The sequence below is a fragment of the Sarcophilus harrisii genome, chromosome 5 (genome assembly GCF_902635505.1).
Source record: "Sarcophilus harrisii chromosome 5, mSarHar1.11, whole genome shotgun sequence".
Lineage (NCBI taxonomy): Eukaryota > Metazoa > Chordata > Mammalia > Dasyuromorphia > Dasyuridae > Sarcophilus > Sarcophilus harrisii.
This window is the reverse complement of record NC_045430.1, coordinates 73,873,380-74,120,763: the sequence shown is the minus strand read 5'-3', so window position 1 is coordinate 74,120,763 and position 247,384 is coordinate 73,873,380. Positions and strand designations below refer to the sequence as shown.

Genomic DNA, 247,384 nt, shown 5'->3' with positions numbered 1-247,384 from the left:
GAGGTAGACTGAGAGGAAAGACAGGCCTTGGGATATTCCGAAACGATCTCTCCCCATCCCTGATGATGCGGGAGTGGGTGGAGCTGGATTGAAGAGGTCCTCCCTCTCCCTCATGCAAAGTGGACAAACCTCAGGATCCCATTTCAAGTAGTTCTGCACTCCTAGAGAGAGGGTGGTATGAACCATGTCAAGGAAGATCCAAAGATAGTTTTCTCCCTTAGTGTATTTACCTCATAAATAGTTGTAAGTCGTCTCTCCTATTGGAATGTGAGCTTCTTGAAGGTAAGGACTGTTGGTATTTTATTAAATATTTGCCTTTCTTTATATGCCCAATTCTTAGCCCAGTACATGGTAAGCACTTAATACTTCTTAACTGAATTTGTTTCTCTGATCTAGGGATTCCAAAATTTGGCAAAAATATCTGTCTTTTCCACAATGGATCTTTTTGAGATGGCTATCGGATTTTTCTATTGCTATTTTCCCCTCATGTTTCATCACTCCAGGACAATTTTCTTGGATTATTTCCTTCATTGTATCAAGGTTCTCTTTTTAGTCACAATTTTCTGGCAGTCCAATTACTCTTTTATTTTCTCTTCTTGAACTGTTCTCCACATCTCTTGTTTTTCTCATGTTTCACATTCTGTTCTACTTTCTCATTCTTTATAATCTGTTTTGTTATTTCTTGGTCTCCTCATACCTTCACTGGCTTCCCCTTGCTCAATTCTAATTTTCAATTAATTATTTTCATCTTTGAGACACTGTGCTGCCTTTTGTAGTTGGTTAATGTTAGACTAAAAACCAAGAGACTTTTTCTAGTTCTAATTCAGTCTGTAGTTGTACTTTACCATAATAAACAGGAATTTAACTCTTCATTGTTCACTACGCTTTTTTATTACTTTTCATCATGTTTTCTCCACTCTTCATTACTTTACACATCTTCTGTTTCCATATTATTCCTATTTGTCTTTCCATGTTGGGGTTGGGGGATGGGAATAAGAATTCCAAGAACACCTGTTATGTGCTAGGCACTCTGTGTACTTTTTACAAATATCTCATTTGATCCTCACAACAAACTTGTTAAGTAAATGCTGTTATGGTTGTCCTTTTTTACAGTTGAGAAAACCCAGGCAAATAGTGGTTAAATATGTCATAGTGCAATGACCTATTTTGTTTATAACACAATAGATATTTCCCATCAAACATCCAGTTAACCCCCTTTAGAAAAGATGTTTCTTGAAAATAATTAAATTACTGTACAGAAATCCTCACTTGTAAAATGAAAGGAATACACACTGGACTGAGCACTTCCCAAAAAACTTATCTAATAATAATAATACTCTCATAAGAATCCTGAGGATTGAGGATTAGGACATTGAGAATGCTTCAGCATTTATGTTGAAGTCCCAGGCTATAAAGACAAAAGTTGGTGTAGATTAAGCCATGAGCAAGGGATTAAAATGGAGAAAGGAGAAAGGATATTCTGAGGTTTAATGGCAAATGCTTCTCTGACTTCGTGATAAATCTGAGTGGTGTGAACTTTAGTGAAGGAAAGGTAGCTGCTAATATCTCCATTTGCAGTTAAACTGAAGCAGGCAGTGATTGAAGGCCTAAGGCCACATAACTAGTGAGTGGCTGAAGCTATACACACACACACACACACACAGACATACGTGTGTGTGTGTGTGTGTGTGTGTGTGTGTATGAATCCCAATCTTCTGGATTCCAGAGTCAGTGCTTTATTCTCCATGCCACTTTCTATGTCAAATAACTTCTGGGCTCTTTTCCAGCTCTAAACCTGAGCCAATGTGTCCTTTGGCAGGAGGGCCCTATAGGATTGGCCACCATTTGTATTATAGCTTTGAGCATTTTTTACTGTTTACTTCATTTATGTTTGCCTCATTGAAGTTGTTGTGTAAGATTTTTTGACTCTTCATTCTTTCTGAATCATTGGTCTTACCCCCATGGTTCTCTAAATTCTCCATTTTTTGGTCATTTCTTTTGGTGCAATAATATTCCATTAATAGACTATATTTTGTTCAACCGTATCCCAAACTTGGTCATCATTTATTCTATTTTGAATATATTTTTAAATTATTTGTTGATTCCAGAACCTGAGCACAGAAGGGATTTAATAAGTTCTTATTGAATGGTTCTGGATATTGCATATTAGAAACTTGAGTAATACAAAGCAACATACCTAAGGGAAAATCGCTGAGTTTAGAGATGAAAAGAATTTGTGATTTCAAGGATTCAATAGTTTTTGAGAAATTTACCTGCTTATTTATCCTCCATCTTCTGCATTTAATGTTCAAATTTACGTTCTGTGCTCATAAGAAAAAAAGTCAGAATAAATTCCCTTATACTTAAACTTTAAAAGTAGAACAAAACCAAAAAACATTTAGTAGAGAAAAAACTCCTTTGTTGGGACTGCACCATAGGAGGTTTTTGGTAAGTATATCAGATGAGTAATTGTAAAAAGATGGCTGCTAGAGGGCGCCATAGTGCACACAGCATTGGGTCTGCAGTCAGGAAGATGTATATTCCGAGTTCAAATCCAGTCTCAGACACTTTGTAGCTGGTTATCCTCAGTTTCCCCATCTGTAACATGAGCTGGAGGAGGCAATGGCAAACCTCTCTGGTATCCTTGCTAAGAAAACCTCAAATAGGGTCACAAAGAATTAGACACTACAACTATTAAAAAACAAAAGGGAAAATAAGGTCAGTCCATTTTCACCTGACCAGCACCCCAACTATATCATTCTACATCTCAGATGAACTTCGAGGGAAAAAAAAAGCTGTCTATACCTGTTACCTCAACTTTCTTGCCTCATTCACTATTTAACTTCAAAATCTGCCTTCTGAGTTCATCACTCAAACCAGTAGCTTCTCCATCTCCTTCCTGACCTCTGCAGTGATTGACACTATTGATTACTCCTTTTGCATAGTCTTGTTTTTAATGACACTGCTTCCTTGACCTTCCTCCTGTATGTATGTATGTAGCCTACTTGAAGAAGCTGATGCTTCCCCAGAGTTGTTTTTATTTTACCATCATCCCTCTCTGTGTGGAACCTAGATCTCTGTTCTCTCTCCCTTTTTCTTTCTACATTTGAGAAAGAGCTACATTTTTCTCAGTGAGATCAGCCCTCATGAGTCCTTTTCTATCGCTGCAGATGCATAGGTCTAGTCTCCTGTTGCAATTCCAAATCGCCAAGTGCCTACTAACATTTCCAACTGTATGTCCTTTAGACATATCAAACTCAAAATATCTAAAACAGAACTCAATCTCCTCCCCCTGGGCCCTTTTTTGCCAGTAACTTCTGTATGTCAAGGGAACCTCCATCCTTCCAGTTCTCAAGTCACAACCTTGGAGTTTTCCTTGATTCATTAACTTTCATTGTTCTCTTTCCCCTTTCTCCCTATCAGCCAGTTCCTAAATCTTTAAATTTCTAACTCCATATATTAATAGTTAGCATTTAGATGCTGTTCACATGAGCCACACACCATGCTAAGTACTTTACAAATATTTCATTTGATCTTCACAACCATCATGGAAAGTCAGTTATTATTCCCATTTTACAGATGAGGAAATTGAAACAAACAGATTAAATGACTTGAGGTCACACAGTAAGTTAAGTGAGACAGAATTTGAACTCCCTAACTTGAGTTCCAGTGCCCTATCCACTATACCATGTAGCTGCCTATAACTTCTCTTGCCCTCCAATAAGCACCTACTGTGTACCAAGCATTATGCTAAGCCCTGATATGCAAAAAGAGGCAAGACAATGCCTGCTCAAAAATTGCTTACAATCTAATGGGATTCTAAAGTGTCTCTTGGACTCTTCCCTGAACTAATTCATCTCTGCCCTTCTGTTTTCCTTTCTGTTCTGTCCTTCTACATGATAGTCCCAAAGCCTATATAGATCTGACCATGTTATATTCTCACTCTAAAAACTTCAATAGCTCCCATTTGACCCTAGGACCAAACACAAACCCTTCTATCTTGGTATTTCAAGTCCTTTGCTATCTAGTTCCATCCCCCATCTCCTTCTGGCATCTAAGGCTCCCCTTCATTCATTTCATGTTTCAGCCAAACTGCCTTAACCACCTCACCACCGATTCCTGGAATGCTCTCTCCTTGTACTTCCTCTTAAAATCTGTAGCTTCTTTCAAATTCATCTCAAGTACCCTGACCTGAAGAAGGCCTTTCCTGATCTCTGCAGACTTATCGTGCCCTCCCCTTAAAATTTGGTCTTCATGTATAGATTTTGAGTTTACTTATAAGTGTATGTATTATTTCCTCTGTTAGAACGTAGGATCCTTGAGGGCAGAGGCTAATTTTTTCTGGATTCACAGCACTTGTAGCACAGTGCTTACTACATAAGTACATAGATACTTAATAAATGTTTGTTGATTGTCAAGGCAAGTTTGAAAGTGGGTAAAAGTGACAGGCTACCCCGTCTCATTTATAGAACAGTAAGTACTAAAAACCTTAGCAGCCCCAAGAGCAGCTCTTGTGGTCTGATCCCAAATCCCGTATGAAAGAGGTTTTCTGACTTTTTCTCTGCCTCTCTCCAAAGACTGGCCTTGGGGAAGTCAAGTTTCCTGCTCCCCCAAAACAAACCTAGAAACTCTTGGCCTGAGCATGAACAAAATTCTTCCCTTAATTTTGGTTAGAGTAAAAAACATTTCCTGGTAAACAAAGGGGGAAAAAAAAATCAAACATACTGGTGTATAGAATTCAAGGATGTCACATTAACATGATGCAGAGAATTTTCAGTTAACTGACCCTGTCTGTGAAATTCTATTCTAGATCTTGACCTATTTCAAGAATCAGACTGGTGGTATCCTAGCAACATCGTCAGTCAAAGAGAAGGCTGATTCTTTCCTTAGGTGAAACTCATCTTCCCTTATCAGTCTCAATGGTATCTCAGCCTGCACAAGGTCCTTAATGACTGTCTTACATGCAGAAGCTTCTTTAGCTGCTTGTGGTTTCTTATCCAGCACTCAGGACTTCCTCTATGTTTCTTCCTTCAAAATTAAGAGCTTGGTAAGTTCTGGCTTTCATTGAGGCCTGTGGCAGTTTACCAGGGTGTTTGGGTTTTAGCCTCCTCCTAGAGTTGGATGACTGATGGATACTCCTTTGAGTTCAGTGAGCCATTCACACATCTCTCGGTTAAGTGGAGACTGCCAGTTTCCTTTGGTTCATAGGGAGCTGCTTCGGTTTGTCTCCCCTCCCTAAATGGTAATCAAAGGTTCTATTTTACCATACCAATTTACATACCACATACTTTAAACACTTGGTAATAAAATAGTCAGCCAATTTCCACCCACAATAAGATGATTCAATTCAACAATAAACATTTATTATTGTGCTAGGAATAAAGATAAAAAGGTAAAATATTTAACAGATTCCTTGACATCAAAGCATTTACAATCTAGTAGATGAGAAAGTCTAGATGAGAAGAAAATGAGTATCCAAATAACTATTATAGGAATTAGTTTATAAACACATAAGAGAGAGCCAAATAAGCATAAGGGGGCCATCTATTCAAAGACATGAGGATGGAACATCATTTATGAGAAATCCAGCAGGCCATTTGATTAGACGATAGAGTGTATAAGAGTAATACATAATAGAATAGTAACATAATAATGTATAAAAGAGAATATATGTCAAAAAATGGTTGGAATTAGATTGTGAAAAACTTTAAAATGCCAAACAGTAGGTTTGGTATTTTGTCCTGGAGGTAAGAAGGAATCACTGCAGCTGTTCAAATAAGGAAGTGATATGATAGGGCCTATAATTCAGTCATAATTTCTTGTCAGCTGTATTGAGAATCATGAGAGGAGAAACTGGAGATTGGGAGGCCAATTACAGGGCAGTTGCAATAATGCAGACAAGAGATGACTGAACTTTTTATTTTATTCATTCATTCACTCATTTATTTATGAAGCAATTGGGGTTAAGTGATTTGCCCAGGGTCATGCAGCTAATGTCTAAGGCTGAATTTGAACTTTGATCTTCCTGATTCAAGGGTCACTGCCCTATCCATTGCAGAGTCTAATTGCCCTGGACTTATTTTGAACTAAGGTAGTAGCCACATGAGTGAACAGAAGGAAATGAATGGGAGATATATTGTGGAGGTGAGAGATGGGGGAAGGAAGGAAGCAGTGTGGATCAGTGGAAGGGACACTGTATCTGGAGTTCAAAGATATGTGTGTGTGTGAGAGAGAGAAAGACAGACAGAAAGAAAGAAAAGGATAGTGAAAGGGAGAAGGGGAGGGGAAACAAGGGAAGGGAAGGGAAGTTAAGAGTAGAGAAAGGAAAGAGAGAGTATGCACTTCCTGTCCATTGTGGAGGTGGGGTATCATGGCTATGATATCAAATTTGGTTTATTTGATGGTTAGTATTGTGAACTCTTGTTCCTTTTTTATTCTTTGGAAGGGAAGGGATTGAGCGGAAAATTTTGGAAAATGTAGGTGATACAAAACCAAAAGATAATTAACAACAACAACAAAAATCAAAATGAAAATATGGTATTCAGGAAGAGAGGTGGGTTTTAGTGAACAAATAAATTTAGTTTTGGATATATGGGACAATATTTGGACAAATATCTCCCCTTCTAGCCAGTAACATTTTAATATTCAACTGGAGATGTACAATTGTCCCCGAAGTCTGAAATACATTCTCTTCTCACCCCATCTCTTAAAATTCCCCTCCTTCAAAGCTCAGCCCAATACTACCACCTCCAGGAAATCTATCTTGAGCTCTTTAGTTGCTCTTTTACAAACCAGACATGTTTCTCTATGTTTTGTCCAAGTGTGCCCTGGGATTTCAACCCAGGGCTTGACTGAAAATCCTGGACTATTTCTAATACGACCCCACATTGTCCGGTATATGACAAGGCGGATTAAGGGGAGAGGGAGCAAGTTTGCAGCCTTGGACAATAGGATGAGGCAACATAGTACACCATAAACAACACTGAATTTGGAATCACAATTTAAAAGCCATGTCTTTCACATTCTACTTTTGCGATCTTGGACAATAAGTAAGCTTTCTAGCTGGAGAAGGGACCTCAGATGCCATATAATGAAAAGTCAAGAGATCAAGTTGGATGATAAGCTTCAGCGCTCCAGGGTCCAAGCTCTTTCCACGGTACCATACATAGTCAACTCTGTCCTTTTACAAATGAGGAAACTGAGTCATAGAGAGGCACAGAAAGTCACCCAGGGACTCATGGCTGTTATTATCTGAGGCAGAATTTGAACCCAGACCTCCTTGCCTTTAAGTTCTGTATCTAGCTGGGTTTTATAGTTGAGGAAACTGAAGCAGATTAAGTGACTCTCCTCCCGAAGCTAGTTGGGTCCTGAGTTCGACTTGGGACTGATTCCAGGCTCAACTGCTCTGTTTGTAGCTGTGAAGGGGGAGAAGGAGGAGGAAGAAGAGTGATTCCCAGAAGATGTGCTAGCTTTGGAATCAGAGGTTCCAAACCCACCTGAAGGAGGAAGGAGAGAGGGAGCAGAAAAAAGAAAGAAGGAGGAGAAAAAGGGGGGGAGGGAGACTGAGGAAAAGGAGAGTTGGAGGGGCAGGCGGTCCAGCGGCAGGACCGAGGGGCCCCCGAAGCCTGGTGGGAATGCCACTTGTGAAAAGGCGGCGGGGGCGGAGGTGCGGGACGCGGGCCCGCAGCCCGGCCCGGCCGCTTGGTCCTCCCTCTCCCTCTCTCGCCGTCTATGCTCATATTTGGAGTTGGCTGCTCTTGCCCAGGAATTTCCCGTCATGCCTCCCGACGCCCTGTCGCCCGCAGCCGGGGAGGGACAGACAGCGGGGAGCCCGGCCAAGGCCACGGCGGCTGCCTGCCTCTGCCCCGCCAGCCTGTCGGTCCGCCAGCCTGTCGGTCCGCCCGTCCGTGCGCCCGCCGCCGCCGCGCGCCCTGCGCCTCGGCCTCCAGCTCTGCCTCTGCCTGGCCGCGGCGGCTGCCCGACAGCCGGGTAAGTGCATCCCACCTCCCCAGCCCACCCGGCAAAGTCGGGGCTCGGGAGGGCGCGGCTCGAGAGCAGGGATGGAGAGGCAGCGGCGGAGCCCCTCCGCGCCCCGAGCCGGCAGCCCCAGCCGGGATCCCTCCTAGCTGCAATGACGCAGGGTCTGCGAGCCGGGCCGGGGATGGACGTGGAGAGGGGGGGAGCCTGCCCGGGACTGGGAGAGGAAGCTCCGCCACCGGCAGCCCTGGGGGGCAGGGAGAGCTCACCTCCTGGGGAGGCCATTTAACACTGAACCGAGCTGCCAGGAGTAACGGGCCGGCTGAGCCAGGTGGGAAGGGCTGCCCATCCCATTCCGGGAGATGCGCCAGGACCCGGGGGGAGCGCAGAGGGAAGCCCCCTTGGGCTGCGTATGTCCCTTCTGCCTTAGGTAATGCACCTTGTGCTGGTGGGTCCTCCTGGGCAGCTGTGAACAGGCCACAGTGTAACATAACTCCGAAGTTGCTTGTCCTCCTCCTGATGTGTCTAGTTGGGTTTTTGTTTTTGTCCCCCCCTCCCCCCTCCCCCCAAAAAACGAGGAAAAAGTCACCTGAATATATTTCAGAGAGACTACTCTTACTGTCTGAATTCAGACCAATTGAATCAAAGGTGCTATTCATGCCTTTGGCTTGGAAACTACAGGCTACTGTATTTACTGATTCTCAAATCCCAAATACTGGTTTTCAACCTTTTCTCCAAAATGCTGAAGTAAAAGACTGAGTTGGGAGTCAGAGGAGCTGGATTTGAATCTCACCTCTTAAACTTACTACAGTGTCATGTGTCTAGTCATTTATTCTCTTCTGGAGTCTCCGTTTCCTTATTTAGAGCAGGTTCCATTAGATAGTGTCTGAGATCCTTTGCAGTTCTTGATCTCTGTTGACATAGTCACAGAACTAATTACTCCTTATAAGAGAAGTTCATCCCTTTTTTGTGCATGTGATGGCCTCCTTTGGCAGGCTGGGGAAGCTTATGGTCCCCTTCTCAGAATTATGTTTTAAAACATAAAATAAAACATCCAATTATAATGAAATACACTTTTTTAAAAAAATAAGATCATGTACTCCAGAGGTTAAGAGCCCTTGATTTAATGGGACAAATCCTGTTTATCAGGTGCAAACAAAATATGAAAGTATTCCATGTACTTTCCATGTACTTTGGTATTTGTTACAAGCAAACTATTAGTCATCAGAGTAATCTGGCAATTAAATACAACGAACTGAGGAAAGGAAACTTTTGTTCATAGCAAAGTTCAGTTAATGTCATTTTATTTTTCCTTTTATTGTTGTTAACTAGATTATCAAGATAAAGGGCTACCTCCACATTCATTCACTTGTTTTCCCTTTTAAGGTCTTTTTGAGGGCTAGGATAAAATATTAAAAAGTAGCTTTTTAAAAAATAGAATGCTTTTTTTTGACAAACTAGAAAATTCATTTTTATGCAGATTTATCTGGAAACAGGTACAGTTCTTATGTCAGAAAGAAAAATTGTTAAATTTTTTAAATGTTGGCCTAAAGACCACTTCAAGTTTTGTTTGTTTTTTGGGGGGGGAGGGGAAGGGGGAGAGAAGGAATTACTTTCCAAAAGGATACTATTCTTTTATATGATCCCTTTTTAGTTTTAAGCACAAACAACAAGGCCCAAGAACTTTCCGCCTTTTACAGAAAGAGTTCTCAGACCCTGATTCAAGTAGTATATGTCCAGGGAAATTGTGTACTTCAGTGACATGTTAATCAATTTAATACAATTTAATCCAGCAGTATTAGAAAGTATCCTGTTGGCCATAATTTTGAATACAATAGTAGACTTACTGCTTGAATTCCTTTAACATTCTTATAATTTTGATTCCAGTTGAGTTTAATTTTTGGCGACTTTTATTAGCATCCTTACAGGCATATCTTTTTTTTTTTTTAATTTTTTTTTTTCAGCTGAGCTCGCAGCCTGCCCTTTAAAGTCTTGTCACTGTGCCTAGACCATTTGCCTGCCAAGGTTACAAGTGCTTGGCGTTATTTGAGGCTTGAATCAACATACACACTCTATTTTATAATTTAAAAAAGAAAAAAAGGTCAGTTGATTGTGCTAACATTCTAAAATACTAAGCCATACTTGAGTTTGAAATAATGTATCCACATCTTAGTATTCTGCTAAAACTTAATAACTAGCAAAAAGAAACAAAGTCGAAGTTTGTTGCATTTTGTTCCTAATCCCTTGATGCTTACAGGAAATCTATTAAATACACCATTTATTAATGTAAAAGAAAATTGAAAGTCAATTAAAGAGAAACTAAATAAATAGTACTTACAACCCTACCCTTACTTGGTTCTGACCTTTAAAACTTGAGCTATAGGGAACTGATTGGTTATCAGTGTCTACGGAATTGCTTGTTTCTCCCTGTCCTGCTTCCCCTTCCAGCTTCTGTTCAATTTCCTGGATCTAGATTCTTATTGGAAGAACATGATGGACTCCTAACTAGTACAGTCCCAGTCAAACATGATGAGTTTGATTTTAGCTCTAGGGGACTTAGAATTAGCCTTAACTATTAAGGGCTATTTGAGGACACAAGTGCCTCAGTGAAGCCAGGCAAGCAGACAGATCTCTAGGTCACTGTTACTTCCTTCCCTTCAGTTAATAGTAAGTCCTGGACTGTAAAGTTTCTGGAAGGGAAATATAGAATAAAAAGACTGGAAAGAGAGGAGAGGGGCCAGATTGGGAAACAGATAAGATTTTATATTTAATCATGTAATAACAGGTTGCCACTAAAAATTTATTAAATTGAAGAGGATGTGACATAGTGAGACCCATGAAAATCTCCTTTATAGCTATGTGAAGAACTAAGTGATATGGTCCAGACAAAAGGTGATGAAGATCTGAACTAGAATTGCAGTTGTATGAGGGGAAAGGCAGGGGTCATATATGAGGGATGTCTGGAAGATAGAAGTAAAAAAATATATTGTGGAGTCATTGGCTATTTGGGGTCAGTGACATCGCACATGAGTAAGACATTAAAGATAATTTCAAGATTCAATAGATTGAAATCCAGAGTAAGTGGGGACCTTGACAGTAATAGGAAAGTTTTGGGGAAAAGATAATGAGTTCCGTTTCCAACAAGCTGATTTAAAATACCTATGGGATTCATCCCATTGGCTATTGTTGATATGGAGATGGAACTCAGGGGGAATCAAAGGTTGGATATAAATACATCTTAGAATTATTTGCATAAAGATGATATTTGAATCCCTGAGAACTAGAGAGATCATCAAAACAGACAGTTTAGAGAGGAAAGAGTGACTCTTGGGGGTTACCCATTGTTAGTTTGTGTAACATGAATAAAGAGTGAGTAAAAGAGACCAACCCAGCAAGATCAGCTTCCAAAACAGGTATAACCATAGTGGGCAGCATCAAAAATGTCCTCAAGGACTCCTTTCACTGTTCAGTTAATAAGTAGTTCATTTTTAACAACCCTGATCACCAAGCTTTAAAGGAATTAAATTCAGTATATAAATAGTTTTTAAAATATAGCACTTTGACTTGAGGGTTAGGGAGAGAAGGGCTGCCTCTTATTCAAGGTTTTAGGTTTTTAATATCCAGTTATTTTCCTTTTAGATTGTGTAATTTCAACAAGTGCTTTAGGAAGACTCAATTAATTTGACATCCTAGATAAACTCATACAGATAATGTTACTAACAGATTGTAGAAACTCTTTAGACTTTCTCTCCCACCCTCAGGCCAAGTTGGGGGCAAAAAAATACCCCCCTCCAAGTTTGAGTGAATGGGAGGGGAAGTTTCCTTAAATAAGAGCTCCCTATGTCAATGAAATCACAGGCCAATGCCTTTTTTTCCTTGTCACATCCTTTTTTTAGGTAGTACTAAGATTATTTTACCCATTTTACTGGAGTGGAAATTGAAGGGAACAAAAGGTTAAGTGACTTGAATAAAGTGATGCACTGTATTTCCCTTGCATTATTATTTCCTCCTCTCTTTGGTACTATGTTAGTTTTAATCCCTTATCATTGGACTATATTGTAAGAAGCCTGGTTTTCCTCTTTCCATCATTATTGCTTTACAACATTCTGAATGTACCTCTCCAACTGCATTACTCCTCTGCTTATACTTTTTTAGTGTTTCTATTTATTGTCTGATAAAAAAAGATATAAACTCTTATTCTAGTATTCAAAGTCCTCCACAATCAGACCATGCCTTATCTTTCTAAACTTTATCTCCCACTCTTCTTCTTTCCTTTATTTCTGGTTTCTAGGCAAACTGCACTCCATTCATCTGTCCCCCATTGTTGTCTCATGCATTTTCTACAATCATAGTATTCTACATGCCTGGAATGAATAGTCTTTCCCATCCAGACCATCTCTGCCTTTTGAAACCTTTGCCATCAGTATCTAATTCAGATTTCTGTGATTCCCATCCCCCCCTGCTCTCTAAATACCATGTACTATGAAATGTTCATGTAGACTATTTGCACCAGATTTGGTCAAGCCTTCTGAGCTTATATTGGTCTGATCAGCCACAGTAGGACATACTACACTGTGCCCTAACTCCCACATGTCATTTTTGTCCTCTTTGAAAGGGAAGGTCAACCAGCCGACCATCCAATCAATCAATCAACCAACCAACCATGCAAGTGATTTCTTCTTCAGATTTTTCATAACATTTTAACCATATCTCACTTTTGAACATATTTCATTCCCTGTTATAGCACAATTATATGGGTAAAGTTTTTCTTCCCTCAATGGATGATAAAGTTAGGTAAGCTAGAGTGGATGGGGCTGGACTATTAGCCCTTTCTCCTAGATCTTAGGATGTGTTAGAATGAGCCTATTCTTCAGTCTCAGGGCTGAAGTTGTATCCTACTCCCATTCCCTTGGAGAATTGGTCCACAGGAATGATCCTCAGATTAGGCATCTGGTTTCCTTTTCAGGACTTCCACAGTCAAAGGGCATTCTGGGAAAGGATGGAAGGGGGTGGTGTCCTAATTTCTCATTCTCATCCTAATCTCTCACTGCCTTGTAACTTTTCTGACAAATACTGGAGGAAGTACATATCTGACTTCAAAGTAATTTGCATTTTTCTGTAATTCCTAATATGGTTTGCCACGAAGTTTAAATAATGCTTTCTTTTAAAATTCAGTCAAACTGTATTTCAGATCTCTACTAGTGAATCTTAAGACTGTAGTTGGTGGATAATATAATATTCCATGAATTTGGAATTTTAGTTTATAACAAGTTATTAAAAATAAATCAAAACCAATTTTGGCATATATAAACGTACATTCAAATGCCATACCAATCATAGAAGCATTAGAATCCCAATGTAACTATATCTTGAGCTGTGGGCTTTTAATGGAAAACCTCAATAGTCCTATTTGCATCTCTATTTTGTCTTGCCGTCAATTAAGCTCACCAGTTAGGATGTTCCTAGAAAGTTTTGTCCTGTTTTAGTATGAGTCTATTTTGTGGTTACACAATATGTTTGCCCATTTCACACATATCCATTTTATTAGATGCTTATTGAACTCTTGTTCAGTCTTCAGTTCTTTTTGGCAACCCATTTACTCACCCATGTGCTTTTAATGTCTCACATTTAGCTTGTCGTTGCTTTCTGTTTCTGAAAATGACAGTAGGGAAAAAGGAATATTACCATCTCCCTTCTAGAAGTAATTTGTCAGGATGAGAGAGAGAAAGAGGCGGGGAAAATAAGGGAGGGAGAAGGAGAAAAAAAGGGGGAGAGAGAGAGAGAGAGAGAGGAAAAAGAGAAAGACAGAGACAGAGACAGAGAGGCAGAGAGACAGAGACAGAGAGAGAGACAGAGAGACAGGGAGACAGGGAGAGAGACAGAGAGACAGAGAGAGACAGAGACACAAAGACAGAGACACAGAGACAGAGACAGAGAGACAGAGAGAGAGACAGAGACAGAGAGACAGACAGAAAGACAGAGAGACAGAGAGAGACACAGAGAGATAGAGGCAGAGAGAGACAGAGACAGAGAGAGACAGAGACAGAGAAAAATATTTGTCTCCAATTCCACAGCTTTTCATTCTTGTCTCTTCAACCCTTTCTAATCTGGTCTCAGACTTTAGAGGCAGTTAGGTAGGCACAATAAATAGAATACAGGAATACATGTGCTCAGATATACTATGTGTATGTAACACTGAACCTTTTCTACCTCAGTTTTCTTAACTGTAAAATGGGAACAATAATAGCATTAATCTTACAGGATTGTTGTGAGAATCAAATGAGATATTTGTAAAGCAATCAGTACAGTGCCTGGCACATGATAGTTGCTTAATAAATGCTTATTCTCTTTCCTTCTGACCTCATCATTCAATTGAAACTACTTTCTCCAATTACCAATGACTTCTTAATTACCATACATGATGGCTTTTTCTCGTTCTAATCCTTTTTTGACCTATTTGCTGTTTTTGATACTATTGGTGAGGTAATTGGGGTTAGGTGATTTGCCCAGGGTCACACAGCTAGGAAGTATTAAGTGTTTGAGGCTGGATTTAACTCGGGTTCTCCTCACATCAGGGTTGGTGCCCTAACCATTGCCCTGTATTTGATACTATTGCTCAACATCTCTGAGTTTCTTGAAACATCTCTTTCCAGGTTCTCTTCCGAACCTCCTTAGTCACTTTTGCTGAATTATTATTATTGTTCCCTAATAATGAGTGAATTTAACAAGATTTTTTTTTAGACTTTCCTTCCCTTCCCGTCCCTTGTCATCCCTTCCCTTATTATCTCTTGCTTTCCCTTCTCTTGTCTTGCTTTTCCTTCCTTCTCTCTTCATAATCTTTATCAGCTCCCATGGCTTTTTAAGTATCAAAATTTTCTACTCAGATGACTCTAATCCATAAAATTAACTCCCTTGACTTTCAGTCCCTCATTGCCAGTTGCTTATTAGACATTTCAAATTAGATATCCTAAAGACATCTAAAATTGCCTATTTCTGTCCAAGGTACCACTCTCCTCAGTCTCCCAGGTCTGTATCTTCAGCATTATTTTAGACTCTTCCTCTCCTTTACCCTACATTTCCAACTAGTTGCTAAATCTTCCACCTTCACAATGTCTCTTGGGTCCAACCCTTTCTCTCCATTCACACAGCTGTGGACTTAGTGTTACAGGTCCTTACTATCCCTTAACTAGATTATTGCAGCTTCCTCCTAATTAGTCTCCTGGACTCAAGGCTCTCCCCATTCTAGTCCATCCTTCACACTGCTGCCAAAGTAATTTTCTCTAAGTGCAGATCAGACCATGTGAATATTCATCACTTCTAGTAGTTTCCTCAAGTCTCTAGGATCAAATGTAAACTGTTTATCTTTTAAGTCCTACACAACCTGGCTTCCACCCATCTTTCCAGCTTCCTTGAACATTGATCTCCTACCCATACTCTTCAATTCAGCTAAATTGGCCCTCTGGCTCAGGTCCTCACATAAAATACTTTTATCTGTCTCTGCACCATCCATCTCCTCGTCTAGAATGCTTTCCTTTCTTTTATTTTCTCTCTCATAGAGTTCCTCTTCTTTAACTTTCAGTTCAGGTACCATCTTCTGCATGAAAACTTTTCTGATCCCTCCCAACTATTAGTGCCCATATGTTTGCAGCTATTATTTACTTAGTAGCTGCTGCTACTTATATGTGTATTTGTTATTTCCCCCATAAGAGTGTAATTATCTTGCAAGAATAGAGTGTTTTGTTCTTATATTGTTGCTGCACATGGTACATGCTTAATAATCCTTATTGATTGATTGATTCTTCTTCATATTCATATATTTTTGTTTGGTTGATTTTTGCTGGGGCAGTTGGGGTTAAGTGACTTGCCTGGGGTTAAGTGACTTGCCCGGGATTAAGTTACTTGCCCAGGGTCACACAGCTAAGAAGTGTTGTATCCGAAGCTAAATTTGAACTCAGGTCCTTCTGACTTCAGAGCTTGTGCTCTATTTGCTGTGTCATCTAGCTGCCCTATATTTATATATTTTAAAAATTTATTTCTTCTTCACTTTCTTTCAAATACCCTCCAACTAACTGTATACTGTTATACCTGCTTTTTACATTCTGAAATATGCCAAACATTTTACTTTAAGGCAAAACAAAAAAACACACTGACGGGTCTTTATTTGGCAAAATTATCTTCTTTTGCTCCTGAATTTTCCTTCTCTTTTGCTTTTTAGAAAACATTAATTTCACCTTTCTTCCTCATTCTTTTTATCTTCACATCTGTTAAAAACCTTCCCCACCCTCTTCAAGTTCACTTTTTCCCTTTTAGAAGATGCTTTTCCTCCCTATTTTAATAATAATAATAATGGTAACCAGTAGCATTTATATAGCACTTAAAGATTTACAAAGTACCTTACAAATATTAGAAATGTTTGTTGACATCTTGAGCACTTTGTAATCAAAACACGTTGAAGAAGACAAATAATAGTAATATGTAGCATTTATATAGAATTCTTAAGATTTATAAAACTGTATGTATGTATGTATATATGTGTATATCTATACATATATGAGTACCTATTCACTCATTTTATCCTCATAATAATTCTGGGAGGTAGATGCTATTATTATTCTTATTTTGCAGATGAAGAAAGTGATAAAGAGTGTCAACTCTACTTCAAATCCTTCTTTCTTCCAACCCTTCAAGTTCTTTCTTTGTCCCCTCAGTATCAGAGGAGGGTGCATCCATTTTTCATTTTTCTTTTTCTTTTGCCAGAGATTGTTCTTCCACCTTTCTCCTCGATCTCTTGCCCTGTGCTGGCACCTTGCTCCCATAATTATCCAATGACTTGCTTGTATCTTCAGTATTTTCAGTACTAGCTTCTTCTCAGATCTCTCCTATCCTTAAGAAACTTTTTTTCTCTCAGCTATTGTCCTCCATCCCTCAAGCTGTTGTCCTAATTTTCTTTTCCCATTGGTTGCCACATTTTTAGAGAGAGCAGTCTAAACTTATTGCCACCCATTCTCTGCTCAACCATTTGCTGATCTCACCTACAGTTAGGGCTTTATTACCTTTGTTGTAATAATCACCAAATCGATATTTCTACCACCTCTCTTCATTTTTCTGTTTTCACATTTCCAACTGCCTATTTGACATTTTAATGTGGATCTTCTACAGGTACCTAAAACTCATTCTCTTTTTCTCCACCCTCCTCCCCGCTCCCAAAAGATAAACGTTTCCTTTCTCCTAACATTTTTTTTTTTATTGCAATAGACATTACAGTTGGGTCATCCCACTTGATTACCTTGGCTTGAAATCTTGGCATCTTTGTTGACTTTCCCCTCCTTCGTACATTCAGTCATTTGCCAAATATTGTAAATTCAACTTTATGTATTCTTTCATTTCTACTCACACTCATCCTATCCCAGTTCAGGGTTACATTACTCATTCCTTTTCACTTGGACTATTGCAGTAACTTTTTAATTCATCTCCCACTGCTATATTCTTCTATTCTAATACCTGTCTTATATCACTTATAGTCATTTTTACAATATATAGATCTCAGAGTTCCCCCATCTCAAAAGTCCTTCAGTTATCTAGTGAGTGAAATAAAAACGCCATAATATGTCACAATCTGGTTTTGTTTGTCCGACCTTATTTCACACTCCTCTCCTTCACAATGTCTCCTTTTCACATCTTCTTAACTGTAGCCAGACTAGAATTTGCTTCTACCCTCCCCATGTGTGTATTGGGTAACCTTTCCTTACTCCCAATTCTACTTGTTAAAATTCACAGTTCCTAGGACACATTAAGTGCTTGATAAATGCTTACTGACTGACTAATGATTCCTCTTCTTTCAATGACTAGTTCTAGTGTGCTAACCTTTAAGATACCTTTTTTTTAATAAAGCTTTTTATTTTTCAAAACATATGCATGGATAATTCTGCAACATTAATCCTTGCAAAACCTTCCCCTCCAATTCCCTACCCCTCCTTCCCTCACTTCCTCCACTAGATGGCAAGTAGTTCAATATATATTAAACATGATAGAATATATGTTAAATCCAATATATGCATACATATTTATTCAATTATTTTTCTGCCCAAGAAAAATCAAATCAGCCAGGAAAAAACAGAAAAAAAAAATAAAATGCAAGCAAACAACAACAAAAAGAGTGAAAATGCTAAGTTGTGAATCACACTTAGTTCCCACAGTTCTCTCTCTGGGTGCAGATGGCGCTCTTCATCACAAGATCATTGGAACTGGTCTTCATCAAGATAGCTTTTTTAATCTCCTTCATTGAAATGGTCTCTTCAAAGAATCTTTAAAAATATTTTTCTCTGGATCTTTTCTTTGCATTAGAATATCATATTCTAATTAATATTATGGTTATTTATACAGATGTCTTATTTCATTTGCCACATTTTCAATTTTTATATAATATTTAATTTCCCCCAATTATGTGTAAAGAAAGTTTTTAGCATATGTTGTTACAAGATTTTGAGTTCCAGTTTTTTTCTCTCTCCCTCTCTCCCCTCCCTTCTTATCTGCTAGATTTTAAATTCTTCAAGGTTAGGAACTATATTGTATTTTATCTTTAAACAGCTAGCATAGTGTACTGTTACACCTTGCAGACATTTAATACTGGTTTGTTTAAATGATTCTCTTAATTTTTTTCCATTTCATTATATTTCCATGTCTAATTTTAAAATATACATAACTAACATTAATCTTTGAGAAATAGGCCTTGACAGAGAGTCAGGAGAATTGAATTTCCATCCATTTTTTTCATTTAACTAATTTTTTGACCTTGGACAAGGCACAGCCTTTCTGAGGCGTCATTACCTTATCTTTAAAATAAGAAGACTGGTCCCTGAAGCCCCTACCATCACTAATGTTATAAATTTTTTGAAATATAGGGTGAAAATGATAAAGAAAAATGAAACTGGAATTTTTGGCTGATAGAGTTATCTTTTTCCTTAAAAGCTATAATTTTCTCTTGATTGTAATACTGGAAATGTGGTGAATTCAGTGGAATCCCAGGAAATTCAGATAGTTTATCTATATCCAAGAGAGCCACATGACAGTTTATGGAGATAACTCATAAACAGGGGAATTCTTTGGGGAGCAGTAGGAATCTTGCCTTATTTTGGATCTGACATTCTGTCCCAGGATTCATTTTAGTTGTGGAAAGTGAACCCACAACTGCTAATTCATGGTATATATAAGTTACATATAATACATTAGGAAATGACTGTAGAAATTGAGCTCTTTATTTAGCATTATGAAAAATGTTTTATATATACATTATGTTATATATTAGAACCAAATAGTAATTAGAATTATATAGTAGTAATTATATAGTAATTAGAATGATTGAAAAGTAGCATGACATAGTCTATAGAGGAGTGAATGGCCTTGGAGTAAGGAAGACCACCATTCAATTCTTATTTCTAATACATTAATAATTATATGAGAAATGAACAAATCTTTTTAAACTTATCTGTAGTACTCTTAAGTAACCTTTTCAGCCTATATATTACAGATGAATTATCATTCTGTATCTGTGGGAGTTTCTATACTAATGAATTCACAGAGTTGGACCAAAAGATTAGAACTACAGGTATTACAAAAAGGAATAGTTTAGGGGGCAGGAATTATTGAAACTACAGTTAGAACTTATCAGAGCAACATTGTTTTTCTGCTAAATTCTAATAGATCTCTAGCAACCTCAGTTGCTTTTTTTACATTGAATCCATTAATTCTAGAATGCTTAACTCTTATTTGTCTTGAATTATTTGAGGAGTTTACCTTTTTTTTGGATAGACTGCTACATTACTTTTTGTTTTTATATCTTTATGTCTCTAATATCAAAACAACTCCAATGCTTGATTTATTTTTTCTCTTAAACATCTCTTCCAAATAACCCAACTATCATCTAATTTCTAGGTTAATCATTTTAAACTAGTTTGGGTGGTGGTGGTAGCATTTTGAAATTCATCAGAAGCATTTATGAAGCACTTACTATATTATATGTCAAGGACTGTGCATACAAAGCATACAAAGAAAGACAAAAAACAATTCCTGCAGTTATGAAGCACGGGGGAATCTGATGCAGGAGAATATCATAGAAGCAACTATGTACAAATAAGATATCTTATCTATTTTTCTATCTACCTATAATCTTTCTTCCTTCTTCCTTTCTTTTTCTTTCTTTCTTTCTTTCTTTCTTTCTTTCTTTCTTTCTTTCTTTCTTTCTTTCTTTCTTTCTTTCTTTCTTTCTTTCTTTTTTCTATAATAAAAAGTGAATCTGGAAATATTTTGGTACATATGGAATCTTTTTGTCTCTGACTTCCTTGTAGAGTATATATCTATAGTATCCTGATCTCTAGATATAAATATTTTCATCACTCTTTAAGTGATTCAAATTGCTTTCCAAAATGGTTGGACAGTTCATTGTTCCTTCAACAGCATCCTGTTGGCCTTTCTCAGTCCTAATCTTTCTTACAGCTTTTGGTATGGTGACAGTCTTAGATATTCTCTCCATTCTAGATTTTTCCTGTCTCTATTGTCAGTTTTTCTCCTACCAAACTGTTCCTTCTCAGTGTCTCCTTTGCTTTATTTTCATTCATGTCTTACAACCAATTGTGGGTATTTCCCCAAACTCTGCCCAGAGCCATCCTTTTTTTTTCTCCTCATTTGGCGATTTCAACAGCTCCCATGAATTTCATTATTATTTTTGTGTCTATAATTCCTAATTCTGCTCTTCTCAAATGTAGTAGGCTTGTGATCAGACAATACCTCTCTTCACTTTTCTCTGTGACATATTCTAAGGTATGGCAATCTTTTCCCCAGAAAATAAGCAAATATAGTTCCACCCTTTTTCAAAATGGTCAGATTTTCCAAGGATTAAAATCAGTCAAAACATGAATGAGTTTTAAGAGCAGAGGGTTCCCTTAGTGAAGGATGAGAGGATACAACAGTTCTTTGGGTTCACAAAGAGTTGTAATTGTTATAGAAATATATCTAAAATAGTCATCATAGTCACTGAGGGATCAGTCTCATGTATGAGATGGCAACTAAGCTAAATTTAAAGAAAACAAGGGATTCTAAGAGGCTGAGGGAAAGAGGAAGGCATAAGAGACAGCTCATAGTTGTCTCTCATTTCTTCTCATGAAGTTCTGTCTGTTCTGTCCATCTGTTCCATCCATCTTTAGTAAGAATCGGATCCAAAATAGAATTTATCCTTGTTGATTCCTCTACCCCTTGAAGGATGGCATAACTAGTGAATAAAGAACTCAATTCTGGGTCAAGAAGACTAGTCCCACCTTTAACACCAACTAATTTTGTAATCCTAGGTAAATCACTTAATCCCTCTATGCCCCAGGCAACTCTCTAAAAATTGCAGAATATTTTAAGAACTACATTGACAGAAGTACTCACTGGTACATCAGTTCACCAATATGATCTCAGACACAGACCACAGGAAATTATTAGCTAGTCTGTTTTTGATAGGAGAGTGCAAGTAGATGTCTGGATAATTTCTTCCTCATCCCTGCCTCCTGCCTAACCTGGCTTCTCTCAAGTCTCAGCTAAAGTCCTAATGTCTGTAAGAAGTCCTTCATGCATTCCCCTCCAATGATTGTTTCTGACTTATCCTGTGTATATCTTATTTATAAATAATTGTTCCCATTTTGGCTTCACCATTAGATTGTGAGCGCCTTTAGGGCAGGAACTGTTTCTGGTTTTTCTTTTTATCTCCAATTCTTAGCTCATTAAGAAGGTACATTAAAATGTGTTTTGATTTTTTTCTTGTTTTGTTCTTTTTTCTTTTAAAACAGTCTCTTCTGAGGCATTTTCTGAACTAAAAAAAAAAATTGAATAGGAAAAACAAAAACTCTCTCTTTCTCTCTCTTTTTCTCTCTCTCTCAATGTTCCTCATAAATGAATTTTGTATTGTGCTGCACTGATCCTTTAAACTGTAACCAAATTGTTGGCAATTGTAGTTGGAGGAAGAAAACAATTCTACAGTAGGGGAAAAATATGGTTTTAAGTAGAAAGAATCTATTATGAAAATTCAAAGCCATTGGAGTTTGATGTAAAATTGTAATAAGTTAATATTATATGTTAATATTATAATTTCTTGCTGATGTTTAAATTGAATGAGTTTGCTTATACCTATCTTAAGTTTTTCATAAATGCATGCAAACTTTCTATGCAACTTAAGATTTTTGAAAGGGCTCAATATTTGCAATTTGTTTTCTGCCAGATTTACTAGTTTTTGTGCTCCAATATATGATGGAGCTTTCAAAAAAGATGCTTGTTGATTTGACTTCCCTCATCATTTCTTTATTATTTCATTTTCCACCTTGCTTGCTATGAGCTGTCTCTCATGCCTTCTTCTTTCCCTCAGCCTCTTAGAATCCCTTGTTTTTTTTAAAATTTAGCATAGTTGCCACCTCGTACATGAGGTATCTCCTGATCCTTCAGTGACTATGATGATTATTTTAGATATATTTCTATAACAATTACAACTCTTTGTGAACCTAAAGAACTAAAGTGTTGTATCCTCTTATCCCTCACTAAGGGGATCCTCTGCCCTTAAAACTTATTCATGTTTTGACTGATTTTAGTCCTTGGAAAATCTGACCATTTTGAAGATGGTGAAACTATTTTGCCTATTATGTCTGCCCCCTGAAACCTGGAGGAAGATTATTTAAAGCTTAGATTGTCTCATGTCTAAAGTATTCCTTAAAAGAGGAGTGGAAACATATTCAGGATTCAACATGAATTAGTTATAGAATAACTATTATTTCCAACACACAAAAAGTTATTAACACAAAAGCTTCTAATAAGCATAGCTCGACAAGAAAATCTTATAAGTACTTATAAAAAATCTTACAAGAAAAATTTATAAGTACTGTTATACTTTCTTGGGAAGTTAAACATAAAATATTTGACAAGATTGTTGAAGAGATGCTTAACATACCAACTTGACTCTACACTCCAAAAAATCTCTCTGGATCCCAGTTTTCTGGCAAGTCAGACTAGACTTGGATTTATCCTCTTGCTAGTGGTTGTTTTCTCTGATGCAAAAACTCCTATCTTCCTTCCCTTCTTCCCTCATCCCCTTCCCATTCACCTCTGCCTAAAGGACCCAGGATCTCCAACTTCTTAAACTCACATACTTCACTCCATATGGAATATTAGAATATACATATCCACCTCAGAATTGTTCTTTGTTTATCCATGAAAAGGCAAAGAAACACAAGATTAAATGACAGCAGCTAGGTGTCAAGGTTTAAACTTAGCTAGTTGAGTCCTCCTGCTCCATGAAAGAGTGTCATGCTACTGGGGAGGTATGGGAGAAGGGCATAAACTTTCTTCTTCAACCCTTACACAGATAAACTCAAATAGTTCTGCTGTGATTTTAGCTAGGAAAAGAAGACAAAAGCTGAAAAAGTTATAAACTTTTAAAGAACCCCTGGTTCAACAGCTTTTCACATGTTCAGATATTAAGGGGATTACTTTGTGATCCCCAAAGTATTCAAGTCTTTCTTCATTGGCTAGAAACAATGAGGGCAGTTCTACAGAAAATGATAATGCAAATATTTTAGTAATTATGGACACTTTCTCTTTGTTTTTGATCTTCTTGGATTATATACTTAGCAGTGGAATATTATTGGTCAAAGGGTACAATTTACATATTTTTTCAATAAAAACTTCAAATCCAAGTTAACTAAACCAGGAAACATGAAAAATTTGCTTCAACTTACAGATAATGCAACAGCAACTATTTATTATTAGTTGTCATGAATAAACTATTATGATCAAATAACTAACATTTTGACCTTAGTTTTTTCACTGATAAAAATAAATTTAATTGAATTAAAATAATTGGATTAGATAGTTGAATTAAATAATAATCTCCTCACCATATGATTTTTAAAGTCTTTTCCATGTATGATTCTTCTTCTATTCTTCCTTCTCCTCCTCCTTCTCTTCCCCTTCCTTCCCCTCCTCCTCCTGCAAGGCGATCAGGATTAAATGATTTGTCTAGGAACATTTTAAAGGCAAAGAACGTAGTGGTTGAAAACAATGACTTGTGACTTAGTCTCTTAGTAGTTTCTTTCTCCCTGTGAAGTGTATAGAGAGGATAAATAGATCACAATTACAGTTTATAATTTATATAGAATTTACCTTACAACAGCAGTGGGAGGAATGTAATAACAATAAGATCATCATTTCTATTTTAAGATGGAGAAAAATACTATTGAATAAGAGGAAGTAACCTAAAACTTGGTTTCTAGATCTAGGTCTATCATATTGGGTGATCTTGGGCAGGTTCCTTTCTCTCTTGAGAACTACTGATCTGTAGTATCAAAGAACTGAATATCTTTTAGAGCCTCGCTTCTTAAATTGTGGGTCACAATTCTGTATGGAATCTTGTAAGTAGATGTGGGGGTCATGAAATTATGATTTATTATCAGTAAACATTTGATATGTATACCTATTTTATATACCTCTTCATCTGGGATCACATAAAATTTTCTGGGGCAAAAAAGGGATAGTTAAAAAAAGTTTTAAAAAGGCCTTGATTTAAGAGTATCTTCTAGTTTTCAAATTCTCTTAACTAAAATCTTTGAAAATGTGTCTATATTCATTACTTCATCTTCCCTCTTTTCACTCACTGCTTTCTACACAGTTATTAATGATGTCCTAATTGTCAGATTTACTGATCTTTTTATCTTTCTTGACCTTACTCTTTTGTTGATCATCTGTTCCTCTTGGATGGTCAGTACTTTGGATTTTTATGAACAGCTCTCTCTTGGCTCTCTTATAGAGCTGAGGTTTTCTGTATCTCCTTTGCTGGTTCATCTTCCATATCTCACACTCTAAATGGAAGTGTTCCTGAGGTTCTTTCCTTGGTCCATTCCTTTTCTTCCTTTACATCCCTTTTGGGATGCTTTAACTATCATCTTTATACAGAAGACTCCCAGATTGCAATTTCTCTCTCTCTCTCTCTCTCTCTCTCTCTCTCTCTCTCTCTCTCTCTCTCTCTCCTCTCTCTCCTCTCCCTCCCTCTCTCTGATCTCTCTGATCCTGCTTTCTCAACATTCCATGTTGTGCACAAATGAAATCAAAGTTGAATTGTTTCATCTTGAACTTCTAGATATAGATTATCTGCCAATGTCATCATTAGGTAGCATAGAGTCATGACAAAGATGAGTTGCTGCAATTTGACACATATGAATATGAAGTATATAAATTGATGTTAAGTAAAGTCTTTATGTGGAAATTAAAAATGCTCTAATATCTAATAACTTTTAAATGTTATTTATTTTGGAAAGTAAGATATAATGAGATGATTAAAAAAAGCCAAACCTGTGTACCTTTAAAAATGGAAATGCATTTAAAAACAGATATAATCAACTGAGATTTTTAGCACTTAGATTTAATTGCATTACATTTTTGTTGTTTATAATTGTGTAAAAAAGTGAAAAAAGCAATTTTTATAGTGGACAAATAATCAGTTTGAACAGAAAATTTAATATGACATGTAAAAAAGAAAACAAGCAAAGAAAATATAGACACTTTAAGTAGTGGAAATACAGAAACTCAAAGTAAGAAACTTAAATCCAGAAAATACAGTCCCTTGTACTTATCATTGGCATTGATTTGTATGAATGCTTAAGCTGCAAATGGCATAAAACCTAATTAATTAAAATGACTTCTTGAAAGTATACATGCAGAATATGCTATCAAGGACAGAGATTTTCCTGAAGAAAATTGAATGCTTTTAATAAGCAAAAACAAATTTTTAACAAAAAACCTGTCTGTGACTTCAAAAAGATTTCTTGTGTAAAGATAGAATTCAATGACTTACTCAACCTCACTCTGATAAGAGTGAGTCATAACATAAATGTCCAATCAATCAATTCAATTATAGGTTTTAAACTAAATGGAAAAGTCCTTTGAATTGAAATAGTTGTACAAGAACACAAGAATTATGTTCAGATATGCAGAATACTTGCACATACTCCAAAGATTATCTACATTATCAAGGGAATGAAAAGGGATTAATTCCAGAAACTAGAGCAAGAGTGACTTTTCAACATCCCCCTCACTCCCCAAAGATATTGCTTGGAGAAGTGAAGAAGAAACTGTGGGTCTCCATCCTGCCCTTATCTTTGGCTGGAGGAGAACTTCAAAGTGTCTAGAGAATTTTTTGATTTTTCATTATTCCATTGTTCTTCCCTTCCCAATGTCCCATTGTCCATAGCAGTATTTGGTGGTGATGTCTGCATCAAGATCCAGTAACAGACGGGATTTATAGCTCTGCAAGATACTCATTTTAAAAGATGTTTGAAACAAATTTGAAAAATTAAGGGTTTCCTGTTTTGCATTTCAAGTGGATGAAGCAACAGAGGCTTCTCTGTTAAAGATATCCATTTGATTAAAGATATACGATGCCCTGATAACTCTTGGCTACATATGCCTAAAGTATTATTCAATGTTTCATAACTCTCTAATATACCGTGAAGATTCACTTGAGATTGAGTGTCTTTATAGTAAGCAAATATGAAGATTTCAAAATGAGAGATTTCTTCACTGAAATGTTTTCCAGATTCGTTCATTAATAGCAAGAATCTTGGAGTTTTCTTCAATCATTCATCAAATATTAAATATTTACTATGTGCTAGGTGCAAGGTGCTGGGGAAGGTATAAATGTTAATAAAACCTGGTTCCTAGTTCCAAGAAATTTATAATCTCGAATTACTATGACCCTGGAAAGAGAGGTAAATCTTTCTTTGCAGATAACAGCATGGAAGGAACCTGTCATAATTTCTTATAATCCTGAACTCTCTGTCTGACTTCCAGACAGGATATAACTACAGACCTAAGTCTTTGCCTTTAATTGTCTCCTTTACTCACCCTTGGGCCCAGAGCCATCCATACTTTACAGGAGCTCTAAGTGATGCTAAAGGATGAATTATCCCAGACAGAAAGACTTTTCTTTCTTTCTTTCTTTCTTTCTTTCTTTCTTTCTTTCTTTCTTTCTTTCTTTCTTTCTTTCTTTCTTTCTTTCTTTCTTTCTTTCTCTCTTTCTTTCTCTCTCTCTCTCTCTCTCTCTCTCTCTCTCTCTCTCTGCACATAGTAGGCACTTAATATTTGTTGGATCAAGTTGAATACCGAATTAATCCTAAGTGTTTGACCTTTTCGTTCTGGCCCCATAAGCCATGGGCCTAATCTACCCTTTCAGTCTTATCTTCTCTTCCTACTTTGAAGTATTTGCTTTGCCTCCTAATTAGAAGCTCTCCCAGACATCCTGGACATTAGCTGCCAAAATAATCTTGTTAAAGCACCATCTGACTGTGCCTTTTTGCTGGGGAGTGATCAGTGACTCTGCTGTGACCCCTAGCTGCCACATACACATTCTACACTTTCTCAGTTCAGCCTGAGTTATCTCTGGGTTTAGCTTATGTGGTAGAGTGCTGGGCCTGGAGGCAGAAGGATCCATCTTACTGAGTTCAAATCTGACCAAAGAGCACTTACTAGTGATGTGACCCTGGGAAAGTCACTTAGCCCTGTTTTCCTCAGTTTCCCTATCTGTAAAATGAACTGGAGAAGGAAATAGCAGACCATTCCAATATATTTGCCAAGGAAACCCCCAAGGGGATCACAAAGTGTTGGAAGTGACCGAGAACAATTGAACAGCAACAGATCTACCTACCAGCTTTGAGTTCTTAAATTGGGACTGTGTGCCAGGACCAAACTCCTCCAGTATCCCTGATGTTTGGTAACTGGCTGTTGTTATCCTGAATGCCATGCTGACCTCTGTCTCCTTGAAATTTTGACTTCTGGATATTCAAGGCCCTCTGTGGCATCTTGGGGCATAGTTTTAGGGCCCATTTCAAACCATTCATAATTTAGCTCTAGCCCACCCTTCCAAGCTTATGCATATACTCTACATTTCAGAGGAAATGATATCCTTGCTGTTTCCCCAAATAGAAATCACATCTCCCATCACCATGCCTTTGCCCAGTGCTTGCAATACACTTCCTTCTTGTCTCTAACTCAGATTTCTTGGTTTTCTCCTATGTATCCCCCAGAATGTCTTTCCCATCCTATTAGTTGTTATGGTTCTCTTTCTTTCTTCAAAATAAAGTGGATTAAAATTTAGTAACTTTTAGTAACTTATTTAATAACATAATTTTTTTAGACCCTTCCTTCATACCAGAGAAGTCTGGCTTATTATGGTATTAAAAATTAAATATATTGATATTATACCACACAGTATTATGCCTTTCTAAGTTGCTAAACTTTTTCTATGTCATCTGCTGGCCTTCATATGTATCTGTGGTGGTGTCTATTAGCAAAACTCCCTCCAAAATGTGAGTTACTGTGAAGATAAAATAAAGTAATATTTGTAAAGTGTTTTGGAAACTTTAAAGTGCTATATAAATGGTAGCCATCTCTGTTATTATCATGATCATCATTATTATATAAGATTATGACGGTCATTATTTGTTTGAGAATTATTATTTTTTATCAATATTATATAAGAATTTTTGTAAGAATAAAATAAGGTAATACTTATAAAGCAATTTGCAAACCTTAAAGTACTATACAAATGCTAGCTATTACTCCTATGATAACATATCAATTAACAGGATTATGAAGTAATCATTCTTTGAGAATTATTATTATTAAATGAGTGGAATTTTTGAGGATAAAATGAGAATTTTTCCACTATTTAGAACCTTTATTTGGTCACTTTTTATTATTAAAGCTTTTTATTTTCAAAACATGTTGCATAGATAATTTTCAACATTCACACCTTGTGTTCTAGATTTTTTTCTCTCTTTTTCCCCCACCCTCTCCTCTAAATGGCAAATAATTCAATCTGTGTTAAGCATGCGCAATTTTTCTACATATATTTCCACAATTATCATGCTGCAGCAAGAAAAATCAGAGCAAAAAGGATAAATTGAGGGGAAAAAAAACCAAATGCAAGCAAATAACAACAAAAAGAGTGAAAATATAATGTTGTGATCCACACTCAATCCCCGCAGCCCTCTCTCTGGGTGTAGATAGCTTTGTCTATTACAAGTCCATTAGAACGGGCCTGAATCAATGGGATAATATTTGTAAAGAAATTTACAAACCTTTGAAGTAATATACAAATGCCAGCTGTTGTTATTATTCCTATAATACCATACTGACTTACGGGATCATGAAGTAGTCATTCTTTGAGAATTATTATTATTAGACGAATGGCTTTTTTGAAGATAAAATGAGATGATATTTGTAAAGTACTTGCAAAATTCAGTGCTACATAAATGCTAGCTATTATTATTAGACCCTATCGTCTAACAGAATCATGAAATGATCATTGTTTATTTGTATATTATTATTTATTTATTATTATTTGACTAGGATTGCCTATGAGGGTAAAACAAAATATCTAGGAAGCTCTCCGCAAATCTTAAAATGCTGTATAAATGCTAGCTACGGTGATTATTAAACTGAAGAGGATCTGAAATGGTCGCTCAGTTTATTTGAAATTGGCGACATCGTCCCAAATCGTGTTTGTTCATTCCTCGTTGCAACTACTTAAAAATACGCGATATTGACTAGGAGGTCTATTTCTGCGGTTGCAAAAGACCAGACCCGGTTGCCTGCACAAACCACTGCATTTGAACGTAATTTAAAAAAAAAAAAAAAAAAATGGGCAAAATAATTTTGCCACTAGATGGCGCCCTGGCTATTCGGGTAACAGCGGGACCAGGCTTGCTATCAAGTAACAGTTGGTCACCGCAGGCTGGAAGCTCCTCGGTGGAAGGGACGAGGCTTTTTTAATTGCAGCCTGAGTTTCTGTTCCCGGTCTGACCTGCGGAGCGGAGTGACATCACTGCTTTTCGCGGCATTGGAGCTCGCTTGGCTGGCCGAGCTTTGACACAAGCCAGATGGCTGCTGTGATTGGAAGGCGGTCAGGCTGCCTGGGAATGCATTTGATGAAATAGAATAGGAAGAGGGTTTTTATGATCAGCTGCAGAAGTACAATAAGGCTGCAGCTTTGCTGGATAAAATTACATTTTCACCGCACACTTTATCCCTCACAGAGAAGGTCACTTGCTCCACCTTCACTTATCTCCCCCCCGCCTCCAAATACATCTTTTTTTTTTTTTTTTTTAAAAGATGTATTTGGGGGGGTATAGTTAGCTATCGACTTTTGATCTTTTATTGGCCAGTAGTCTGCTCCAGAGGAATGTGCTTTTACGGGTCCTGCAGTCACTCGTGAAAATGACATGTTTATTTCTGTTTAATGGTTCTTCCAGGCAGGGCACTGTGAAGCTTACCTTCCCCTCTTTGCTCCCTTTTGTCTCCCATTAGTAATGCAAAAACGTGGCGCTTTTGACGTGGGTTTCATTTGGAAAAGTCAGAGTTCAGGCACGGTAATACAAGCAGATTTCTGTCGGATAGACTCCAGAGTGATTTGGCAAAATATATTACTGTATATTATGTGTTTGTTCTTAAAGGAGGTCAAAAGAGACAAGAGGCAGACTTTTTTTTTTCTCTTTTGGTTCAGGAAATGAACAGGACTCGCTAATTTTAAGGAGATCGAGGAATTTCTAGAGGCTTGGTATCCCAAACCATTTCTAAGGTTGATTTTTCTCTTCAAACTTGGGAGGATCTGACTGGTGAATGCAACGTTTTACTTGGATATTTTATAATAGTGATAGTTATCAAGATTTTTGAAATATTTTCATTTTTTAAAAAAAGTATGGCAAGAAGAAACTGTCCTCTAAAAATTATTGATGTTCACACCTCGAGGTATACTTGCATGATTCGTTTTCAGACCAAAAAGAAAAACCCCGGCTATCTAGTCTCTCATCATTATATTAGCCCAGGAATATTGTTTGATAACATTTTAGAACATAGACTTAAAGCTGGCAGGGACTCTCATTTTATAGGGGAGGAAAATGATGGTCTGGGGTCACATAGGTAGAGCTGAATATAGAACCAAGAGCCCCTGACTCCAAATACAGAATCCTTTCCACTCCCCCACTGTAACACTGTGGCAAAAAGCAAAAGCAAAAAGCTATATATAGATATCTTTATATATATGTATATATACATTTACTTTAAAATTTTTTCCTAATGTAAAAGTTTGATCACTTAGGTTCTCATCATTTGCTTCATTCCAAACCCAATGAATTTCTGTCTTTGCCATAAGAATGTCAGAAAAGACTTGATTAAATGCTTTGTTAAAATATAAGACCATTTCATCTATTAGGTAACCTTCTTTCTTTCTTCTGTATATATCTTTCTCTGTATATATAACTTATGTGTGTCTGGTTATTTACTAGATACATTATTCATCTTGAATCCCTCATTAGAATTTAAAGTCCTTAAAGGCAGTTTCTGATTTTAAACTTTCTATCTATATCCCTAGAACTTAGACGAGTGCCTGACTTTGAAAGGCATTGTACAATTTATTTGATCAGTCAATCAATGAGTAGTTATTAATGTTTTTATTTAACTTTAAAAAATTAATATTTATTTAGCATGTTTCAGACATTAAGCTAAGCCTCTGTAAAATACAAAGAAAAGCAAAAACAGTCTTTGTTCTTAAGGAGCTTACATTCTAATAGGAAAAACAGTAGTATCATGTTGAACTCTCCATGGTCCCCATTGGGATTTTCTTGGCAAAGCCACTGTAGAAGTTTGCCATTTCCTTCTCCAGCTCATTTTACAAATGGGGAAACTGAGGCAAACAGGGTTAAGTGACTTGCCCAGGGTCACATAGTAAGTGTCTGCAATCCCATTTGAATTCAGGTCTTCCTGACTCTAGGCCTGACAGTCTATCCATTGTGCCGTCTAACCCGAACTATGGAAGGAACTCACTAATTCAAACTATAAAACTACCCCAAGACTTTTGGGACACTCTGTATACTGAGCAGATGAGAGTTAATATCAGGAGGGAAAGGACTAGCAGTGGTAGTTGAGATGTGGAGTAGGGAATGGGAAAGGAACCCAGGAAAGGCCCCTTGCAGAAGGTGAGATTTGAGCTGTTTTGAAGGGAGCCAGGAAAACCTGGAGGCAGAACAAAGGAGTGCAATCCACCCTTAGGGCAACAGTCATTTCAAATCAGCCAGGTCAGTGTCACTGGTCTTCCAGCCAATGTCATGCTGTGTCCCTTTATGCACGCTGTTCCAGGCAAGCTCCATTACCTGTTCACCAGGATCTCAGTCTGCTTTCCCTACTTTCATGCATTTACAAGGTCTGTTCCACATGTTTGGAAAGCAATTCCCTTTACCTTCCTCTACTCAATTAAAACTCTTTTCTTCTTTCATGGCCCCAAGTGTAAGTTACCACTTTCTTCATGAAGCCTGGGATCCTCCTAGCTAGAAGTGATTTCTCCTTTCTCAAATATCCTCAGATATCTTTTTCTTAATCATATTCATCTACCTAGCATTTTAAAAATTGATGCTGTGCTGCTTCCCCTAATTAGATTGCAAATTTCCTGTAGTCAGGGTCTTTGGCCATTTTAATTTGTCGTCTTAATTTCTAGGGCATTTATTAAGTACAATGTACACATAATAACTGTTTGAGCTGAATTTGCTATTCTACCTTTCCCAGTTCTCTTTAAGAATATTTTAAAGGACTATGCAACTTTAATTTATACAGTACTTATTTTTTTCATTCATAAAGTAAAGAAAGAGAAGATTGGATTACATTTTTTATTTCAAAGTAAAATTATGTATGTATACACATAAATGCACACATTTATTTATTTGTTTATTTTGTTTTAATTGTCATACCTAGTCTCCCTCTTTTGTTAAGTGATGACTTGAGTCTAGACCAGTAGTCTTCAAACTTTTGGTCACGAAACCCCCTTTCTACTTTTCACTCTTAAAAGTTATTTTTAAAAGAATTCTTAAAAATTATTTAAAAGGACCTCCCACAGAGCGTTTGTTTCTGTGAGTTATATCGATATTTGCCATGTTAGAAATGTAAACGTCTTAACATTGTTATGAAGATAATTTTGACCTTGTGGATCTCTTGAAAGGATTGAGGGGATCCATGAACCACATTATGAATACTGCTTATCTAGAGTCCATGTTTTAGAATATGTCCCTCTCGCCAAAGGAATCCCCTTGTCCTTTTTTTTTTTTTCTTTTTAAGCTCTGCCCAGGTAAAATAAAAGAACTTTTATAAGTATCTTTTCCCCCTATAGAGTTTATTTCTGTGCTACATTTGTTTTGAAATTATTCTTTATTTCTTCCTTCCCCCATATTCCCTGACTCAAGCCCATACAAACAATAGTCACTAACTATGGTGGTATGACCATTCTATTTTTAGCATATCAGATGCATTTCTAAAGAAAGCACTTAGAATGCAACATAGAGACCGTCTATCAGTGAAAACCGAAAGGCATGTTCAGCCAATCTAAAAGCCTGTCACTTGAATTCATTAGAACTCTGTATTTAGTTCCCGATAAAGCCCCCATGCTCATCAGTTGCATTAGTAGAATGTCTAACATATGTGATGCTTCAATTTATTTTCATCTTTTTTTTTTTTCCTACTCAGCTCTTGCCCCTGTTCTTTGCCTCTCGTTTTGTTGGTGAAGATAGCACAGTGATGTCTGCATTCAACCTGCTGCATCTGGTGACAAAGAGCCAGCCAGTGGCCCAGCGAGCCTGTGGGCTTCCCTCAGGTTGAATGTGTGCTGTTTGTTGTGTCCTGTGTTTTGAGGGTCCTGATAGGAGTGGGTGCTTCTGCTGCAGAAAATACTTTACTCTTTTGCTCAATTTAAATTTTCCTATGGTCAGGTGCTTCTTTTGAAGGCAGAAATGGATTTAAATCTCTTCTGTGCTTCCAGCAACATTCTCATCTTTTCAGCTTTCATAAAGCCTCAGAAACATTGCCCAGAATATATCGTTAATATTTCATTTGTTCTTTAATATGTAGAAAATTAGTACTATTAAATTTCCAATAGTCTTGATTAAAACAAATAAATCCAAATTAAAAAAAAAACTTCCCAGAATCATTCCTGCTTTTCAAATGATAGAGAAAATGTTTTCCATTTCTATAGGAAATCTATCCAGTCATTTTTGTTACATTTTTATAACTAACAAATTAATTAAAAAATATGAACTCTATTATAACAAAGTCTATTGTTTATATCAGTTAAAAGGGAAAAAATGCTCTTTAATAACAACTAACTCTAGGACCCACATCAAGGTTGCCATACTTTATTTATCTTTTGAGAATTATGATGCTAAGATCATGGGCTCATAGGTTTTTGAGTTGTAAAAGACCATAGAGATCAGGGAGTCTAGCTCTCTAATTATCAGATAAAAAAAAACTTGAGGCCCAGAGTGGTAAGATGTTAGGCTCTCTGACATAAATCTAGTTATCTTTCAATATCATCAAGCTAGGAAAATCTAAAAATTTTATTATGGGCATATCTATTGCAGCAAATCAATAGACTACCATTTTAATTTCATGTTGGAAGTCATTTTGATTGATTGCATTATTTGCATGGCAAATGTTATCATCATTAGCATTTATATATTTTTAACTTACCTGCCAATATGTTCTATTTGCTTTAAAGAAAATCTCAAAATATATACAATTTCTCCTGTGTGTTAGCAGCCTCTGCTTTCTATTACTCTCTGCCCAGAAGTAATATTTAACCTGTAGCAATCTTGGTATACATTCTCTTGTAAAACTGACCCTTTTAGATATGACCATATATCATATCTGTCCCTCTTCCCCATTTCTACCCCTACGTCCTACTGTCACAGTAATTCCAGGGATATATAGAATGCAGATACTCTGAAAATACATATTATTATTATTATTATTTTGCTAAGGCAGTTGGGGTTAAGTGACTTGCCCAGGATCACACAGCTCATAAGTGTTAAGTGTCTAAGGCTAGATTTGAACTCAGGTCCTCCTGACTTCAGAGCTGGCGCTCCAGCCACTGGGCCAACTAGCTGCCCCACTAAGTACCTACTCTGTCAAATATATTAATCAGCACTGTTGACTGGAAAGTGAAAAAATTTCATGTTTAACTGACTAAACAGGGAAAAAAACAGCACATAAAATTTTTAAATTGACATGAAAACAATTCAGGAATTGGTACCTTTTCAACTTTTATTTTTATACTTTAGTTTATTTTTATTATGATTAAGTTGGACACATTTGAGTCATTGCAGTGTTTTTGGCCAAAGCTGTTATTATTTTGTACTTTTTGGCTTCTATATTAGGCATGAGATTGCTGTTTCAAAGCATAATTGGCTGCCTAAGGAATCACTGTTCCCATCGCTGGAAGTCTTTGAAAAGATTCTAACAAATCCTTATTGGGGATGTTGTAATGGGAATTGCTGTTTGGCCATGGCTTGGACTAGATGACTATATAACTCATAGACTTGAGGAAAAATGTGAGAACTATCTAGAAATGCTGTTTTTTTTTTTCAGTGTCACAACTAAGACTTTAGGTTTTTTTTTTTTTTAATGGATGTCTTGCCTTTCATTTTGTATATTTAATACTCAGGAGAAGAAACAAGAACTGAATAATTTATATTGCAGAGACAATCATTGCAATTATGTAGCTTTTAACTTTCATTCATTCATACTATAAACTCCTAAATATTGAACAATTTAGTTCATCTCAATTCAACAAATATTTCTTAAGCAGCTACTTTGACTATGTTTGAGTTATTGTTAGTGATTATTGATTATATTATCTGTGTTATAATAATAGTAATGATTAGGATTAACAAAATTGTGCTTTATACATTCCAAAATGTTTGATTTGGCTATACACCTTATTCTGTGTATATGTATATGTGTGTGAATATATATATATATATAATATATGTACCATATATCTAAATATTTACATATCTACATGTGTATATATACATATACACATCCACCCATATATCTAAATACACACACACACACACACACACACACGCACACGCGCACCCCCACGCGCGGACTCCTAATGAGGTATATAGTCAAACCAGACATTATGGAATGTATAAAGCACAATTTTACTAATATAGAGCTGTGTGTACACATGTACATACATAAGCGTACACATGCATGTAACACACAATGCATACAAATATACACACACATATATACACATACATTTATAAAATGAGCTAGAAAAGAAAGTGGCAAAGCCCTCTAGTATCTTTGCCAAGACAACCTTAGATGGGGTCATAAAGAGTCAGATGTGTGAGTACATATGTATATGCATGTGTGTGTACATATATACACACATGCATATACATACATACACACATATATATGCATACATATACATATGTACACACATGCATATATAACACACACATATATATACATATATATATATATATAGAGAGAGAGAGAGAGAGAGAGAGAGAGAGAGAGAGAGAGGGAGAGAGAGAGAGAGTTGTTGTGTGTCTGCATCCCCCAGTGTACATAGGGCTGAATGCTATAGTTGCTGGTCTTGAAGTCAGGAAGGGCTGGTTTTTAGGTTCTCCCTCAGATTACTTTTGTGACTAAAGCACTTGCTCAGCCTTTCAGTTGCCCAGGCAACTCTTCATGACTATCAATTGCAGAGGAGCTTCCTCCCTGAAATTTCCCTACATTGATAGGTCAAAATCAATAAACTGAAACCCCCAAACCATTTTTTATACGGATATGTTGATTATTGGGGACACTAAAATAATATAATGAATATTGTTATATTAGGCATGGGCATACAAAAATCAAAGTAAGATCGTTTCTGTTCTTAAAGAGCTTATATCCTTCTGACATGACCCTCATTTTTTACTCTAATTGTTGTTTAGTTGTTTAGTTGGATCCGACTCTTTATGACTCTTTTTGGGATTTTCTTGATAATGATACTGGATTGATTTGCCGTTTTCTTCTGTAGCTCATTCTACAGATGAGGAAACTGAGGCAAACAGGATTAAGTGACTTGTCCAGGGTCACACAGCTAGTAAGTGCCTGAAACTAGATTTGAATTCATGAACGTGAGTCTTCCTGATTTTAGGTCCCATACTCTATCTACTGCACCATCTAGCTGTCCTTTTTACCCTAGAAGGGCACCTAATTTTTACTCTAATTGTGATGAATGTCTTTCAGTTATCTACATTTTTATTTTATTCAGAGCTTTTCATACAGCAAGCCTTTATTAAGTACTTAACATGTGCCAAATATCATGCTAAGTGATATATAAGCATAAAGACCATAAAGACAAGTTTCTGCCCAAAAGAGCTTCAATTCCAATGGCAGAAGACATGTATAGAAAGAAGCTGAAAAAAGGGGTGCTCAGCCAAGAGGGAATGAAACATATCTGGTTTGAGCCCATCCCCCAAATGAATTCCTTTGGAGAGTTCACCAATAGGAAAAGGGAGCAGGTATGATGAGACAGGGATGTTATAAGGTGAGAAGACAGTTCAGTCATGGTGCCTGAGCTAGGAAGGCATAGCCAAACTCTTCTTAGATTTTTTTTAATGTGATAAAATAAACCTACCAGGACAGTATTTCATGTTGAATTCCTAACCAAATAATCTCTCCATCAATTACCATAAATTTTTAAAATTTTTATTATTCCATAATTCACACATAATATTTTGGTAAAACATTGTGCTAGTTTTCCTAAAGTTTTAATGTTAGTGTTAGTCAACTTGTCATCATAATGAAATGTAGAAGAAATAAAAAAAAGATGGAGAATTCGGAAAAGAGAGCCATTGAATATTCACATCATCATTCACATTGGGAGGGACCTTCAGGGTCATAGCAGATGAAAAACAAAGGCTCAGGGATTTGTCTACAGTTGCAAAAGTAACACAGCCAAGATTTGAATTCATGCTCTTAGAAGCCAAGTCTAGTTTCTTTTTTTCTACTCTTCTCCACTTCTCAATTCTGTGCAAAATGAAGGAATCCCTTTTATTTGCTGCCAGGCGTATCTACCTCTCACCGAAATTCATTGCATCAAAAATCCCTGTACAACAAAAAGTCAAAATCAGTGTCCCATGTCACACAAAGGATGATCAGATCTTTACATTGGCAGTTCATTTATTGTCATAAAATGATTTTGGGCTTTCACCCATCATTATATGCAATTATGGACATTAATAACAACTTGAGAAACACACACATCATAAACATCTCCTTGTAGCTACATAAATATATCTTCAGCCATATATTCACTACAGCCCTCTTCTTAGCCAACATAATCTTTTTTTTTTTTAACCAACAAAGAGGGGGGAACTCTTTTTGTGAGACCATCTCTGGGTTAGACTAATACATGTAAAAATACCAGGTGACTCCACTTAAGGAGTTGTAGTGGCCAGAGAAGAATTATTGCTTCCTTCACTTTGTGGACTTGGTGAGTCCTCACCACGTATAGACAAAAAATCAACACCAGATGGCTCTCAAGGAGATACTGCTAATGTTTCTGTGGTCATTGACTCACTCTGCTAAGGAGGGCTTTTTATTTTTTGCTGTAGATCAACATGGTAATGACACACGTCAAACTGTAGGTTTGATGCTGTATGACACAGACCCTCAGTTAGAATGGCAGGACTCCATGAAGTTCCAACTTCGTAATTCCTGGATTAATTCTTTCCCCCCAAACAAGTGAGTTGTAGATGCAAACAATCATCGTAGTTGCAGACAATTGGTATCCCATAAAAGCTCTTGTTTGCTTGGCACATTCTTAGATAATTCTACTCAGAGATGATTGAAGCAGATTTTAGCTCATTAATTGAGGATGAACCAGATTTGGAAATTTATAGGGTAGATTTTAGGAAAGGGTAATTTTAAGGTTCATCCTTCTTTACAAATAAAGAAATAGATGCCCAGAGATATCAGATGCCTTGCTCAGCATTACTTATCTATTTGTATCCCCAGAACATAGGATGGTGCTAGTTCCTTTTTTTCTTTTTGAGGTTATGTGACTTGCCTAGGGTCACACAGCTAAGTGTCTGAGGTCACATTTGAACTCAAGTCCTCCTGACTTCAGGACTGGTGTTCTCTCCACTGTGCCACCTAGCTGCCCCAGTGCTAGTTCTTAATATTTTACTCCTTTGTTTAAGAGTTGGAGTTGGGATTAGAATCTCAGAGTCTTCCAACTCCAATTGTAGTCCCCTTTCAACTTCTCCCTACTGCCTTCTATTGCCCCTTAGTGATTCTCCATCACTTGTTGAACATGACACAGTGTGTTAGGCAGCTACAAACTTGGTGAGTTTTGCTAACCAGTTAGTAGTAATCTACACTATCCTAAAATGGCAGGGATTCGTCAATAAACCATTACATAGCTTTTCAATTTAATGATGTTTGCTATTTAGCCATTAATAAGGAGAAAGGGAGTAAAGGAAAACCGACTAATTTTATAAAAAGTATTCACCAAAATTGGGACAAAAAATATAGATGAGGAATAATCTGGTTGGTGTCATCAGTGATTTTCCTCCAGCTTTCTTAGGATGTCATCTCATTTTAGGTTCATAAAAGTTTGAGCCAAAAAGGACCTTAGAGATATCATCTATTATTAACCCCATCATTTTATACCTTGGGAAACTGTAACCCAAAGAGAAAAACTGGCTGCTGGATATCCTGCAACTATCAAAGAAGAGAACCAGCATTCACAAACTATGTTTTCGGAATTCAAACCCAATATTCATTCCCTGCATGGTGCTACTTCCCTACAGTCTTGTTAAGCCTCTTTAATTTTATTGTATTAAAGAAATCTTTGGAGGGAATCCCCCCCAAATATTGCAATTTTAAAACATATAAAAGATTTTGACCTTAAAAAAAAAGTTCTATACACATTTTTAAAAGCACAAACATTAAGAGAACAGCAATTTTACATTGGAAAAACACTTGGTTTGAAAATAGAAGACATGATTTTGCAAATATTATTGTTTGGAAATATTATTTTACGAATAGACATAAACACAATCTATTTTTAACATAATCAACCATTTGATTTAGCCCATTGAGAAGTATCTATAATTTCCAGTAGATGGCACTAGTTTTATGTTCTTTTCTTTATTAACTGCATAATATTGTGATCCCAATTACAGAATACAGTACCACATAGATACATTGTTGTGGGGAGTTAACCAAAAGTATATGAAAAAATATCCCATTCAGCATCATGAGCATTTAGAAACTACAAATTTTCTGCTTTCATTAAAGTCCAACAATATTGGTAACTAGCAAAACTAGTTTCCATTTCTTACAGTGATTGCAGAACATCTATAATCTTGAATATACTATGAAAATTACTTTTCTCTGTGTCTGAAATTGGATTCTCATAAAGTAAATTATATACCAAATAAGAGGGGTGGGAGAGTATAGAATATTCAGAGACAACATCAGAGATATGAAGAACTGGATTCAAATCTCCTGTCTCACATTGAACTGGTTGTATGGGACTCAAGGCAAGGCACTTATAAACCGATCAGTACCGCCAGGGATCTTCTAAGACTAGAAGTTGCTGAAAATGGGAGGGGATTACTGGGGAATTATCGAATCCTATAAAACTTAAAGTCTTGGCAAAACCAAAACAAAACCAAACAGAATCAAAATAGATGATTTAGCTACACTTTATATAATTTTCTATGCAGATTTATGTTCTGTGGCAGACTACCCATGATTTAAAGAAAGCTTTACATTTTGTTTTGTTGTGTTTTTAGTTACTAAGGGCTCTTGAAAAGTTATTAATCTAACACTTTAAATGTTGACAGTGCTGCTTACATCACAAATATTTTGCATGATAGAGAAATGTTTTAGAAAACCAAATACTTGCAAAATGATGAGGTCTTATAGAATTCAATTAACTTCTTGTTGAATAAAGTATTCTAGTAGAATAATAATAAAGTTTAAGTTAATGTCGGGAAATGGCTGTTCAGTGTATAATTATTAGGCTGATTTTAAAATATTATTTGTGGACAGTACTTTTTAGAGGCTAAATTGGTACTCTACAATACATCTGTATGAGTAGGGTGTTGGGCATATGGTATACATTTTATAGTAAATAGCATAAATTCTTTATAATGCATAATACACATTAATAGTTCTAAATTATATAGTAACATCTGTAACAGTACAAATGAAATATGCATGAATGGAAAACAAATTATAGTTTTTGTGAAAGAAAATTCAGTATTCAAACAGTAAAGATTATGAAAAGTAATGCTCAAGATATGAGTTTGAAATATCTCAGAAAATTGTACAATGTTAGATAATTCTGATGACAAGATTTTATTTTTGTTGTATCATGTATCTGAAGCATATATCAATTACTTATGAATTTGTCTATGATTGGACAAAGTATGCATTACATTTTCCAGAACAAAATGCCAGAAACATCTTGCTAATAATATATGTAACCTAATAGATGTTTCTTGGCAAGATTCATTAATGAAAAGTGAAAAAAAGGGGGGCATTCAGCAATGTCATTACAGTTACATACCTATTGGATTTTCCGTTATAAATCAGACTTTTTCCAGTCTTCATAATTCTTTCATACAGACGAACTCAAGACTTAAATATTTCATGACAGCCTCTCCCCAATGTACTTCTAATTAGTAAAAATTAAACACCAAATTTTTATTATGTTCCTAAGGTCTGTTGTTATTTGAGCATTTCAGTCATGTCTGACTTTTTGTGACCCCATTTGGGTTTTTCTTGGCAAAGATAGTGGAGTGGTTTTCCATTTCCTTCTCCAGCTCATTTTATAGATGAGGAAACTGAGGCAAACAGGAGTAAGCACCTTATCCAGATTCACACAACTACTAAGTATATTCAATTGGATTTGAACTCAGGTTTCATCCTGATTCCAGGTCCAGTACACCCCAGTGCTTCACTGGGCCACCTTTACATCTTTGTAGCATTTGAAGTTTACAAATGTACTTTACATATATTTTCTCATTTAATCTCCAGAAAAATCTTGTGAGGTCTGTATTATTAGTACTATTTTTATCCCCATTTGACAGGTAAGATAACTGAGTCATAAAGCAGCTGCCAGTTACCCATGAGAATACAGCCAAGAGGGACTTTCAGGATTCAAATCAAGTCTTCTATTTCAAACCAAGTGTCTTTCCAATGTAAAATCACTGTTCTCCTAATTTTTGTGTTTTTAAAAATGTAAATAGAACTTTTCTTTAGGATCAAAATCTTCTTATGTTTTAAGTAGAATATTAGTAATTTCATAAGTTACATTTATAGTTTTTATCGTATGAATAACTTTTTTACGACAAAGGTCGACTCTGAAATTACAAATATAGAATAAAAGTGTCATTTAAAAAAATTGCTTCACAAGAAGCTTAAATTATGAAGATTTAAACTCACAGAGAGACCTGCTCAGTTATCCTCTTTTCAGACATTATTCGAAACACTGAGTACTGTCTTACTTAGATTGTGAAAGGACAAAAACACATGCTTCATAATCCTATTATTACTAGTGGTGACCTTTAGAATAAACAAAAGTAATAGTGATATCTTCTTAAAAGGTATGAAAGGCATTCTTAGGATCCTGATAAATTTTATGCAAGAGAAATACTATGTTTCTTACAGTCAAAGAGAATTTAAACTTTCCCTAATAGTGTAATGGAGATTTGTCAGTTATCTGAATAGTATGATTCATATAGAAAGCTAAGTATAGTAGAGTGGATTTATCTTATTAGAATTATATTGTATGTCATGTTTGTCAGCTCAAAAACATTCCATGATAGATCTACAGTTTATTAGAAATAAAAGGAATTCCTTAGAAAGAAATCTTCGAGTCACACAATCACAGAATTACAGAGCTGAAAGATGCCTTAGGGGATTTGTAGGCCAACTCATAACTGAAAAGGAATCTGTAGCAGCATTCTAGATATGTAGTTACTCAAGTCTCTGCTTGAGGGGCAGCTAGGTGGCTCAGTGAAGTCAGGTACACCCGAGTTCAAGTCTGAGACCCTTACTAGCTATGTGAAATCATTTAACCCTATTTGCCTCAGTTTCCTCATCTATAAAATGAGCTGGAGAAGGAAATGGAAAACCCCTCCAATATCTTTCCCAAGGAAGCCCCAAATGGGATCCCAAAGAGTTGTATATGTTTTTTAAAAAAGGCAATGACGAGGATAAAAATTGCTGCTTGAAATCCTTCTGTGAAGGCAACTCACTATCTCTCAAGGCAGCCCCAAAGTTCCTCCTTTTACAAATGGGAATTAGATCCACAAAAAAAGTGATCTGTCTAATGTCCCCCAGCTAGCAAAGCTGAGACTTAGTCCAGGTCATTTACTCAGTCAACAAACTCATATAAGATACTTAATATAAGCCAGGTATTGTGTCAAGGGATGGGGATATAAAGAAGGCAAAAAGGGAAAAGGCAAAAAACATGGTCTCTGCTCTCTAGAAGGTCACATTCTAAGGAAGGAGACAATGTGCAAAAAATGGGCAGGGACGACAGATGTACAGAATAGATAGAAAATAATTTCAGAGGCAAGAAACGGTGTATTAGGAAACAAAGGAGGGAATATTGAAGAAAGACAAGAAGCAGAGATGAAGAGAGAGGGCATTGACTTTTTGAGAAGCAGCCAAGGAAAAACCATGGAATCAAGAGAGTGTTGTCTCTGAAGAGGGTCCATGTCAGGAGGCTATTGCTGATGGATCCTAGAGGTCACAGGGGAATCAAATAGAAATAGATTGAAAGACGGGAAGGGGCAAGGTTGTGAAAGGCTTTGAAAACCAAACAGAGATTTCATGTTTTATCCTGAAGGTAACAGAAGAAGTTACTGAATTTATTGAGGAGGGTATTTTAGGAAAATCATTTTGGTGGCTGAGTGGAGGGTGGATTGGAGAGGGAGAACTTTGCGCTGCAAGTCGACAAACCAAAAGGTTATTATGGTATTGCAGGCGAGAGATGATGAAGGCGCACATCAGGGTGTGAGCTGAGCCTGAGGAGAGAAGGGATGTTGGGAAAGCAGAAGAGACAATTCTTGGCAACAGATTAAATCCTGAGGCGGGGTAGGGAGGTGGGTTTAAGAGAGGAGTTGAAGAGGATCCCCCAATTAACAAAATTCTGGTGTCATGTTTCCATGAAATGAATTTACCCATTTAGTTTAATTCATCAACTAGTCATTCTGCTAGTATTTATTCAGTACTCTACTATGTTTCAGACACTGTGTAAGATGTTGCATACAAAGACAAAAATGAAATAATCCTAGCCCTCGAGTTTACATGCTATTGGAGGAAACACCATCTATACATATAAGTATAGATAAAATATACACACATATACACACACATATATATACATATAAAATACACATATACACCTATGTATGTGTACACACATGCACATACATATACACATACATACATACACATGTTTGCATAATGAAGGGACACAGGACACCCAAGTAGATAATGTGTATATACATGGTGTAGAGATACATGTGTGCATGCATCTGCATATATGTATCATATAGTCTTTTTGTTTTTCAGTCATGTCCAATTTTTTTGTGCCATCCTGTGTTAGTCTGAGGACTGGATGACTTTGTACAACTCTGCATCTCATAAATTCATTTCACATTCAAGTTGTGATGTAATTGGTCCTCTGAAAATGAAGGATGGACAACAGCATGTATTATACAAATGAAGTACAAGTTCACTTGGTTGAGAAGGCTATTTAGCTGAGAGGATCAGTTAAGATTTGATGTAGGAGATAATGTTTGAGCTTGGAATTCTAAGACATGGATATAAGGAGATATGCTTTCCTGGTGTGAGGGATAGCCTGGACAGGTGTGGAGTCAGGAGATGGGGTATTAGAGACACTGAAACAAACTAAAGGGAAATACGCCTGACAAGGTAGGTTGGAGCCAGGTTGTAAAGGGCATTGTGTCCCCTAAAGGTGTTTGTATTTGATTTGAACCCATTGATTGAGTAGAAAAAAATATCAGGGTCAGACTTAATGTTAGCAGTATTACTTTGGCAGTTGAGTTGTGAATGGATTAGAGGAGAAAAATACTTGAGGCAAGGAGATTAATAGGAAATTATTATAGAGGCCAGACTAGAGGGGATCAGAGCTTTCATTGGGGTGGTGATCACATGAGTGCAGAGAAGGGCACTTCTGTGAAAGATGTATAGCAGAAACAATAAGACTTGCCCACTGATTGAATACATTTAATACTAAATACTTGATTTTTTTTTGAAAAAATCATTCTATTAGTATATTTTTTGTTAATTAAATGAGCATTCCTTTGGGTGCTAGGAAGATATAGTTAATGGTGGTTTCATTTGGTTTATTAGATCATCAATGTTAAACCCAATCCCTCTGTTAGTTTCAGTATACTACTTAAACCTTCAACAAGCTTTTTAGAGCAGTGGATTTCAAAATGTGGTACACAGAATCCTGGGGGGTCTCTGAAACCCTTTCAGAGGGTCTACAAATTAAAAATTAATTTTTATATCAATATGGTAGATATCTATAAATATAACCCATGTAAACAAAAAAACTATTTGGACAGATCCTCAATAATTTTTATTAGTATAAAGATACCGAGAACAAAAGTTTGAGAACCACTGGTGAAGAATATGTTTTTGACCATAAAGTAGATTGGACAAAGGAATATGACTAAATCGATGAAAATTCTTCATCAATACTAGAAAAAGATCAGCTTATGTTCTAATTATTATGAATAAAATAAATACATAAAACTTCATTTCCATACAAGATGCAACATATTTTAATATCTCTGTTTTCAGGGAATTTGTATTTTTCTAAAAAAAAAATGTACTTGCATCTTCACTCTAGTTTATGGTGAAATAGGAGGGTGAGTAGACTTCTTAGACAAAAAATGTCTCCTGAATAAGTCTTTCATAGCATAAAAGTAGTTGAGATTTGGGATAGAGATAAAGAGGTGAATGAAGGTAGAGAAATAAAAGACTGAAGGAAAAAGAGACAATATCAGTGGATAAAAATCTACAACTAACTGTCTGACCTTGGAATAATCACTTACTGCTATTTCCTAAGACTTGCTTTCCACATTTAAAGGAAATGAAATATTGAAAGAGATAGTCTGTAAAGTCCCTTTTTGTTCTAGAATTGTTAATCAATGAAATATCAATAAGATGATTTTGGATTTTAGAAATCAAAAGAGCTGGTAAAGGAATGAAAATGGAGGATTTTCATAGTAAGAATAAGGATTACTTTAGCTGCAGCTTTTTAGTTGAGTTTTTCCATTGAATACTCAAAGAATAACAAAGCACTGGGCAAAATGAAAGGTTTTTAAAAAGAAAACAAACAAAAAACCTGGGTAACTCAAAGAATCATGTTTTATCCCTCCTCAGCTAACTGAGAAAAAAAGATGTTTAAAATCTCTGTACCCCAAATATCATGATTGCATTGACCTAATTTTAGTTGATGTTGTTGAAATGTGAGATGTGCAAATTTAGAGACATCTTCACCACAAATATTCACATGTATTATTTGTGCCTGATCTGTGGTAAATCCTTCCAAGCTAGTATTGGTCTGATCATTTCCATTTGGACATACTGTACCTTGACCCCAACATAGTGATGCCATTTTAGTTGTCTTCAAGAACTAAGGACAATAACCAACCAACCAAGTTTGTATTGTCTGTCTACTCTTTCTCTGCTTTTAGTATTTGTCATTTTAAATTTAAAGCCTGGTTTTTATGATGATATAATTTTGGAAGTATGTGAATTTGAATCTGCAGAAAATACAAATCTCTTTTTCATCTCCAATACACTATATTTGTTTTAAAATTTAAATAAAGCTCTGCATGCTAGGTTGCAGGATGGCTCTTTTACTTCCTTTTTGTGGGTGGTTACATGTCAACCCCCGCTTTGCTGTCCATGACTCCCTAGGGCCAGGAGGTATGGGAGAGAGAGCTATTGTTTGCAAGTCTTTTTGATTGTATGTGAAATGTAGAATGGAAATGAGCTTGTCTGTTTTTAATTTTTTCCCCTTCTGTACGTTCTATGATGTTCTACTGAAGACCCATACTTTAAAAAAAAATTAAAAACAGGCAGCTCTAACTTGGTCAGAAGTTTCACAAGCAATCAGATAGATAAAATGACTTTCTCTTTCATTGTTACCTCTTGTGGTCCCTTACCAAAAAAACAAAAACAAAAAGAAACTACTTTTTTACAAGTTAGAAAAGTACTATCTGAATCAAAACTTCTTTGAACGTTGTTTGAAATTCCAGATTTTAGAGACTTTACAACTCACATTAACACTAAAATCATTATAATCTTAAGTGTTTGCAATCAGGTTCCAAACAATATGGTAGTTTTCATATTATTAACAATGGAGATAATAAGAGACAGCAATTACATACATACTTTACGGATATTTTCTCATTTTATCTTCCCAACACCTCTGGGGGCATAAGTAATATTTATTATTCCCATTTTACAGATGAGGAAACTGAGGCAGGCAGAGTAAGTTGGGGCCAGATTTGAAATTGGATCTTTTGGACTAGCCACTGTGACATTTTGCTGGGTATAATTAAAGTGGCAACTGCCTTCATAATTAGTTTGTCAAGATGAATTTGCTTGTTTCCAAATAAAATATAAATAACATAATGAATATTTTTAAGATTTAACTTTCCTTCTCTTTTGAGTCCCCAGTTAGGTAAATGAAGACTGATCAATGAGTCTCACACCCTAGTGAACTTTACCAGTCTCTTAGGAAAGCCATGAAGAAATGGTACATAAATGTAACTTCTTCCCTATACAGATAATTACATTGGAATGAAGATCAGTAAAGGTGACACAAGTGAGTGGGAGGGTCGGGACTGATTTCCAGTTCAAAGATTCTTTCATACAGTCTCACAAATGAAATCTTTACCGTTAAGATTCTTAGCCTGAAATGTTAAACCATGTGGTATTTGTACATAGTAATCAGTTAAAAATATTTATTAAATGAATGACTGAATCCTAAACATATTCAAATTTATTGTGGGGAATAATTATATACTTGGCTTAAATAAAAGTGAGCAGTCAGATATTTCACCTCATTTTTTTCAGTCCTCCCCTCCTCTTCAAATCTAAATTTTATTATTTAGATGATTTTTCAGTCTCAACTCAAGGTAACATTTCCACTCACTTCCCCCAGGACAGAACATTTGGTTACATTGGTATGGCAAACATGGCATAGAAGGGCACTTTTGGATATGAGTATTTCTTATTTTGAGGGGCTTTTCCCAGTCCCTCATCCCTCAAAGAAGAAGGTATCACTTCAAGTCATCTGGGTCTTCTTATAACTCCCAATTGTTGCTGGTTTTAATTAATCGAGACAGACATGACATTATACTAAACCCCCACACCTTCCCTTTTGCTTTTGTTGTTTAGAGAACTGTTTAAAATATTATTCAAGAATTCAAATGAAATGGACCTTGCCTGAAATTAGTTTATGATTTATTTTCCTATTAGATCGTAAATTCCTTAAGAGCAGGACAACTTTTTGCCTTTCTTTTTTCTCCCTAGAACTTGGCATAGAGCCTGGTAAATAGTAGGTGCTTAATAAATACTTGTTAACTGTTTAAAGGAAAAAAAATACAAAAGAAACAACTTGAGAGTGGTTATTAAGCAACATGTAAATACATGTAAAATAATACAGCACAAGTGAAAGTGAATAAAGAATCTATAGTAAAAGAATGATTCAAGTAGAGGTGACTTTAATCAGATTAGACTTCCTGATTTTATGAAGGAATTAAAAGAAATATAGGAATTTTTCAGCTTTCTAGAGAACTATTTTCCAATTTATCAGAACAAACCTTTAAGTATTAAAACCAGGAGACCATTTTTGTCATGCAACTGTTAACTGTGGAAACATTTGGTCTTTTTAAATTCAAGGCATTTAAAATGGTTTTGTTCCCTTGATGTTAACTGTAACTTTTGTGTAAATCTCATAGAACATGCCAACTCAACCTTATCTATAGAATTGTCTTCTGTAAAATCTTTAAAAGCAACAATAAAACCAGAAATGTAATCATTTTTTTAGAAATCAAGATATAATTTTCTCAAGTATGGAAAAGGAAAAAAAAATCACTACATTGTATATAGATAATTAACACTTTTATTTTTGACTCCTGAGATTCTGGAACATATCTCCTTTGTGTTTTGTAAAAGAGGACCAAAAAGAAGTTAGACTGTGCTTAAAAGAAATTATATTATTGGAAAATAATGGGAACCACAACCTTAGCATATTTTTTTGTATTGCTTTGAGGTCCCTACCATTAAGCAATACATCATTACTCCAACTGTAATAAATAAAGCAAGGACTAATGAAAATGTTTCAGTTGGGTAAAAGCATTGATAGACCAAAGATTTATAAACCCACATTTAAGGGTACTGTAAAATTGTCATCAAAAAACTTTCATTGACTTATCCACCTGCATGGGTTTCTATGTTGATCTTTGTGGCCCACCAATGTAGGATTGAAACCTTGAGCCGGACAAAGCATTTGACTTGTATTTCCTTTTCTTTATTTAGACTAAGAAAGTTCAGGTGTGACAAATTGCAGCTTGAAACAGATATTTATTCATTTTAAAGTGTTGGTATGATCAATTAATAAACCTCTGAATATTGGGAATTACAAAGGAAGTCATGTCTTATAATTTTTAAACATAGCATTAAATTTTTTTTATTTACAATGCCATGAGTAAACTTAAAGATCATAGCAAAATAAAAAAAGTGGTCGGTTGTGCAAATATATTTATTACTTTGAGAAAATGCTTGATTATTGGAATTATGGATTTCATATTGAGAGAAATGATTACTAATAACCAATGTAGAGATGATCCATGCTTTTTCCCTGTTCTTATTCAAAGCCCATTTAAAGAATATTACTGATTTTTGCTAAAATTTACCCCACCTAGATCATCTTATCTAGGGTTTCTACTCAAGCAAGTATGGATGGAGATAGATCCTTTGTCTATAGACTGCCCAAGGCTACTGGGTGTAGAGATAGTTTCTTTGTCCAAAAGTGACATAGTGTCATTCTCTCAGCTCTTCATTGGAGTTAGCCAACTTCTCATTGTAATATTCATTTCTTTAATTGTTAACCAATCAGAATTGATTGACACCTTCACCCACTCTTTCTAGGGCATATAAACTGTGAGCCCACCATGAGGGAATCTTTGGTATTTAAGAGTGTCATTGACCTCTTTATTAACAAAATACTAGCATTATTAATAAAATGATTATCCAGAAACTCTCAAACTTTTAAGATGTCACAATACTGAAATAGAAGAAATAAGACTGAAAAGCACACTAATTTACTTATGATATGAAACTGGTGGCTTTACCCCAAAAAGTCATTTATTAGTGATTTTTCATTCGTTTCAGTGGTATTTATTGTGTTAAATTAAATATTTATGGTGTGATAGGAAAGCACTGGATTTGGAGTGAGAAGATTTGGGCAAAGATTATGACTGCTACCTGCATAAGATTGGGCAGATTTCCATATTTCTCTGGACTTCTCTTTCTTCAAGTCCCTTCTGGCTCAGAATGTATATAGCACTACGCTAGACATTAAGAAATTGAGTTGATATGATTTCTTTGGCAGGTAAAAGTTCCAGAGACAGAAATTCTGAATTATCCAATTTAATGTGAATTTCCTCGTTCTCATAGATCATTCGCACGTTTGAACTGTTGCTTTTTTTCCCCCCTTAAGCATTAAAAAAAATCATGTTATGTTCAAAGTTCTCAGTAAGAACTATTGGAGCCTTAAATTTCATGGAAGCCAGAATATTGAAGTAAAAATATCTTGACATTTGAGGTCACGTGACCATCTCAGGAATGTTTTTCCTGTATATGTCTGCCTCTGAGTGCAAACTGAGATTTGGACATGCTTGTACAAGTATTGAACTTCTCTCTGAGTCGTGCACCCCTCCTCCCCCCAAATCCCCATTCCCATTCTTGGAATTTTTGGTAGTCTTTCTTGAATTACTGGAATGTTTAAAAAAAAGCATCCCAGGTCACAGTATATATTTTGCATACTTTCATTCTAAAAATGGACTGGATTTGACTTTTATTTTCTTCTCTTTATTTAGATAGTACTAAGATAGTTCAGGTATGATAAAATGCAGCTTGGAACAGATACTAGAGTAATAGAATAGTATGATCAATTAATTAACTTGTAAAAAAAACTAGGAATTACAATAAAATCAAATATTATACTTCTTAGGCATAACATTAAAATATTTTATTTACAATGCCATCAGTAAACTTAAAATATCACAGCAAAATAATGAATCTGCTGTGCATATATATTATCTTGAATAAAGCCTTAATTTTTAGAATTATGTATTTCACATTAAAATAGAAGAAATAATACTGAGAAGCACACTCAAAGTTAGGTGATAGCTCTGATTTAGTTATGGATATAAAGTTAAGAAGCTTTCTGAAATTTTCTAGTCTACATGAAAATTTTGATCTCATTGGTTGACTCAAACGCTAAAAGAACTAATTCAAAGAAAATAAGTCAGTTGATTGACAAGCTAATTTACTGTGGAAAAACTGATCACTCAATGGGATACCCTGTGACCACAATGATTGTACTTCCCTTTTTGATCTTACTATTTTCATAACACTATTCAGTATTGAAAATTACCATGTAATTTACATTCAATGAGCAAGTTATTTGTAGTATCTTTGTTCTCTAAATATTCTCAGTCTTGTTTTAAAAGGATGTATAATTTTTAAAGATTTATTTTGAGACGTTCTGGGCAATATTTATCTTTAAATAGACTTTTGCTACATTAAAATACGACTTGGTCTATATTTTAATGTAGCCTGTCCAAAACTGTGCTCTTGATAATTTTTGTTTAAATACAAAGATATACATTTTGCCTGTGGAAATTGTGGATATTGACTTTTAACCAGGCACACTGGGGTTTTGGGATAATGCCAAACTCAGGTCTATGACATAGGGTCAGCATAAAGGAAAAACTTCCTTATAAGAACATCCTTTTAGTCATTTTTTAAAAAGTCCTCAAGGAAAGTCTCAGTCAGATGTGCTCTATACCAAATTCACTGCAGAGTAAATTACAAATATATGTGCATAGACACTGGTGAGTTGCAAAGTACACTATTAAATAATAAGAGAAATTTTTTTTTATATTTCTAGACTGATTTTAAGGTCATGAATCAAATGCTTTTTCATTCATTAATTCAATGCAAATGTTAAGCTTCCCTGAATAATTAGAGTTAGAACCAGAGTGTAGATATTAAGAAAAAACAGGAGAGAAAGGGAATACACTTAATTAATGAATTGCTATGGGATTTTAAAAAACGAGATACTTTCTTTAGAATTAATGAAGGCCCTTCATGTTTTTGACAAATAATAAGAAGGAAGTCTAGCAAAATAAAAAAATGAACCAGCAGTAAAGCGATCAAGTCAATGTTTATGATGAATTTTTGTTAGTGATGGTAGAAGTTTAGCTTAGTGAAGCTAAATACTCCCCAGGAAGTTATTAATAATAAGATTTGCTTTTGAGAATTGGTTAACATACAGTCATCTTATTGAGTTGTCTGGTGTAACAACATGAAAATCATTTCGAAACGTTCACACACTTCCTTTCACTGCTAACTATATCTTAAAAGATCTGTTACTTTAGGAAACAGTTTTATCAGAGAATAAAAAGCTACAAAAAGTTGACGACTTTAAAGAAGCAATAGAACAAACCTCACGGTTTAGGAAACAATATTTATATTTAAGGTTGAAAAGCCAGGATGTAGGAAAATTTCACTAATTTGGAAGGTGACCTTTAAGTGCACCAAAACCAAATAATTTGTAGGCTATGACACAGGGCGCATTCCTACAAAATTTGTGTGAATACTGCTTTAATGGTTCTTGAAAGACAAACAAAGAAACCTGGAATGAAATCTTTATCCCCTCCCCCAAAAGATTGAGACTAACAAAGGAGTACAGCAGCACTTTCAGAGCTTGCCATTAAAATGAGGGCTCTGTGGCACAGTTAATGAGATGGTTCATAGTGGAAAACAATCTGTTTTTAAGAATGTTTAGATCAAAAGTAATTTCTAATCTATGAAATAAAGTCGCTTCAATACCCTTCATTCGCTAGTAAAGCTTTTTATGTTTGCATTATTTACTTCAATCAGATGTTTTCAATTTTACCTTTTTTTCTCTTAGAAATACTTGACATGGTTAGTCAATAGTGACCAACAGTATTATTCTTTTTCTTAAAAAAAAAACAAAGAAAAAAGAAAGAAAGAAAGAAACATCTTTGCCTAAATGATTTGCAAGCATCTGTGCTTTAAGCTACTTTTTATGAACACTCCTTAGTAATGACTCAAGGTAAAAAAGCAGAAAAGCATCCAATGTTAGGAAATTGCAATCCAATACCATGTAATTTAAACCTGCAGTTGCTTCTCTTGTTCTAAATGACATACAGATGGGTAGCTTGGTTCCCTCAACTTTGGGAACACAATTGATCTTTTTATATGAATGAACATATATTAACAACAAAAATCTTTTGGACAGAATTGTTTAATTGAATTGTACAAATTTTAATTACCTGAGCCATTAGAAAGGAGTAAGTTTAAATAAGATATTTTGTCATGTTAAATTTGGAGAGTGAATTTCTTGACAAAACGAACTTTACTTTAAAAAGTTATGACTGTTAAACCTACAGGAATGAGTAGAAAACTTCCTTTAACAGTGTTCAACAGGTTACAGAAAGCATTAAGATGCACTAAATTCAGCTTGATAAATTGATTAATTTTGAGGTGGAGGTGGAAGGGATAGAATGTAGCCCTCAATCTGTTAGATAATTTAAACAGTTTACTTATTGATGTCCTGATAAAGACTGAAATATTTTGAGATCTAGTGATGTGAAGTATTCAATCAAAATGGCACTGAAGATGGTTGTTAAATTAGTGTATGGTTACCTATATTGTGACCAATGGTAAAGCATTCTTATGGAAGGACCAGGCTTCTTTTGGGAGGTCAGTGGAGGTTCAAGTTTGAGAACCTGCAGGGTACATTCCAAACTGTGTAGAGCTAGTTTTTGCTTGGTATTTTTCTCCATTCACATATATTTTTTTCAAACAGTTGAATTAGTCACTGTATTTTTATTGCCTTGGCTGTGGATGCTGGTGTTCTATTTATGCCATCAATCAGAGGGGCTGGTTAGCTAATTTTTCACGGGTTTATTTCATTGGGCCCACATGCTGTGAAATGAGAGGCTTAACAAAGTAAGAAACTAAGCATTCTGTTTTTTCCCCCCCTAACTCTTAGTCCTTTATATTATAAATGAAATTGATTATGATTAATGATTAGGACAGTTAAGCTAACTTTTAGTAATAAAAAACAAAAAAAATATTTTTTTTACATTTTGGACCATCTGCAAATCTCTCTCCATTGTGATGGATGGCAAAGAAAAGCATTTTCATTGTAGCGAATAAGCTTTTTATTGTATTGGAGTTATATTTCTTTTCAATTCGTGTACAGGTAAAATAAAATAAGGCATTTAAAGAAATGATATAAAGAAGTGTCATCTGAACATTTATCACAGACTAAAAAAGTTGAAATAAAAGCTGCCATTGTGATTATGTCTGAATAAAGTTATATCAGCATTTAAATGCACTTTAAGCAGATCCCTTTCTCTAGATCAGGACTTCCTTTGTGCTATGGTGAAACCTATCAAACTCTTCTCAGGATGATGTTTTAAAATGTGTAACAGACACACAAAAATAGGATTGCAAAGAAAACCAATTATATTTAAATTCATTTATTGAAATATTAAAAAAAAACCCACCAAGTTCATTGATCCTAGGTTAAGCACCTTTCCTCTAGATGTAGTTGCAAAAGAAAATGGTAGATTTCTGAAGAAAGAGACCCCATTATCCTTCTTGTTTCTTCTTTCTTTTCCCACTAAGATTTTCTTCTCTCGAAGTGTAGAAAACTTAATTTTCAAAAAAAAAAAAACAAAAACAAACAAGCAGTATTAAACACCACCTACCATGCACCAGGCACTAGATTAATTGTTTTACAGATATCTCATTTTATTCTCGCAACAACCCTGAGAGATAGATGCTAATCGCATGACAGCAAATGGCTTTTTGTATAGGCTCTTGACAATTTCTACCTTGCTCTGTCCACTCAAGGAGACGTCTCTCTTACGCATTTGTTTTCAAAGTCTGTTAAAACTATTGAAGTGATCCGATGGAGTGATTGTGAACAATAACTTGGTAGTAAGAGGAAAATATATCTGTAGGCATAAAAAAGTATTATGGGGTAGTTAAATCACTCATAGTAGAAATTTAATAATTTTCGGTTTTCAGCCATACTGCAGGGTTGTAAAATTGCTGTTTGCCAGGTGGGAGGTTTAATTTGCTAGGCAGCCATTGTACAAAGGAAAGAACACTGTCTGTGGAATTGGGAGGCTGTGGGTTCAAATTCTATCCGTGTTCTCCTCTGTGGGACAAAGATATCTAAGGCAAGTCCTAGTTTCCCAATGCCTGATTTATGATCATATGCCCATTATTCTGTATATACAGCAAGTTAAAAACATTTTAAATGTTGTTGTGTGTATTTTTTTTTAAATATGGACTGGGAGTGGACTTCAAGAGGATGGCTGCTGCCATAAAATGAATAGTTATCTCAATATATATATATATATATATATATAAATATGGCATCCCATCCAGTAGGCTTTAGCTGAAGCACTTTGTCGCTGCTCCAATGGAATCACCTGGCTCTTGAACAGCATTATTTTAAAACTCGGACTTGCTGAAATAATCAAGTGCAGTCCAGCTGAACCATTCTCCTGAGTTAGGGACCAGTCTGGTCATTGACAAGTGAATGCAGAAGCTTTGCTGTGGCCGCCGGCCAAAGCAATTATTCAGGATTTAACCTAAAAAGGCTCCTTCTCTCATATCCTCTTTTTTCTAGGGTCATGTAGGGATAGAAAGAACTGTAAGGTGGTCTTTTCCCAGCAGGAACTGAGAAAGCGACTGACACCCCTCCAGTACCATGTAACTCAGGAGAAAGGAACTGAGAGGTGAGCTGACTGAACCTTTTCCCCCAATCTCTAACTCCTCATTTCCTTATCTTCCTCACTGATTGTTTTCAAGTACTCTACACATTTGTTAATTTCTACATGTTAATATCACTGAAAAGACAGAAATTATACTGGAAAAGTCTATGGTATGTTTTTATTTTTTTCCTCCTTGACTAATGAATACTACATCTTTCCCCCTAAAATGACAGCACTTTTGTCAAGGACTTGCCTTTCATTTACTATGAAATGATGCAAGTTAGAGTGATTTAGGTAGATTTTTTTTTGGGGGGGGGGGAAGCAGTGGAGATTGTGAGGGAGAAGGGAGGAAAGCATCACATTAAGCAAAAGCATGAAAACAACAGCCCTGCAGCAGGATGATGAAAATTTGAAGGTGGCCATTGTAAGTATAGACATTTTGGCTGCAAAAAGAAAGTAGCATAATTTAGTTCCTTTCCACCCCACTCCAATTTCTTTTTGAAGCACATGTGGAGAAAGTATTTATTGGCTCATTTGTGGTTGGAATGTCAAAAATTTTCAATAACTGCCCTCACGTGGCTTTAGTCCTTGGAAGTTCGCCCTACATCCTGAAAAAAAGTGTGTGTTCACTTTCAAGACTGTTTTTAGTGAATAAAGTCTCTCTCAGCTGATTCCAGCTCAAAGGTAAACTTGCCAAGGTCTAACCATTTTGTTGTCTAATTTATACCATGGAGCTTGGCACAAGGCCCTAACTTACCTCTGATCCAGATTTATTAATGATGTAACTGCTTGTTTCCATTCAAGACCTGAAAGGGCTCTTTACCACACATGGGGTACTCGTTAATAGGCAACAACTCTCTTCCTGTCACAGTATATACCTTTTACTGAATTGACCAAATGTTGAATCTCTGGCAAAGTCCTTTCTGCCACCCAAATTAGCTGGCAGTGGACCTTGGTCTCAGCTTAGGAGTTCTGCTCGGATCATGGCTGTTGTGTACATGACTAGCAAATGATTTAATGCCCACAAACAACCAGAGATTAGGTCATTCTTAAAAATTCTGTTTATAAAAAAATTGGACCTCATAAAGAGGGTGAAAGTATAATAAAAACAAGCTGTAGCACACATAGACTTTTTGTTGGGCTAGCACAGCTGATTTGTATTAACTGAGTGACCTCCTAGCCTTTAAGATTGTTAACTTAGAAAAATATTCCCTTAAAGCTGCAATATTCCTCCTCAAACCAAAAAATAAGGCTTCTCCAACTTGGAGGCTTGGCCTTCACTTCAGTTTCTGACAGTTACTCCTGGAAAGAACATTTCAGAGACTCCAAAAACTTACCCTTGTTTGAGTAAGACAATGCTCAATCTAAAATATAGCCATTAAAGAACATGACCATTTATAAAAGGGAAACACTCTTTCTGTGAATTATTTAACTAGAGAATTTGACTCCAAATCTATGCCCTTTTGCTGTTTTTCTGTGCCTATTCCCTTCTACAGAAAAAACTAAAATAACTTTGTAGAATTCCACTTTTTATGTTTCTAATTCTTCATTTTGGGATGAGTTGATCCTCATGAATTTTGAAAGAGTTTTATTAGGAAAAGTAGCTCCAGCTTCCTAATTTTATGAGAAAGATGTTACCTTATTTGTCCTTAAAATTCCTTTTTGTTGTTTGCTTCTTAGTGCCTTTGAAGGAAAATACACAAGTCACAAAGATCGTGGAATGTACAAATGTGTTGTTTGTGGGACTCCTTTATTCAAGTAAGTTAAAAAGTACAAATTTTGAACAATGGGATCTGCATGTGACTGGGCTAAAACCAATGGCCTGAAATCATATCAGAGCGTGCAGTAAATCTGCATTGTCTCAAGAGCAAACATTTTCTTTTTTTCTTTCTTTTTTTTTTTTTTTTTAGAAAATAGAAATAATTTGGAATTTTGTGAGTTGTGATAAAATTACTAAATTGTCAAATCAGCTGATTTCCAAAAGGCCATCACAGTATTTAATTATGAATTTCTGGTGAGAATACAGATTGGTACGTGCACAGAAATGTAGAGCCAGCTTGTCCTGGCTCCTCAACAGAGTTGATTTATTAAATTTTCATTGTGAATGTTTATACCTTGGAAACTGGCAAGTACTGCAAATCAGGGCTTGATTTATTTTTTCTTCATTGTCTAGACTTTAGAAAGTGATGGAGGAAATGCAGATTAATTTTGCAGATTAATGCTGATTAAATTTAAAAGTATATAATGTATACCTTTTTTTTTTTTTTTTTTTTTTGAGAACTGGATGTTAAATACCTACCAGCACATCCCTAAGTATGTGTACCAAATATATGTTGTTTCGTTTTTTTTCAGACCACTATAGTACAGTTAGGTTGATTTGTATATTTTTTAACAACCAAACCCAAAGAATGTTGATTTAAGAATTAGGGCAACCTAGAGGAGTGACTTAGGTATCTCTTTTCATTTCTGTCCTGTTAAAGCTTTGTATCAACATATTAGATAAAGACATGTATAGATAGCATGCCCATCAAATTTGCAGATGATACGGAACTGGGAGAGTTATATTGGATTGTATAAACTTAGATCTGAGAGGATTTCAACACTTTGAAAATACAAATCCAATACAGCAAAACAATTTCTTGTCCTTAGCTTCAAAAAGCACAGAAGGGCAGAACAAGGGAGATGTGGTTCTGCTTTCTAAAAGAAATTTAATTAACTCCAAACTCAGTATGAGGCAATGAAGTGATCTGATTAGCAAAGTAGTGAATGTTATTTTAAGTATCACTAATAGAAGCTGCATATCCAGAGTCAGAGAGATGATAGTCCCAACTGATTTTGGGGCTGACCATGCCATCACTCAATTGTTGTATTTAGTTTTGATATTCATATTTTAAGAGGCCCATTGACAAGCTCCAACAACATTTAATAAGAAAGAGAATGAAAGGGATAGTGAGAGACTCAAAATCATTATCATGTGATGTCTTTATAAAGGAACTGAGGATGTTTAGTTTAGAAAAGAAGGAATTGTGGAGAGATTTGAAAATTGCTTTCATATATTTAGGGAATTATTTGTGTGAAGTAGGATTAGATTTGTTTTTTTGTTTGTTTGTTTTATTTTGTTTTTTTGTTTGTTTGTGGAACTCCAAAAAACAAGTTGCACAAAAGACAAAATTTACAAAAGGGAAATTGAGCTCTATGTTGAAGAACTTTATAACAATTAGGATGTACAGAAGAATGGTCTACCTAGAGTACTATATCTACTGCTAGAAGGGACCTCAAAGGCCATCTGATTCAATCCATTTACTTTATAGAGGATGAAATTGGAAAGTATGGAAATTAAGGTTTTACAGATAGTAAACGTAACAGGTGGGATTTGAGTTCAGGTCCTGCCCTCCACTGGCTGCTATGTTACCTCCCTAAATGAGATAGTGAGTTCCTTACCTAATGAAGTATGACTTACCCATCACTGAAAGTTTTTATGAAGAAGCTCTCTGACTCTTATTAAGGAATTTGTAAAGAAGATGATTTGTCAGAAGGGTTCTTCTGACCCTTAGATTCTTGAGATCTTAAAAGGACAGAGTAGACTTTACAGAGCCCAGGAGGTAGGCATAAAGGAGTTTGATTCAAAATCACCTGGAGAATATTCTTGACCTCTTTACAGATTGTGATATTCATCAAGAATTTATTTGTCCAAATTGAAGAAATATACCTCAAATCCCACAATCAATTCTGGATGTATTTTCCTTTTGCTAGACAAGCTTTAAGAAAAATAAAGAAAAAAATTATTCATTCAAATTATTTTTTCCTTCAAAATACTTGTATTTTCCACATTTTCAAAAAAAAAATCCAAATTAATTCCCTGAAAGAATTATAAAAGTACTTCGATACTCAATGGTTCTGTGATCTTAGCAATATGGCTTTTCCCTCTCGTGATGCTGATTTCATCCGTTTATTTTATTTTTCATCTTGTGTGTCTCTTTCCTATCTTAATGACCAAATCTGATGATCTTTTCCCAATCCTTATTTTTCTTGATTTGTCTGTTGCATTTGACACTGTTAACAACCCTCTCTTCCTTAATATTCTCTTTTTGCTGGTTCTAGTTCATAATCCATATCGTGGCCTACAACTGTAATAAGAGTTTCACAAGGTTCTGATCTTAACCTTCTTGTTTTCTACCTCAAAAATGTTTTTTTGGGTAACATCACAAGCTCTCATATATCTATATTCTCTATTTAGATGACTCCTAGATCTACATATCCAGGCCCAGTTTATCCCCTAAGCTTCAGTACTATGTCACTAACTGCCCGTTAGAGATTTAAAATTGAATGACCTGGAAATATCTTAACACTCAACATGTCTAAAACTGAATTTATTTTCTTTCCTCCTAAAAATCTCATTTTTTCTAAGCTTTGCTATTTCTACCAAAGGTACCACCATACTTTCAGTCTCCCACAATGTGACCTTTGCATTATCCTGCACTTCTTGTCGTCCTTCCATCCAATTAGTGGTCAGTTCTTGTCATTTACACCTCCACAGCATCTCTCATATCTGACCCTTCTCTCTACTCATGCAGCTACCACTGTAGTCCAGGCTTTCATCACTCCTCACCAAGGTTATTAAAGCAGCCTTCTAATTAGTCTTCCTGCCTCATTTCTCCTCACTCCAATCCATCCTATACCTTGTTGCCAAGAAACTCCCCTTATGTATATATCTGACCATGTGACTCCTCTACTCAACTAACTCAAGTAGTTTTCTATCGTTTCTACAATCAAATAGAAACTTTTCTGTTTTGTTTTTAAAGCCCCGTGCAACTGGCTTCAGACCAGCATGCCAGACTTATTAGACATTGCTCTCTTTCCTGCATTTTATAATCCAGGCAAGATTTTCTCAGGCAAACACTTCTCTCTTATTCATAAGTTCTTCCTCTTTCATCTTTGTGCCTTTTCATTGGCTATCCTCCACGACTATAATATACTGTATACTTGCCTCCAAATCACAGTGTCTCTTTTTCTTTTAAGATGCAGTTTATGCACCATCTTTTTTAGAAAGCCTCTTTCTGATTCCTCCAACTGGTAGTGTTCCCATGTCATTTGATTGCTTTGTATATAGTTGTATTTATTTACTTTTTATTTATGATTTATGCCTATATCTATATATTTAAATATCTGTTATTTTCTTCCTTATAATGTAAACTCTTTGTGAGTAGGGATTGTTTTTTTGTTTTTTTTTTTGTATTTGTATCCTAGGTTCCTAGCATAGTTCCTGATGCATAGTATCTTAATAAATATTAGTTGATTAATTTTCTAATTAAATCTCTCATAAATCCCCCAGAGGAGTCCATCTAATCTCCCAAGGTCTCTCTTCTGTATCTCTTGAGATTACAGGGCTAAGAACTATATAACACATGATGGACCAGAAGTGTCAAACATGTAGTTTTGGGGCCACAATGTGATTTTCTAAGTCAATATGTGACTCACTGGGATCCTTACATATGGTTAGTTTCTCCCTTTCCTCCCCTGCCTCAATCCAGTTTGATATCACTGTTCTGCACAATAAGTGTTCTTCATCCATTTGGTTTTTCATATGTGGATAGTTAAGCTCAAACTCTCTTGAATTATCATGATTCTCATTTAGAAGATTCTGAATATTTCTGGAGCTTGGTGAAATTATTTCAAAAAGTAACATCTGGAGGATTGAATTAAATAAAGGTAATCTCTCTTGCCTTTGAACTCTGTGCTGGATATCCTCTATGACAATGGCAAGCACCTTTATAAACATATGTTTCAGTATTCGCTGATTAATGACTCACCAGATACTATAATCAGAAGATCTTCTCTAATGAATAAGAAAATAATATCTTTTCCTTATAAAATATATTCCTATTATAATATTCCTATATGTATTTTTCTTTTAAAACACTGGTTTTTCCCACATTTTTCCCTACATTTTTAAAAAAATGAATCCAAATTAATACCTGAAAGAAAATTATGAAAGTACAAAAAAATCTTCTAACCATGAAATTTATTATACATAAATGTTGGTTGAGAATCTGTTCTGAATTCTTGTATATTTATTCTTCATGTTAAAAAATCAATCCTTCAAATTGTCACCCATTTCCTCTCAGAAAACACACATCTTTACATTTCAACACCCTTGGTTTGTGTCATAATAGTTGATGTAACACTTAGGATAGTTGCTGAGCCATGTTTAACTTGTTAATATCCCAAATGGTAAAAATTGGCAACATCCCCATTGCTTTTTAGGTTATGATTCTCCATCTCTTCCTCTATCATGTGACTTAGCTGACTGTGGAGCTAAGGAAGACTTACTGTTTTAAATAAGAAACAGAGCCACTATAAGTGAAGGATTTATCCCATGTGAGATTTTGAGTCAGAAATCCTCAAAGTGAGACCCTTATCCAAACACAGGTAATGATGGGAGTCAGATTTCACATGTATTGTGACATAGACTCCCTTTCTTTTAGCATTATCCTAGCAATTTTTTCCCCCCGATTTTCTTTAAGATTTTAAGGAGCAGGATTTTAAATTTTTGTTCTGGTTTTCCCAGTTTGCTTCTCTTCACTTTTTTTTTTCTGGCTAGGGGGAAATGAGAAATGAGTAAAGAAAGAAATCCTCTGCTTTATCTTGCATTGTAAAGAGCAGCTAGTTCATTGGCTTGGTGGATTAGCAGAATCACCATCAGTGGCCCTCTCAAGGGAGGTAGTTTCATGCTTTGAACACTAGGTATTCCTAAAAACAACTGAGGCGTGTGTGTGTGTGTGTGTGTGTGTGTGTGTGTTTGTGTGCGTGTGTGTGTGTGTGTGTGTGCAGAGAAAAAAGAATGAATGAGGGAAGAAAGTGAAGAAAGAGTTGGCTGAATAGAAAAACTTTCAGAGATGGAGAAGAGGGCAGAAAAACAAGGAAATAAGGAATTTTGGATGGACCAAAACATTATAAGTATTAAAAATACTTTGTAAAGGGTGTGGGCTTGTTTTCTCATTCATGTTTCTAGTATAGGGAGAACAAAACAATTTCTTTCATTCACTTTCCTAACATAAATATAACGTAATACAAAAAAGCCCATTCAGTTGCTCTCAAGAAACTCTCAAGCTTAGTACTCTAAAATACATTTCCCTCTGTGAACAATATGCCATCTTTTTTTTTTTTTGCTGTTTTTCAGGCACAAGAACCTTATTCAGAGATTTCTTATAAACCAAATGTGTAATTTATTTCATGGTTCACATTTTTTTAATGTGCAGGAATCTTACTGAGCTAGTTTAGAAATAATGAGAATATATATGTGCATGTATTTGTATGTATGTATAAGTATATATATACATATATATATAATTCTTTTAGTATTCTAATTATGCTTGCCTATTAGAATAAGCATATTCTTTTTATTTCCTTTAAATATTAAAATTTTAAAAATTAATGCTGACGAAAGGAGCTAGATTGAAGATACTTCAAATAGAATTCAATTCAATTGAACTAGATTTAATTGGTTATAGTTTCGTAGATAGTATCTATAGCATGCCTGTGCTTGACACTGTTGATATTGTAAGGAACTTAAATGTTAAATGTCTGTGTCCTCAGAGAGCTTTTTATCTCATTGGACAAATAAGATAATTAAAAAAGAAAAAATCAGTGCACATTTATGTGAAAATGTTCTTGCACTCTCATCTCTAGTTCTGTTTAGAAAGCTATCAATTAAAACATTGTCTGAAATAGAGTTTGGTAAGAGATGAAATAGTTGGGACAGACTTTACAGAAAGGAATGAACTGAGTTTTGAATAATGGGAATAGTAGGGACAGATAAAATAGGGAAAAGATAAAGGATGGGGAGAAGTACATAAAGATATAATATGTAGAAATATATAGCAATGAAAAGGACACTGGATTCAGACTCAGAAGACCAACTTCAAATCCTAGCTCTTTAAACACATTTATTACCTGTGTCACTTTAGGAGAGAATCTTAACCTTTCTTGGTTCTAGTTTCCTCATGTGTAAAATGAAGATATTAGAATGGAGGATGTCAATGGTCTCTTCCACCCCTAAATCTTACAATACTAAGCATTGTGGGGATAAAGACAACTTCCTGTTATGTGGGAACTAACATGTACCTGTGAATGTATAGAGAATATCACATCAACAAGCATTTATTAAGCACTTATCATGTATTAGATACTTTGCAGATATAAGTAGAAAGACAATCCCTACTTTCTAGGAATTTATATTCTAAAAGGGAAAGAAACACTTAAGGGAAAATAGGAAAAAAAGAGAGAGATGTCCAAGATACCTGAAATAAGAGCATTGTGGAAAAGTCTTGTGAATCAGTAGTGCAACCTAGGAAGAAAAGAAGGTATGGTTAACTTGAATTTTCTTAAAGGGGATGGTTCTGGGAAGAATCAACCAATTAGAGGAGGGAGGCACTTCTTTTTTGGAAAAATAATTTATTTAATACATATTGCTTTATGAATTATGTTGGGAGAGGAAAACCAAAACAAAAGGAAAAAACCATGGGAGAGAAAAAAAGCAGAAAAAAGGAAGTGAGCATAGCATGTGTTGCTTTACATTCAAATTTCATAGTTCTTTTTCTGGATATAAATGGCATTTTCTATCCAAAGTCTATTGGGATTGCTTTGGATCACTGAACCCACTGAGAAGAACCAAGTCTTTCACAGTTGATCATTATACATTCTTGCCGTTATTGTGCACAATGTATTCCTGATTCTGCTTGTTTTGCTCAGCATCAAGTCATGTAAATCTTTCCAGGCCTTTCTAAAATCAGCCTGTTCATCATTTTTATAGAACAATAACATTCCAGTACCTTCATATACCACAGCTTATTCAGCCATTCTCCAACTGATGGGCACCTACTCATTTTCCAATTCTTTACTACCACAAAAAGCTGCTACAAGCATTTTTGCACATTTGAGTCCTTTTCCCTCTTTTGAATTCCTTGGGATACAGAGCCAGTAATTGCCATTGCTGAATCAAAGGGTATGCACGGTTTGATAACCCTTTGGGCATTGTTCCAGATTGCTCTCCAGAATGACTGATCAGTCTACAACCTCACCAACAATGTATTAATGTCCCAGTTTTCCTAAATCCCCTCTAACATGTATCATTATCTTTGGCACCCCAGAATTGTTTTAATTTACATTTCACTAATCAATGGTAATTTAGAGCATATTTTCATATGACTACAAATGGCTTTAATTTTGCCATCTGGAAATTGTTCATATCCTTTGAGCATTTATCAATTGGGGAATGACTTGTATTCTTATCAATTCGAGACCTTTATCAGAAACCATGGCAGTAAAGATTTTTTCCCTTTTAAACTTGTTTCTGTTGTTTTTTTTAGATGTAAAACCTTTTTAATTTAATGTAATCAAAGTTGTATGATCTCTAGTTCTTTGGTTATAAATTCCTCTCTTCTCCAAAGATCTCATAGATAAATTATCCCCTGCTCTCCTAATTTGTTTATGGTATTATCCTTTATGCCCAAATTATGTACCCATTTTGACCTTATTTGGTATAGAATGTGAGGTATAGGTGAATGACAAGTTTCTGACATGTTATTTTCCAGTTTTCCCAACAATTTTTGTCAAATAGGAAGCTCTTATTCCAGATGTGGGTTTATCAAATACTAGATTACTATAGGCCTTGATTATTGTGCCATGTGTATCTAACTTATTCTACTGATCCACGCCTCTATTTCTTATCCAATAGCAAGTGATTTTGATGACTGCTGCTTTATAATATAGTTTTATGTTTGGTACTGTTAAGCCACCATTCTTTGTATTTTTTTTCATTAATTCCCTTAATATTCTTGACCTTTTGTCCTTCCAGATGAATTTTGTTATTATTTTTTATAGTTCAATAAAATAATTTTTGGCAGTTTGAGTGGTATGGCACTGAACAAGTGGACTAATTTATATAGAATTGTCATTTTTATAATATTGCCTTGGCCTATCCATGAGCAACTGATATTTTTTCAATTACATAGATCTGACTTCATTTGTATGAGTAGTGTTTTATAATTGTATTCATATAGTCCTCGGGTTTGTCTTGGCAGGTGGACATCCAAATACTTTTTTTTTTGTCTATAATTATTTTTAAAATGGAATTTCTCTTTCTATCTCTTGTTGCCAGGTATTGTCAGTAATGTATAGGAATGCTGATGATTTGTGTGGGTTTATTTTATATCCTGCAACTTTGCTAAAATTGTTAATTGTTTCGAGTAGGTTTTTGGATGATTTTTCTAGGATTCTCTAAGTATATCATCATATCATCTACAAAGAGGGATAGTTTTATCCTCATTGCTTATTCTAATCCCTTTAATTTCTTTTTCTTTTTTTATTGCTAAAGCCAACATTCCTAATATAATGTTGAATAATAGTGGTGATAATGAGCATCCTTGTTTCACTCTTGATCTTATTGAGAATGTGTCCAGCTTCTCTCCATCACAAATAATGCTTGCTGCTGGTTTTAAATAGATACTGATTAATATTTTAAGGAACATTCCTTTTATTCTTATGTTTTCTAGCCTTTTTTAAATAACAATGGGTGCTATATTTTGTCAAAAGCTTTTTCCGTATCTATTGAGAGTATCATATGATTTTTGTTGGTTTTATTACTGAAATGGTCAATTATGGTAATAGTTTTCCTTAAATATATTTTCCCTCAGTTACATTCAAAACATTTCTTTTACATTTGCTTTTAAGATTTTTGAGCTCTAGGTTCTCTCCTTTATCCCCACCCATAATTAAGAAACCTCATGTGAAGTTATTCAAAACATTTCCATAAAAGTCAAGTTGTGAAAGAAAACATAGATCTCTCACCCTAATAAAAATAAAAACCCTAAAGAAAAATTAAGTTAAAAATAAAGGGAGAGATAGAGTAATAAAGAATGCTTTGATCTATATTTAGACTTGATCAATTCCTTCTCTGGAATGGATAGGATTTTTCAACATAAGTCCTTCAGAGTAGGTGTGGATGATTGTACTACTGGGAATAACAAAGTCACATACATCTGGTCATCCCAGAACATTGCTATTACTTTATGTACAGTATATTTCACTTTGTTCATAGAAGATTTTCCAGGTTGATTTTTTTTCTTTTTTTGAGAGCATTCCGTGCATCATTTTCCAGAGAGCAATTATATTTCATCAGAGAAAGTTGCTTCAAAAAATTTTTTTTTACAATTACTATTACTAATTGTATATCCCCCCAATTTATTTTCTCTCTCCTTTCACCTTGTTCCTTCTCAAGTGTTTTGCTCCCTCAATATGCCCTTTCTTTTAACACCTTCCCCAGCTTCCCACATCCCATTCCCTTCCTATTTTCCTGCAGCATAAGAAAGATTTCTATATCTCTATTGAGTATGTATGTTATTGCTTAAATATTAAGCTAATTCTGATGAGAGGAAGGTTCACTCACACCCCCTTCTCCTCTCCCTCTTCCCCTTGATTGTAAAAGCTTTTTCTTATTTCTTTTTTTAATGTCAGATAATTTTTACCACTCCACTTTTCCCTTTCTCATTCTCCCAGTACATTCCTCTCAATCCTTAATTTCATCATTTTAAAAAAAGATATTATCCCTTCATATTCAACTCACACCAGTGTCCTCTGTCTACATATATTCCTTCTAATTGACATAATATGAGAAAATTCTAATGAGTTACAAGTATCATTCTCCCATGTAGGAATGTAAACAGATAAACCTTATTAAGTCCCTTATGATATCATTACCTCCTTATGCTTCTCCAGAGTTTTGTATTTAGAAATCATACCTTCCATTCAGCTTTGATCTTTTCATCACAAATGCTTGAAAATCCACTGTTTCATTAAATGACCACCTTTTCCTCTGAAGGATTATACTCAGTTTTGCTGGGTAAATGATTCTTGGTTGCAGTCCTAACTGCATTGCTCTCTGGAATATTATATTCCAAACCCTCTGGTCCTTTCATGTAGAAGCTGCTAAATCTTATGTTATCCTGACTGTGGCTCCACTATATATGAATTGTTTCTTTTAGGATGTTTGTAATATTTTCTACTTGACCTGGGAGTTCTGGAATTTGACTATAATATTCTTGGAGTTTTTTTTTTTTTATTTTGGGATCTCTTTCAGGAGGTGATGGATGGGTTCTTTCCATTTCTATTTTACCCTCTGGTTCTAGAATATCAGGTTCCTTGATAATTTCTTGAAAGATGATGTCCAGACTCTTTTTTTTTTTTGATTATGACTTTCAGGTAGGCCAATAATTTTAAAATTATCTCTCCTGGATCTATTTTCCAAATCAGTTGTTTTTTCCAATGAGATATTTCATATTTTTCTATTTTTTTTCTTTTTACTTTATTGTATCTTGGTTTCTAATAAAGTCAGCTTCCATTTGTTCAATTCTATTTTTTAATGAATTATTTTCCTCAGCAAGCTTTTGTACCTTCTTTTCCAACTGGCCAATTTAGTTTTTTTAGCATTCTTCTCCTAGTTAGTTTTTTGTATTTCTTTTTGCACTTCTCTCAATTTTTTCTCTGTTTCTCTTACTTGATTTTTTAAATTCCTTTTGAATTTTTCCATGGCTTGAGCCCAATTCTTATTTTTCTTGGAGATTTTGGATGTTGGAGCTTTGACTTTGTGATTATCTTTTGTGTGTTTTGATCTTCCTTGTCACCATAATAACTTTCAATGGTCAGAAACCTTTTTTGTTTTCTGCTCATTTTCCTAGCCCATTTCTCCGCTTTTAAATTCTTTGTTAAAGTGAGTGTCTGTTTCCAAGGTGGAAGGTGAATTATCCCAAGCTTCAGGGGTTTGTACAGCCTTTTTCAGAGATCCTTCTAGGAATCTGACCACAAACACTTTTTCTGCCCTGAAACTGTTAGGTGTGTCCCTGCCCCACAGTAGCTAGAAAATCTAAGATTAGAGCTGAGGCTGAGTAGGGCTATGCTGGAGAAATTGCCAATCTATCATTTATTATAGCCTGCTTTTTAAACAGTATATAACAAATTCAACATAATACTTTCAAAGCTGGCCTATTTGTATTTCCTTCTGAACTTCCTTCAGTTTCAAAAACTTGTTTTTCTTGACAATGTTTTTGTTACTATATAAATTTGTTACTATGTAAATTATTCTCTTGGTTCTTTTTTTATTTCATCAGCTCATACAATTCACTCCATTTTTTTCTAAAATCATATCTTTCATCACTTCTTACAGTACAATCATATTCCTAATGCATTTTAAAAATGCTTCCATAGGCCTATTTTTTCCCTTCCTTTCTTTCTTTTCTTCTTTTTGTTTTGGTTAGGAAATTGGAGTTAAGTGACTTGCCTAAACTAAAGTCATAAAACTAATAAGTATCTGAAGTCACATTTGAAGTCAACTCCTCCTGACTCCATGGCCAGTGCTTTATCCACTGTGCTACCTACTTGTCCCCATAAACCTCTTTCTTTTATTTTTCTCTTATTTTGGGGAAACATTATGCTAACGCTGTTCTCTTTTCTTCCTCTTCCCTCTAGATAGAAAACAACAACACATCCTTGTAACAAATAAACATAATCAAACAAAATAAATCAAGACATTTGCCATGACCACAACTGTATCTTTCATTCTATACTTTGAGTTCATCCTGCTTCTGTCAGGAGGCAAATAGCATTCTATCATCAATCTTCTGAAGTCATGGTTAGTCATAATATTGATCAGAGTTCTTACATTTTTTAGTTTATTTTTAATACACATTGTTTTATGAATTATTTTGAGAGAGAAAAATCAGAGCAAAAGGAGAAAACCATGGGAGAGAGAGAAAAAAAACAGAAAAAAGGACTGAACATAGCATCTGTTGATTCACATTCAGTCTCCTCAGTTCTTTCTCTGGATGTAGATGGCATTTTTTGCCCAAAGTCTATTGGGATTGTTTTGGATCACTAAACTACTGAGAAGAACCGGGCCTTTCATAATTGATCATCACACATTCTTGCTTTTATTGTGTACAATGTATTCCTGTTTCTGCTTGTTTCTCCTAGCATCATTTCATGTCAATTGAGTTCTTAAATTTTTAGTTGTTTTTCTTGACAATGTTGTTGTTAACTGTCTAAATTATTCTATTGGTTCTTTTCACTTTATGTCACATCAGTTTATACAAGTCACTCTGAAACCATCCCTTTCATCATTTCTTAACAGCACAATTATATTCCTTGTAGCTAATTTATTTAGCCAATTCTCCTTCGATGTCTATCCCTTTTAATTTCAGTTCTATAATAAAAAACATTACTATAAATAGTCATACATTTATGTATATACAAACATATTTTTATCTATCTATATCATAGGTATTTTCCCTTATCCTCTTTTGTGGTTAGTCCTATTAACTCTAAATCAAAAGGTATGAGGTTTTTAATAACTTTTTTGAGTGTAGTTCTAAATGGCTTTCCAGTTTAGTTGGAATAATTTCAGAGCTCCATCACAATGCACCAGTGGACCTGTTTTTTGACAACATCTTTAATGATATTTATTTTCTATTTTGAGGGATCATTTTTGTTTATCTTATGGGAATGAAATGGAACTTCAGAGTTGTTTTAATTTGCTTTTATTTAATTGTTAGTTTTTTGAAGCATTTTTTTTTGTATAGCTGTTTAAATCCTTTTACCATTTCTCTTGTAGAGGATGTCTGTTATTCTTATATTTTTGAATCAGTTTCTTATATAGCTCAACTATTTTTTTTTGCAATATATCTTATGCAATTATTTTTATTGCAGTTTTTATTGCAATGATTTGCAATTATTTTATGCAATTTTTTGCATATTTTTATGCAAAATCTTTTCAACTTTAATCAAAATTATTCATTTTATCTTCTGGGGGTCCTGCTGTTTCATCTGGTCATGAACTCTTCCCTAGTCTTGGTTTTAAAAAATATTTTCCTTATTATTCAAATTTGTTATATCTATTTTGAGTTTATAATAACATATGATATGAGATGCTGGTCTAAGCCTAATTACTCCTAGGATTCTTTTCAATTTTTCCTGTAATTTTTGTTAAATAATGCGTCCTTATCACACTACTTGGAATCTTTTGGTTAATTGAATTCACTGTCAATGTTAATTTGTTTTAGTATGCTATGTATTTAACCTCTTATACAGATGATTTTATTCTATTTTTTTGTTGGCACCAAATAGTTTTTGTTTATTTGCTGCTTAGTAGAGTATGTTTAGACTTTGTATGGTTAGGCCCCTTTCCTAATCCCTCCTTCCTTCTCACCCATATGTCCTTTGAGAGTTTACATCTTGTTCATCAGAATGAATTTTGTTGTAATTTTTTTCTGGCTCCCTAGAATTATGTTTTGGTAGTTTAATATAGTACTTAAAATAAATTAATTTATGTGCTATTGTCATTATTAAATTGGCATAGCCCAACCATGAGCAATTAATAAATCTCCACTTATTTAGGACTATATTGTTTCTTCAAAGTATGTTTTGAGGTTCTATTTGTATGATTCCTTTCTCTCTTGGTAGGTAGATTCCTAAACATTGAACATTTTACTGTTTTTGTAATTATTTTGAATTGATTTTCTTTTACTTCCTGCTAGGTTTTGGTGATGTTGTAAAATGGTTGATGGTTTTCATAGGTTCATTTTATATCATGTTGAACATGAATTAACAACAACATTTTTCTGAAGTTATTGTTTTTATTAATTTTTAAGTGATTTAGAGTTTCCTATACATGCCTTTAATTCATTTCATCACCAACCCCTGTCCCTCTGATTAGAGTGTACATCTATGGACTCTAACCCTCTATTAAAGGAGGGATCTTAGTTCAGAACATTTCATTTTTCAACTGGTTGTTCAACTTTTGCAACTTTTCTTACTTTTCTACTTGCTTCAAGTCTGGTAGTTTCCCCTTCCTAACTCTCTATCTTGTTTACTTCATTTACTTTTGAGCCTCCTTTTACCTCTTGTGTATTGTCGTCCCTCATTAGTTATAATTGATAAAAAGTCCTTGAGGATAGAGTCCATTTTTCTTTTTTCTCAAGTGTAGTGTGCAATGCCTAGGATATTTCATACCTTTTGGGGGTAGTCATTCATTTAATAGAAATTGTCAGTTTTGTTTGTATATAATTCAACAAAAATATTTTCTCATAATTTCCTCTAATTTCTTCTTTAATCCTTATAGTTCCTTTTCATTTTTGTCCCTGGCAATTGGATTATATAAAAAAATCAAACAAGCTTAATAGTTTCACTTAAACATTTTCTAGTTTTGTTTTAAATTTTACTAACCTCTCATTTTCAGAACTTTTAGTTGTTTAATTGGGGATTTTAGTTTTTTTGGTTTTCTAGGTTGTTTTTCTAGTAATGCCTATAGTTGCTCTGTTCTTTTTCTTTTTCTCTTGATGAAAGAGTTTAGAGATATAAATTTTCCTCTCTAGACTGCTTTGATTGCATTTCAGAACTTCTGGTATATTGTTTCATGCAATATTCTTGAATGAATTTTTCATTATTATTGTGACTAGTTCTTTTGACTCAGATTTTGTGGGATTGTTATTTATTACTCAATTAATTTTTAATCTTTTCTTCAAAGATTCTTTATTGAATATCATTATTATTTATGTTGTGGTCAGTTAAAGGTGTATTTAATATTTTTGCTTTTCTTCATTTGTTTGTAAAGTCTTTATATCCTTGTACATCATAAATTTTTGTAATATTTCATGCTTGTGATAAATATGTATATTCCTTTCTGTTCCTATTTGCTAATCATCAGAGATCTAACATATAAATTTTCTAAAATTACTTTCAGGTCTTTAACTTATTTCTTGCTTGTCTTTTGGTTATATTTGTCTAGGTCTGAGAGAGATATTTGAAAATATATCGCTCTTATAGTTTTATTGTCTTTCTTTCGGTAAATTGATTAAACTTTCAAGCATTTAGATGCTATGCCATTCAGTGCATGTATATTAAATATCAATAATATTTTTTGTCTATTGACCTTTAGATATAATTTAGTTTTTATTTCAATGTATTTTAATCAAGTATGTTTTTGTCCTTGCCTTGTCTCAAGAGCAAGAATATTTTTGTTTTTCTTAGTATACTCAACACATGGTAGATTTTGTCCTGCCCTTATTTTAACTTTTGTATATCTTTATTTTTTAAGTGTGTTTCTTAAAAACAACATATTGTTGGAGTTTTCTTTCTAATCTACTATAGTCACTGATTTATGGGCAAGTTCTTCCTGTTCGTATATAGAAATTGTTAGTTGTGCATATTTTCCTTCCAACTATCTTTTTATACTTCTCTCTTTTTGTCCCTGATCTATTCTTTACAAAGAAGAGGAAATTTATTTGATGCAATCTGCTTTGACTCCATTACTTTGTACTTTCTTCCCCTTGTCTAGTCTCTAACCACAAGCTCTTATCCTTTATTTCTTTCCTTGTATTCTTTCCTTTACATTTCACTCTCTGAAACTGGTTTGTTTTGTTATTACTGATCACTCCTTGAATATATTCTCCTTACCTTCTCCTGTACCTGATTCCCAATGAGTTTGATGTATTTCTACACTAAATTCTTTGTGTGTGTATGTATATGTATGTGATAGTATATGATTGTGTGTTTTCAAATTTATCTGATTTAGATGTGAGGTTCATTTGTAGCTTGTTCCACCTGCTTTTCTCAATGTTTGTATAGTCTTCTTTAAAATCTAATATTGTAAGATAGTAAAGTCCATTCCCTTTCTTTTTCTTTCTTCTCTAGTATTTTTCCTTTTCCTCACTCCCCTTTCCTTTTCCTTTTTCTTATGATCAGCATTGGATCATAGATTTAAAAGTGTAAGGCTCCTTAAACCAAATCTGTCATTTTTAACAGATGAAGAAGTGAAGCACGGAGATTTTAAATGATTAGTTCAGCATCACACAAAACATCATAAAACTCTTCCCAGCCTCTCTCTCTCTCTTATATCTTCCCTCTGTGATCCTTGAAGATATTAGGATTCTGAGAGATCATTTGTTTCTTTTCTTCATAATAAAATAAAAACATTTGATCACTGTGTAATCCTATCTAATTGTTTAAATGTGTTTACTTTTTAAAGTTTCTCTTTATTCCTTTTACTTGAATTTCAGAATATCTTAGTTCTGATCATTTCATCACAAATACTTGAAAGTTCTCTATTCTATTATATATTCATCTTTCCCTCTGTACTATTATACCCAACTTTACAAGAAAAATCATACTCTTTTCATTCATAATTCCTTGAAAAATGGCATCTAGGCTTTTTTTTCCTAGTCTAAATTTTCAGGTAACCTTTGATTCTTAGATTATCTATCCTTTATTCATTTTCCAGGTGAGTTGTTTTTTAATAGATGATATCTTAATTTTTATTTCTTTTTTTTTAGTTTATCACTTATGTTTCAGTATTTCTTGATGACTTAGGGGGTCATTGATCTCTATCTTGTCCAATATGATTTTCAGGGGATCTATTATTTTATTAAATTGTGGATTGTCCATATTAAACTGTTCTCCTTCCAAATCTTTCCTCTAGAACAACCCTTCCGTTCCTTTCCCCTTTCCTTCCACTTCCTTCCGTTTCCTTTTCCCTTCCCTTCCCATTCCTTTCCCTTTCTTTCCTTCTCTAATTTAATTTATATTATAATTTAAAAATTCTTGCTTCATTTCTCCCAGGAATTCCAGTAGAGTTTGTGGCATAGCAATACTTTTCTTTGATTCTTTGCTAATTAGTGCTGTTGGGATTTTTGTCTTGAGCATGTCTGCTCCATGATGTTTCTTTGTCATTAGTATTTTTTCCTGTTTCTTTTTTTCTGTCTTTTTTTTTTGAGAGAATTGGGATTAAGTGACTTGCCCAGGATCACACAACTAGTGTTAAATATCTGAGGCTGGATTTGAACTCAGGTCCTCCTTACTCCAGGGTTAGTGCTCTATCCATTGAACCATTTAGTTGCCCCTGAAACATCTTTCTTAGGGGAAGAAAGGTTTGTTGGCATCTTTACCAATTTATAATCACATTGAATAATAATAATGATAATAGCAGCAAATAATAATAATAGATTTAATAAGTAGCATTCATGTAGAGCTTTAAGGTTTGCAAAATACTTCACAGTTCATTTGATTCTCATAAACCTGGGAAGTAGATGCTATTATAATCCTTATTTTTACAAATGAGGAAACTGATGCAACAGATTAATTGACTATAAGCAAATTTCAGATTTGATTAATTTTGTTTTCCCATTAGGATTTTACAGTGATTGAAAGAAGAGATGTTAGTGAAAGCAAATGTGAGAGAGATGGAAAGGGGACATACAGGAGTGGTGAGAGGATATAGGGGCAGAGACTCTGACTCTAACAAGAATCTTGGAATAGAAAATAAAAGTGTCCCCACCTGGAAAATCTCTGTCATATAAATATTTGTTAGAATGTGCAGAATAACCTTAAGAGTAAATTTTTTTTTAGATTTCACACTGGCACTAAATTAACAAATAGTTTTAACCTCCTTAAATAGTTGAAGTTTTTTTTTTTATTTCTAGAAGCTTATAATAACAAATTACAACAGAGCTTTATAATCCCTGGATCATAAAAATACGTGATGCAGCTAGATGTTGATGATCATGTTCAACATTTCTACTATATCAGAAAAATATTCCTTGTCTTCTCAAAAGAAATATATTTTTTAACTTTTATGTTCCTCTCTAGCATTAGATCTTTGAATTTACTGATGATTTTAACTGCTTAATTTCTCTTATCCTGGTCATGATTTCTTTAATTTTAACCCTATTTGCGGGGCATGTGGGGACAGAAATTGTGCAGAAAGACTCAGTAAGCTGTTTTTTGCTTGCCACATCTGCCCTTTATAGCTAATTAGTCACTGTGGGGGTATCTGAAAATTTCAGGCATATCCTTTTACAAATACACAAAGTTCTGGGCAAGCACTTAACTTGGGTATCAGACTTTGGTAGGATTTTATGGATTAGTGCTGAGGATGGGAAAATCATTTACGGAAATAGTCACAACAGTTACAAATTCAAGATCTTGGCAAATTTATTCAGGAGTGAGGTATTTCCCTTAGAGAGGAGTATGTGCTGGGTTTTTTTTAATCTCTTTGGGATATATTATATTGTTCATTTCTGTCTATGCTATGTCTGGTACCACTGGGGAATTTACACATAGAAAGAATGATGATCTTACAGCTTGAAAAAAGCAATAGTTTCTTGATAACATCTGCTTAGTGTACATATTCAAGGGCTAGTAGGAGAACTGATGATTTTAAATATATATATGTATATACACATATATATACATATATATATTTAAATCTAATGAACCTTTGATACTAAGTGATATTTAAATACAAGGTAGGAATTTTTTTCTTTTTCTTTTCCATTGGAAGTAGGGCACAAATCAAGGAAATAGATTTTTTTTTGTGTGTGTGTGTGATATAAAAATTAAATTGAAAAAAGTTTTCCTTTTTCTGTAGTGATGCTTTCATGTATGAATCGTTCTGATTTTGCCTTCTTTCTACATCATTTCAAACTGTGTAAGATTCTCTGAAATGATTTCTTTCATTTTTTTATGGCACAATAATATTGTATTATATTTATATATCATTATTTATTTAAACTATTCCTAATTGTCTAAGAGATAATTTATAGCTCTTTTCTCTTTCCTCTTGTTCTTCCCAGTTTGGATTCAAGAAATTTGTTTTGCTTGTAGCTCTTTTTTCCCTAATAGCATTCTCCTAGTTAATATCCCCCACCTTTCCCTTGATTCTTTCTTTCATGAGTTTGATGTATTTCTACACCAAATTTTGTGTGTGTGTGTGTGTGTGTGTGTGTGTGTGTGTGTGTGTGTGAGAGAGAGAGAGAGAGAGAGAGAGAGAGAGAGAGAAAGAGAGAGAGAGAGAGAGACTCTCTCTTGTCCATTTCAGATATGGAGGTATACCTAATGTTCATTCCTGCCATTCTTTCTTCCAAATTTATGTACTCTCCTCAAACACCTAATTTTGAGAAATAGCAAGTTACACTCCTTTTTATCTACTTCTACACTTACATATTTCTCCTCTTATTTTCCTTTCTCTTTCTCTTTCTTCAAATATTTAGAAAAGAACCAATCTCTCCCCAGACATTTATTTTTATTATTTCATTCCCCCAATATCCTTGGAACACATGAAAATCCTGAAGGGACACTTGTTTCTTGGACGCTATTAGAATGTTAGCACTACATCATCATACAGTCCATTCATTTGTTCATATAAGTTTATCTTTCAAGATTTATGTTGTCTTTTATGTTTATATATCAAAATTCCTATTCAATTCTGATCTTTTTATAAGAAATATTTGAAGACCCTCCATTATATTAGAGGTCTGTTTTTCCCCCGTTGGATTATATTCAGCTATACAGGGCAAATTGGTTAGATGCCTATCTTTCTTGTGGAATATTCTCTTTAGGATTGTCTCTAGTTTTTAGAAGTCACTGTCAGGTCTTTTATGATCCTGACTGTAGCTTGTTGGCATTGTTTCTTTCTGTATGCTTGCAATGTATTTTCTTTGACATTGGGAGTTCTGGATTTGACTCTAGCATTTTGGGGATTTTTCCTCTTGATGTTTTTTAAAAGAGATGACATAATTTTGTTCTATTTTGTTCTCTGATTTTAATATTTCTAATAGTTTTTCTAAAAAGTTTTTATTCTAAAAACTAAAATTTAATCTAATTCTAAAAAGTTTTTATTTGTGATTTCTTGAAATAAAATGTATTGAAAAAAAATCATATTTTCCTTAGAATACAATGATTCTTAAATGAGCTCTCCATATACTATTTTTAGGTTAGTATTTTTTTGTCAATCTCAAACTTTACATCTATCCTTTTTAGCTTTTTGTTAGCCTTTTTTGATTTATCAGTAATATAATAATTCTGTTAAAAATTAAAGGGCCTACTATGTGAATCACAAAGTACACATCTTAATGTAGATGTCATCAAGTTAATGAATTTACCCTTCAGCCTTGTGTTTTTTCAAATTCCTGAACAAAATATGATAACTTTGATATGTAATTTTTTGTTTGGGCTTTCACCCTGATTAACAAGGCAAAACTCAGGAAAAAGAGAATGAAAAGAAATTGATAAAAATATGTCAAGATAATATGTTGCCTGGCTAATTACTAGAGACTGGTAAGGGATTCAAGATGGATGCAACTTTTATTGAGAACTTTTGAAATGAAAGACAATTTGGATATATTTATGTCAGCAAAAGGGGATGAATTGTTGTGTCTCAGTTTTTCCCCAGTTACTGAAGTTGCCAGCTACATAGCAGGCAATTCAAAAGCTGCAGATTGGGTGACATTTCCCCCAACAGAACTTCCCTCAACACTGATTGACAAATAGAACTGGGAACAATGGGGTCACTCAGTCAGAAAAACTTACAATAATCTTGTATTTTGTTAAAGTCTTATCAGCATCGTCCCTCTATTTTCTGTAGTTAAGCATCTAGTCCAGGTGTTTCTATACTCCCTTTCAAGGATTTTGTGAACTTTGATGGAAAAAAAATCATTTTAGTACCAATATAGTTGATTTTCTTTGTAAATTTATGCATTTTGTTTTATGGATTTAAAACCATTCTGAGATCTTTACCAGGCTGTGAACAGACTCTTTCACAAAAAAAGATTAAGAACCCTGATCTAGGTTGTTTCAGTTCTATTTCTTTAAGATAGTAAACATCTTCAGCAAATTGAGGCTTTTTTCTTTAACCCAACCTTTTTTTTTTTCTTTTGACCAATTTTATGTTTATTAGGCAGGTTTTAATATAAATATGTACAGCTTATTTTGCAAAAATTTTATCAGTATGTAATATTGAGCAAATTGTGACAAGATTTTTAAGTTTCAAAAAAAATACCAAGGTATCTACCCCTTTTTGTTAATGGACTTTCTGCCTAAAGCCAACTAGGCTATAATGGGAATACAATCTTAATGTTCCATTCCATTTATGGGGAGCTCCAGCATCAGGCTATTCCCCTTCTCCCCAATATACACTCAACATTTTTTTTCTTCTGGAGTTTTTGAAATTTTCAGATTGATATCAGTTTTAAAACCTTGACATATTTTTGAACCAATAATTGACTGTTTTGAATAGCTAGCAGACTAGAGTTCACACTTACTTAGTTTTTGCCTCAGGTAGTTTCTGTTATTTGATGCAACTAAACAAAAGAGGTGTGAATCCAGATTGAGACAAGGTGTGAAAACAGACACCCTCAGGATACTTACAGGTCTCAGAAAAGTAGAAACCTCTAAGCAAAAGTATTTCTGACTTCTGTGTAAATGAAACTTTTAGAGGAATTGACCTTCTTTATAGCCATAAGAAAACATACACATTCTATATTTATATAAGTTTTGGAATACAGACCACCAACTAAATGATTGATAGTACCATTTTGGGAAAAACTGAAATCCTCTATTAAAAAAACTAATGGAGCTAATTTTTTTTGAAATTTTATAAAAATTAAAATAAAAATTTTACTTTTATAAATTTTATTGAAAAATTTCATAAATTGTGACAACGCAGTTGATTGTTACAAAGGGGTTATAATTACAAAGGAATATAATATATTGAGAAACCTAGACCAGTTTGAACTTCTCATGTTATTTTTATTTTTTATTTCTGGATTTTGAAATTCAAAAAGATCATGTTACATTTTTAGCCTTCTTTCAGGGATGACTATTTCCTTGTACTTGAAGTTTATCTTTCAACAGAGCACATTTTAGTAGTTACACAGGTAACTTTGAAAGGCACATGGAATACGTGATATTGCTGTATTTGTTGACTTTTAAAAAATCTAATTTGGTAAATTTTTAAAAAAGTCATTCTGAAAGTCTTTCTCTAACAGTATGTCTACTTGTACGTATTACCTACATTACTACCTACTACATTACCACTCTTCAAATATTGACAACACACCTGAGGCCCTTAGCCCTTACCCTCAGAATTTCTTCTCCCTAAAAGACAGAAAGGATGGAGATGATGGGTCAGAATGAGGTTCTACTCAAAACTGCAAACCTAGCTAAGGAATGTAGAGCAATAAAACTTCCTTATTTGTTCTCTGTAAAAGATGCCATCCTGTTTGATTGATAATATCTTGTTAAAAGACATCCTGTCAAAAAAAAAAAAAAAAAAAAAAAAAAAAGAATCCAGGGAAAGGACCTGAGTTCAAATGTGGACTCAGACACTTAACACTTCCTAGCTGTGTGACCCTGGGCAAATCACTTAACCCCAAATGCCTCAGCAAAAAAAAAGGCATCCTGTCTCCTTATCTGGATGAAAAGACATTCTGCTCCTTTCTTATCTCTCTTTTATAATTTACACTCTTATAGGCTGCTAGCTAAACTCTAAATTTGCAGTAAATAAAGCTGTCCCCAAGCTATTTCTAATGACCAAGCTCTGTTACAGTTTAGTCTGTCAGCTAAGGCTTAACTAAACTTTTTTCTGACTATCAGCAAAAATCTCTTAAAACTCTTTCAAACTATGAGCCATGACTCTCATACAGGTCACTTACTCAATCAGGTAAGGCATAGTATAGGGAGATGTGCTATCCAAAAGTATTTCCCACTGTCATAGAGGATGTTCAACATGAATTCAAATGGAAGAAGGATTCCCTTTTGGTGGGTGAGGTCCTCCAGATGCCCTTGTGTTGATTGCATTAAACCCCAGAACATTATAGAGCTCCCCATGAACTCCACAGTCTTGGAATTTAGCCTAACATTCCACAAAGAAGAAACCAAGTGGGTGGAAAGTGCAGTGGGACGGATGTAGGGGGTAGGGTTGGTCCATTGACATGTTTCTCTCAGAATACATATTCTAAAATTCTGTCTAAAATTGTCTAAAATATTCTAAAGTATTATCTATTGTACAAACAGACAATAAGCTGGAAAATTTCTCCATTGATATGTATCTCTTAGAATACATATTCTAAAATTCTGTCTAAAATGGTTTAAAATATTTTAAAGTATTATCTATTGTACAGATAGACAATAAGCTGGAAAATTTCAAGTTAATAACCCCACATGGAATTTTCCCTGAAACAAGAGCCCATTTCTTTAAACAGTAACATTCTTTATAGAGATCTTGTATACCTATGAATGCCAGAGTTTGGAGATTTTAGGTAGAAATAGCAAGCAGTAAGCATATATTATATATGTGCCTTTTGTGTGCCAGGCATTGGAGAGACATATATAAAAAATGAAATAATCCCTAATCCTAGGAGTTTATATTTAGTGGGAGATGGCGGCAAATTCATAAATAAATATATGCAAAATACTTATAAAGAGAATAAATGGAAATAAGTACAAAATGATTAAAATACAAATTAGATTGGGAGGAATGGTACTAGCAGTTGATGGTATTCTCTCTATTATAAGTATTATTTTATATTGTTTTTATAATAGCTAACATTTAGCATTCACATACTAAATATGTAATATCTGAGAAAATTTTGAGAGGAAAAGCAGTTTTGTTTGTTATCTTCCTAATTTGGAAGTAGGTATGTAGCTATTTGATATGTGTTAATACTTTAAAGAAAGTCTGGGAAAGGCATTATTGATTTTTTTGCTTCTCTGATATTCATTCAGCAGAATAGAGTGACTCTAGCCATGGCCATAGTTAAAATGACCTTTCCAAATTTTGCCTTTGTTCAAAGCAAACATTTTGGGAAATGCTTGATATAGAATTCTGATAAAACGTATTCATTCATATTAGTAATTTTAAATCATGATTGTAGAAATAGTAATGATCACGGCCTCTCCCGCTATCCCCCCTTTTCCCTCTTTGATGACTTATTGAACCTGGATAGAGAAAGCCATGATTTTTAAAAGTTCACTGATAGTCTAGCACTGGTTTATTTTTTGGGGGAAAAATATTTTTCTTGTTAGTTTACTGTGTTTCCCCCGGAAAATCTTCTCTGCTAATGTAATATCCTTGAGTAGAACTCCTGCTGGTCAGGACTTGCATCTTGTGGTGGCAGCTGTGAACATATGTACTCCTGATTGTTAATGTGTGATATAAATCGGACTGGAGCATGCCGGCTAATTGGTTTGTGTGCTCGATATAGACAATGCTGTTTTATAGTAGCCTGTGCAGATAGGCCTAGTCACAAGGTTAATTCTGCTTGACAGCACATCAGCTGCATCTTGAGAGTAATTACCCAGCCGAAGTTTTCCCACAGCTGAATTGAGAGCTTCAAAGGCTTCTAAATTTACAGCCAGTATTAACCTATATCTGAAACGTAATGTTCCCACCAGGGACCCTCCCTCTTATTAAATGTATGGGTTCCTGGGTTCATTTGCTGTGTATTAAGTACTTGGGAAAAAAAAAGGCTTCATGTTGATAAAATGGGAATCTATAAAAATAGAGATGATTGTTCATTTTTTTTTGGTATTCCTTTTCAATTTATTTATTATATTATTGGAAACCTACAAAACTGAAGGGATCTGATGCTTTCTGCATCATCCCTTTACTCTTCTCCCCATACAAAACAAGCTAAAAGTTTATATCTTTTCCATATTGTGCTATAAGTACGAATATGTGCCTCTATAAGGGGCCTAGGATAAGTAGTACATTTCAGATAGTTAAAGTAAATATATGTTTGCTTCTCAGTATGCTGTGTTCAACTTGGTTCTCAAAAGTACGGTAATCTATAACCATGACATCTTGTTCTCATAAAATAACATTTTTATAATGTAAGAAATTTCTTTTTCTTTACAGCTCAGAAACCAAATATGACTCTGGTTCAGGTATGTTTACATTTACAATGTTATTCTGAGTATATTTTATTTATGTTATTCTCTAAAGTGTAATTTCATCAGATCAAGTATAGTTTTGATTTTAAACAGACTGGACAGGAGATTTTTAAACTGCAGTATTATTGACTGTTTAGACTTATTTGGGGATGTTCACTTAAGATCACTGACAGACTTGTAATAGATGCTATATGTACTGAATATCTGTAGAACTTCCATTTTAAAAGCTGGGTGGGGGTTGGGAGTGATCACTGTTTAAAATCGTGTATTATTCTTTCTGGTGTATTTACAAAAACATTCTGAAGAACTTGTTTTTGTGAAACCTACATGTCAGGAAGCAAGTGATTTGTCTCTCAGTACACTGGCTCAAGACTGTCTTGAGGTGATTCATCCAATGGAAAAAGGTCTATGATTTGTCTAGATTTTTTAAAAAAATGTTTTTTTAGAAAACACATATAAGATATTTTGCAAACTTCAATGCTAAGTAAATATTAGATATTTTTCTTAAATATTATTATTATGTTATAATATATTGTATGATATTGATAAATATTTATTATTATCATTATTTTGCGGGAGGTTAAAAGATAAAGATCTTCATAAGCATTTATTCTCTATTCAAGACAAAATATACATTCAGGTCAACAGTAGAACTAGAGAGCCATTAAATATTTTTCTCCAAATGGGGGATATTAGCCATTTATATATTTAATTTTGAATCTACTTGTGTCTTAGTGGCTAAGATACTTTATTAAAAGACTTTTGGAATTGTTTAAGAGGAATTGCTTCTATCTCTCTCTCAAATGGTTTATATAAAAGTTTGTTCTTTTTAATCCAAGAATAAAATAATTTTTAGAAAAAAATACTGCAAAAGCATATCCCTTATTTTTTTGCATTATGCTTATTTTAAAATTTGAAAATGTCCTATTCATTTAGCATTATGCAGGATTCTGAAATGTTCTATTTGGGCATAATGGTGGTTTTGGAGTGGAATGTCGTGCTTTCTTTCTTCCTAGGCATTAAGATGCAAGCCCTTTTTTTTTTCATTGTATAACTTTATGAATCTCATTTAAGTTCATGTGACTCTATAAATCTGAAATGTGTAGGTTGTAGCTTATTGCTTCACTAATAGGTAAAAATCTATTATTATAGAAAACTTTTCAGCCTGTGGGGCTAATAATTGCAAGATGTCAATTATTTGAGATAAAAATATCTGATTTATTTGGGAGGCTTACATTGATTTATTGACAAATGTCAGTTAAAGGCAAAGTAGTATTGTCCTAACTGAACTACCTTTCCACCAATAAACAAAAAATGACTCAAAGTAGTGTATTAAATGCCTGCTTTGCAAAGCAGTTTCTACAATTAACCAAACTCCCCAAAAGAGAATTCAGAGTAAATATGGTATAAAAAAGTATTTTAACTAAAAAGAAAATTTATTATTATTAGATTTATCCCCAAATCTATTAGGAGTCTTTTAGTTTATTCTGGTCAGCTATTAAGTACTATTAAAAACTCACTTTGTAGAAAATATTTTGTAAGACTCTGATGTAGATAACATTTTCCAAATAGAAAATCAGAAATATTCATGGCTGTAGAAACTTTGTTCTTATGGTACAGGGTCTGGAATATAACTTTAAAAAGAAAGAAAGAAAGAAATCCACCAATTTATTGTAAAATAAAACATAGAAACATTGTACTAAACTGAAATATTAGACTGCTATTGTCAAAGTAAGATAATTTATGTTAAATTTTAACATCCAAATTAAAAGCTTGCTATTAAATTCTTGTATTGAAGGTAAGTATTTATCATGTGAATAGTTCTAACATCTGTACAGGCCCACATTCTTCACTCTTATGACCAAAGGTTTTGTCCAGAAGTACTTTTTTCGTATGCTAATTTCATGTCTATCATTGACAACATCTGTAGGCCTTGAAAATCACAAAGGTCTGTACTTTGACAATTCTTATGGGAATTAATGATTAAAAGTATATTTATTCTTTTAATATCAATCTAAATAATTTGAGGAAAGAATTCAAATGGTTTCAAATTAAGAAAGGGCTAATTTCTTTAATATACCTTCTTAGCAGGGAGGGCACTATGAAAAAGAAAACTAGAAATTCCTTTTTCTTTTCTTTCTTTTTTTTTTTTTTTGACATTCTATATCACGCAAATGATACTTTTCCATGTATGTTATGTGGTTAGGAATAAGGTAGCATATTGGAACAATTAAATGTAGGACTTTGACAGGTTCAAATCCTCTATTGTTCATCAAACACTGAAGGCAAATTAGCTCTGTTTAATGTAGTAAGCAGCTGTAGGATTATTTCTGACCAAAAAAAAAAAGATTTTTAAATGAAGGAAAATGTCAGTCTTTTTTTTTTTTAAATTAGAAAAATAAGCATTCCAGTTGATGACTAGTCATCAAGGAAATGATTCCAAAGTCAAAATTTACATATATATGTATACACACACACACATGTATATATGTATAGGTACTGTTCTAGCAAAGAATCGAGTTTATGTAGACCTTATGGCTTAAAACTTAGCCATTGGATTCTGGAATAGGATTCAGGAGAAAGAAAGGTAGGCTTGCATTGTCAGCATTTGAGAAGACTCCAAAAAATTGAACACAGACTGAGATAGAGATAGTTTCAACAAGCAACTTCTTCACAGGGAGATGTTCTTAAGTTAGGCCCTGTAAATTGAAAATAAAAATTTATAGGTAACTATTTCAGATGTATTTGGTTTCCATTGTAATGCTATGCATTTTATTTTATGAATTTAAAAATATTATTCTGAGCAAGGTGATCATAGGCTTAATGAGACTGTGAGAAGATTCCATAATCCACAATCAGATTAAGAATTCCTGATCTAAACTGAACTAGGTGATTTTTGTTATTGTAAAGATTTAATTTTATATAATTAACTAATTTAGAGAATTAGCTTGTTTTTTCTTTTCTTGAGGTTTTCATCTCTCAGAAATTTGGAGGAAATAGCTATGCAATTTTTATGTCCATTCATAGATTTGCAAAGTTATGAAAACCCACGATTGAAAATGAGGGGAATTGAATTTAGACCTATTCCAAGAACTCTAGTATTGTTCCCTCTAATTTCATGTGTCTTAATTTTTAGCTTCAGTCTGTCTGGGTGCTTTATATGTCAGGTCCACTGCTATTTAGCACTATTTACAATTCTCTTCTGTTAGATTGTAAGTCAATAACTGAAGTTTCTTTCTACAAGAAAGAATAGATTTCACTTTGAATAGCATTTTTTAACACTGCTTGTCTGGAAACAGCACAGGGTTGATAATTCTCCTAATACAGTAAAAGAAACCTTCTTTGAAGTTCAGAAATAGCAAGAAGCTATGCATGACTCCCCATCCCCCAAGAAGGGAAGTTGGTTGAAGCTGGAGGAAACAGAGCATTGAGTTTAATATGGTAATTAAACATAAAAGTCATATATCAACTCTCAGGAGAAATGTGCTTTGGAAAGACACAGAATTGTAGAGGCACATTGTATGCTAGTCTGTATAAACAAAACCTATAAGGGCAGTATGTGGATGCAAACCAATTAAATAGCAGATTTACAGAAGTAACTATCAGTTAAATGAGAAGGATCATGAACTGAAACGGATTCTTTTAAAAATACTTACTGAGTACCTTTGGAAGCTGCATTTCCTCTCTCACACTGTCACTGTTTTCTACTAGTCACTAAAAAGAAGAAAGTAATTGACCTAAGTTTTATTTCAATAGATACCCATTAGTGCATGTGCTATTGATGAGTAAAATGCCAAAGGACAAGCAGCTGGAAGAAAAAGCACCTCTCAGTGGTCCTTCTAAAATGTTAGCTATTGTCAAGTTTCTCAAGCATGTGTCCTACCTATACATATAATATTATGTAATCATATGTAATATATGTATTATGTATTTCATACAACATGTAATAATCACAATTTTAAAAAGGAAGAATTTTATAACAGTTTTAATAAAATGGTGGGACTAGTGGAGGGAAATTTTTTTCCCAAGGCTTGAAGCAGCTCTGCTGGCCATTCATATAACATATTGCTATTCTTGGCTTTGGACTTGGAATCAGGAAGGAAGGAGTGTGTTCAAATCTTGCCTTGCAAATCATTTAATCTCTCTCAGCCTCAGTCTTGTCTTCTTTAAATGAGGAAAATGGCACCCCTACCTCACAGGGACAATTGTTGTAAAGATCAAGTGAGATAAAGTATTAGAAATGCTTTGCAACCTTTAGAGCACTAATACAAAATGCTAGTTATTACTGTTTCTAGAAATATGTGCTTATAAAGGCAAATTAGAAAAGGAAAAATGCTTTGTGTCCTGCATATTAGAACGAACATCTTTTTTTAAAATCTATGTGGAATAGGGATTTAAGAAATAAAAGGAACAAGGAAGAATTTGGGACATTACTTACATGCTGCAGAATCCCAGAATTAGAGTAGATTGAGAACAAATGTTTGCTGATCCAGGGAAGTTTGTTTGATTGCCTTCTTTTTGTTATTAAATGTTTCCCCAAATTTCCCTCACCAAATTTACATATGAAAAATTAAACTCCAGTGCTTCAAGGTGGTGTGGAAGTTGGATTCTCTGAGGTTGTTCCAGTGGGTTACAAATTGAGCTAGAAGGGCTGCGCGCAGGTCCAATTAAGATACATCCATCTATGCGTTCCAACTGAAGGAGAGCCTAGGTAAGAGGTAGCTATCAATCTGCATCATCAGGGGAAGTACCAGTATTGATGGAATCACAATAAAATATTAAAAATAAATTTCTCTATAGCACATAGCACTGGAGGAAAAATTAACAGCTTTTCTGCCATAGTTGGTTGGAGCCAATGTTCTCAGAACTGAATAGATGAACTATATAGGACCACGTCTTCCATACATGCTATTAGTAATAGCATCCCTTTAGCTGGTGGGGTACTTAACTACAAGTCTTCTAGAATGAAGTGCTATAAGTTGAGGACTGCCTGTGCATCTGAAGGCCTGTCAGGGCTGACAACTTTTCCTTGAGACCAAGAAATAGCCATCAGTAAGGACATTGATGTCCAAATTAAGTAGTGCAGCTTCTCAAAAGTATTAAATTTATTAGGTGATTGAATTTATTTATTTATTTTTGTTACTACATAACACCTTAAATTTATTTATTTATTTTTAAGCCTGAGTGGAGTTGATTGAGCAAATGAATATAATGGGGGAAATCTTGAGAAAGTAAATGTAATGTGGAAACCTAGTACCTAATGATGCTGGGCTACTTGGTTTGACTACAGTTAGGAAGTGGACTCATAGAACATTCCAGCTTAAAAGTCTTTAAGATTTCAGGAAAGCAAATTGGGAGTGGAATTAACAGAGCTAATGAGCTTGAAAGCACAAGAGTGTGGATGAAAGTTAAGAAATCCTAAAAGACACCATAAGAAAAGGGACAACAGGCTATAATGACTCCCAAGGACAAGTAAGGGGAAAAAACAACACAAAAGAACTGGAGAAACAAAAAGCAGGCAGTATGGCTTCAAAGATCTGAAATTAAAAAGAAATTAGCAACAGAAATGGTAAAGAATAAGGGAACTAAAGAAGAACATGTAGTCAGTTAAAGCTTGAGGCAAAAAGATAAGTGATGAAAATAGAATGAATTAATGCTGAGCACTAGGATGGAAGGAAATGAGGAGTTTTACAAGTGTCAAATAGAATGCAAGTTTCCCAAGCTCATTCATAAATGAGAAAGATAAATGCACATTTCTGAATTTCCCAAGTTAATATTCTTATTCAAACTTTTATAAGGAAATCATTTGCAAATCTTATAATTATGAGACATTGTTCAAACTTTTTTGTAAATTTACTAGAAAGATAGAGCTCAATCAGAAGTTTCTTTAAAATGTTTTAATTTAAATTTCCTTTTTATTATGAGCATGGGAAATTTAAATAAATAAAGAACAGATGAAGGATTTTATGTGGTATTGTGAACATCGCGGTTTGTTTTTAAGGATATAATAATCGTTTTTATTTTTAAGTATTTCATGAATGCTTTCTTTTTTCTCCTTCCTTTGTTTGTTTGTTCATTTGTCCTTCCCTTTCCTATCTCCCTTTCTCCATTTCCCTCCCTCCTTCCTTTCTTTCTTCCTTTCCTTCCTTCTTTCCTTCCTTCCTTCCTTCCTTCCTTCCTTCCTTCCTTCCTTCCTTCCTTCCTTCCCTTCCTTCCCTTCCTTCCCTTCCTTTCTTCCTTCTTTCCCTTCCTCCCTCTTTCCTTCCCTCTTTCCCTCCGTTCCTGTCTCCCTCCCTCCCTTCCTCCCTTCCTTCCTTCCATTTTCTCCTTGAAACAAGTAAGTGTAGCCAAACAAAACAAAGCCATATGTTAGTCATGTCTGTATCCTGTTACTTCTCTGCCAAGAAATGGGAATCATACTTTATCCTCAGTCTTTGGAAGTCATGTTTGCTCATTATATTAAGAAAAGTTGCTTTTCTTTATATGATTGTAGTCACTACATCAGTTAGTAGAAATTTTCCTAGGTTTCAGGGAATCTGTCTTTTTATATATATATATCTTATGGGATGATAATATAAATTGCATTCCTATACAGTAATTGTTTGACCATTCTCTAATTTATAGGCATCCACTTTGTTTCCAGTTCTTTGATGTGACAAAGAGTGCTGCTATAAATATTCTTTATTAATCAAATTAATGAAATCTTTATTAATAAAATTTACCACAAGAATTTTTGTCATCTATTTTCCATTTAATTAAGTGTATTGCTTTTTTTGCGAATATTTTTCAATTTTTTCATTATCAAAATTGTCTATAATTCACTCTTTGTTCCTTTATGTCTGTTTTTTTCCTTCTGCCATAGATGCCAGAGATATTTCCTTCCCTATTTCCCTAATTTGTTTATGTTGGGAACTTTTATGTCTAGATGTTATATACATTTAGAACTTATTTGGGTTGTTGATGTTACATGTTTATTTAAACTTAATTTTTTTCAGAAAACCCTCCAGATTTTGTAGCAGTTTTTTTTAAATAGAAAGTCTAGATCTTAAGTTAGAGTCCTTGTAATTTCATTAAACACTTTGTCACTGAATTTAGTTGCTTATGAATATTTTGTATGTAATCTATTTCATTAATGAAGTCTTCTTCACAACCAGTAGCAAACAATTTTGATAATCACTGCTTTATAGTGTAGTTTGAAATCTAGTACTGCTAGGCATTCTTCCTTCCTATTGTTTTAAAAGCTACTGTTATCCTTGGGAATCTTGACTTTTTGTTTTTCTAGAAGAATTCTGTTATGATTTTTGTTTTTATAATTGTTTTTCTATGTGTTTTGTATGATTTCACTTGCATAATTGAAATCATATTACTTGGCTTTTTAATAGCTGGTGAAGGAACTGGGGGAAGGTGAAAATTAGAAATTTAAAATTTTTTAAAATGAATTTTAAAAAAGAGAGACCTATTATTTTCTCTCCCCATATAATTATCTCCTATAAAGCAACTTTTTTGTAAGTTGAGTGGCATGAAATTGAATTGGCAAACTAATTTAGCTAGTATTCTTATTTTTATTATATACATAGCTCAGTCATGAAAAATTAATCTCCAGTAAAGTCTGTTTTTATCTTTCTATGTAATGTATTCATAGTAATGTATTCATTGTAATGTATTCCTATAATTCCTATCTGCCTTGGTAGCTGGATTCCCAGAAATTGCATGTGTTCTTTGATTATTTTGAATTAAATTTCTTTTTTATATTTTTCCTTGCTTGATTATGTTGGTAATGATCAGAAAGGTTGATGATTTTTGTGAGTTTATTCTATATACTGCTACATTACTAAAATTATTTCATTGAAGTTTTTTAGTTGAATATTTAACATTGTCTGGTTAAACTATAAATTATCTCTAAAAAGAAATTACTTTATTTCTTCTTTGCCTATGCCAGTACCTTAATTTTTTTTCTTGTCTTATTGCTAATCTAGAATAATGTCAAATAATAATGGTAACACTGTGTATTTTTGCTTTACCCTTGATATTAGTGGAAAGAATTCTAGCATTTCTTCACTACAGCTAATACTAGCTCTTGATTTTAAATCATTTATATTATATACTATGTAAAGCTTTAAGGACCCTTATGATAATTCCTACTTCCATGCCAATTCAGTCTCCTAGAACTTGAGGATATCTTCCACTCAGGGCTCAGGATTATCCCTATATATCAGAAATGTTTCTCTAATGCCATTGTCTTAAACTCCTGTTAGTGTGAATCATCTCCTGTCTATATTATTAATTGGGAATCATTTTTGTTGTTCAGACTGAGATAGCTTTTAGTGAGGTGTACACATTTCTCCTTCATTCTCTGACATACTCTCCCATCAGTATATACTGAGTCCAGGGGAAGGAAGGTATAAGTTTAGAGATAAAAACTTCTCTGTGTGGTCATCAAAGACTTTCATAGGCCTATTCTTTCCCTTCCTTTCTAGGTTTCTTGCAGCTTCCATATTCATCCCTCATGTGCTCTGTAATCCTTTGACACGGGCTTTCTTCTTGTTTTTCAAACAAAACCTCCATCTCCCAAATCCAGACATTTTTACTGAGTATCCATGATTCTTGGAATGCTTTCCCTTCTAATCTTTGTCTCCTGCGCTCTCTAGAGTTTCTTCAAGTTCCAGCTAAAATCCCACATTCTATAGAATAGAATCTTCTGCAATCCCAATTCTCAATTCAGCATCTTCCTTTTGGTGATTATTCCCTTGTTATATTATACCTTGTTTATATATGTTTTTTTTTGCATATGGTCTCTCCTATTAGATTGTGAACTTTTGAAAATAAAGACTGTCTTTTATAACTTTCTCATAATATATATATCTGTTGTTTACTTACTTTCCCTATTACTTGGCTTTTAACTCTTTGCTAAAGTAAGACTGTTTTCAGGGTAGAGAATATAATGTTCCAAACCTTAGGAGTTTTGTACAGCTGTCTTCAGAGATCCTTCTAGGGACTTATACTGTGAACCAGCATTGCTCCCCAGATCTGAGTATGGATAAAGCAGCAGAGTCCTGCCGCGGTGCCAGCCAAGAAGCCTCTGCAATCTCCCTCTGACAACCTGTCTGTATCCCCCACCCCTCCACCTGTGTGCTGAGATCTCTAGAAGCCACTGTAGTAGCTGCTGTGGCCAGTTCTCCTACTGTAATCTGCTTTCACTGCTGTTGATTCAGAGACTCCCAAAGCCCGATCCTGGGACTACCTTCACATCCTAGGATGTCAAACCTTTCCTGCTGAGTTTTCTTGACCTCTGTGGGCTGAGAGGTCTGGAGATCACACTGGCCCAGGTTCAGAAGTCCCACAACCTGTCCTGGTTTTGTGGGACTGGGCTGTCCTAAAGTCGCCTGTATGGGGATGTGCTCCAGACCCATCCCAATGTAACAAACTCCTTCCAATCTTCCAAGCTGCCTTCAGCTGGAAAATTATTCCACTCTGTCTTTTTGGGGTTCTGATGCTCTAAAATTTGTTTAAAGTCATCATTTAAGGATATTTGGAGAGGTCTGGGGGAGAACTTGGCTGAGTCTCTACCTTCACCATCTTGACTCCACCTCTGATTTTTCTAGGTCTTAAAAGGAAACCCTCCAACTATTTTGATTTTAGTATATATTTTTCTGTGTAGTTCAATAAACTTTGAGTACTTAGATGAATGTCATACAGTACATCCATTTTAAGTATTGTTATTGTTTCATTATCTGTGACTTCTTTAAACATAGTATAATTTTATACTTAACTCTTTGAACTATGACTGTTTTATTGTAATATTATTTAATATCATGCATTCCATCCTTGATTTTTTTCATTTTATATGAAACACAAGAAAATATATTTAAATCCATCATTTGGTTATTGCTTTTTTGAGCCATGTTCAACTTTTCATGATCCCATTTAGGCTTTTCTAGCCTAAAGAGTGGTTGCCATTTCTTTAACTCATTTTATAGATGAGAAAAACTGAGGCAAACAGGATTAAATGCTTAGGCTCACAGCTACTAAATGTCTGAGGATAGATTTGAACTCAGGAAGATGAGTCTTCCTGACTCTAGGACCCATGCTCTATCCTCTGATTCAATTTGCTGCACAAATCCATCATTTTAATTTTGTATAAATCTTTCTGTCCCAAGTATTTTCTTGTAAACATCATATTGATGAGTTTTGCTTTTCAGTCCTTTTCTATTCTGTACTTTTTTATGTGAGCATTTATCCTATTTATATTTACGATTATGAGGGTTCATTTTTCCCCCTTAAATGAATCCTCTTATAATTTTTCCTTCCATTTTACTTATTTATATCCTTGTTTCTAAGAAAAAAGGTGAGAAATGAAAGGGAATGGAACCAATTGTAATTATCTATTTTTAGATGGAATTCTATTTCTTTTCATTGAGTCTGGACTTAGATTACTGGTTCTTAAACTGTCTATCAAAGTTAATTTCCTTTTTACAATGGACCCACATAGTTACAATTTTTGTGTGTGACTATTTACTCCCAATTCTACATGCCCTCTGGAACCATGCTTGCCCTCCTCCCTCACCCCTTGCCTTTGTTTCTCTCTGTAACCATTTTCCTGTTAAACTGAGTGTATTTCTATACTTTTTTGTATTTGCAAATGTGTTCTATTATCTTTTGGCTGGTCAGAAAATATGAGGTTCATGAAAGGGTAGGAAGAGAGAAGGCTTTTCCAAAATTTCATCCTCCAACGCTATACCTTAACTTTTGCTTTTGCCATATGACTAGGCCATCCTATTTTGTAAACCTATATCCTCTTGAATGATAGCTCTTTTCTTTTGTACCATGACCTGGTAAGACCATACCAGAAGAGATTTTGATTGAGAAAAAGCACATCCAAGGAAAGTGAGTAAATTGGAAAGCATGCTATTTAAAGTGTGGTTGACAGAAATGAGCATGTTTAATTTGGAGAAGAGACATAATATTGTGGGACATGATTGATTTGTGCCTAAAAGTGTTGGAAAGATCACTGTGTAGAGGAAGGAGACTTCTTGTGCTTGGACATAACTAAAAGGGCAGCATTACGATAAACGGATGGAGGTGACAGAGGAAGGGATTTTGACTGTAGACTTACAAAGAATTTTCTAATGATTACCACTTTCTAAAACAGGAATTGATTTTTTAAGTAGGTTGCATAAAGTTTTCTTTCACTGGAGATCTTTAAGCATGGGCCAGATATTTTCAGGGATGTCATTTGTGGTGGATTACTACTGAGATTTAAGTTAAACCAGATGATCTTCAAGGGCCTTTCCAAGTCTTGATTCAATCTTCTTACCCTGAAGATAATTCTCTTTCAAATTCAAGAGAGCCTCTGAATACCACACATAGTCAATATCAAATATAATCCTGGAGAGTGTTGGGGGGAGCCATTGTTTGACACTTCTGGTGTAGTGGATAAAGTTCTGAACAGCAGTTTGTGATTCTAAGAAAGTCACAATCTGTCTTTTAGTTCCCTCATTTGTAAAATGAGGATAATAATAGTACCTATCTCTAAGGATTGTTGAGATAACCAAATAGATGTCTGCTATATTTGTAAAGCACTTCATAAATCACAAAGTACTTATATACATATTAACTATTAATAATAGTATAGTTATTGTAACAAATATGAATATCAAAATACAGGAAATCTCACATATTGGTCATTTCTATGTATGCTTCATTTTGCCTTCTAGTTCATCATCTCTGTTTCATCATTGATTTTTGAGAATTGAATTGAATCAATTGGAATTCTTAAATCTTATACAGTTATTTTTCTCCACGTTATAAATTACTGTCACTGCTTTACATGGCAGTTCATAAAAACCTCAAGTTTCTCTGAATCTATTTCTTTGATTTCTTGTAGGTCAATAATATTATACGTAAATAGCATAATTTAAGACATTTACTAATTTATTATTATCACCTTAATATTTAGTTCTTTGCTAAAACCAAAACTTATATTTTTGCATGTATAAGTAGGTCCTAACTTTCCCTCTTTTCCTCTTTCCTTCCCTCCTTTCTTCCCTCTTTCCCTTCCTCCCTTCTTCTCTCTTTCCCTTCCTCCCTCCTTCTCTCCTCCCTTCCTTTCTTTCCTCCCTTTCCTTCTCTTTCTCATTAAAAAAATCTATCTATCTATCTATCTATATCTGGTAGAACTATCACTGGGTTAAGGATATGCACATTTTTGGGGGGCTGAGGGGCAAGGTGATAAGGGTTAAGTGACTTGCCCAGAGTCACACAGCTAGTAAACATCAATGTCTGAGCCCATATTTGAACTCAGGTTTTCCTGATTCCAGGGCCAGTGCTCTATCCACTGGGCCACTTAACTGCCCCAGGGCATGCATATTTTAATCATATTTTTGGGATATAGTTTCATTTTGATTTTCAGAATGGTTTAATAAATTCCACTTCACCAAAAGTGTCTTAGTGTGGATGCCTATCCAACAAGTACTATTTGGGGGGGGGTGTCATTTTTTCATAGTCATAGGTATTGAAGTGAAACTTCAGAGTTTTAATTTGAATCTCATTACTACTGATTTGTAACATTTTTTTCAGGTGATCATTTAGTTTTATTTATAGCTTATATCTAGTTTTTTTTTTTTCCTTTTGGTAGCTATCTGCTTATATAACCTTTGACTATTTGTATCCTGAGGAGCAGTTCTTATGTATTTTATTCTATTAATTATATATCCTGAATTTTAGACTTTTATCAGAGAAGTTTACTGCAAAATTTCTTTCCTTCCCTGATTATTTAGCTGTTTTCTTCTAGTATTACCTGAATTGGTTTTGTTTGTACAAAAAGGTTTCTATTTTATGTAATCAAAAATGTTCACTTTATTTCCTGTAATTTTATCCCTTCTTTAATCAGAATTTCTTTCCCTATTAATAGTCATGCCAGGTATCTTCTTTTGAAGCTTATTGCAGTACAGATTGTTAAATCGTGATCTCAATTTAATTTCTGTGAGCTTTCCTTTTACCCAAAAGTTTATATTAAATAATCAGTCTTTTACATCAGTAGCTGGTCTCCACATCTTTGCTGAACATTGTTATTATATTTGTTTATTTCTGAATCTTATGTATCTAATTTGTTCTACTAATCAATTAAAAAATTTAAAAATAAAAAAAATAGTTTTGCTTGTAGTATAGTTTGAGATCTGATACTGCCCGGTTTACTTCTTCTATACTTTTTTTCATTATCTTTCTAGAGGTTTTTAACTTTTTTATTCTTCCAGATAATTTTGTTTCCTCCCCGTACTCTCATGTAACCTTTTAGGTATTTTTATCTATTTTTATTATATTAGCATAATCTAATTAGGAGCAATTAATAAGGATATGGAGTGGACCTGATTTCATTGATATAAAGAATGACCAAATGAGGAAACTTCCTCTACTAAAGCTGGTTGATAAAATCCCTAGTGCAATGAGTGGTTAACTGAGTTGCCCAGGATCATGAAGCTGGGACACATCAGGGCCAGGAATTCAACTAAAATTTTCCTTGTTTTGAGGTCAGATCTCTATATACAAAATCTGAACAATTGATATTTCACCAGATATTTGTCCATTTTAATTGATTTTACAAATAACTTATGTATCAGAATTTGTTGTTCTTTGAAATTTTGATAGACTATCCAAGTGAATTCTTTTGGATATGGGTATTTTGGGGGATTTCATTTTTAATTTTTCTTCTGATAGTCTGGATATTTTGTATTTTGTCAGAAATTTTCCATTTCATTTAAATTATCTTTTTTGACAAGAAATAACTTGATAAAATAACTTTTTTTCATTTCTGCTTCATTTGGTGTTGTCTTTAATTATTTGATGTTGACAACTTGATTTTTTTCGCTTTCATATCAAATTAACTAATGGTTAAGTTTATGATTTTTCTCCTAAAACCAGCTCTCAGTTTTATCAGTTCAAGCATATTTTCATATTATGCCTGCAATTTTATTAGAACTCTCTTGACTTTTACAATTTTTAAAAATTTTTATTTACTGTCTAGTATTCTTTTAAATTGTACACCAAATTCATCGATTTGTTTTCTCTTTTTTGTTGATGAATGCATGTAGAAATATATATTTTCTTTACAGACTACTTTTCCTGCATCCCCAAAATGTTGATAAGCTTTTTTCAATGTTGTCATTTTATTTGAAGAAATTACATATTATTATCATTTGTTCTTTGACCCACTAATTCATTATGATTAAATTGTTTGGTATCCATTTGAGGTATTTTAAAATTCCCCTTATTGATTATCATTTTGAGAGATTTGTTAAATGTTTCTGCTCTTCTATATTTGTTTAAGGGATTATTAAGCATGTGGTCAATTTTGTAAATATTCTCTAAACAACTGAGACACATATGTATTCTTTTTTATTCCCATTTAGTAATTATTAGGGTTATAGAATCTCCGGCTTTTCTAAAATTCTATTCAGGCCCCAGCTTTTTTTCCCTTGTTGTTTGTTTTAATTTATCTGTGTCAAAAATAGCACAAAAATGTTCTTTATTATATATGCTATCTATTCACCCATGCACTTCAATTAGCTTTTTACATTTATTTCATTTATTGCATATACATTAAATGTTGACTTTATTTCAACATCTATGTTAAAAATAATATAATTTCCCTTATTTCTTTCAATAATGCCTATTTTTACTATTGCTTTGAGATCTGCTGCCCATGCCTTTTTAAAGTTAGCCTGAAGACTAATAACAATTAATGTTTCATCTCATCACTTTAACTTTTTGTTAAAATATGAATTTTTCTGTTACAAGAGTTTTTGTTGTTAATAACATATTGATAGATTCTACTTTCTCATCCATTCTGCTCCCTCTTCTCAGTTTTATGGGTGAGTTTATACCATTCACATTAAATTAATTGTTAATTTTGAATTTTCTTCTATCATATCCTCTCTTGATTTTCTTCTTTCTCCCCTCCCATTTACAAAGAAGAAAGTAGTGAATGAGATTGCATGTGATTAATGTGGGTAATCTACAATTAATTGAGTACTTCAATTCTTCCTTAAAACCCCAGATACTAAAAACTTTCTTTTCATTTTTTCCTGTTGAGTGTAATATATTTCTTTACTAAGCACTTGCATGTACATGTACATGCATGTGTATATGTGTGTATGTATATGCATTTATGTTTATGTGTACGTATATTCAAATTCATTTTTTTCTGATTTGAGTATGATTCATGAGATACTTTCTCCCCACTTCCATGTTTTATAATTTTTTTCGCCTATCCATATTTTCTCATTTATTCATATCTTACCCATCTATAGAAATTGTAAGTTCATTCTTCATCTCCCTTTCCCTCTTTCCTTTTCTTCTTTCTTTCCTAGCTTACTTCTTCTCTTCTTTCTCTATAAATGTTAGCTGTAATATTCTTCCTACTAACAGTATTTTTTCCCCCTTAATATGACATTCTTGGGCTTTTTCAATTTTTAAAAAGATTGGATTAAATGAAACTATCTTCATTTTAACAAATCTTTCTAATGGTTCTATTTTTAAATTGTAAAATGACTTCATGACCAGGTTCTTTGGCTATGTTTTTTATGGAATATGATAATTCTTAAATTGTCTCTCCTTAACTTGCTTTCCAGGCCAATTGTTTTTGATAGTAGATACTTTATACTTTTATTTTTTTTTCTATTGTTTGGATTTATTTTGATACTTTTTATTTTCTCTAACAGAGCTAGAAATTGCTGTTTGGAATTCTAATTTTTGATAAGTCTTTTACTTGAGTCTCATCTTGTACTTTCTGCTCTAACTTATTCATACTTCTTTAAACTTTTTCCTCCAGATCTCATTTCTTTTTTTTTTTTAAACTATTTTTTAAGATACTTGTGGGTTTTATGGTGAATTAATTTTTTTTTGTAATTGTTTCACAGTTGCTTTCTTTTGGTAGATTTATTTTTGGGGCATCTTTTATTCCATAACATTTCTTCACTGTGTTTATTGTTTACTTCTGTTACATCACTAGTCTTAATTTCTGGTTCAATTACATACCAGGATAACATCATTCACCTTTTGCACTCTTAGATGTTGTCTTCAGGCCCTATTTAGGCCTAATTTCCAGTATTACTGTTACTAGTTGACTTCTGTCTTCCCTCCTGTGTATGTACTCAGGATATGAATGGCTTCTAACTCCAGTATAGTATGCTGTCCCCAGCAAGAATGTATTGTGGACTTCAGACCTCCCATAGAATGACCTAAATGGCATGAAGAGCCCCGAGAGCTTCATATTCTTTGGAGTGTCAGTAGTCACTGTACTGGAAAGCTTTATACCACATTTCCTTGTCAGGTTCCTCTCAGTGCCTGAAGACTTCTGGAAGTCTCTTTATGTAATCTTAGGTTGAATGGAGGACCTTATAATTTGTCTTTGGATTTTTTGGTTTTATTGTATTCGTTGCTCCTTTTAGATCTTTGATGAAACATGTGCAACAGCTGGGATTCTCTGTCACCTTTCCTATAACCAATCTTTACTAGAAATCATAGATGTTTTTCTTTCTTCAGGTATAAAAATAATTCTCACTTTGTTCAATCTTCTCCTATGTCCAAGGATCGGATGCATTATATATTTTTTCTGTATGGTCCTATAATTCAAATTATCATAGCTTTGACTTTTCCAGTTTAATATTATTAATGTAAACAGATCTGTTAGAACTTTTATCTAGAAGACAAACATACACTGTTTTATATAATTGTGGAAGCATCCCTTTTTTGCTTTGATTTAGATTTCCTTGTTATAAATGGGTCCTCTGCTTGCCACTAAAATAAATTGGCAAGTAAATGTAGATTTTAGAACATATAAACTAACTATATAAAGCATGAAAGAAAGTTTTATGGTGCTCAGGATGCTCAGTACATTTAATTTGAAAACCATTGTATAAATCACTGAATAGCTCTATTGAGGTTTTTAGAATTATAACACATATAATTAAATTCAGATAGGATTAGTCTAAAATATTTTATTAGATGACTATGGTTATATAAACAAAAGTAATACTAAAATCAGCCAGACTTAGATTAATTGCGGTGACCAATCTTGGTCCTGGACAACAGATGATGAAACAGGAATGTGAAGTTACCTTTGCAGTCAGACATGTTCATTCTGTCAGCTGGCTTTTCTTAACAGATTTTAATTGTTACAAGAAAGGACTCAGTTGGGGAGGAGGATGCAACATCAGAATTATTGGTATGAAAACCAAAAGATAGCAAGACAACTTAAATACAAAATACTTATTAGATAGTAATTTTTTTCATACATGTTGATTTCAAACATTAGTTTGATTAAATGATTAAATTAAAATTGCCAAAGAAATTTTTTTTGTTTGATTTGCAATAAAGAGATGAGATTAAGTCTTTTATGGGATTTTTTTAGAGCCATAATGATTTTTTCATATAATTGTTCATTTGATTTTTATGTTCAACAAGAAAATTATTTACAGACCAAAAATCTGTACATGCCATCAAGGAAAAAGGAAATATTTTATAGACAGATTGGAAAGGGATTATTTGAAGACAAATCCTGTGTTTTTTCATTCTATGTGATTCTAACAAAAAGAGATCACCATAGAAGTGCTAGAAGATCTGTTTCATTTTTTATCTGTTATCTGGGTTATCTACAAGTTTTCTTCGAGTTTATATATTTGTGGGGAGGGGGCAATTTGGAGGAGTGATAAGATCCTCTAGCTTCTTGATAGGTGTTTTGTCATAACAAAATGCTGTGTCCATTATTTAATAAGTATTATTTATTTACTTATTCTTTGGCAAGATTAAAAAAAAAAACTGTACATACAAGATTTCTGAATACCTCTATGTTCCTGAGAAGTGCCATATTATGCCACAGTCACATATCTACCATCATTTAAAAACAAGATTTTCAAAAGGAAGTAAGGTTAATCACTCTTTAGAATCATAATACTACCCAATTCTTGATAAAGGGCTGCCCCATAGAAAAAAGTTGGAGCAAGAGAGAAATGGACATTGACTCTTGTAACCTCAGAAATCCCAGAAATGTCACCTTGACTCAACATCTCAGCCCCAGGAAAACCTATAAAAACCCTAGATACATATGGAATTTCCCAGCAAGTAGAGAGAGATTAAAATTAAATTGAAGCCTTCCCTCCCTCCCCCAATATCTTGCACATGATAAGTGCTTAATGAATATTTATTGAATTGAATTAAATGCTTAAAAGAGGAGGCTAAATATTAATATTTTTACTACTTTGGGCTTAATGTTTACTTAATCAGGATAATATACAACTTTATTACTGAGTAGCTATTTTGTAGACATTAAAATGTTTAAAGTAAAAACTAGTTCAAGTCTATTTGTAGGCATTGCTAACTTTAAACTATTTTGTGAAAAATTCATAATAAAATGAATTTATAGAATTGAAATTAACTTTTTAAAAAAGCCAATATATAGAAAGATTTTTATTGTATTTTAAAGAGTTAATTTTGATTCTTTATAGTTACCAGAATAATTCAGAGATTAATTTTCTTCTTATTTGTCCCTTTTACTTCACTTTTAATGATTTTTCTCATTTGTTTTGCAAACTATGTTTCTAAAAAATTCCCAGTTGATCTTCATTTTGATTTATTTGCCAAATCTGAGAGGTCATAAATCTGATCAATGATATGAAAACTAATATTATTTGCCATTTGTATTTGTACTATAAGCAAAATAAATCTAAAAAAAATCATTTCACAGGATGAACAGTAATAAGCAAGTGCTGATTAAAAAAAGTTGTAATTTGTTTCATACAACTAAGACAGACAGTCTGATAAAAGTGACAAGATTAATGACTAAGAAAGATGAAAATATTTTCACTTTTTCACTTTTAATGACTATTATCTTGTGTTTATCTTGAAAATTTATGACTAGTAAAAGATTACAGGAAAAATCCATCTTATATAATCTGCTTCAAGTGGTCTTATCAACTTCAGTCTCTTTGAGTCAAAAGTACATAAGGAAAACTGAAAACCTATCTTAATTAACCATACTACAGTAATGTTAATTTTTAGATAAGATAGCATTAAAATGTTGCATAAAATAGTCAATAAGTATTTTCAATTCAGACATATACTTACTATCCATTAAAAATACATTTGAAATGATCTTTAGTTTATCAATTTTAGCTTTTATGTTTACTTTTATGGCTAAGTAAACTTTCATCATTTGGAAAACACCATTATGGAAAGGTTGATTTTAAAAAGGCCTTTTGGATATATAAAAAGTAATGTGTAAGCTATTTATTTTGTTAGTTTGATTTCTTGATTTTAGTTGTTTCTATGTTTTCTGTATTAATATATTCAAATGAATCTGTGAATATGATTTTTTTGAAAATATTTTGTATGACTTCATATGTGCCTTTTTAATGGGGAGGAGTAGAGATGGGAAAGGAGGAAGGGAGAGAATCTGGAACTTAAAGTTTAAAAAATGTTAAAATTGTTTTACACATAACTGGGGAAAAATAAAATACTAAATTAATGACAATGAATCTGTGAGCTCATCAATTTGGAAGTTTCCTCCAAAATTGTAATCTATAATTTATTCATACTTGTCTAGGCTGAACTACTCTAATACTGCTTATTCTCAAAAGTAACCCAATGTGCTTCCATGATTTCTGATAAAATTGCAAAGGAGCCAGTGGAGCAGTTGATTAGTTTGTCCCTTGACCTGGCCAATACTTTCTATTCCTATCTTAACATTCTTTCACAACTTCTTTGATTATTGTTCTCCATTGGTTACATGCTGCAGCCCACTAACACATACTATCTACTTTTTTACCTGTGTTACAATCATTATTTTTGTAGAGACTGGTGTTCCATGTCTCTCTCTAGTGCAGCAGTATCAATAAAATGTTGATATTAAAAGAGAGGCATTTCTTTTCAGGAGATGTTTGGGGTCATTAAAAAGTTTTGCAATTTTCCAGACAATGGACTACATTGCTGTCCTTTTCCAGTTCATCTTTAGACCCAACTCACTATTTATTTCTACTGCCTATCTTAGATAGTTACGCTGATAAATTGTATAGATTATCCCTCTACATGCTGTAAGCTTCTTGGTGTGGATGATCCAGCCAAACTCTGATGACTATAAAGCTTTTCTAAGAGGTGCTGCAGTGGTCTGAAGCGTTGTGTAATCCTTTACAATATCAAATGTACATTGTAACATCTGGATGACCTCACTATCCATAGAGAATCCAGCTTCAATTTTAATTCTGTCCTGAATCTCCTCCATCATAGTAAAAAGCTTCTTTGGGGGTGCATGTAATCCCCCTATTTATGTCTCAACTGATATTTATCATCAAAGGATCATTAAGCATGTTTATTTCTGTTGGCATAACTTTTTATAAATCTTGAATGATTCTAATAATATGGAAGAGGAGACATTTTATTTTAAAGATGCCTATGATATTGATTTTTGTTTTCTCAAATCAATTTTAAAAATTAACTGTTGGTACGACATCTTATACTAGTTATATCTTTCAGTTAATGGTAAAATGTTACAGATATAGTCCATTGTGGAGTATCAATTATGGAAACCTGTTTTTTCTTTCTAGTACTCTCATTGAGCATGACCTCAGTTTATGTATATATGACTCAATAAAGATTTTTTTTTAAAGAGGGGACAATAAGTATATAGATTTGTTTTATTGATATTCTTTCATTAATTTTTTTTCCTTTTTTGTATTAATAAGTTCCAGGTTTTTTTTTTTTGTTTTTGTTTTTTTTTTAGGATTTTGGTATCTCCTCCTTCTTTAGATATTAAATATTCATTGGTCCCAACTCCATCACAATTATCTTACCTCCAGCATGGATTTTCTCCCCTCTCTGTAACTGAATTTGCTTTTTATTCATCTTATTTATGTCTGGTGACTTTGTGACTTCTCTAAATGCATTTCACAAACTATTAGATTAGCATCAAAATATGATAGTCACAATGTAGTCAATGAATAGCGCAGTTCATTATGATGATTTTTACAAAACTTTTCCATTTTTCTTCTGTTTGTTGTCCTCCTTCCATTTTCTTCCTTAAGTGCCCTTTGTTTTAGTTGGGCATATCACCAAACTTTCTTTCAACTTGTTTTATCCTTCATTACTTCTTTCTTCTTTATGAAATAATACTGATAATAATCATTATCATTCTTATAAGAAAGGTTTTACAAGGCTTATATTTTATCTTGTTGATTAAATGGGTTGCTATTATATATACATTTGTAAATATAAATGAGATAATACTTGTAAAGCATTTAGCACAGTGTATGACACATAGTAAGCTTATTCCTTCTCTCATTCTCTAAATTAAATATATATGTGCTGTGAGGTGCTTTCTGGGTTCTTTTGATCTTATTGTGACATCAAATTGATTTTGGTAAAACTTTTGGATAAAATTATTTTAGTCAGTGTGATATATTTATTTCTCATTTTTTTTTATTATCAGCTACTTGTTTAAATAATTTAGCATTATGTTGTTTCAATTGTACATTTTTTTTCATTTTTCCTCTTAATTCTGCTATTCTGTCAAATCTTTGGTCTAAATATATATATATATATATATATATGTGTGTGTGTGTGTGTGTGTGACACACACACACACAGGATTTTATTATTCAACTAAGAGAGGACTAAATGCTAAGAGGATGTAGTGAGGAAAGGGGTGTTAACACTTGACAAGGGGAAAGACAAGTTCCCTAGTGGAACTGTGGGAATATGGGAAAATGCCAGTGCTCAGTGGCAGACTAACCCTAAAAGGGATTTAGTGATGAGCTATAGTAGGAGTGGATACTTTATAGGGGAAATATACCCTTGGGGATTTGACATCACAACTTTGGCTTTCTGATTGGATACAGTAAGGTGGGGATTCTGAAGACTTCAGAGGAAGGGAAGGACTGAAAGATCCACTGAAAGGCCTACTTAATTTTAAAAACTTTTTTAAAATTAATTTTTTCTAGTTATACATGTATATTAACTTTTTAAAAACACATTTCTTTATGAATCATGTTGTGAGAGAAAAATCAGAACAAAAGGGAAAATAGCTACAAGGAGAGGGAAAAAACACAGGAAAAAAAGAAGTGAACATAGCTTGTGCTGATTTAAATTCAATCTCCTTACTTCTTTTTTCTGGATGCAAATGGTATTTTCTGTCCAAAGTCTATTGGGATTGCCTTGGATCACTGAACCACTGAGAAGAACGGCGTCTTTATAGTTGATCATTGTACATTCTTGTTATTGTGTACAATGTATTCCTGGTTCTGCTCATTTCACTCAGCATCAGTTTGTGTAAATCTTTCCAGGTCCAAAAGACCTTCTTAAAAACAGAAGGTGCAATTAAGGCTGAGATGATCCCATTTCTGCCCTTCCCTGCTTGCCTCAGTGCTCCTGGCTTTCTCTGCTAATGTCTACCAGGATCTCATCACCACGTTAAGATGATGATAATATTTATCGACAACTTTAGGATTTGCAAAGTGCTTTGCATATATTTTCTTAAGTAATCTTCACAACAACTCTGGGGGAGGTGCTATTATTCTCTCCATTTTATAGACAAGAGAACAGGCTGAGAGAGGCTGACATCACATAGGTAATATATATTTAGGCAGAATTTAAACTCAGTGCTTAATGACTTCCTATTTGCCACTCTGTCCTACACCACCTAGCTGCCAACCATACCATAGGTTCTCTGTGCCTGGTGCCATCTCTATGACATCTTAAGTTCAGGGAAGTCTTGCAATCCACTCTGTATTAACAGGAAGGAGCCTCAAAATTCCTCCTCATTTTCTAGAGATTATTATTTATTCAACATTTATTGACTGTATACTATGTGTGAAGCTCTGAGCCAGGGTATTGAAGTAGATTGTGGTCATCATTCGCTAGTGATCCAGCAAGACAGCAAGAGAGCTAATGAGAATATATTCATTTTAAAAATTATCAGGCCGGTTATCAGGCGTAGCCAATCCTAGATTATCCTGTTTGAATAGTGTGATTATGAGAGTGGAACTCTTTCTGAGCTTCCATTATCTATCCCCCAACCTCTGTGCATCTTTAAACAACCTTTGAGATATTGATTAGCACATCTTTAGACAGGTTTGGGGCCTGGTCTGCCAATTATTCCATTTAGCTTCTCTTTGATCCCCCCTCTAAGTTCCCTGACACTTCCTCTCCTCCTTGATCTCTTTCCTCTGAGTTCCTGCCTTTATTTCCCTGGTTTTCCTGAAAACCCCCCAACGCTATATTTCCCCTATAAAAGATCTGCTTGACTAAGCCCACTATGAGGTACCTTTTCTCTCCCTCATAACACCTTCCCGTCAATGGAGCCTTTCTCCTTACTCTAGCTAACTCTGGTTAATCTGCTCTACAGATCTAACCTGATTGCCAATGGCATATTCCTTTAATGGATCCTTCCAAATTCCTTTCCTTTGTAACTATTTGCTCTCCCAACTCTATTTCACATTTGTCATTCCTCCTGTTTATTTTACCTCTTATTTTCTTTGTAAATTCCCCCAAATCTACCTTTTGATAAAGAACAGCCATAGTGAATTTGTCATATGTTTATTGCAAACTAGGTATTGCTACCCCAACCTCAGCAATTCTGCCTTAGAAAGGGATGCTCCTGGAAATTGAGATAGTATTTTGTGCAAAATGGGATGACTTCTTCTGATCTCATTTGACCTTTGTTTTCAATGGAGAGAGAATGCAGGCCCAAATGCTTTGGAACAAGGCCTTAGATGGAATGTTCTGATCCTATCCCTGACCTGAAGGTATTATGTGACATCTTTGACAAAGAATATATCCTTTGAGGAAGAATGGGACCTTTGACTCACACATGTAACCTTAGAATAAAGTCTGGAGGCCTCAAAAGATTTTTTTTTCCCCTTTTGTAGAGTATTTGGTATAGAAATCTTGGGAACTCATGTGTTTTCAGCTGAGATAAATTTTTATTAATAACCAATATCTTGGGGAGATTCAGAACTATCTCCTTTTCCCTTATTCCTGATTTTAAGTTCACTCTTTTGAAGGACATTACTGATAATGATATTGAATGAACTCTCCTCAACTAAGTCCAACTTCATCCAGATTTACAAGAAATAATCTAAAGTGGGAAAGCTCATTGCTGTACTCAAAAGACAGATTCTGTTATCTAAATAGCCCAAGGTTGGGGGGAGTATAGAGATAGTTTATACTTCTATTCTTTTGAAGATGTAGACATTTTGTATTTAAAAAAGAAATAAAAAACTTAGGTCAATCAGTAAAAGATGAATAATGATAAAATAAACAATACAAATCATTTAATAAATAGAGCAAAATTTACATTTTTAGGCAACTCTTCATGTCAGGACAGAGTTTATCAAACTTGTATGGTAGAAATCATGGAACTTGTAGTCCGAGGACCTGGGTACAAATATAGTTGATACCTAAGTGACTCCAGGTAAGTCAAAAGTTCTCTAGGTCTCAGTTTCTGGGTTGGAATATATGAAGTCCCTTTTAACTTTGACACTACCTGTGATCAAGAGTGTGTGAAGTCAGTCTGAACCAACTCTACAGAGTTGATAAATTTTTAGTGTGAGCATTTGTACCTCAAAAAATGCAAATCAGGGCTTGATTTATTATTTTGTTGATTGTCTTTGTCATTTAAGAAAGTGATGGAGAAAATGCTAATGATGTATAATAAATACTTATATTTACCAGCATACCACAGTCTGTGGTACTACTATTGTATGAAGGCTTTGGACAAAGGTGGTAGTGATTACGATAAAAATTCCTTCCTTTTTATGTTATGTCTTATTTAGATTATGCCATATTTATCTAACAAACATGTATTCATTCCTGTTATGTGCAAAGCACTCTGTTAAATTCAGGGACACAAAAACGAATGTATGATAAAGTTCCTGTTTTAAAGAAAAAAATTCTATTCTTTGGATGATTTCTAACCCATAAATAAGTATAATACAAAATAGAACATGGTGAGAAGTTTATGAAAAATAGCTTGGTAAGAGTATATAATCATTCCAATGTGCTGTTAGAATATTTCTCTAATATCTTATTCAATATGTTTGCATTGATGTTCATTAAAAATAGCAATCTATAGTTTTCTTTTTCTGCTTTATCTCTGGTTTAGGTTTTTTTCTCCCCACCAAAAACACCTTGATGGGGTCCTAATTTCCTTGTTTTTCTGAATATATGTAACATTGACATTAATTCAGCATGTTATTTTCAAGGCTTTCTAACTTATCTGTATAGAGAATTACTAGTATTCTAAGGAGAGAAGATATCTCTAAAGGATCAAGGAAAGGTTCATAGAGGAAGTAGAATTTGAACTGGCTCTGAATTGATAGATAAGATTTAAAAAACATAATTGCTTTTGTTATTATGAATTTGATAAAACACCAATAAATACAAACGTTTCAATGGAAAATAAAAATAATTTCTTTCATATCTTGGAAATCAGATCTTTACAAATTTTCTTCTAAGATTTTTTCCTAGTAACTTAGTTACTTTCTAATTCTAACTTGTTAAATTTTTTTGTGTAGAAATTCTTTACTTTTCTATAGCCAACATTATCAATTTCATTTCCTTTTATCCTCTCAATCTCTTGTTTGGGTAAAAGCTCTTTCTCTAACCATAATTATGAAAGTTGTCTCCTTACTCTGCTTTTCTAATTTGTTCATAATGTTATACTGAATAATTTTCCTATTTTTCACTAGTGTCAAATAGTTTTGGTTACCTTTTTGTACTGTAATGTGAGATCTCATGCAATTAGGCTTCTTTGCACAATTTTTTATTATTTCCTTGGAGATTTTACATCTTTTCCCACCTCCAGATGAATTTTATTATAACAATGATATGATAATATGAGGTTTCATTGTTCTAGCAGAGAAGAGTCAAACACATGGCCATTGGGCCCCATATATTCCATAATTCTCTTGACACATGGCCCAAGCCAGATTAAAATGTAACTGGTAAATATTTAACAAAATAAATAAAAATACAATAAAACATAGATAATATTACTATGCAGTTTTCTAAGTTAATATGTAGCCCACAGCAATTCCTTTATGTGGCTTAGTGGACTCCATTTTTATTTGAGTTTGGCCCCATTGGCCTAACGTTTTTACATTATAGATAGTAATAGTTCTAGGTTTTAGACAGACACTATTTACACATAAGGGATGATACTTTTATTCCTATGCTTTTTAATGTTTTTTAAAAATATAAATAACTGTCAAAACTTACTCTGTTCAGCACTATTGATACCATCATGTGACTTTTTATTTTGTTGTACATATAGTTTATTATGTATACAAATACTTTCCTTAACACTGAACCATTCTTACATTCATGTTATAAATCCAGCTTGGTAAGAGGATATTATTCTAATGTGTTGTTAAAACTTTTCTCTAATATCTTATTCAATATTTTTGCACTGAGATTCATTAGGGATAACAATCTATAGTTTTCTTTTTCTGCTTTATCTCCTCTGGTTTAGGTTTATTTTTTTCACAGAAATAGCTTAATGAGATTCGTATTTTCTTATTTTTGTGAATATATGTAACACTAACATTAATTTGACATGTTACTTTCAAGAATTTCTGACTTATCTCTGTTTCCTTTGATTTTCTTTTCCCTCCTGCACTCTTTAAAGATGATTTAATAGCCCTCTTTTCTGTTTTCTAAATACTTCGGCCTGTTGATTCTTAGATTATTCTGCTCGGTTCTTTTCTAAATCATTTGTTTTTGATTATGGTTGCCTTATATTTTCTTCTTTATTTAATCTTTTAACTTTGTTTTTAACATTTCTTTTCGTCTAATGGAGTTATTGAGATCTATTTGCTTCATCTTGTATTTTAGAGAAAGCACTGTGGGAAAGAATTTTTATCTTTTTTAGGCTACTTACTCTCCTTTCAATGTTTTCCTTCCCAATTCTCATTTCATTTCTAATTGATTTTTAAAAAATCTTTTATTTTTTTAGCCATTTTTGGTTTTATTATGACCAAGCCAGTTTTTACTCTCTGGCTTTAGTTGTAGTTCTTGTAAGGATTTTCTCTTTTTTACTTTTTGGGCTTTCTTAATAACAATCCTTCATTTTTTGGGTGTTTTTTTCCTTTTATTGTCATTGCCTATTTTTAAATCTTAATTCTTGGTTTGGTATTTTGCTCTCAGGGCAAACCACTCTGGACTTTTAAAATAGGTTAGATATGTATAGTTTTGTCCTTTCCTCCCTTGGATCTGCATGATGTTGCTGTTGTTGCTAATCTAGAAGTGATAAATGATACAAGTTTCCTTGAATTTTTTTTAGTCAAATGGTAAATAGTCCTGTTAGACTGAAGCATAGACTGTATGAAGAATAATAGGGGAGATCATACTGGAAAAGTAGCCTGGTACAAGATTGTAGAGACTTTTGAAATTTGGACTCCAACTAAGAGGTAGTCACTGAAAAAAAAATGACAAATAGTTTAATAGTATTATGACCTAACCTGTGCAGTAGGAAGATGCATCAATCAAATGGATTGAAGTTAGAAGAATGGCAAATCTGAGGGTACAAAATCACTTGCTACAGATACAGGGACCAGTGATACAAGATCAACTAGAAGCAGCTAGGAAAATGTATAATTCATTTTTTTGGTTTGTTTTTTGTTTTATGACATCAGCGTCCTCTCCCCAAACTTCAGAGTACTTTTTCCTTACTCTGGATTGATATCATAACTCTCTTCCTCCGACTTGAAGTGTTATTTGGCAGATTACTGATATGAAAGGTTTTTAAGTCACTTTGAAGACCTTCCTTTCTGTTTCCCTGGGATGGTTAATGGTAAAAAATGATTTTTGGAGTAGAAACCTGTGTCTCATCCAGGAATTACTAGGAATATGGGCAAAATGTGTTTTGTAATGATACGGGGTTGTCCTTCTTGATAGCTCTTCTTGTTCTGCAAGAGGAAAAAGATGGATGATATCATTAACTCTGGAGTAGACCCTTTAGAGATGTTTGTTACCTGTAGTACTAAGGTGAATTGTTACTGTGATTTACTTATGATTTTGCCTACAAAAAGCTCTGCTATGAGAACTAATATGTAAATGGGGATGCTTTTGAAATAGAGCAGAAAAAATAGTTTTTATAGAATTCAAAGCAAAAGAAACTAGGACAATAGAATTCAAAGCAAAAGAAACTAGGACGAAACAAGAGAAAGCCTGCTTATATTAGACAAGTAGTTTAAGCCACAGATAAGATAATGATTTTGGTGGTTTGGCTTTTTCTTTTATATCTGATCCCAGTAGCTAAATTGTCTGTGATTCCCCACTAAGCAAGTCCTTCCAAGTTTTGTCTCCTGGGGCAAGACCTTAATGCCCTTTTCCAGTTTTGGCTCAGTTCCCTAACATGATTCTTCCGTTCAAGCTTATCTCCTTATTGACTCCCACACATACCATTTTCATTCTCATTTTCATTGTTTTACTCATGAAATGAGATAATCTTTGCAAAAGCATTCCATAAACTGCAAAACTTTGAACATATGTAAGATGGCCTTTTTGTTAGCTCATTCTTTTCTCAAATTTTTGTATTCTAACTTGAGAAAAATGATCATTAATAACAAGTGCTTTGGAGAAATCAAGACTTTCCCCCATTTTCTAAAGTCCTGATTTCAAAAGTTTAGTCTCTTGAAGGACATTAATGATAATGAAATTGGACTAACTTTCTTTACATCTTGTTCCTACCCCACCCATGTAGGGAAAGTCATTGAGCTCTACAGGTTTGCTGGGGAATAAGATCTTTGAATAGATTGATTGTTCAAACTTGGGGGAAACTTAAAATTAAATGACATAATCAAAGTTCATTTGGAAAGGTTCAGCTTCTCCTTGTAATATTTTTTCTTTCCTTAACTGTTAACCAATCAGTTGATTGTCACCTTTGGGAACTCCCATTCTTTCAATGGACATGTAACTATCAGCTTTATTTATTTATTTAGATTTTTTTCTTTTGGACTAGGTGAAAAAGAAGATTCTTTGTCTCAATTGCTACCTAGCCTTTATCCTGAAGGAATGTAGCCTCAGACTGAAACTTGCTGAAGACCTCACCTTAAAAGGGCAAGGTCTCCCACTGAATCCAAGGCCATCTCCAATCATCTTGATCTATATCTGGCCATGGATCAAGATAGTTCTAGAGGAGAAAGTGAGCTAGGTAGCCTCTCCCAGCTCTCCCTCACTTAAATTTGATTCATTTGCATATCATGGCATCACCTCCCTGATATCATCCTCCTCTTCCAGAATGAAGAACAACAATAACAGATCATGAGCCCGAGAGATGGCCGGATGATCATCCTTTTATTAAAATGTTGGCATTATTAATAAAATGATTAATTTACCCAGAATTATGTTTTTCAAACCTTTTAAATGCTGTAACCTCATCAACCAATTCCAAAGTAATTAGCCATCTTTAATGGTCAAATCTCACGTTCTTCTTTCAGTCCTCACCCATTTTGGCCCCTCTGCGGCTTTTGATACTGTTGACTACTGTATCCTGGATACTTTCTCCTCTCTGGCATTTTAAGACATTCTTACCTCTTTCTAGCTCTTGTCTCATTTTTTCCAAGTCTCTTTTGTTGGCTTATCCTCCATTTTATGTCCCCTAACTGTGGGTATTCTCTAAGGCTAATCTGGGCCCTTTTCTCTCTCTTATCCTTTCATTCTTACTGCCTTCATAAGCTTCAGAATTTTAATTATCACCTCTATGCAAACTATTATCAGGTTGAGAAATCTAGATCTGGTATCTTCCCTGAACATCAGTCCTATATAGCGAACTTTTGGGGCATTTCAAACTGGACTGTGTCCCAGAGACATCTAAGACTAAAGTATCTAGAAAAAAGAACTTGTATCTTTTTTTTTCTAAGCCACTTCTAAATTTTTCTTTTTCCTTTTTTCCTCAAAGTTATTTATTTGAAGAAAGTGAGCAAAAAGAAAAAGATAAAAGCAATACAAACAAAATGAGACAAAAGAGAATATTAGCGTGTGCCCAGCAGCACATCATATATGACAACAAATATCAATTTAAGAAAATATATAAATATATATATGTATATATATATACATATACATAGTTTATATTATTGATGGGGTTCTTTTTTCTTTGCTGGTTCATAGATGGGGAGAGTTTGCTTTCAGAAAATTAAGAGTAGTTTGAAAGAAGAGGTAACAGAGGAAGCATTGTATAAAAAGTCAAGATAAAGTTCTGTCCTATGTAAATTGATATCAAGGAGAGAAGGAAGATCATGGATCGTAATGGAGAATATATAGACCCAAACTGAGAGAAAAGAGGTAATTGTTTGGTCCATAAAGCTATTTTGATCAGATTTGCTTCATATATAGATATATGTATATATATAATACATATATATACACATATTTAGATATGTGTATATATGTACATATGTATGTATATGTGTATATATATGTATGTATATCCCCTGTCCTGCTTTGGTTTCTAAGATAGTCCAGCCAAAGCCACGCTGTAAATTCTTTAGATTGTAAACTGCAGCTTGTTTGGTCATGTCCACCTTTTCATGACCCATTTGAGGTTTTTGTGGCAAAGATACTGGAGAGGTCATTTTTTTTTCTAACTCATTTTACATTTGAAGAAACTGAGGCAAACATGGTTAAGTGACTTGCCCCAGATCCCGCAGCTAATAAGTGTCTAAGGCTGGATTTGAAACTGGGAAGAGGAGTTTTCTTCTTCCTCTTTGAGGTCTGGCAGTCTATCTACTATGCCATCTAGATATTCTCTTAATTGCATTAGCAATACTCATTAAAAACATACAGCTAGTGAACTTATTATATAAATTGTATTTCTTCTTTCAAGACAATCCAATAGATCTTTCTAAGCTTAATTTATATTGCCTCAAAAATAATAAAATTGCATTTATTTTTAAAAAATTTAATTCCTCTCTTTTCACTACTGGTATCCCTTTCCTTAAATTAATAAGATCTTTTCATGTTTGTTCTTTATTATGATTATCATTTTTAAAAGTATGCTTTATATTGATCCCTCAAAGTACCCAGACTAGTGCTTCTCCATCCACATGATAGGTACCAAATAAAATATTGGTAATCTTGCTGTTTATTTTAACAGTTGCTTAATATAAATGGTCTTGCATTAGTGTTGTTTGACAAGCTAAACTGGTTGAAAGTTACTGGAACACTCAGCTATGAGAATCTTTCATTAGCCTCATGAGGCAGGGTATACATTCAAAATCATGTCTAGCTTCTCACTGACCTTTTTGCCTAGGTAAAACCTACAGGGGTCTCATTCCCCCATGTCTCAACCCAGACAACATCTGTCAGAAATGTTGCCAGCGACCCACCTTTTATGAGGAAGCATAACTAACACACAGTCCGGTTTTGTTTCAGTAACTTGGGAACCACTTCACAAAAGCTTTGGGCACAATTTATGCAGGTTTTCAGCTGAGTTTACTTTTCACATAAATAAAAGTCTGCAAAGTAGAGGACTGTCTTCTAAGACAGTGAACAATTTTACACTCCATTAAGTCTATTTTTCCAACTTGTACACAAGTGGCGATTGTATAAGTCGAAGACAGAGTGGGTGAACAAACCCTTGTTTCTAGACAGAATGTCCCAGGGAGATTTTATTCACTTTTTTTTTGTAAGTGACATTTTCCAAGGAAAGCTTGGAGATCGAACTGAAGCTTTCCAGAGGGAGAAATTCTCATTCTTGTTTTGACTTTTTATGCAAGTTTTAATGCTTCTGTTTATTCTTCAGCTGAGTAAAAGAGATCCTTCCCATGATCACCAAAGCAATCTCTGGTACATATGCTACCTATTATATTTAGATATTTAAAATCACCTTCTTAGAGCACCATACATACAAATGAAGGCAAATGTTTGTACTTTTATAGCTCTGAAAATGCTTTGTAATGACCACCATGGCTTTTTGATTATTGGTTTAGCAAATGTTTGAATTCTCATAAAATCCCTTCCTTTGGAAAGCAGCTTTTATTTCTCAACCATTTAAAAAATTCATGTACATTTTGTGAGAAGCTCCCTCCTCCCCTCACCCTCTCAAAAAAAGTGCTGATTTCCACTGAAAAGGGGCAGGGGAGTATGTAGTCATTGTTTCTGGGAAATTTTATATTATGTCTATGTAGTGGACTAATTGTAAAAAAAAAAAAAAATAGAGGATGTGGTTTGAAATTTTCTGATTCCTACATATACAGCCCCATTTTTAAGCAATTCTAAAATCTCTTTGTTTCATTTTGACTTTTCATTTTTTATTTAATAGAAATATCATAGGCCTACTCCACAAACATTTTCTTGTATGGTAGGAACTCTTTTTATTTGTCTAATCTCTTAGACAATTCTTCTGCTGTTTATTAAAATAAAAAAATCATCATGATAAATATTGTTGGGAAACACCAGTGTAAGTTACTGAGAAATGCACAAAAGTTTTTATCTATGGGGACCATCAAAACAACCAGGTGTCTAAAATGAAAGACCTCTGGTTAGTTCCTTCATTCTCTTCCTTTTCTTTTCTGTCCTTTAGGAAGACTCCTTCAGCAGCTGCCATTTTACACTGTGGTAAGAGTAGAATTTTAAAACCACATGCAGGAATCACTATCATCTTCAGAGAGTTCTAAATGATCATCTTTACTGAGTGAGACTAGCCAGGGTTAAGTTTAGTAATTCATTTCCTGTGCCTATCCACTTCAAAACGCAAAGCAAATGATAGAAATATCAGTTACAAATTGCATTGAATATTACCCAGGTTATCCAATTTACCCCTTGGATTTTAATCTTGATTCTGTCAATTCACTGTGACTTCAACCAATCTACTTTTTCTTGAGTTTTCTTCTGTGTAAAATGAGGAGTTTGGATTATACTGATAGAAGATTCCTTCTGTGATACTATATGAACACATTCTAGGATTTTTCTAGAACTCAGAGGTCCTTAATCTGAGGTTTATAAACTTAAAAAAAATTGATCAATATATTGTAATATAATTGATTTCTATACATGAGTATATTTTATATACTCATTTATACATTTAAAAACATTACTGAGGAGTTAGATTGTCTAAAAGTTCCATGAGTACAAAAAAAGATTAAGAGTTCATGGTCTAGCAGAATGATTTCAGAAAGGCCTGGAGAGACTTGCACGAACTGATGCTAAGTGAAATGAGCAGAACCCGGAGATCATTATATACTTCAATAACAATAGTATATGATGATCAATTCTGACGGACGTGGTTCTCTTCAACAATGAGATGAACCAAATCAGTTCCAATTGTTCAGTAATGAAGAGAACCAGCTACACTCAGTGAAAGAACTCTGGGAAATGAGTGTGAACCACTATATAGCATTTCCAACTCTTTCTGTTATTGTTAGCTTTCATTTTTTGTTTTCCTTCTCAGGTTTTTTTTTAACCTTATTTCTAGGCCCTATCTTTCTTGAGCAGCAAGATAACTGAATAAATATGTACATACATACTGTATTTAACATATACTTTAACATATTTAACATGTATTGGACTGCCTGCCATCTAGGGGAGGGGGTGGGGGAAAGGAAGAGAAAAGTTAGAACATAATGTTTTGCAAGGTCAGTGTTGAAAAACTACCCATGCATATGTTTTGTAAATAAAAAGCTATAATTAAAAAAAAAAAACTCTTGGTCTAACTCTAGAATTTCTGAAGAGCACATTCCCCATATCCTATTAATTTATTGAGTAACTTCTTTCTTCTTCTTCCTCCTCCTCCTCCTCTAATTCATCATCACTCTGTTAGGAGGTGGGTCACATGCTTTATCATCAGATGTCAGGAGTCATGGCAGATTATGATCAGAGTGCTTCTGTCTTTCAAAGTTGCTTTAAAAAGAATAATGTTGTAATTGTTTCTTCTGGCTACTTACTTCCAAGTGCATCGATTCATATAAGTCTTCCCAGTTTTCTCTGTATCTATCCCCTTTATCTTTTTTCATGGTACAGTAATATTTTTGTATTCCATATTTGTTCATAATTCTGAAATTGATGGGCACTCCCATAGTTTCTAGTTCTTTGCTATAACCACATTTTTTAAACCTATTTGGACTTTCACCCTTTGTCTTTTATTTCTTTGGAGTATATATCTATTAATTGTGCAATTGTGCAAAAATTATATGTAGTTTAGGCACTTTCCAATGAGTTTCAAATTGTTTTATAGAATGTTTATATCAACTCATAGCTTCACTAACATTGTGCCTATCTCTTGTCAGAAATTCTAGTAATTATAATTTTCCTTTTTTATTATTCAGACTTTCAGAGTTGTTTTAATCCGCCTTTCTTTGAGTATTAGTGATTTGGAACATTTTTTAATATAATTGGTAGCTTGGATTTCTTCCCTTGGGAACAGATTCATATATGAGAAAAGGCTCATGTAATTTGACCATTTGGTTATTGGTGAATGGCTCTTGTGCTTATATATTTGAAATAATTCCCTATATATCTTTAATTACAGACATTTAACAGAGAAATTTGCTGCAAAGAGTTTTCCCTCATTAACTGTTTACTTTCTTGTTTTAATAGCATTGATTTTGTTTCTACAGAAACATATTTTAAGTATTAAAATTTTCCATTTTATCTCCTGTAACTCTTTATTTTCTTGTTTGGTCAAGAACTCTTTATCAGTAGTTGTGAAAGATTTCTCTTTCCTGGTTCCTCTATTTAATTTGTGATATGTTCTTTTATATCTAGGTCATTTATCCATTTTATTGTGATATATGGTGTGAGATGTTGATCTAAATCAGTTTCTGCCATTGCTTTCAATTTTCCTAGCAGTTTTTGTTTCATAATAAGACTATATCCCAGAGATACTGCCTGTGGGGTTTATTGAACATTATACTGCTATTTACTTGCTTTTCTGTGCTCTGTACTTGATCTCTTCTCATGTCTAATGTTTCTATTTTTTAACCTGTAAAAAATAATTTTAACTATCATTACTTTTTTTTAATACAGTTTGAAATCTAGTATTGCTAGGGATGTTTCTTTTCTTAATTGTTTCAGTTTTTCTAGTGAGACTTTTGACCTTTTGTTTCCTCAGAAGAATATGTTAATATTTTATATCTCACAAAGCCTGTATCTTGTTTGGTGGTCTGATTGATATAACACTAAATAAGTAAATTAATTTAGATTGTTTCTTTATTATGTTGGTATATCCCAACCATGAATAAATAATCTTTCCCTTTAATTGGAATCATCTTTCCACTTAATTGGGGCCATCTTTTCACTTAATTAGGGCCATCATGAGTGTTTTGCAGTTGTATGCATATAATTCTTATGCTTGTCTCATGAGTAATCTCATCAATATTAGACACATTCTATAGTGTTTTATCTCTTCCTAATTTTTTTTGGGGGGGAGGGAGAAATAAGCATAAAAACTGTTTATATGAGTTCATTTCTAACCTATTTTCCTGGATTTATTATTTTTAATGCTTTTTTGTTTGAATATCTTAAGATTCTGTAAACAGACCATCATTTTATCTATATTTCTTCTTTGCTGATACTTCTACCCTATTTTGTTTTCTTATCTTATTACAATAGGTAGCTTTCCTTCTTTCTTTTCCTATTTGTTGTCAAATTTATTTCATATTAAAATTCTTTAAATATTTGACAATTAATTTGTAAATCCATCTGATAGAGGGTTTTTTCCTTCTCATTTTAAGAATTCACTTATTCCTAGTTCAATTTCTTTGTTCTGAGATTGAGTTATTTAACCCTCTATTTCCTGTACTATTATTCAGGGCATTATATATTTGTAAATATTTATCTCTTCCATTTGCATTTTCAATTTATTATCAAATAATTAGACAAGATAGTTTGTTTTAATTTCTTCTTTATTTGTTGTAAGTTTTCCTTTTTATTTTTGGTAATTGTCAAGTTGATTTTCCTCTCTCTAAAACAAAACTGGTTATTTTATTAGTTTTTAAAATTAGTTTTTGGTTATATTTATTAATTCAGTAAGTTTTTTCTTTAAAAACTTTAAACACTAATTTGATTTACAGAATTTTTATTTTTATGATTAGTCATATTATTTTAAAACCTATCTCCTACACACACTCTCTCTCTCTTTCTGTCTTTCTCTCTCTCTCTCTCTCAAATTTTATTTTCTCTCAGAATTTTTATTTTGATAGTGATTTATTTTGTCTCTTTAAAAAAATTGTTATATGCCGAATTAATTACTCTTTCTCTTTTCTTGATGAAAATTTTTATAGTTTTAAAAATCTGAAGTACTGTTTTAGCTACATTAAAAAAGTTTTGTTATGTCCTGCCATTGTTGCACTTTCTTTTGATATAGAGATTATTAGGATTTGTTTTTTGACCAACCAGTTCTTTAGGATTAAATTGTTTATTCTCCATTTCAGTTTGAATGATTTCTTCAAAGATCCTTTACTCAGAATAATTTTTATTGCATTGTGTTAAGTAAAAGATGTATTTAATATATTTCTTTTATGTATTTATTTAATGAGGTTTTTAATCCCTTATCATATGTCCAATTTTTATAAAAATTCCATGCACTATATGTGCATGAATATGTAAATTCTTTGTTACTCCTTTTCAGCAACCTCCAGAGAGCTATTGTAACTAACTTTTCTAAAATTCTACTAAAGTCCTTAACTTCTTTACTTTTATACTTTCCTCTCCTTAGATTTATCTGGGTCTGAACAAAGAATGTTGAATCCTCTAACTGTTATGGTTTGACTACTTAATTCTTATTACAATCCAATTAATTTTCACTTTAAGTACTTAAGTTCTATGCCTCTTAGTACATATATTGAATATTGATATAATTTCATTATTTAAAGTGATACTTGTAAGCATAATGTAGTTTCCATATCCATTTTAACAATGCCTTTTATCATTCTTTGAAATTATAGTTGTGATCTCCACTTCTTTTTTGTCTAATAATTTTTTTCCATTCTCTCATTTTGTTTGTATGAATCTTTATGGTTCAAGTGTTTCTTTTAAACACCATATAATTGAATTCTGCTTTCTAATTCATTTTGCTCTTCTTTTTTATGTAATGGATGAGTAACTTCCATTCAAAATTATGCTTATCAATGACTTTTCCCTGTATCATATCTATAACTTCTTATCCTCTCTCTTCTTCCATAGTTGCCCCCCCCTTTTTTTTAAACCAAGAAGGTAATGAAAGGCATTATCCACATTAGTCATCTGTAATTAAAGCAATTTGCTTCTACTTCATTGCTCTTCTGTCTTCCCTTCACTTTGACCCTGACTGTTGTTTCTTAATCTTTAGTTTTTTCCTTTTCATCCTTCCTTCATGATCCAACCTATGAGGTTGAAGTTTATTTTGATTTTGACTGTTCTGTTCTTCACTCTACCCTCTCTAATAAGTCCCTCTCTTTCCTTGTCCCTGTTGTATTTATTGGATTCCAACTCCAAACTATATCTACACGTAGGTTGAGTATATCTATATGATATGTTGAACCTTCCTTCATACAAAAATGAAGTTCATGTAATACTGCTTTCCTATCACTTTCTCCATGTTTGTGTAACCTCCTGGTGATGGGAAATAGTAAATTTACGGCCCCTTCCTTTCCTTTTTTTTCCCCCTAGTGCTTTTAGTTATCCATCTCTATTCTTTCCTGTCTTAAAGACAAATCTTGGGACCATAAAAACAGAACAAAACCACTTTCAGGCTTTGTTTTTCTTTCTTAATTTCCCCTGTGATCTTTGAATATATTGAGGTTCTATTTACTTCTCACTCTATTAAAAGGTAAGCACTTCATCATCAAGTGACACAGTCCTCTTTAAATTGCTTAAATATATTTACCTTTCTAAGTTTCTCTTGATTTCTGTGATTCCATTTATAAATTTCTACTTAGATTTAATTTTTCATGAGGATTCTCTTCTTCTCCAAGTAGGCTCATGCTCAGTTTTTTAGGGTAAATTATTCTTAGTTGTAAGCCTTTGCCTTTTGTCTTTTGGAATAGCATTTGCCATTATTTTCTCTTTTTTAGGAGAGCTGAATTTCTTTTTTTTTTTTTTGGTGATTCTGATTGTGGTTTCTTGATACTAGAGTTGTTGTTTTTTTTCTGACTGATTGCAGTGTTTTCTCTTTGACATAGAAGCTTTAGATTTTAATTCTGACAATCCCTCCAGAGTGTTCATTACTTTTAATCTTTTGATTCATTTTTTCCAGGTTTTCTTCTTTTCCTTGTAGCTAAGCAATTTTTTTTTCTTCTGATCCTTTGGGATTTGTCTTTTTAATATCTCCAAATCCATAATATTTCTTAATAGGGGGTTGCTTGTTTGTTTTTAGATATTTACTCACATCTCCAACCTCAGTTCTTGATCTGGAACCTTGTGCAAGAGCCAGGAGACAGCTAGGTTGCTCTGTGGATAAAGTACTGGGCTTGAAATCAAGAAGATCCAAATTCGGATTTGGTCTCAGATACTTACTATGTAATGCCGACAATCCACTTAATCTCTATTTGGTTTAATCTACTGGAGAAGGAAATGACAAGCCATTCTAATATCTTTGACAAGAAAACAGTGTGATCTACCGGATCACAAAGAATCAGACATGACTGAACAATTAAACAACAACCAGGGACAAGTTCTGATCTTGGATAGAGATGGGGCTAGCGCTGGGAGCTGAGTTCTATTTGATCTTGACCTGAATTACCTACACTGCCTTCTGCTTTCTTTTTTGTGTTTGTGCTCTTGGTACTAGCACTTCTAGAGTCTTCCAGATCATCTGGGTTCAGAATTCTGTAGTTTTCAAGGATTTCTAGAGCATTTCACACCAAAATGATGCCCATGGCGACATGCAGCCCTAAGCACTGCCAATTTCCAGTCTCATGCCTACAGTCAGAGCATTCAGTGATGTCAGTTTCTGATTACCTTGGAGTGTCTTTGCCTGAACACTGCTGCTTTTCTGTCCCCACATACAAATGATTGAAGGTTTCAAGTGCCCCTGCAGCATCTCTGGTCCAGACTGACAGGTCTCAGACGTCTTAACTTGGACTTGCTGTTCTGAGAGATCCTGTGTCCATAGATTTCTGGTTGGGTTGTTTTTTTTGAGGGGGGGGGGAGGGAGGGTTGGTACATGTCTGGACTGAATGATGGAATTTATTAGAGACTTTCTTTGGATTTATTGGTTATTATTCAGTTGGGTGCTCTTTTTCTTTAGACATTTGCTAGAGTATATTTGTGAGAAATGGCTTCCCTTGCGATCTTAATCTGTTTTGTCTTTATTTCCCAAATCCTAAATGAATGAGGGAAAACAATAATGGATATTTTTGTTCTTGCTTCTGGCATTTTCTGCTTTGAAAGGTTGTTGCCCTAAATACCCCCTATAACTGCCACTATTGGTAAACTATCAGCTTATTTCTCAAAGACAGTCTAGAATAGCATGATTTTCAATTGTTGAACTCCTTTCTGAATCTGAATCAGGACCCTAAGAATAAAAAGCTTCACTGTCCAGTTCAAAAACTTCATCACTGAAAAAAAACTTTTGGTTAATTATGATAATTCCTGGTACCTGAGTATAAAAAAAATCTACAAATGAATGGGGAATGATGCCAGTGATCATTTTGATTCTACATCACATTTATTGGGCTTCCCAACTCTATCAGAAAAAAACCCACAAAACATTTTTTGCCTATGAGCTCTATGAAGAGTGTAGCTGCTGATTTGAAGAATCTAAAAGGCTTGGTGTTAACAGTGAAGTGGTCTACACATTCTTCTTCCAGCTGCTGCTGTTCACAACACTTTTGACAGTTAAAATATATCACACATTCTCTTGTCCATTTAATGTAAACATTTACTGTTTTAAGTGGACTCCAGAATCAAACCTAAATAGGAGGATGCGGATTCATAGTTTAGCGACGAAGGCCAGCAGTAGAAGAAGTGAGATCAAACAGAAAGCTTTCATGGTTGGGGGCATTTTTTAAACAGCCAATTACAACAAGATAATTTCTTATTCTGTAGGTATTATTTTGAATTGAAAAATGCATTAGAAAATGGAAAATTAGGTAAGCTTCTTTGTTAGGATGTAGTAGGAACTTTCTAACAGTAGGGACTCTTATTTTCTGTATTTATATTCCTGGTACCTAGCACACAGCACCTGGCAAATAGTACTTTGGGTCTTGTTTTTATTCTCATTAAAGCATCATCTGAACAAATTCAAGAAAGTCAAATGTAGTTTTTCTTAAAAGTTGACACAATTACTGTCTCATTTTCCCTTTACAATTACATCTTAACTGTGCTAATTACTTAATTGCAAAATTAAGTAAAAAAAATAAGTAAAAAAAATGCCATTAAGTAAAATGGCAAAATTTTAAAAATTGACCCAAGTTTCTGGGTTTATTTGTAGTATTTTTGAACGTGAGTGAAGCTTTTCTCAAAATCCCAATGATTTAAAAAACATAAAAGGAAATTGGCATATTAAATATGACTACACAGAAAAGACTGGGTCATTTAAAGCTAGTTTGCACTCTGAAAGGAAAAGGTAACAAATGAAAATAGGGTTCACATTTGTCCCATTTCCTATTTTGTTTAAGTTTTTGCTACCCTACACATAAATTTATCAAACTCCTTTCCCAGTGACAATACTTCATTAGATTAGTTTAGTGAGTATTCATGGAGATTTTCATCTTCTGAGTCATAAAATTCTTTTATTCCCTGAAGGATTTCCTGTGTCTGACTGGAATTTCAAGTCTTTGTAGTTTTAGCTGGACTCCTTGAAGCAGTTACTTTCTAAATGGCTGTGTTCTTGAGGGCTGCATGTAATACCTGGGGAGCTGGGTCAGAGATTGACTCCTGTTTTTTAAGAAAATTGATCCCTTTCACTGCCTTAGTCATAGTAATTTTATTCAGAAATTTTCCTTAAACTTTTTAACCTCTTCCTTTCACAATGATGATTTTTTATGTCCCTATGCAGTTCCTAGTATTAATCTTTCCTTGCATTCTTGGGTATATTTTTGTCTATTTCTGTGAATTCACCTCAGTGAATTACTATTATTGTGTGTTGCTTGCAGGCCTGTCCCATCAGGTTTTCATCACTCACTTGGTGTAAAGGAAAAGGAGATAGAGTTACGAATATATTGGACCATTTAGCAATTGATGAGAAATGCCTTTGGATATCCTTTTTCCTTCTTCTCTTAGTTCTTTTTGAAGGGGGTGAAAGTCAGGTTAAAGTAGAATACCAGAACCCTTGTGTGTTCTTGTTTGAAAGCTTCAGCAAATTGAAGATGATAATTTTTGACATGTGAGTTCGAAGGGTTTTTTCTCTTTTGTGATTATGGTGAATGTGAGCTCTGCTTATTTGAAGAGCTTCTTTAATGTATGTGTATGTTTGAGAGACAGTGCATTCTATTAATAAATGACAACTGAGTATATGTAAAAAGGAATTAAATTTAACGATGGATATCCCTTGGCTCATCTGGTATTGGACAACAAAAAAAGTATGAGTCTAATGGTTATGATCATATAAGGAACTAAATTACTCATGACATTATTATTACAAATTCAGAAAAAAGTTTTCTTTGGTTGTACTAGTTCTCAGTTGAAATGTTTTATTCTGTCTTGAGATAATATTTGTAAAGTGCTTAGCATAATGCCTGACACATAGTAGGCATTTAATAAATACTTATTCCCTTCATTTCCCTACCCTCTGTCTTCATCATGTCACAATATATGGATCATATAATATTCACTTTCTATTTTTCATTTTATACACTTAAATAATTTTCAGTTGATAAAAGAAGTAATAATGTTTAAAAAGTACAGATGGAGGAGATCTTTAGCAAAAATACTAGATTGGCATTTTACTTGGTAGATTTCTAGGTTATTTATTTTGAGGGAAGAGAAAAAATGATGAATTAATTACTTACTATACAAATGTATACAGGCAATATAAATCCTTGGAATGTAGCGCATATTATCATTGCATAATCTATATCCATATGCTGTTTACAACAAACTGAAATGTTAGATCCATGAGAAAGAAACCAGATTCCAGTGTAGGACAGTTTTTGTAGTAAAGAAAGATGAATGTATTTAATAATTTTTAGGAAAAGATTATTAAGTGCTTGATGGTAATGTAACAAAATAAGAGTGCTAAAACAGAGTGTGTGCTAGCACAATATGAAATTTAACACAATTATTTTTCCCTTCTGTAAGCACCTCTTTTCAATCTTCTCATTTTGATCCCAAATAAATGAATTTACTTTCCCTCTTAACAAGGTGAAGAAATCTCACACTGTAACCCTTGATCCCAGTAATGTGGTACCTTATGGGTTTTCAATCTCCAGTTGTTTCACATCACTAGCACATGGTGACAATCCTGTGAGCTAGTGACTCCATTGTTTGCACTGGCCTGCTTAATCAGCTTGAGGACAAAGGCACAGGTTTGAGTCACCATTCAGTCAGTGCCTTCATCTTGAAAACTGTTCCTTGACAAAGCTTTGTCAGGGGGCTTGATACAAGTGGGACAGTGGTTCAACAGAAATTTGTTATCATTTTTGATAAGACAAAACGTCCTCGACTTTGTTGGTTCAGTTACATCATATTCTTATTTGAAGGAAAGTATATTCTATTCTATCAAAGAAGGATGAAGTAGATTTCTTTTACTGCTGACAACTGGCAAATCTTCATTAGAATTAGTGAACTGGAAAGACCCTTCTGAGAAGTAGAATCAAAGACTCTCCAGATTGGATCTGATTTCAAATTTACTCTAAACTGAAACAGGAATTCTCTCTCCAACATCTAGTTTCTTCTTGAAAGTCTCTAATGGGAGGATGCCATTATTGTAGGGAAATGGAAAATGATGAAAGGAATTCGAAATCCCCTTCTTCCTTTGCAGATACGCTAGAAGGGTTAACTTTACCCTTTCAGATTTCTTCTTCCTACTGATCTCAATGTGTAAAGATGAATCTATAAGTATTAAAGAGCTGCTGGGGGGATGTCCTTCCCCTCCACTTGGGGCTGTAAGCCATGAGCTCATGGCCTCTTTGGAAAGTTGTTCTCCTGTTTGAACCTTTTGCCCTGGAAACAGGGTGAAATCCTGAAATCTTACAGCTTGTGTCCTCCCCATTTCCTGGGTTCCCAAGGATGCAACAGAAACTTTGGCAGATCAGTGGACTGGAAAAATGGTGCCCACACAAAGAGAACCCACCAAAATGAAAAGCTCCTTGATCTTGATTGAGCTCTACTAGTGGATGTGGAATAAAAAATATTTAATGAGCAACTTTGACAAACATTTGCCAATATCTCAAGAAAGCTTGTATTTTAGTCTCTCTTAAACATTCTATAATTCTATTCTTTTTTCTTTTCCTGTGGGTAGGAATAAAATTATCTGCTCCACACTGTGGTTCATGTTTCTGATTTAGGTAACTTTGTTATTGTTTAAAACTTCTTCTCCCTTCCTAAGAGGATCCTTTAGATAAGTGTCAAAAAATAATTTTCCTTCAATAGTTTCATAGTGATAAGTGTTATCATGAAAGCCTGGGAACCCAGTTCCCCTTCTGAGGAGACTAGTGATCCCAGGACAAACTAGGTAAAGAACAGGGATTGTTGAAGGTATCCAGGCTCCTGTGGTTTTACCTAGTGGTGCCTGAGTAGCCATTGAGCTAGACCTTTATGGAAAATTGCAATTATTGGGGAATTTTCCTGTTTTTTGGACTAAAATAAGACTTTTCAACAACTGCTGCCTCTCAGGGCTAATTTTTCCTTGTGGATCCAAGTAGAATAAAACTTATTTCTCATATGATGGCTCTCAACTAGGGGAAGAAACATAGAGTAAATAGAAAAGAAGCTCAACTTTGAATCCCACCTTGGAAGCAATTAGGTGGCTCAATGGATAGAATCCTGGAGCAGGAACCAAGGAGACCTGAGTTCAAATTCTACCTTATACACCTATTGGCTGTGTTATCCTGAGCAAGTCGCTTAACCTCCATTTGCCTTTGGTTTCCTCCATTGTTAAATGGAGATATTTATCTATCTCCCTAGGGATCTTGTGAATTTTAAACGAAATAATATTTGAAAAGCATTTATCACAGTGACTGGCACATAGTAGATACTTAATAAGTACTTATTTCTCCTACCTAACACCCCCCCCCCCAAAAGGCAAAACTAAACAGAAAGACAAAACTTATTGGATGTATAATCCTGTGTGAATAGCTTCACTCCTTTGAGTGGTAAAGTAGATAGAGCACACGGTTTGGAGTCAGGAAGACTCATGTTCTTGAGTTCAAATCTGGCATCAGACACTTACTAGTCGTATGACTTAGAGCCCCTTAGCCCTGTTTGCTTTAGTCTGCTTACCTGGAAAATAAGCTGCAGAAGGAAATTGCAAACCACTCTTGTATCTCTACTAAGAAAACCCCAAATGGGGTCACGAAGAGTCAGACACGGCTGAAGAACAAATTCCATATGTGCAAAATGAAGGAGTGGAATTCAGTGACCTCTGGATTCCTTCCATTTCTAAATCTGTGAACTAATTGAATATCATCATTCTTCTTAACTTCCTTTTACTTTTTTTCTTTTTCTGCAGAGGGACCATGATCGATCCTTCATATCGTATTCTCAGAGTGGCCCCTTCTCTTAGCCCCAGTACCCAGATGGTTACCTGGTTTTAGCAATTCTATTCCCACAATATCCCATACATTTTGTACTCTTCTTTCTACCAGTGTGGGTTGCCCTAGTCTAGGCCTTAAGCAATTCTTGCATGGGTGATTGTATTAACTTCCTGTCTCCGGGACTCTGGATTTTTTTCTTCCCAATCCATCATTCACATAAAGCACAAACCTGACCCCTGGGAAAGAAGCTTCACCTTTTCTGATTCCCCCCAGTTGTTAGTATTCTCCTCCCTCAATTACCTTGTATTTACTTGTCTTTTCACATGTCACCTTCTCCCAGGAGAATATAAATTCTTCAAGGGCTGGATAATAAATAGCACAACAAAATGCTATTTCATTTTTGCCTTTTGTCTCCTACCCTATTCCACTGCCTATGCCAAAATTGACACTCATAAATGCTTGCTGAATTAACATGTATTAGAGTTTTTTCTCTATCCTTCAGTTCATCTTTATATAAATGAATGAATTGGTCTGAGGGGCAGTAGTATATGCAGGGAAAACAAATACAAAAGTGGAGTGTTTGCCCTCAGGGAGGTTACAATCACAAAGAGGAGGAAACTCATATAGAGACATGGTAGCTAGAATTGAGAATTTTGGTCTGGGGAGTCATAGAAGTAATGAATGGAGCCAGAGGGTTACGCTTTTCCCAGAAATATCAGTGTTATTTTTTGGAGTGTTGGACTCAGAATGAGCGACAGAAAGAAGGAGTTGTGAGAAGTCGGTTAGGATATAGCAAGGCAAATGTGAAGATATCTAGGACGAATGGCTGGATGGTATAGGTGGGTATAGGCTAGATGTAGGTGGGTTTAATGAATTTGTACCCACTCACCAATTAGGACATTGTGGATTAGCTGCTATTATTATTGTGTGATAACTAGCATTTATATAGAACTTTTAAGATTTGCAAAGCACTTTACACGTATCAAGTGGGAAGTAGGTGCTATTCCTATTTTACAGATGAGGAAAGTGAGGTTGAGAGAAATTAAGCCAATGATTTTCTCAGCGCCATACATCTCATAAGTGCACTTAGGTCTTCCAGGTCCAAAGCTCTATCTGCTGTACTATCTCGCTCCCCCTCTGTCTGAGTTCTATATGTTCAGACCAGATGAAGAAAAAGGGAAGCAGGGAAGATGAGAAGGGACCCATGGAGGATGATTGGATGGCACGATATTGGGCCTCTCCCTCACTTTGTTTAGATGGTTCCATATTGTTAATATTCTTTGTATTTCATTTGAAAAGTTATGTGTTCAAAGAATTTATCACATAATATTCATGAAGAACTTATCCCCATTTTATAAATGAGGAAACTGAGGCAGACAGAGTGACTTGTCCAGGGTCACACAACTATTCTATATCTGAGGCTGGATTTGAATTCAGACCTTCTTGACTCTAGATCTAGTGCTTTATCCACTGCATCACCTAGATGCTAGTCTATCTATCTATGTCCATATGCAAACCACCAATAAAACTGTTTTCTTAGTTATTCTATTGCAGACTTCTTTCTCAGTTGATAGTAAGCTATAAACGACTGTTCTCTATGCTAGTATTTTCAAATAAAGTCACCTAGCCCATATAACTCTATCTCATTCACAGGAATAGCATGAGATATTTTATTAAATGCTTGTTTAAAAGCCAAGTATCTGACATATGTGTCCTGACAATGCCCTGATCTGCCAGTTTGGGGTCTTGCTTTTTTGTTGTGGTCAAGATGGCTGATTTCTTTGGTGTAGCAGATTCCTAGCAAGGAAGTTGCTTTTTTTTTTTTTTTAAATCAGCAAATGTATTGCAACTTAGAGTATTAGAAAATTGGGGAAGGCAATGGGAACACAAGCGACTTGTCCTAAATCAAACAACACATGTTAAGTCTAAAAATTAGACTTAGGTCTTCCTAATCCTGAGTCAGGCTCTCTCTTTTTCATGCCATGTTCCTCTCCACCATGCTATATAACTTTGTCAGAAAAGGATACAAGAGTGATTTTTCATGATATATTTTTAAGATTATTTATTTTTAACATTAATTTTCCAAAAATTTTTCAGTACCAAATTTTCTCCCACATGTGAAATCATGCAAAATATATTTCCATGTCAGCCAAGCAAGAAAAATAAAGTGGGAAAAAAGTTACGCTTCAATTTATACTTGAGTTTATCATTTTTTTCTTTAGAGATGGATAGTATTTTTCATATTGAGTACTATAGAATTTCTCATGACCTATTCTTAATGAAGCTATTTGGGCTCTTAGTAATTTTCCCTTTTTGGTACCCACTGACTATACCTTTATTAATACATCTTAAATTAAATTCTTTTCCAGGAATTTAAGTAAAGTTTACCTATCAATCTTGAGACTTTGCCAACTCCCTTTAGAAGGACTGTGTCCTAGATCTTAAAGTATGTTGTGTGTATGTGTGTGTGTGTATACATGTGTTGGAGTATGTGTTTGAGTGTGTATATATATGTGCATGCATTGCATATATGTGTGCGTGTGTATGTACATGAGTGTATATTTGCATGTGAATGGGTGTGCATATGTGTGTGTGTATGTGTATGCCTGAGGAAGTGATAATGTGACTCTAGGCAAGCCATTTAACCTCTGTCTATTGGAGAATAAAATGAGATAATATTTGTAGAGCTATTTGCAAATCTTAAATCCCCATCAAAAGCTGGTTGTCATCATTGCCTCAGTTTCCTCAACTATAAAATGGAGATTAAAATAGCACCTATTTCCCAGAGTTATTGTGAGGATCAAATAAGTTAACATTTGTAAAAGCTCTTAGACCAGTGCTTAGCATATAATAAGCACTCTATAAATGCTTATTCCCTTCTCTTCCCCTTGATTGCAGTACCCTTAAGGTTTTAGGAACACAATAAGGAATGGACAGAGAGGGCTAACCTTGAACTATGTCTAAAAGCAGTCTTTTCTCATCAAGTAAGTCTTCTTGGAGTAGAGCCCTCGAGTTTCCTGGGGTGCTGCCATTGCATCTCAGACATGGATTTTGGGAGGTTGAAACTCAACCTTGTAACCGGGAGTTTGATGAAGCTACTGTTTTCAAGAGTCTATTCCAATGTTTAACAAAGCCAACAACATGGCCTGCAATATTTCAGATTCCACAAGAAAGAGTCAAGCTTGTGGATGACTCAATAAACAGGGGCCATGAATTTATACAAGGTACATTCCTGGGAGGTGGATGCTATTATCATCCTCACTTAAAAAAACTGAGGAAACTGAGGCAAACCAGATTAAGCGACTTGCCCAAGGTCATACAGTTAGTAATTATCAGAGCTTAGATTTGAATTTAGATCCTCCTGACTATAGTCCTATTCATTGCACCGCCTAGTTGCCCCTCACAGCTCTTACTTTTCAAACTCCTGAATCATCATCATGTTTTGAATCTTCTTAAAATTGTGTCCACTTCTCTCTTAGGTGCTGTATCTAAATTTGGTACTAATACTCTTAACAACAGTAATTTTTCCTGTGTGTAATTTTATTTTTTAAATAATAAAAAGATTATTTTATTTTATTTGACTTTTTAAAAAAATTCTTATTTTCCTCTCCTTCCCCACTGAAAATAAAAGAAAATCAAAATCTCTGCAATGAAAAATAAACCTGACTTTGGCACCTAGAACCAATCCTTTCTTTGTTAGAAGGTAGATAGTATGGTATGTCACAGGTCGTCTGCAATTTTGGTTGGTCATTTTATTGGTCAGAATTCCTCAGTCTTTGAAAGTTATTTGTCTTTACAATCTTACCATGGATTAGAAGATGATTAATTATACTTGATATTTCTGTTTATGCACCCCAATAACAGACTTGCATTTTCAACTGCTTCACTATGCTGGAAATTCATATCGAGGTTATCTGTTTCCTGCATAGTAATTTGAGAGCATTCAATTAAAAAAACCCCAACAAACTTGTGAAAGTGCCTAGAAGATAATTTATGGATTTGTAGCCACTTCTCTTATTAAAAGCAGTTATTTCTAAGAAGGGGATTTTGTAAATATGACAGTCATGCCACAGCAGTTGGTTGGGGTTTTTTAAACATCACTTTTACTTCCCAATAATCCTCTACTTACAAAGAACCCTCCCTTGCAAAAAGAAAAAAAGAGCATAATTAAGCAAAACAAACTCATGTTTTAGCCATGTCTAGCAACATATACCTCTTTCTAACCTAGTAGTTTGCTACCTTCCTGATGAGTGGAGAGAGTACTGTTTCAGTCCTCTGGGATCGATATTGTTTATTGCATCCATCTAGGTTCTTAAGTTTTTCAATCCTGTTTTTCTTTATTGTAGTGTGGAAATTGTTATTTTGATTCTTAGCTGACATGCTCCATTATTGTAGCTGACAAAACAATAAAATAAGTGTTTTAATTTTATTTTTTAATTCCGATCTTAACAGACACCAAAAAGAAGCATTCTTATATACAAAGTAGGACACAGAAAGAGCATTGTATAGGAAACTCTGAAACTTTTTTTTTCAACATGTTTGCTTTAAAAAAAGTATATAAAATGCATTTGACATATTGCTTTCAAAACTATCCTCCTTGTCTGTGCTTCCTTATGTTCTCTTCTGTGCACTTTTTAAAATGTTTCAATGATTCTTTTTACTTTTTTGGGAAGTGGGGTAGAGTGGGGGAGATTACCATTGCTACCCATTCTGACTCTTTACCCTATTAAATCTCTGCCTGTTTCTGTCTCATTCTCTGTCTGTCTGTCTCTCTGTGTATCTCTCTGTGTCTCTGTTTGTTACTCTCTCTATGTGTTTGTCTCTGTGTCTCTCTGTGTCTGTCACTTTCTCTGTGTTTCTGTCTCTGTCTCTTTCTCTGTTTTTTTGCTCCCTCTCTGTCTCTCTATCTCTCTCTGTGTCTCTCTGTCTCTGTCTCTGTGTATCTCTCTATGTTTCTGTCACTTTCTATTTCTATGTTTTTGTCTCTGTCTCTCTGCCTCTATCTCTCTTTGTCTCTGTATATCTCTCTGTCTCTGTCACTCTTTTTCTCTGTGTTTCTTCTCTCTGTGTCTCTGTCTCTATCTCTCTGTCTGTCTCTCTCTTTAGCAACATGACTGGTCATTGCTTTGATGATCAGAGCTCTACCCCCTTCAAAGCTACTTTTCTTTTTGACTATCCTTAGAGTTTTCTCAGGGCAACCTCTTCTCTTACTGATTCTAAAGCCTTTCGGGCCACCAGTTTGTCTGTAGATAATTGCTTCTGGCTGATTGTTTATATAGTTTTGAGGTTTAGGAAGCCACTTATTCTTGCTTGACTTTCTTGATCATTGTTTGATCTAGTGCTATTTTTAGGTTTCTTCTAGAGTAAGGGTGTGAAAGTTGGGCTGATTGCTTCAATTTAGGAAGCCATCTTGGCTAGAAATTTAAAATATGTTTTAAAATGATTTGTTTAGATTGTGTAACCAGGAGTAGTTGGACAATATTTCCCCTTGCAAACTGTGAGCATCTCTGTGATTGATGATGTATCTTCAATAGCTTGGACACTAATTCTTTCGGTAGCCTGGTCAATTAGATAAGGATGAAAGAGGTATTTAGGGAAAGAAGATTCATTTTTGTTAGCTGAAAAAAAATTTAATTTAAAATAACAGAGTAAAATCTTTGTTCTGTCTCTGAGATTACTTCTCTATGGAAAATATGGATATGGCATTTAAGGATAATTTAATTGACTACAACATGGCATTGAAGATAGGGCTGATTGATTGTCTTGGGAATTTGTTAAATCCAAGATACAGTCTTCATCTTAGACCTATTGAGATATGCAAGAATGAGAGAATCAGAGCAGAGCTGAACTGAGTGCACAGAGATGGTTCAAATTCAGGCCATTGCAGGATGAGATTTTGGCGGTAGCGAAAAACCTCACAGCTGTACAGCACCCAGAGAACCCTCAAACCCCAGAGATGATAACCTTGGAGAAGTAGTAGCAGAGTTTCTGGGCCTGAGAGATTGTGAGTGTTCAGATAGCAGAGAGACAAATAAAGAGGGCATTAATTAAGCACTTACTTTTTTCAGGCACTATGCTAAGTCCTAGAGGTTTAAATTAAGGCCAGTAAGACAGTTCCTGGACTTTATATTCTAATTTGGTAGTGGGGAAGTCATGTCTGTGCATTATGCTTCAGCAGGAAGAGCATGAAACAGTAGGGGAGGTGTGGAGACCTGATAAAATAAGGCAGAATTGATTCATCAGACCAAGAAATAGTTCAGATCACAAATGAGAGGAGGTGCCATGACATGGGATTGCTTCAGAAGCAAAGACATAAAGTCCCCGAGCCAGCTTTTTGGAGAGAAGAGGAGTGGCCCCAGAGCTAGAGGAGCAGCAAGGAGCTGAAATCTAGTGTGGAGCTGCAGAGCTGGACCTTGCCCTCCATGCCCACCGTGAGGTCTGTATGTTCTCCAGCTCCAGTGGGAAGGAAGGCTGTCTCTAAGAACTCGAAGAGCAAAAGTATGGCCATTGATGCTTATCAATCAATAAACCTTTGTAGATCCTGTGCTATGTGCTGGGAATACAAAACCAAAAATGAAACAAGGGGATTTCATTATATATGGTGGGCATGTCCAAAATAACTGTTATTTTGTATTTGTTATAATATTCATGATAAGCCCATTAAGCTGAGGGGCATAGTGGGTAGAGTGATAAACTTGGAGTCAGAAGAGAAGTTCAACTCCTGCATCCAGTTATGTGATCCTGGACCCCTCGCTGTTCTATCTGTAAAATGGAGATAATAGCACTTATCTCATAGAGTTATTTTGAGCATTAAAAGAGATAACACATGTGAAGTGCTTGCGTATCAAACATCCCCTAAGTACTACCACAGCAAACTTGAAAGTGTTGTATAAATGCTAGTTATCAGTGCCTTTATTATTATTTTACCCAGATATGCATATATATAATCCCTAAAAATTTTATCATCAGGTGGGAAGTTGATCTCTAACAACCCCATCTCCAAGATTCCCTTTTGAATGAGCCCTAATACTGGGGGGAGAAGGAGGAGCAGAGCTTTGTAATGGATAATAGAGAGCAGAAAAGCATTTTCTTTCCAAGAGTCTCACCACAGAGTGGCGCTGTGAGCCTGTAGGACTTTGTGGGTCTCTGGGTGGCGGAGAGCACAGAGGGACTCCTTGGAGAGGGAAAGAAAGTTGTCCTGACTGTTTATGGCTTCTGCGGGTCTTATATATGCTTTGTGTTTTCTGTGGGGTAAAATAAAGGTTGTCTTCTCTCCAATATATAGGTAGCTTGGGGGCTTTCCCAGAAGCCAAGGGCCTTTTTTTTGCCCATTTCTGTAGAGACCCAGACACATGCTATAGTCTGACGTCCCCAGGAGAAATGGGGCTGGGGGTGTGATTGAAAGAAGGTTTTATGGGAAGCCCCCACGATGGAGCTTGTTCTGTGTAAGCCCAGATCTGGGCCAAGAGTTAACACTAACAACATGTGGCATCCAAGTCAGCGCCATGGCGAACGCCGAGCCTGGGTGAGAAGCACTCAGCTCCCATGCAAGAGTTGGAAGAATTTAAGCATATTATATCTAGACCTTCTTCCACGCACGCAGCTCCGGAGAAATACTGTGGGATTCCCTAGCCAACAATATCACCTGGCTTCATATCCAGGCCAAGAGAATGCATTGCTGCGATTGCCTGGCTTTGGAAACTGAGGGACTGTGTTGGGTCCTGGTTAAATTTTTCTGGACTTTAGTTTCCTCTTTTGCAAAATAAAAGTATTGGAGATGACCTGTAGAGTCCTTTTCATTGTGAAAGGATCATGTAATCAGACGTAATGTGCCTTTTGAGCGCTTATTAATGTTGGCAACTTCTTATTTGGGACCTCAGTTTACTCATCTGTAAAATGAAAAAGTTGAAGCCTTGGTTCCGAAAATTTCTTAGAGCTCCAAGTAAGAGCATGTCATCTTACTATTTTCATCATTATACTGTTAAGCCCTGGGAATAATTTGGGTCCTTGAGCCAGAGGGAGGATAGGAAGCTATTACAGACCCTCGGAAATAGTGACAGCTATTTAATAAAGGTCAGCCACATGTGCACTTGATGTGGAAAAGACTAATGTGGAAAATCATGTTGTTTTTAGTCTTTCTGCTTAAACCTTTGAATATGATGGACAACAATGTGAGAATTCTAAGTTAATGTTACTCACTTTTTATAGCTTCTTAATTTTTCACGGATCTTGTTTCTTCAAGAGTCTTGTGTTGATGAGAGAGAGAGAGAGAGGAAATGTTTGTTATTTGAAAAAAATTCAAACCCATTATTAGTAATAACAAATAGCAGGCCAGTAGTTATAAGCAGCACTTACAAAGGATCTAGGAAAACAGTTCATGTATATATGTGTGCATATATGAATATGTATATATGTATAAATATATAAGTATGTACATATATTTAGGTACATGTATGTATAGATTTATACATTTATAGATCTAAAGATCTAAACACACACACACACACACACACAAACACCTGACAAAACAGGAGATGATTTAAGAGGGAAGGCACTAGTATTGAGAGGGGTTGACAAAGACTTCTTGCAGAAGGTAGTATTTTATTTGAAATTTTAAGAAAATTGAGGAAGCCAGAAGGTGGAGATGAGGATTCCAGGTTTGTGCAGTAAAAATACATGAAGTGGGGGAGATGGAGAGTCATGGGTGAGAAACAACATGGCATTGGAATACAGAGGACAAGGAGGGGAGTTAGGTCTTAAAAAGATTAGAATAGTAAGAAAGGGGTGAGGTTATAAAGTGTTTTAAAAACCAAAAAGAAAATGTTATGTATGATCTTGGAATCTTCTTGCAAATTCTTGGGGGATGCAATATTGTTTAGGACCTATATTGGAATATGTGCAAACTTTAATAAAACAGGAAAGAGAAGGGGACAGAGAGGGATTCTACCTATGATTTTACTGGCATAGGGAGTTCCCAGGTGAGGAAACACTCACTTTCTCTCTCTGTCTCTCTGACTCTGTCTCTGTCTGTCTCTGTCTCTCTCTCTGTCTCTCTGTCTCTGTCTCTCTCTCTCTCTCTCTTTCTCCTTCTCTCTTTCCCTTTTTTCTCCCCCACCTTCCGAGGGCACTGAGAAGTTAATTGACTTGCCAGGCCAAATATCTAATATGTGTCAAGAAATGGGATTTAAAATCATGTCTCTGGCTAGAAGTCTAACTACTATATAGAACAATCCCCACCCCAATAAACATATATTAAAATATTGTTTTCCAGTCAAAAGTATTTGTTTTCAAGAATTTCATATCCCTTAGTTTACCTCTCAGACCCGTGGAAGAGGAAGGAATAATTTATGACCAAACATGAACTAGAGATCATTATTGATTACAAAATAGAAAATTTGGATTATATCAAATTGAAAAGTTTTTGTACAAACAAAACTAATGCAGACAGGATTAGAAGGGAAGCAATAAACTGGGAAAACATTTTTATAGTTAAAGGTTCTGATAAAGGCCTCATTTCCAAAATATATAGAGAATTGACTCTAATTTATAAGAAATCGAGTCATTCTCCAGTTGATAAATGGTCAAAGGATATGAACAGACAATTCTCAGACGAAGAAATTGAAACTATGTCTAGCCATATGAAAAGATGCTCCAAGTCATTATTAATCAGAGAAATGCAAATTAAGACAATGCTGAGATACTACTACACACCTGTCAGAATGGCTAGAATGACAGGGAAAGATAATGCGGAATGTTGGAGGGGATGTGGGAAAACAGGGACACTAATACACTGTTGGTGGAATTGTGAATACATCCAGCCATTCTGGAGAGCAACTTGGAACTATGCTCAAAAAGTTATCAAACTGTGCATACCCTTTGATCCAGCAATGTTTCTACTGGGCTTATACCCCAAAGAGATTATAAAGAAGGGAAAGGGGCCTGTATGTGCCAAAATGTTTGTGGCAGCCCTCTTTGTAGTGGCTAGAAACTGGAAACTGAATGGATGCCCATCCATTGGAGAATGGCTGAATAAATTGTGGTATATGAATATTATGGAATATTATTGTTCTTTAAGAAATGACCAGCAGAATGAATTACCGAGAGGATTGGCGAGACTTACATGAACTGATGCTAAGTGAAATGAACAGAAACAGGAGATCATTATATATTTCAACAATGATACTGTATGAAGATGTATTCTGATGGAAGTGGATTTCTTTGACAAAAAAGAAGATCTAACTCAGTTTCAATTGATCAAGGATGGACAGAAGCAGCTACACTCAAAGAAAGAACACTGGGAAATGACTGTAAACTGTTTGCATTTTTGTTTTTCTTCCCGGATTATTTTTACCTTCTGAATCCAATTCTTCCTGTGCAACAAGAGAACTGTTTGGTTCTGTACACATATATTGTATCTAGGATATACTGAGACATATTTAACATGTATAGGGCTGCTTGCCATCTGGGGGAGGGGGTAGAGGGAGGGAGGGGAAAAGTTGGAACAGAAATGAGTGCAAGGGATAATGTAAAAAATTACCCAGGCATGGGTTCTGTCAATAAAAAGTTATAATTATGAAAAAAAAATAAAATTAAAAAAAAGAATTTCATATCCTTGGTTACAATTTGGGTTTAGATATTTGATTGTTTTATTCTCAAAATAGTTTTAAACACACACACACACACACACACACACATATATATATATATATATATAATATAAGTCATAGAGCCTTTTATAATTTTGACACAAAGAGAAAACTTTGTCTATGGAAGGTGTTCAAGGCTGCATTTTGCTCTACCAAGTCAAATTTTTTTATTTTCACTAAATCAGCACACAATATATACAGCAAGGTTCTCTAGGTTTTATTCTATATTCTCTGTTTTATTTAGTATTTTGACTATAATATTTTTTATTATGAAATCATCTATAAAGACTTCCCTGTTCCCATCTGTTATTTTCATAAAGGATATTCTTGAGCTCTGCTAGCTCTTTCTCATAAAGTTTTGCAGATATGAGGAGGACTATTTTGTGGTCGATCACTACTTTTTTTCTTCCTGATATTTTGGTTTTGGTAAAAGCATAATTCAGATCTTTTACAATATTTTGAAATTTATTTCTGTGTAAGATATGCTAAAGATTGCTTTAGTGCTTAGCACAGTACTTGGTACATAATAGATGCTTTAAAAGTGCTTGTTGACTTGTTCAATTAATCCAAAAATTACAATGCCATTCACAATATCTCTTCTGTAAGTTCCTTTCTCTCTCCTCACATAGATAGCATCCTACTTTATACCTTCATAATATCCTGCCTACACTGACCTCCTGAGTGCTTGGTTTACCTGTAGTTTCTTGTCTTCAATCCATCCTCCACAAAATTTCCAAATTCATATTTCTAAAGTGCATTTATCATCATGTCACTATTGTTCTTAGGAACTTTCACTCCTTTTGCCCCTAGTTAAAGCATAAATATCTCTGTATTTAAGACCCTTCACAATATGATTTTAACATAACCAGTTTTCTGACCAATTTTACATTACTTTCATGCACTTTCTGTTCAAGTTAAACTGTGCTACTCACTGGTACCCATACACAATATTTCTTCTCTTGTTCTGCTCCTTTGCATAGTCTGTCCTTTATGCTAGAAATTCTTCTTCCTCAGCTCTACATTTCTGAATCCCCAGCCTTCTTGATGATGTAGAGCTATTCCTTAATAAACAGTTTCTTGATCCCTCTAAGTTGAGTGCTTTCCTCTCAATTTCTTTGCATTTATTATGTCCATATTTACTTTTATATGACCATGTGATTTCCCCTCAGTAGAATTTAAATTTGAAGTCAGGAGTTGTTTTTTTTTTAAAATCATTGTAAGCAATTAATACAATATCTTGCACGTAATTGGTACTTAATAAGTACTTTCCAAATGGAATCATTTCACCTTCAAGATATCCTAAACTTTGAATTTCATATACTAATTTTTTTTGTTATAATCTACCAAAGCATTTTTAATTGAGAAATTTTTTATAACTTTCAAAAATATTTTGTAATGCAGAATGTTTAAAAATATAAGCAAGTAGGCATTGCCCCAAAAGCCAAAATGATAAGAATTTGTGCATGGTGATGATGAAAATTTTCCAAAATGAATTTTTCAAAGAGAGGTAGTCATCTAAATATGGCTATGGATTATTCCTAGTGCATTTCATTTGATGTGACTTGATTTGTGACTTTTTAATGTAACATTGAAAAATTTTAATATAATAGAGAGTGAACAATGTTTGATAAATTACTTCAACCTTGCCATGTGTCTGCTGCAAATGCAAAACATCTTTTGTCATGTAAACAATTCCAAGCAATGTTTTTCCTCCAAAAGATTTGTTTTTAATAGCTTTTCCCAGCAATCTGTTCTCTTTCTAACTGTCCATCTGAGACAGATTTCCAAAGCATGTATTTAAAGTTGTGGTTTGGGAGGTAAAGTTTTAGCACATCTTAAAGAGTTGATATAGACCAATCCTTCAGATGCATATATATATACATACATATGTATATGTACATGTGTATATGTCTCTATATAAATATAGATATAGATACACAAATGCACACATACACTCTAGGAGATTTTGAAAAGTAAGATTTTATTTCAGATTGTCATGAATGAAAGCCCATTTCTTCATAGGATCAGTAATTTTCTTTAGGTTAAGGGATTTCATTTTGAGAAAATTGCTTCAGATCAGTAGAAAAATTTGGAGAATAAATAAGCTTCCATTCTCATCAGGGATATATTTGGGAGACATTCTGAAATTCTCTAATGAAAAGGATTTTGATGATGATTGGATAAAGGGCCCCAAATAAGGCTCTGTCATAAATAGATATGATTCAGTACTACAGCTGAATTGCTCATTGTTTCGATTCAGTTTTGTATTTCATGAGACAGAGAAGAGTCTTTCTTTGAGTCTTCTTATTCTATTTTCCTCCTGGTATTCTCAGGGTCAGTTAAACACAGTAAATAATCTTCTCTCAGTAACCAACTCAAATCACCTTTTTCCTGTCTAATGTAGCTAATAAATTCTATACAAACAGTAAACCTCTTGTGGAGTATCTTAACCAATTCTTCACTGAACTGGAGAAGTTTTGGAAGTAAAATAAAACAATCAGCTCAAGTTGAATGCTTTTGGATTGAGGTTACCAGGTCAACACTAAATTTAAAACCCGTTTGAGAGACATTTTTTAATGGCACTTAAAAATGATGGCTAAAGGTTATGGTTTTCCACTGATGTTACTCCGATCCTTTGATGCTGAAGGTTTACAATTGACTTATGAGGAAGATATATTTTAAAAACACTAACTATGATTTAAGCTAAGAAAAGACACTGTTCAGGCCGGAGAAAATAAAGGCCCACTTCCCCCGTCTTTTGGTTGAAATGAGTTGAGTTCAGTAGTTTTATTGAACCTGAACCAAAAGGGGAATAATTAATAGCTCCATCCACAAAGGGAAACAAGGAAGTGGACTCCTTTAGATTTGGAGTTTCAGAAATGTTTGAAATCTTTAGATGGTCCTAGAGGAAATCCATCCCTAATTACTAATCTTGTATGTTTGGAGTCATTTAAAAATTCTGTACAGTACTCAAAGGAATTAATAAAGCCAGGAATATAGTTATATTGTTACATTGTTAGTTACAATATAGTTATATTATTAATCTCCAAAGAGTATCAGTACCAGATGTTCACATTGCTCAAGAGACACCTCTGTTGTTCTTGATAATCTTTAGTCATATCGTCCTTAATAGGGCCAACTTTCTGAAATGATTATGGGTGATAAGGATTTGTGGACTATACATTTAAAATTCTTAATGAACATTTTAAAGAATGCATCACCATTTGATAAGCAGACAAAATAAATGAAGTGTATTTCTAATTTGATGTTTGGAAAAGATGGTTAATTCATCAAACAAACATGATGGGGGAAAATTTTGTTTCTCCTTGATTACTCCATTTCCACCAGTGCTTCAGTAGTAGCCAGGTTCAAGTTAAATAACTGATTGTTAAGTAAGTCAGATTCTAAGATTAGTTGGTTAAATACTTTTTGATATTGTTATTATTGGGAATTATTGGAGTGAAAGAAAGCATTTAATCAATAAAACCATATTGACATGTTTAGTGGATGCACTCTTTCCATTCTTTTCAGCTGATATATGAAGTAACAATCTACAGTTAGATATGATTGATCTTAAGCTTATTTTCTGTTAGGAGAAAGAACAATATAAAGAACTAAGATATTAGGGAAAGTATAATTACATGACAAATAGAGATCTGAGTAAAGAGCTGTGAGAAATTGTAGGAGAGGAGTCATTTTCACCTGGAAAGTTAAGGGAAAACTTTATGGACAAAATAGCATCTGCATTAGGCTGAAGGAAAGTGGAGACATTCCATATGTGGAGAATAGCATGAGAAAAAGTATGGAAATGAGAAAGGGCAGAATGAAGATCAGGACTGGGTTAAATTCAGTTTGGTTGGGACCTGGAATAGTAAAGAATAGCACAAATTAAGGCTAGACAAGTAGACTGGAGTCATTTTATGATGAGCTCTGGATGCCTGGATCTGAAATTTTTTTTTCTATTTGATAGATAATATGGAACAACTGAAAAATTTTGAGTATTCTTAGTAATATATTAGCAAGTATAGAGAGACAGTGAGATGTTGAGAGTGTTAGAGAAGAGATGAACTGGAGATGATGAGACCAATCAGGAAGCTATTTTTAAAGTATGTAGAGGCAGAGATAAGGCTCTAATCTAGAAACGTTATTATGGAAGTAAAGTGTGGGGGAGAGATGTCAGAGATACGGACCTTCAAAATTTGCATGGAACCTCTGTATTTACACCATATTTATTTCACCCACTTCTATTTTAGTCTTCTCTCCCCCAATCCTTTATTCAGATGCCATTAATAATAATATGATTCTGTGATAGATACTTATGAAATATTTCAGATTTCTTAGTTTAATTTTTGTAATAGTTATTTCTAAGCTAGGTGTTTTCCTCCCCCAAATAATTTTGCAGTAGTAAAATAATTTGTCCCCTTTCTGTTAACTGATAAATATCCCCACACATTTTCTGATGATAAGAACAGATGAGATGCTAAATTAGATAATTACAGGCAATTTAACTGTATTCTTAAGTATGTCTAGTAAATAATTCAGTTCTTCTACCTCTATAGAACCTAAATAGATTTGTGGGCTTAAAATAACTGCTTTGGAAAATGGTGAAGAATTTGATGATAGTTGGCCAGCATCCTGGCATGGTTATGTAGAAATACATTGCTTCTATCCAGAAGCAAATGAAATTGAAGGTCATGTTCTTGATAATTCCATGGAATTCAAACATATGGCATTGTAAGTCTCCCCATCATCCCCCCTTTCACCTAACACCAAGTAAAGACACTTGATGAATTTGTGGGATTACTGTGTACTCCATAACAACACCACTAGTCATTAGTCAGAGATTTCAGTGGAAAACTCATTATCAGCTTGTAGCAGAAGCCATCCTCTTTCCTTTCCTGAAAACTGAAGTGGTCTTCATCTTCATGTCTTCCTAACTGATGTATCTTTTTTGTTGTCAATGATTTTTCAGAAACCACTGACTAGTCCAGCAGTCACATCCAGCTCCCCACCCCTCCCCCAATATCCTGGAATGCAGTTTGTCTGGATCTGATTATTTGAACTCACCGAGGGCATCTAGATTCTCTCTTACTATTTCCTCACTTATCTTGAGTTTCACCTCCCTATTAATCAATTTGCTTCTGTCTTCTACTGTGAAAATCCTTGTCTTCCTTATAGAAAAGAGAAATAATACAAGTTGCTTTCCTCCACCTTTGTCATCTCCTATTGCTACCAAGATTCCCATTATTTTCACTTAATTGTTGGTCTTTATTTGGCATCATCAGAATGAGGACTGTTCTCATTATTCCTTTGGAAGAATAACTAATTATTGCTCTTTTGTCAAGCTCTTCTGCTTGAATTTATTGATGTAATCTGACCTGAGCATATTTTGTTAATTTACAATAACTGTGCCATTATTCCTTTTTGAAGGAGGAGGCTATGGAACTAGGATTTCATCAGTGTATGGAACTCTTGTCAAATCAGATCAACAGCTTTTCTGCAATTTCTCTTAAACACTTGTCTGAGAACACAGAAAGATTAACTTGCTCAGGATCACAAATTCAGCACAGAGGTAGGACTAGAACCCTGGTCCTCCTAAGTTTGAGGAAATTCTTTGTCATAAATGCCTTCTTTTGGATAAAGCATATTTTTTTACGGTTATATTTTAGTCATACGTCCCATTGCACCAAATCTTAGTGATAATACCTTTAAGGTCAAATTTGCATCCTTTTTAAAAGACCTGTCATTTACTTCATTTATTGCCCATACCATCCCCGTTTGTGTATAAATGTACAAAGCAGGGGCTATTTATACCTCCTCCTTTTCCTAGATTTTTGACCTTCACTGCAGCAAAGCAGTCCTCTTATTTCTCCCAAATTGATTCCCTTTCTTATTTCTCACAAAACCTACTTCAAATCTTTTCTTTTTTCTTTAATCCTTTCATTCCTCCCATTATCTCATTTCTATCTCTGTCTCTCCTCTATTTCTGTTTATCTCTTTCTTTCAACCCCTTAAACAATTTTAAGGGGCTAAAATTGTTGTCATCTTTTGTCTCTTTTTCTCTTAGTTTCTGGCAAAGAGGTGATCATTTGTCAAAACCAGCCTGTCTACATGTACATATGATTTCCATCTTCTCCAACAGATTTGGATCTCAATGATAATCTTCCCCCCAATTACTCAACCTTTTCCTATCTATTAGTATCTTCCTTATTATCTTCAGACATGCTCAAATATTCCCCATCTTAAAAAAAAAAAACACAACACTCCTTAGGTCCTACCATCCCTTGAAGCTATCATCATATATCTTCCCTCCCTTTGTCTCCTTGAAAAAGCTATCTAAACTTACTGCCTACATTTCCTCTTTTATTCATTCGCTCTTTAATCCTTTTCAGTTTGGTTTTCAGCCTCTTTATTCAATGGAAAATGTGCTCAATGAAATGGTCCAGAATTAACAGTGATCTCTTAATTGCCAAATCTGATGATCTTTTCTCAGACATCATTCTTTTCAATTTATCTGCTTCATTTGACACTTTGAATTATCCTCTCTTCCTGGGTATTCTGAACTTTTGATACACTATTTTCTCCTAGTTATCTTCCTATCTCCCTGACCATTCTTCATAGTCTTCTGCTGGCTCATCACAAATGGCCAGCCCCTTAAATGTTGGCGTTCTCAAGGTTATGTGCTAGCTAATCTCTTTTCTCCTTCAGCATTCTCTTTTTGATAATCAATTGTCAGATATATAAATATGCGTGTATGTATGTATGTCCAGTTTTTCTCTACAGCATCAGTCATATCATCACTGATCATCTTTTAAACTATATGTCCCAACAACATCTGGAACTCAACATGTACAAAAATTAAACCCACTGTCAAACCCTCTCATTTTCCAAACTTCCTTTTTTTTTTTTTTTTTTTTTTTTGTCAAACACACCATTCTTCCAGTCTCTGTGGCTAATAATATACTTGTAATCCTTAGACCCCCTTTCATTTTCTCCCTATTTCACAGATCTATTCAGTTGCAAAAGTTTTGCCATTTCTTCTCCCTTTCTCACATCAGACCTCTTCTCCATGCACACAGCTACTACTTTTGTTTAGGCCATCACATCTCTTGCCTAGATGATCACAATAATTTCCTTCCTAATTGGTCTCCCTGCCTTAAGTTTCTTACAACTACAGTCCCTTCTAAACACTGATAACTTAAATAATTTTCCTTAAAGAGAAATCACACAGTATGACTGCCTTACTCATTTAGTTTTCTGTTGCCTCAGAGATAAAAAGTAAACTCTGTTTAGTTTTTATTTTTTGCATTTTTTTAATGAAGCTTCTTATTTTCAAAATTTATGTATAGATAATTTTTCAACATTGACCCTTGCAAAACCTTATGTTTCAAATTTTCCCTTCCCTCCATGGCAAGTAGATGGCAAATAATCCAATATATGTTAAACATGGTAAAATATATATTAAATCCAATATGTGTTTACATATTTATAGAATTATCTTCCTGCACAAGAAAAATCCGATCAAAACAGGAAAAAAAATGAGAAAGAAAACAAAAAGAGTGAAAATACTGTGTGGTTCACAACCCACAATCCTCTCTCTGGGTATAAATGGCCCTCTTCATCACCAGTCCATTGGAACTGATCTGAATCCTCTCATTGTTGAAGAGAATTGTCCATCAGAATTTATCATCATAAAATCTTGTTGTTACTGTGTATAATGATCTCCTGGTTCTACTCCCTTCATTTAGCATCAGTTCATGTAGGTCTCTCCAAGAGTTTCTGAAATCATCCTGCTGATCATTTGTTATAGAACAATAAAATGCCATAACATTCACATACCATAACTTATTCAGCCATTCTCCAACTGATGGGCATCCACTCAGTTTCCAGTTTCTTGCCACTACATAAAGGGCTGCTTGTTTAGCTTTTAAAGCCCTATACAATCTGGCCTCAACCTGTATTTCTAGCCCTCTTATATTTTAATCCTCCCCTTTACATATGATATGTCCAAGCTTTTTTTTATTACTCACACTTGACCTTCTTTCCTTTCTTATACAGGATGCTGCTCAAGTATTATCTTCTATTTGAAGTCTTTTTCAGTCCAATCTCTCCTTTCCAAATCATCTTATTATGCTTGTGTATACATAACTACTTTGTATCTATTCACTTTATTATGTATATGTATGTATATATCTATTCACTTTAAATTATACATAGCATAAAGTGAATAGATATATTCATATACATATACACAATATCTGTGCATGTATAATACGCTATGTATGAAAGTATACACATACATAGCATAAAGTGAACATGTACATATTTATGTAAATATATACATATACATACATATATACACACACAAGTTATCTCTCCAATTAGAATAGAATCTTGTGAACTGGGATTGTTGCAGTCTTTCTACTTTTACCTATTCTTAGGTGTCTATCTTGAGTGAATAAATACTTGATTAGTTGATGTACTCCCATTCTCCAAAAAGAGCCCACTTTTCTATTTGCAGTGTATTATTTAAGGCATACATTCTGATTTATCTGGCCAATATGTGTAGAGCGAATGAAGAACATTTGACTTGCTGTTATTTTGTGGATGGCTAAAAACTGATCTTTTTTGCGTGACCTTCGTTCTTCTCAAGGAGGCTCTCTTATACTGCAGGACTCAGGGATATCTCTGTGATATCCTCCACAAACTGGAGCATCTGAGAAACCTTATATTTGATAAGGAAATCCTGTTTTATTTAGACTTTTTGCTATGGACATCTTCCATAATACTGAACGTTTTTAATACTTTGCTTGATATTCAATGAACAAAGTTGATTTGATGATGCTTCTGTCACAGAGATAAGTTGTTTGTTGTTTGTCAGTCATTTCAGTTGTGTCCAACTCTTTGTGACCCCTTTTGAGGGACTTTTGGGCAGAGATACTGAAGTAATTTAGAGATACATGAAGTAAAATTATTTCAGTATTTTCCACTGACTTCTCCAGCTCATTTTACATATGAGGAAACTGAGGCAGATAAGGTTACATACCTGAGGTCACACAGCTAATGAGTATCTGAGGTTGAATTTGGTGAATTTTCTTAGACTCCAGGTCCAGCTCTATCCACTGTGTCAGCTAGACCCTTAATATTTATATTTTGGTCTGAGTCAGATGTTTAAGCTAGATGTGTTGCTGGATTTGGAATCAGAGAGCTAGCATGGATTTCATTTCTGTTCATTGCTATCTCTTTCGTCTAACGTCATTTTTATCTCTCCAGGCCTGCTGGTTTAGTTGACCTATAAGCCCATTCCAGGTCAAATGCCAGGATATTTTTTATTTGCTCAATTGATTTTCAGTTGATTGTATGACTTTGAAGCTGTGGCATGGCCCGTGGGAGAAAATTGCTTGTGAAAGTCTGATGCTTATATTTCCAATAAGAATACTCTGTTTTTTCATTGAAAATTCTCATAAATGTTTGGTATAAATAAGAAAATTGCTGATATCTTTTTCATTCACATTGTTTATAAATAAAATTATTTTGATCTTTTTTTATCAGTTTAGAATTTTATCCTTTATAAAATATCTTGAAAATGCACACCTGAGTGCCTTTATAATTGTGTCACCTGTGGATTTCTTCTGCATGTGGATTCAGTCCAGTTGTTTATATCTTCCTTCATAAGTGTTGTTGTCACTTTTTAACATTGGGTCCTGAGGTGTGAAATCTTAATCTGATGGTATCACTGCTTAAAATGGAGATAGATCAATGTAGAAACACCAGAAGTTCTGTAGTTCTGTTCTAGTTTTTGTTTTCTCTTGTTTGTTTGCTTGCTTTTGAGGCAATTGGGGTTAAATGACTTTCCCAGTGTCACACAGCTAGTATGTCTCAAGTGTCTGAGGCTGGATTTGAATGTAGGTCCTCCTGACTTAAGGGCCAGTGTTCTTTCCACTGCATCATCTAGTAGCCCCTTTTGTCTTGTTTTCAAAGGAAATATTATTTGTATGATTTTGCTTTCTTTAGTCTATAGGCTATTTTCTCCTCACTTGTTATTAACTTTTTTTTGAGGTAGTACTACTTAAATTTTTTATCATTCTATTCCAAAATTATTTACAAGTAAGTTTATATGCTAGATTGTTGGTGTATCATGAAGCAGGAGTGCAAAGTCTTTTCAGGAATACAGAATGGCATGAATAAAAGTCATGGAGATAAAGAGAAGGGTACAGAGTCCATTAAGGAATAGATACAAAAATACTTTTACTGGAGGGGAGCATATAAGATTTGTATCATGTTACTATATTGTTAATATGATATAGAACATTTTATATACACTGTGGTACAACAAATAGAGTACTATTGGAATCAGGAGAACTCATTTTCATGAGTTCACATCTAATTTTAGACACAGACTAACTATGTGACTCTAAACAAGTCACTTTTCCCTATTTGCCTCAGTCCTTCATCTATAAAATGAGTCCAAATACTTTAGTATCTTTGCCAAGAAAACCCCAAATGGGGTCACAAAGAGTTGGACACAACTGAAATGACCAAATAACATTAAAGATTTTTGAACAGAGGATTAGTCTGGCTATTGTATAAAAATGAATTAGACTAAAGGGAATGAGGGGAAAGACTTGCTAGGGGGATATGGTAATAATCCAGGCTCATAGCATTGAGGTAATCTACTAGGGAAGTAGTGGATTAGAGAGGAATGAACAGATGGGAGAGATTTTGTGGAACTGGATTTGATAAGATCTGATAACTGATTGAATGTTAGTGGTGAGGATAAGAAAAGAATTGGAAAAAAACACAAATTTATGAGCAAAGTTGACAGCATGAATGGTAAGATCAAAGCCAAAAAAAAAAAAAAAGAAAGAAATCAAGAGAAATTGACTTAGAATGAATAATCATAGGCTTGAATTTGGCCATGTTGAGTTTGAAGTGTCAGTGAAACATCCAGACGGATTTGTTCTTAAGGTAACCCAAAATATAGGCCTGGAATGCAAGATTGGAGATCAACTACATAAAAATAGTAACTGAAACTTTTCAAGTGAATGAGATTTCCAGAAAACAATATAAAGAGAGAAGAATGGAACCACTGACAGGCTATTTAGTAATATTATCTGTAAGAGGTTAGAAAAAGAATGAAGAGACACAGAGCAAGAGTGGTTGAAGAAGGGGAGAAAGACGAGGAGAACCAAGATTGTGATGTCTTCAAATTCAAGGAAAGAGACAATATCTACTAAGTGTGAATGGTTAGCAATGTGTAATGGAGAGGTCAAGGAGGATGAGGACTAAGATAACTGGTTTAATTTAGTGATTAGGTCATTGATGGCTTGGGAGAAATTCGTTTCAGTAGAGTGCTGGGGCAAAAGAAGGATGGTGAGAAATTAAGGAGATACAATGAAAAGTAAAGTAGAGATCTTAAATACAATGTTTTCATAAAGTTTGGAGAGAGATGGGATAAGATATAGATAGATTATGAATGCAAAAAGAAAACTTTGTTAGGATCAGGTAACAAGACTGTAGCTGAAGAACAGTTATGTGTATTGGTGGAGGGAATTTCCTCATTAGGAGTTCATTATATGTCGATGAAATCATAAGTATAGATTTTTTAAAAACCAAGATCAAATTATTATTGAACAACTAGTCAGTAGATAATAGGTAACAAACTAACCTCTGTACTGACGCACAACCTACAATTTCACATATTGGTAATATTTCTGCTGTCCCGAATAATATAGTTTAAGCCTATTCCCTCTTACAACCTTCAAATATATAAAATCCTCTATCAAGTCCCAAACCTATTCTCTTAGGTTTTTTCTTTTTTTTTCCCCCTCAGGCTAAACACCCCAACCTTTTTTAACATTCCTGATAAGACATGACATCCAGACATAATCTGATCATTTTCTGTTGGAAAGATATAGTCACTTTTATGTAATGTCACATCTAATGCCTTTCAACTCTCTTTAAAAAAAAAAGAAGAAGAAAGTGTTTAGGAAATATATATATATATATATATATATATATATATATATGACACAGTAGAGAACTTCCTAACTATTACAGCAATGTAAAAGCAGGCCTGTAAAGTAAGATTCTCAATGCCGGAAATATTTAGCCAGATAATAGATAATCATCTTTTAAACATGTTATAAAAGGAATTCCAACATTGGGTGGGACGTCTAAGCTTCCTTCCAATTCTAAGATGTGTTCTTTTTGTTTTTATCTATCTATCAATTTGTAACTGTGTGAAATAATGCTGAAGTCATAAAGTCTATGTTTCAAGGAAGAAATAGAAAATATTTCAGATGTCTAAGAAAGGTAACTTGTATTATTCATTGTCTATGTATTGCTTCTTAATTAGAGGATGAACACTTTGAGTTCTGGGACTATTCTGCTTTTTCCATTTGTATCTTCATTGTTTAGCACAATCTTTAGTGCTCGATAAGCATTTTTTATTCATTCGTTTGCATTATTTGCAATTAAAGCAGAACATATGCAAATTATTTTCTCCTATGATGCTAGCCAAAACTGTAAAGATAAAGTTTATTCTAGTATTATTTCTTCTTAGTGCCCTGTTAGCACTTTTCTTAGTCCCTTTTGTCATCTTCTGGGTTCACTTCCCTGGGTCTTTAATGAAGACTTATTCTTGCAACACTTCCTTCCATTGACAAGATGACTCTTCTTACCTCTTACTCTGCTCCATGCACTCTGATGCAACTCTATTGCTCAGTTTGCTGTATTGCACATACCACAATTCAATTCTTTTTTGTTGTTGAGTTGTTTTTCAATCATGTCTGGCTCTTCATTATCCCTCATTTGTTTTGGGTTTTTTTTGGGGGGGACAGAGATTTTTTGGAATGGTTTGGTTTTTGGAGTGGAATGGTTTCCTGCTGAGGAAATGGGAACAGGGTTAAGTGATTTGCCCAGGGCCACACAGCTAAGTAAGTTTCTAAGGACGGGTTTTAACTCAGGAAGGTGATTCTTCCTGACTTTACGATCAGTGTTCTATCCACTGTGGTACCTACCACCTACCTGCTCCAAGTTGACTCTCATTTCTATGTCCTTGCATTGATTATGTTGCATGCTGGTATGCACTCAGTCCCTGCTTCTGCCTCTTAAAATATTAGCTTTCCTTCAATACTCAGTTTAAATGTCAACTTCTCCTTGAAGCTCTTGGTCTCTTCCTCTTGCCTCTCAATTAATAATGTTTTTTTTTTTTCCCTCAAACTACCTTGTATTCATTTTATGTATATTTATATATATATCCATTAGGTTCCCCTATTAGAGTGTAAACTTCTTGAGGACAAGGAGTGTTCACTTTAATTTTTTTCAGTTTTAGTAAGATGGCTTTCATATATACTTGCTATCATCTAAATTTAATTCTTAATCCAATCCTCTTGATTTTGGGCCCTAGCCACTGAGTCACCAAGGTGCCTTTTAAAAAATGTTAGCTATTAATGTTGATAGCATGTAGCTTTTTACCTATTATATTTCTGCATAGGAATAGTCTTGAATTATCAGATGTGGAAAGGAAACCCTAAGAGGCAGCTAGCCTCAGACACTCATTGTGACACTGGATAAATCACTCAGTTGGTTTCTGCCTTAGTTTCATCATCTATAAAAAGGAAATAATAATAGCACCTACCTCCCAGAGTTGTACTGGGATAAAATAAAATTTGTAAAGTTCTCTGGAAATCTTAAAACACTATGTGCATTATTAATGATGATGATGATATCTCAAATGAAACCTTTCATCATCTCCTTACTCATTGTCCAAACAGGAGCCAAAGCAAGAAGTAGCAAAGGACAGAGCCAGGATTTGCAGTTTATTAATACTGTTTTTTAATAGAACTGTGCAAGTATTCTAGAAGAGCATTGATTCTTTAGAAACTCCCAATTCTTTTCCTTTGTGGTGAGACAGCCATTCCAAATATATAGATAGATAGATAGATATTTATATATATAGACACACACACCATATATATGTAGATATATATGTATTGCACATATATCTACACATCTACATATATTGTGTGTGTGTCTAAAAGGAAGGTTAAAGTCCTCTAGTGATGCAAAAAAAGTTGTTATGACCATTCATGGTCTTGGTTACAAGTATTTAAAGTTAATGCAATAAAATGAAGTTTGTCTTTCATTTATTGTATTGTTAGAGTGCTTGCATGGGAGCTAAGGGCCCCTTTTCCTTTTACTATAAAAGACATGAATTATGCTCATATGTTGGCTTGATAAAATGTTTAGCCATAGCAAAATGAACCAAATTCTGATGTCCCTCCGGTGTAACTCTGGATGAGAACATGAGCCAAAGAAAGGAAGGAATGAAAGAATTCTGTTTATGCTCACACCTTTAGTTCTGGTGCACACAGATTATTACACAGATTTTGCTCAATGCAATTGCATGTAAAGCAGTTAGATAAAATGGGATCAAAACCATAATTTCCATTCATTCAATAAGTGTTCAGTAAACACCTACTGTTTGTCAGGCATTGTAGGGGGCTCTGAAAGGGAAGCATAGACAAAAGTAAATCTGCCTCTGATTCAAGGAGTTTGAAGTTTATTGGAGAAACAACTTGTATATGACTGAAGACAAACTATAAATAAAGTAACAACAAAGGAGTTTGAAGGGACCACAAAAAAAGAGGGATTCAGGAAAGTTCTAGATAGAAGTTGATATGTGGCAGAACTTTGAAGGAAACTAGGCCTTCAAATGGTTAATATTTGAGAGATGGTTAACAAAATAGTACATTCCAGGTTATGGGTAGAGGTATGATGATGGTAGGAAATGTTATTTACAAGAGCCAGCAAATAAGTTAGTCTACCTGAACTAGAGAATAATGCACAATAAATCTAGAAAGGCAGATGGAAGTCTGAATTCTCTGAATATTTACTTTATTTATATTTCATCTGCCCTATTATTTTAAAAAATTGAATATGTAAATTCATCAAAGAGAAAAATTCATTCATTTATGTTTGTAAGTAGTATCAGACTACTGGAGAATAATGGATGACTACTTGAAAATTATAATACTTTGAAATAAGAAAGAGAATAGGCCCAAATCTAGCCCCATCAAATAGAAACAAAAGGGTATTTTGGGGGAGGGGCAGGCCAACCCTATTTATGCAGGTTTTCACATGACTTTCCTTTTAAGAAGAATGTGGACTGCATCCAAAACAAATAATATTTTGTTAGATGGGAAGACCAAAAGCAAAAGCAAAAAAGGAGGATGGATCATCTTTCTTTAATGTCAAAACTGACATAAACACATCCCCCCCAACCCTTTTGCTCAAGATAATTTTCTCAACAAGACACAGATTGCTCCAGTCTCTGCATATCAGCCTTTGAAGCAATTTCCTTATTATTAGGAATGGGGGCAGGGTTTCCTTTGAGGATTTTTACAGCAGTGAAATGTTCCTCCTTTAAATACTTTCACATGATGGGGGGAATTCCTTGTTCAAAGTGCTGTCATCACTGGGGATTTTAAGCCATTTATTGTAGAGTGAAGCCCTTCCTTGGGCTGATTGTCAATAGTGACTCACCTTTGCCTCACACAGAATAGGCACTTAATAAATATTTCATAAATGAATGAAAGAAAATGAATTAATTTGAGCTATCCAGGGAGGTTTGTAATGATACTCCCCTTCTCAGAAGGACTGTTAGAAGGAAACAGTGCCCTCCACCCCCCTCCTGCTTCTTGTTTATCTTACTGAAAGGTTAAATATGCTTCTCTCTTTTTAAAATTACATTTTCACTTTTATTTTGAGTTTAACCAACATCAACAAACATAAGAATTTCAATACAAAAAAATAGAAAAAGAGAATTGGACATGAAACAACAAATGACTATGAGTGTCAATTCAATTTAACCCAGTAGTAACAAAACTGTCTTACTTATCTGTCCCTGGCTGAAGTTCTTTATATTCTCTTCTGTGAATTGGTCTAATATTTCACTGATGCTCTTACTTACCTGCTTACCCATCCTATCTATTTATCTGTCTATCTATCTATCCATCTATCCATCTATCTATCTAACCAAAATCATTCTATGAGCAAAGCAGAATTGCAGCAACTCAAAAGAAACATGAGATGCACAAATTTCCACTCCCAATTCCACATAGATTATTTCTGCCTGACCTGTGGTAGAGTTCATCTTGGTCTGCGCAGCCATAATTAGACATACTATACCTTGACCCCTAACAGAATGTTGTCATTTTGATCCTCTTCAAGAATAAAGTATAACGTGATGTGCCATCATTTGTTTAACCATTCCCTAATTGATGGGCACCCACTTTGTTTACTGTCCTCTGCTTCAACAAAAAAAGTGCTGTTATAAATATTTTTGCACATGCATGTACTTTCTGTATTTGATCTTGTTGGGATATATGTGTTAGTAGTAGTATTTCTGGGTGAGAGGAAATGATTCTTGGAATCCTGTAGTCAAGACACATTTTATTTTATTTTTCCTGAGTCTATCTACTTATTGTTAAGTTGCTCTTTTCTTTTGGGTTTACTTCTTAGACTTCTCTTAATCCAAATTATTTCTTTTTCATACTTGGTGTTTTCTTTGGTTTACTCATATCTCCAGCCCCAGTTCCTAGATTGGGACTTTGTGCCAGCTCCATGTTCTTTCCCATCTTGCAAACTCAAATGAGGTATTCAGTCTTTGCTACTACCCTGCCACACTTTAAGGTGGAGTGTTCGTTATTAGATCCTGCTTTCTACTTTCTATTGCTGATTTCTTTCTATCTCCATTTCTAACTGATCCAATGCTAGTGTTTTTTCTGTCTCCTTTTCCTTGTACAGTCATGAAACAGCAGTTGACCTTGCTGCCAGCTACAGTCCCAAGAGGCCTTTAAATGATATCATGGATCACTTTAATTTCTGGCCTTTGGTAGAATTCCCTGTTATAGGCTGCTTGGGCAATACATTTCTCCATTCTCTTAAGGAGAGTCTCCTACTGGCAGCTGGCTTTGTCTTCTCCTATGGGTCTTGCAGGACTTTTGGAGCCAAATTTGAAGATTCTTGGAGGGCCCCATTGTAAATACATATTATCTTGGGGAGTACCCTCTCAGTCTTCTGGGGCAATAATCTGTCAGAAATTAATCTTGGCACTTGCCAAATTTTGGCTAAGATCCTATTGGCTTCAGGTCTTTTTAAAATTAATATTCTCAAAGTCCTTAGCTCATACTGAAGATAGACCCTGCTTCAACTACCCAAAGATTTCTGGATATCTTCTTGGACAGTCCTGGATTGAACAAAAGAGTTGAGTTTTCTTGGTCATTGTTTCATTTGGCACCCTTTTTAATCTTAGCAGGGATATTTGTCAGGGAAGCCATCTTAATCAGAAGTCCACATGAATCTCTTTGAAAGATAAATAGTAGCCTGAAGGCTGCAGAGCTTTTAATATGGCTGCCAACCAATTTTTTTAGACCTTTCCATCCATAAGACTTAGACAGCACATTGAATGTTTACTTATAAATTTCCTCCCCGGCTCAAAATGTACATTATCCATTTTATATTGGTTTTGAAATGTTAATCCCCACAATGCTCCTTTTCTCAGAGTCCCTCCCAATGTTTAGATGGTGCCAAGGTAAACAAACAAATTGCACTTTTCAAGCATCAATGCCTAAGTAGCACACATTGAAACCATTTGAGGACTTTTATTCCATCCCACTTGACCTAATCCTTTATGACACTCTGGAGACATCTCAAACTCAACATGTGCAAACCAAACTAATTATCTTTCCTAAAACCAATTTCTCTTCCAAACTTCCCTATTAGAGAGAGAGAGAGATATCTCCTCTCCTGTAGGCTCCAAGTTTGTAATGTTGGCATTATCCTCACTTCCTTACCCTCTCCCTACCTCTCTTATTCCACACAGTTAGTCATTTGCAAAATATTGCTGTTTCTATCATCCTAAAATTTTTGCATTTGACTCCTTGTAATCCTATAGTAACTATCTTATTCCATATCTTCACTACTTCTTAGCTAGATTATTTAAAAGAACTCCAAAATTGGCCTCCCTTTCCAAGTTTCACCCTATTCAACCCATTTTTCATGCAGCTTTCACTTTCACAGTGATTTTCCTTAAGTTCGGTTCTTATTACGTCACAATTTCTTACTCAATAAATTCCAGTGGCTCCCTATTACCTCTAGGCTAAAATGTAAAGTCCTCTGTTTAATTTTTAAATCCTTTCACAACCTAGTCCCATTCTATCTTTTCAGTCTCAATATATATTACTCCTTGTGGGGCTGGTCTACTTTAAGGGTGGTCCAGTAGTGCAGGTTTGGGATCAGAACAAAATGACACACTAGCAGACTATCTTTTGAAAACTCTTCCTATTTGTTGACCATTTATTAAGGGAATGGCTGCTACTGTCACATATTTGTATCAATTCCTTAGCTTATATGTTTAAGATATGAGAATTTCCTTGAAAATTTTGGTACAAAAGTTTTTTTCTTTAATACTTTTATCCTATTTAATTATTAATGATTATTAGTTAATTAGTAAATTAATTAAATAACTATTAGTTATTGACTATTCTATTTAATTATTAATTATTCTATTATTCTATTTGATTCTACAATACTCCTATTTTCTTTGTTCTTTATGTTTGTGTAGAAATTTTTGAGTTTTATATAGCCAAAACTGTCTGTTTCATCTTTTATAATCTTTTCTATAATTTGTTTATTTAAGAATCTTTTCCCTAGTCACAGTTATTAAAGATACTTGATATTGTTTTCTTCTCATTTTTTTCAACCTCCTGATCTTTTAAAGTTCAGGTTGTAACTGATTTAGGTTCATTTTGAGCTCATGGTGCTATATTGTATAAGATGTTAGTCTAAATTTAATTTCTGCCAAACTGCTTTACAGTTTTCAAAGCAGTTCTTATTAAAAATAGAATCTACCTGACAACTTATGTTCTTGGCTTAATAAAACATTGGGCTAATGCTTTCAATTGCTTGTTTCTTTTTTATATAGTTTGTTCTATTTTTCTACTTTCCTCTTAACCAGTAGCAGATAGTTTTGATGGATAACCATATTATATAGCTTAAGAATCTAGGGATACTAGGTTCCCTTCATTCATATTTCTTATTTTTCCTTTGAGATTCTGAACCTTTCATTCATTGAAATCAATTTAATTACTTTGTTCCTAGTTCTATAAAACTTTTCTGTAATGGGCTGAAGCTTGAGTTGATGCACTGAGGTCCCAAGCACATGAGGCTAAATGGTAATTGGACCATACTCTATTAATATATATGCTTGGAGAAAGAATGGCCCCCACCCACTCTTTGTGCAAGTCCTGATATGTTGTATAGAAAATGACGATTTTGATGGGTGGAGGCAGAGGGGCGGAGAGAGGAGTGGAAAGGGAAGACTGGCTGGTTTCTTGACTCAGCTGCACACACTGCAATTGCGATCCCTCCTTCACCTCTGATCCCCCTTCACCTTTGAGCCTTCTTCACCTCTACTGAGAATAAAGATTGAAGATTTTCCCTTAACCTGAATTCCTGACTCCAACTGATTTTAAAATATGCGGTCATCACACTTTTCCACTGGGATAGCACTAAATCTATAAATTATTTTAGGTAGTAATGTTGCTTTATTATAGTAACTCATTTCAAACATCTACTGAGCTTTGAATATTTCTTTTAACTATTTCTGTCTCTGTTTCAGTATAAAAGTATTTATATAAATCTTGTATGTGTCTGGGTAGGTTTAAAGAAAGACCCTTCTATGCCTACATTTTTAGAAGTTTTCAAATGTTTCATAGTTCGTAAAAGGCAAAATTTTGTTAAAGATTACATACTTTTTAAAACAACTGTGTGGTTTTTATAATCTTTGTCACTTTTATGATTATAAGATTAATTAGGCTAATTATTTTCCTGATTTTGACTCATCTCTGGAATGTTACCATAAATGATGACAGTAAAATTTTTTCAGTATATATAATTTTAGTCTTTTCTACCTCTATAGATATGTGTGTAAATAATTTAGTAGAAGAAAACATAAGAAATATAAAATTACCCATTGGGGGAGACCACACAGAATGGAACTTGGTGACTCTTTACAAAATCTCTTATGCAGAACCTAGGGAAATCTCTTCCTTAAGAGGGAGATGTGTTCAAGATTAGAGTTGATCAATCTCTGATTTAATTCAGTTTCCTTCTTTTTCATTATTTCAACATGTTTGAAATTGTAGTTATCACTTGGGCACAGGTACGTTAGAACAAAATAATACGCTGATGTCAATAAATAACAGGAAATGGTGATGAACTTATAAGAAGGGATATTTTTCTCAATACTTCAAGATGTGATTGGATTGATAGTTTTGCATCTATCATTTTTGATAATTATCATTCAGCAAGTTACTAGGTGCACTTTGAAAAATTAAAATATCCACAAATTTATCACTTAGCAGCTAAACTATCATTTATTATCTTTCATCTATTGATCTATCATTTATCTTTCTTTGTTAACTGTATTATGTTTTTTTTTCTCTTTAGGTTAATTGTTTTGTGAGTGTGTGTGTGTGTGTGTGTGTGTGCGCTTGGCAATTAGGGTTAAGTGACTTACTCAGGATTATACAGCTAGTGTCTAAGATCAGATCTGAATTCATGAAGATGAACCTTCTTGACTGTGGGTCCAGTGTTCTATCTACTGTACTACCTAGCTGTCTATATTATGCTTTGTATGTCTTTAAAATTACATTTCTAACCAAAAATCATTTATCTCATTCTCTCTCTTGTACCTTTCTCCCCAGGTTGGCCCTCATTCCATGATGTGATAAGTTCAGATGCAATTACATTCACTGATGACTTTTCCCATGGGATGCATAGAGTTGAAACAAGCTGCTCTCAGGTCAGTCAACAGCACATGAACTTCTTGACTATAAAATACAACTTTTATATGTGCATCATGAAACATATCCAAGACTTGTGATTATGTCAAGTAGAATTACAAGACAAAGTGACCACTTACAAGGGTGACGGGGAGGAGTAGCAAGAAACAAGGGGGAAAGAGGAAAGGAAGATCAAACTCATTTTACCTTAGACCTCAAAGAGTAAACTGTCCTTAATTCATATGAGAATTCTCTCTGCTACATCCTTTCTTTGCTTAGTGGGAGAAGAACTATTCCCTCTTAGCCTTTTTCACTTTCTCCTATTTGGGCACAGTGCCTCTTTAGAAATGTTCTGTTTTCTGCTTGCCAATCTCTGAAGCTGTCAAAATAGGCTTAATCTAAGTGTGTTTGGTTCTCCTTCTCCTCTGCCTCTATTCTTAATCCATTCATAATATCATTTACCCCATGGCTTACATTTCTAGTGTAAAATATATCATTACCCCTCTTCAAGATGTATAATAATTGGGGTAACAAAACCAATATTGTGCCTCATAACATATTCATGTAGTGCTTTGTGATTAGAAAAAAAAACTTAATATTCTCATTTGATGTTCAAAGCAACTTTTTAAGATCTATAAAATTTGCAATTTCAAATTGCAAAAAAATCATATTGGAAATTATAATTCTGAAATGCATTATTTTTTCAAATGCTTATAATTTTAGTTTCCAAAGCCATGAACAAGAACAGTGATTAGACTACTTCTAAAGATCAGTTATTCTCTCCTTATTATGTTATGTACAATGACATTTGGCTAAATGTCATAAAGATCCATATTTCTGAATACCAGTTGTGAATTAGTAAATTTTTTCAAATAAGATCTTTATTTTCCAGCATCTGATTTAATATCTATTAAAACATAAATTTTACTCAGCAACAACAACATTATGTTTGAAATGCCAAATAGAACACTTACCAGTTTCAGAATATGTGCAGCCCATAATCTTCCTGCTTATGGAAGACAAATAGCAATTATTTTAAAAGAGCAAGCATTGCCTCCCTGAGATTAATAATCACAGAAATGTAAGCCATAGGTTTTAAAAATTCTGATTGAAAACTGTAATTGCTAAAAGTGTCAGTTATTTGTTCATGTTTATCCATTACCTTCAGGCTTACAAAGTGCTTTGCAAATGTTATCTCATTTGATCTTCACAATAATCCTGTGAAGTAAATATGATAAGTAACATCATCGCTGCTTTTATTATTAAGACATTAGGTGGCACAATGGATAGCATCAGAAAATCTTGAGTTCAAATTTAGCCTGTTTACTCTTCTGTAAAACTGAGATAATACTAGCACCCACTTCCCAGAGTTGGTGTGGGAATAAAATGAGATAATATTTGTAAAGCACTTTGCAAACTTTAAAGTGCTATATTTATGTTAACTATTGTTGTTATTGTTATCATTATTAGGCAGCTAGATGATTCAATAGACAGAACACTGGATCTGGAGTCAGGATAGATTTGAGTTCAGATTTACCCTTAAACACGTACTGGGTGATCCTTGGTCAATCAGCTTAACTAACCTCTGTTCATCTCAATTTCTTTATAAGATAGGGATATCCCAGAATAGCTGAGAGGATACAATGAGACTATATATATATATATATATATATATATATATATATATATATATATATACATATGTGTGTGTGTGTATAAATCACTTTGAAAACCCTAAAAGTGCCATATAAACACTATCACCACCACCACCACCACCATCATCATTGTCATCCTCTTTATTCCCTCAAGAGTATTCCCTCAAACTTAGCACAGTGCCTGATGAGTGGTAGGTGTTTAGTAAATATTTGTTGACTGATTAATATGTAAGTGAGATAAACCGGAAGCAAAATGAGAGAGCCAGAGGAAGCCCTAGCTAGAAGACCCAAGTTCTACTGATAGCTCTGACATATACTGACTGTTTGACTCCAGGCAAGTCAACTTCTGACTCTTAAGTTTCAGAAAAGGTGCTTCTCCTAATAGAGAGGATTCTTTCATTTGGGTGTTTCAAGTACTAATTAAATCACAGTTTCAGTCCTTTCTTCTATTCTTAAAAGAAGATAAAAAATAACTTTTTAAATAGTGGTTTAGAGACCTGAAAAAGTTAATGAAGCTTTTATTTTATTCCTTACCAATTAGCAATAGCTAAAACTCTGGGAGAAACTTGATTAGTATAATAATACACTTATAAATGTAATTTAAATTTTTAGGGTTAACAAAGCATTTGTAAAGAGAATGTTAAGTGATGTGTCCAGGGTCACACAGCTACTCAGACTCTGAGGCTAGATTTGAAAATTTTGAGTCTGGAAGAAAGTAGGATTCTGTAAGAACTGGTTTTGGAATAAATTCAGTGCTGACCCAGATTTATGAAACTATTTCACACATAAATTTATTAATGAATGAAGTAACTGTTTCTTTTTTTAACTAAACATGAGACGTGTCATTCAAACACAGAATCTGACATATAAATCATTTTAATAATACTTTATCAGTTGTTCTTTTTACCTGATGAAGAGCTGCTCATTATTTCTTTAGTTATAACTTAGATAAGTGAGGACTCCATTCAGCCACCTAAAATATTTAGCTACACTTGTACATATGAAGGACATATGAACATGTGTTCTGAGAGAAAATGACACATTCTAATTTGTGCTTCTGATATAAAGTTCACTTTGGTTCTGTTGGCCTTGATGAAAATTATTATTAGGCTGTTAACAGTTTTGGAAAATGCTGGTGATTTTTTCCCTCTTTCCTTCCTCTCTTTTTCCTTCCTTCTTTTCTTCCTTGCTCCCTCCCTCCCTTCTTCTTTCCTTCTTTTCTTCCTTCCTACCTTCCTTTCTCCCTTCCTACCTTCCTTTCTCCCTCTCTCCTTCCCTCAGTCCCTTCCTTCCTTCCTTCCTTCCTTCCTTCCTTCCTTCCTTCCTTCCTTCCTTCCTTCCTTCCTTCCTTTCCCTTCTTTCCTTTCCTTCTTTCCTTCCTTATTACTTAGGACTCCCTCAGGAATACTAAAAAACAATTAATAAATAAATGGAAAGAGGAGGTAGAATGTTAAATTTCTTTCAAGTACCACTGTTTTATGTCTTTTAGGTTTCAGGTATATGGGCCAATGTTTATGTTCATGGGTGAATGAATTCTGTTTCCCAGAGAAGGTGTAATAGAGATGACATCAGTAGCTTAGTAGCAGTCAAGGAAAAATGATGCATTAGTGATATTCTTCAGTGGTTAAAGATAAATTAAGCATAAACCCTTTGCTAAGAGGAGATAATATTTATGAAAGATATCAACTAAAATTCAGCATAACTCTTGGTCCTTTCATTAATGAAACTGGTGATCAATGGTTACCATTCCTAGGGAATAGCAAGTCCAGTTTCTTTTCTTAACAGTTGATTATTGGAGAAATGGTTCTGACCATACTTTGGGGGTCTTTTCCAGCTCTCTAAATTTATATTATTTAGAAAGATTATTTCCTTTGTTTATGTCAAGCTTTTAATTTAAAGAAGAGAGATGGAGAAACAGAGAAAGACAGGTCAGAGACAGAGACAGAGAGACAGAGGCAGGAAGGACTCAGAGAGAGAGACAGGGACAGAAGAAGGAAAGAGAAAAAGAGAGGAGAGAACCAAAGATGGTCATTCACCCTGACATATATGAAAATATATATTTTAAGTAAGTTACATGCCAACTGTAGAAAATAATAAGACTTTACAGAAACTAAACTGCTTGTTATCCCCTTCCCCAGATGGATGTAACTATGAGATGTGTGCCAGAGAAATACAATATGCTATGGGAACATTACAAAGTATTATTTCAGTAACTTAAAACCCCATATACATAGATTGATATTTACATTGTTAAATTTTATGTTATCACTCTAACCTATCCAATTCCTTTTGAATTCTTATTATGTATTCCCAAATGTCATATAGCTATTTTCATTTATGTTTTGCATATATTTGCTTGATTTTTTTTTTAAAAACTTTTCCTTTTTGAAATTTTTCTTAATTTTGAAAAACTTTTAATTCAAGAATAAATCCTTTGTCTTCAGAATTTTATCATTCTAAAAACCTTATTCAAGTCTGGCTTCATATTCCTTGTATCATGTTTTAGATTTCTTCATTCCCACAATCCTACACTCAGTTGTTTTATTTTCTCTAATTTCTCTAATTGCTTTGTTGTTGTTGTTTTGTGAGGCAAACAGAGTTAAGTGACTTTCCCAGAGTCACAGATAGTAAGTGTCAAATGTGTGGTCCTCTTGACTCTGGAGCCAGGGCTGCATCCACTGTGCCACCTAGCTGCCCCAATTTCTGCAATGTCAAATTGTTCAGGTGAATGTAGCAAGTATGAGTGACTTTTATTATGAATGAGAAGATCCTAAGGCCTCTATATATTACCAAACATATGTGACAAATGAATAAAAGCTTCCCACTTATAAGTAGAACCTGAATCAATAGCAAGCAATCATTCAACTAGAATTTATTAATTCTAGTTATTGTGCTAGGTTCTGAGGCTACAAAATCAAAGAATAGGACAATTCTTGTTCTTAAAGCACCTACATACTATCAGGAGAGGTAAATATATATCTGTATATATACATAGATTGATATTTACATTATTCAGTTTTATATTATCACTCTAACCTATCAAATTCCTTTTGAATTTATGTGCTCCCAAATTCATCTTTTTCTTCAAACTTCATATTATCTGCAAATTTGATAAAATGCCTTTATTCAAAATGCATATAAAATTGTTGAATAGCTCCTGCCTAAGGACAGTTCCTAAGGGTGCTCTATCAGAGACTACTTTCTGTTGATATTGACATAATCATGGTGATTCATTAAGTTCGGACACTCAGCCAATTCTAAATTCTCTTAACAATGATTATTGTAGGACAAACTGTCAGTTATCTTATGAAATATAGGCATTTTTGTTGCTTTTCAGTCATTTTTTCTAATTGTATCTGACTCTGACCTCATTTGGGGTTTCCTTGGCAAAGACACTAAAGTGGTTTGTCAATTATTTCTCCAGTTCATTTTACAGACAAGGAAACTGAGGCAAACAGGGCTAAGTAACTTGCCTATAATCAGACTGCTATCAAGTTCTTGAGGTCAGATTTGAATCTGGAAAGATGAGTCTTCCTAACTCTGGGCCATTGTACCACCTGGCTCTCCCTAAATCCCTGGATGTCCCTATATATCCACAATTCTAATCTATTAATCCAGTAACTTTCAGAAAAGAGGGTGATGCTCACCAGGCTAATATTGTTGAATGAACTATTCTGAAAGAACCCACCTTGGCTCTTATTGATCACAGCTTTTCCATCATAGTGCCCAGGAGCCATCTCTTTAATAACGTATTATGGAATATTGCTAGGGAATTTGTCAAGCTATTTTGTGAATGTTTTTCTTTCTTCCTTCTAACAAACACCAAAATAAACTTTACCTCTTTCTCTGTCATGAAGCTGCCCATCATTGGGAAGTCTTCCCCTATGATTAGGACTAAATTCAATGCAAGCCTGATATGACTCTTTTAGGTCAAAGTTGCAGGACATGTTTTCATTGCTCAGATCTTTTCTTCGGTGACCTTGGTGTTGTGGCTCATGAATTATATTGAACTTAACTCTGGACCACACAAGCAAAGTAATGCATAGAAGCCTCAGTGTGATTTTGGCAATAGCAGTGAGAGCCATGCACTATAACACAGAAAGCTAAGAGTAAGGAACTCCCCACTTCCTTAGACAAGCCGTGGCAAGATTTAGCCAATGAGACTATAAAAACAAAAATGAGCTAAAATTTGTAAAGTATTGTGCAAACATTATATAATTATCTATAAATACTACATACATACTGATTATCATACCTTATTAAGAAAAAGCAAATTAGAATAGAAACAAGTGGTTGAAAAGTGTTGTATAGCAAAATTATACTCCCACAAAGGAATCAATCTCTAACATTTTAATAGACATTTTCATAGATGTCAGACATTCTCATCTTCATAGATTGCTTTGGCTTGTTCCTTCTTCTACCTCCAAATGTTGAGGTCATATAAATTATACTTTCAAGTTTCTTCTTTGTGGTTCCTCTTCATAGTTCATTTTCAGATTTCTTGAAAGAATATTTCATACTTTCTGATAACAGTTTTTTACTTTCATTTTTGTGGGTTTTTCAATTTTCATTTTTCATTTTTTTCAATTGTGTACTTCTTTATGACCCAATTTGGGGTTTTCTTGGCAAAAATACTGCAGTTGTTTGCCATATCCTTTTTATAAATAGGGAAAGTGTTAAGGAAACTTAACAAACAGGATTAAGTGACTTGCTGAGGGTCACATAGTTAATAAGTGTTTGAGGCTACATTTAACTTAGGAAGATGAGTGCTCAGTCTACTATACTACCCAGCTGCCCCCTTCCATCACTACCCATTCACATCCCAAATCATTGCATTCTGGCTTCTGTCCCCACCTTGAACTAAAACTACTATCTTCAAGCTCTCTTTTTGGAACATTTGCCTCTGTTGATCTCAATACAGGCTTCTCATTTCACTATGCCACCCTATTCTCTCCTGATTTCCATCTTTTTTACATGACTTTCTTCTAAATCTTCTATTGTGATCCATATGTTTTCCCCTGGTTCCCAAAGTTTTATCCATAGCTTTCATACTTTCTCCCGTAGCAGCTTTTATCCACTCCCAGTGCTTCAGTTGTCTATGGATATGACTTATGAGTCTGTATATAGCATCACAAAATCACAACTTTGGAGCTAGAAAATACTTTAGAGTTCATTTAGTCCAAGCCCTTTATTTTAGGCATGCAAAAAAGAAATCCAAAGAAATTAAATAACTTGCTCAAGATCACACAACTAATAAGAAGTATAACTGTATTCTGGCTTCAAATCCAGTCTTCTTTTATCTGGACTAAACTGACTTCTGACAACCTCTCTCCTCTGATCTCCTCTCTCAGTCCTAAATCTGCATTTTTGACACTTCTGCTTGAATGGTCCTATTGAGACACCAAATTCACTTCATCAAAAATGGAACTCATCATCGGCCCCCAAATCTTCCCTTGCTTCCAGTTTCCCTATTTGTGTCGATGACTCTATTCTCCCAGTTACTTTAGGCTCAAATCTCAGAACCACCTTTAATGATTTATTCTTCCTTGTTCTTAAGAACAATTAGTGGCCAAATTTTATTTCTGCTTCCATCATTATATCCTTAACCACTACCCCATCAGAAGAATCGACAAGGACACTTTCAAGGTCTTCCTGAAAAGCTTTGGAATTGATTAGGTGATATAGGAGATACTGGCACAGGATTGCCCAGCATGGCGCACCTGCATCAAAGAAGGCACTGTGCTCTATGAACAAAGCAGAATTGAGGTAGTTCAAAAGAAACATGAGATGCACAAATTTAGAAAATCTTAGCCACAGTCAGACACACTGTAACTTGACTCTAACATGGGATGTCATTTTGATTCTCTTTGAGAGTGAAGGATAACAACAAACCAACCACTACCCCCACTCAAACTGCCTACACCTTAGATCAGACCATTAGATCAGCATTATATTTAATATTTTCATGGTTGACTTGGATAAAGGCTTGCATATGACAAAAAAAGTAGGAGGGAGAGCTAATATCTTGAATGATAGTGCCATGATTTAAAAAAAATCTGGACAGGCTAGAATGTTGAAATTAATAGCAATAATGATGTTGATGATAGTCATAGCAGTTGATGTTTATAGAATAAGTTAAGCTTTACAAAATACTTTGCATACAATATGTCATATCGCTCTCATAATGACCCTGTGAAATGGGTTGCAATTATTATCCTTATTTCACATAAGGCAAAAGTGCTCTTGTTTGTCCATGGTTACACAACTAGTAAGTATTAGAGGGAAGGAATAAAGGGAATACACAGTTATTAAGCACCACATATTAGGCAGTAGTACTAAGTCCTTTTATAAATTTTATTTCATTTGATTCTTACAACTCTGGGAAACGGGTGGTGTTATTAACTCTATTTTGCAGTTGAGTAAACTGAGACAAACAGAGCTTAATTGCCCTGCCCTGAGTCCCACAACTAGTAAATGTCTGAGGCCAGATTTTAACTCAAGTCTCCCGGATCCAAGGCCCAGTGTTCTATTCACTGTGCTCCTAAGTTAACTCTTGAGTGGGATACTACAAACTTCCCAGTCCAGGAATTTTTCATATCATTCTGCTTCCCAAACTCATTAGGTATTATATAATGGGAACTAATGTCAAATTTTAGACTCGAACTAAAAATAACTTCACAAGTATAAAATGATGTAGATGTGGCAAAATAATTCACCTGAGATAATCAAAGTTTTAATGTAGTATAAACTCAATATATTCACTATTTTAATATAGCTGGCAGGAAATCTAAGGTAAGTTTAGGAGGATGCTCTGAGAAAGACACTGTCCCCAGCTCCAATCAAGTGATTTTTCTGCTCTGCTCTGCCATGGACAAATCTCACATTGAACTACTGGGTTCATTTTGGGATATCACATTTTAAATTGGATATTGATAAGCCAAAGAATGCCCAAAAAGAGGGCAACCAGGTCACTGGAAGTCTTTGAAGTGATGCTTTATTAGGATTGGTTTAAAGAACTGAGGATAGTTAAGATAAGAGAACTCTCATTTCTGCTTCTACAGTCTCTCTCATCTGGTTGTCACCTTGCCATTCATATTGCCTATACCCTAGGTGAGCACTTTATTCCTCCATATTCTATTTAATATTCTTATCAGTGATTTGGACAAAAACATAGATGACACACTTAAGGCAGTGGCAGAAGACTTAAAGGTAGGAGTAATAATCGCTAAATATTGCATGATAGTGTTTGGGATGAGGTGGTTGGGGATATAAGGATAACCTTAAACATTTGAAGGACCTTAGTATATTGAAGGAAGTAGATTTGTTCTACTTAGTTCCCAGAGAATAAAGATAGGAGCAATGGGTAGAAGTTCCAGAAAGGCACATTTAAGTCAGGGCAAACTTCATAATAATTAGAGCTATTCAGAAGTCTTGCTTCGTTGAGTAGTTTCCCCCTCACTGGAAGTCTTCAAAAAATGGCTGTCTGACCACTTGTAGAATTTGTGGTAGAAAAAGTTTGTGTTCATTTATGAATTAAATTATATATGATCTCCTAAGGTCTTTTCCAATTCTAATATTCTTTGATTTTTTTAAAGGACTGGAATAGGAGAAATGGGATATACAGCAATCTATAGACATCATCTTTAGGAAGGATCACAGAAAACACACTGTGGTGGGGAGTTTCCTCTGCCTTGCTTATGGCTAGTTGGAAGAGATGGGTTACCATATAAAAACAAATTTATGTTGACATCATTTTAGTATCTGGGTCGAAACAGTTTTCTCCTTAGTCTTACTTTCTGTGAATTCACTGGATTATTCCCAAGTTATTCCTTCTAGAGTGGAGTTTATCTCAGTCTTAAATTTTTCATGTGATGGTGGGCCCACACACTTTCCTCCTGGTTTAGACAATTCTCCAATTCCTTCCTGTTATAGGAGAATTTTCCTTGATAGGATTTAATTCACATTCCGTAGTTATTGATAAAACACATTGCTGCTTATTCCAGCTTCTCTAAGTACTGTGAATAATTAGATGTCATTTTTTCCCTAATCCTTCTCACCCCAGCCTGTTAAACAAAACCTTTGTCAGGAGTTTAAATTCAGAGCAAAGGAGGCAAGATTTGCCCGGTTAAGCTAAAGTTCAGTGAATGAGTCCCTCCTGGAAGTACTTGAGGAATTCTTTCTTCAGATCAAAATTCTACATCTGGAGCAAATGGGAGACCAATAAATCACTTAACTTTTTATAATAATCTTTAAGGAACCTGTCAGATCCCAGGGTTTACTCAAGTTGGAGGCTATTTATGGCTGCTGTTATTACTGCTTGAGTCTCTGGTAGAGTCCCCTAAGTTTCTTTTAGATCATTGTTAATTTGTCTTAAGTCAGCTAAATCCACAAAAAGGTAAATAGGCACCAATAGGGAGTTTTTTTTAAATTAAAAAGTTTTTGGTAAAACTGAAAGCCTTATTAATCTTTTGCAGATGACAACTCATATATTGCTGATGATTAAAGATACCCATGTGTTACATGAGGGTTTTCGGCTTCACAACCCATCTCTCTCTTTCTTGATCTTTCAGTAAAATTATAAGCTAAACTGGTGACTTCATAATCATTTCCTTGGCAACAGATTGATATCACAAGCATAGAGGAAAATAGCTCTTATTTAAACACAAGTGTCTTTAATAACAGCGGGAGAAAACAGAAAACTACTGGCAAAGTAAATTGCTTTTCTTAAAACTGTTTTCCTCCTCCCATGCCTTCCCCATGTGCCTGAGTGTAAAAGTCTACCTTTAAAAGTGCCTCATCTTCTAGATCAAACACTTAAGAGAAAATGACAATTACAAAGCTTAAAACATCCTAGGCAGAGCTAGGAGAAAAAACTCTACAGGACAGTTGGAAATACATCAGTGAAAAAATATGCAGGAGTGCTGAATACACTGTTTGTGTTTCTTCCTTACATAATTGAGAATTGCAGTCAGATTTGGGGGAATTATGTTAAATTTGATGCCTAATGGTTCTCTTTTTCAGGGGGGTCCTTCCCCCTTGATCTCTGCAGCTTTTTTAGGTTGCCAGATTTTCTGGGCAGAAGACTTAGGAAGGGGGAAAAAAGAAGTCCTGAGGGAATTTGTGATTGTGTGTGTGTGTGTGTGTGGGGGGGGTGATGATGATGATGATCTTGATGATGATGATGATTTAATAATTCTTCAGGATCAAGGCACAAGTGTCTGACTAGTCACCTTTATCTATCCACCATTCCTTAGTTACAGATTACCTGAAAACTCAAAGATAGAAAAAAAAAGAAAAAGGAAAAAAGGAAAAGAAAAAGAAAGAAACTTTTAGTGGCAAGTATACTGAAGACTATACCCTGGAATAAATCATTAGCAGCAGGTTTCAAAGATTTCTTCATCTTGTGGCAACCAGTTTGTTTCAGTTACAACCAGGTGTGCTGTGCGATCCCCACATATTGCCAGTTGGCTTGTGCTTGTGCAGCAAAACTCTAAGGCAGCTAAAGAAACAATGGATCACTGACAACTTCCATCCATCATCCCAGTATTCTGCCCAGGGTATAAGCAACAAAGAATGGGCTCCATGTGTGGAAGTTCCCCTCAGGGAGGAACCTTCAGGGCTTATATGCTTTAAAAAAATCCTAAGAAATATTTATTAATTGTGGAGATTCTCACTCCGACCAACTTTTTTTAAAAAAGAAAGTAAAAAATAGAATGCTTCAATCTACACTCAAGACTCTATCAGTTCTTTCTCAGGAGATGGGATAACATTTTTCTTTTTAAGTTCTTCACAGTTCTCTTCAATCTTTGTATTGCTGTGAATAGCTGACTTATATGCTTTTAAAAAGAAATCTGCTAATCATCTTCTATGAGAGACATAACACAAGCTGCCTTGTGGGGTTAGTCTGCTTTGCAGACAATTGATCTTGGGAGCTTGTAGGAGGAATCGGCTTACTATGTGATACAAATATAAACTAACATCATTGTTTAGTTTGAGAGAATAGATCCCTCAATTGTCCCAGCCTGGTGTGAATACCCGCGGGGACCCCCCCCCCCCCCCCCCCCCCCCCCCCCGATAACTATTTGTGATTTTCCACTCCCATATGTATTATGGCTTCCCAATTTAGTGGGTATAGTATGTTCCATTGTAGTCAGTTTGCTTGGACATTCAGAAATATGTGTGCAAATGATTCCTTCCACCTGCCCATAATTTCTCTTTGACTATTCTTTTGTCCAGAGGAAAATCAGATAAATTTTTTCACTTGGTGTTAAACAGGAAGACTGTTTCCATAGTGACAGAAACTTAGCAGACCAGATTCAATCATTATAATTTGTTTAACAAATTAAAGGACATTAAGGATTCTCCTGACTCCTGTTCTAAATCTGAATTAAAAAAATTAAAATCCGACTAATGCTTACTGTTTTAAAGTACTCTTTCATTGGAACTCTTAAAGCAATGTAAATAAGAAGCTGTTTTCTCAATAGGTTCTGTAATTGATTAATTGTGGTATCATCATCATTTAGCATGTCTGCTAAGTTTGCCAAATTCCCTGATTAAAAAAAAAAAAACTACCTTTTTGAGACTTCCATGTGAAAACTTTGCTTTTCAAATAGTGAATGATCAAAATTCTGGAGTTGTGTATGAGGTCAATAATTGCACACACCTACTGTTCCTCATGATCACTAGTTCCTGTTGGCCTGTGTACCAACTTGCTCATTTGGTAGGCAGAGATGTGTGTTTTCCTGTGGGCAGTGGGTAAGCACATGGATTATATCCAGTGTGTCTCAGCTGCTGGTGCCTGAAAATGTGGCCCCTATTGTTTATAGAAGTGAAAAGCAATCCGAACTGTCAACCCTGATATTACCTCAACCTGTATAGAATGTGGTAAAAATAATGCAAGATTTGTTTTTTTTTTCAGCCTGTTTCATATTTTCCAGGCAATAGACTGCATGAATCCAGGGTTCATTTTTAGTTCTTTGATGAGCTGACAGTACACTGGAAGGGAAATAAGAATGCATTTTTAACATTGAAGGGCCACTTGATCAATTTGCTATCTATGCTATTTATTAATAACCAGGGAACTTTTGAGCACCGATTTCCAGCACTTTTGAGGGAAGTAGGAGCTCTCCTACCATCCCCATTTGTAAAATCCTTATACTCTTCCCTGTACAAGTCTCATATTATTATGTATTGACTACCCAACAGCATAATAATTAGCATTAGCAGTCATAATATCCTTTATTGTTCTTTCCAAAATCTTGACTTACACAAATTTCTTAGAAAATGTGTGTCCCAGACTTTTGTGTGTAGGATAGTCTAATATGTTTGCAAAATTTTGCTTCCGATGTTTTCCTGTGGTACACTACAGCTCATTCATGTCCTTCCTAAGAAATGGGCAGGGGTGAGGGGAGGAGGGGAGTGGTAAGTATGATACACACTGTGATCTTTTGTGACTCATCCACTATTGTTGTGGCTGTCCTATACCCTTTTACAAATGGAGGAACAGCATTTTGCCTTGGTCTTTGGGGTAACCCCAGAAAGATAAGCTTCTCAAGAAAACCTTTCTCAGTGTTGGGCTTCTTTTAATAACCATCATAACCATTTACCCCGCCTCTTGCCCTTGTACTCCAGGGTTGTTTCCCCTTCCCTAAATTATTTGGTTGCTAGTAGCACAGCCTTGGTGCCAGCTAAGTGACATATTGGATAGAGTACAGGACCTGAAGTCAGGAAAAAATTATCTTCCTGAATTCAAATCTGACCCCAGGCACTTATGAGCTGTATAATCTTGGATAAGTCACTTTACTCTGTTTGCCTCAGTTTCCTCAATCTGCAAAATGAGAAGGAAATGGCAAAATACTCTAGTATCATTGCCAAGAAAACCTCTAATGAGGGCACCAAGAGTAAGATGCAACTGAAATGACTGAACACCATCAAATATGACCTTTCACTGGAAAACTTGCTTTTTCTCTGGAATCCCACACTTATCTGCGCTGGAGCTTCTCATCCCCATCTCTTGGGTCATGTAGATTAAAAAAGCTCATAGGCCCAATTTTCATCCAGGAAAGGGATCCCACAGGCCTGAGGCTTTTCTCTTGGCTACTCTAGAATCCCAATGGCCATACTATATAAATCCACCAAACCTTACCATTACTTTACTGGGTACTGAGGACTTTCAATGCTTGTCTGATGTTAAGTTTTACTGCCCGTGAAAGCAAAGGTCACCTCCGTCATGGCCAGTTAAATGATATCTTTTACAGTGGACTTTTGCATATCTGAATCCCACCCATCCAAAGCCAAAAATAATGGGGGAAGGGGGAAGAGATTTTATTCTGCCATGTTTCTTACAAGGAGGAGATCAAGGGTCAAACTCAATTCATAAAATTACTGCAGTCATTTTCAGCTGGCTGAGAGAGTTCACAGATTAAAAAAAAATAATACAGTGGCTCATAAATGATTTCTGATATGCACAATGTGAGTGTTTTTTGGTTTTTTTTTTGTTTTTTTTTTTTTTTACTCTCAGCATGTGGTGCAACGCCTGCCAAAAACCATCCTTACGGCTATTGACAGGTAGATTAGAAATGGTCCAAGATGGTTTCCATCATTCCACTCTAGGCTAGTCATCCATTTAAGCCATTAATAGAAGTACAACTCAAAGCCTGCTTTGTACAGATTTCTTCCTCACATTTTGATCTTCTTTTTCAGTGTGGTGCTCACCTTGGGCATGTTTTTGATGATGGGCCTCGACCAACTGGCAAAAGATACTGCATAAATTCCGCTTCCTTGTCTTTCTCTCCTGCGGAGAATGGGAACACCGAAGACAACACCATCAACATCCCAGCCCAAGCTGGCAAAATGGAGCTGTAGAATCAAATTCAATATGAAATAACGATCTTACCAGTTAGTAAGGGAAAAAAATCAAAATTGTCTATTATCTTATTCCACATATGCATTTATATTTTTCAAATTAGAAGGTAGTTTGTGCTATTGATTTTTTCTTCCTTCTCTTCCTTTTGCTTAAACAGAGAAGCCTTAGCCAGGAGTATATTTTGCTATTGATTATATTCTTAACTATTTGTATGTAGATTTGGAGAAAAGAGATAGTTTTGAGAATGCCTTATCATTAGATATTTGAGTACCAAGCTGCAATACTTTTTTAAAAGTGGATTTAAAGAATCTCTCCCTTGAATAAGAAGGAGCTGGTGATTTGGCCTCCAGACTCCAAATTAGAGCATTTCAGTGTCAAGGCAATTTGAAGAGAACTGAGGCTGAGTAGTGAGTTCAGACCTGCAAGACAGATGGCCATAGAGTATTTATATGGATCTATTGAAGATAAGGATGGAGTGATGCCTTTACCCTATTTGTAGATTTTGTGGAAAATTTGAACTAAGGCAGTTTATTCCCACTAAAAGGGTGTGAAGGTCTAAAGTCTTTCCTTATGTGAAATTGCTGCCAGATCTGAGGGGGTATGGAGAGTGTTGTGGAAGGGGGAAGTAAACATTAGCTCACTTTCAGGACTTGATTTGATTTTATTTTACCCTGAAAACATTGAAATGCAAGACCAGTGTACAACTTTGGGCTCCATTTTGCTCAAGGTTCACACAGAAGAACACCTGCCATGGTCTTTTCATAAGTCCTCCTTCCCACATTCAACACCAGTTGCAACTGAGGCAACAGTTTGGGAAATTTGAACTGCTTAAATTTAAACAATGGGAATGGGAAGCTTCAAACCAAAGTAAGGGATATGGTGGAAAAACTAAGAGATACATTGAAGACTGGAACCATTGCATGGTGAACCATGCTTGGGCAGACATAACATGGAACAACACAACAAGACCCTAAAGAGGGTGCATACCATACAAGAGGGTGCAAGGCCATTCTATAAATGTGGAAGTGGGATTTGTGGATGTTGGGAATTAGGTGTCTTGGGTTCCAGACCCATGCTTGCCATTGGTTTGCTGTGTTAAACATTTCTTTATCTGTGCCTGTGTCCCCATGTGTGAAATGGGAATTAAAGCATTTGTAAAGTACATTGAAATCCTCAGGGCAAAAGCACTATATTGCTGCATAATTAATATGAATAACAATAATATTAGCTAGCATTTTTGTAGTGCTTTAAGGTTTGCAAAGTGCTGTACATATGTTAATTCATTTGATCATCATGACAACCCTGGAGGTAGGTGCTATTATTGTCCCCATTTTACAGATGAGGAAACTTGAGGCAAAGTAGGATTAATTGACTTGCCAGGGTCACACATCTAGTAAATGTCTGAGACAAGATTCAAACTCAGGTCTTCCTTGATTCCAAATCCATCACTCAATGCATCGTACCACCTAACTGCCTCTGAATATTAGTGTTATTATATTATTTCCCTTTTTCAAACCAAAAAAAAATTTTTTTCTGGTTCTAAAAGCCTCGGAGGTTTCAGGCTTAGCAATTTAAATGAAAAGGAGTAGAGAGTAGATTCTCTTAGTAGATTGGCATGGAAACAGTGGGGCTGAAAGCCAAACATTTTTCTTCTGTTTAACAATAGGGGCTGATTTTATTCTTACACATTTACAATTTAATATGTAGTCACACTGGGGTCAGATATTGTTGTTCATAAGATTGGAGCAGGAATACAAGATGGAGTGATGTCACTTAATGGTGTAGTGACCTAGAATGTTTGCTGACCAATACCAGATCTAATTTTTAACCAATTAATAATCAATAATGCAATTAAAGCATGGGACCTGAATTCTAAAAATCAACTCTTATTTTAAGTAAGTAATGAAAAAGGAAGGAATAGAGAAAAACTCATGAAAAGTACTATATTGCCTCTTGAGAATTGAGTCAAAAATAAGGAAAGAATTCTTTAGAACACTGGAAAAAGGAAAGGAATAAAACAAAAGAAGAATTGAGTGTCCATGTCGATTGCATTTGTGTTCTGAGTCCCTGTATCAGAGATTCCTAAAATTCTGCTGCCTTTTTATTGCAAAATGGGCCGTATAATATCTTCTCATCCACCCTGTTATTGTCTCCTTGTGCTCTATAACTCATAAAGGTCCCTCTTTCCTCTCTGAGGTATAAATCAGACTCAGATAGACCTATCCATAGCTGCCTTGCCCTCTATCCCCACTTCAGGGATCTACTACATTTAGGCCTCCTTGGAGATCACTTTTGAGGTTGACCAAAACCTAGGCAGGCCCTGGAAATATGCCATATATTCATGAATTCTTCTCTGTTGGTTCCTAATCAGGGAGTGGAGTCTCACCTTTCCAACCACTCCCTTCACAATCTATTGTTTTGAGAGATCCAGAGAAAGTCCAAGCATCCAGATAATAAGAAGTACCATATAGTTTGAAAATAGCTGCTAAGTTCCTCATTAGCCTATAGAAAAACCTGCCTAGATGTTAACTGGATATTTACTATGGAACTTCAGTGGAAAACAGTAAAGAATAAAGAGGATCTCTTCTCCCTTGGTTTCTTCATTGCCATTCCTTCATCTTTTGCCTTTGTGAGGCTTAGCATTTCCTGGGAATGGGATTATTCTCTTCCTTCCTTTTTTTTTTTTCTTCCAGAGCAGCCCATCTTTCTCTCAATACATTTTCCAATGTCAATTTTAAGGGAAAAAACCCAAACCAATATCCATTCATAAAAAGTTGGGGTGTGTACATGTATTTTAATTCCATGTTGCTTTTAGGTTTGTATAATCAAATTTCAGAATATTGCTATCTTATGTTAAAATATATTACTAAAATTTCAATGAGCAATAATGTTAGCTGTCACGCACTAGATTTATTTTTTAAATGATATGGAATGCAGTGAACTGAGTCAATATAGTGAAGCGTATGTAATCTGTGGGAGTTATACCATTTAAAATAGGAAATTCATTGTGCTCTCCTTCCATGCGCTACAACATGGTGTGCAGGGCAAGAGAGATTTTCTTGTCATGCTGGACCCTGCTCATATTATAGAGTAAAAACATTGCTCTGCTTGTGGTCATAAGGAAGAGACCTTGAGAGAGCAATGATATAAATACTGCCTTATGAGAGTATTTCTATTAACTTTGCACTTCTTTTATGCTTTAAAAATCTGAATCCAAATGATGTAGCAGTTGAGAATGTATTTTACAATAGTCTTCCATATTGTTACTTTATTTGAAATGTGTTTCTTTAAATATGAATAATGGGTGAAAGAGATGTAAAAGAGGGAAGGGATTGCATCTTCATCTTTGTATCTTCCAGCACCTAGGACGTGCCTTACACTTAGAAGGCACTCAATAGTTACTTCTTGAATTGAACTTAATTGAATTGTTGAATCAAATATTTTTGCCTTAAGTAGATTTGTAATAACATTTCCCCCTCTAAACACTACAAACTTTTCAAAAAATGTTATAAAATGTTCAGTGGACAAAGCTTTTCTTATGCCTATTGTATTATGAAGAGTTATGCAATAAAATCCCTTTGTAAAGAAATGTCTCTGGCTTTATTTCCTTGAGATGTCTTCCTTTTACAGAGTTTCAGATATAGGTAGAACATGGCCTTCAGAAGCATGGAAATAGAATGAACTGCAATTCCTTGTTTGGACCAGTTCTTAGAAAAATACTTAAGGAAGCTAGAAGTGCTGGGATATACCTGTGGGCAAGGCAGAGGCTAATGGGGTTCTTAAGTTTGAGATTTCTGAGAGATGGGGCATCACACACACGTATACATTCCTCACTTGGTCCCTCACTTAGTTCTTGAAATTTCTAAGATGAATGATAATGGACTTCCTAGACTTTCAGGAAAGGAGAAATTTCCAGAATAACCCAATGAAATGCAAAAACATGGTCCCTCATTTTAAGGAGCTCACATTTTAATGGGTCAGATGACATGCAAACAAGTATGTGCAAGATATAGATCATATAAATAGGAGACAACCTCAGAGGGAATATGCTAGCTTTTATATACATATATATATATATATATACATATAAACACGTACACATAAACATGTATATATATAAACCCACCCTATAAATACATACATATATATGTTTACTCTTTTTCCATATTGTTTCATTTAAAATTTTTCATTATTTACAACGTTGCCCAGTTTTAAGAAGATGCTTAATAAGGTACCATGGACCATGAACCTTAAACAGGCTCAATTTAAAAAATAAACATCTGAACCAAAAATGATTATGGGGCCAGAGCTATTTTGTAAGCCTTTCCTGGTACAAAGGACACATAGGAGTATCACGAAGCCACTGTGAGAGTTTACTTATGACAAGATCTGACTAGATTCTTAGAGGACATCCAAAGACCATTCAAATCCCTATATAAGTGTTACAATGAAATTGACTTCTTAGGAGCCTATGGAAGAATGTCGTTAATGTGCTATCAGAGCTCTCTCTCTCTCTGTCTTTCTTTGTTTTTGTCTTTGTCTCTAGGTCTCAAGTCTCTGGATCTCTCTTTCTTTCTCTTTCTCACTCTCGCTCTCGCTCTCTTTCTCTTGGTCTGTCTACCTGTTCTTCTGTCTCTGTCTGTCTTGCACATGACACTCCTTCCCCTCCCTCCCTGTGATCAATTTTGACCTGTATTTCCATTTGAACAAGAACTTGATGAGATCTTCAAGACAGGGAAGCAATCAAGTGTTCCTAGCCACTGTATTTGTTTAAAAGCCTACTGAGTAATCAGTAGTATATTAGACACCAATCAATCAACAGATATTTATTAAGCATTTACTGTGTGTGCTAAGTGCTAGGGATACAAAAACAAAGAATGAATCCTTGCTCTCAAGAGCTTATTCTAATGGGTAAGGACACAAGCATTTATGAAACTATATATAGAATAAATACAAATAGTAAATTTGGAGTAGTTGGGGAGAGAGTGCAGTAGCAGTTGGAGTAATAAGAAAGGTTTCATGTAGAAGATGGTGCTTCAGCTGCATCTTGAAAAAAGAGGGGTTTTTTGAAATGAAGGTAGAAATGGGGAGGAAGAAAAAGAATAAACATTTATGTAGTATCTACTATGTGCTAGGAGCTGTGCTAACATTTTACAAATATTATCTTAATTGATTTTCACCACAACCCTGGGAAATAGGTAGTCATCTCCATTTTACAGTTGAAGAAACAAATAGAGACTAAATGATTTGTCCAGGGTCACACAGAATATGTGTCTGAGGCAGGAGTCAAACTCAAGTTTCTGACTCCAGTTTTAGAACTCTATCCAGTATTCCATATAATTGGGGGGTATTCTTTGAATATCAGGGATAGATAATGCAGCTGCACAGAGATGGCAGATGAAGTGGTATGTGTGAGAAAAATAAGAGAAACCATATTTGACAAGAGATGGTAGGAAGAAGATTAATATGCAATGAGGCAGGAAAGATAATTGGGGTCATGCATGAATGGCTTTAAAAACTATTTCAATAGATAATAGGGAGGCACTAGAATTTATTGATTAGGAAGAATTGATATTAGATCACTTCTTAGAAAAAATCCTTTTTGGCAATCTCATGTGGAAAGATGAGTAAAGATAGACTGTAGACTTGGAAGACAATTAAAAAGCTGTTTTGTACCAATCCAGGGGAAACTGGAAATTCCAATTCCAGGAGAATTGAGATGGTGACAGGCAGAGACAGGGAATCCGATGTAGGAGATGCTGAGAAGTGAGAAACAACAAGATCTGGCAAATGATAGAATATATACGTGGTGAAAATGAGTGAGGAGTCAAGAATAATGCCAAGATTGTGAATTTGAAACCCTGAATGTATTAATGATTACATCTTTGAAAGAAATAAAGAAGTTTGGAAGAGGGGTAGGTTTGGGACAAAGATAACAGATTCTGTTTTGGACATGTTTAGCTTGAAATGTCTGTAGGATATCTTTTCTGAAATCCCCCCAACTTTTTTTTTTCCTTTCTTTTTTTCCCTTTCCTTTTTTTCTTTCTTCCTTCATTCCTTTTCCTTCCTTTCTAGCCTTTCTTTCTCCTTCCTTTCTTTCCTTCTTTCCTTCCTCCCTTCCTTCTTTTTCTTTTTCTTTTATTAAAGCTTTTTATTTACAAAACATATGCATAGGTAATTTTTCAACAATGACCCTTGCAAAATCTTCTGTTCCAAATTTTCCCCTTCTTCCCCCCATCCCTTCCCCTAGATGGCAGATAGTCCAATACATGTTAAATATGTTAAAATATATGTTAAATCCAATATATGTATACATATTTATACAGTTATCTTGCCGCACAAGAAAAATCAGATCTAGAAAGAAAAAAAAAACCTAAGAAGGAAAACAAAATGCAAGCAAACATCAACAGAAAGCATGAAAATGCTGTGTTGTGGTCCATACTAAGTTCCCATAGGTCTCTCTCTGGATGTATGTGGCTTTTTTCATCACTGAACAACTGGAACTGGTTTGTATCATCTCATTCTTGAAGAGAGTCATGTCTATCAGAATATCATTGTATAGTCTTCTTGTTACTATGTATAATGATCTCCTGGTTCTGCTCATTTAGCATCAGTTTATGTAAGTCTCTCCAATTCCTTCTTTTTCTTGAGTTCTCTTTTTTCTTTCATTCTTTTTCACCAGTTAGAAGTATAGTAGCTACTCATAGAGCTGATCTCACTGCTTATCAGCATGAAAGCTTTAACTTGCTCTGTTATTACAACCAGGGCTGCTTCACTTGGTCTTAGACACTCTGACAGCTCCCACTTTTTAGGACCTTATGATACTGATGCTGGACTTGTGTGTACATCTGATGGGTTTTAGCTATACTGTTCTCAAAACTCCCAAACTTAAATAATCCACTAGTCTCAGCCTCTTTATAGATTATTTATTTATAATTTCTATATATTTGCTAGAGTTATTTATTTATTGGTCCTTGAATCTTATAAAGTGATTAACTTTATTTTACAGGGGTTAATAATACTCTACTCCTGCAGGGAGTTTTATTCTGGGGGAATTTGAGTTTTAGTACGCTAAATTTAGTTCTATAATTTTAAACACCATGGAAAGAAACAAATATATTTATTCTGATATAGAAGAAGTGGGATTGGCTTGTAGAGGCCATTTCAGGAAATATGTGCCTGTCTGTCCTTTGGAAATTTCTGCAGATTCCAGGGAAAATGGGATTCAGAATTTTGGTTTTTAGGAAATGATACTGATTACTTAACGCCACAAGTTGACCAGCTTAGTATTTAATGGCAAACTCTGGATAGTCCCTTCATCCTTTCCATATCCTTAACAGCAAGAAGAGAGAGAACATCCAGCTGACTAGTAATGGAGGGTGAGGAAGATATGGCCCTTGTCTACCTTGATATTACAGCAACATCATCAACATATTAGGTAATTAGACTCAATGAGGCAAGCTTACACTTGGGCCATAAACTTTTCTGCTTTTGTTTTTATTCATCTAATCTCAGATAAATGAATATTTTTCATAGATGTATGGGTCTAGACTTAGAAGAATCTGAGTTCAAGAGATCTGGAGGTTTCTCAAAGACTAAAGTTAACATGTGTCAATAGGAATTTCTTCATCGGAGGTGATTGCTCAGAAGAATAGAATTAGTCTAAACCTGGATCATTTTATTAGCAAACATACCAAGAGTTGTTGGATAGTGTAGTACTGAGGTGAATGTATAATGCTCAATCAGCAGTCCTGAAAACTTTTTTATGCCCTAATCAGGTTCAAGTATCAGTGTTTATAGGTTGGTACTGAATCTTATTTTTGTCAGATGTAGGTTGTGAGTGTTCTGTGTTTATTGTTCCTTTTGCATATAGGAAATAAATATCTATCCCATAACTGATTCATACAGCGAGTACCTTTAAACTATTCCTTTAAAGAAAAAAAACCTAAATATGAATGCAATAGTAAACTTTAAATAATTTGCTGATGGGAAACTGAGATGGGAATTTCAGCAGCCAGAGTGGGAGAAAAATGGATATCCCTCCCATTAGAGAGAAAACTCTCTCAGGGTTGAACCCAGTCCAGAAGCATGGCTGGGTCCAGAGTGGAAGTGCCCTTTTAGTGTAGAAGGTAGTGGACAACAACACCCCAACCTCTGTGAGCCCAGCAGTGGTTTCTTATTGTTATACAGAGTTTATATTAGAAAGAGGAAGAAAGGGTGAGAGGGATAGTATCTGTCATACAACACACAAAGTGTGTTTACCCAAATGTTCAGTTTCTGGCACACCTGATCCAGTTAACCTTTCCTTGCTCTCCCACCCCCCAAGAGGCAGAAAACTTAGCACACGTGTTTGACCATTATCTCAGCCTTAGCAGAGTCACTCTATCAATGAGGCGCTGAGATAAATGTGGGGTGTGAGTCTTCAGGGCCTCGGCCATTCAAAGAGCAGATCTACATTGCATAGGACCCACCTATCCCAAGACCTGTTAGAATAAAGAGGTGTATTTTGGTTTGTTACAATTCATGACAGATTGATAACTGCAAAGGCACTCAGACTTCAGGTCCCCCCACCCCCTTCTCTTTTAACACTACAGATTGTGAGGCTAGGCCAGCATCTGGTGTTCGTTAGATGGCTGGGTTGCATCATCCTCATGATTGCTGCGAGAACATCTCCTCCTAACATTCAAGCTATTGGAGAGAAGTGTATGGAGGCACAAAATGGCCTCATCCGGTTTACATCTTCATTATTGCGCTTCTCACATACCTGCTTACATCTGGAAAAAATCTCCAGGTGAACCTCTTGGGCTCTTTTTTCTAAAGAGTAACTATAATTATTAGGGTTATACCCAAACTCAGCTTAGAATAGGTATGTGGCTGAATTTCAGCCAAAACCCTGCGCCTGTCTAAAAGATTTTTTTCTTCCTTATACCCATTGGAAACCAATTACTCAAGAGGGGCCTTATTTCCCCTCTTTGCACACAGCCAGTACAATTTCTGATTCTCTGCTTACAGTGTTTGTGTTCTTCGGGGAGAAGACCAATGACATTTGAGGAGTCCTCCTAACCTCTCATCAATTTCCCCAGTGCCAAGCCCAATGATCCCAAAATAGATTATAATAATAGTTTATATTTAATGTTTTGTAATTTATAAATTTCTTTCCTCATAGTGAACCTCTGAAAGAGAGTATGAGTATTATCATCTTAGTTTTACAGATGAGGAAATTGAGACTCAGAGAGGCTATATCTTGCCTATGGCTACATGAGTATTAAGTGCTTTAATAAGTGGCTTTCTTCAAACCCAGTGCTCACTTTTCTATAGCCATCAGGATGAGTCAGGAAATAGGACAGTGAATAATAGATGGCAAATGGAAGATGAGAGAGGAATGAACAGACAAAATAATAGACTGAACAGTCAGTTGGAGTCTGGAAAGGGGGACAGATCATGCTAAGAATCGCCCAGTTTTTAGATCATCTATAAGCAATTAGCTATTGTTACCCTAATTATGAGATCCTTAACCAGTGACCAGTATGTGGGCATATAACTGGAAGAACAAAACTACATCAGTCTTGGCAATCGTACTCTGACCAAAATCATGGGACAAAAAAAATTGCAGGTAAATATAAAGATGACTCACATATTAAAGAGGAACTGGTCTCATCCTATGTCAAACATAGTAAGAAATATAACTTTATGACATATTTTGTCATCTTGTATTGCAGTGATTATGACAAGCATTTATAAAAATGTCATCATGAAAATAATTGTAGTTTATATGGCAACAATCTGCTGCAGAGGATGAGGAGGCAGAGATTCTATGAAAATCTTGATAAGCTATCCTCTTCCCAATTAAATCAACATGTATTTTAAAACTTAAAAACTGCAGCAAAAGGGGAAGCACTAAAAAGCACACATTGAAAAACATGATTTAGTGAAAAGAAATGGGAGAATCCAAAGGCTTATCCTCTGATATTAACTTGAATCTGTTCTGTATTTTTTACACATACTTATTCATGTATTTTAAGATGAAAACTTAAAGGTTTTAAATTTAAGCTTAAAAATTAAGCTTTAAAATGTAAAATATTTGAAGACAAGGACTGTTTTTTTTTTTTTTGGTTTGTATGTGTGTCCTTGTATTTCCAAGGCTTAGCACAGTGCCTGGTATATAGTAAGTCCTTATGTTTATGGATTGATATATAAGACTTATGCTTATATAGTTTGAAGACTTTCTTTAAGAGATTCCATAAGTTGGACTTGGCAAGCAACAGATAGTGTCATAAACATTAAATTGATCATACTTTAATAGAGAGGAAATAACTAATTTCTGATGTGGGAGCTATTTCCAAATTAGTCATCAGTGTACACTCTGATCATCACTTTATGAAAGCAATGATCAAAATTAACACCAAATAAAAAGAATACAATGAGAAATCATTATGATGTGTGATTGATTTAAACTGATCTATTTAAACAAGTAGCTGACATTAAAAAATAAACAGGAGAATAGGCATCAGCACAAGTATCAATCAATATTTTTTAAATGTCGGGCACTGTGCTAAATGCAAGAGATATAAAAGGAGGCAAAAGAAAGTCCCTGCTCTTAAGGAGCTTACAATCTAATGGAGGAGACAAAATGGCAGCAAATACATACAAAGCAAACCATATGCAGTATTAAAGAGGGAATTATTTACAGAGGGAAGGCACTAGAACAAAAAAAGACTTAGGAAACCTTCCAGTAAGAGATGAGATTCCAATTGGAACTTAAAGCCAGAGTACCCAGTAGGTGGAATTTAGGAAGGAGAGCATTCTGAATAGAAGAGATACAACCAAAGAAAATGTCCAGACCTGAGACATAAAGTGTGTCTTGCTTATGGAACGGTGAATGGGCTAGTGTTATTAGAATCAGAGTATTGGGGGAGAGGGGGAGTTAAAGTTTAAGAACATTAGAAAAGTAGGAGGGGCCTAGATTGTGAAAGGTTCTGAATAACAAATTGATTGTTTTGTATCTGATCATGGAGATGATGGGGAGTCACTCAAGTTTATTGAATTGGGGGTATATGTGTGACATGGTCTGACCTGCATTTTGGAAAAATCACTTCAGTGGATGAATGAAGGATAGACTAGAACAGGGAGAAAAGTAAACCAGGTAGACCCAAAATGAGGTCCTGAACTAAAGCGTTGGAGTGTTAAAGTGTCAGAGGGCAGAAGTAGGTGAATTTAAGAGAGAGGCTTGAAATCATTAAAATAGTTTTACATTTTCCCAAATGCAATCTAGCTCATCTTTTAACATTGTTCAACTCTGGGTTCAAGTTGTTCATTTGTACTGTCCATTACAAATAAATATACTGATGGACAAATTCTATTTATAGTTAATCCAAATTCATAGTAAATAGATATTCTTTATCTCCTTGGTTTTTCCAAAGTGAATCGACAGGCCAGACTTTTGAACAATTACAGATCTTTTCCTTTTTAAAAAACAATTCAATTTTATTTTATTTTCAGTTCCAAATTATCTCCTCTTACTTCTTATCCTACCCAATGATAATGTAAGAAAAACAAAACCCATTGCAAATATGTACAGACATGCAAAACACATTTCCTATGAACCATGTTTAAAGAAGAAGAAAAAAAAAGCAATAGAAGATGATGTTTCAATCTGCACTCTGAAACCAAAATTTCTCTTTCTAGAGATGGATAGCATGTTTCATCATAAATTATTTGCAACTATGCTTGTTCATCATATTTATCAGTCTTTCAAAATTTAATTATCCTTATAATATTGTTGTTATTGTACAAATACTTCTCTTCATTCTGCTTATTTCATTTTGCATCAGTCTAAGTACTGTAGTGGATAAACCTCTGGGTCTAGAGCTAGGAAGAGCCGAGTGCAAATCCATCCTCAGATATTTGCTAGCTATGTGACCTTGGGTATATCACTTTACCCCTGTTTGCCAGTTCCTTATCTGTTAAAAGGGGACACATTGGAGAGGGAAATGGCAAATCACTCTTATCTTTGCCAAGAAAACCTATGAAGTCATAGAAAACCTATGCTGTCAGAATCGACTGAATGACTTGACAAATACAAATTCTCCTCGGTTTTTCTGAAACCATCCCTTTCATCATTTCTTAGAGCACATTAGTATTACATTACATTCATATACCACAAGGATGGGCATCCCATAAGTTTCCAATTCTTTGCTACTCCAAAAAAACTGCTAAAATGTCACATATGTGTATGTGTATGCATGTATATGTACTTTTCCTTTTTCTTTGATCTTTATAGAGTATAGAACTAGTATGGTACAGGAGTATTGATGGGTCAAAAAGTATATGCAATATAAATTTTTTTTTTGAGCACAGCTCAAAAATGCTTTCCCTTATAGTTGGACTAGTTTGCAGTTCCACTAACAGTTCATTAGTGTATCTATTTTCTCATATCCCATTCAATATTGACATTTTCCTTTTTTTTTTTTTTTGGTTATCTTAGTCAATTTTATGAGTGTAAGGTGGTTGTGTTAATTTATATTTTTCTATATTAGTGATTTAGTGCATTTAAAATATGGCTACTGATATCGTTGATTTATTCCTCTGAAAAGTGCTTATTTGTATCCTTTTGCAATTTATCAGTAGAATGGCTCTTATTGTTACAAATTTGACTCAATTCCCTATATATCTGGAAAATGACACTTTTGTCAAAGAAATTTGTGGCAAAATTCCCCTTCCTCCAATTTTCTGCTTCTAATTTTTGCTATATTGGTTTTGTTTATGCAAAACATTTTAATTATAATCAAAAGTATCTGTTTGACCTCCTTTGCACCTCTCAGTCTCTTGTTTAGTCATAAACTCTTCCCCTATTAGTAGATTTGACAAATAATTTCTTCTGCCATCCATTAATTATCTTATGTTATCAGCCTTTGTGTCTAAATCAGGACCCATTTTGAATTTATTTTGGTATATAGGGTAAGATGTTGGTTTATGCCTAGTTTTTCCCAGACAACTTAATATAGGTCTCCCCAACAGTTTTTGTCAAATACTGAATTCTTGTTCCAATGGATGGGATTTTTGGCTCTCACAAACCCTAGGTTGCCATGTTCATTTACTTCTGTAAATTTTATACCTAATCTGTTTCTCTCATCAATCTTGCTATCCCTTAGCAGTTTTTTTTTTTTTACTGTGAGATATTTCATATTTTCTTTTTTTTTTTTTTAGTCTTTTGACTTTATTTTAAATTTCTGAATGTCTCGTAGACTCATTAATTTTCACATGGCTAGTTATAATTTTTAATGTGTTTTTTTCACTAAGGTTACCTCTTTATCAAGTTGTTGATTTTTTTTTTAAACTTTCTCTAATCTCATTTCTTTCATCAGTTTTTTTTCTATTCTTTTTGGCTTTTAAAGATCATATTTTGCTCTTTTGAATATCTCTTTAAGTCTTTAATTCTTCAAGGAAGTTTTGTTGAACTTTTATTCAATCTGCATTTTCTTTCTCTGTGGGGCTTTTCTTATAGATGTTTTTTTAAGTCATTGTCTTCATTTTCTTTATTAGTTTGTGACTGGAGCTTCCCTGTCACCCTATTAGCTGTTTATGGTCAAGATCTTTTTTTGTTTGTTTGTTTGCTCATTCTTCCAGCCTACTTCTTGACTTTGAACTTAATGTTAGTGTTGGTCTCTGCTTACTTTTGGTCTTAGGGGAGAATGTCTGACCTGGATTTCTGCTACTTTTACAATTTAGGTTAGGGGCCTAAAAGTGATCTAATCCTAGAAAAGATCTACCTCTTTATCGACTTTCCTGTCTTTCCTCTATAAGTTCCTGACCAAAGTTTGGCTCTTTTGTTTTTTTGTGTGGGTGAGTTTCACTAGACTTTTGCTGGAATCTGCCATTGTTAGTGTATTAGGAGGTTGTGGATTTAGACTAAATGATTTGCAAGCTTTCCTTTGGTCTTAGTCTCTTACTGTTGTTTTTCCACTGCAGGACTATGTGTTTGGCTAAAGGTTGGAAGTAAGTTACCTCTCTGCTATGCTCAGAAACACATAGATAAGTTTCTAGAATTTGTGAGGGCTCCACAGTCGATAATGGCCACTCCTCTCTGACTTGAATTTATGATCTTGAACTGGGTGATGAGAGGATAGCCAAGATCCTCTAGGATTTTGGTATTTCCTGCCCTGGTGTTCTATCTAGATTCTCTTTTGGTGGCCTAGATGCTGTAATACTCTCACTTAGTCCCATCACTGCTGTTATTTTCACTACACTGAGTTCTTAACCAGCCCTCACACTATGTCTGCAGAATCCTCTGTCTATCTTTCTAAACTGTATTGGGCTAGAAAAATTACTCACTGTAACTTTTTATTTCCCAATCAGAATTCAGTCTGGCTAATTTTTTTTCTTTTCTGAGACAATTGGGGTTGTGACTTGCCCAGGGTCACACAGCTAGGAAGTGTTAAGTGTCTGAGATCAGGTTTGAACTCAGGTCCTCCTGACTTCAGGGTTATCCACTGAACCTAGCTGCATTTAGCTGCCCCATGTCTAGCTCATTTTTTTAGGCTGTTGTTGAGGAGGTATTCTGGGAGAGCTATGTAAAAATGTTACCGTTTAGTGTGTCATTTTCATCCTCCCCCCTTTCTCCCCTCAGTTATATTTCTTACATTCAATTTTGAGTTTTTTATGAACTATTACATGGTTTATTTTTGTGTAGATACCATGTGCTACTGAGGGGAAAATTTATATTCCTTTCTGTTCCCATTCAGTTTTCTCCAAAGATCTGTCACATCTAATTTTTCTAATATTATATTTACCTCCTTAATTTCTTTCTTGTTTATTTTGTGGTTGGATTTATTGAGTTTTGAAAGGTAACCATTGAGATCCCTTACTAGTATAGGTTTTTTGCCTATTTCTTCCTATAACTCACTTAACTTCTCCTTTAATAATTTGGATGCTATGCCAGTTGGTGCATATACATTTAGCATTAATATTCCTTCATTATCTATGGTACTCCTTAGCAAGATATAGTTTCCTTCCTTATCTCATTTTATTAGGTTTATTTTTGTTTTTACTTTGTCTGTGATCAGGAATCCTACCCCTGCTTTTTATTTTAACTTTAGCTAAAGCATACTAGATTAATCTCTAGCTTGTTATTTTGTTGTCTAGTTTGTCTTTCTATTTCAAGTGTGTTTCTTGTATACAACATATTGTAGGATTCTGTTTTTTGATCCACTCTGCTATTAAATTCCATTTTCTGGGAGAGTTCGTTCCATTCATGTTCACAGTTATAATGACTAGTTGTGTATTTCTCCTCCTTTTGTTTCTCTCTCTCTCTCTCTCTCTCTCTCTCTCTCTCTCTCTCTCTGTCCTTAACCTCTTGACTAATGTTTGCTTCTGTCTGCCAATACCCCAATGTAACCCTCCTTTAATTAATCCCTTCCCCTCCCCAACCTCCCTGCCCTGTACTTCTCCCCTCTTACTTCCCTGTTGGATAAGATAGATTTTTATATTCAACTGATTGTGTTTATGATTCCCATTTTGATGCAATATTGATGAGAGTAAGGTTCAAGTGATACTAATTGTCTACCTTACATCTTCCCTCCACAATAAATCTTCATGTGAAATAATTCACACTATTTTATCTCTTCTTTCCTTCCTTACTCAATGCATTTCTCTTTCTCATCTTTTAATTTTTTATGTTATTCCTGCTAACTCACTTTGTATTAGTATCCTCTGTCTATGTATCATTTTCCCACACGGAGATATTACCAGTTTAGCTCTACTGAATCCCTTATGTTTGCTTTTCCCTTTTTATCTGTTTATGCTTTTCTTGGGTCTTGATAATGGATATCAAATTTTGGGTTTGGTTTTGGTCTTCTTAGGAAAGCTTAAAATCCTTCTATTTCATTGAATCACCATTTCCCCACCAAAGTATTATACTTAATTTTACAGGATAGATGATTCTTGCCTAGTTCCTTTGCCTTCTAGAATATCATGTTCCATGATCTCTGGTTCTTAAAGTTGCAACTGTCAAGTCTTTTGTAATACTGATTGTATCTACCTAATATTTGAATTGATTCTTTCTGGTAACTTGTAGCATTTTTTCCTTGATCTGATAGTTATGAAATTTGCCCATAATATTCCTTGAAGTTTTGGGATCTCTTTCCTGAGGTGATCAGTGGAGTCTTTCAGTGCCTATTTTGATCTCTGGCTCTAGGACATCACATAATGTTCTTTGATAATTTCTTAAAACATGCTTTCCAGGCCCTCCTTCTGAAATGGCTTTCAGGTAGGCCAATGAGTTTGATTTTGTCTCTCCTGGATCTGTTTTCTGGATCAGTTTTTCTTACAAGGTACTTTACCTTTTTTTTTTTTTCTCTGTTTTTCTTTTCTTTTCTTTTTTTTTCTGTTTTCATTCTTTTAAATTTGTTTGATTGATTCTTGATCTCTCATAGAGTCATTACTTCCACTAGCCCAATTCTAACCTTTAAAGTTGTGTCTTCCTCAATTAACCTTTGTACTTTCTTTTCCATTTGGCTAATTGCCTTAAATGAGTTGTTTTTTTGTTTTGTTTTGTTTTGTTTTGTTTTGTTTTTTTTTGGAGTGGATTTTTTGTATCTCCTTTTCCATTTGTACAATTCTACTTTTTAAGAAATTTTCTAAGTTATTGTATCTTTTCCCAAAATTCTCTGGCATCACACATTTCTTTCCCCAATTTTTCTTCTAATTCTCTTAAATGATTTTAAAGCTCCTTTTTGAGCTCTTTCTTGAGCTTGAGACTACTTCCCATTTAACTTTGGGCAAAACCCCAAACCTATGGGGTTTTTTTTCTTATATATCTTTTTAAAAATTATTTTTATTTTTATTTAATAGCCTTTTATTTACAGGTTATATGCATGGGTAACTTTACAGCATTAACAATTGCCAAACTTCTTGTTCCAATTTTTCATTTTTCACCTCTTACCCCCCCACCCCCTCTCCCAGATGGCAGGATGACCAGTAGATGTTAAATATATTAAAATATAAATTAGATACACAATAAGCATACATGACCAAACTGTTATTTTGCTGTACAAAAAGAATCAGACTCTGAAATATTGTACAATTAGCTTGTGAAGGAAATCCAAAGTGCAGGTGGGCATAAATATAGGGGTTGGGAATTCAATGAATTGGTTTTTAGTCATCTCCCAGAGTTCTTTCTCTGGGCATAGCTAAACCTATGGGTTTTGACATTGTTGTCTTCTTCTGAGTTTGTGTCTTGGTCTTTCCTGTAACCACCATCATAATTTTCTATGGTCAAATTATTTTTTCTTTTTGTTGTTTTTTGCTTCTCTGTCTGTCTCTCTCTCTCTCTCTCTCTCTCTCTCTCTCTCTTTCTGTCTCTCTGTCTCTCTTTCTGTCTCTCTCTCTCTGTCTCTGTCTCTCTTTCTGTCTCTCTGTCTCTCTCTCTCTATCTCATCTCTCTGTCTCTCTCTCTCTCTCTCTCTCTCTCTATCTCATCTCTGTCTCTGTCTCTCTTTGTCTCTCTGTCTCTGTCTCTGTCTCTCTTTGTCTCTCTGTCTCTGTCTCTGTCTCTGTCTCTCTCTTTTTTGTCTCTCTGTCTCTCTCGCTGGAAGGAGTTCTATTTCAGATTTCTTCTGCCAGAGGTTATAGGCCCTGCTGTTGCACTGATGTTGCCCTGAGACCCATGGGGGACCCTCATGTCTGGTACTAGTTGAAAGGCTGGGGCAAGAGTGGCTGGTATTACTGGAGATGTAGAGGTTCTGGTAGTTTACCTGGTATTGAGTTGATGTTCTAGTGGTCATGTTTGGTATGTATGAGGACAGCTGGGGTGTTTCTGTGTTTCCCCAGGGCTACACTGCCGCACATGGCATTTTGACTTCTGGAGGATGCATGTTTACCTGGGGTACGCTGAGGCACATTAAGATATGGTGGCTGGTGGATTCCTGTTTGGCCAGAACTACACTATAGCTATTCCCAGAACTGGAATCTGCCAAGTCTCCTGACTTTACCAAAGCTTATGAGGGGTCCTGATGTTGATCTTCATCTGCTCCACCATACTGGGTCTTAGGATCTCTTGTTGGTTTGATGAGGTGGGGCTTGCTTCTGGCTTGCTAGGGAGCTTCCTACCTCTTTTATCCCTGTCCTCCCCTCAACCCTCCCACTCCCCCCTCACCCCCGCCTACATTACAGATCTTTTCCAAGAGTCTCTATGTTGTTATAGGACTTAATGGGACTAGCACAATGCTTGTCCTTCCTCTACTAAGTTATTTTTGTACTCTCATTTTCAGTGTTGAAATCCTTCTCTTTGGAAGAGAAAACTGAAGCAAACTAAAAACTGAATGATGATTTTCTTTTTGTAGTCTAAGCTTTGTCCCCATTTCTTCTTTGCTTCTCTTCCTCAGTATAGGTTTAAAAATCATATGGATATCAAATATGTGTTGTTCTTTGTTTTTCTTGTCAGCCTCAGCCCATTCTGATCTTTCAGACTCCTGACATTTTTCCAACATTATCTCATACTGTTATTTTCATCCTCTTATTACCTTCCCTTTCTTCCATCCTCCCTATATTAAAAAAATGAGTGAGTTGGTGAGTTTTCTGTGTAATCAGATACTCTTTTTATACAATATCCTTCCCATTTAATGTAAAGACAATAATGATTTGAATTATGTTCATCTTTCCTCCATAATCCTCTCTTCCTCTTAATATCTCAGTGATTACTAATAATATCATGCATCAAAGTGGCACAATGGATAGATTGATGGGCCTGGAGTCAGGAAGACATCTTTCTAAGTTCAATTTTGGCCTCAGGCACTTACTATCTGTGTGACTTTGGGCAAGTCACTGTTAGCCTCAGTTTCCTCATCTATAAAATGAGTTAGAGAAGAAAATGGCAAACCATTTTTGCTAAGAAAACTGCAAATGGAGTCATGAAGAGTTGAATGTGATTGACAATGAGCAACAACATTCATTTTGTTATGATTCTCTTCATTACCTAGACTTGGCAACTTAGAGGTAATCGATTCCTGTTGGTTTTCTCTTTGTAATATCTCCTTAATCTGTTTTCTTTCTTTCATTAATGTTGCCACTATTCCAATTTAGCCCTTCACTAGCTCTTTGCTGAATTAATAGAATCCACTGGACTTATTTCCTACCCACCTAACCTCTTTCAATTCTAATCCATCCATCTATCATACATGTCATTGCCAATTAAACTTTTAATACATAGCTCTGCATGTGACACTAAAAAAAAACTATGACTTTTCATTACTTGATGAATAAAATCCTTCATTTCTCCTACAATCATGTATTATCCTTATCCTATGTACAGAGCACTATTTATGTTCCATTTTCATAATGTTCAAAGTTATTTCTTTCTTTGACATTATTGTGCCTTGATGTATTCTATGCCCAAGTAGACTTTTCACTTATGTCCTAAACATTTCCCTCACTTTACTACCTCATGTCTGCAATTTCTTCTTCTTTATCTCTCTATGTTGAAATCCTGTCTATCTTTTCAAGGCCAATCTCAAATGTCATCTCTTCTGGAAAACTTCCCAGATTCTGTAGTCTGAAATTATCTTTTCTTCCTATACACTATCAGGTACCTTGAATGTAATTCTTTGCTGGCTTCAACTACATATGAAAAGACAACAAAGAGATAATGACCTTCCTCCCTTCCCCCCCACCTCCCCACCCCTTACCCCAGTTTAACTTGTCTTTTGTTTGCTTATTTTTTCCAGTAATTTTTCTATGTGGAAGAATAGAAGAGAATTAAGATTTGAAAATTAGGGAGACGTGAACCACAAAGTGTTTTTTTTTTAATAGTTATTGGGCAAATAAATATTAGTTGATTAACCGAGACTTCAGAGACTAAAAATTAGAAGGTACATGGAATTCTTTTTTTAGTGTAAAATTTTTTATATTTTGTTTTTTCAAATTACATGTAAAAATAATTTGTAAACTTTGTCTTTTTAAAAATTTGAGTTTCAAATTCTCTTCCTCTTTCCCCTTCCTGCTACCTCCATGAGACAGCAAGCAATTGAATATAGATTATACAATATATGGAATTCTTACAAGAAGGTAGGGTTAGGTCTCTGGCATTTTATTTAGCTTGGAGTTCCTTTTCCCTTGTTCTTGGACTTCAGGCTAAGAATCTCCTTCTTAGGAGTCAAAACTCAAAAAAAATTAAAAAATTAAAAAAATTAAAAAACAGCAAAAAGAATCTAAAGGAGAAGAGATCTGAGACCTCTTTCCTCTGATTCCCAGGCAAATCCTTCTGCTTTAAAAAAAAAATGTGTTCCATAAGATCAGGCATCGATCTTAGTTGTTATTCTAACTCCTTCAACATCTATCACATTGCCTTGTACATATAGATATTTGAATGTTTTGTGAATGAATGCAATACTGAATGAATGGATTGTGTTCTCACTATAAACTGAAATAAATATGTTGAAGGGCACAGAGCTTTAAGTATGCCTAGTATTAGCTCCAGAAATCATCAGCCAAAGAAATAAGATATTATCTGAGCACATTTATATTTCTTGGCATTTGGGGATAACAAGACATTCTAATATACACAGTATTCTTATGTGAGAGATTTTATTACAGTTGAGAAACTTCTGAGGTAGAACCACCAGTTCTGTTTGAAGTAGGGGAAAAAGAGTTATATAGTGAAATATTTCATTTTGGCTGTGAAAAAAAAAATCTAACTCAAACAAGTAAAATGTCAGCCATAAAGATGTACAACATTTTTCAGGAAGCCTTGTCCATCCTGTATAAATGTTTTCATACCAAATAGGCTACCCTTCATAATCACAGTTATTGAGAAGACATCTCAAGGTTGCCAGTTGGAAATATGTTAAATATGTCCTGAAATTCAATCCAATAGAATTCCAACATTAGAGCTCATTCATAGGACGACACTCAAAGGCGATGTAATTTTCATGAAATATGTCCTTCTGTGTAATTGTGAAGGCTGAATATTGTCATGGTTTCCCAGGAATTCTCAACCTTGTGGAAAATCCTCCCAACTGGATTTTTAACACTGAGAAAAACTAGCAATAACAATGTGAAATTTAAAATAAACAGTCCTAGAAAAATACTATCTCTACCTCCCCCCCCCTCCAAAAAAAAGAGGCAGCAGTAGGAATTTAATACCACTTGTAATCTGACACAGAGGTTTGAATGTGAACATAAATATGATTTCTGAGCATGATGTCTGGGGTTGAAGAGAAGCAAAGTCTATTAGGAAAAAAAGATCTACTCATAGAAACTGAGCTTTCAAAAACCATTCAGGTAATACTGAATGTGACAGTTACCCAGTTCTCCCTGCCCTGCATACCTTGGACTTATAAATGGGAACAGTTGTTGCTCTGTAATGACATTATTACAATCTATGCCATTGTTTATAATTTGGTCCAGTAGTAGATTTTGGGTTTGCTGTTACCTGAATAAGGAAACAATAATAATATCTGGGTAGACGACCAGAGAGTCAAGCTTTGAGTTCAAGTACTCCTTAACATGAAGTAACTTTATAACCATAATAATAATAACAAACAATATTTATGGAACCCTTTATATGTACTATGTGTGTGTTGGGTCTTGTTCCCATAGTATTGCTATCTATCTATCATCTATCTATCTATCTATCTATCTATCTTGGTCTGGAGATAGCCCTGAAGGATGGAGGGTAGCTTTCCAATGCTGTAGCTCATGAGTACTTCTTGGTTGGCTTCCCATCATCTCTACCAGTTTATTATAAATTACTGAGACTTCACTTTTAAAAAAAGATAATACTTTCTATATCACCTTCATTCCTCTCACCCTCCTGTTCCTGGCTTCTATTCTGTAAAACTGTGCTCTCTCAACCTGGGACTTCTCTCAGACCTTAAGTCCTCCTCAGCCTTCTCAACATGGAAATCTCATTGTAATGCTAGACTGTTTTTCTCAAATCTTTATTTGGTGAAATCTTTATTTCCCTGCCTGCCCAATCCCTGACTTCTGGACTTCAAAACCATCTGCTACGCACACACACACACACACACATATACACACACACACACACACATATACACACACACCTTTAGTTCCTTTCTATGAATCTTGTTCCCTCATTAAAGTAAGTTCCTTGAGGGGTTTGTCTTTTTGTTTTTATTTGCACCCTAGTATTTAGGACCAACCCTGGAATATAGTAAAGTGCTTAACAGATGTTTGTTTCCTTTCTTACTTCCTTAAGGTGGAATAGTGTACAACCTATCCCTCTCTCCCCATCCCTTGCCCCCCTCCCCCACCAAAAAAAAAAGTCTGTGATGTTCTCTTCTATCCAGGGGAAAATGGATTCAAGACTAAAAAGTTCCTTAGAAAGGTGTAACTAAGCTCTTGGTGTAATGCCAGAGAAACTGAGCAAGATAAAGATTAGAGTATTTAATAATTTATTAAAATGGGAGAGATTTACTGGGACCAGATGGATCCATGGTTTGGTCCCAGTGCTGAATGAGACTATTATCGCAAAGAATCCAGTAGTGAATGTCAGATATAAGATTCTTTTATAGGGTTACAAGAACAATGACATAATGGGGGAGGTACTTGGATGGGGATGACCTAATGGGGGGAGGCACCTAGGATGATGTAATGGGAGGTACTGGAGAGGCTCCTGATATTCTAATGATTTCTAAAATGGATAAAGACCTTTATCCATTAAACATTAAGAGGGAATGATTATAGCCTAAGGTCTAAGATATAAGACCTTCATCCTAACATTAAGAGGGAATGGTTATAACCTGAGGCAGAGTAACTGAATAGGACAATTAGGTAAATTAGGTCAGGACATTAAAAGGGAACTGTGGCACAAAATTGGCTCTTGGAAGTCATGTTTTTTCTTCTTCATAAATGCTCCTGAGGCTTCCCTTAGATAGGATATAGCTTCCTTCCTTCCTTCCTTCCTTTCTTCTTTCTTTTAGCAGAGGACTCTGTGGATTAGAGACATCTGACTTTCCTAAAGCCATATGGCTATTGAGTGACAGACTAGTCCCTCAAATTCAGGTTTATGGTCAATATTCTTTCCATGGCACTGAAGAGAGGACCCTGAAACTCTCAAAATCCTTAAAGCTGACAATCTCCTTCAACTCTGCCTCAGTGAGGGACCTCTTCCCAAAGGACAAACAGTTTCATCTTTGTTATCTGGGTGGGGTCGGCTCAGTCCTGAAACTCATTGAATTCAATTCAAATTCTAGCCCAAGATGAAACCCAGCAAGGAACCAATTTGGGACTCTACCCACAGGCCCCCTTTAGCTAAATCTCTCATTATAAAAAGAGCCAAACTAAAATCCTCTCTTTGCAGAGGTTCCAAACATGCCAAGCTATGCTATACTATGCTATGCTATGCCAGGGAGCCTCTGTCCACTGGAATACTCTGTCCAGTGTCATCCTCTCTTTACCCTCACCTATTTCCCTAACCAGACTTTATGCCTCTGTCAGGATTTCTAACCTTACTTCCAATCCCCATAATAAACCCTTTTTATCAATCTAGGTTTTCAGGTCTGTAAATTCCTTTACAAAGAACCTCTGCACCGCCTTGAGCCAAATCCCAAGGGGTTGCAGGGGAACCAAACCTTTCCATTTGGTTCTCTGAATCCTGAACCTGCCACTAGATCTCCCTGACCACCAGTAACCCCAATTTCATTTTGGTTCCCCTAAATCCCCTCTTTATTCTGTGCGTTCTGTCCTTTTGGACTTTGTCTTTGCCATGCTGCTGAAAAATGTTGGTGATGTCAAAGGCTGAAAACTTACTAAGTAATTTAGTCACAAACTCTTCTTCAATTCCTGACTGAGCCTGATTAGGAACTGTCCTAGCTAGGGATGATAAACCCCTGACATTTGGTTTAAGAAATGGATTGCATTTCAAGAATGTTCATTAATTACTCCAGAACACTGGGAATTTGAGGAAAAGCATTTTTGTGAAGGAAATTTTTACACTGAAAATTTTGTACTTTGATTACATGAATTGTACTTTGTGAGAAACTGCTTCTGAAAATAATAGCTCCTATCTTACCAGGCTATGCTTTTTATGATTACCATCATTTTGGGGGCACTTTCCTTTTCTTTCTTTCTTTCTTTGTTTCTCTCTCTCTCTCTCTCTCTCTCTCTCTCTCTCTCTCTCTCTCTCTCTCTCTTTCTTTCTTTTTCTCTTTCCTTCTCTCTCTTCCTTCAAGTGGAAATTATCAGTGGAAATTAGCCCCCACCAAGTACCAGTCTTTGTCTTGGAAATTGCCTAGAGGTGTTTTTTAGGAAGTCTTACATCAATCCAAGAAATATTTATTAAACATCCAATATATATAAGACATTTATGCTAGACATTGGGAATACAAATGTAACAGCATCCAGTATATTCTCAGAGTACTTCTGGTGACATCTTCCCAAATGGAGATGCTGGGGAGTCTGCTTCTAGGAGAGTTATTATCATGTGTGATAGGATTGTCTTGGAGAGACTTGTAGAACCAGCAGATACTTTCTGTAACTATTTATGGCTGGCTAACCACATGGTATGGGAAAGCTTAAGAGCCTGTATCCCATGTTAGCAACCCCATCTGCCCTTCCTCTTACCTTTTTCCTTATCCCACTTGAAAAAATTAGGAGTTATGGATCTTATGGCTCTGATATGTCATTCTTGTGATATTTTGGCAACTGTATGTATTATTTGGAGAAGGAAGAGACCAGAAACAAAGGTTTAAATTGGAAAACTATTAAGAAGTGAATAGCCCTTAAACTAGGGTGATTGATATTCATGAGTACAAATAAGGAAAAAGATATGAGATTTTAGGGAGGCAGAATTGACAAGCTATATTCTACCTACACAAGAAAGACAAAATTGAGAATTGGAAATTAATTGTATTTCTCTTTTTTAAAACCAATATTATTGAAATCAAATTTCTATAGCATCTGTAACACTACATCTTTTACCAATTTTGACTTCCGCAATGTAATTGCTTATGATAGTTTTTGGACAAAAGAATGCTCTAAGCCAGTTTCTTATTTGCCAAGAATCCCTAAGTCATTTTCTTTTTACCTCCACCTAACCTTCCCTCACGCACAATTGCATGCACACTATTGCTATCTTGAATGTAGAACTCTTGAGACCTGGTGAAAAAGTTAGGTTCATGTAAAATTCAGTTCCGGTGAAGAAGAGGGGGAAACATCTTTGTTAATCAAGGCTTTGTCAGTTAATTTAAATCTATTACCATAATCAAGCAGGGAGAGCAGATGAGTTTTGATAGCAAGGAGATAGTATCCCATTCCTAGGCTACATGTGAGCAATGTATGAAAACAAGGAGAGTCCAGTCTCCTGGGCTGGTATTCATTGCTGGCTATTATACTGTGGCCATAGAGAATATTGTTTCTGAAGAAGAGAAAATAAGAATGTAAGACTGTTTTGTGACATAACAAGTGCAACTTTGGGGGGTGTGGGTACCTGGGAGGCTTTTTTAATTATCTGAATTTGTGGCAGGATATGTTGTTTTCCTCAGAGATAGTCTTTTGCATTGAATTTTTATACAAAACTGAAGGGTCTTAAAATTATATCAAAGGGCTAGGTGGTGATCATCCAGTGTCACAAACCAGCAACAGTTGTGTCCTTGACAACATCTTTCACTATTCTTTCAGGTATAGCTATGCTGAGGTCATAGGTCTTTGACAAAAGGTCAATATTGGACAGTAATTTAGTTCTCTAGTGATTAATCTTCTGTCTCCTCCATAATTAAAGGTATTATTCTGATTTAGAAATATCGTCCCACATTCTTCTTTTGGAAAACTCTAATTATTATGAATTTTTTTACTGATGTAAACTGAAATCTGTTTCTCAGCAACTTTTACCAATGGGTCCCAGTTCTCCTCTTTGGGGCCAAGGAAAACAAAGGTGATCCTTCTTCTATATGGCAGTTCTTCAAATATTTGAAGACAAATATCATGTCTTCCTCTCCAAGATCCAGTCATCTCTTTTATCTAAGCCAAACATCCCTAGTATTTTTGATTATTTATGACATGGTTTCAAGACCCTACTTTCAACTTGCTCCAGTTTGTGAATGTCATTTGTAAAATGTAAATCCAGAACATAACACTATAGATATGGTATGTCCTGGAGAGAATATAACCTGTCATTTCTTTTATTCTAGATATCATTATTCAATTAATAAAGTCTAATACCTATGCCATACTATTAATTTGCTCTAGAACCATCAAGTCCAGACTTGGGATTGATCTTGTGAGTTCAAAAGTTACAAAGGAGAGTTAGGAAAGGTGAGGAAAAGTAGAAAGGCCAATTTAGATAGAAGGAAGAGAATGTAAAGGAGAGTAAAATGGAAAAAAAAAAACTGGAGAAGTAAGTTGGAAACAGATTGTGAAGGATTTAAAAATTTGAACAGAGGAGCTTATATTTAGTCTTAGAAATAATTATCAGCATGAGAGTTACCCAAGGGAATGATATAATTAAACTTGTACTTTGGGGAAAAGCACTTTGGCAGCAGTGTGGATTATAGATTGGAATGGGGAGAGAAGCAAAGTAGGAAGGACAGTTAAAAGTCCATTGTGGTATTCATATATATTACACATGAATAGGTCAGTCAGCAGTAAGTTCAGAAGGTTCCTGCCTAAATAAGATAGGGAAACCTAGCCTCAAGAAAAAGAGAAAAAAAGAAAGAAAACCAGAACATATTCCTGATTCCAAATCGTTGGTAGTTAAGTTTATACCAACACAATAAGCAGGTATTATTACTAATAAACTTTATATGAGGTTTAAAAGCACTTTACATAATTGGTTTTATTCAGAAATCACAATAATTCTTTGTCTTAGGCACTTATTACCTCTATTTTATAAATTAGGAAAGTAAGACTCAGGTCTCTCAGACAAACTTTTAGACATCCCAGTGACTTGTCCAGAATCACATAGTTAAAGTGTCTGAGTCACAATTTAAATTAAAATCTTCTTGATGCCAAGATCAAAGAGTTCTTTATTTCTAAAGTCATTTTGCTTTGTAAATCAAGCACCACTGTATAAGATACTGTGTAAGTACAAAATGTGAAAATAGAAAAACAAAAATGAAAAATAATATCTGTGTTGAAGGGGCCTCCATTTTTCCCCTTCCATCACCTATAAAATTCCAAAGCTCTTTCAGTATACTGGGATGAGGTCTGTCTGAATTTTTAATAGCTCTTTGAGGGCAACTAGGTGCTCTTTTTGCTGTCTCTTCAGTGGAATTTCTCCTGAATATAGGGAAGACAACCAAGTAAGTATTTCCTGATCTCTGGGACCTTCGGTGACCAGTGAGATTCTGTCTAGAGCATCACCCATGCAATGCTGAGTCTGCTGCTATCTACCACTTCCAGTGACATATGTACCCAATGACTTATGTACTTAGTATGAAGGGCTGCATGATGATACAATGCACCCAACTCCTGTGATAGAGCAGGTGAGAAGCAATGTCAAAGTTGTGTCATGAGATGGCTACTGGATCTCTATTACCTCTGGGATTGAATAGTAAGCCCCTTGTTTGACATTTAAAATTTTTCACAACCTTACCCCTTCCTAGATTCCTACTCTTTTGTAAGTGTCCTTTCATATACTCTAGTATCCAAACACACTTGCTCTCCTTTAGGAATTGTCATTCTCCTGTCTCCCTAACTTATGTGTAAAATGTGCTTCTGCTTTTTAGATTTTTCAAGATTTAGCTGCAAGAAATCTTTCTTGATCTCCCTACCTGCTAGTACCTTTTCATCTGAAATTACCTTATGTGTTCTATATATAGAGTGTCCAAAAAGCCCCATTACCTAAACACAGAGAATAGAAAAAGATTAAGTAAACCTGCCTCTAAACATGTAATAGAAATCTATCATTTTGGAATTGTTGCACCAAGTTTCACCTCAGATGATCTTGGCCTTTGATAGCATGGCAGATCTTCTGCATATTGATTTTCACTATGGCAAATTTACCTAACTAGAGTTATGTATGCCATCTCAACCCAAATAGTCTTCCTCTTCTAAAGAATTCCGAAGACTTCTGGTATTGACTTCAGAAAGAGAGATATATTACTTCAGTTCTTTTACAGTCTTGTTAGGTATGGAAACAAATTTATGCATGAGAAATGTCATTTGGCACCAATAGAAAGGCAACCAGCACATTTTCTGGAGGCCACTGGAAATTTCTCTTTGTATCTAATTCTCATGATTAACTGGTATAACTAAGTTCCTCTTTGATGTAGTGTTTACTAAACTAAGGCCTTCTGAGGTAAACTTTGTCTGGAATAGGATTTCCTATCTCCTTCTGGATTTCCCTGCTTCTTTTAGTGGGGAGGTCTCACTTTCTCAATTGTCTTTGATTCCTAAGAAGTAGTTTCCTACCAAACCCCAGTTAACAAAACAAAACAAAAAGGTTCCTGGTCTCCTAAAGTCTAATGCAGAAATCTTTACTTAGTTGTTTTGGGGTTGTTTTCTTTGTGACCTTATTTGGGGTTTTCTTGGCAAAGATACTAGAATGGTTTACCATTTCCTTTTTCAGCTTATTTTACAGATGAGAAAACTGAGGCAAACATGATTAAGTGATTTGCCAAGTCACACAGCTAGTAACTGTTCTGAGCCCAGATTTGAACTTTAAGCCTTGTACTGTATCTACATCACCTAGCTGCTCTAGCTTTCTCCCTTCCTCTTGAAGGGGCTTCTACTTTCCACACTTTTTCTACTCCTTTCTCTTTTGTTGTATCTATTTTCTAGCAATGCCTTAGCTCAAGATTTTCTGAATGTGAATTTCCTAAAGTGATCAAAACTTTCCTCTCTCCAGCCCTCATTCCAGATATTTAAGATCATAATCAGACAAAATAGGCTTTTTTAAAACAGAATTTTGCATTATTTCCCTTATAACTGACAAATAATGTTGTTCTGGCTAGCAGTTATTTAAATAAGTTCAGAAAAGATTCAAATGGTATTTCCCTTAGTCTTCTTGTGTAAGAGAATCTGGAAGCATTAACAACCACTGCCATCTCTGCTGGATTTTTAAACACAGACTAATTCCATGACCTTGTTTCTTATTAAATTTTTCCCCACATGGCTTGTCTAGAAAGCTGTGCTGAGAAGTAGAAGGCTTTCTACAATAGAGTATGACCACTTCTGTTCCCCACCCCCAACTGTTGTTACTATCTAACTGCCCTTTTGCCTCCACAAATTACCGTGCATTGGGTGGGATGGCAGCCAAGACAGGCGGTCTAGACTGTAATTAAAACCAAGATTTTTTTTTTTTCACTCTATAAATTTGACAATTTATTTCAAGAAACCATTCTGTTTTCCCTTAATTTGACTATAGGAAAAGAAACCACAAGTGACTTGTTTTTTTCATTGCGGCTTCCTTAGCCCTGTAGCAGTTCTCAATTTGGTTGTTATGGGTCGCAACAGTTCCAGACAAGGAGTTCAGAAAACCATGATGGATATAACTCCATTTGCTTGAATTTTTTGACAGGTAGTCAATAGGCAGTTAACTGTCTTGGAATTTCTTTTTCTATCAATCCATGTCTTATTGATCCCTGTAGTAAGGCCCAAACTACTAAGAACTAGATCCCATTGTTTTTTCTTCTCAAAAGTATCTTCTTGATTTCTTCCTGACTTGGCCAAATTAATTTTTTGTCAGTAGATGACAGTAGGTATTGTCCAGAGCAATGTCATATAGACTGCAGAAAAAGTGACTTTGAAGTCCATGCATGGGCAGTGGAAGAATTGTGCTTCTATCTGAAAGTTTGTTCCCAACTCAGCCTGTAAACCTGATATGGAATTTTGGGCCTTTCTACTTTGGTGAAGGGGAAATCCTCCATCTCAGAAGCACATCTTGAAGCCTTCCTCAGATGCAAGGGAAGTTGCACACCAAAACATGTACCTACCACCACATGTAGACAAGATATGTATATCATTTCTGGGAAATATTTTCAGAGTGAAGACACTAGTAGTTGGGGGAAAGTCTCTCTGAGTGGAGTCTTGAAGGAAGCCAGGGAAGCCCTGAGTTATATACATACAGTCTGTCCTATTACAAAATAGGTTCCTTATACAAAGACCATGTTTTTGCCTTTCTTGATATCCCAAAGTTTAATAAAGCACCTAGCCATGTAAGATAAAAGGATTGGACCCAACCATTTATTGGAGGCAACAAAGGAGATGGTTGAGTCCAATCCTCTTATCTTATAGATGATGAAACTGAGATACCATGAAGTTAAATAACTCCCATGTAGTTACACAGACAGTTAAGTGTTAAAAGCAGGTTTTGAACCCAGGGTTCTGTGAATTCTAAGGTGGAATTGCCAACTATAACAGCAATATTGCTTTAAGAACAACTTTGAGGGACTAAGTCATTTTGATTATTATAAATACATAAATTAAAAATGAAGGATATATGAAGAAAGATGCTATCTGAAACCATAGAAAGAACTGGTAGATAGAAATATATAGAGACTAATTTTACACACACACATGTATGTATATATTATGCATATAAACATATATACATATATACACCTATTTGTGTCTAAAGATAGCCATCTCTAGTGGAGGGGAGGGGAGAAAAAAAACATACATAATAAGGGACTAGCAAGTTGTACCTGGTAGATTTTCCATTTCCTATACAAAATAGATAATGAATAAATAAGCCAAAAATAAAAGATTTTTTAAAAACAATCGGTGATCCTTCTCCCACTCCCAAAAGTACCGTGTCACTTGATTTCCTTGCTTTTGCTTTGATATCTTAGCAAATGAGGTGGAAGAAAGGCAGCCCCATCAATCAGGAAGTCATTAATTGACTGCTCTGTGGGTGTAAGGATCCTCTGCAAAGAGCAGCATGTTTGGAAAAGCAAAGAACTACGACAGTGGGGGTTGTTGTTGTTCCCACAGAGGGTCAGAGGAAAACTTTCCTGGAAGTCCAGGGCCAAGCCAGGCAGTGCTTTACAACTCCCAGGGGTATTTGGTGACCAGAATGTTAGGAGGAGTTGGCCTGTTATTTCAGTGAGAATGCCTGGCGAGCGTTGTGGGTGGCTTGCATTTCTAAAAGCTTCCGGGGGCTATCAGGTGTCCCCCAGACTGGAGTGGTGGGGGCATTCTGATGCTTCCTAAGTAACCCAGAGTTCCCAAACAAGTTTCCATGAAGGATAGAAGAAAGGCAGGGCTAACCCTGCAGAGTTTATAGAGATACTGAGTACTCACCCCTCTTCAAGGGAACCCTGAAAAATAGATGGGGGAGAGAGGACAATGGGGTGTGCATACATGGTTAGTCTCCTATTTGTTCCCCCTCATTCTAACTTCCTATATGTAGTATGAGGTTTCCTATGAGTTGGTGTGGTAATCTAGGGAATCAGTTATTCATTGTCCCCCAACACACACAAACACACACCCGTACACCATTCTTTTCACTATTTTCTCAGTGTTTTCATCACCCTAATGTGGAAATGTGTCACTCATAAAGCCTAAAATATTTAGAGGGTATAAGCAAGAAAAATAACAATACTGGCAGCACATCATAAATCCACTGAGATGCTGAAAGTGCCAGAAGGGGAGACTTTGAGAAGCATGGAGGATTAACTTTAAAGAGGGTTTAGCTTTAAATTGATAATAATGAGGATTCCCCCCCCCAAAAAAAAAACAGCATGGGACAGAAAACAGACAGGAGAACTATTAGAGCCCTTCTTTCATAGGGGAGTTTAGGATTTCATGTTAATATGGTTGACATTACCAGATATGGGCTAATATCGATCTTTATTCTACATCAGGCACCTATTTACCATTTCCTTGCATGAAACAAAAAGCCATTGAGGGTCCCTCCCCTGTTGACTCTGTATTTTTATCCACTGTTGGTTTTAAATGAAATAGTCATTGCAGAGCATCACCCTTGTAGCTGCATTTTCAATTACTTACCTGGTTAATAAAGGGTGGTGGTAGGGGGGTGGAATGGGAATATATGAAGGGAAGAAGGAATATGACTCAGTCATTAAAAATTGACTGGACCGGCTATTTGCTTTTCTTTCTTCAGATCTATTTACTTTGTGAGTCTGGAGTCAGGGGTATAAAAATTACAGTCACAGCAGTTGAGTGGTATTTAAACCAGGGGTTGGCTAACTACTGTTTGACCCAGGGGCCAAATCCAGTCTACCACCTGTTTTTGTAGAGCCTGAGAGCTAAGGTTTTTTTTTTTTAACTTTCAGTACAAATTTGTTGTATCCTAAAATATAAATATATAAACATCATTCTTAGCTTTCAGGTCATACAAAAGCAGGTAGGAAGCTTAATTTGACTCTTAACTTGTATAGATTGCTGAACCCTGACTTAAATGATCAAATGTTTAAAAGAAAAAATATTCTTTGAACTAGTGGAACATAACGATAACAGTAACAACAACAGCAATTTACTTTTATATACAGGAAGGTTCTTAATCTGGGATTTGTGAACTTGTTTTTAAAAATTGATAATTATATTTCAATATAATTGGTTTCTTTTGTCAATCAACTAACATTTATTATGTGCCTGCTATGTACCAAATAAATAAAAATCATGCATAAACTCCCATTGTATTTTAGTTTTGTCTAAAAATTTAGTTTGGATTTTTTTATTAAAACTTTTTATTTACAAAGCATATGCATGGGTAATTTTTCCAACATTGACCCTTGCAAAACCTTTTGTTCCAAATTTTCCCCTGCTTCCCCCACCCCCTCCCCTAGTTGGCAGATAGTCCAATACATGTTAAATATGTTGAAATACATGTTAAATTCAATATATGTATATATATTTATACAGTTATCTTGCTGCACAAGAAAAATCAGATCAAGAAAGAAGAAAAAGAAAAACTGAAAAAGAAAACAAAATGCAAGCAAATAATAACAGAGAGAGTGAGAATGCTATTGTGTTCCACACTCTGTTTCTATGGTTCTCTCACTAGTATGGCTCTCTTCATCACTGCAGAAGTCGAACTAGTTTAAATCATCTCAATGTTGAAGAGAGTCACGTCTGTTAGAATTAATTGTTGTATAGTATTGTTGTTACTATGTATAATGGTCTGGTTCTGCTCATTTCACTTAGCATCAATTCATGTAGATATTTTTAAACTTCTCTGAAATCATCCTACTGGTTATTTCTTATAGAACAATAATATTCCATAGCATTCATATACCATAATTTATTCAGCCATTCTCTAATTGATGGACATCCACTCAGTTTCCACTTTCTTGCCACTTACAAAGAGGGCTGCCACAAAAATTCCTTTAAGAATTCTTTGGGATATAATCCTAGTAGAAACACTGCTGGATCAAAGGGTATGCACAGTTTCATAACTTTTTTGAGCATAGTTCCAAACTGCTCTCCAGAATGGTTGGATTAGTTCACAGTTCCACCAACAATGTATCAATGTCCCAGTTTTCCCTCATTCCCTCCAACATTCATCATTATCTTTTCCTGTCATCTTAGCCAATCTGAGAAGTGTGTAGTGGTATCTCAGAGTTGCCTTAATTTGCATTTCTCTGATCAATAGTGATTTGGAGCACCTTTTCATGTGATTACAAATAGTTTCAATTTCTTCATCTGGAAATTATCTGTTCATATCCTTTGACCATTTATCAACTGGTGAATGACTTGAACTATCATAAATTTGAGTCAATTCCCTGTATATTTTAGAAATGAGGTCTTTATCAGATCCTTTGGATATAAAAATATTTTCCCAGTTTATTGCTTCCCTTCTAATCTTGTCTGCATTAGTTTTGTTTGTACAAAAACTTTTTAATTTAATATAATCAAAATTATCTGTTTTGTGATCAATAATAATCTCTAGTTCTTCTTTGATCACAAATTCCTTCCTCCTCCACAGATTTGAGAGGTAAACTATCCTATATTCTTCTACTTTGTTTATAATATCATTCTTTATGTCTAGATCATGAACCTATTTTGACCTTATCTTGGTATATGGTGTTAGGTTGGGCCTATGCCTACTTTCTGCCATACTAGTTTCCAGTTTTCCCAGCACTGTTTGTCAAATAGTGAATTCTTATCCTGAAAGCTGGGGCCTTTGGGTTTGTCAAATACTAGATTATTATAGTCATTGACTATTTTGTTCTGTGAACCTAACCTATTCCACTGATCAGCTTCTCTATTTCTTAGCCATTACCAAATGGTTTTGATGACTACTGCTTTGTAATATATGGTTATAGATCTGGTACAGCTAGGCCACCTTCATTTGCTTTTCTTTTCATTGATTTCTTTGAAATTCTTGACCTTTTGTTCTTCCAGATGAATTTTGTTGTTATTTTTTCTAGGTCGGTAAAATACTTTCTTGGGAGTTTGGTTGGTATAGCACTAAATAAATAGATTAGGGAGTATTGTCATCCTTATTCTATTTGCTCAACCTAGAGCAGTTGATATTTTTCCAATTGCTTAGATCTGACTTTATTTGTGTGTAAAGTATTTTGTAGTTTTGCTTATATAGTTCCTGACTTTCCCTTGGCTGATAGATTCCCAAATATTTTATCCTATCAACGGTAATTTTAAATGGAATTTATCTTTGTATCTCTTGCTGTTGGACTTTGTTAGTGATGTATAAGAATGCTGATGGTTTATGTGGATTTATTTTGTATCCTGCAACTTTGCTGAAATTGTGGATTGCTTTTATAGTCTTTTAGTTGATTCTCTAGAGTTCTCTAAGTATACCATCATATCATCTGCAAAGAGTGATAATTTGGTTTCCTCATGATCTACTCTAATTCCTTTAATCTCTTTTTCTTCTCTTATTACCAAAGCTAGCATTTCTAATACAATATTGAATAGTATTGGTGATAGTGGGCAACTTTGTTTCACCCCTGATTTTATTAGGAATGGTCTTGTTTATCACCATTACATGTGATGCTTGCTGGTGATTTTAAATGCTACTGACTGTTTTAAGAAAAAAATCCATTCATTCCTATACTCTCTAGTGTTTTTATTAGGAATAAGTGTTGGATTTTATCAAATGCTTTTTCTGCATCTATTGAGATAATTATATGGTTTTGTTAATTTGGTTATTGATATAGTCAATTATGCTAATAGTTTTCCTAATATTGAACCAGCCCTGCATTCCTGATATAAATTTCTATATTTTGTTGGTGTATTATCCTGGAGATGATTTTTTGTAATTTCTTTGGTAATATTTTATTTAAGATTTTTGCATCAATATTCATTAGGGAAATTGGTCTATAATTTTCTTTTTCTGTTTTCATCCTACCTGGTTTAAATATCAGTACCATGTCTGTGTCATAAAAAAAAAAAAAAATTGGTAGGCATGCTTCATTCCCTAGTTTTTTTCAAATAGCTTATATAGTATTGGAGTTAATTGTTCTTTAAATGTTTGGTAGAATTCACATGTAAATCCATCTGTTCCTGGGGATTTTTTCTTAGGGAGTTGATTAATAGTTTGTTCTATTTCTTTTTCTTTTTTCTTTCTTTCTTTCTTTCTTTTTTTTTTAAATAAAATAGGACTATTTAAGTAATTTATTTCCTCTTCTGTTAATCTGGGTAATCTATATTTTTGTAGGTATTTCTCCATTTCACTTAGGTTGCCAAATTTGTTGGCATACAGTTGGGCAAAATAACTCTTAATAATTACTTTAATTTCCTCTTCATTTGGTAGATAGTTCTCCCTTTTCATTTTTGAGACTAACAATTTACTTTTCTTCCTTCTTTTTTCTAATCAAATTAACTAAAGGTTTGTCTATTTTGCTGGTTTTTTCATAAAACCAACTCTTAGTTTTAGTTATTAATTCAATAGTTTTTTTAATTTCAATTTTATTGATCTCTCCTTTTATTTTGAGAATTTTAAGTTTGGTATTTGATTGGGGGTTTTTAATTTGTTCTTTTTCTAGATTTTTTAGTTGCAAGCCAAATTTATTGATCTTTTCTTTCTCTATTTTATGCCAGTAAGCCTCTAGAGAGATAAAATTTTCCCTTATTACTGCTTTGGCTGCATCCCACAAATTTTAGTATGTTGTCTCATTATTGTCATTCTCTTGGATTAAATTATTGATTGTGTCTATGATTTATGCTTCACCCATTCATTCTTTAGGATGAGACTATTTAGTTTCCAATTTCTTTTTCATCTATTTTCCCTTGGCCTTTTATTGAATATAATTTTTATTGCATCATGATCTGAAAAAATGTATTTACTATTTCTGCCTTCCTGCATTTGATTTTGAGGTCTTTATGTACTAATATATGGTCAATTTTTGTATAGGTTCCCTGATCTGCTGAGACGAAAGTGTACTCCTTTCTGTCTCTATTCAATTTTCTCCAAAGATTTATCATATCTAATTTTCTAGTATTCTATTTACCTCTTTAACTTCTTTTTTATTTATTTTTGTGGCTTGATTTATCTATTTCTGAGAGAGCAAGGCTGAGATCTCCCACTATTATAGTTTTGCTGTCTATTTCTTCTTGCAACTCTCTTAACTTCTCCTTTAGGAATTTAGATGCTACACCACTTGGTGCATATATGTTTAATATTGATATTGCTTCATTATCTATGGGACCCTTTAGCAAGATATAGTTTCCTTCCTTATCTCTTTTAATTAGATCAATTTTTGCTTTTTTCTTGATCTGAGATCAGGATGGCTACTCCTGCTTTTTTTTTTTTTTTTTACTTCACCTGAAGCCTAATAGATTCTGCTCTAGCCTTTTACCTTTACTCTGCATGTATCGCTCCCCTTTAAATGTGTTTCTTGTAAACAACATATTGTAGGATTCTAGCTTTTAATCCAGTGTGCTATTGGTTTATATTTTATGGGAGAGTTCACCCCATTCACATTTACTGTTAAAACTACTAATTCTAAGTTTCCTGCCATCTTATTAACCCCAATTTGTACTTTTCTCTTTTCTTTTCCCCTTTTCCTCCTCCCTAGTATTTTACTTATATGTACTATTTGTCTCAAGCAGTCCTTCCCCTTTAGAGACCCTCCCTCTTTCTTATATCTTTCTCCTACTTTTTCTGTTTTCCCTTCTATTTAACCTACCCCTTTTCTTCTTTCCCCTCCCATTTTTCTATAAGGTGAGAGATGTTTCTCAGTGAAACCAAATATATCTAATATTCTTTCTTTGATTCAGATATAATAAGAGTAAGATTCGCACAATATTCATCATCCTCCCTTCTTTCCCTCAATTATAATATTACCTCCACTTTCCCCTTTTTTTCTGTTACAATCCCCTTTCCTCCTCTAGTTTTTTTTATATTATAACAGTAAAATCAGATTATACATGTACTCTCTATTTATACCCATAACAAAAATACTGTTCTCAAGAGTTTTTTTTTCCTTTTTACCTTTTTATGCTTCTCTTGAGTTTTATATTTGGAGGTCAAATTTTTTGGTTAGCTCTGGTCTTTTCATAAAAAAATAACTGGAATTCACCAGTTTCATTGAATGTCCATCTTCTTCCCTGAAAGAAAATGCTCAGTTTAGCAGAATAATTTATTCTTGGCTACATTCCAAGTTCTTTTACCTTTTGGAATGTCAGATTCCAGGCCTTCACTCCTTTAAAGTGGAAACTGCTAGGTCCTGAGTAATACTTAATGTGGCTTCTTGGTTTTTGAATTATTTCTTTATGGCTGCTTGTAGTATTTTTATCTTGGTCCAATAGTTCTGAAATTTAGCCATGACATTCTTTGGGGTTTTAATTTTGGTTCTCTTTCACGAGGTGTTCAATGAATTTTTTCAATAGTCATTTTACCTTCTGTTTCTATGACATCTGGACAGTTCTCTTTGATGATTTTCTAAAAAATAGTGTCTAGGCTTTTTTTTCATCATATATTTCAGTGAGTCCAGTAATCCTTAGATTGTCTCTCCTAGATTTATTTTCCAGGTTGGTTATTTTTCCCAATAAGGTATTTTACATTTTTTTCCCTATTTTTTCATTTTTTTGGTTTTGCTTGACTGATTCTTGTTGTCTCATTGAATCATTCATTTCCATTTGTTCAGTTCTGAATTTTAGTGAATTATTTTCCTTATTTACTTTTTAAAAATTTCTTGTTGTATTTTTCCAATTGAATTTTTAAATTGGTTGTTTTGTTCTATGGAATTTTTTTCCATTTCACGAATTCTAGTATTTTTTTTTGTATATAGATATATATTTTATTATAATAACTTTTTATTGGCAGAACCCATGCCAGGGTAATTTTTTACAACATTATCCCTTGCACTCACTTCTGTTCCGATTTTTCCCCCTCTCTCCCTCCACCCCCTCTGCTAGATGGCAAGTAGTCCTATATATGTTAAATATGTTGCAGTATATCCTAGATACAGTATATGTGTGCAGAACCGAACAGTTCTCTTGTTGCACAGGGAGAATTGGATTCAGAAGGTAGAAATAACCCAGGAAGAAAAACAAAAATGCAAACAGTTTACATTCATTTCCCAATGTTCTTTCTTTGGGTGTAGCTGCTTCTGTCCATCATTGATCAATTGAAACTGAGTTAGGTCTTTTTGTCAAAGAAATCCACTTCCATCAGAATACATATTCATACAGTATCATTGTTGAAGTATATAATGATCTCCTGGTTCTGCTCATTTCACTTAGCATCAGTTCATGTAAGTCTCTCCAAGCCTCTCTGTATTCATCCTGCTGGTCATTTCTTACAGAACAATAATATTCCATAATATTCATATACCACAATTTACCCAACCATTCTCCAATTGATGGCCATCCATTCATTTTCCAGTTTCTAGCCCCCACAAACAGGAGTGCCACAAACATTTTGACACATGCAGGTCCCTTTCCCTTCTTTAGTATCTCTTTGGGGTATAAGCCCAGTAGTAACACTGCTGGATCAAAGGGTATGCACAGTTTGATAACTTTTTGGTCATAATTCCAGATTGCTCTCCAGAATGGTTGGATTTGTTCACAACTCCACCAACAATGCATCAGTGTCCCAGTTTTCCCACATCCCCTCCAACATTCATCATTAGTTTTTCTTGTCATCTTAGCCAATCTGACAGGCGTGTACTGGTATCTAAGAATTGTCTTAATTTGCATTTCTCTGATCAATAGTGATTTGGAACACTCTTTCATATGAGTGGTAATAGTTTCAGTTTCATCATCTGAAAATTGTCCATATCCTTTGACCATTTATCAATTGGAGAATGACTTGATTTCTTATAAATTAGAGTCAATTCTCTATATATTTTGGAAATGAGGCCTTTATCAGAACCTTTAACTGTGAGGATGTTTTCTCAGTTTGTTGCTTCCCTTCTAATCTTGTTTATATTAGTTTTGTTTGTACAAAGGCTTTTTAATTTGATGTAATCAAAATTTTCTATTTTGTGATCAATAATGGTTCAATTTCCAATTGAAACAGACTTTTTCTGGTGATCTTTAAAATTATTTTTTGCTAATAATTGTTGCACTCCCAATATGTGTGGATTCTGCTGGTCTAGAGCTAATTCAGGGGCTGGATTTGCTAATTAGCCTGAGGGTTATAGGAGAAGGTCAGAAAGAAACATGCATCATCTCCACCATTTTGGCTTCACCTCCGGAAGTCTCTAGTTTGCCTTTTTAACTTAAATAATTTATCATCAGTGAAGTAGCTGACCTTGATACTGTATACATACATTTATTGAAAGCATTTGACCAACATTGTGTCAAAATGCATGGGAGGTCATTAGATTTGACAATCAAAAGATCACTGATAACTTTGAAAGGAACAGTTTCAATTGAATGAATTGGTCAGAAGTCAGATTTCAGAAGGCTTAGAAGAGTGAAAGAAGAGGAAGTAGAAGTACTGAATATAGAAGACTTTTTTGTAGGTTAGTTAGAGAAAGGGAGGAGAGATATAAGATGATAGTTGGTGGATTTGGTAAGATCTAGTGAGAAGACTTTTTTTTTTATTAGGATGGGGGGCTTTGCCATGATTTTAGGCAGCAGAAGAGAAGTCAACAGCTAGGGAAAGATTTAGAATATAGGGGAGGAAGGGAAATGATGGTAGGATTTTGGTAGCAGTTTGTTGAAGAAAATGAAGTCAAAGAAATATGTAGAAGGTTTGACCTTGGCAAGCAGAAGGGGCTATCTCATCAACACATCCTTTAATGAAAAATGAGTCAATTGGAGAATGATTTCAGAGATATGAGTGAGAGGAGGAAGAACATTGAAGAGGGAGCTCACATCAAACGATGAAATATGAGGTGAGATCTTTAGCAAAGAGGATTGGGGGGAGAAAATGGCTTTGAGGGCTTCAGGAGAGAAGAAAAGGATAGAAACAGCTGTTAGGGTAAATGGGATTAGAAATCTATGATGGAACAGAAAGATTGCTTTTCTGCATAATTTCTCCTGTTCTTCATACAAGTTGACATTTCCACCTTTATTTTCTTTCTTTCTTTTTTATTTTATCTTTTTTTTTTGCTCATTTAAAAAACTTTATTCTTTTTTTCCCTTTCATCTCTCTACATCTTCCCAAAAAGAATACAGTTAATCACAGATATATTTATATATGCATATATACATATACACATATACATACACATTCACACTCAATCACAGACTCACATCCATATACATATATCTATATACCCATGCACACAGCTACATACACACATATCTACATATACTCAAACACATATACGTACACATTTACCATATGTAAACATGCATCTAAAACAATATTTAGTATGACTAACATATGATGTAGATTTCTCTTTTGATTGAATCTTTAAGTTTGACTTTGTCTAAGATCAATGATTATCAGCAGTACTTTTTTTCCCTAATAAATTCTATTCCTGATCCTTGTAGTATTTGTCTATATTTTTTTCTTTTCTATCCCTGCTATCTTTTCTGCTTTAATTCTACTTCTTAACTTGCCTTGCTATTACTTAATGTCTTCCCACCAATGGAGCCCTCCCTTGTCTTCTTCTCCCACCCTTTGCTTTCCCTTCCACTCCTCGCTCCCTCTTTATTTCTATATAGATTTTGAAGGTTATTATGTCTTTCATGGCATATGTGTAATGTTACCTATTTAACCCATTCCTGATGTGAGTAGGTTTTCAGAACTATGAGCCCTTTATCCCTCACTAAGGTCTCTATTCTTCTTCTTTCCTCATTTGTATAACACACTTAATATTTTAACCATTTTAATTTTTTAGAGTCAGATCATACTCAACTTTGCCCCAATCTTTCTTTTGAGCTACCCAATTATTAATGTCAATCTTAAACACATGGTATACATTTTCCTGTAAAAAACACAAGTTGTCCATGTTAAGTTCCTTGAAATTAATCTTTAATATTGACTCTTATATGTTAAATTTTCTATTGAGTTCATATTTGATTGAAAGTCCTGAAAACCTGTAAGTTCATTGAATGTCCATTTGTTTTCATTCAATACTATGGATAGTTTTGCTGGATATGATATTTTTGGCCTCAGGCTTCATTCTTTTGATGGCCAGTTTATATGACTCCAGGATCGGCAGCCTTTTATTGTGGCTATTGGTAAGTTCTGTACAATTCTAATTGTAGGTCCAGCATATTTGAATTTTTTTTCTTGTTCCTTGAAAAATTTTCTCTTTGATATAGGGGTTTTGAAATTTGGCATTTTCTTTTGTGTTTTCCACAAAGTATCTCTTTGAGGTGATGATCAGTGGATTTTTTCTATTTCTAATTTCCTCTCATGTTCTACCACTCCAGGACAATTTTCTTGGGTTATTCTTCGCATTATTGTGTCAAGGATCTTTTTTTAGTCATGGCTTTCAGATAGTCCAATTATTCTTATATTTTCTTTTCTTGATCTGTTCCACAGATATGTTGTTTTTCTTATATTTCTCATTCTATTCTACTTGTTTTCATTCTTTATATTGTTTTATTATTTCTTGGTCTCTTATAGCTTCACTGGATTCCTCTTGTCCAATTCTAATTTTCAAAGAGTTATTTTCCCTTTAAGCATCTGTGTCTTCCTTTCTAGTTGGTTAACTTTTCTTTCTTTCTTTTTGGTTATACATGTACATTTATTTATTTATACATATTTCCCTATGAATCATGTTGGGAGAGAAAAATCAGCAAAAAAGACAAAAAACATAAGAAAAAATAAAACAGAAGAAAAACTTTAAAAACATAGCATGTATTGATTTACATTCATCTCCATCATTTTCTCTCTGTATGCAAATGGCATTTTCCATTTAACATTTATTAGGATTCTTAACTGCTGAGAAGAACCAAGTCTGTCAAAGTTATCATTGCACAATTTTGCTGTTACTGTGTACAAAGTATTCCTGGTCCTGCTTGTTTCACTAAGCATCAATTCATGTAAATCTTTCCAGGCCTTCCTAAAATCAATTTATTCATCATTTTTATATAACAATAATAATCCATTACTTTCATATACCATAACTCATTTAGCCATTCTCCAGTTGATGAGCATCTACTCATTTTCCAATTTTTGCCACCACAAAAAGAACTACTAGAAATATTTTTGCACATGTGGGTCCTTTCCCCTCTTTTATGATACCTTTGTGATACAGACCCAATGGTATCACTGCTGAATCAAAGGATATGCACAGTTTTGTAGCTCTTTGGGCATAGTAGCTGGTTAACTTTTTTTTTCATAATCTTGTTTTTTTTGGACGTTTTTTTTTATTTTTATTATTTAGTTTTTCCTCAATGTCTCTCATTTAATTTTTGAAAAATTTTTGAGTTCTTCCATAAATTCGCTCTGGGCAGGGAGTTATTTAATGTTACTTATTGGGGTAGAAGAAGTTTTTTTGTTTTCTTCAGTGTCCTCCTCTGAAGAAGAATCCTGGTCTTCCCTGTTTTCATAGTGAATTTCTATGGTTGGGGCCCTTTTTCTTTGCCATTTCTTTTTTTTTTTTTAATGAGAAGTATAAGAATCAGCACTTCTAATTATGGTATGGGGGGATAGTGCTCCTTCCTTCATTTCACTCTCCCCTCTAACTGGAACCCTAAACTGAAAGCTCCCTGCTCCTGCAAGTGTCTACAGTCAGCAGCACTCCTGTTCCCTTGCCTCTGCATTCTAATGTGCTGACTTCTTGCCCAGTGCTGCCACTTGGCAGCAAAGTTGGGCTTGATGTTCCTAATTAGATGAGATCCCTTCAGTCTTCCCAAACTCAGACCCCAATTCCATACCCAATTGGAGATGTGACAGTTTATATGGTTCCTATGGAGGCTACAGCAAAACCCAGCTAGTCCCAGGACTCCCCATTTGGTATTTCTGCCTAGTAAGCCTAGAGGGTTTGCACTTCTGCACTGGTTAATCCCAGCTGGGTCTTTCTTTGGATCTTGGTTTGTACTTTTTGATTTTTCACCAGTCTATGTTTGCCTTGAACCACAAATATTTTGTGGAAGAAATCTGGAGAGTATGAACTTTACCAACCTGCTCAGCCATCTTTCCAGAATGCTCTACTTTCCATCTTTGTTTTCTTGAATTACTTGTCAGATTTTACATCTCAACTCTAAACACCTGGTTAAAATTTTTAGAGCCAATTATTAGCTTTTAATAACCTGATAACTAGTTTCCTTAGTATCAACAATTTCAGTCACATTCATCTTTCTCCCAGACTTGCACCCATTTCCAATATCTTTTTTCCCCATTTCTTTTTAAAATGTTTACTTTAGTTTTTCTTTCCCCCCTTTATTTAATATTTTCCCCAGTTAGATTCAAAACAATATTTTTACATTAGTTTTGTTTAATTTTTGAATTCTAGGTTCTACAATTAAGAAGTTCTGCAAAACATTTCCATAAAAGTCAAGTTGTAAAAGAAAGCATAGTTCTCCAACCTTAATGAAAATAAAAACCCTCAAAAAATTAAGTTAAAAAGAGAGATATAGAAAGAGAGAATGCTTCAATTTGTATTCAGACACAATCAGTTCCTTCTCTGAGTATAGATAAGATTTTTCATCATAAGTCCTTCAGAGATCACAGTCCTGAGAATAGCAAAGTCAGTTAGATTTGGTCATCCCAGAACATTGCTATTATTTTGTATATAGTACATTTCACTTTGCTTGAGTTCATGGAAGATTTTCCAGGTTTCTTTTTTTCCTATGATCATCTTGCTTATCATTTCCCATAGAATAATGATAATCTATCAGAAACACGTACTACAGTTTATGGAGCCATTCCCCAATTGAAGAGCATCCCCTCAATTTCATTTTGTTGCCCTGAGGAGAAAGTTGCTATGAATATTTTTGCATATATAGGCCATTTTTGTTTTTCAAATCTCTTTTGGTATTCATGCCTTAGTAGTAGTGTTGTTAGGTCAAAGAATATGCAAGAATTTATAGTCCTTTGGGTACAAATATAGCTTTTGATCATTTATCAATTGGGGTATGCCTCTTGTCCTTTATAAATTTGACTCACACTTCCAATATCTTGAGCCAGTTTTGTCTACTCACCAATCTACTCTGTTGTGGATTACTGTTACTAACTACTGAATTTGCTTTACTCTCTCCCTGTTCCACTAGTTTTTTCTTATTTGTTTTGTTTTGTCAGTTATCTTCTTTTCCTTTCTGAAGTTCCTTTTTATTCTTTAATTCCCCTTTTAATAGTCATTCATCTTTTTACATCCCCCATTCTCCTTAATTCTGTTCCTCTTTTAATATAGAAATAGTTGCTGGAACAACATTTGGATGAGGTGATTTTTCTCCCAGATTAATCCATCTCAAATCCAACTTCTTATCTATTTCATTAATCCAGTCCTTTTTAAATCACTTATATGATTGCCTTCTAATTATTCACCTCAAGACCTTTTCTTTTCTCTTATATCTTTTTCTCCTTCTTCCACAGAGGCCAGAAGTAAAAATTACTATTTATTATGTCACCTATCAGTCATACATATGTAGATAACATCACTTATACCACTTATTACCTAGAAGTCATGGTTGGCAATATGCTACTAATGCCTGTCACTGCCCTTTGCATTACCAGTAGTTTTGATTTTTCAGAGGTCTCAGTGCAGTGTATGCCTAATATATTAAAATCCCCAGAGATATGAAGCTGAAGATTGCAATATCAACCTATGAATATTAATGGGCTCCATTAATGTACCTATTGAACTCAGGTCTGATACCTGCTAATAATTAAAGAAAACATAGATTGTCGGGATTTTGAACTAGAAGAAATCTTTGCAATCACCTAACTCTATTTCTTCAATTTATAGATGAGAAAATTAAGACCTTCTCCAAAGTTTAAGTACCTAGGACCTTTTCCAAAGTTTAAGTACCATGTCCAGATTACATAAATGGGTAAGCATTCAAGGTTCTAAATTACATATTCTCTCTCCAAATCCACTTATATTGAACAAGTTTCCATTCTCCCTATGTGTCTGTCTCTGTCTTTCTACTTGCCTCTAACTTTCCCTCTCTTTTTCCCTTCTTCCTCTTCTCCCCTCATATTCCTCCCTCCTGTTTCTTACCTTCCCTCCCCCATTTGTAAAGCTTTGGAATTATATTGAACTAGAATATGAAAACACAGGTGTAAAATATGAATAAAACAATTGGCATTTCAATAAATAATATTTATTAAATAAAGGCATGAAGAAATGAGACTACATCTAAATTTATATTTAGTAAAATTATACTATCACTACATTGCAGAACCTCACTTATAAAGTTATTTCAACTCAAAAGATAATTTTATCAAAATGACTTCATTTTGCTTAGGGTTCAATAGAACTTCTCAAAAGAATTGAGAAGTAGAAAGATGGGAATTTGGAAAAAGAAAGTACAATCCTTTGACCAAATGCATAGAAAGTGTTAAGAAGCCAGATGGAATTTAATATATTTCTGAACAATTAGATAGATGGGAGAGGCAAAATTCCTTTCATTGTAGTGAAAGTTGCTGTCCAATGAAGATGGGAGATCTTTGGAAGAAACACATAGGAAATAGTATAGAACCGAGGTCAGTACAGAAGAAAAAGAAATGATTCAGAAAATGATTCATTAGAGGAAATAGATTAAGTGCCTCAAACACCTATTAGTTCTATGTCCTGGGCAAGTCATTTAACTTCAGTTTTCTCACAGATAAAAAAAAATATTATAATAGTGACTACCTACCTACCTTTGAAATGAGGATCAAGTGAAATAATGTTAAATGCACTCTCCAGACTTCAAAACATCCTCTAAATGCTAGCTATTATCTAGAAAAGAGAAATGGCTCCATTTAAAATAAATACAACAATTCTTATTTTTAAAATATCAATATATTATTTATGGGGCTGTTTCCCTGATTGTGTGACTCATATACATACTGAAGACAAATCATTCAAAAGGCATCATGTTATCTGAGGATCAGTTTTTCAGAGAACAGATCAGACCTACTTCTCACTTCTTTTCTCCTTCAGCCCTTACACAAAGCAATCCTGAGGTTCTATCGAGAATCTCATGTTCTGTTGGGTTCCAAATTAGTGAAAGGGTAATCAGTAGTGGTCAGCAGCTTCCCCCAGTAGGGTTAAGGAGGATTTGTAGTTTCCATTGGCAACAAACCAAAGTTTTTGAAAAGAGGTGGGAGTAAATGAGAGAGAAAAAATGGAAGGTAATGAAAATATAGCAAAAGAGAAAGAGAGGAAAAGGAGGAGAAAAAGAAGAAAAAAACAGACATTTGACAGATTTTTGTACTTCAGTTCAGATGACACTAAGTGGCACTACATGCCAGAGGTTGCCCAACCTTACTATAGAAAAGGAATTCTCAACATTATTTGTGCCATTGTTCCCTTTGGCAGCCTGTTGAAACTTGGTGGATTCCTTTTCAGAATAAGGCTTTTAAAATACACAAAGGAAACCAATTATGTCGAAATATAGTTATTGAAACATTTTTTAAAAGAGTTCAATTAAGTACATGTTATAAACAAAGACTGTCCCATAAAAGACTAGAAACAAAAATCACAAGGAGGAATATAATGAATTATTTTATAGGAAAAAAAAATAAAAGAACTGAAAACTTTTAGCCTAGCCAATCAATTGTGAATCTAGGTGGTGAGAGAGAACATGTTAAACCATTGATATTTGCTGAAAAGGGAAGGTACTGAAAAGGGAAGAATAGTTATCTCCCCTAAAATGAAACACATTATCATTCTCTTCCCAATATTTCTTAGAACTTCACCTTTGCACTTAACACAGCTTACCTTTTGTTACAGTTAGGTATACATGTCTCATACTCCTTATTTGATTATAAATTCCCCTGAGGACCAAGGCTACATTTTATTTTATTTTTGTTTTCTCAGGGAAAAGCAAGTGCCTTGAACAAAATAAGTTTCCTATTTGTTACTCAGGGAGGTCAGTTGATACATGTGATGACCAGCCCCTCAAGGGAAATGATAGCAGCCTTATCACTTGGGACTAAAAACTTTGCTAGCCAAATGCTTAAAGTTGTTTCATAGGCTCCAGAATTAGTCAGTCCTTCCTACATTAGAGATTTTAGAGAATAGCAGAGTCAGCTGTCCTGCTATGGCAGTTCTGGTACAAAGGTATAATGAAAACCTATTCAGGTACCTTCCAAATGAATGATTTTACTTTCTCCTTGAAGAAGTTCACTGGTAAGTTTTTTAACAACTGGCTAAGTGTTTAACAACTAGTTTTCAAAAAAAATGTTTCAGGACACTTGAATTGATATTATTAGTATTTTCTCCATCACTTTCTCAAGTGTACACAATCAACAAAATAATAAAATTAGGCCTTGGTTTGAAGTGTTTGCCAATTTCTTAGGTTTAAATGTTCAAATTGAAAATTTAACAACTATCTTTTAAAAGTTTCAAGTTGGCTCAAACACACTCCTGGGATATAAGATATCATAGTTAGTGATTTTGAGGTATCTTCTTCATATTTCTCTAGTCCTGAATTCTTTATATTCACTCTCATTTAGAAATGAAAGAAATAAATAGATTCCCTCATTCAATTCTATTCTTTTAAGAATATATTCAATCTTGGGTTTGTAATTCACTTTTGTAACTGGAGGTTTATCAAGTGGATATTGTGAAACACACTTGAAAAAAGCTCTGTGTGGAAAATTACCAATATATGCTAATCCACAAAGTATAAGGAATGTGTGATGAATTTCTCCTGACCATATGAGTTAAAATAGGCATTCTTACATTATGCCTTTCACTCAGCTTGACCTCTCACTGCTCCTTTTCTACTGCCTGAATCTTTCCTCCTAAATAATCATCTGTATTTCTCTATGCTTTGTCTATGGCCTTGGGATTTCAAATTATCTTTGGCATCTTGCCCCAGGGTGACCATTTGTTTTCCACATGTGGTCATCTTAGTATAGTATGCTGAGAGGTGGTGCTTTAATTCTGAATATCTGGCTGCAACCCAGATTTCAGTGTTTGTAGGTGTTTCCTTTATGTACCTTCAGAATCAGTGGGTTATATTGATATAACCGACACATGACCCTGATCAACCTGTAGAAAGTTAAGGTCTCAAGGTCACTTATTGCCTTCTGGTAGATTTTGTTTGGTTCAGAACTCATCACGAAACTTCACTTTTCAGCTTTTCCATAGGATATATTGATCCTTATATTTGTCCTCTCCTTTATGGTCGATTGATGAGCTATTAGATAATGTGGTACCCCATAATGTGATACCTCAAAAAACTTAACAGCTATTTGATGCCAATCAAAATATAAACTTCTCTGGTGCGAGCTAAGCTCTCACAAGAAAAATATCTTTCATTTTCTTTGCAATCTCCAGACTAGCCATTTGACTTATGTGTATATGATTCATATTTAGAAATTATTGGCCAATCAAAGGAGAAATCTACATTTTTTAGCCTAGCATTTTCTTCAGAAGAACTAATTCCCATTCATTTCTGTTCCTTCTGCTATTCATCTGGTCTCACTTCTCTTTCAAGTTCAGCTCAATCACCATTTTCTCCATGAAGCCTTGCTTCATTCTTGAACCACAATGACACTTTGCCATTCTCCTATATGCTATCATATCCTATCTTATACTATGAGATTTTATCATTCTTATTAGAGTAAAGACTACAGAAGACCAGAAATTTTTTCTTATTCTTTTCTGTATCATTTAGTACCCATAAAATGGCTTGCACATAGCAAGTAATCAATGATTTTGTTAGAATGGATGAAGATTAAGCACTTTATCTTTACAAACTATTTTCTCTCTCACTTCTTCTCATCCTTTAACTTTTGCCTGAGATGCCACCCTCATATCAAATGACTGTTCTTTAATAAGTCAAGATTAAGACCATCAAACAGGAACTTCCTCAAGTCATTCCCTTCATTTATTGGAATCCATCACCAACATTCATCCTATTTGCTTTTCTCTGGTCAGCAGGTAAATGAAATGAGTCTGTTGGGAAAAGGGTCAGTGAAAAATGAAGAACTACCTACTAAGAAGTAGAAATTATCAAAGGACTGGTAAGACAAAAACCTCTAAACTGTTTTATACTATTTGCTGGGTAATAATACTATGTCAGTATTAAATTTTTTACATTTTTTTCCATTTTTTTTTCAAAACTTATAAAAGAAGTGAACCAAGGTTTTGGTTTAAAAGATGGTCTTCTTCTTCTTCTTCTTCTTCTTCTTCTTCTTCTTCTTCTTCTTCTTCTTCTTCTTCTTCTTCTTCTTCTTCTTTTCCTTCTCCTTCTTCTCCTCCTCCTTCTCTCTCTCTCTCTCTCTCTCTCTCTCTCTCTCCTCTTTTTTCTTTATTCAACATTCATCTTTCTATAGATTTTGAATTCCAAATTTTTCTCCTTTTCTTTCTCCTCTCCATCCTATCCAAGAGAGCAAACAGTCTGATACAGGTTATACATGTACAGTCATGTTACACGTTTCCATATTAGTCATGTTGTGAAAGAAGAAACAGAACAAAAGAGGAAAACATAGGGTTTTCCTTTCAAAGATATTGGATTGGTTTGCTAATTCATTGTTTAGTGAATTATGACAAACAGAAGTTGTCACTTGCCTGGGATCACACAGCTTTTTAAGTGTCCGAGGTCAAATTTGAACTCAAGTCTTCCTGACTCCAGGCTCAGAGCTCTTTCTAGTACTATGAATTAAAGGAAAAAAATACTGAAAAACCTGCTAAAAGGGCATGAAATATATAAATGGCATATTGGGCAATTGCTAAAGGGGCCCAAACAGCTCCTTTCTTCTGGAAGCTGAGGAATATAAAAGAAATAAAATGATGGAGACTTTGGTAGGAATTAATGTGACTGAGACATAAGCCCTCTTAGGGGAGGGGAGGGTGGAAAGGAGATCTAATCTCTGGTGAGGAGAATTATCCCCTGTGAGCTTTGCTATGTATCATACTGGTTTCCCTTAACCATTAAACAAACCTATTCCTGTTTTCAGTTTTGTGAGTTTGATGATTACACCAGAAGGAGTGTAAGATGTAGATGTTTCCAAGTCTTCTGGTTGGGAGCAAAGTTAAGTTAAGAAGTTCTCTGAAAGTATATCTAGGTACTTTATATTAAGAGGAAATAGCTAACATAAGAATTACAGCATTTCCTTTGATATTTTCCTTCCAAATCATTTGCTGTGGCTAATTATTTACTATATTCTTTGAATTCTACAATTGTTTCTTGCATATGTCTCCTTTCTTGCTACTGTTGACACCCCAAGATAGACTTTCATCCCTGAACATTTGCAATAATTTCCCTACTTTAATTCAACCTTCATATATTTTTGTCTAACTCATTTTCTTCATGTAGAGATCTGGTCAAGTCACTTCTCTGTTAAAAGTCTTCTGTGTCTACATTTTGCTTCCCAAAAAGAATTTAATCTTTTGCCTGGAATTTAAGGTCTTCTACAATCTGACACCTTTTAAATCTCATTTCAATCTATAAGCTAGAATGATGGACCACATCTAAGAATTTGAAATCACAATTCTACATTTAGGCTAAAACATTAATCACATAAGCATAACATAGAAGAATTACAGTTAGAAAATAAATTCTATGAAAATATTCTGGTCCTTTTAGATGACTATAAATGAGGCAATAGTGTGCCTTGTCAAGAGCAATAACAGAAAATGTGAATACAATGATAGTTGACAGAACAAGGAAAAGCTAAGTATGCAGTGGATAGAGCTGCTATTCAGGAATTAAAAGGCCCCGAGTTCAAATTCAGTCTCAGTCACTTGCTAGCTGTGTGACCCTGGGCAAGAGACTTGGCCTCAGTTTCCTCATCTATAAAATGTGCAAGAGAAGGAAATGACAAACCAATCTAGTATTTTTGCTAAGAAAAAACTTAAATGGAGTCACAAAGAGTTGGACATGACTAAAAAACTACAACTGGTTGGGGGAAACTGGGCAGTTGAATAGATTGCTAGGTTTAAAGTCAGGAAGACTCCTCTTCCTGAGTTCAAATTTAGCCTCATACACTTACGAGCTGTGTGACCCTGGGCGCAGAGACTTGGATAAACTGAAAAATGACTTAAAAACAAAAACATGAAGAACTCTTAAGTAGTAGAGCCAAAATTTGAACCCACCTTATCTAAGTACAAAGCCAGAGTTCTTTATTAGAACTTTCTGACTTCTGACTCAAAATTATGTCTTTAAATACATAAAATTAAATACTCCGGATCACAAAAGCAAACAAGGAAGAGAACACGTGAACAAAATCATCCATACTCAAGGGAAAGGAGAATGATTTTAATGAATGATTTTATTATATTAAAATAAAATTATCAAAATTATGTTAAATTTACATTGACATACAGTTATCATTTTTAAAAATAAGTTGAAGACCTCAGGTTAAGAACCCCAGTGACCTAATACTATTCCTACTTTTCTTATCTGGATTCATGTCATCTAGCCTTTTAAGACTATAAATTCCTTTTTTTGAGAAAAAAGGTTATGTCATCAATTTTTTATGTTTCTGTAACACTATTCATGTTGTAAAGGCTGAAGAAATATTTGAGGAACAAATGCTGATGAGTATGCTAATTGTTTTTAAGAATAAATTGTGTTCTGGGACTCAAATGCACTATTGATGGAGTTATGAACCATTCAGGAGAACAATTTGGGATATGATATGATATGAAGGAGAACAAGAGGACTATAAAACTGTAAGTACCTTTTGATCCAGTAAGACCACTCACTAGTAGTGAGTCTATAACACAAAGAGATTTTTAAAAAGAACAAAGGACTGACCTACTTGTACAAAAATATTTATAGCAGCTCTTTTTGCTGTGGCTAAGAATGAGAAATTGAGGGAATGCCCATCAATTGGGGAATGGCTGAACAAATTGTGGTATATGAATGTAATGAAATACTATTGTTCTATAAGAATTGGTATACAGGCAGATTTCAGAAAAAGCAGGAAAGATTTATATGAACTGGTACTGAGTGAAGTGAATAGAAGCAGGAGAACATTGTACATAGCAACAGCAATATTGTATAATGAAGAATTGTAAATGACAGCTATTCTCAGCAATACAATGATCCAAGACAGTTCCAAAGTACTCATGAAGAAACATGCTCTCTACCTCCAGAGAAAGAACTGATGTTATCTGAATACAGATCAAAGCATACTTCCTTTTTTCTTCCCTTTCTCTCTTCCTCCCTTCTCCCTCCCTCCCTCCCTCCCTTCCTTCCTTCTTTCCTTCCTTCCTTCCTTCCTTCCTTCCTTCCTTCCTTCCTTCCTTCCTTCCTTCCTTCCTTCTTTCCTTCCTTCCTTCCTTCCTTCCTTCCTTCCTTCCTTCCTTCCTTCCTTCCTTCCTTTTCTCACTTTCCCCTTCTTTCTTTCTTTTTTTTCTTTCTTTCTTTCTTTCTTTCTTTCTTTCTTTCTTTCTTTCTTTCTTTTTCTTTCTTCTTCCTTCCTTCCTTTTTCTTTCTTTCTCTTTCTTTTCTTTCTATCTTCTTATACAAAATAAATAATATAGTAATGTTTTACATGATGGCACATGTATATCAAATTGCTTACCATCTCAAGGAAGGTGGAAGTTAAAATTAAAAATAAAATAAATATTAAAAATTAAACATTATTAAAATTTGAAAAACAATAAATTTGATTCTAGAATTAGATCAACTGTTAGAAAAAAAAACTTCTTAGAAAATAAAAGATTGTTCTATTTCCTAAAAACAAAAGATTCAAGTGACAGACATTTCAGACTACAACAACAGGACGCTTTCCCTTCCTTCTTCTGTGCCTCAGATAGACATTTATTTTTCTTAGTGTAATTGTTTTGGTTCTATGATTTCTCAAAGAGGAAAGAGTTCAAGGATTGCAGGGGAAGAGAAGATGATCTATTCTATGTATTTAAAAAAAAAGCCAACAACAACAGAGAAAAGTGTGTGCCATTAATATTCTCATACTACCATGACTTAAGTAATAAAGTTCTCCATTCCTCTGCCTTAAGAAGTAGACTCCTGTGGAAATGAACATTTATACAAATGAGGCATGTGCATATTTGTGCCAGTAATGAGAATTTTTCTCTTGGGCTCTAGAAATCATTTTTCAGTGAAAGTTTGCTCTCAGCACCCTCACTATAAAGTAAACTTTACAAAGCATTACAAAAATCATCTGACCAATTTTTAACATTATGTCACTCTTTGGGGGATGTGACCTTATGGTTGGAGTGTCTCAATTGCTGCAAAAATGCTTTTGAGTGGGTTTCTAGGCACATAGCACCAAATGGCGTCGTTTATGGTGCAAAGGGAACTTAAGTAGCACAAATGGCTATGTATAGACCTTTGCTCCTTACTAAGTTATACTGAGGTAATCAGGGTCAATTGAATGAACTCCCTCTATTACTGTCTTTTTCAGTTCTGCATTTTTTCCCTCTTATCTTCATCACCTGATCTTCCTTACTCTTGTGTCAGAGAAAATACTGTCTCTCATTTTGGCCAAGGTATACCTTTTCCCTTCCTTCCTTCCTTCCTTCCTTCCTTCCTTCCTTCCTTCCTTCCTTCCTTCCTTCCTTCCTTCTTTCCTTCCTTCCTTCCTTCCTTCCTTCCTTCCTTCCTTCCTTCCTTCCTTCCTTCCTTCCTTCCTTCTTTCCTTCCTTCCTTCCTTTCTTCCTACCTTCCTTCCTACCTTCTTTCCTACTTTCCTTCCTACCTTCCTTCTTTTCTTTCTCTTTCTTTTTTTCTTTCTGTCTTCTTATACAAAATTAATAATATGGCAACATTTTACATGATGGTACATGTAAAACCACTTAAGGTTTTGCTCTATCTCTCCTAGAACCTTCTGTTAATTTGTTTTCTCCTTTCTCTTTTGCATCCTTGATCTCTCTCCTCTCCATTGCCTCCTTCTCTTCTGTCTATAAACATATATAGGAATACTCTATCTTAAATTTTCAATAGTATTTTATTTTTCTAATACATGTAAAGATAGTTTTAAATATTCATTTTTGTAAGACTTTGTATCAAATTTTCCCTCTTCTTTCCTTACCTCCCTCCTCCCCAAGACAGCAAATAATATGATATAGATTAAATGTGTGCAATTCTTTTAAGCATATTTCCATATTTGTCATGTTGTGCAAGAAAAAACAGTTCAAAGGGGAAAAAACTATAAGAAGGAAAAAAAAACAAATAAAAAACAACAACAGCAACAAAAGGTGAATAATACTATTCTTTGAATCACATTGATTCTCCATAGTTCTCTCTCTGGATGTAGATGACATTTTCCAACCCAAGCCTATTGAAATTTCCTTTGAATCACTGCATTGTTGAGAAGAGCCAAGTCCATCACAGTTGGATCCCCTATCTTAAAAATATAGCCTATTACCCTCTCATATAATCATCCTCCATCTTTTCTTTTCTCAGTGGAATTTTTCAAAACAGCAGCAGTAGCCTTTCCAAACAAACAATAAATAAGAAAAAGTACCTTATATTTGCTACCTTTACTTCTACCTACTCACTCCTTAAACTCTTGTGGTCTTTTTGCTGCCTTTACTCATCCCTCAATTGAAACTATGCTTTCAAAGGTTATTTCTTAATCACTGCATCTAATGATTTTTTTTCAATGTGCCACCTTTTGCCTGCATTTGATGACACAAATCAGGTCCCCTTTGAACCCTTTGAAATTCTTTCCTTCTTCAGCTTCACTGATACTACATTACAATATGATGATTTCCTCTTCTTACGTTGTTGGTTACCACTTCTATGTCTTTTCTATTTCTTTTCTTTTCCTTTCCTTTCCTTTCCTTCTTTTTTTTTTTTTTGACAGTTTCTTCCTCCTCTCTCTCTCTATTCCTTAGAATACTGATATTTGGTCTATAGCCATCAAATATGACAATTATATATATATATATATATATATATATATAATTTAAATATATATAGTAGCAAAGGGAAAAAAAGGAACAAATGCCAATCCATTCCCAAGATCCTATAAGATAACATTAACTTAGACACTCCCCACTCTTAGCTCCTCACTCCTCTTTCCCTTGATTGGAGAATGGAAACCATGGAGAGCTTCCCCAGATTCTACATTTAAGGAGGGCATCCAGGCTTAACTGTCTCAGAAATTGATTTATTTTTTGTTGATTGTTTAGATTTAAGAAAGTATTGGATAGAAAGTTGATAATGAAGAATGAAGTTATCAAGTATTATGTAAATTGTGTGTTTTTTTCCTTCCGAGAACTGGTTGTTGAACATTGATCAGCATACAAGTATAACATTTTCCTTTTTTTGTGCTTGAAGAAATGCTCCCCTTTAATGTTAAATTTGAACTAAAAAAATAAAATTAATTAAAAATCAATTCAACCAATTGCTCAAGGCCCAACTTCATGCTGTCACTTTTTTTTCCTGCTTTTTAAAAATGTCTCCCCTGGTTTTTCCTTTTTGTTCTGATTTTTCTCTCCCAACATGATTCATAAGGCAATGTGTATGTTAAAAATAAATAAAAAATAAAATCAAGAAATTTTTTAAAAGGATTATAACTCAAGAAAAATATTACTTTAGCTCTGATGAATCCTGTCCCATAAAGGAAATTGTTCCAAGAGGACAAATGAACATAGAAACAAAAAATTTATCCTGAAAAAAACTCATATATGTTCTCCTGTCTCACTATTAAAAGGTAAGACATTCACTGGAAACTGAATGGATATCCATCAGTTGGAGAATGGCTGAATAAATTGTGGTATATGAATATTATGGAATATTACTGTTCTGTAAGAAATGACCAACAGGATGATTTCAGAAAGGCCTAGAGACTTACACGAACTGATGCTGAGTGAAATGAGCAGGACCAGGAGATCATTATATACTTCAACAACAATACTATATGATGACCAGTTCTGATGGACCAGGCCATCCTCAGCAACGAGATCAACCAAATCATTTCCAATGGAGCAGTAATGAACTGAACCAGCTATGCCCAGAGAAAGAACTCTGGGAGATGCCTAAAAACCATTACATTGAATTCCCAATCCCTATATTTATGCACACCTGCATTTTTGATTTCCTTCACAAGCTAATTGTACAATATTTCAGAGTCTGATTCTTTTTGTACAGCAAAATAACGTTTTGGTCATGTATACTTATTGTGTATCTAATTTATATTTTAATATATTTAACATCTACTGGTCATCCTGCCATCTAGGGGAGGGGGTGGGGGGGTAAGAGGTAAAAAATTGGAACAAGAGGTTTGGCAATTGTTAATGCTGTAAAGTTACCCATGCATATATCCTGTAAATAAAAGGCTATTAAATAAAAAAAAAAGGTAAGACATTCATATAAGTACAAGAAAGGATAAGGAAGGTATCGGGCTTATCTACTCCTGTTGGGAAGTTGATAGTTAAATAAAGTTCTGAGTACAAAAAATAAATGACAAGTCATTTAACTACTATTACCTCAATTTCCTTATATGAAAAATGAGATTAATAAAAATCTCCCAGGATGATTGTGCAGATCAAATGAGATATTTATAAAGTGCTTAGCCCAGTGCCTGACACATAATAGTCTTCATATAAATGCTTATTCCATTTTCCCCTGAAGAACTGGTATAAAATAGATTAAATATCTGAGAACTAGGTAGAGATTTTGAGGATTTGGAAATGGAAATGAAGGAATAGAGTCAGGCAGATCTGATTTAGAAAGAATAGAGAACCCTGGGGAGAGCAGTGAAAGGAGAAAGAGAAGGGGGATAACGAGGAGATCCATGAATCCTACAGGAATTTCACAGCAGAAACAGGTTGTTTCCACCATAATACCAATCAACTCAAGGAGTTTCTGAGAGAAATTCCAAGAAAAAGGTCTATTCTTTTCCAATATTCCTTGCCAGTGCTGGTCTATCAATAGACACAGTAAGATAATTGGCAAATTCTTTACTTATGTTTCCATTGTGCCAAATCTTGCCTCAACCATAAAGAGGTCAAGGATATGTATATATCCCTGTATGTATATGTATATAAATTATGTCAGAGAGGTAAATGCTACCTGAATGTTAAGAAAATTCTCAATGGGCGGCTCAGAGTGATTATAACTAGATACATAATTTTTCTCCTAAAGTAAATTTCCTAAACCATAGAAAATCATAGGGACCCTAGGGACCATTATATTGTCCATAGTTTAAACACGAGATCTTTATTATAATGAGATATTCCTTATTTATTAATCCTCTCTCCCATTTTATCAAGCTTTCCAGTAAGTGGCTTATTTAACATGTATCTCATAGCCTTTCAATTGTGGGAATTCTTTGTTTCCTGGGCATGTGTGTGTGTGTGTGTGTGTGTGTGAGAGAGAGAGAGAGAGAGATGCTAGAATATTGGAGCTGAAAGAATTATAAAGACTTTTTGATTCCATTCTCTCATTTTATAGCTGGGGAAATGAAGGTCCAGAGAAAATAAGTGGCACGTTGGAAACCAAGCAATAGAAAATTGTACATAAGGGATTTAAACCTTGGTCATTTGATTCATTCCTGTGTTCTTTACCCTGCCTCACCAGGTTTGAGAAATACGGAATCAAAACTGTACAGCTGAGGAATGTGAGGTTAAATAAGTCGCCCAAACTCACAAGGGTAGGTAGCATAGTTGGGATTCATAAATATTTATTAAACATTTAGTCTGTGCCATACCCTGTACTAGATGGTAAGGATAGAAATCAGAAAAAGAAAGCAATTCCTGTCCTCAAGGAGTTTACAATCAAGTGGGACTAGGGAGGATATTACCTAAAAGGACGCTGAAGGTAAGGGGGTTGACTTGCCAAACCCTGATGTTTATGGAGTAGAAGTAAAGCAGAACTGATGAGAAATGGGATTATCTAGAGAATTCTAAGCCCTTTATAGAGAAAGACATTGGAAGGAATTTACTGATCTGCCCTCTAGTACAGTCAGAGGGGAGAAATGATAAGATGTTGAGTATCAAAGTTGAATCAATCTTTATGATTGATTTTGGGTGAGAGCTCATCCTGAGAGAAGTATTATAGTTGTAATATTATTATTATTATTATATATTACTAAACATACTATATTATGACTACAGTACTTCTCTAAAAAGCTTTTAGATGACATCAAAGGTCCAGGATACTTTTCTATCACCCCTGAAATCTAGGGAGTTTTCTAAATTAATGTATGATCACATCACATTTCAACTACATAATGCAAAAAACACAAAAATGTTTTATGGACAGGTCGAATAGAAAAAAAAAAAAAAACATCTTGTTGTCATGTAACTCTACTGCAGTGCTAGCTGAGGGACTTCTGGCTTTGGATTCCTCTCTCATGCCTTACTTTCTCCCTCCGGCCTCACAAAAAATTTGCCTAAGAATTAAGAACATATTTCCTTTTTCAAAGCCAAATGTGTCTCAGTTACTGACACCAGCGTCAGAAAGACTGTATTCAAAATCTGATGCCCTCTCTCCCTCTCAAGCATCTGGGCTTGGTCTCATTCCCCAATGAAGGAGGTTATTCAGATTACCCTACACTGTTTCCCTATTACTAGTGGTAGAAAAGATGAGATGGGTGATTAGAACTTGAGCAATTCCCTAGTAATAACTCCCAGAGAAATTCAAGAAATGGGAAAAACAAACAAAACAAATAGTCTTCATTGTGGTGGGGTATCAATTGGGTTTAATGTCCTTCCCATTTCCATAATTTGGGAATTTCATATCCTTTAATTGTTACCATTCTCTTCCTCAATTTTTGTCTGAAATATCATATTCCTCCCCATCCCCCACCTTTAGAATACAAACTCTATTAGAAGAGAGTCCCATTTTTTTTTTTTGTCTTTTTTCATTTTGTCTTTGTATCTTAAGCATCCGGGGCAAGGCTTTGCATATGGTAGACACAATAAACACTTGCAGAATCTCTATTCAATAATGATTTAGAAATAGTTTTTTTTTCAAGTGGACTACTAACAATATATAATAAGTTCTAATATATGGTTACACTCATCATGGGGAGCAATCAGCCTTTAACTGATGGCCTGTGGGGGTAGCCTATACTTCTTTTGAGGAATAGTAATTTGACAAAGGGTGAGAATGAGCAGCTATTGTCTTCCTCCTCAGGAAACTGACAAGTAGTCTAGCTGGCTTGGATGTGTCTGGCCTTCATTAAAACTGTGCTTCCATGAAACTTCAAATACTTTGCGCTTGAGTTGAGAATTCTTCCCTTGCCCTTCTTGCCAGTGCTGGTGGTCTGGACTGATATCCTGTCACTATTTGACCTTTGATTTCCCTTCTTTGAATCCCAACTCAAAGCATTTCACCACCAAATTTTTCACTGTCAAACACTATCCCAATGACTGAGTCAGTATTTTTCAGTACTTTTGATACATGGAACTGCCCCTCCACCTTTTTTCCTTTGCAAGCTTTCCCCTGGGCACAGAGGGATCAATATGATTTCAAGTCTCTGTCTGACACAATCCTTAAATTCTGAGACTCTCTTTACAAATGACTCCCCACTGGCACTTTCTTCCCTTCTAACAGGTTTTCTTCTTGAAATGAGGTCAGTGCTTTCTCCCTCCCTTTCCAATATCTTTTCTTACCACCACTTTCATTATCTTTACTATGAAATTTTGTTTTGGTTCAACTTTGGTTGCAAATGTTTTTTAATCAGTCATGTAATATCCTGAATTTAACTTTAGCTTTCAACTTGACATGACTGAATATATCCATGTAAACCGTTTTGTTGGATGTCATAAACCAGAGAATGAAGAAGTGAAGTAAAGGTGGGATAGGTTTTAGATTGAGGAGCTTGAGAAAAAACATAGATGTCAAAACGATGGACATTGTAGTTAATTGTAATTCAACTCAGTTCTTTCCCTCATCACTGGAGAATGCTAATGGTATCATGTAGTGATAGAGTTTGGTAAAGTGGATGGAGCATTAATCTTATCATTTGAAGACCTGACTTGAAATCTTGATTTTTAAGCTCACTAGCTCTGTGATCTCTTTAGGTCTCAACTTCCTCATCTCTATCAGAGGGATTATAATATTTGCACAGATTTTACAGAGTTATTTACAGAGTATACAGTGACTGATGTGGCCTCACACTGCCAAGAGACCAGTAAATTTCCACCCACTTCCTCAGGTTTTTCCAGTACCTTTAGGGAGCTAGAGAATGTCTTTCCTCTCTTCGACTGGCTCAAGCTCCTACCAATTTTATTTTCCTAATTTTAGGGGTCCTAGCAACACTGTTCCATTTAACTATGTAATGAATTAGCTTTTAGAAAGGAATATTTATTTCAGAAGTATAGCACACACACACACACACACACACACACACACACACATACACACACATACACATATATCTATAAACAAATATCAGGGGCCTAATCTCAGTCTCTGGGGAGAGAAGGATTAGATTCATATTTTAAGGGTTATTAGATCTACAAAATTCCAAATTCAAAGCCTCTGGGTTTATTTCCCTGAGACCATAGCTTCTCAAGATTTCTCTGCTGTTCAGATTATAGCATCCAACAAGGAACACTGACTTCAAGATTCCTATGACTTCTGCTCCCTTCACCTAGAAGTAAAAAAGGACAAATGAAATAAAACCAAAACCCCAAGCCCATTTTGGGAAGCATAAGATCAAAAGACAAAAGGGATGGTGTCTTAGGCCCTTTTCCCATTACTGTATGATATTTTTTGATACCACTCAGGGTGGCAGTGGCAGTGGTGATGGTAGTGTGATGAAAGAGAGAATGAGAGACAGATAGGCAAACAGACCGACAGAGATAGAGATAGAAACAGAGTCAGAGACAGTCCTTCTAGAAGCAGGTCCTGACTCCCAAGTATATACTTGGGATCTGAGTATATACCAAAGATCTTACTACATGAGAAAGTTTTTTGTTCTTGCTAAAGTGATATTGTTATGATTTATTATTATTATATATTGAATAAAGTAGGGAATGGTAAACGATCTTGGACATATAATGGATTCTATTCAGCTATAGAAAAGAATTTCTAGATTTCCTGAAGAATTTTTTTTTTTTTTTTTGGTCTCAGAGACTCCCTTACTTGTTATCTTAATAAAGAATATTCAAGGAGATAACATCTGGAGAACATGTGAAAACTACATATTTTCCAAAAGTAGGAGGATTTTTACTTTTCTCAATTCATTTTAAATCCATATTGTCTGCATTGCTTAATTTCCATTGTTTAGGATAGTAGACTCAAACTATAATAGTAATAATGCTAATCCAATTAAATAATTCAACAAACAAATGCATACAGTGTGCAAGGCACTAGAAATAGGAAAAAACAAAGAAATGAGTCACTTTCTTTAAGAAGATTTCATTCTACTAAAATGATAATACTTCTATGATGTTCTCTATCACAGAGAATGTTTGAGTTTCCAAGATAAATCTTTTAAAAGTCTTTTCTTTTCAAAAATAATTTCACTGGATCTTTTGCTCTTTTATTACCTAGATTTGCCATTTTATCCCTTCCTCTCCCCTACCAGAGTCATCTGATAACAAAAATTAAAAAGAAAAGAAATTTTCCCAAATACCATCTCAAAAAAAAGTTTGATTCTATGTTCAATATTCCACATTCATAGTCTGCCAAAAAGTGGAGGGAAGTGCCTTCTTCTAATAACTTTTTTGGGGTACCAAGCTTAGTATCATTTCAGAACATTGTTTCAATTGTTTTGTTATTTGCAATTACATTATTTTCATTCTTGTAAATATCTTTTCCTGGCTCTGCTCACTTGACTTTGCTTCAATTCATAAGACTTCCAGTGTTCCTCTGTAGTTTTCATACTCATCATGTCTTACTGTACAATGTCTATTATATTCATCTACCACAATTTTTTTAGCCATTTCCCAATCAATGAGCATCTTCGTTATAGTTTATACTACTACAAAAATTATGTTATAAATACTTTGCTGCATACATAGGATATTTTTTTGTTTTTGTTATTTATCTCCTTAATGTATATGTCTATCAGTGAACTCTCTGGGTCAAAATGTTTGGGCATTTTAGTCATTACTGTAAAGGCTTTTCAGTGTCTCTAAATTGCTTATGCTTTGGCTACCTACCAAAAGGCAAATAGCTGCTTATTTTGAATAGCAACCTATTATTTGGGATTATGTAGGTGTGAATTTCTGAGAGAAGAAAGTATAGAGGGCATGCTTACCCACTTGTTTATTTTGTATGGTGTACGTGTGTGTGTGTGTATATGTGTGTGTGTGTGCATGTGCCATGCCTCTGCATGTGTTTGTGTGGTCTGTTTTGTTTTGCCATACAGTTTTGCACACTGTATGGAGTTTATGTGTGTCCACATGTGACTCAAAGGGAAGATATTTCTAGAGTCTCTTCCTCTTCCAAACATGATTTTGATTCCTTCCAGGAGGGAAGCAAAAGTTTGGCACTCAGGATTGGTCATTTTGCTCTCCTTAGATGGATGAGATATTAGGACAGAATTATACCTATCTGCTCCCTTAAATCGTTGAGAGAAAGTAACTTTAGGTTCAAATCATGCCTTCCCTTAATAGCTCCAAGATACCATGACTTGACTTCCTTCCCACTAGATACCACTTTCATATGAATACACCTAGAAAGTAGAAAATAAATCAATCCAATCCAACAAACATTTATTAAGCACCTACTATGTGTCTAGCACTATGCTAAGTACTAGGGATACAATGGGATGAGGTAACATACAAAAGAAAGCAAGAAAAGGAGTATGTGTGTGTGTGTGTGTGTGTGTGTGTGTGTGTGTGTGTGTAAACACCTGGCATAAGGGGTTGCTTATGCTGTGGAGTTGAAAGGAAGCTGAATGCTACATGCAAAGTGAAGTGAGATAAAAGTCCAGTTTCTGGCCCTCTATAAAGGAAGGTGTTGGGAGAATTTGGTATTTCACTCTCCAATAAGAGGCAAATCAATAGCAAAAGAAAGTATACTTATGAGAAGACATATCAGAAAATACACTAAGGAAAGAGTTTCAGATCTTATTAAAGGCAAAATGGTCCAAAGTCTCTAGTATAGGTAAATGATTGAAATTCTGGCTCCTTTCAGGTCAGTTTTTCCCCAAAGTCTCCCTCTCCCTTTAGGAACTGGAAGAGATTCTGGAATTGTCTAACTTCTCTTTCAAAACTGGAAACTAGAAGATCAGGATTTCTCTTCTTTCCAGTTCTTTTCTCATTCAGGAGGAATCAATCTCCTCTAATGAGAAGAATCCTATACATGTGGTTTAAGACATTCTGGTTACATAAATAAAATATAAATTTTATTAAAAGAGTACATAGAATTTTCAACTTCTAACTAAAATAAAAATGAAAGATTCCAATTAGAATAAAAGATTTTAAAAATCATAAAAATAAAAGCAATGTAATTCAAATTACTATAAAACCTAGCTATAACTTATTAATAAATCTTATTAATAAAATTAGCTTTTACCAAGCAAAGGTGACTCAATATATTTAAATATTTTTTGCTTTATAGTTTACATGTATTAGAGTATAAATCCTTTGAAGGCAATGACCTTTATATTTGTGTCTATTTATACCCAGATTGAAAGCCTTGAACATTGTAATTGTGTATAGAACTGAATATGTAATCAGGAAACTTTTTTCTCACTATTTGTGTCCTAGGATTTTTGTTTGCTTGTTTGTTAGCTTTATTCCCCCATAGTTTCTAAGCACTCTTTTCAGAATTTTATCAATTAGAAAGCTAATTATTTCACTTTTCTTTTGTCCAGGCTTTTTTGTTTGTTTGTTTTATTGGTTGGTTTTTATCATGACTTTCAGGTAGACCAATTATTTTAAAATTATCATCCTGAATCTATTTTCCAGGTCAGTTGTTTTTCCAATGAGATATTTCATTTTTTTTTTCTATATTTTCATTTTTGGTTTTGCTTTATTGTATTTTGATTTCTCATAAATTCATTACCTTCTAATTGTTTAATTCTAATTTTTAAGCATTTATCTTCTTCAGTGAGCTTTTGTGACCTTTGTTCCATTTGACCAATTTTGCTTTTTAAGACATTCTTCTTTTCATTAGCTTTTTCTATTTCCTTTTGCACAACTCTTGATTTTCTTCTTGATTTTCAAAATCCCTTTTGAGCTCTTCCATAGCCTGAGACCAATTCTTGTTTTTCTTAGAGGCTTTGGATGTAGGAGCTTTGACTTTGTTATCTTAGAAGAAGTGTGTATTTTGATCTTCCTTGTCACCATAGTAACTTTCTGTGGTCAGAAGCTTTTTCTGTTGTCTTCTCATTTTCTCCATTATTCCACTTTTAACTTCTCATTTTCTCCATTATTCCACTTTTAACTCTTTGCTAAAGTTGAGCTGTGCTTCCAGGGTGAAGGGTGCACTATCCCAAGCTTCAATGAGCATTTTGTTTTTGTGTAGTTATTTTTAGAGATCCTTCTAGGGACAAACACTCTTTTCTGTCCTGGAACAGTTAGGAGTGTCCCCATCCCACGATAAGATCTAGTGTGCTAAAGCAACAGAGTCTTTCTCTGATGCTAGTAAAGAGCCCTCTTATGAGGTGAGATTTCAGGAAGCTGCTACTGTGACCATTGCCCATGCCTATTCTTGGCCTGCTGGTTTTTCAAAGTCTTTTCATCCTACTGACAAACTTTTTCTGCTGATCTTCCAAGTCCTCTTTGTTGTCTCTGAGCTGAGGTGTCTGGAATCCACTTCTGTCACTGTCACTGATCAGGTCACTGATTCAGAGTTCCCTAGGCTGATTCCTCCTTTGGTAATATGGGGCCCAGGATGGGTCTAGGTCTGGGGCCAGGGCTGGGGATGCACTAGCATAGCATTGAGATTGCACACTAGACTCCACCCTGGTGCCACAGATCTTTCCTGCTAGTCTTCTAAGTTGTCTTCAGCTGGAAAATGTTTGACTTCATATTTCTGGGTGTTCTGATGCTCTAGAATCTGTTTAGAATCATTATTTAAAGAAATTTGGAGTGGTTGGGGGAGAGGTTGCCTTTACTCCACCATCTTGGCTCCCCTTTCTTTTCTTTTTTAAATTATGAACTTAATCTTAATATACAAAGAATAGAAAATAGAGTTATATATGAAATAAACATTATTATGGTTTATTTTTAAAGTGTATATGAAATATAATATCAATAGCAAGCATTTATTATTTATTGCTATTATTTATTAAATAATTGTTGATTTTACTTAATTTTAGTATCACAATTGTACTACTTGTTTGTGCTCCCTTTTATGTGTGTTTTTTTTTTACAAAAGCTTCACCAATAATTATCTTTTTTGTGGTTCCTATCACAACCCACCATCTTTGCTTCACAATTCACTCCTTCCAATTCCAAATAGAAGCCCTTCATATAGTTGTTGAAAGCTTGCATCCCTTCTTTTGAAAGTTTTCTGTTTGTATCCTTTAAAATATTTCTCTATTTAAAAATAGCTTATCTATATGTATTAATATCCCTAAACATCACACTTTTGTTTTAAAAAAAAAAAGGCCAATTCTTTCTGTTAATTTTTCTTTCTAATTCTAATTGAGTAATTTCATTAGTGCAAAAATTTTTCAATGTTATGTAATCAATGTAATCCAATTTATATTTTATAATCATTGTTATCCTTTGGTCTAGAAATCTTCCCCTTTTCATGGTTGTGAATTATATCTTCCCTTTTCATTAAATCATTAAGCATTTGCTATGCATTTACTAAATACTAGAAACTAGCTAAGCAGATCGGATGAACGTTAGCTTTATAAGGGATGGCATAAATAGTGAAGGGAAGCTAGAAAATGCAGTGGCTAGAGTGGTGGGCCAGAAGTTAGGAAGATTCATCTTCCTCAATTCACACTTCTCACACACCTTCTCACACACTTACTAACTGTGTAACCTTGAACAAATTAGTTAACTCTGTTTGCCTCAGTTTCCTCATCCATAAAATGAGCTAGAGAAGGAAATGAGAAACCACTCCAATATCTTTGTCAGGAAAAATCCAAAATGGGGTCATGAAGAGTCAGTCATGACTGACAGATTCCTGACTGTCTCTGAATGAATAGAAGAGTATGGTTAGTCAGAAAGAGACCAACTGTCTGATGCTCTCTGGTAGCAACACAAAGATTCACTCCAGCTGGAGCTTCTCCTCATCTTTCTTAGACAAAGAAAGAAGGGAAAGGGTTTTCTTCCTTTTTTTCTCATGGCTCACTATGAAGGATTTCCAAGAACAGGGGGAGCCAAATTCAAGATCACAGAGGGATTAGTACAGTTGATAATGCATCTTAGGCCTTCAGAAAACACTTACTATTTGATTCCACAAGAGATAGACTCAGAGGTGATTATTCCCCCTACAAAAAGTTTTATTACAGAGTTCCTTGAAGTGGCCAGCTTCCCTAGTGTCTTAAAAATGAGAATGGATTTACAGGAATAGGATTTCCACACTTTGTGAGTATCACATCAATTAGGCTAAAGGACATGCATGGATATATAGATTCATAATGACTGTCATGCTGTACTTTTCCTTGGAATGTACCCAGAATCCAGCCCAGCTTCCTGCTCACACATTGCATCCTTTTCTCAACCTGGCTCTTATCACAAAGGGACTCATTTTATGAATGGATGGGCTGGCTGCCAGCAGCAAGATGGCCTTCACAGAGAACCCTGTCTGAATGCTGAATTCCTGCCCAGCAGGGAAACTAAGCCTTAGGAAAAGGTTAGTTCATTGATGGCTATAGCCTGCTGGGCCAAGGTCTGTTAGCATGCTCAGTAAGGGCATAGCATTTCCCTTTTCTTGAATTACCTCTGTGAAGTCATCAGCTCTTATTCATTTTTCCCCCTTTTCTTTCTAGTTAAGCTGTGGCTTCTGTTTTGTAAGCCTGATCGCTTTTGCTATTGCTGCTTTTTTTTCTTTTTTGTAAATGGGAAGGATGATTTGTCCCATTGGGACACTGGTGATCTCAGAGAAAGCAATGTCCCCTCCATCCTCTGTAGCCTGACCTCCTCCTCTCCATCATTGCCTTTTACCTTAATGTTTCTAAATATCAAAAGAAGGTCTCCAGAAGCTTTGCGACTAAGGGCTTTAATTAGGACCATGCCCCAGAAATTCTGGCTGCCAAAGATATGATGATGATGTACGCTGCTCACTCCCTAACAGCAAGAGGACTATTTGTAAAGATTTAGAAAAAAAAACTTCTCTTATGGAATCAAACCAGACCCGGCAGCTTCCTTCAGACCCCAGGAGCTTAAGAAAGAGCATCCAACCAAGTTTGGTTTCTTGCAGCATGTGGCTTAGGAATAATATTAGTCTTTTATGTCACACAACAAGAAATCCTGTCCAGGCATGGGGCAGCATTTCCATGTTGGTGGCTCTCCAAAGGCACATGGCTAAGAAACAAGTATGTGTCAGGCCCAAAGGCCTGTATGTTCAGTGTCTTGCCCAGACCCTGTAGAATTAATTGTTATGGAGGCTTGACTGGAGCATCAAGAAGAGAGTAAGAACATGGTTCTAAGGTCAGCTGCCTCTAGAGGACCATGAGTGAATAAATTGAGGGTACCAAGATCTTGCCATTTGTTCTTTTTTTTTTATAGTTTTTTATTTATAAGATATATGCATGGGTAATTTTTCAGCATTGACAACTGCAAAACCTTTTGTTCCAACTCTTCCCCTCCTCACCATTCCTCCCCACCCCTTCCCCAGATGGCAGGTTGAGCAATACATGTTAAATATGTTAAAGTATAAGTTAAATACAATATAAATATACATGTCCAAACAGATAATTTGGTGTACAAAAAGAATCGAACTCTGAAATAGTGTACAATTAGCCTGTGAAGGAAATCAAAAATGCAGGCGGACAAAAATAAAGGGATTGGGAATTCTATGTAGTGGTTCATAGGCATCTCCCAGAGTTCTTTCGCTGGGTGTAGCTGGTTCAATTCATTACTGCTCTGTTGGAACTGATTTGATTCATCTTATTGTTGAAGAGGGCTACATCCATCAGAATTGATCATCATATAGAATTGTTGTTGAAGTATATAAGGATCTCCTGGTCCTGCTCATTTCACTCAGCATCAGTTCATGTAAGTCTCTCCAGGCCTTTCTGAAATCATCCTGTTGGTCATTTCTTACAGAACAATAATATTCCATAATATTCATATACCACAATGTATTCAGCCATTCTCCAAGTGATGGGCATCCACTCAGTTTCCAGTTTCTGGCCCCTACAAACAAGGCTGCCACAAACATTTTTGCACATACAGGTCCCTTTCCCTTCTTTAAGATCTCTTTGGTTCTGTAAGAAATGACCAACAGGATGATTTCAGAAAGGCCTGGAGAGACTTACACGAACTGATGCTGAGTGAAATGAGCAGGACCAGGAGATCATTATATACTTCAACAACAATACTATATGATGACCAGTTCTGATGGACCAGGCCATCCTCAGCAACGAGATCAACCAAATCATTTCTAATGGAGCAGTAATGAACTGAACTAGCTATGCCCAGAAAAAGAACTCTGGGAGATGCCTAAAAACCATTACATTGAATTCCCAATCCCTATATTTATGCCCACCTGCATTTTTGATTTCCTTCACAAGCTAATTGTACAATAATTCAGAGTCTGATTCTTTTTGTACAGCAAAATAACAGTTCGGTCATGTATACTTATTGTGTATCTAAGTTATATTTTAATATATTTAACATCTACTGGTCATCCTGCCATCTAGGGAGGGTGAGGAGTAAGAGGTGAAAAATTGGAACAAGAGGTTTGGCAATTGTTAATGCTGTAAAGTTACCCATATATATATCCTGTAAATAAAAGGCTATTAAATAAAAAAAAATATGCTCCTACTCAGCTAAAAAAAAAAAAAAAAAAGATCTCTTTGGGGTATAAGCCCAGTAGAAACACTACTGGATCAAAGGGTATGCACAATTTGATAACTTTTTGAGCATAGTTCCAAATTGCTCTCCAGAATGGTTGGATCTGTTCACAATTCCACCAACAATGTACTGTGTCCCTGTTTTCCCACATCCCCTCCAATATTCCACATTATCTTTCCCTGTCTTTCTAGCCAGTCTGATAGGTGTGTAGTGGTATCTCAGAGTTGTCTTAATTTGCATTTCTCTGATTAATAATTACTCAGAGCATCTTTTCATATGGATAGAAATAGTTTCAATTTTTTCGTCTGAGAATTGTCTGTTCATATACTTTGACCATTTATCAATTGGAAAATTTGCCATTTGTTCTTGATACCAGAGGAGAGGTTTTGGCTAAAATGTGGCTCCTGGGTCCTGACTGTGGGGCTGGTAAGACTTAAAGCTAGACAGAACTAATCCACAGTAGGACTTGGTGAGGATAGAAAGAGAAGGAGATGAAAGACTTGGCTATCTGGGGATAGGGTTTAGAGAAGGGGGGCTACTAATCAACTCAATCCAACAAACACTTTTCTGTGTATGTTTGTACACACACATAATATATATACACACACACACATATATATACATATCTATCTATCTATATACATACACACATATAAAAATAAACATACTGTACTAAATACGAGGAACACAAAGGTTAAAATCAAACTGTTTCTGCCTTCAGGTGGTTTATAGTTTATCAAATGAGGTGGGGTTTGTACAAAACAATAAAGAAAGTAATATAAAATAATTTTCTTTTTTTAAAGTAACATTATTTTTTGTTTAGTTTTTAACATTTACTTTTATAAGATTTTGATTTCCAATTTTTTTCTTTCTCCCCCTCAACAATGAGATGAATCAGCAAAAAAGCTGATATAGGTTATACATGCATAATCATATTAAAGATATTTCCACATTCGTCATGTTGGGAAAGAAGATATAATGTAATTCAAGAGGGAGAAAAAAGAGCATTCTAGAAGTTCACACCTGAGTTGTGCTTTGAAATAAGCTAGTGATTCTAAGATATGGAGCTAAGCAAAGTGAGTATTCCAGTCTCCCTGTGAAAAATCACAGAACCTGAATGTGGAATGTCATGAACATGAAATAGCAAATGGGTCATTTTGGTGGGAACATGGAGAATGAAAAGAAAGTAAAAGGAAAAACCAAAAGAAATGTAGGCTGGAGTCAGAGTACACCCAAATTTGAAAGCTTTCAAAGCCAGATGGAAAATTCTCATTTTATTTGAAAGGCAATACAGAGACATTAGGTGGTGCTGTCATGCACAAGTGCCAGGTTAGGAAATCAAGGCTAAATTCAGATCTGGCCTCAGACATTTGTATGCGATCCTGGGCAAGTCACTTAACCTAGTCGGAGAAGGAAATGGAAAATTGTTCCAAAATCTTTGCCAAGAAAACTCCAAATGGGTCACAGAGTCAGACACAACTGAAAAATGACTAAACAACAACAGTGGCTCAGTGGAAAGAACGCCAGGTTTGAAGCCAGAAAGGTTCATCTTCCTAAGTTCAAATCTAAAATCAGACGCTTTCTCTTACATATCACCCTGGGCAAGTCACTTAACCCCGTTTGCTTCAGTTTCCTCATCTGTAAAATGGGCTGAAGAAGGAAATGATAAACCAACCCAGTATCTCTGTCAAGGAAACCCCAAATGGGTCACAAATAGTTGGATAAGATTGAAGTGACTGAACAATAATAACATATACACACAAACACATAACTAGATTTAGATATCTAGATATATAAATTTAAATGTATATGGTATGTTCATCATTTATGGAATTGCACTGAACTATTCATATTACATGAAACTATAAATATGTGGCTACATACATAATAGATAACTGTAAATGCATACATAAAATATGTATTTATGTATTATGTATAGAGAGAAACATATAGTTTCATTTTATCTGCAAATATACCAGCTATACATTCATTTAAGACAGAGGTATCAAGCTTGACCCTGCCTTCCCCAAGTCTGAACTAAATTTGAATGTAATTAAGAAATGTTTAATAAACATTAATTTTTGTTTTTCTTAGGCAAATTAATGGCTTTCAGGGTTTCTATTTGAGTTTTTACATCACTGGCAAAAGTGTTGAATGTATTAGACTCAAAGATGGATCCCTGAAAACTCTTCAAGAGACCTCTCTTTAGGCTGACGTACATAGATAAATGAACAATCCCTCTGTCTGGTCATTCAATCACTTCTGAATTCATCTCACTGAATAACCTACATTTTTTTGTATTGTCCATAGGGTATATCATGAATCTTTTTGTCAAATGCTTGCTGAAATTTAGGTATATGTGACTATGACAGAATAAAGCTATAGAAAAGAGGAAATGAGGTTAGTCTGGCATGGCATTCTTAATGATTATCATTTCCTTTTAAAAATTAATTACAAATCATTCCTTTAATATGTTCTAAGATTTTGCCTGGAATTGAAATCATGATGCCTGGGTTCTTTTGACAATTTTCTTTTTCTTTTTCAAAAATTAGGATAGTATTTGCTTATCTCTAGTAGCATTCCTCCCATTGTACATTATTTTAAGAATAGAATATCCACAGATGCTTGGAAATCACATTCACAATTTCTTTCAATACACTATAGTGTAATTCATACAAGAGTGGTAACTTGAATTCATTGAAGACAACTAGGTACTCTCTGAGCATCTCAATCATCTTGTATTTCAGTCCCTTATTAACCATTTTGGTTCTGTGCTCTGTATTCTACAAAGTCCAACTCCAGTGCCTCATCATAGCATGAGGGTGATTGTAGCACTCTACCCAAAGAACATAAGCTCCTAAAGGCTCTACTATTTTGGAAATATTTTGGGTATAGTTCTGTTGACAGAGTAATCTCTATTTTCAAGTACAAACCTAATTAATGATAAAAAGGTTCATCATAGGAAACTGACCACTTGTGGATTAATTCTTTTGACTTTGTCAACACATTAAAAAAAAAGACAAACAACAAAGCTACAAAAATGCCCTTTTCCCCTGTGTATCTCTATCTTTCTTTCCAGTGATGCTGGGAGAACTATAAAAGAGAGGACAAGAATTATATAGCTTTTAGACCTTTTGTAAATATGATGTAAATTTCTTGACCTGTGACCAACAACTGGATGTCTTACTGGAGAAACTGCCTCATATTAATATTGAGATTTTTGTTATAAATTTGGGGAGTTTTGTTATAAATTAACTTTTGTTATAATTTATAAATTATAATTTTTGTTTTAAATGAAAACTGAATAAAATAATTCATAATTAAATTAGAGAATGACAAAGAATTCTACTTGGGAGAATGTGCAGAAATGTTTGTGGCAGCCCTTTTTGCAGTGGCTAGAAACTGGAAACTGAATGGATGCCCATCAGTGGAGAATGGCTGAATAAATTATGGTATATGAATGTTATGGAATATTATTCTGTAAGAAACAACCAGCAGGATGATTTCAGAGAGGCTTGGAGAGACCTACATGAACTAATGCTAAGTGAAATGAGCAGAAGATCATTATACATGGCTAGAACAAGAGTATATGACAGTCAATTCTGATGGACGTGGCTTTTTTCAACAATAAGATGATTCAAACCAGTTGCAACTATTCAGTGATAAAGAGAGCCATCTGCAGCCAGAGAGAGGACTGTGGACTACCACATAGCATTTTCACTCTTTCTGTTGTTGTTTGCTTGCATTTTATTTTCTTTCTCAGTTTTTTGTTTTCCTTTTTTTATCCGATTTTTCTTGTGCAGCAAAAAAAAAAAATGTATAACAATGTATACATATATTGGATTACAACATATTTAACATGTATTGAATTACCTACTATCTAGGGGAGGAGGTGGGAAGAAGGGAAAAATTTGGAACAGAAGGTTTTGCAAGGATCGATGTTGAAAAATTATCTATGTATAAGTTTTGTAAATAAAAAGCTTTAATAAAAATACCTCTCCTTGAAGAGGTAAATAAAAGAATTGGAAATATTGCTTTTATTTTATTGTTTGTCTCAAAACAAGGGGGAACAATTTCATTGGATAATAGGTTATCAATCCATCAAAATACTAGGTCATCAAAGTATTTTAATAAACATTTGTAAAAAAAAGACTTTCATAATTTCAGATTGCGTCAATATCTTTGGATGTTGAGGCAGAGAAATTCAAGTCAGAACACTATAATTCTCTGAATTAAATTAACATATTCTGGTTATTATTGCACAGATGAGCAAAGGGAAAGGGGGTGAAGAATATATTAGAAAATATGGTACAGGAATATGATGATAGAGGCCAACCGTTTCTATATTATGCAGAATTCTCTTGCCTCTATATCATGATTATATAATATACTTCTTCAAGAAGAGTTGGGATTCTCTAGACATGACAAACACTGAAAAATAGCACAAAAACAGAACTAATCACATTCTAATAAATAGTCAATGATTGGTTCTACATGTAAGAGTCATTTCCAAAGAAACCATCTTTTATAACTGGACTCTTGATTTGTTAAGCAAAGACAAAAATCAATGCCAAGTTAGAAGAAACTTGAGAATATTATATATAGAGTATATTATAAGTATTATTGCCTATTAAAAAAGAGAGAAGTAATGGAATTTATGGAAAAGGTGATGAAAGTTTCAACTAAGTTACATAATCCTGAGAAAATTAAAGGATGAAACTGAAAGGAGACAATGAACAGATAAGAACAGAAAAAGAAATCAATAAAGATTTCTAAAACAGTTTTCTTCATTAAAGCCTGAAGACTTTTTATATTGGGGATCTAATATCATAATCCTCAATATAT

General features: G+C 34.7%; 1 protein-coding gene across 1 annotated transcript; it reads left to right on the top strand.

Annotated features, from left to right (window-relative positions):
* The first annotated feature begins 7,090 nt into the window (after positions 1-7,090).
* On the top strand, positions 7,091-174,022 carry MSRB3 (methionine sulfoxide reductase B3). The gene is given in 8 exon segments (XM_031940172.1): positions 7,091-7,156; positions 7,562-7,891; positions 7,893-7,989; positions 55,922-56,030; positions 57,687-57,764; positions 82,744-82,772; positions 158,799-158,896; positions 173,234-174,022. Coding segments are annotated over 8 exon segments (969 nt in total). The 3' UTR covers positions 173,396-174,022.
* Positions 174,023-247,384: the final 73,362 nt, after the last annotated feature.